Genomic DNA, 288,358 nt, shown 5'->3' with positions numbered 1-288,358 from the left:
ATTACAGTCCTCCTTGCTGACTGCACGTGTGAAGAACTCAAAAGGATGAAGCATGCGTGTCAGGCTTTTAACTATGTCCCATTGCGCCGCACCCATCCTCAGGTCCTCCTTCTGAGCTCTACCCTGTGTTAAGAAATAGTGATCGAGTACCGTATACTGCTCATACAGACGCTCAAGCATGTAGAAGGTTGAGTTTCAACGTGTTGCCACCTCCTGGATGAGTGCTTTCACTGGCATTCGACGTTCATATAGCAGGCTCCTCAGATGCTTCCGGGCCTTAAAAGAATGTCTGAAATGGTTGCACATTTTTTGGCAGGTGTCCACTACCCTGTACGCTGCACTGTCTTTATCACTCAAGAATTGTTTGACAACCAGGTTTATACAGTGCGCCAAACACGGCACTCTGAAATATTCACCCAGCTCCATGGCCTTAACTACATTGGCGCCATTATCCGTGGAAACATAACCAATCTGGCGTTTTTTTGGGGACAGCCAGTCAAGGACCTTTGTGTTAAACACATCCAAAATGTTTTCTGCTCAGTGACGTTTCTCCAAACCAAACATGACTAGTGTTGCATGTTTCCGAGCAGCTTTAAAAACTTGGTCCGGGTCAACACCTGCGTTTAGCTTTGCTTTAACCCCTGAAAAAGAGACCCAGGGTGCAGTGATGCACATGTAATCAGCGCCTGCGCCACTGGTCCACATGTCTGTTGTCAGATGTATAGTGTGAACAGCACTCTTCTGCAAAGCTGCCCCAATCACCTCCAGAACATCTTCATGTAGTGCTGGAACCACAACTCGGGCAAAAGAGAACCGGCTAGGAACCTTCCATTTAGGGCAGAGCGCTGCCACTAATTCTAGAAAACCAACCCCTTCTACAAAAGAAAAAGGGAGAAGGTCCAGAGCTAGCATTTTAGCCAGCTTAGTGTTATAAAGACGCGTCAGTGAGTGGTTGCGTTCATATTGCGCTTCTGTAAACAACATCTTTTTAATGTTGCCCTGGACCAAGGATTTACGGGATGATGATATCTTCGACCGAGTTACGCTCGCTGACTTTTTCGCATTGGTGTATCACTCTCTCCCACACTCTTAGTGTGGCTCATATGGGGTGTGCTGCTGACGGGGGTACTGGGTGTAAGTGAAGTGTTTGGCACGTCTTCTTCCTCCTCGTCATCATCAGATGAAACATTGTAGTGTAGTTCCTAGTTTCCCACTAGGCCCTGCGCATTGGAATAACATAAACAGTAGTATCGACGTGGAACTGCGGATATTCCAGGCCTCCACTGACTATGCTAAACTTAATTGGGTTGTGTTACCAACTAGCTCAGAGGTCACTGGAAACTTTCTTCTCTGCATAGGAAGTGATCAGCTTCCTTGGCACAGACAAGAAGGGATTCAGCTTTCCAACAACCGTGCAACATGACAACTTTGCTCCTCAGATCAAGAGTCAATCTCTAGGGTCGTGTGAAACAATAGACATGTATTTCACTCAGTCAGTCTAGTGCAGTTTACTTTCACGAGATGTAGAGAATAGAGAGACGGGCGTGTATCAATAAAGGTTAACATTTATTGAACAGTCTTTCTTCTCGTACAAGAGAAATGTATTGCCACAATTGCAATAATTGTTATTATAAAAAGTACGTACAGTAAGATAAGTATTGCGAAATAGAACTGTAAAAGCATTGATATGGTTTCTTAGCCATACAATGGTTTAAAAGTAATAAAACATATATACAGTCATATATACATTAGGCTAACATACTCAACTGGTGCTTCTAACTAAACCTACCCCAGTGTGCCTGACCTAAGCCTAACACGTGAAAGGGGAGTAAGTAAGTAGCTTTAAGTTAAGTTGGTTTTGCCAAGGTTTGTTTCAAGAATTCTCGTCTAAGGGTTTAGTCAACACCATACCTCTGAATAGAATGATGGAGGATTGGTATCTCCTTCAGGGGTCTCTCTCGATATCCCAGTCACCCGCGAGGGTAAACCGGAAGCACCGGGACTGGATTTCTCTGCACGAGAAAGGCAGCGGCTGCTCTTCAGCGCGTCGACGAAGGAGGGGGGACAGCGTCCGCGGGCAGCTGGAATCTGCTGGATGTCTTCGCAGAGGACGGCTGTTCAGCTCCTTAAGCGTACTGCACCATAGTTCGCGCTGTAGCGGCGATAATGGTAATCAGCTGCTTCACCACCACAGGATAGCAGGCTGCAGCGACAGAGTGCTAGATTTACCAACACAGGGTCATGCAGGCAGCTGGCATCAGCAACAGGCAACGAACATTGCTTAAGGCAACGTTGGTAATATTTATACCTGACAGGTGCCGGGTTTGACGCAAGTTTGCTGGACATAAGACGTCAATTAAAGATGTCACTAGGAAGTGATAGTTATCAGTTGCTCATTAGAGTTTCATTACTAATCAAAACATAGCAAGCGGGGATTTCCAGGTTTGCTAAGTTTTTATCTTGTTGAAGAACTCGGAGTGTTATCTAGGAATATCAGATAGGGACTGCTGCACTGTCATTGCACTAATTGGTCGCAAAGGAAGTAGCAGAGAGTCATGCTTGAATGTGGCTCTGTTCGTGTGAGGCCAGAGATGACTTTTCAAAAAATCGCACTTGAACGGTTATGCCAATATAGGGAATAAATGGATTTATAGCCGAATAGGGGCATAAGGTCACAGTATCGATCAGGAACCTAGATAAACACGCAACACCCTCTCCACGGGTTAATGTCCATCAAAATTACTAAAACTAAAGCAATTAGATGCATGTGTAACATTGCCCACCCCAAAATACATAAATGCATTCGAAATAGGCGTACTTGTAATACATGAATTTAGGTACTGTACGTTTTTTTAAAGCATAGAATCATTCAAAAAATTATTGCATATGAAATCAACGAACGATTATGCAAAAGGAATTACACATGAAGTATCTCTGACAGAAGAAAGGCGAGATAAATCATCACATAAAAATGCATTGTAATAACATGTGTGCTAGAGGCTGGTGTTATGTTGTTCTGTCTCTAGATGTGTTTAGAAATAGAAGTGTGAAGCTTCTGTTCTCTAAGAATAGTTTTTACGTTAAGCAAAGAATTTGTTCGTGCCAAAAAGGGGTCAATATTAAAAAAATTGTCCAATTCAAAGAAAATAGATTTCCAAAGCTCTTGGCAGTTTTTGTTGATCAAAACTGAAGGCCGAATTCAGAGTTCATGGGAACGCTGTGTGTCGGAAAGCTTCTCAAAAGTTATTGTTTCTCTGTGGGTGAGAACATCGTATCAGACAGGCTCTCAAAGAATTGGTCTACAAAATCAGGTGATAGTTCAACCAAATTAGATAGCGCTGTAACTTGGCAGGTGTGAGAATGATTGCTGTCATCGAAGGCAGGACCAGCAATGCTCACAGAACGTTGTACCTGGATGATGTTGCTTTTGTCACTCGCTCCACTGTTACCACTTGGCTGTAGTACAGGAGTCTCCACGAATGCCGTCATCAGGATTGGTAGCCGCTGGGGACAACACAATGCGTGAGCCGTTATTGGACTGAGCAAAGTATCGACGTCCATTGGTACTGCTGATGGAAGTGAAAGACAAATGTCCAACACGCATTCATCGCCGCAAAGCATACACCGTAGCACAGGTAAAATGCAATTTTGCCATATCGGTCTGAATGAAAGGAACCAGGTCATGTTTAGATCTCTCAGCCTGGCCAATCCGAGAACGTTAGTTATCCTGTCCCTGTAGCGCATTGCTAGGATTGTCTCTTCCATTCCCATGGGAGCTATGTCTGAGCCGAGGCTTGCCATAACGAAGCAGGAGGGTCAAAAATAGAATCCCTGCGACGAGTCCCAAAAATAATGGTATGCCGCCAAAAATGGAGTGCACAAAATTAGGAAAGATTCCCAAAATTGCCTGGAAGGGTGTTAGTAGTCCCGTAAAGACTGTCTTAAATATGCCTGGGATGCTTGTTGCACTAGACATGTTAAGGAGTTGGCTGAACATTTCTACGAAATGCACGGGGCAATTTGTTGATAAAAGGTCATGAACTTCAGTAGCCGTCCTTGCGACTAGAAGATCATACGTCTCTTTAGATGACGTTATAGGCACGGTTGTCTGTAAAAGTACAGATTTCATTTTGCTTAATGTATCAATTCGTATAGAATAGAGATTCAGACGAGGCCAGATGGGAGTCACTATGTCTGGAGGCCCGCTCGGAAACAATGCTTGCATACAACATTTGACCATGGACGTTACTTGTATTAGATAACTTTTCCCTGGCGTCAGGCCACAACATCTGTGATCCGTTCTAAGAATGTAACTCCCGTTTGCGAGTTGCATAAAGAAGGGCTCTATCTGAGTTGCAGGTGTGACTAGCTGGTGGCATGAAAGGTTGTTTGAATTTCCATCACATGCTCCGTGTAAATTAATACCCTGACACAAAAGTATACCGCTTAGTGAATGTTTGCAATTTTCACCACTAAGAAATACATTTTTGTCACTGTCACTATAGCAAGAATGAGTGTATGGTAATTTCCATTCGGATTTTACATATCCCTTACCCAATTGTTCATATTGGCCAGCAGGTATGTACTCAAGGCACTTTTTAAATCGTAAAGTTGTTATCGGAATTGTGATAATTCCGTGTATTATCCATTCAATGACAGGACTCTCTGACATTGTCAATGGTAATCTCTCGAGTTTTTCGATGCTCAGGATTGTATAGTCTGCTCCTTTCTGTGCCAAACTGATCTGTTTATCAGTAAGGTTAAAACTGGAAAATAATGACGTCGTGTTGATTAAACGCCAAGGCACATAGCCTGAACGAAGATTTTGCAGCGTCCAGCCTAATTCTATAATAGAGCGTAATTGAGACTGGCCATGTTGTAACATTAGCAAATCTCTGTCTATCACATCAAAGGCAGAGGATACAATATTGTCCAACGAATATATTCTGGAAGACAGAGTCGTTAACCCATTGTCTACCACAGAAAGTGATTTCTCCAAATTAATACGATCAATTTCTCGTATTTTCTCAGCAGTTTCAATTTGCTTTACTTTCCAAGCCTCGTTGTAAGCAGCATAGATACTGGTCGCTATGAAACGCTTTTGACGCTGTTTGCGTGGTCCAAGAATGAAATCGCGCAAATCAGCACCATCTTTTAGTAAAGACAAGTGTTGCTTAATTTCAGCCAGTGTGGACGAGGTTAGCCATTCAAGGCAGAGTTTCCCTACACTGTATGTTGTTATAATCCCTGGATGTTGTCTCTGGGAGTATCTTGAGTCTAATCTGGTCATTTTTAAACCCTGTGTTTTATTCAGGAATCTATGTTGACAGCTATTTGTGTCTGTAGGCCAGATTAACCACCTTTTCCAATCAGGATGTGTTCTGTTGAAATGTAAAATTTGTGACACGTCTAACTCAATATCTGCGGTTGCATTTTCAGGTATTGGTTTTGGTATAGACGGTGTTTTAAGGTCTTTGTTCTTAGCTAGGCCAAGACAAGATGTTTGGTGTATTGTGTCATTTAAAAATAACATTTGTTCAGGTATCATGCAGGTTCTAAATAGTGCTTCAACGCCTTGCACCTGCCAATCTTTTGTACCCCAAATTGTTTTCGTTTCAATATTTTTTTTCCAATAATCAAAACCAAATGTCATCATTTTGTCATAAAATGCTTCTGAATATATCAATTTAGAATTTGTCAGCATTGTTTTCATTCCTGTTTTATCTAACAGTTTGTAATAAAACGTTTCTGCATCACTGGTGTTAAACCCTGAGAAGTATTTGAATTTCTCAAAAAATGCTTTAGAACTGCTTTTAGGTGGTGTAGAACAATGTTCCCATTGATTATACATAAAAACATTTCTAGGCTGTGCAGATTTATGCAAGTAATGATCCCCATAGTGGGTGTAACAGAATAGCTGCTCATAACTAGATGAACCTTGTAAATAATCATGATCTGTGAATCTAGCTGACATTACTAAATCAGACATCATGTCATTAATACTGTTAAAGTCCAAATCATCAGAGAATGTACTAGGTGTCACAAAGTCACTTAAGGAAACCTTTAGTTGATGAGGATACTTCAGGATTTCGACCGGACCATAGATCTCATAGTCTGTTTTCTCCCATACTACCCCACCAGGTATTGGAATTGCTGTGACATTTACTGTTGACAGTTCTCTTTTCTTCACGTGGGATGATCTGTGTGGTTTCAGGACTAGGTTGATGTTCTGACTTGCTGTGTCCATTGTAATATATTTTCCTTCAATGAATTTTCCCAAACATAGTACCATGATGAGCCAAAGCAGGAGGAAAAATACACCTAGACCGAGCCAGAACTCTAGCCAAGGGGAAATTAGGTAGATTTCCTTCAGTTGATGAAAGAGTTCCGTTGCTTTTTCTTTAAAAGTCTTTTTTGTTTCTGGCATCACTTCGGGGTCGTTTAAATCTTCAGAGAAGTTGTCGAAGTTGATGAAATAACCAGAGGCAGTTCTGTCAATTGATGGGATTTATTTATTTATTTATTTAATTGCTTGTATCGCGCAGGAATCGACCAGAAGGTATCTCCGCGCTTTGCTCGCAAAAGTTCTGAAGTATGTTGTTTCTGTGGAAGCCATATGAAGAATTATGCCATCTGAAACAGGAGAGTTTTTAGGGTCTTCCTAAAACACAGGTGGTTGTCATTGTGTCTTAGGTCAGAAGGAAGTTTATTCCACATGGTAGGGCCAATAAATGATAGGGCACGTCCACCTTGTCTGACTTTTTTTACATTGGGGGTTTCCAGTAGGCATTGATTGCTCGAACGTAATAAACGTTCAGGTTTATATATCTGAAATTTTTGTGCCAGATATTTGGGGCCTTGCCCATAGAGACATTTGTGCACTAAGCAACAGATTTTAAATGTGACACGTTGTCGTATGGGCAACCAATGAAGATGACTTAACAGAGGTTTGGACGGGGTCCTTGCGGGAGCATTCAGAATTAATCTGGCTGCCGTATTTTGGACCACCTGCAAACGATTTAACGCCTCCTCGTTTGCTGATATGAGGAGGCCGTTGCAGTAGTCTAGGCGACTTATCACCAGTGCCTGTACAAGGGTCTTCTTGTGATTGTCAGGCAGCATGGGGAAGATTCGCCTTAACTGGCCAATTGTTCTAAAACAAGCTCCTGTAACAAAGTTAGCATGTTCCTTTAAACTCAAAGTCTGATCTAGTTTTACCCCCAAGTTCTTAACAATTGGCTTTGGGCATGGGACGGGGCCAAGATCTAAAGGCCACCAGTCGGGAGACCAGAGCATGCTAGCTTTCCCAAATAGCATTACCTCCGTCTTCCCGACATTACACTGGAGGCAGTTGGTAGCCATCCAGTGGGACACCGCTCTCATGCCCTCGGCAAATTTGTTCTTCACATTGTTCTTTCAATCTGTCTCTCGGTAGCACTTTCTGATGCCACATCATTGTAGACGGGTGTTGTTTCTTGACAAACTGTTTCAATCTGTGTTTCAAGAGGCACGAGTTCCATGGCATTATTGCATAGTCCTTCATTGTGCACTGCAGGCTGATCGAATGTGATTAGTCTTTCAGTTTGAACCTCTTGGATTGTTGCAAGTTTGGGTATTCTGTTGTTTCTTGGGAGTCCACTGGGCCTACTGTTGATTATAGGCCACATGCTTGTGGTTTTATCAGATCGATGGACACGACTCTGTTCTCCTTTTTACCAGCATGGGCCGGTAGCACAACTGATCTTGTTCCGGTGACTGCTAAGACAGGTACTGCTTTTCTGTAAGAAGGCCCAAATTCCTTCTTAACCGCGATCTTTTCTCTGACTAGATCCCCAATCTTTGGAATCCAGACAGGCCTTGCTGGGGCTGTTGCGGGTGGTGCCTCGTCAGTGGTACTTGGCTGTTGCTTTAACTTTATGTTGCTTAATGATTTTCTTGTTTCATTCAGTTCCTGTAAAACAGCCAAACGATCTTTTACATCAAAGTGCGTTGTTTCTTTTTGTACCACTGACATCTGACTATCGAGGTCCTGAACTCGCATTCTAATTCCGAACAATAGTTCGTATGGGCTGAAACCTTTTAGAGAATTTCTTGGCATGTTGTTAAGACTAGTCTGGACACTTATTAAATGTTTGACCCACCCAGCGCCTGAACCTAATTCCTTCGCTGTTATAGATTGCTTTATGTCACGGTTTTTTCTTTCTACCACACCGTTCCCTTCGGGGTGCGACGGACAAGAATACCGCAACCCAATTCCCATGCTAGCCATGGCCTCCTTATAAGCTCGAGAGCTGAAAGCAGGACCCTGGTCAGAATGGAACGTGGTAATTGCGTATGTGCCGATATTGACTCGCAAATCTTTTATAACCGTTCTAGCGTCAGCCGAGCGCTGGAGGCCTCATTTTTTTAAGTGCTTTTCATCTTAACTGTTAATAGGACGCAGGATGGGGTGTAGGCAGCGTTACGCTCTTTCTGACTGGTAGCCGGTAGCAAGGTTCCTTACTGCGATCCCTATTACAGTTTTCACAGTTGTTTGCATATATTTGGTGTTCTACACTCATTCCCGGCCACCAGAATACTGATTGTAATTCAGTCAGTGATTCCTTGATCTCTCTGTGCCTAAGACCCAAACCCATGTGTGCGTCTGCTATTAAAAATATTCTCCTGTTCATGTTTGGAATTACTCTGTCCCCCACTCCAGGGATTCGAGCAAAAGGAACGGAGTTTGCATCGATTATGTATGCATAATTGAGTGGATAGTTTACGGGTAATGCTGCACAGTCGCCTTTTACGGTTGTTTTTACTGCCAGCATGGTTTCCCCGTCTATGTACTTATCTGTACGCTTTTTTGTGGCTACGGAAGCCGGTTCAGTTGCTTCCGCTTTGGCTGTATTAGCCAATGAATTCCCTGCAACGTGAACGCCATCACGCTGAAGACTCTGTGCGTGAATCACGTGAGTCTTTTGTAGTTCTTTACTTAAAAGAGCTACCTCGTTCCAGAGCAATTTATGCTTTATTGTGGCACCTGTGTCATCTTTGTAGTCATTTTCGATCCAACTCTGCAGTTTATTGTTGTAAGAGTTGACGCAAAAATGAGAATCGCACACTATAAGTGTCGGGAATTCACGTTCTGCATTTTCGAGCGCCATCTTTAAAGATCTGATTTCAGTTCTCTGAACCGAACAGTTTCTTACAGATTCAGTTTTTGTTACTTTCGGTCTGAATTTACCGCACAGCCAACGACCTTTAATGATCGCACATGCTGCATTGTAGGATTTGCTCTCTACGTTGAAATGCTGTACCAAGCTATCAGTATAGATTATACAGGCGTATTGTGGGAGAGGCAGAATTTCGATTGGCAGAGGATATTCTTCTTCATATTCTAAATCATTCAGTTCTTCAAATTGTGGGGCGAAATAGTATTTCACGTCTTCCGCTCCTAGAGAATCTATGCACTGTATCCATTTCGGATCCAGTGACACTGTAGGCAGGTTTACTGGGCTGAATAGCGCCTCGAAGGCGGATTCCGCTGTAAGGATATTAATCCGTTTGCCGTGTGCTAGTTCTCTTTCATTTGCTAATGCGATTTGCACTGCGTTCACAGTTCTTTCTGTGGGACTGAATGTTTTTTCTGCTTGTGTGTACGAGTGAGATTTAATTGAAATTGGTACCTTTTCTCCCTCATTAGAGGTTAGGTATGTGAATCCGCATCTTCCTGGGATGACTCGGATTACAAGATCACGTGTGTTGTCACGTGTATCTAATTTTGTTTTTGCTAACATGTCTGTTTGCAGTGATCTCAAAATTTCTGTGTGTTTTTGAGTCCAATTGATTTGTTTTAAATCAGGTTTTATTAGTTCGTTGAGAGGTTTAACCCTCTCTGCGTAATTTAGAATGTAAGTTCTTCCGAAATTCAGAAAACCTAGTATTGATTGTAAATTCTTCAGCGTTTTTGGAGCTTGGAGTACAGCGCACTTCTCTAAGAAGTTGTCCGCTAGGCTTTTCCCTTCACTTGATAATTCGTACCCTAAAAACAGTACTGTCAGATGGGCAATTCGGGACTTTTTAAAGTTGAATTTGTAACCCTCTGCTGGGAACCCAAGTATAATGGTGTTCACTCTTTTCAAGTGAGTATCCAAGTCGTCGTCTGTGAGATAAATATCATCTACGTAAGATAATGCTTCATCATCATAGATTTGTAGTAACTCTGTTACCCTTGCTGAGAATAGTCCTGGGCTGTTCTTGAACCTCTGTGGGAGTCGACAGAATTTTTTCTGTGACCCAAATGCAGAGAAAGCGGTCAAATATCTGCTTTCTGGTGCAATGTTTTGACAAAAGAAACCATTAGAAATGTCTAATGTCGTTTTATATTTTTTCCTAACTATGTTATTCATTAGGGCTGCACTATGCGAGTTTTGTACTGCAAAAGTTTTGCAACATGTATTAAGGTGTCTGTAGTCCAAAACTAGACGATATGAATTGTCTGGCTTGGAGACAGGAAACAAAGGATTGTTCATTTGAGAGGTGCATGTTTCAATCACCCCCTGGTACTCAAGTTGATCTAAAATCTCCCTGACTTGTTTTTTAGCTTCTTGCTTTATGGGATACTGCCGTTGGGCAGTTGGTTCACTTTTTAGTTGGATTTTGTGAGGCGGTGAATCCTCATCCCATCCTACATGATTTTTATATAATGCAGGTGCCTGGGCCACTGCCCATTTCCTTGCATATGTATATTTTTTGTGAATCGGAATGTGATTCGAGAAGGCAGGCATAATCACTTCTTCGCCACGAGGGCACTCCCTGACAAACTCTGGGGGCCAATCTTTTTCAGCTAACAGAATATCATAGCCTTTTGAGAGCTTATCCCAAAATAGACCCTTAATTTTCCTAGTCTTATCACCCTCTATACGCAATGTTATTTCGTATATTTTATGGGGCTCGCTAAGTCTGGCGTCGGCAGTTTCAACTTGAATGTATTCATTCGTGTCCACTGTCTCCAGATGACTCATCAAGATCTTGCGCGCTATACTGATCTCTGCTGCACTGTCCAACATTGTCAATGCCCACTCCCCGTTTTTCAACTGTGTCCTCAGTATTCTCGGCATGGTTGATTACTCTAATACTGGCTACCTTCTTTTTCTGAAATTGAGATTTCTTATTTTGAGCAGGTTCCTTGTCTTTGGACTTGGTGTGCTCTCCTGGGTCTGACCGTCCTCTTCTTTCCGAATTCTGTGGAAAAGATCGAGAGGGACGTGTATCAATACTTTGATATCTATCAGATTTTTTCAGATTATCCCTATTTCTAAGGTTATATCTTTTCTCAGAGGGCTCCCTCTGGGGAGACTGGCGTTCTCGAGTCGGAGTTCTTTCCCTCCGTCGAGGAGACCTTCCTCTGGACTGGACTTGTTTATTTCCATCCCAGCTCTTTTTAGGAGTATTTGAATTATTTTTAATAAATAATTTTTCAGGATTTTCGAGCAGTTGGGGCTTAACTGGTTTTCCACCCAAGCTGTCTCTACCTAATTCTTCATAGCATTTTTCTATGATTTTTGCAAGCTCAACAGGATCTTTTATATCTGTTTCCTTCAACTTCTGGCGAATCGCCACAGATGCTGCTTCTCCTTTTATGTTGGCTAATAATATAGCCGTGACCTGCTTGAAGTCTTTCAGTAATTTCATACCTAGATTTAAAGCGGGCTCTGGACCGAATTCATTTTGAATCTGTTTTAGCACTTCTGGTATTACCGCCATAGACGGAACACCGTGTGTTTTTGTGTAAATGGAAGCAAAGACTGTACCCCAAGTGTCACAGTCCTCCACGTGTGGTGCGATTCCCATAGGAAGGCAGATGGTCAAGATTCTGTGTTTCTCTATAGGGGTAGTATCAGGAAATACTGCCTCTATTTGAGTGATTTTCTGGGCTAACCAGAAAGGAATTTGTTCCCGTTTTAGGGGTGTTTTACCAAGACATGACTGTATGTTCTGTGGTGTAATTTTATTTGTGTTCCCCTGGTGAGGGGTCAGCTGGTGTGAATTAACAGCTGGCTGGACTGTTGCAGTCCGCATTACATATTGGACTAATTGCCTATGTATTTTTATTAATGTGTTTAGCTGTGCTAACAGCTCTTCCTTAGACATTTTTGCAATGTCAGGATGTGGTGTGTAGCTGGCTAGAACCGGCCACGTGGCTCCTGGTCTACCTAGTGGACCGAGCCTAGTTATTTGATCAGTGTGTTTTAGGGCGCCATTAAACCAGAGCAGGTGCTCTTGAAATTTAAGTGGAATTTCAATCTCCTCGAAAGGAGCGTACTCTTCCGGAGGTTTCTCTATTTCGTAATAGTGAAACTCTTTTGTTCTAGCGTTTACCGCTGGAAAGTTTATCCATGAATAGAATACCTCTGTCTGCCGATATTCGTGAGCCTCTATCACGAAAATTACTGTACCACCTTGAGGTGTCAGTCCGTTTTCTATAAGTTTTAACATTATAGATTTTCTTAACTGTGCCGGGATGATTATTGCATCCGGGTCTGTGTATTCGGGACCCTGCTGAGTCGCATCTGCTGCGGCCCCATTGGTTCCGTTATTTTCTGGCATTGTAAAAATGCAAGGTTTGCAGAGTAGGTCTCCAAGGAGACAAAGATTAGGTGCACAATATTTTGGAACACTGTATCCTTCAACGTTGAATAAACCAGAGCTTTACATAGGAATCTTTTCCTACTAAGGTCGGGCGGATTTTAACCTTTCACCCACTCCAGACGTCTATTGGAGTATTTACGGGAGAAAAGGGTGTGAAATATGCACGACTGAGTTACTCTACAAGTCTTGCGTTAGTTTATCGCCTTACCAAACGTTTGGGCGCCATGTAGTGTAGTTCCTAGTTTCCCACTAGGCCCTGCGCATTGGAATAACATAAACAGTAGTATCGACGTGGAACTGCGGATATTCCAGGCCTCCACTGACTATGCTAAACTTAATTGGGTTGTGTTACCAACTAGCTCAGAGGTCACTGGAAACTTTCTTCTCTGCATAGGAAGTGATCAGCTTCCTTGGCACAGACAAGAAGGGATTCAGCTTTCCAACAACCGTGCAACATGACAACTTTGCTCCTCAGATCAAGAGTCAATCTCTAGGGTCGTGTGAAACAATAGACATGTATTTCACTCAGTCAGTCTAGTGCAGTTTACTTTCACGAGATGTAGAGAATAGAGAGACGGGCGTGTATCAATAAAGGTTAACATTTATTGAACAGTCTTTCTTCTCGTACAAGAGAAATGTATTGCCACAATTGCAATAATTGTTATTATAAAAAGTACGTACAGTAAGATAAGTATTGCGAAATAGAACTGTAAAAGCATTGATATGGTTTCTTAGCCATACAATGGTTTAAAAGTAATAAAACATATATACAGTCATATATACATTAGGCTAACATACTCAACTGGTGCTTCTAACTAAACCTACCCCAGTGTGCCTGACCTAAGCCTAACACGTGAAAGGGGAGTAAGTAAGTAGCTTTAAGTTAAGTTGGTTTTGCCAAGGTTTGTTTCAAGAATTCTCGTCTAAGGGTTTAGTCAACACCATACCTCTGAATAGAATGATGGAGGATTGGTATCTCCTTCAGGGGTCTCTCTCGATATCCCAGTCACCCGCGAGGGTAAACCGGAAGCGCCGGGACTGGATTTCTCTGCACGAGAAAGGCAGCGGCTGCTCTTCAGCGCGTCGAGGAAGGAGGGGGGACAGCGTCCGCGGGCAGCTGGAATCTGCTGGATGTCTTCGCAGAGGACGGCTGTTCAGCTCCTTAAGCGTACTGCACCATAGTTCACGCTGTAGCGGCGATAATGGTAATCAGCAGCTTCACCACCACAGGATAGCAGGCTGCAGCGACAGAGTGCTAGATTTACCAACACAGGGTCATGCAGGCAGCTGGCATCAGCAACAGGCAACGAACATTGCTTAAGGCAACGTTGGTAATATTTATACCTGACAGGTGCCGGGTTTGACGCAAGTTTGCTGGACATAAGACGTCAATTAAAGATGTCACTAGGAAGTGATAGTTATCAGTTGCTCATTAGAGTTCCATTACTAATCAAAACATAGCAAGCGGGGATTTCCAGGTTTGCTAAGTTTTTATCTTGTTGAAGAACTCGGAGTGTTATCTAGGAATATCAGATAGGGACTGCTGCACTGTCATTGCACTAATTGGTCGCAAAGGAAGTAGCAGAGAGTCATGCTGGAATGTGGCTCTGTTCGTGTGAGGCCAGAGATGACTTTTCAGAAAATCGCATTTGAACGGTTATGCCAATATAGGGAATAAATGGATTTATAGCCGAATAGGGGCATAAGGTCACAGTATCGATCAGGAACCTAGATAAACACGCAACAACATCAACGTTTTCATTACGTGCAATTCGGGCTTCCTTGATCGCCTGTAGGTGCGCAAACCATTGGACAGCGTGCTGTCTCTTAAGATGACCTCTCTGGCCTCTGGTACCATAGTTAGTACCAAACTTACCACGACTAACTCGAAGCTTACAAATGCTACAAATGGCTACGTTTTCCTTTTTGGGCAAACACTAAAGAAGTCCCAAACTGCAGACTTGAAATGTCTTTGGGGGCCGGAGGAGGCGGCGATACTGGTGGTGGTGGTCCTGCTGCTAATGCCAGATGAAGTGGAGGATGTGGATTGCCGAACTTCAGTACGTTTTGCACTTTCACCACCACTAATTGAGGTCGAGGTGGATGGAGGTCCCTTCTTGCGAGGAAGAAATATGGAAGCGGTAGGTGTTGGTGTACTAGTTAACTCCAATGATTGTTGTGTTTCCATTGCCTCCTCGTCGACATCATCATCACGCTCAGCAGCTTCTCTGGCTAGGGTCAAAATGTCTCTTGGCTGCATGCCCGCTGGGGCTGCAGTGACCTTTATGATGACTGGCTCGTCGTCGTGAGAGGCTTCATCAGCAGCAGTATCCGTCACTTCTTGTTGAGCCTCATCACACTCCATAGCTATGAGTTTTTCGACGACCTTCCTTTTACGCTTAGGTACCTTTGTCAGATCATGGTGTGCCTCACTCTCAGACTGCCGTGATGGTTCCCAATCTTCATCCAGATCATCAGAAGGAGGTGGGCTTGAAGAAGATGTAGACACCCCCCTTGATATTTTCCTTGCTAGGGATGTGGAAGACAATGAATGATCATCAGGAGGAGTGGCTTCCTCAAATGATACCTCGGTTTGATTGTCGATTTCCTGATGTGCCCCTACTTCGGGAGGAACAACTATTGTGGGCACTTGTGACCCTCCATGCACCTCTGCTTGCGCATCTCCTTGCGCTGCCTCTCCTTCCACATATACTTGGGCTTGTACTTGCACATGTGGTTGTTGTTGCAGCTGTGGTTGTTCAAAACTTGTCAGATGAGTTACAACAACCTGTGTAGATTCAGGGACATTGCTGCTACTTTCTTGCGATGAGCCAACATCACTGGTCGATGGTGATTGAAGAAGTACACTGACTGCCTCTGCAGCACTCAAGGGCTTTGACTTAAGTTGGCGTGGTGGTGGTGGTGGAGGCACTGAGCCCAATGGAGCGGGGGTGCTGCTCCCAGCTTGGTCCCCAGCAGATCCCGCTGCTGCTGCAGGCGTACTTATTTTTTTACTCCCAAAAAACGCGGCGGCCGGCACACCAGCCTCCTTGGTAACTTGCTTCTTCTGCTCCTTACTGGCAACTTTCTTGCTAGAGGAGCTACGGAGAATTTTTTTTGGGGCCATCTTCTTCAGAGCAGGTCAGAACAGCAGGCCGCAGTTGCACGAGTTGCATAGTTGTCTGTGGCCAGACGTGACGTCGCGTGACGTTATGCTGCACACACACACACCGCTGCAGGACTTCTTCCTGGCACTGGTGGTTCTCTTGAGTCTTGTGCACCTAAAAGCAATGGAAGACAGAGGAACATCAGTTCAGTTATACACCCCAAAAAAATCGAAAAAAACCAGAAAAATCAGCACAATCCCATGCCCTCCATGATGTTTAAATTCAAGACACCCCACAGAAAGACTAGGCCCATGCAACACTAACTAGTCACTACCCCTCGTGAAAAGGTCACAACAACAGGCCAAAAAACGAAAATCACAGAAAAATCAGCACAATCCCAAGCCATCCAGCCCCTCCATGATGTTTAAATTCAAGACAACCCACAGAAAGACTAGGCCCATGCACCACTCATTACCCCTGGGCATAATGGATGAAAGCTAGGCAAAATGGGTGCAGGCCTGAGAACACTGCCTGCATTCAAAATGGCCCCCTCCCTCACAGCACATGGCCAGGGCCTGTAGCAGCACTCAAAATGGCCCCCAACCACATGGCCTGCCCACAACAGGCCAAAAAAATGAAAATCACAGAAAAATCAGCACAATTCCAAGCCATCCAGCCCCTCCATGATGTTTAAATTCAAGACAACCCACAGAAAGACTAGGCCCATGCACCACTCACTACCCCTGGTGAAAAGGCCACAACAGGCCAAAAAAACGAAAATCACAGAAAAATCAGCACAATCCCAAGCCATCCAGCCCCTCCGTGATGTTTAAATTCAAGACAACCCACAGAAAGACTAGGCCCATGCACCACTCACTACTCCTGGTGAAAAGGCCACAACAGGCCAAAAAAACGAAAATCACAGAAAAATCAGCACAATCCCAAACCATCCAGCCCCTCCATGATGTTTAAATTCAAGACAACCCACAGAAAGACTAGGCCCATGCACCACTCACTACCCCTGGGCATAATGGATGAAAGCTAGGCAAAATGGGTGCAGGCCTGAGAACACTGCCTGCATTCAAAATCGCCCCCTCCCTCCCAGCACGTGGCCAGGGGCTGTAGCAGCACTCAAAATGGCCCCCAACCACATGGCCTGTCCACAACAGGCCAAAAAAACGAAAATCACAGAAAAATCAGCACAATCCCAAGCCATCCAGCCCCTCCATGATGTTTAAATTCAAAACACCCCACAGAAAGACTCAGTGCACCCACCACTGAGTACCCCTGGGCAAAAGGCCCCAAAACAGCCCAAAAATCGAAAATTCCAAAATTGTAGTTGCAGCAACTGTAATGCCCCAAACAAACTTACTTGTGAAATTTCTAACCCAAAAGTGATCCAAAGAAAGTCAAAAAGGCCTCAAATCCAAATATCCAGCAGCATCCACAAAAAGTAATCCTTCCAGCTCCAGATCCAAAAGAGAAGTGACCAGGTAATGGACAAAGCACTGGGAGGAGGCTGCTGGACAGGAACAGGCAGTTGAAGACTGTGGGGCACTTCCTTCCTCCCCCCCTCCCCTAAATGGACTCCTCGCAAAAAAAGTGCAGGCAAATGTCAACCTGAGGAGTTAATCAGATAAAAATCATCATTTCCAGAAGGTTTATGCTGCTTGCTGGTGGATTTCTTGTGAGGAACTGCAAATTTTGTATTTTCGCGAGTGCGAGATTGTTGCTGCTCGCCGCATCTCCAAGCTCGCAATTGCGAAGTACCGCGATACGTGATCACGGCGTACTCGCGTTGACAAACTCTCGCTGTGCAAGTTGGCAAGCCGCGATTACGTGATCGCGCTCGCCAAATTCCCGCGGGATCCCGCAGCAAGATCCAAAATGGCGCAGCACTTGCAAAATATCAAGAAAAATAACTCGGCAAACGCTGAATGACGGTAAGTAAACGCCGCGTGCCGCAAAATTGTATCACCAAGAAAAAAAAAATCCGCTGCGTGCGAATTTGCGGATTTTCGGTAAATTCGCGAGCGTTCGCGGATTGCGAATTTACCAAAAATCCGCTAAATCCGCGAGCGTAACGGATTTTCCGCCCATGCCGAAATACAGCTGCTTGCCAGTCCCTAAACCTTCCCTTAACTTCATATTAGTCACCCCTATGGTAGGGCCAAGGGCTAAGACGGAAGTAAGCAGAGCGGCCAGCGCTTTTCTAAACACTGTGAATCTTTTAATGTAAAATCGTGAATGCTACGTTTTACTTTGTTCTAATTTTAACTCGCACATGCTGGCACTATTATAGGAACTGTTATATCACTTAGACGGCTGTAACCCGAACGCATCTCGCGCACAATTGATTTAAGGATTGTACGTTTTCTTACCTGACACCCAAATCCCTGTTCCGCCGCGGGAAGTCCCGTTTGAAGCGGAGGGATAATAGGGTTGCTCAATACTCTATCTGGTAACATAGCCGCCATCTTAGGTGTGGCGTGATTGGTGGGACGCGCTCTAGCTGTAGCAACATCCGCCATACGAGCCCTACAAGCCTATTTAGCCCTATGCTCTTCCGGACACGCAGCGGACGAGCGCAGCGGGCGCGCCGGCAGCGCGCCGAAGGCGCACCTAAGGCAAGCCCGTCCGCGCCGGACCAGCGCCCAGGGCCCTAACCCCTGCCCAAATCGCAATAGCTCACATGAAATATGTCTACTCTAGAGAAACACGTATTAATCTAAGACGCAATGATTGTCAACACTTGACACAACTCTCCGATAGAGGTAAGCCGTACACTCGTAAATGTGGACCCTGCGGCTACACGATATCACATCTCGCACCTAGCGAGCTCAATTGAAGACCCTTGGAAACTTCTCCCTACCCCCCCCTGTTCAGCCCTCGCACTGCCGCTCTAAACCAAACATCAAATCCTTAAAAAACATACTTCTAAATGTCAGGTCAATGCCATAGCACAATCACGAAATCGAATCCCTCATTGCTGACAACGAGGTCGACCTGGCCTTCTTGACTGAAACGTGGGAAACTAATTCATCTGGGCCAGACTGGAACATCGCAGTACCCACAGACTACTCCTTAGCACCTGTGGATAGACAGGGAACCACTGGCGGGGGGGGGGTAGCCATCATTCACCGGTAAATTTTTAAAATACACATTCTCCATCAGCCAGGACTAGAAGCAGAGGCCATATCCTTTTCGGTCAAATATAACAACCAACTAATATTCACTGGCCTCATGCTATACCGACCCCCAGGACCCAGAGGTCCATTCACTAACGCCCTTCTAACCTTCCTGGAGTTCACCTCAGACCAACCCACCTTCACTGTACTGGGAGATTTTAATTTTCACCTCGAAGATAATAATTCTACTGAAACCACTACCCTTATAGATAACTTCCGTAGCTACGGATTAACCCAACTAAGGGCTGTACCCACCCATACAGCTGGCCATACACTAGACGCTATTTTTACCAATAATCACCACATCAAGGTCACTTCCACTACGCCTCTCCCCTGGTCCGATCACGCTGCCATTAACTTCACCCTTGCAATTACTTTGACATATGCAAGGAGAAAGGACCTTGTACTCCCGGACCAAATCCCGTCCATGGAAAAAACTAGAAGCCACCTCCCTAGTAAACACACTCAGCAGGGACTTACCTACCTTCGCTAGTACGGACAGCAATGATGGCGCCCGTAAATTTCACACCTGGCTCACACAGGCAATAGACAAGCTAGCCCTGGAAGAATCCAAAAAACCCAAGACTCGTTCAGCAACCTCACAATGGTACACCCCTGAGGTTAAATAGATAAAACTGAAATGCAGGAGGGTCGAGAGGCTTTGGCGAAATGACTACAGCCCCCAGTCTAGAAAGGAGTATACTGCTGCCCTACACGAATACAAGCTAACCATAGAGAAAGCTAAGGCTGTCTTCTATACAAGGAAGATTCAAGAGTCCTCAAACTCCTCAAAGGAACTGTTCGAAACCATCACACATCTAGCCAAAAGCCCCAGAGAAACCATTTTCAAGCCTCACTAAGAATTTGTGGAAAACATAGCACAATTCTTTCAGCAGAAAGTTCAGACAGTCTATGATGACCTTCCCCTGCTACCCACTTGTGAAGAGGTCCCCCACGAAACAAATCAACAGGTGTCAGTTCCAGAACTCCCCAAATTCTCCCAGCTTAGCAAGGATCAGGTTGCCACCCTGCTCCTACAGACTAAATCTTGCTCGCCGCTAAACCCATGCCCCCCTCACGTTCTACATCTGGTCCCTGAAACTATCAGCCAAGCTCTTACCCCCCTCCTTAACACTGCAATTAACTCCGGGCAATTTCCCAGCAGAGGGAGGAAGGCGTGTATCAGGCCCATCCTTAAAAAGGAGACACTAGACCCTAAGGAAGTTAAACATTACAGCCCTATATTGTGTTTGCCCCTCCCTGCTAAAATCCTGGAAAGTGCAATTAATCAGGAGCTAACCAAATGCCTTGAGGACAACCACCTATTAGACCCCACACAACATGGCTTCAGGGCCTGTCACTGAACGGAAACTGCTCTGATCATAGCATCTATTGACATTCGTCAAACCATGGACAAAGGAGGCAGAGCCGCTCTGATCCTATTGGATCTGACAGCAGCGTTTGACACCGTTAATCATGATGTCCTCATGAACAGACTAAGAACGCTGGGCATCACACACACCGCCCTAAAATTGCTGCAGTCCTTTCTAGAGGCACGCATTCATTAAATTCACTGGGATGGTCTCCTCTCAAAGGAGTTGCTTCTACAATGTGGAGTGCCTCAAGGCTCGGCTCTGTCACCAACCCTTTCTAATCTTTATGTCACTCCCCTAGCTGCACTGATAAAAACCCATGGCCTGCATTTAGTCTCTTACGCCGACGACACCCAACTGGTGGTCCCACTGGCGCAGACAGTAGAAGCCACCGCCACCAGTTTCAGGAACTGTATATCAGATGTTATGACATGGATGAACGCTCACTTCCTCAAACTAAACACTGAAAAAACGGAGGTGATCGAGTTTGGCCAAAAACCCTCCATCTGGAACGATCTTTGGTGGCCCCCAGAAGCGGGCATTTGCCCGACTCCGGCCAACAAGGTCAGAAACCTTGGTTTCATAATGGACAAGGACCTTTCTTGTACAGCCCAAATAAACCAGGTCACTTCGGCCTGCTTCTTTACACCTTCGAAAAATCCTGCCCTACATCCCTTTCTCCTTGAGGAAAACAGTAGTGGGAGCACTGATTATGTCCTGGGTAGATTACTGTAATGCCCTGTACATAGGTGCCGGCGAAAAACAACTTAACCGACTCCAGTCAATCCAAAATGCAGCGGCCAGAGTACTGCTTAACCTCCCCAAACGACATCCTACTTCTAAAGCAAACCATTGGCTTCCGGTCAGGAGAATAATTCAATTTAAGGTCATGTGCCTGGCCCACAAATCCCTCTATGGGCAGACCTCTAAACAGCTTGCCAATTTTCTTTCCCCGTACGTACCTGAGCGTTCACTCAGATCCAGTTCCCAAAATCTACTGTACATCCCTAGGACTAAGAGAGTCCGATGGGGCGGCAGATCCTTCTCCCATCAAGTTCCAATGCTCTGGAACAGTTTACCATCCTCGCTTCGTTCCGAAAAAAGCATAGCTAAGTTCAGAAAGGCACTGAAGACCTGGCTTTTTGTGCTGCCCTAATCCAACTCCTCTCTCTCCGTCCTACAGCGCCAAGACGCCTCGGCATAAGAACGCTCTAAAAATAATTCAGTCAGTCAGTCAGTCAGGGTTCATTGTAGCATAAGGTAGGACATACCCTGATGTGTGTGGCATGTCCTAATAGTGAATTACAGCCATTTTCGTTTTTCATTATTGTAAGGCTACCTACTCTCCATAGGCCAGAATGAGCTGCTGGAATTATTACACTCTATAATCCCAACAGGCTCAGAGAGCATGGTAGAAAGTCAAGTTTAGTATGCCTGAACTCAGAATAATAAAATACTTCTTTTAGTAAAGTTTATTTTAATATCCTGTGTTTGCAAATACTACTTTTAGAAAGTTAGTATTTGCTTGCCTAACCATTTCAGCCCGCCTCTGCTCTGATGTGTATCTGTTGTCTGGTTTCTGTGTGTGACAGGGCTGGGGAATTCCAGGGGACAGGCTGGGGTTGACAGGTGGTGAATAGAGAGATTACACCAGGATGGGTGGGGGGGTGCCCCTTGACTCTGAATAGGGCTGTGCTCTGCCGCCACAATGCTGGCTCCGCCCCCTGGGGAGCGACTGATGACTCTGCCCTGCACCTGGTTCAGGAAGAGGGAAGACTGTCAAAAGAGTGCTCCTGACTGTACTTGTCTTCACAATGCTGGCTCCACCTCCTGCGGAGCGTCTGATGTCCCTGCCCTGCACACTGAAAGGAGAAACAAGAGACTGAAAACCAAAGTGCTCAGAGACTGACTGGATTAGGCAAAGGCCCCACTGGCCTGCGAGAACAAAAGAAATGGTGTAAAAAAGTAGGAGCCCTGCTCCTAAGAAATTAGACGCTGTTTGCGCTAAGAAAAAACTCTGCCTGAAGAGAAGACCTGGGAAAACTGCATGGAGGAGTACTGTCTCCAGCCTGAGAGACTGGCCTGTGGTGGGTGCCTTTCTGCAAGAAGGAGAGGAGACAAAGACTGAGAAAACTTTATTTTATTCAACTGGTGCATTCTTCTACAAAGATCTCCAAGGGCTTGCTTGTGAACTTGCCCCCTGAACTGCGCCCCAGGAACATTGGGTACTACCCCCCTGAAGAGGGAACTGCTGTGTGTGCTGCTTGACCTTGCAGCGCTGATCAAGGAGACTGAGAGCGCTGTGCACCATCACAGCACTCTCCGTGATTCAATGTACCCGTGTCCCCAGAGCACCATGACTTTGGCCTGAGCGTGTTGCAAAAACAAAGTAAAGACCAGCCCTCCGCTGGCCCGAGCACCGTGACTGCACTCGCACCGAGCCCTAGCTTGCAAGGTGAAGGAGGACCCGTTCGGTTTAAGCATCGAGATCCACTGAGCCCCGCGCCGTAGATCACAAAGCAAAGATGTCGTACCGCCCTGCATCATCTACCGCTGATCAACATCCTGCCTGAAGCGTCCGCCGCTGTGAAGTGCACAGCTGCGACCCGCACTGCGGCTGGGTACGTCCCGCACTTGGGGACCGTACTGCCACTTGCCCCGCTCTCAGCCGCTCCCCCTCCAGGGTCGAAGCGTGCGCTGTACATGGAGATTGCCCCCACAACTCACCGCCAACCCGAGTGTCCTGTGAACTGTTCAAGCCTCAAACGCAGCTCGCATCACCAAAGGGGAAGCATCGCGACGTGGTACAACTATCCTCTACAACGCCCGCCTCGAAAAGCTACGAGACACCAAAGTAAAAGGTATTGTGCACTTCGCTTCATAGAGAGACTGGGCATGGCATACGTTATTGCCAAAAGAACTGTAGGCTGCTGGGTACGCCTCGCACGGGGAGATCCAACCTGTGCGCCTCGCATTTATCGTCTTAGGTAAAGAGCCTCGTGCGCTTCGCAGTACGGACTGTGCGCGGCATACGGCTGCCTTTTGTGAGCACTGGGCGCTTTGGGTATGCTGGGGTGTGTACACGTCGTACACTCTGCATCGAGCCCATCTCTGTACGCCACGTACGCCAGCCGCTGAACGAGCCGTACCCTGGAACTAGTACGCCCCGCACCGCGAGATGTGTGAGCCGCGGTAGGTCCTTACTCCTCCCACAGAACGAAGCGCACCGGAGCGCTAAGAAGCACCGTACCTTCAAAGAACTTTGCAAATAAGAACTGTGGCATTTTTAAAAACATTAATGGAACCTATCCTGAAGCCTATTGACTGTATTTTGAAGCCTGCTTGAAAGTTTATACAAAACTACAGTCTTGTGTCCCTGTGTGGTGTGTTAGGGATCATTGTGGGGGATGCTTCAAATGCTTAACAGTATGCGCTCCAGAGATTAGCCTTGACTGCTTGCGCCACACTACTGTGGTAAATTTAAATTACCTATACTTCATTTATGCGGTAAAGTTCAATAAGAATAACTCAGTCAAAAATAAGAGGCAGAGTCCGTGGCATCTGAGTTTATGAAGGTTTTATTCCTTAAAAAGGAATTGGTTCGAACCAGGAATCATGTTCCATCACCACAAGGGTTCAGGAAGGGAATGGACATGGACATGTACAATGCTTTATTAACAGGATATCATATGTATAGTCAATACACATAATAGTGATGAATGCAGAAGGCGTAACAGCTGAGAGAAACGAGATAAGAACACATGTACGTAACAGAAGGCGTGCATGAGGGCGTACACGGAGGGGTGTGCTAGACAACGTCACTTGAAACGTATCACAGGTAGGTGGATCCATAGAAGAATCCTGCAGAATCAGCAGAAATACATGGCAGAGATGCGCGCGCAGCAGCATGATGTGTGATTGACGTGGAACTGGAGGGTGAAGGGGACTTGACATTTAGCCCTACATGAGGAGACAGAAGTCTGGGATGTCAGAACAACCTAATCCCACATCATATCTAATATCTTGTGTTTGAGGAACTGTATTACCTAGAAGGAAAGGTCTCTCGGGCAGAGGCTATTCTATACTGACTGCTAGTGCGTGCATATGTGACTTTGTGTCTACGTGTAAAGCAAGGGGGCCATGGGCCTACTATGGTAACAGGAGCTATGAATTACTAGCACGGAGACAGGAAGGCCGGGCCCTTTGCTCTGCAGCTGGGGAGATGTTTTCCTAAACTACTAGACAGGAATGTATTTTCGAGGAGCGGAGCAGATAACTTGAAGGCTGAATACAGTCTTGGCAGGCAAGCAGGCCGAGCCAGGCACCGCTCGCTGCACAGGGAGTAAGGCAAGGGAAAGGAAGCAGCAGACTGCAGCTTTTAGAAACAGAAGGCAGAAAGGGCTCGATGGCAGGAATCAGGGCCTAACTCACCAGAGCGAGTAAAACATGAAAGTGCACCATGTAAAGACGTTGGCAAGGCACACTTAGGAACTGAATATCCGACCCATTCATGGTGGATCTGAAAGAGGACATGTTAACGTTGGACGCAAATGTATTTGCGTCTTCATAGCTGGAAGTGGAGGGAACATATATGTACTTGAAGCACGTACATGGAGCCGTTGGGGTCTACGTTAGGGGACACAATTGACCATAAAATTCATATTACCTCATTCCCTCCTTGTCCCCTACGGACCCTTCATGAGATATCAATCCTCATTAATCTATCAATCTGTTCATGTAACATCATTTGCTCTTCTTTCTTCTTACGGTGTTTTGAACGTGGACTTGAATGAGGAATACATGATGTGGCGCACAAGCCGCAAATCGCTGGCCCACATTGCAGACATAGGCAGCAACTGAATACTATGAGAAGGGCTATTCCAAGGAAGGATAGGACTTTCCATCCCCAGGCTGATAACACGCTCCAGAACCAACCGGACCAAGTCCAGGTGCCTGGATTCTGGTGTATCTGACTTGCAATCTTGTGAAGACGAGTTATGGCTCTATATACTGATGGCACGTTTTCTGGAATGAAAACACAGCAGCTCGATCCGATGACTCTACAAGCTCCGCCCCTATCGGCCAGGATGACGTCAAGGACAAGACGATTTTGAAGAACAACAATCCGCATAGCAGACTGCTCCTCCGTTAAGTTACCTAGGGCGGAAGTAGTTTCATTCACTACTGCTTCGAGGGTTCTGGTTAATTTTCGTATCAATTTACTATTAAAGACAGCACCTAAGTAGGGAAAGAAACCTTTATTGAAGTCTGTGTATTGTTCCCATGCCGTTTCAGTGTAGTCGACAATCGGGAGATCTCTCTGTGGTCTATTGTGTACTAGATGGGTGTCCCTATGGTAATCAGGAGGGGCTAGGAAAACAGGTGGCAGAAGGAATGCAATGTAACAGGTGCCATCCCAATCTAGAGGTAAACGTATATATGCGGTATGACCACAAATGAAGTAGGAATGACGGGAGGCTTTAAACGTAGACTTGCCCTTATCACTGAATTCGATCACAGTAGTACATTTACTATGACCCAGGTGTACTGAACCATTCTTTCTGACACATAATTCACCTTTGACTGGTAGTACGGACATAGCGGGCAAGACTGGTTCGGTTTCGGATTCAACATTCAGAATCATGAGGTTAAGTGTAAAGTTACCTAATCCATATACTTCATTTTCTAGATCAGTCCCTGTCCTCTTTGGAAGACCCTCCTTGTCAGGGAAACATACTTTATGCAGAACTGTGTTGAGATTTCCCCATACCCAATTGCCCTGGTAAACTATGGAATCAGAATCTAAGGAATTAATTAAACTAAACCATGCACCACAGGAACCATTGTGTGTGAACGGGTACGGGAACAGGGGCAGAACTCCCTTGTATTTCTGATAGGGAGGGAGTCGGCCACATATCCAACAATTGGTAGCATTGCTGGTCTGATGGGAATGATGTAACATGCTAATGAATGTGTTGTTGCGCAGCGCAAGTCGGTAAGATAACTCATGCGGGGGCAGTTCACTGAAAGAGTGCTCGGCAGTGACATTTAAGGAAGAATGTGCCCGCTTGAAAATAGGATAGTATATATGTAACAGTATACTTGCAGCAATAATCAAAAGACTTAGAAAAAACATAATCAATAGTGTCACGATACAGTGACTACGAAGAGATTTACAATATTCACGTTTCTTGAGCTGTTTCTGTCTATCTCTCTCTCTGTTGGGGTCTAGGGGATACATGTCAGAAACTCGTCTAACCGATTCACCTAGGGGAGGACTTAAACAATTAAACTGTCTGACTTGCTAGACCTCAATTTTAATTTATATTCTTGAGAAGAAGTTTTCTTGACCAGGGGGAGTTTTGAGTCAGTCTGTGGAGGAGGGCAGGGCTGGGAGTCTAGATCTGGCGGCAGTCCATGGTATTTCTTAATATGACTCGAGTGAAGCCAGCCCTTGCGGCCCTCGACTTTAATCCCGGTCCTTGTGGTCAAAAGTACTAGCTTCGGCGCTTGCCAACGGGGCTCCAGCGGACTTCTCCTGTCAAAGTTCCTTACGAAGACGAGATCCCCCGGAACAACCTCATGTGGCTTCACCTCGGTGTTGTCGGGAAAGGCTGCAGCAACCTGTGAACGACATGATTGTAGTGCAGACATCAAGGAAGCAAGGTAATCTGTCAGCATGTTACAGTCAACATCAGTGATTTTGCGAGGCAGAGGCGTCCCCCACATATTTGGTGGCCTACCAAAGACCACCTCGTACGGGGATAGCCCTGTTCTTGAGTGTGCGACCATTCTCATGTAAAAGAGTGCAACTGGTAAAGCTACTATCCAGTCGACACCTTTCTCTCTACAGATCTTGGCAAGACGAATTTTCAGAGTCTGATTATGACGTTCCACGAGACCTGCTGCCTCGGGATGTCGGACACAGTGGAATTTCCATTGATAGCCGAGCAGCAGAGATACCTGCTTCATAAGCTCGGACGAGAATGGCTGACCGTTATCGGAGTATACGATGCAGGGCAAACCATATCTGGGGAAGAATTCACGAACCAGCTGTTTGGCAGTGGTCGGAGCAGTGTAATCTGGGACTGGATATGCTTCTGTCCAACGGGAGAGTGCACATACAACTACGAGGACATACTTGAATCCTTGACAACGTTCCATCTGGATATAATCCATCTGGAGGACTTCAAAAGGGTGATCGGGAGGATGAAAACCACCTTGCTCTACGGGAATGCTTTTACCTGGGTTGAACTGACAACAGATCATGCAAGTACGCACTTTCTGTTTGGCTGCTGCTCGTAAATGTTTATTGAACCAGAGGTTTTGAATACTGTCTAACATGGCTTTTTCTCCCAAATGTGCAGGACTGTGTACTGTGTTAATGATTACTTGGACCATAGAGTCAGGGAGAAACCATGTAGATTTTCCCTTCGTCATCCATCCCTGTTCTGTCTGGATCCCTCCTAGTTCAATCCATTTCTTGATTTCGTCTGGTGTAGCATGTGTCTGTATATCAACTACATCTGGGGCGGGATCCTTAACTGTCATACAATGTGTTGGTGTCTGGACTATTGTCTTTGTCAGATCAGTTGCGTGAGTCTGAGTCTGAGCTGTATGCTTTGCTGTTCGGTCTGCCAGGTCGTTACCCTGGGAAATTGTATCTGTGACTTTCGTATGTGCCTTGCACTTCATGATGGATATCGCTGTAGGCAGATGTATTGCATCTAACAGAGCTTGAATGAGGGGACTGTGCTGAATTTTGGCTCCGTGAGAGGTCAAAAAACCTCTCTCTCGCCAGAGGACACCGAAGTCGTGTACGACTCCGAATGCATAACGTGAATCTGTGTATATGTTAACTCTCTTGTTCTTTGCTTGAATACAGGCTTGAGTCAGAGCGATGAGCTCTGCTGCTTGAGCTGACAGGGTGTCTATACAATTTGTTTCTATGACTTCAGTTTCTGTCGTGACTGCGTAGGCGGCCACTAATTCTCCTGTACTTGTTCTCATGCATGAACCATCCACATAAAGTGTCAGGTCCGGATCTGGTAATGCGGTGTCTGTCAAGTCTTGTCTGGGTTTCGTCGTGATGGTAATGACTTCAATACAGTCATGTGCCAATGGGTCTGTCTGACTTAATGGCAGAAGTGTAGCAGGGTTCAATGTGTTGCAACGTCTGATTTCTATGTGTGGCTGAAACAATGTCAATTCATAACCTGTCAGTCTTGCTATAGTCAAGTGCTGAGTCTGTGTTCGGTTTAAAAGAACTTCCACAGAGTGTGGTACTTGTACTGTCAATTGGTGTCCTAACACTATGGAATCACTTTGTCTGATTGCTAGAGCTGTTGCTGCTACTGATTTCAAGCACGCAGGCAGCGCCTGGGCTACTGGGTCCAATGTACTAGAAAAATAAGTACACGGTTTGTATGAACCTGCTTGATCCTGAGTGAGTACTGACAATGCGGTACCTTCACGTTCTGTGACAAAAAGTGTAAAAGGCTTGCTGTAACATGGTGTCGCTAAAACTGGTGCTTGACATAAGGCTTTCTTTAAGTCGTCAAAAGCTTGTGTGTGTTCCTGAGTCCAAGGGAGGGCAGTCGATGTCGCTGCCTCCTGGGTTGTCAACTGTATGAGTGGTTTCGCTAGAAATGCATACTGAGGGATCCATTGTCTACAGTAAGAAGTGAGGCCTATAAAGGCTCGTACCTCCTTTTGTGTCTTGGGCTGTGACATGTTTACAATTAACTGAATGCGGTCAGGCATTAGCTGTCTCCCCCCTTTGGACAGCAAGTACCCAAGGTAAACCACTTGCTGAACACAGAATTGCAGCTTCGAAGGGGACACCTTGTGTCCCTTGTCAGCCAGGAAATGCAAAAACGTCAGTGACGCTTGCTCACATTCAGGTTCGCTGCGGGCGGTGATCAGTAGATCATCGACATACTGTAACAGGGCAGTGTTGTCAGGCATGTGTATACTGTCTAGTTGTCTTTTCAGTGCTTGGCTATAGATGCTGGGACTTTCTGTGAATCCTTGAGGTGCGCGTGCAAATTTGAAGCTTCGACCATTTAAACAGAATCCGAAAAGATATTGGCTTTCTGGATCAATTGGGACACTAAAGAAGGCGTTCTTCAGATCAATTACAGTAAAGAACGTTGCTTCGGAATCAATGGGAGTCAATAAAGACGAGATGTCTGGGACCACGGGGTACTGTGGTACGATGCATTTATTCAATTCGCGCAAATCGATAACTAATCGATAAACTGGGGGTGCATTTGGATCAGTACGTTTAAGAATTGGAATGATGGGGGAGTTACATAGATCCGAGTCGGTTTCTACAACCACTCCTTGTGCAATGAGCTCGTCAATGATTTTCAGTAAAGCCGCTACAGCATCTGGAGGTAACTTGTATTGTCGGATTCGTGGTAAGACTACTCCTGGCCTGAGTGTGACTCGATATGGTGTAATGTGCATACAACCTACATCAGTGGGGCCTTGTGCCCATAAATGTGCAGGAACATTCTGTAATCTGGGATCAATATCTCTCAACACATAGTGACCCTTAAAGTCACGTAAGAACAATCTTACTCCTTCCGGAGAACAGAAAATCACAGCTCCTAGAGCTTTCAGTGTCTTGATACCTAACAAGTTTTCTGGACATGATTTCGTTAATAACAAATCTGTAGTGCGAGACAATGGACCAACTAAAAGAGGTACTGGTTTTGATACTTCATTTATAATAGGTTTGCCTGAAAATCCAAGGGAAACATTCTGGGAGCCTGAGAGGGGTGCCCCTGGGGCCTCGTCATGACTTATCGTTGTTCTGCTTGCCCCTGTATCAATCAAAAACTTTCTATCTTTTCCTAACACTTGGCTATGTACATAAGGACCCTCTTGATCTACAGGAACCTCAATAAGAGGCAAGCCAACTTCCCTCTCTAGGCTGTTTCATGTGTATCGCTGATAATCGGGGTAATCTGTTTGTGCATACTGGTACATCTGTTGCGTTGCATGTTGTGTTGCGGCAATGGGCTGTGGCTGTGGTACTGCTACGGTCTGTACTGTCTGTTGTGAAGCTTGCATAGGCTGGATATTCTGTGATACTTGTTGTTGGGCCTGGTCCTGTCTAGGAGGACGCGGTCTTTCTTTAGTTTTACCTGTAGCTATATTGTGTTTCAAAACTGCACAATCGTTTATATAGTGACCTGGCTGTTTACAATAGTTGCATGTCCCTTAAACAGGGGCTGCTGAATTGTTGGACTGTGTCATGCCCTTTTTCTGACCGTCAGCTGGAACTGACTGAGCAACTAACATTTTCATTTTCGTGTCTTTCATACGTCTTTGTTCGTGTTCTTCTCTAATTCTGTTCTGGTGGTACTGTAACATTTGTAACATTTGGGAAGGTGTGTTTGCTTGCCAGGTGCTCTCGACTTTCAGTACACGATTCTTGACTTGGGGCAGAGAATTCTCGACTAACTTGGATACAAAAAGGTGTGGATACGACTCGCTACTTGCTTTCAGGCCACTATTAATAACAAAACATTTCTCAAATCGGGAATAAAAATCACTAGTGTCTTCATCGGGTTTCTGTTTACAGGCTGAGATTGCATCCCAGTCTTCCTTTTTCGTTGCTAATAAACGTGGCAATACTTGTACTAACAATCCTGGTAATGCTTTAGTTTTGTCCCCAAGCCCTAGGCCTGGGGTTCTAGTATTCTCTTCGTTCTCTAATGCAGCCCAATCAATCTTTTGCTCTCCCACCTCCCATTGTTTTTCTTTGAGTTTCTCGTAAATACCGGCAGGCAATAATACTTTCAATATTTTCATGATGTCGGGATAGGTATAATCACCCATGAGTAACATGTTTTTTATTTCACGGTGGAAACCTGCAGGGTCTTTATCGGGACTGGGCACTAATTTCTTCATTTCCAATAATTCCATTTTAGTTATGGGCGTGTACACAAACACACGTCTAAAGGTATTATCATCATTCCTGACTGGATGTACTTCTCGTAAGGGATTCTGTCTGTCTATGTAATACATTTTTCTTTCTACTGGTGGAGCTGGAACAAACTGTGGATTCAGGAAAGTACTATATCTGTGCCGATGCTCTAGAATTACCTTAATTAAGTCTGTACCTAGGCCTCTCCATTTATTCATGAGTATCTCTATTAGTATATCCGGTAGGGGCCCCGGGTCAGAATGTTGGCTTTTATACAATATAAGGAGGTGCTGTATCATATACATACCAGCTAGTCGCTGTTCGTCGGGGGAAAGATTTAAAAAAGTCTGCGCTAATGCGTCATCACTATATTTATCGGAATTGTCAGCCCATTGTACTGCTGATCTGGCTAATTCTTGCTCATCCATGGAATTGAGTACATGGTACCCCATTCGTTCTTGAAGTACTTTATCGGTAGCCTGAAACAAATGTTCAGGAGTCTTCGGATTTGACATAGCAGTGTGAAAAAGTCTCTTACTTTCTGGACGTATCGGTTTATTAAAGGGTCTACCCCTCCCTACATAGGCTATTGTTCCTCTATCTTCTGTCTCTTCCTCTGGTTCCTCCTCTGAGGATTTATTCGCATCAGATTCTGCTTCCCTTTCAGCTTTCGCTTTTGCATGGAATACTACTATTTCTTCACGAATCTTTCTGTACATGGCCTCTCTACAACTTTGTTTATCGTGTTTTCCGTCTGAAATATTCTGACTCCATGCAGTTAGTACCTTCATCTCTTCTTGATTTACACCAGGCCTGTCTCGTTCTCTTATGAAACAGTTTATGAGGAATCTTAGTATTAGGCTCTGAATGTCGACTTTCTGATGCGCCATGGCCTCGTGAACACATTCCGGACCCTCCCCTGTCTGAACGAACTGATATATCCTGTCTAGATTAGCTTTTATTCCTGGAAACAGAACTAAAAAATCTGCAGCACGTCTTATACGTATTGAGGCTAATAACATGTAACCATCTTTGCCTGGTATGGGGTCATATCTACAATATGTGATAAGTTCTTTCGCTTTTTCACTGGTAATCGGTTTCGGAGTACGTTGCATTGCTAGTTCTCTAACATCTAATCGATGTACTGGTGGCGGGGTCTGGAAACCTCCTGATGCACCTCCTGAAGCGGAGGCTTGAGCATGATCTGTCGGTAGGGCCGTGTCAGGCCCGAAAGGATTTTGCGGATTAATAGGGTTAATGGGGTTTGCAGGAAGTGGTGGAGGAGTGTCCTGTCGTTGGGGATGGCGGTCAGGGGGTGGTATGCGTGCAGGCGGAACATTGATATATTCGGGAGCTACATCGTCTAAATAGGAAGAAAGGAAAATATCCTTTGTGGTCTTGTGACGTAATTTAGTCGGAACCAATGGAGGGGGCAGATCTTTCGGTACTTCCGGGGTCGCCTTGGGCAGGCCCTCGGCCAGGAATGGATACAATCCTGTCATAATAGCATTACTACGTCTATCGTGTTGTTCTATTCTAACTCGTTCTCCTTCTTCTAGTAGTTCCTTTTCTTTGGCTTTTTCGGAATCCTCTTTACTTCTCTCTGCTTTTCTGAGTGCTTTCTCTGTCCGTCTGTGCGATTCTTTACGCCATAATTCAATGGCAGCTTTTTGTGACTGTCTGGCTTTCTTTTTCCATAACGCTTCTTCTACTCTCATGATGCACTCGGCATCCCATGTCCCTGCAGCGGGCCATCTCTGATTCTCCGCTAAATCTTTGGTGTAATCCACCCACAAATCGAGAAATAATACAGCATCTAGGCCGTGTTTGTGGTACATAAAATACCCTGGAGTGTCCCTGGGTGGGATGGGAACAGCTTCCTCGAGTATCCCTTTTCTAGTTGCTATCTGTTTCAGTTTGGAAAACAGCGGCATGTTTCAGCCGTGCTACTTGGTACTTGATACTTACTCGGACTTGGACCCAACTAATACAGTAAACACGATAATGTAGATCGAACAATCACTCATACCACGACATTAAAACACATTAAACATTTTGAAAACGAACAACAATAACTAGAATAAAACTAGCTACCTGCATACTCGATATACTGCTAAACAGTACAGATACACCGCTAAACAGTGCAGACCGGGTCTGTGTACCCAAACCCGTCTTGACCGGGCACAAACTAATGCACCCGTCTAGATGCGTCCCCAGCAACGGTACTCACCGGGAAGCACGGAACGGAAGGCCTCGGAAACTCGACACTGGACTGGACCGGACTGGACTCGACTCGACTTGTGACGTAGGTACTTCGGAACTTCGGAACTGGTGGGCCTCTGAATACCTCGGACCTTGCTCTCTCAGCTAGGCTCTGGTCGGGGTCCTCCGCACTCCTCACCGCCTCGTCTGGGTGTCGATCGCAGCCTCAGTCACCTCCGTTGGCCTGAGGGAGATACAGGAAATCCTGCGGGTACGCGTAGCTGTCCGTCCGGCTGTGGCAGGGGGCTAGGCCTGCAACGCACCGCCGGCGCGTAAGGTGGGGGAGGGGTACCTGTTCGGGCGCCAATTATGTGGTAAATTTAAATTACCTATACTTAATTTATGCGGTAAAGTTCAATAAGAATAACTCAGTCAAAAATAAGAGGCAGAGTCCGTGGCATCTGAGTTTATGAAGGTTTTATTCCTTAAAAAGGAATTGGTTCGAACCAGGTATCATGTTCCATCACCACAAGGGTTCAGGAAGGGAATGGACATGGACATGTACAAGGCTTTATTAACAGGATATCATATATATAGTCAATACACATAATAGTGATGAATGCAGAAGGCGTAACAGCTGAGAGAAACGAGATAAGAACACATGTACGTAACAGAAGGCGTGCATGAGGGCGTACACGGAGGGGTGTGCTAGACAACGTCACTTGAAACGTATCACAGGTAGGTGGATCCATAGAAGAATCCTGCAGAATCAGCAGAAATACATGGCAGAGATGCGCGCGCAGCAGCATGACGTGTGATTGACGTGGAACTGGAGGGTGAAGGGGACTTGACATTTAGCCCTACATGAGGAGACAGAAGTCTGGGATGTCAGAACAACCTAATCCCACATCATATCTAATATCTTGTGTTTGAGGAACTGTATTACCTAGAAGGAAAGGTCTCTCAGGCAGAGGCTATTCTATACTGACTGCTAGTGTGTGCATATGTGACTTCGTGTCTACGTGTAAAGCAAGGGGGCCATGGGCCTACCATGGTAACAGGAGCTATGAATTACTAGCACGGAGACAGGAAGGCCGGGCCCTTTGCTCTGCAGCTGGGGAGATGTTTTCCTAAACTACTAGACAGGAATGTATTTTCGAGGAGCGGAGCAGATAACTTGAAGGCTGAATACAGTCTTGGCAGGCAAGCAGGCCGAGCCAGGCACCGCTCGCCGCACAGGGAGTAAGGCAAGGGAAAGGAAGCAGCAGACTGCAGCTTTTAGAAACAGAAGGCAGAAAGGGCTCGATGGCAGGAATCAGGGCCTAACTCACCAGAGCGAGTAAAACATGAAAGTGCACCATGTAAAGACGTTGGCAAGGCACACTTAGGAACTGAATATCCGACCCATTCATGGTGGATCTGAAAGAGGACATGTTAACGTTGGACGCAAATGTATTTGCGTCTTCATAGCTGGAAGTGGAGGGAACATATATGTACTTGAAGCACGTACATGGAGCCGTTGGGGTCTACGTTAGGGGACACAATTGACCATAAAATTCATATTACCTCACTACCTAGAGGGTGAGCAGGGGTTATTTCCTGAGAGTAATCCTTTGCCCTGACTTAGAGGAGAGGGTCCCTGCTTGTTGCAAGTACATACCTGCCCCAACCGGAGACCCCCAATTCTAACATTGGTATCAGCGGTGAGGATCACAAATTTGCATTCGTAGTGTCTGCACAAGTGATTGTTGACCATTGCACAGTGATTACAGTCCAGTAACTTAGCCACAGACATTTTTTTAAGTTTTGCTTTGTTGGAAGAGATCCATGTTTTGTGAAAAGTCATGCCTGGTTCAGTGAGAATGGAAAAAGCAGCACCCACTTCCTCTATTGACTGTGATTGGGAGAAACTAGAAGACTACAACAAGAAACAGCTCAGGAGCTTCTGCTAAAATTTTAAAATTTCCATGACCGGAGTCTCCAGAAGGGAGCAATTTCAAAAGTAGCTGAGGGCCTGGGTCAAGGCAAGGAATATAAGCATGGGCGGAAAATCCGTTCCGCTCGCCGATTTCGCGGATTTTCGGTAAATTCGCAATCCGCGAGATTTGCAAATTTCCCGCAAAATCCGCGAACGAAAATCCGCGAACGGACGGATTGGGTCAAAAGTTCAAGCTGACTTTTGTAACTCTTTTAGAATGGCGCCAGCAAGCTGCCAGAGCCATTCTAAAATAGTTACAAAAGTCAGCTTCAACAGGAAGCTCTAATAGATAAAGTAAAGCAGGTGCTGCTCAAATTCAGTTACACAATCATTAATCACCCCAAACTTGGGGTGATTAATGATTGTGTAACTTAATTTGACCTTCAACTGGAGCACCTGCTTTACTTTATCTATTAGTGCTTCCTGTTGAAGCTATTTCTAGCTATTTTAGAATGGCGCTGGCAGCTTGCCGGCGCCATTCTAAGTGGGGCTGAGAGCAGAAGGGCACAAAAGTGGGACAGAGGGCAGAAGGGGACAAAAAATGAGTGGGGCAGAGGGCAGAATGGCACAGAAACAAGTGGTACAGAGGGCAGATGGGCATAAAAACAAGAGGGTGGCAGTGATTAAGCAGGCAAAAAAAAACTCTGCAAAATTGCAAAGCGCCTCGCGAACACCCGCGAACACGCAAAGCGCCTCGCGAACACCCGCGGACACGCAAAAATAAAAAAATTTGGGCGAATTCGCAAATTTTGCGGATTGCCAATTAGCAAATCCACAAATTCGCGAATTGCCAATTCGCCCATGCTTAAAGGAATGCCCCTGGAGAGGATATTGAATTTGAGGATGCTGAACAGCAGCTGGAGGGATCCCTGACTCCAGAGTGGAGGGGTGCAACCTCCCCGTTGGGTAGCACTCTTTCTGCCCGATGTCTGTCGCCAGAGGAGCTGGCTGACAGACAGGCAACCCGAGATCATGAAATGAAGTTGGCAGAGCTGGAAATAAATGGGCAACTGGAGCTAGAAACTAGAAAATTAGCCCTTGAAGAAATGAAAATGCAGCTGGCACATGACTTAAGAATGAGGAAACTTGACTTGGAGCTCGAGGGGCTTGAGGCCGGGAGGGCTTCAGCCCAACAACCAGAAATGTGTGTAGCTCAGAGATTGAGCTTTGCTGAGTTGGAGGTGGAGTCCAGCTCAGATGGTGGCAGCAACATTCCATTATCTAGTGCTGGAAGAGTAGTACACACACCCAGAGATGTGGCACCTGACTTGGAGGGGGTTAACATACACCAGGAGGTTCAAGGACATGAGGTAGCTCCAGTAGTGCGCAGCGTCCCTGAAGGGAATAGGGCAGCTGACGTAGGGGTTCATGGTCCTAGTAGTGGGAGGGACACTCTACTGACTCTAGATGAGATGTACAGGGAGAGGGGATTCCCCAAAATTAAAGTCCTGGAATGTGAGTATGGAGACCGCCCAGAAGAGTGTGGGTTGTGGGACAGAGACAGTCAGATACTGTCTTGCCAATCTCAGGAGAGTGGTGTGGGGTACGTGTGTGAGGCACTGGATGGTGAGGTGAAGGATAGTTTGATTGACCCTTGTAGGGGGCTGTGTGATCCAATTCTGGGAGAGCATATTTTAAGTCCCTGTTTTCCAGAGCTATGCAACAACTGTTTGAGAGTGAGTTCTCTGACCCCAGAGTGCTCACATTGGAGGCTGACCCTTTGGTGGATTCCAGAGGGTCTGAAGCAGCCTTGGGGAGTGATTCCAACAAAAGTGGCTCAGGTAACTTCCAGTCCTGTGTGATGGAAGAGGTTCAGTGTAGCCCAGCTAGGTCTCAGCGTAGTGGGAGGGGTGTAGGGGCTCGCGTCCTGTCTCAGAGGAGGAGGAGTGAGTATGGGTTCTGTCCCAAGGTACCCGAAACCCAGTCTCAGGGCCTGGATGATTTCTTAAGGGAACATCAGGTCGAGGGCCTAGGCTGTACTTGTAGGCCATTTGAGGAGGATCTACCAGTCGCTAGAGAATGTGGAGACTGTGTAAGCAGAGGTCGAGTAGTTCTGGTATCTGGCAGTACCGCTCCAGTTGGGAGGGTGCAGAGGTCCAGATGGAGGGGTGAGAGGGGGAAAGAGTCCCCAGTGGAAGAACCGGTGGGTCAGAGGTCAGCCAGCAGGACTGCGTCCCAAGGGAATGACCATGGTGACACCACTTTTATCCTGGGGGATCTTCGCGCACTGTCAGATGGACAGGGGACGGGTGATCTGCGCCAGGCAGACTGTCACAGAACATAGGAGTTATGTGTTACCCTCGGGGGGGGTGCATGCATGCTCCCAAGGAAGTCCTGGTGCTCCAGGCAAGTGTTCAACTACAGGGTTGGGTCCCTGAGTTGGGAGGCCAGGTTCAGAGGCTGTCTGACCTGGAGGCTGGGACCACTGTAATCAGTGTCCTAACCCCTGTCACTTCCAGGGGTACCACTCAAGTTGGGAGTGGGCAGTATTCTGGAAAGGGGTGCAGAGGGAGGGAGTACTCACCTCTGACCCATGTGCAGCTTGAGGGTTTGGAGCCTAGGTTAGAGGGCCAGGTGCAGGGTGTCCCCCCTGACCTGGCACCCCAGTTGCAGGATAGCACCCCTGAACTGGTGGGCGAATTGTGTAGGTCACCTGACACAGGTGCCCTGACAATTCTGGAAGGGGGTACCACTCCAGGTGGGAGGGTACAGAGTCCCAAGGAGGAGGACCGGGTGTGGAAGAGCCCACCCCAGTCTTTGGTCCAGCCGCCGGGTACAGGCCTTGGGCTGGTGGGTCAGTGCCAGGATGTCATACCTGACCTGACAGGAGGGAGAGTGGACAAGGGGTGCCAAGCACCTGGGGCTCCTGTCCCCCACTCCTTGAGGCCACAGAGGTTTGAGAGCCCTGAGAGGTATGAGGCCTGGGTCTCATCCATGACTACTGTCAGTGGCCACTGTGACTTGCAGTCTGTCTGTTGGGACACACCTGTGAGCAGGTTAAGGTTAGATGCTGCACAGGTGGTGCCCACAGAGGAAGGGAAGGGTGCCCCAGGGATTGGCTGGTGGACCTTGAGAGTATGGACAGAGGATTTGAAATGGGTTCAGATTGGCGTAGAACTGGAATATGCCCGTGCTGTTGCGGGCCAGGTCCATGTTCTATCGCAGGGAAGCCCATCACGGTAGTTATTGGTCTACCCTGCGTTTTGGCTGGAAGAGGGTTGTGTTGGACTTGACCCTCTTGGCAGGGTCATCCCTGAACTTTTTGCCTTCTTCCAATATTCTCTATGACCTGTTTTTGTTGGTTTAGTGACTCCGGGCACTTTCCCACTGCTGACCAGTGCTAAAATGCACATGCTCTCCCTACTGAAAAGTGTATATGTGATTGGATTCCATGATTGACTTATTTTGTTTACTATCAGTCCCCAGTAAAGTGCACCAGGAGTGCCAGGGCTTGTAAATACCAATGCTGCTGGTGGGCTCGCAGCACTGGTCGTGCCACCCACAGAAGCGGCCTAGTAAAATGTGCCTAAGGTCTGCCATTGCAAGACCTGCGTGCAGTCTGGTACTGTCATGCTAACTGCGCAAGTACACCTGCTTGCCAGTCCCTAAACCTTCCCTTAACTTCTTATTAGTCACCCCTATGGTAGGCTCAAGGGCAGGGTGCATTGTAGCATAAGGTAGGACATGCCCTGATGTGTGTGGCATGTCCTTATAGTGAATTACAGCCATTTTCGTTTTCACTATTGTAAGGCTACCTACTCTCCATAGGCCAGAATGGGCTGCTGGAATTATTACACTCTATAATCCCAGCAGGCTCAGATAGCATGGTAGAAAGTCAAGATTAGTATGCCTGAACTCAGAATAATAAAATACTTCTTTTAGTAAAGTTTATTTTAATATCCTGTGTTTGCAAATACTACTTTTAGAAAGTTAGTATTTGCTTGCCCAACCATTTCAGCCCGCCTCTGCTCTGATGTGTATCTGCTGTCTGGTTTCTGTGTGTGACAGGGCTGGGGAATTCCAGGGGACAGGCTGTGGTTGACAGGTGGTGAATAGAGAGATTACACCAGGATGGGTGGGGGGAGTGCCCTTTGACTCTGAATAGGGCTGTGCTCTGCAACCACAATGCTGGCTCCGCCCCCTGGGGAGCGACTGATGACTCTGCCCTGTACCTGGTCCAGGAAGAGGGAAGACTGTCAACAGAGTGCTCCTGACTGTACTTGTCATCACAATGCTGGCTCTATCTCCTGTGGACCGTCTTATGTCCCTGCCCTGCACACTGAAAGGAGAAACCAAAGACTGAAAAACAAAGTGCTCAGAGACTGACTGGATTACACAAAGGCCCCCCTAGCCTGCAAGAACAAAAGAAATAGTGTATAAAAGTAGGAACCCTGCTCCTAAGAAAGTAGATCCTGTTTGCGCTAAGAAAAAACTCTGCCTGAAGAGAAGGACCTGGCAAAACTGCATGGAGGAGTACTGTCTCTAGGCTCAGAGACTGGCCTGTGGTGGGTGCCTTGCTGCAAGAAGGAGAGGAGACAAAGACTGAGAAAACTTTATTTTATTCAACTGGTGCATTCTTCTACAAAGATCTCCAAGGGCTTGCTTGTGAACTCGCCCCCTGAACTGCGCCCCAGGAACATTGGGCGCTACCCCCCTGAAGAAGGAACTACTGTGTGTGCTGCTTGTCCTGGCAGCGCTGACCGTGGAGACGGGCGGCTTGGGTGGGGCGGCCAACCGCAGGGAGGTCCCCCCTGGGCGTTTTGGGAGGGCTGCGTGGGGGGTAGGGGTTGAAGCCCAGAACATTCTAGATTGTTTTGGGCTATTTTTGGTAGCCTTTGGTAGCCTGGCTATTTAGGTCCCTGACTCCGCCTCCCAGCCACCATTTTAGGTTTGGTGACCTGGTGGCTGGGAGGTTAGATAGTTAAAAGTTTTTTCCATTGCTTAAAGTATTTTTTCGTAGTTCATATTTGTCTGCGGTGTTAGCGTTTTCTTATTGCTGCTGTTATGGAAGATTTTCGAGTGCTGGAAGCGATGCGGCTGCTCTCTGAGGCTGGAAGAATGGATCTATTGGTCGGCGGGGGGGGCGGCGCGTCCACAGAACCAGGCTTCTGCCAGAGTCGCCGAAGAAACGCCGGGCGGGTCAGGTGAGTGAAAGGGGCCGGTCTCGTACGAGAGAGCCGGCCCCTTCTGACACAGCACGTGTTACTGCAGGGAGTGGCGAGGTTTTTGTGGTGCCCGGTGCTCCTCCGTGTGTTTCTGTGGAGGCGGGGGGGGCCGTCTACTGTGCCGGTATTGGAGCGGCCGGAGTTCGCACCTCGCTCGGAGGTGTTGATTTCAAAGTCTGGCTCTAAGCGGGGGTGGCGGGGAGGAAGCAAGAAGCGCTCCGCCTCCGACCCTATTACCGAGTGTATTTCTGGGCCGGTTTTGGTTGGTGCGCAGCGTGGCACACGCAGAGGCTCGTTGCAGCTAGGTGATGGGCAGAATTTATGGCAGGATACTTTGCAGCCATTAGAAACGTTGTCAAATACCATGGGGCAAATTGTAGCTGATACTCAAGTTTGTGGGGGCGAGTGGCATGGTCAATCAGGGGCCAGGTGGGATGTGAGGGGGTTGGGGAGCCTGTTTTTCGTGGTGGTTATGCTCTTTCTGTTCCTGAGGCAATGATTGCTCATTATGATGAGGAGGGGAATTTTGGTAGCCCTTTGTTGTTTTCGACTGCTTCTCAAGGGGTTCCCTTTTCTGTGGAGGGCAGCTCTAGAGGTGAAGGGGAGTGGGCCCAAATGAGGAAAGGGGGTTCCGTTTCTGGAGAGGTTTTTGAACCTGTTTGTGTGACATCTGGGGCTGTGGGGCCATTCATGAATATGCAGGCTGATTTTCATAATAGGGCGCATCAAGTAGTACCTGGTGTTTTATCTTTTCATGGCAGTGGCTTGGGACAGATTAGTAGTTCTTGGGCCCAGGGGTTGCGCACTTCCAGTGGAGAAGGGGATTTTGTACCGGGGACATTTTCAGAGTATGGTGTGGGATTGGGTCAGGTAGGTGGTTTTGCATATCAAGGGCCTGCTAGACATTTTCCTCATTGGTCGGAGGGGGCGGGAGGCCCCCATTTTGAGGCACGCCCCTCTGGTGTGGAGTGTGTTGGACAAGTACGTGAAGATCAGGGTGGGGTTCAAAGAGAGGATGAGGAGCAGGGGGTGTTGGGGGGTTTTGAGGGTAGGTTCTTCTTTGGCGGTCTCCGATATTAGATTGGACTCGTGTGAAGATGAGGATGTGGTACGTGATTCCCAAGTAAGTGAGGTGCCTTTGAGGAGTATTGGTAGGGGTTTGTCTCTCGATAATTTGCAGAGGAGATCAGTTGGTACTACTGTTTGGCAGCGGCCTGGCTCTGGAGCAGGTGTGTTAATTAGGGACCCCAGCACACCAGTCCAAACTTTTTCTTTTCAGGAGGTCGTGGTCAGCACACGAAGGTCTGGCGCGATCTCGCTGGCCCCGCCGAATAGCAGGTCTAGGTGGTCCACCTTACCGTCGGCTATGGAGCTACAGAGTCAACCCACGGGGAGGTACAGGCGGGTACAGTCTGCTCCCCCGCCAGGAGGCCTTTTTTTTAACCAGTTTAAAATTAATATTGCTGTTCACGGATTGGGTAAGACCCGAAGTGTTACTTTCCCTCCTGAGATGGAGGCAGTGGTGTTGGATTATGACGAAGATACTCCGGAAGAAGGAGAATTGCGTTAGGTGGGTGGGGGGAGTCCTCTAATGTGTCTTGTAGTATTTTTGAGCATCCGAAAGTAACAAGGCCGGTTATGGAGAGGCGAGAGCGCGGCCCGTCAGTCAGGGCTCCTTGTGGACGGCCTTCATTTGATGTTTCAGCACCACAGGCGGAATCTGTGAGAGCTGTATCTCTGTTGCCAGGTGAGAACCCAGTCACACAGGCTAAACCTACAATGGTGTCTGTGGGGACGGCGGTGGTGGGGGCTCCTGGGGTTGGTGAAGGGAGGTTGTTTAAAGGGAGGTATGTCAAGGACACTGCTGTGGGCACGGATGAAGGTCTTGGGTCTGCAGGGCGAAAGGTAGAAAGTAGTACAAATACTGAGGCTGCTGGAGGAGTTAAGGAGCCCCTTGACAGTAAAGAGTTGAAGATTAAAAAATTGCCCTACATGGGTGTTACCAAACCTTTGGGCGCTCATTTAATGTTGTCCACAAAGGAGCGCATTTGGAAGGGTGAGTATGTGGAAATACTGAAACTCCTTCATCGTGAGGTACGATCTAAAGAGGGTTCTAAGGAGGAAGAGTATGAGCTTGCAAAGCGTCCAAGAGTTCCTTTGACTATTGAAAACTGGACGGCAGCATTTCTTATATATGCAAGTGTTTACTGTGAAAAGTTTCCAGAGCGCAGCGTATCTATCTTTAAATACATGGATGTTATTTGGAAGGCACAAATAACTGGAGGGGGATATGCTTGGGCCCAGTATGATGAGGAGTTTAGGGCTAGGATGGCATGGGATTCGGAGGCAAAATGGGGGAGCTTGATACAGATTCGTGGCAGCATACGATGGGGGCTGCCTCAGGGGTTAAGACAATTTTTACAGCCAGCGGTCTACCCTTGATTTATCGGCCCTTTCAAGGCAAGCCCACCCGTGGTGGGGTGGGGAGCACGTCCAATGCACAGTCTGGTACTGGCACCTGCTGGGAATTTAATAAGGGGACGTGTAGTAGGGAATATTGCAGATATAGGCATGAATGTTCCGGCTGTGGTAAGCGACACCCCTTGGTTAAATGTTGGGATAACAAGCCAGCGGTGGCCAGCAAGAGCAGCAGTCAGGTGCGGGAGGTTCTGGGACGTTCTGACAGTTTCAAGGGGGTCAGGGTGGTAGAGGTGCACAGGGTACTGTGCCCAAGGGCTCATACGCCAGTTAAGCTGGCGCAGTTACAGCTTGCCCTTCAGGAGTTTGAGGATGTAGGTGTCAACCAGACATTTCTGGAGGGTTTTCAATTTGGTTTTCATTAAGGCTATTCGGGACCAAGGTAGAAACGTTGGGCTGACAATTTGAAGTCAGCGTCTGAACATAGTGCAGTGGTGCAAGAAAAATTTAATGAGGTACATGAATGAAGGATGGCAGGCCCTTTTCATGACTGGCCGATCCGTGACTTGATTATTTCACCTATTGGAGTGGTCCCCAAGAAAGAGCTGGGGCAATTCAGACTTATTCAAAATTTGTCATGGCCGGAGGGGTCATCTGTAAATGATTTTATTGATACGGATGCTGCTCGGTTTCATATTCCTCAGTTGACGTGGCCATGTCACTTGTTGTGACTGCGGGCAAGCTACTGAGATGGCTAAGTGTGACATTAAGTCTGCTTTCCGGCTGCTTCCAGTCCATCCAGATGATTGGAGTCTTCTGGCTATCCATTTTGATGGGAAATGGTACGTGGACAAAGCATTGCCGATGGGTTGCTCTATATCCTGTGCCCTTTTTGAATGTTTCAGCACCTTTTTACAGTGGCATTTTACAAACCAGTCTGGTCATTCACTGGTAACGCACTATTTAGATGATTTCTTTTTTGTTGGATCTCCGGACTCCGCGGAGTGCCAGACAGCTCTGGACACTTTCCAAAGGCTCATGGATGATTTGGGGGTTCCCTTGGCTCCTGATAAAACAATGGGCCCTGCCACTACCTTGTAATTTCTGGGGATTGAAATCGATTCAGTGGCAATGGAAGCTCGCTTACCAGATGACAAAAAAAGTGAAGATGTTGGAGTTGTTGGGTGTTATGTTGACAAAACGGAAGCTGTTTGTGAAAGAAATTCAAGTGCTACTGGGTCACCTCAATTTTGCGTGCAGAGTGGTAAGAGCAGGAAGGACTTTTTGTCGCAGTCTAGGCAGGGCTTTGCCAGGTCAGCGTTTGCCTCACCATCGTGTACGTTTGTCAGCGGGTGTCAAAGAAGATTTGCGTTTTTCTCCCTTCCTTTAATGGTGTGCCTTTGGTGAGAGAGGTTGATTTCCAATAGGATGTGCAAATGTTTTCTGATGCTGCAGGCAGTGAGGGTTTTGGACTGTACTGGAATGGTAAATGGTGTGCGGAACACTGGCCTGAGGATTGGTTGAATGGTGGTCAGAGCATAACTTTTTTGGAGCTTTTTCCTTTGCTAGTTGCCTTGTCTCTTTGGGGAGAGGATTTGGCACACAAAAAAGTTATTTTCCGCGTTGACAATATGGCTGTGGTGGAGATTGTGAATCTGCAATCTGCCAGAGATGAACAGGTTTTGAAAGTCATGAGAGTCTTTGTGCTGGGGTGCTTGAAACATGACATTAACTTTCGCGCTTTGCACATCCCTGGTGTGGACAATGACATAGCGGATGCTTTGTCTCGTTCACAGTGGGAGAGATTCCGTGGACTGTCCTGGGAGGCGGACCCATCACCGACACTGATGCCTGATACATCTGTGGCACGTAGGCAACGTGGGGTCTTACAACTGGTGGTAGGTTCCTTATCTGTGTCTACGCGTTCTGCATATTCCTTGGCTTGGAGGGAGTTTTTGGAATCTGGAGCTTCCAGGCGTGAAGAGGTTTGGCGTCGTTCAGAGGATGTAGTTAAGTTCATTTTGGACCTCATGGACAAGGGTCTGTCTAGAGTGACCATTTCTGGGAAGTTGGCGGGCATTTCCTTTATGGGAAAATTGTTTTGGGGTTACTCCCCCTCTGCTGGTGAGAATGGCAGGAGAATGCTTGAGGGTTGGGCCAGGGAACAGGGGAGTAATAGGAAGCTGAGGGCCCCACTATCTTGGCAGACTCTGGCGCGTTTATTAGCAATTTTGCCTTCTGTTTGTATAGATGATTTCGAGGCTTGCTTGTTTGCCATGTTAATGGCCTTTATGTTCTTTGGTGCTTTTCGGGTATCCGAGTTGTTGGGTTCTAAATCCAGGGGAGAGATTTGTTGGCAAGATGTTTTTTTCTCAGAAGAAGGTGTTCATGTGTGGCCGTCTGGCTCTAAAACTGATCAGAAGAACTTGGGTAAAGGAGTGTGGTTGGAGGCGAGTTCCCCTAGAGTTACATGTCCATTGCTGTTGGCTCGCCGTTGGCGTTCTTTATCAGAGGGTGTTGATGATGACCTTGTGTTTCAGCATATTGATAAATCTCCTGTTACAGCCTATCAATTTCGCATGGTTTTGCGTAAGGCTTTGCAGCGCATTGGTCTGGATGGGGAGCATTATGGCACGCATTCTTTTAGGATTGGCGCTGCGACTGAAGCTTTTAATAGGGGTTGGTCACATGGGGACATCATGAGGTTGGGGCGATGGTCATCAAAATGCTTTCAGCGAAACGTGAGAGGTGACACAGAGGAGGCGCTTGCGTCATCTTCCTTTGCATGAGTATTTACTGTTTTTTCTTTTTCAGGTTCAGTTGCTGGGCCCCGTTCTCCAGCGGTGACTGTTTGGATTGTGGGGCACTCGTTCGTGAAATGGGCCCGGGTTCAAACGGCCCAAAGTTATTTCGGAGAAAAATTAGGTTTTAATATCAGAATGTTTAATATTGTTTGGAAGGGTAAAGGTGGGATACTTTGGAGGGAACTGATTTCATGCCTTAATAACGGTTTGGTGGGAGGTTGCTGCCCGGACATTCTAGTGATACATTTGGGTGAAAACGATCTTTGCGCAACTAAGGGAGCGGTGCTTTTGCGGGCCATCAAGAAGGATTTGGCTCTTATTAAGGAGCATTGGGCTGATTGCCATGTTTTTTGGACGGAATTGATTCCACGTAGGATTTGGAGAGGAGCAATGAATCCTAGAGCGGTTGATCGAACCAGGAAGAAGGTGAATGCGGAGGTCTCTAGATTTTGCCGTCAGCTTGGTTTTGGGAAAATTTCTCATAGGGAGATTCGTTTTGAGTCAATGGAGTTCTTCAGGGATGATGGGGTCCACCTTTCTAGAGTCGGTATGGATTTGTACTTGTTGGAGTTACGAGAAGTTTTAGCAAGGTCATTGACGATGCAGCGGTAATTTTTCCAAGTTTTCTCTTTTTCTTTTCCTACTGGGGGGGCAGGAAGGAGAAGTGGGGTAGTCCCCCCCCCCACCCTCCTGGGTGGTGGGGTCTAGTTGTTTCAGAGCTGTTTGTGTGAGTTTTTTGTGATTAATGGTCAGGTTTGTTTATCGTCAGGGAACAATGAGTTGGTCATTGGATTGACCGTTTAGACGTTTTGTGGGGGTTTGACAGGGGTGAAGGGTCAGGCAGGTGATTGGTTTATGGAGGGCCTGGTATTCATAATGTTATTGGGTTTGTTGATGACGTAAGTTTTAGAATGAGGACGTATGTTTTATAATGATGACATGTTTTATAATGATGACGTTATGTTTATATGATGATGTAATGTTTTATAATGTTGTTGTAATGTTTGAATTGATGTATTGTATGGGTGGGGCCAAAAATTTTAGGGTAGGGGGTGGGGGGCGGGGTTTAGGTTTATTTATTTATTTAGTGAGGATTAGTTTTGGAAGGCTTTGCCAAGGTTTATTATTTGTGATGTGCACCTGTTCCTAATAAAGCGCCCTTTTCCACACTCAAGCTTTTTGGTCTGCTTTAACCCCCCACACCTCGCCCTCCCTCCCAAGTGTGGTTTGGGGGGGCGGCCGACCGAAGGGAGGTCCCCCCCTGGGCGTTTTGGGAGGGCTGCGTGGGGGGTAGGGGTTGAAGCCCAGAACATTCTAGATTATTTTGGGCTATTTTTGGTAGCCTTTGGTAGCCTGGCTATTTAGGTCCCTGACTCCGCCTCCCAGCCACCATTTTAGGTTTGGTGACCTGGTGGCTGGGAGGTTAGATAGTTAAAAGTTTTTTCCCTCCCTCCCTCCCAATTAATTTTTCTTTAGTGCAGATTTTTTCTTTTTACCGTCTCTTTATATCTTTGTTCCCCCCCTTCTTTTTTTTACATTTTCCTCTTTCTTTTTTCTCTTTATCTGGTTGGCCTTTTTCTTTGGAGCAGGTGTGCAGGGGATTTAATGTTTTGTAATTGTCGCTTGGAACAGGTGCGGTGCGGGGTGTAGTTGTTTCAGGGCTGTTTGTGTCAGTGTTTGGTGATTAATGGTCAGGTTTGTTTATCGTCAGGGAACAATGAGTTGGTCATCGGATTGACCGTTTAGACGTTTTGTGGGGGTTTGACAGGGGCGAAGGGTCAGGCAGGTGATTGGTTTATGGAGGGCCTGGTATTCATAATGTTATTGGGATTGTTGATGACGTAAGTTTTATAATGATGACGTATGTTTTATAATGATGACGTTATGTTTATATGATGATGTAATGTTTTATAATGTTGTTGTAATGTTTGAATTGATGTATTGTATGGGTGGGGGAGGGGTCAAATATTTTAGGGGAGGGGGTGGGGGGCGGGGTTTAGGTTTATTTATTTATTATTATTATTATTATTATGCTGTTTTATAACGCGCTCCATTACTGCCGGAGTATCCTGGCGCGAAGAAGAAAAAACAGAATAAACAGCCTACCCTACACAGAACAAAAAACTAAAAGGCTTGTCGAAACAGATGGGGTTCAAACCCTTTTTTAAAAGAAATAAAATTCACAGTAGCTCGCAAGGATAGAGGGAGCTCATTCCAAGCCCTTATTTATTTATTTAGTCAGGATTAGTTTTGGAAGGCTTTGCCAAGGTTTATTATTTGTGATGTGCACCTGTTCCTAATAAAGCGGCCTTTTCCACACTCCAGCTTTTTGGTCTGCTTTAACCCCCCCCACCTTGCCCTCCCTCCCAATGAGAGCGTTGTGCACCCTCGCTGCGCTCTCCGTGATTCAGTGTACCCGTGTCCCCCGAGCACCGTGACTTTGGCCTGAGCGTGCTGCAAAAACAAAGTAAAGACCAGCCCTCCGCTGGCCCGAGCACCGTGACTGCACCCGCACCGAGCCCTAGCTCGCAAAGTGAAGGAGGACTCGTCCAGTCCAAGCATCGAGATCTATTGAGCCCCGCGCCGTACATCACAAAGCAAAGACGGACTACTGCCCTGCATCACCTCCCGCTGATCAACGTCCTGCCTGAAGCGTCGGCCGCTGTGAAGAGCACAGCCGCGACCCGCACTGCGGCTGGGTACGTCCTGCACTCGGGGACCGTACTGCCACTTGCCCCGCACTCATTCGCTTCCGCTCCAGGGTCGAAGCGTGCGCTGTACAAGGAGATTGCCCCCACAACTCACCGCCAACCCGAGTGTCCTGTGAACTGTTCAAGCCTCGAGCCGCAGCTCGCATCACCAAAGGGGAAGCATCGCGACGTGAGACAACTATCCTCTACAACGCCCACCTCGAAAAGCCACGAGAAACCAAAGTAAAAGGTATTGGGCGCTTCGCTTCATAGAGAGACTGGGCACGGCATACATTATTGCCAAAATAACTGTAGGCTGCTGGGTACGCCTCGCTCGGGGAGATCCAACCTGTGCGCCTCGCATTTACCGTCTAAAGTAAAGAGCCTTGTGCGCTTCGCTTTTAAGTACGGACTGTGCGCGGCGTACGGCTGCCTTTTGTGAGCACTGGGTGCTTTGGGTACGCTGTGCTGTGTACACGTCGTACACTCTGCATCGAGCCCGTCTCTGTACGCCACGTACACCGGCTTCTGAACGAGCCGTACCCTGGAACTAGTACGCCCCGCACTGCGAGATGCGTGCGCCGCGGTAGGGCCTTACTCTTCCCACAGAACGAAGAGCACCGGAGCGCTAGGAAGCCCTGTACCTTCAAAGAACTTTGCAAATAAGAACTGTGGCATTTTTAAAAACATTACTGGAACCTATCCAGAAGCCTGTTGACTGTATTTTGAAGCCTGCTTGAAAGTTTGTATAAAAGAGATATATTTTTACTACAGTCTTGTGTCCCTGTGTGGTGGGTTAGGGATCATTGTGGCGGATGCTTCAAATGCTTAACCGTATGCGCTCCAGAGATTAGCCTTGACTGCTTGCACCACACTACCTAGAGGGTGAGCAGGGGTTATTTCCTGAGAGTAGTCCTTTGCCCTGACTTAGAGGAGAGGGTCCCTGCTTGTTGCAAGTACATACCTGCGCCAACCGGAGACCCCCATTTCTAACACCAGCTTTCCAACCAACTACAAATATTGTGGTGAAAGCAACATCTTCAACGAAGTAACCTACTGCATGAACCTTGTTTGGAACAGCACCACCCAAAAAATCTATATAATCAACAAATGCAGTACCTATGCAAGAACTTACCTGGTGAGGGAATGAGGCCAATTATGGTCCGGTGAAATCAGAAGCTGCATGCCTTCTTTCTCTTCATGAAAAAGAATCATCTGGAATAAGCAGGCACTACAGAGAGATTTACTTTTTTTGTTGGGGCCTTGATGCGTAAATTTGTTCTCCATGGTTAGGCATCCTTTGGTTTTTGGACCAATTTCATCACCTCATTTGTGGCTGACAATTCTGATTGTATAGATGATAGTGCATGGGCACTATTGAAGGTCTTACACTATCTCCTATTATACAGGGACTGCAACCACATTTCCTCACATAGTCAAACAAAACTCATGCAGACAACATCCCTAAATATCCTTTTGTCTGATGGTGTTCTCTGAGACACCGTACCATATCAAATTTTGTGTCCTATAGAAATAAAGCAGCTTTGCTGTTTTCGGGTGCATATCCTTTGATGATATGAGCACTCTACCAACAACCAATATATCGCAAAGCAGCAGATGTGGAGTTAGAAGTAGTAAATCCACACTTGCCTATGGATGCCTCCCTCGACTATATGTGGGTTATTGCGAAGTCCACATATGCGCATGCTGACATTCGTGACCTTGATACTTTACAAACAACACTAAATAATGGTATGCTGGCTGTAAAGAAATGTGGGTGCTTTACAAGAGTCAATGCTAGTAAAACTAGGTAGGAGGTGAGAGATAGTAGAGGGGGAAGTGGTGAGAGAATACCCAATGCAAGAAGTGATTCCCTTGACCCCAACTTCGGTTCTAACACAATAGTCAAAGAAACATGTAAAATATCACACTTGTATTTAATAAATGATCATTACACCTAAATAAAAAAAAATCCATAGCATTTTCATTTCATTATAAAAATCAAATTAAGCAAGTTAAAATACAATTAAACACTTGTAACGCTTGTTTAAAAACAAATGTGTTAACACAGTACAATATCTCCTAAAAGATATATCCCCTGTTATAACAGACAAACTTTAAAATAAACAGAAAGGTTCCAATTTATGACCAGCATAAAGAGAGAGACAACACAAATGTTTAGACGTAACCCCTTGTCTAATATCCATACATACCCCAAGGAATACAAGGGCCACACTATTGATGTTCTATCCAATCGACATTCAACTAGTTTATGTCCTTCTGTAAATTATGTTTTAGCAATGTCGACGCATTTCGATGGTTTTTGGATTATATTCCCATCTTTATCAAGACATCAATTTTATTGTGTCTTATTCCTCGAGAGTCAATCAAGTCACGAAGAAATGTAAACAAGGATAGTTTCCATTCATGGATTATATTCCCATCTTTATCAAGACATCAATTTTATTGTCTCTTAATCCTCGAGAGTCAATCAAGTCGCGAAGAAATGTAAAAGAGGATAGTTTCCATTCATGTGCGCATACTAAATTTCTTTCCTTGGCTCATATCTTAAAAATGATGTTTGTGTCTTATATCAGGAATGTTCCCAGTAGTGTGGTTTTCTATCCTTTTACAGCCTAAATTGTATGCATCTTTATCGTCTTTACACTCAAATATAAAATCCCCTACACTATGATTGGCGTTCGGTTCTCGATGTCCTTATCTTGTTAGTGAACTGCGCGGGCTTGATACTTTGCACCGTCTGCAGGTGGACAAGCTTCAAATTTGTCTTCTTCCGAGTGTCTGTGACGCTATTTGCAGCATATCAGACACCCGGAAGAAGCCAAATACAGCCGCATTTGAAGCTCATCCACCTGCAGACGGAGCAAAGTATCAAGCCCGCGCAATTCACTAACAAGATAAGGACAACGAGAACCGAACACCAATCATAGCGTACGGGATTTGATATTTGAGTGTAAAAACGATAAAGATACGTACAATTTAAGCGGTGAAAGGACAGAAAACCACACTACTCGGAACATTCCTGATATAAGACACGAACATAATTTTTAAGAAATGAGCCAAGGAAAGAAATTTAGTATGCGCACATGAATGGAAACTATCCTCGTTTACATTTCTTCGCGACTTGATTGACTCTCGAGGATTAAGAGACAATAAAATGGATGTCTTGATAAAGATGGGAATATAATCCAAAAACCATCGAAATGTGTCGACGCTGCTAAAACATAATTCAAAGATGGACATAAACTAGTTGAATGTCAATTGGATCAGAACATCAATAGTGTGGTCCTTGTATTCCTTTGGATATGTATGGATATTGGGCAAGGGGTTACGTCTAAACATTTGTGTTGTCTCTCTCTTTATGCTGGTCATAAATTGGAATATATCTGTTTATTTTAAAGTTTGTCTGTTATAACAGGGGATATATCTTTTAGGAGATATTGTACTGTGTTAACAATTTTTTTTAATAAGTGTTACAAGTGTTTATGTGTATTTTAACTTGCTTAATCTGCTTTGTATAATGAAATGAAAATGCTATAGAATTTTTTTTTAAGGTGTAATGATCATTTATTAAATACACGTGTGATATTTTACATGTTCGTTTGACTATTGCGTTAGAACCGAAGTTGGGGTCAAGGGAATCACTTCTTGCTTTGGTAGTAGTACCCTATTTCCCTTGAGTACATTAAGGGGTCCCTCTCTTTTCTTTTTTTACGAGAGAATACCCTGTGCCAGGAGTGGTGGGGGGGAAGCGGTGAGGTAGAAAGGGGAAGAAAAAAAACACACTGTATAAGAAAGTAAAGGGATCTTAATGATGGCAAGATGTACAGGAAGGGAGACCGAGGCAGTGAGAGTCAAAATTAAATCATCTTATGTCATTTCTAGGGAGGCCATGCTCCAGCCCCCCAAAAATATACTCCTGGCTACAAGCCTGATTTGACCGGATATATGATGTTACAACGCGGACTGTTACAACGCATACCGTTACAACGCGGATTTTACAACGCGGATACTGTAACAACGCATGTATTTACAACGCATTTTTTTACAACGCAGGTACCTTTACAACGCAGACCATTACAACGTAAGTATTGGTAAGTATATATTAATATTAATATTATAATAGTAACTTAATTTTTAAAAATATAATTTAATGTAATTTTAATTAATTTAATTTCCGTTAATTAATTTAAATTTAAATTAATATTACTTTATTTTTACCCTGTACCCCTGTACCCCAGAAACTCAAAACTGACCCTCAACCCCAAAAATAAATTAAAGTAATTTTATTAAATTTAATTTAAATTAATTATTGTAAATTAAAAAAAAATAACTTTATTTTTACCCTGTACCCCTGTACCCCAAAAACTCAAAACTGACCCTCAACCCCAAAAATAATGTAATGTAATTTAATTTAATTTATTTTCTATTAAATAATTTAATGTAAAATTAATTTTAATTTATTTTTACCCTGTACCCCAAAAACTGAAAACTGACCCTGAACCCTAAAAATACCCCTTTACCCAAAAACTGAAAACTGACCCTGAACCCTAACAATACCCCTATACCCAAAAACTGAAAACTGACCCTGAACCCTAAAAATACCCCTTTACCCAAAAACTGAAAACTGACCCTGAACCCTAAAAATACCCCTTTACCCAAAAACTGAAAACTGACCCTGAACCCTAAAAATACCCCTTTACCCAAAAACTGAAAACTGACCCTGAACCCTAAAAATACCCCTTCACCCAAAAACTGAAAACTGACCCTAAACCCTAAAAATACCCCTTTACCCAAAAACTGAAAACTGACCCTGAACCCTAAAAATACCCCTTTACCCAAAACCTGAAAACTGACCCTACACCCTAAAAATACCCCTTTACCCAAAAACTGAAAACTGACCCTGAACCCTAAAAATACCCCTTTACCCAAAAACTGAAAACTGACCCTGAACCCTAAAAATACCCCTTTACCCAAAAACTGAAAACTGACCCTAAACCCTAAAAATACCCCTTTACCCAAAAACTGAAAACTGACCCTGAACCCTAAAAATACCCCTTTACCCAAAAACTGAAAACTGACCCTAAACCCTAAAAATACCCCTTTACCCAAAAACTGAAAACTGACCCTGAACCCTAAAAATACCCCTTTACCCAAAAACTGAAAACTGACCCTAAACCCTAAAAATACCCCTTTTCCCAAAAACTAAAAACTGACCCTGAACACTAAAAATACCCCTTTACCCTAAAACCCAAAACTGACCCTAAACCCTAAAAATACCCCTTTACCCCAAACATATAACATTTAAAACATAACTATATACTTACCAATACTTACGTTGTAATGGTATGCGTTGTAAAGGTACCTGCGTTGTAAAAAAATGCGTTGTAAAAACATGAGTTGTAACAGTATCTGCGTTGTAATAGATGCGTTGTAACAGTAGTGCGTTGTAAAAAATGCGTTGTAACAGGTGCATACCGATTTGACCACAAGGTGGTAAAGTGACGTTTGAACAGATGAAACAATATTAATATTTTCCATGTGGAATCACTAAATGAAGGATGTCAAATGTTTATCAGCTGAAAATTACTGTTTTTGATTGCCTTTGTCTTTAATAAAACAAATAAGGTAAACCGACTCATAACGGCATCCATTCTTTTGAAATGTTGTCGTCATCATCTAGATAATTTCCTAATAAAGAACACACTCACAATAGGGGTACAAAATATATTTTTTGCACTCCCCCATATTGGATAGGAACATGGAGGTATTTGTGTGGGCTGCATCCTCACAGCAGCGTACCTGACTGGGGTGAGAGCTGTATCCAGGGGGTACCAGAAGGGGTTGGGTAAGAGGAAGCCATATTCTGCACTGGCAGGCCTGTGCTCAGTAACGCTCAAGTACAAAGGGAAACATGGGTCCTGCACAGTATGGCTTCTTATGCAAAATCTGTGCTGGGTTCCAGTTTAGTGGAGGGACTGGAGTGCAGAGGTGAAGATAGGAACTACAGGGCTGTTCTAATGTGACTTACTGCTAGCTTAAACAATGCATAGAAAATATATGTGATGGGGAACTGGCTATAGGTGTGCTGACTGCAGGCTGTGAGTTGCACTAAGCGTCACTATACTTTTTTTTTTACCAAACTGTGCTCTCACTCTTGGGTCACCGGCCGGATCCGCAGCTCTCCCGCATTCCTCCTTCCATCATTGTCCCCGGGATAGAAGTAGGGCCGCAGGGTGGAGGGGAAGGAAACCCCGGAGAATGTGAAGAGCAGAGACCGGTCATTCACATTGTAGAACGAGAGCCTGCCCACCTCATAGTCCAGGAAGAAGTCCACAGCACTGAGGGGTGCACGGGGGGTCAGGAGGGTGGAGGGGTCAGTGAGAGCTTTATATTCACCATCGCTGAGACACACTCTCCAGAATCCATGCTCAGGTGATAGTGTGATCTCCCCCTTCCTGTTCACAGCCTCGTCACACACCCCCATGGTCCAGCGGGTCTTGTCCCCCACCTCCACCTCCCAGTAATGTCTCCCAGAGCTCAGTCTCTCTCTCCCCAGGGCAAGGGGGTATATGATGAACCTCTGGGGTGTGTCGGGCAGATCCTGTGCTTTGTCTCCCAGCCTCACGCTTCTTCCATCCTTGGACAGGATAAGCCATGGATGAGCAGTGTCCGGATCCAGGGTCACCGCAGCTGTAAAGCAGAGAGAAGCAGAGATTACAGATCAGAAATCAGCTTTCCACAATAAACACCTCACTCTTATTCAGATGGTCGCTGCAGCAAGATAGCTTCACTCAGTCCTGATGCACCACCCCTGGGTCGCGTTATCCCCATGTCAGCAGCACCCCCTTAAATTGTAGTAACTAATAGTGTATTATCATCGTCACAGCTTCTTTTCAAACTGCACTCTCTGGTGCAGTATTGGTACTCTAGTCTATAAGTGCTGCAACATGTTATTATAGCTCACAGGTTGTAATAGACAAGTCGTAGGAATCTGTTACTTCCCAGCCACTTGGCACTCGTGTCGATCTATTTTTATTACACTGCATGCCTTGACAAAGTCTATGAGTAGAGGAAACATGTGTTGGCAGTTTTGTCTAAATTGGCAGTTTTGTCTGGATTGAATATCACAAGAGAAAAGAAAAAGAACAATAAAAGATAAACGCCATTTGAAGATACTTATTGATGTGGACTCTGCTTTTTGGTTTGAACTTACTTGGTCATCAGAAAGACAATTTGTGTGAAATGAGAGGAGTACATGAAACATTGATTTCAGGGTTCTAAGGCCCCCACATTGGCCATTTTTGTAAACATAAGGGTGTGTTGCAAATGTCTTTCTAATTGTTATGTCTTTAAACCAGTGAGAGTACTCAAGCACTGAGGTCTGCAGCCAGCCCATAGATGGATGTGTTTTAGCATAATTTGCAGCGCATCATTAAAATCATCTACTGAAGGAAGGCTGCAAATCAAACCCACATGGTTAAATGCTCATTTACTTTCTCAGATAGGCCTCAATGGATACTGCACCAGTATTCAGTGATTACAGGAAACAACTGGGATAAATACAAAAACCTGCCCCATTCGCTCTGCGTCTAGGATATGCAACAGATAGAAGTGGGACCTAGCTGGTGCAAACTGAACCGAGTCACACAGGCCTGATGTTGTTATGTTATGTTATTCACTCTTGTATAGCGCTTGAATCACCCTGGGGCATCTCGGTGCTGCATAGAGTGGCACATCGCGGACACGTCAGCTGAGCTGGGTTGCAATTTAATACAAAAAGGCTTTTAGGTGTTTCCTAAATGAAGTATACAATGGGATTTCCCTAAGGTATTTGGGGAGACTGTTCCAATACTTAGGGGCAAGGTAGGAGAAAGTCATACCGCCTTCCTGATGGAGAAATGTAACATGCAGTAACCTACGCTTATAAATTAAAGACCCATTTTTGATTCTATAAGCACTCCTTAGCCCACAGCTGGTCAGTCAAGGCATGGCCAAAAACTACCCCTCAAAACTTCTTGAGATACCCAAATGTCATGAAGTCTACACCTCATCAAAACAGCATATACACAAGGAACCCGGGCCCAGATTTACAAAACTGTCACACAATGCAGCACAGCACCCAATGCCGTTGACTGTAGACATATACCATCTCCTATCCTACTATATTAAAGTAACTAAAGCAGTCAAACGTCTTTTTGTTTTTATATGATGCACTTTTCTCTATCACTGTAGGTCTCTTCACCCTATTGTGAGCAATGGATCTTTACTATATAACCAAAAAAAGCTTGAAATTCCTTAATGATTTCCAATTAATACATTAATTGCAATATAGCATTGTTAATCTGCCTGTTTTCTGTTTGTCCTGGTAGATTAATAATTGTCTTCTCTAGTAAAACGTCAAGACAACGCTTTCTCTCGTAAATGTGACTGATTCCCTAAGTGAACCACTGTTTTATGGAAAATACATTATTACCCCAGGTTCTTTGAAAATTGTGGGGTCACCCTTGTTTAAATACACATGATTTCAGTATGAGCATTTACACTGCTATAGGGCCACTGGCAACAGAAGGCGGACTGAAAGTCGGTGTAGGATATAGTATGTTTGCCATGAGCGGTAACAGAGCTCAGACTCACCTATTACCGACGGCATCCACCCCACCTTTCTCAGTGCTCGCCATATGCTTGTTTTCTGTTGTTCTGAAAAGACCATGGACTGGTACTTTAAAAGGAGTTCATATGAAATCACCTTTTTTCTTTTTAAACACAGCAATTCTACCTCTATTTGCTCTAGAAGTAGGAAATGGACATTTCTCTTTGTATTTGCATTTTAAGTGTTTCTCCAAAGGGAGATAAATGCCAGAATTCTAAAATATTTCCAGTGTTTCCACTGGCATTGACAAAAAATGACAACCCTTATGATCAATTTGATTCCCCGATTACAAGCCCTCCATGTACATTTCCCATCTGCTTTCAGATAAAAGAAGACCAAGTTCAATGGTATACAGAGGTATCCTTCAAGCATTAGTGCCCCCTATGCAAAAAGCATAGGGGGCTTTTCAGGAAACATTTGTCCTGATGATGGTCTTATTGAAGCCTAAAAGCAAGACCGAAACTTCGACCTAATCACCATCTCCACAGCATTAATGCTTGAAGGATACCTCTGTATACCAGTGAACCTGGTCTTCTTCTTTTATCTAAGGAGTTGTTGATATGTTATGAATCGATTTGTTGATTTGTATGTACATCCATTCATAACTGCCAATATTGGATTTGTTTCTTTTTATCCCCATGATTTGTACTCTTTGATCAATTCAATACTAACATTTTTCAGATATAATGAACTTGCTGTGTGCTTACTTCATTTTTTTCTTTTCTCCAGTTTATTTTCATTGAATGTTTAGGAATAACACAATAATGATTTAGTTATCCTGTGGATATGATAGGGTTAATTTATGTAATCAACCCCTGAATGATGTGCTTTAAACCATATGTACTAAGTTTATGAACAAAATCCCTTGTAGCCATTCCTCACCCTGAATTATCCATTGCCCAAGCCTACAAGGGTTTATTGGGTCACCCAAAATCTCCTTACACACATTAGTTAGGTCACCTCTCTGTGATAGTGTGGCTTCAAATGAGACTTAACACTTCCTTGCAACCTTCTTTGAGCCCAGATGATTTATATACTCTCCTATGGCAGCGTGTGCCTTGTCTGCATTGTCATTGCCCCTCCTATTGAGTCTCAGCTTCTGGAAGCCTCCATCCAGGGTTAAGAGTTTGTGACTGTCAATATGAAAGATTTTTACTCACTTGCCCAGGTTTTAATGTATGTCCACTCTGAAAGTAAGAAGAAGAAAATGGAGAAAGTGTCAAATCAAATCTAGAACTAGACGCTAGAAGTAGGTTACACAAAACCATTTATTAATATTTATTCAACTTACCCCGTTCTGTAGGAAAAGTGGCTGTATTAAAAAAAGAAGAATTGATACATCAGGTCCCAAATCATATCAGTTCATTCTTACTTGTCTTCCTTTTAATTGAACAATCTTCTACCCCACATAAACCCACCCTTCCCTCCACTTGTTACCCCTCATCCTGTCATTCTATATACCCCTCATTCCTCCCTCCTTTCCAACCTATCGCCCCTGTAGCTAACCAGTGGTCATCCAGGGATAATGTACCAGATGATTTCCAAGGGACGTTATTGCACCTCCAAACCTCACAGTACAGGGTGAGGAGCAGGTACCATAGAGATACTATATTCTTGAACAGAATACTATATTTGGGGGGCAGGCGTGTCAATCTTCACTAATGCTATTAATTTGTAAATGATGTGATTTCCATATTTTCTCTTGGTGGTGACTAATCCCACTGCCTCTTGTTTCAAGATTATATTCAACGCTAGGCTATCAGTTTCTCACCCCTTCCTAATGATCGGATTACTTGATAGACATTTGTCTCATACTAAGAGGTCAGATTCATTGCTGCACTTTAAGAAGATAAAATATCTCAAATGGAGGCCTTTGTTTCTGGCCTGCTTCATTGCCTGATTTCCAGGTAGAGTGTCTACTCTCCTATTGCTCTATAATTCAAGCTACTCTTTGCTCTCTTCTCCGACATTGATTCCTCCACATATTTTCTAATGAACCTCACACCATTGTTCCATATCACCTCCTTGGGCTGTGAACTAAACAAAAAACAGTACATGTTCAGCTAAGCAGATGCATCTATTTATCTGACAATAGTTATCTATATGGTGGGAGTTTTGAAACTTTCAATTTGAGTTGGTTAGTATTGCCACATTTCCTTTTTTTTCTTTAAAAATGTATTATTGTCATCATATACTTTTGATAAATAAACTTATTTAGTGAATAAACCTCCCAGTTTCAAGATACTTATGCTTTTGTTCAGTATTTATCCATATTTTCTTCAAATTGGATGACCTCACATTTATGTATTTATCCTGTGAAAAAGGATGTGTCAACCATAATTTTTCCACACTTGTATAAAAAAAGGAACATTCATGTTTGATAAAGATAGGAATTAGTGCTTTAAAAAATGGCCAAACACAACACATCATTTTATTAAAGTTTTACTAAAAATAAATTGTGAGGTTTACTAAATTTCTATTACTCAACAGAACCTACCCTTTAAGGTATCCAAACACTGCACATACATTAAAAGGTAGTGGAAACAAAAGTCAAGGACTGGGAGTAATATCTTTAAAAGTCTTAGTAACCAATGTACATGTTCCATCTTTTTTTATAATTATAAATAAACGCAGACAAGGCAACAGATTCATTGTTCTTCTACATGTGCATAAAAGGAAAACAGAGTTTCCAGGGGATGGAGGTGGGGGTCATTTAGCATACAGCACACCGCCAACTGTGCACTTGAGTTGGTGGCAGCACAGTTTCCACTGGATAACTCTCCTACGTTTTTCCACACCAGGGAAGCATGGAAGTGATTGCAGGTCAGGCATGCAGCCTTGGCAAGTGGGCACTCTTCCCCACCTCCAAACAAATCCCGAACAGGGGTCTTTTTTCAGAAACAAAACTTAATGTCCTTGATGAACAGGGAGGTATTAATCTTGCTCGGGACTATCGTGGTTCACATGGAGGAACCAGAGAGCGGATAAGGCTTTGAAGGCCTGCCTTAAATCTGGTAATTTTGGGAAGCCATCTCCATCAGCGTGTGCTCTTGAGGAAGGCTTTCCTAACTGCACAGTGATTGGCACTCATGACTCCCACCTCTAAATGCGGTAGAATTCGATAGCTTTTAGATATTTTTCCTGTTTTTTTGCTGTTCAATAAAACATTGGAAACTTTACCTATACCTTCTCTCAGATGTGGCTTGGACCCATCACTGCCACATCATCAGTCTTTGTCATGCACTCATATGGCCTCTGCAGACACAACTGCCTGTGTGAAGGCTATATGAGCTTGTTGAAGCCATGAAGTGTGAAGAACATGGTGTGCTTTTACCAAACGGAGAGGATTATCCTCACTAGAGACGCAGCGTTTTCTCATAAGGTTGGCTGTGGCCATTTTTAAAATAATATTCATTAATTAGATGAATTTTCATTACACTATTTTCTGAGCTTCAGAATAAACATTAACCCAGGGCTGGACACTGCTGACTGATCTGTCAATATTAAAATCACAAACCATATTTGTTTAATTAAGTAATCCACATGACAGATCTGTCTGACTATATGAGATCATATAACCAATCTCTTCTCTTTTTTGCTTTTCTTAAACCAATCTGCAATTATCTTAATCTAACATCTGATTTAGCCCAGATTTAATGACAAAGCTATTAATCTACCATACCGGGTTTCAAATATTTTCCATCATTATAATTTTGTGAATTCCCTGAGAGGTAACATTAAAGTTAGATTTAAAAACAAATACGGCAGCATCACGTTTGGTAGCTCATCCAATCTTAGACCAGATAAATAAACAATTCTGCCAGCAAGCAGATCACTTTATTAACAAGGTCATAAGTGCTCAATAAGTTTAGGTAATAACAGCACATAACGCCTTTGAACCCCCACGTTGAACCTCTACAGCCCTGTAACCTGTGGCTTCACAAGTGCTACAGCATCTCCAAATACATGGACATTACTCACATGCACCAGGTGTTATGTAGCTGCTCTCTAAAAGTAAGAAGAAAATAGTGGGTATATGCAATTACCATAAAGAGGAAACAGTACATTAAAACATTTCATAACCTCTATCAAACTTACCCAGTTCTGCAGGAAATGTTTCTGTATAAATAAGACACAAGATGCTGGATTAGATCCCAAATTATGTAATGTAGCATTTTAAATATATCATACCTTTGCAGGTAAAGTTACTTATAATTGATATGTTTTTTTTAAAAAAAACTCTTTATTTGCGACTGCATAGTATGTCATACATCTTATCATTTTCATTTTCTGTGAAATACAGTCTTTTGAACTTACCCGCCCGAACATACCCCAACAGGGTTAAGTAATAGCGGCTTGACAATTACAGTATTTTAAGAATAGCAGGAAAGCAGAATTGTATAGTCTTTGTATAAAAATGTGCGAGAAAGCATCAATTATGTTATCATCATTATGCAACCCATCATGTTATACACAAGCCGAATATTACTGACCATTGATTTAGACAGCGCCTTTGATCCGTCCCGCCCCCCTTCCACCCTCCCTGTCCTGTACGTCTCCTGATACACCAAATCCAAGGGGTAACACTCCGTAACATAGATATCGAGCTACCTTGGTATAGTGTGCAGTGTCACTTTGGGTAAAACCTGCGCATTTATGGGATCCTGTGCTCTCATACTTCTCACGCTGACACCCACTTATGGGTCTTCCGTTTACAAAACATCTACTTGCAAAGGCACCAATTCCATTCCTTTCAGTTCCAACAACATAATTTCCCACTCTTGTGCAATTGGATACTTCCGCTGTCCTCTCTCCTCCTCCCGGCGCAAGGCCGCACCTTCCGCCCTACCCCATCTCAACAGGTCAGATTGCCACACTGATAGTCCAGGAGGTCTGGGGGACTTCCATCTCATTGTTAAAGCTCTAAATGCTAGTAAAAGAGCCAGGTTTAAGAATTTCAACTGAGCCTTATGGTGTTTAGGACGTTTACGATGCCCCACCAAGCAATACATCGCATCCTCTTGGACCGGTAGGGCAGTGACTGTGCATAATATATGGCAAATTTCCCCCCAATAACTGCGTAATCGCGGGCATGGCCAGAGCATGTGAAGAAAGCCAGCCTCATCTGCCTTACAACAAGGGCAATGGTTGGAAGAATCCGGGAACATTCTATGCAGCATTTGGGGGGTAAGATACGCCCTATGCATAACCTGAATATATTTAAATTTAAAATTCCTGGACACCTTCCTGGGGTGCTCATGGACAACCTTCCAGGCCTTATCTGATAAAACCTCCCCTGTGTCCTGTGTCCCTGAGTGAGGTGAGTGATGTGGCTGCATGCTCTCTGATTCCAATGTAAAGTCACCGTACTAAATGGCCACCTGCTCCCATATAGTAGAGTAAGTGAACCAGTTCGTGTTGTGCAGGTTTAATCCGCTGTGGAGCCCATGTACGTCTTATGTAGTATGACACAGTAGCATGTAGAAGGTATAACCTTTGGGGAGCCCCTGTGATCCAATGAAGTGTCACCCCCAAAAAAGGCCCCCACATCCTCCACCCCATCTTCCGTCCAAGGCTGTAGCCTACGTTGATTAAGTTGTCCCTGACGTGTTGGGATGCCTAACAAAGGAACGTTCTCTGCGAAGGGCATGGTCGTAGATGTATATGCTAGTGCCTTCCTCCAGCACGTCAGAGCGGTGCGCAGGAGAGGATGGCAGTCCGGAGGAATCCTGGTCCTAGGCAATAACAGGGAGTGTAACTCGGGGTTAATGGCTAAGCCGGACACGTTCTCAAAGCAATTAAAAATGTCGGCCATAGCAGAGTGATCATCTTCCAAATCACGGAAGCATAATAAGATATCGTCTGTGTATATTGATGTCAGGTTGTGCGTTCCTCCAATTGAAATACCCATCCTTTCTTCATGGCCAGAGGCTCCAGGGTTAGGACATATAAGATATGCAACAGGGGGCAGCCCTGCCGGGTACCTCTGTATACTGGGTCGCTGTCTGAAATGTACCGACCAGTACGTGCTCGGGCCGAGGGATCTGTGCATAATAGCCGCACCCATTTTAATGGAGAATCTGGGAAACCGAAGCACCGTAATACCTCGAACATAAACGTCCATGACAGAGAGTCGAACGCCTGCCTGAGGTCCAGCGCAATACAGCCCGCCTGGGGGAGTTCTTGCGGTGTGGCAGTCATAAGGGCGTGGGAGTCCCTCCTCATACGACGTCTTATATATCTTTTCAAGGATGGGCACCAGGGTATATCTGGTAAAACTCTACTGGAAGCCCGTCCATGCCCGGCGTCTTACTACGATTAAGGGACCGGAATGCCGCTCGGATTTCCTGTTGCGTAATGCCGCCTGACCTGTCACGAATCTGCGTAATCAGGGGGGTCAGGACTATCTCGTACCAGGCGGGCCAACAAGGCGCCGGACCTGTCTGCTTCGGCTTGTTGACGGCGTAAATATTCTTTATGGTCAATGGTCCTCAGTGTTTCCAACAGTTCAGCATGATCTATATTTCCTGCTTGTAGTTCCCCCTTCTTTCCTGGGTCTACACTCGCCTCCCTCTCCAATATTTTCAAGTGGCTCTCAACTTCGCAGAGTCTCTTATGAATCTCCTGTTGTTCCCCCACCAGCTGGCCAATAGAGGCACCCCGTATTACTACTTTCATGGCATCCCACACCACCAAATAGGATGTTGCGGAGTCCCAATTCTCTCTAAAATAATTATTTAAAGTACCAGATAGGGATGTGCGAAAGGTGGCACCCTCCAAAAGCATTGGATTAAGTCTCCAGGTGGGCACCGGAGACAGCACCCTACCCCAGAGAAGGCCAAGTGTCAAAGGTCTGTGATCGGAGAAAGTTTTAGCTAAGTATTCCGATGTGCTAATCTTGGACATTAGGGAACAGGAGCACAAAAACCTATCAATTCGCGTGTGTAAGTTGTGTACTGGAGAATAATAAGAGTACTCTTGGTGGGTCGGATTTAATGCACGCCAGGTATCCACTAGCCCCCATCCTGCAACCCAGGTCTGAAACGTCTCAGCCAATTTAGTTACCCTAGTCATCTGGAGAGGGGGGGTGTGACCTATCCAGGCCTACATCTAACACCATGTTCCAATCACCACCCAGAATCCAGGGGATATCCACCCAGTCCGACAAAGCCCATCTCACCTTACAAAGAAATGTGTCTTGATCAAAATTCGGGCGTAAATACTGCCAAGAACCAATAGCGTGCCATCCAGTGTACCTTTCACCAAGATGTATCTCCCCTGGTCATCCACCTTCCTCTTTATTTCTACAAAGGGTGTCCCATGACGTACCCAAATGGTCGCTCCCCTGGAAAAGGCAGAGTAGGAAGTGGAGTAAATAGTACCCCTCCACCTCTTCCTCAGCGTTTGACTTTCAGATACTGTCAGGTGAGATTGTAATCTGTGTATAGTGCCGTAGTAAGAACGCATGGATCCTGTGTCTCTTTTGTATTGCACAAAGCCCACGCACGTTCCAGGTAGCCAGTCTATAAGTCCCTATTGTGTCAGCCATAACCACTTTCGGAGTGAACTCGGAGTGTTACCATACCCTTCCTAATGCATAATGCTAGAAACAGACAGGAAACGTAACCTTTTCCACCCAAAAACAAAACTGACCTGGCGCAGCCTAAGAACATTGCTGAGCCGAACAAGAAAATCCTAAACAGAACGATCCAAGCACAGGTGCACGCGCCATTGGGGGGTGGCCAAGAACTGTTTTAGTCATCTTAACTATCCACTAGGGTGCAGCTGGCTCAACGGTGTGCCAACCCAGGGGTACCATTATCAGGAGATTATTCGCAGGTGTCTTCTGGAGGACCTTAACAGGGGGACTTCAAAATCCATCAGAACCCAACATCCAAGGTGGCCCCACCCTCTGGACTCACTCAGCGTTGCATCAAAGTAACTCTGGGACCCATCTCACAGGATCTAAACTAGAAATAGTTCCCCAGTCCCCCCAGTACCTCCCCACACGCTAGAGCCACAAGCATCAACCAGGTGTCACAAAAAGGATATCAAAGGTCTGCAAGTGAGCAATCTGCTCCCAGCCGGGACTCATATCCTCTCAATTGTCCAGCATGTCATCTGCCGCTGTGATCTGAGTCTGAATGAATTGTGCTGTCGTCTGTGTCCGTGCTAATCTTCTCCTGATCTTCCTGAAAGTTGCCCACCAGTGCAACGGCTCCTAGCTGGTCTTCCTTCTGCTGCCCCCGCGTCGGTCCATGTCTTCCGGATCTCCTCCCTAAGACAGGAGAATCTCCATCATTGCGTTCCGAGCCGTTCCGTGATCCGCCAGAGGGTGTGTCCTGAGTTGCCTCTTGGCTATCCTCGATGCCCATCACTTCGAACCACTCCTCCACATCTGTGTTTTTTTTGAAGAAGTGCGTTTTTTTGTCATGCACGATCTTTAGTCGGGCTGTGAATAGTAACGCATACTTCAGCTTGGCTTTTTGGAGTTTCTTCTTCACCTCCAAATATGAAGATCGTTGTTTTTGCACCACATTAGTATAGCCCGGGTACAAAGATATGCGGCGGTTCTCATATTGTATAAGGGATTTCTCCCTCGCCTTTTGCAGAAGGACATCCCTGTCCCGATAGTTAAGTATCCGCACGATCAGAGGGCGGGGTGGGCGATCTGGTCTAGGCCTTCCAGTGGGGATGCGGTGTGCTCTTTCCACACAAAAATGTGGCGACAGGCCATCCGCAGTGATGTGGTCCCGGAACCATTGTTCCATGAAGTCCGCTGCGTGGGTCCCCTCACAGGGCTACGGAAGGCCAATGACACGGATGTTATTGCGTCAATTACGGCCTTCCGCATCCTCCACGCAGTCCATCAAAGAGGCAACCTGCTGCTGCAACTGCTGGATAGAGTTAGTATGGTCCACCACTGTCGGGGTGAGATCCGCCACCACAACGCCCTGATCCTTAACCTTATCGGCCAATTTAGCATGGTCCGCTTTGAGCAAGGAGAGATTGGTGGTAAGGGCCCCCAGCTGCGACTCTATTACTGACCTGGAATCCCTAATCTCCTTCAGGATCAAGTCCAGTTTGTCCGTTTGTTGTACCCCAGCGGGGTTCAACTCAGCTGCCCCTGAAAGAGCTCCTCCTTCCTCAGTGTCCTGAGTCTGCTGCACAGTGGTCGGGCCATCCCGGCCCTCCAGCACCTTCGCCCCTTTCCAGACCATGGCCAGATCGATCAGAAAGAACCAACTCACTGCGTGTGTATACTGCCCAGCACAGGCACTATAGTCTAAGGTAGTCCGTGTGCTCACACCACTCTGCGGATTCCGTTGCACCCCAACGTAGGGCACAGCGCAAGGGCTCTCCTCCTCACTCCATTGTCAATTCCACGCGTTCAAGGACCCACAGCTGCTCTCCATCATCCTCGGACCGCCAGCTTGCTGTCCAGATAATGTCAGACTATGCATCAGGCCTTCGAACCTGCAGGGCGCATTTTCCTGGGACGCGGGGGGAATCAATACTCTCTGCGCCGTGGCTGTAGCCACCGCCCTGCGCAGGGTCTACAATCGCCGGCGCACCAGCAGGAGGGGAGTAGGAGGGGGGGAAGGAAGGAAGAGATCCCCCCCCCATAGTGTCAGCAGCCTCGCCCTCCTACCTCTTGGACCAGGTCCTTGGGCCGCCACTCAGGCAATGATGGCCTCGAGCCTCCGCCACCCCAGCAAGGCCGGCCGTCCGTGTCCACCTCGGTCCTCCAAGGCAGCCGCCTAGTAGCGTCCTCCTTTCACCGGGCGGCTGGTCGACAGGGGCACGACTACAGTCACTACCGCTCTTAGACAGTGCTCCGATGGACTGGGCACTGTCGCGGAATCTCGAGGCCCGAGACCCGGCACATCCGGCCCCACCCACCCGGAGCGGTCCGGGCCCAGCCAACACTCCAGTCCGGTGGAAGGCCGCAGTAGGCCCGAGCTCCCTGCCAGTGCTCTCCAGTTTTTCCCGTTTCCTGTCAGCACCCGGAGGCTCCGGGGGAACAGCGCCGCTGAGTCCTCGCCGCAGGTATAGCCAGGGGCCCTCAATAAGCACTCTACAGGGCAATAACCCCGAGGCGGCACCGGAGCTATAGCTGCCCCCGACCGCCATCATGGCTGGCTATGTTTAGATGCTAATTCTTTTAATTTCCCCAAAATGGAGATGCAACAGAACAAGTTCACACCTAAGGGAATGCTCTTTCTGGCGGATACTCTAACTGCAGATGCTTCACCTTTAAAATATTGCCCAGGCCACAGACTGGATTAAGAAGCATATTTCATAGCAAAACTCTAAAGGTGCTCTAAAATACTCTAAATTGCTCTTCGGATAGATACTTCTAACCAAAGATTACTCACCTTTAGAACAGATACCAAAGCAGCATCTTCCGAAGGCAGAGAGTCTGTGGAGTGGACTCAAATAAAAAAGTCATGCATGACCGGACAGGCAAAATTGCCATTCCTGACAGTCCTGGTTGTCAAGGCAGTATTGCTTTGTGAACGTGTGCACTGATGCCCACGCACAGCCCGGCAGATGTCAAGTATGCAGGCAATGAGCCCAGAGTGCTGGGTTCTGAGACCTAGCTTGTGACATGGCTCCTGGAAAATTTGGTCCGACAGAGCCTTTAAGAAAGAAAAAAAAATTCTTTCTAGAGTCCCCTCACTCACCGGGGTTGCCCTACGGTGACATGCTTCATCATTGGGGCCATCCCAGTTCTCTATGAAAAGGGGCGTGCTACGACTTGCGAATTACGTAGGAGCACTATTTTTGTGAAGGACTATGTGTAGTGCAAAGTGTAGTGGAGTGGGTGTAAGTGATTTAAAAATACCGTGCTAGTGGGCCTCAACAAATTTATTACTGCTCCTGGGTTGGTATGGTTTAAAATGGGGTAGGACACTGTGTTCCGACCTGTAATGAAGGTGGGATCAGTGTGCGGTCGACATGTTTCAAGCTTCCCCTAGCTTTTTATCAGGACCACACAGGGACCAGCCCTGTGTATGCCACTCCTGTTATTGCCTAAATAGGAACATAAAATATGATACAAAAAACATATGACGCTGTTACTAATAAAAGCATGCGTGATAATACATACAATCTGATTCTACGCAGTATATCTGTAAAACAATAAGGGAAAATTAGTGGTACACAACCCCTTTCTCGATAGAGTCAGGGTACATAACTTCCTTCATACTGCAGGCAGAATATGGTGGTTTGTTTGCTCCATATTGGTGCGTGCAAACTCTCAGGTCCGGTGAAGTGCTATGAAAAAATATACATAGTGATTTGTGGTGTGAATTCACACATTAAAACAACACAGGACTTCTTGTGACAGTAGAGACAGACACACGTTTAGACACCCATAACATAGAATGAAAGCAAAGTGCGGTTTCGTTACTTTGCTAAAGCCCGATATTATTGTTTAGTAATAACAATAATATCGGGCTTTAGCAATGTAACAAAACCGCACTTTGCTTTCATTTTTTCCGCACTACCAGGATTACTTGGAAGGGTGACACCGCCCCCCAGAGACCATGGAGTGCTAGTAGGCACTGTATAAAGTAATCATTGAGAAAACCATTCTATGTTATGTGTGTCTAAACGTGTGTCTGTCTCTACTGTCACATGAAGTCCTCTGTTGTTTTAATGTGTGAATTCACGCCACAAATCACTATGTATATTTTTTCATAGCACTTCACCGGACTAGGATTGGTTGTTAGCCAATGGACGGTCTTTTTTAATGCTTGGTTTATCATCTTAATCTCTTCTAGGGAAGTGATCTTAATATGTAGCTGAGTGTTGTCCACATACATGTGGAAGGAGATGTTAGCCTGACGTAGTATTTTGGTTAAGGGTTTGATATAAAGATTAAATAGTGATGGGGATAGTGTTGAGCCTTGTGGAGCTCCTAATTGGTTTGGGGATGGTGTGGATAGATTTAGATTCACCAGGAATCTTTGTGTTCTGTTATCTAAGAAGGATGTAAACCATTTTAGGACGGTTCCCAATATACACATCCTATTCTCAAGTCTCTAGAGTATTTTGCTGTGGTTAACAGTGTCGAACACAGACGAGAGGTCAAGCAGCACAAGCAGATATGTTTCATTACTGTCTAATGCTAGTAGGGCGACATCTACTATATGTAGAATAGCTGTTTCTGTGTTGTGCCCGGGTCTGAAACCTGATTGACAGATGTCAAACAGTTTTAAGTTCATTATGTGTTGGTTAAGCTGTTGTTGAACACATTTTTCTATTACTTTCGCTAGCATGGGCATGTTAGTTATTGGTCGGAAATTGATTGGGTCCGAAGGGTTCTCTGTAGGTTTTTTTAGGATGGGGATGACTTGGCCAGTTTTTAGGCAATCCGGGATGGATCCTTGCAAAAACGATGCATTGATTACCTTGGTCCTGATAGGGATGAAGGTATGGTAGATAGATGACAAGCAATTTGACAGAAGGGGGTTGTTGTAGAAGTTGTTTGGTTTTATAGTCAATATGATTTTGGTGATGTCTCTGTGGCTGTAAAGTTTGAAGGAGGACCACTGGGCTTTATTTTTGGCTCCTGATATAGTAGGTTGGGTTGGAGGATTGGTTGGAGAATTTTTAGAGGTAGTGCTGTTGTCAGCGGCAGTCTTGAGTTCCTTCCCTAGGGAAGCGGCTTTCCCAGTAAAGAAGGAGGAGAATTCTTTGCTGCTTAGATGTGATTTTGATGTCAAGAGTGTGAATTTGGCTATTTTGTGTGACTGCAGTTTTAATATTTCAAATAGTTTCCTCGGTCTGTTTTTGGCTTTGTCAAGTTCCGATCTAAAAAGATCTTTTTTAGATTTTAGGATACTTTTGTTGTAGGAGTTGACGTCCTCCATATTATGAGGAGGAAGAAGATCTTTCTTGTATGGAGTTGCTAGTATTTCCAACTTTAGGTTTTTATGTCACAACCCCATTGTCTGGTTTGATTGATTGTGAGGTTGATTTCTTTCCTGTTGGAGGTATTCTGGATGGTGATAATATGATGGTCTGACCAATCGCAGGGGTCGATTTGGATTGATTTAATAATTTTTTCTTTGGAAATGATCCAGTCTAGTGTTGCACCTATAGTCATGAGGTGGTTTAAGACCAGGGAACTGGCTTTTCTCTCCGGCCAACTCTAGAGGTGCAGGACCTCTTGGCGTTGGACCCAGGGCCCCACTCTGCCCATCTTTTTGCAGTACTACACATTTGATAGAATACAGGTAGGATTTCAACACTGGTTGAATGGCCCACAACTGAAAATGATTGATTAAGATCTGGGTTACTAACAGAGACCAGGGTCCTCTGAGCTCTACCTCCCAAAGCTGACCTCCCCAACCCAAGTACAAAATTTGTATAGCGCACTACTCACCCAGAGGGTCTCAAGGCGCTTGAGGGAGGGAGGTGATTTACTTATCGAATATCCAGGTTTTTAGTTGCTTTCTGAAAGAGAGGTGGTTCTGAGTGAGGCGGAGGTGGGTGGGGAGAGAATTCCAGGTTTTAGCCGCTAAGTAGGAGAAGGATCTTCCCCCCCATGGTGGATCTGTGGATGCGCGGAATTGCGGCGAGGGCTTGATTGGACGATCGTAGTTGGCAAGAGGGGGTGTAGAAGGATAGACGCGTGTTGAGGCATTCGGGTCCTAGGTCGTAGAGGGCTTTGTGTGCGTGGGTGAGGAGACGGAACGTTATTCTCTTGTTGACAGGGAGCCAATGGAGGTCTTATAGGTGGTCGGAAATGTGAGCTTGCCGAGGGATGTCTAAAATGAGTTTGGCCGAGGCGTTTTGGATGCGTTAGAGTTTTTTCTGTAGTTTTGCTGTGGTTCCGGCGTAAAGGGTGTTGCCATAATCCAATCGGCTTGTGACCAGTGCGTGGGTGACTGTCTTTCTTGTTTCGGTGGGGATCCAACTGAAGATTTTTTTGAGCATTCGTAGGATGTTGAAGCAAATGATGAGACGGCGTTGACTTGTCTGGTCATCGAGAGGGAGGAGTCCAGGATGAAGCCCAAGTTACGTGCGTGGTCCGTAGGTGTGGGTGCGGTTCCGAGGGCCGGTGACCACTATGAGTCGTCCCAGGCAGAGGGGGATGATCCTAAAATGAGGACTTCTGTTTTGTCCGAGTTTAGTTTTAACAGGCTGTTCTTCATCCACTCGGCTACTTCTTTCATTCCTTCGTGTAAGTTGGTTTTGGCGGTGTTTGGGTCTTTGGTGAGGGAGAGGATCAGCTGGGTGTCGTCAGCATAGGAGATGATGTTGAGGTTGTGTTGGCGCGCAATGGATGCGAGGGGACTCATGTATACGTTGAAGAGGGTGGGGCTGAGTGATGATCCTTGTGGTACGCCGCAGATGACTTTGGTGGCCTCTGATTTGAAAGGGGGGAGGCAGACTCTCTGGGTTCTTCCGGTGAGGAATGATATGATCCAGTCCAATGCCTTTCCTTGTACTCCAATGTTGCAGAGGCGTTGTATGAGGGTGCTATGACAGACTGTGTTGAAGGCTGCGGAGAGGTCAAGTAAGATGAGAGCAACTGTTTCTCCGTTGTCCAGTAGTGTTCGGATGCCATTTGTTGCTGCGATGAGGGCAGTTTCGGTGCTGTGTTTAGCTCGGAAGCCTGATTGAGAGGAGTCAAGGGATTTGTTGGATTCGAGGAAGGCGGCGAGCTGACTGTTGACGGCTTTCTCAATGACTTTGGCGGGGAATGGGAGGAGGGAGATGGGGCGGTAGTTCTTAAGTTCGGTTGGGTCAGCCGTGGGTTTCTTCAAAAGGGCGCTGAGTTCGGCATGTTTCCAGTTTTCCGGGAAGGTGGCGGAGTTGAGGGAGCAGTTGATGACGCCTCGGAGATGGGGTGCGATGATGGAGTCTGCTTTGTTGAAGATGTGGTGGGGACAAGGGTCGGTTGGCGATCCTGAGTGGATGGAATTCATCAGGCGGATGGTGTCTTCAGTGGTGATTGGGTTCCAGGCGCAAAGGTTGTTGGAGGGGGGTTTTGGTTCGAGGTGGGTGGAGTGGGCTGGTCTTCGGGCTGGTTTTGAAAGCTGTTATGTATTTCGGCGATTTTGTTGTGGAAGAATGATGATAGAGAGTCGTAGAGGTCTTGGGAGGGGGTGATGTCATTAGTGCCTGCGGAGGGGTTAGTGAATTCTTTGACGATGTTGAATAGTTTCTTGCTGTTTTGGGCATTGTTGTCAAGTCGATCCTTAAATGCTGATTTCTCGGTGGATCGGATGAGTTGGTGGTGTTTGCGGGTGGCGTTCTTGAAGGAGGCCAGGTTGTCAGTGGTTGGGTTTCTTCTCCAGGTTTTCTCGAGAGTCCGACAGAACTTCTTGGATTTCTTAAGGTCATCGTTGAACCAGGGGGCTTTTTTGTTACCTTGCTTGATTAGATGGTTCTTCAAGGGTGCTAGTTCGTCTGCGCTGTTTGTGATCCATTGTGTGAGGTTGGTGGCTGCTTGGTTAGGGTCCGATGAATTGGCAGGGGGGTTTTGTTGAAGCGACGAGTAGAGCTGGTCGGTGGTGATTTTGTTCCAGTTTCTTCGGGGAATTGGTTGTGGGGGGTTATGGGTCGTGGATTTTTTGTAGTGGAAGTGAACGCAGCTGTGGTACGTCCAACGGAGAGCTGTGGTGTGATCGAAGGAGATGTGCTTGCTGGAGGTTAAGATAGGGTCAAGCGTGTGTCCGGCAGAGTGGGTGGGGGTGTCAACGAGTTGTTTGAGTCCGAGATTGGCCAGGTTGTCCAGAAGGGTGGTGGTGTTGTTGTCGTTTTTCTTGTCCAGGTGGAAGTTGAGGTCTCCCAGTAGAATGTAGTTCTCGGATGGGAGGGCATGTGGGCTGATGAAGTCAGCGATATCTTCACTGAATTGTGAGCGGGGTCCTGGGGGTCTGTAGATAAGGGTGTCTCTGAGTGTGGTTTTGAAGTCGGTGTGAATCTGGAAGTGAAGGTGTTCGGCGGTAGCGAGGTTATCATCGCAGCTGGTCGTGATGCGGATGGTGTTCTTATGGAGGATGGCGATGCCTCCTCCTGTTTGGTTGATGCGGTCCTTTCGGATGATCTTGTAGGTGTCCGGGATGGCTATGGCGATGTCGGGGGCTGATGAGGCGTTCATCCATGTTTCTGTAAGGAAGGCTACGTCCGGCGATGTAGTGTCGAGTAGGTTCCAGAGTTCGATGAAGTGTCTGTGGACTGAGCGGGTGTTGAGCAGTAAGCACTTTAGGTGGTTAGTGTCGGAGCTCTGTTTGGAGTTTGTGGATTTGGTGTGGCTCCTGATGCAGTCGAACTTGCAGGAGTGACAGGTGAAGGGTCCATGGGTGTGTCCTGGAACGGCTTGGTAGCAGTTTGGGAGTGGGCCGGGGTTGAGAGCTGAGAGTGTTGCGGCGTCGTATATTATGCGGGGGAATGGGATTAGCGTGGACCAGGGGGTCTGGCGCTGGGCGCGGTCCAGGCAAGGACGGGCGTAGACGGGCTTACCTTTGGCGCACCTTCGGCGCGCATAGGGCGCGTCCGCTGCGCGTGAACGCTGCGCGCAAAAGCATCTGTCCTATGTAGATAGTGGAGGGGGCGGGGGCGAGGGAGGATCAGCTGGGAGGTGGGAGCGGGATGGAGATCAGGGCAGGGAGGCACAACAATAACAACAAAATGGTAGCAAGCCAATATCGAAACAGGATTGGGGCACAATCGTAAATAGCGCGATGCAAACGGCAGTGGCGCCGGCACAATCAGGCACAAATGAGTCTGCAGGCTGCACAGCACAAGTTCAAATTATCGTAAAAGCGCACCTTGGCAATCAAGCGCTACGATCTAATTTACATCAGCAATTAATTAATAATAAACAGGCGGGGCAATCTAGCGCTACAAACTCAAATAAATAATGAATCAGGCTAAAGTGAGCAAGGCGAGATAAGCACTCAGTAGTCTGGCGAATACCATGCGAAGCAGGGAGCAGCGTGTGGAGTGACCGCTTCTGATGGGAGCAGGATGGTCACAGCGCTACCATGGCAGAGCGGGGTAAACAGTATCAGTGGGAGGGAGGATCAGCTGGGAGGCGGGAGCGGGTGGAGATCAGGGCAGGGAGGCACAACAACAACAACAAAATGGCAGCAAGCCAATATCGAAACAGGATTGGGGCACAATCGTAAATAGCGCGATGCAAACGGCAGAGGCGCCGGCACAATCAGGCACAAATGAGTCTGCAGGCAGCACAGCACAAGTTCAAATTATCGTAAAAGCGCACCTTGGCAATCAAGCGCTACGATCTAATTTACATCAGCAATTAATTAATAATAAACAGACGGGGCAATCTAGCGCTACGAACCCAGCAGTAATGCATCCATCACCACAATTAGCTGTCGGTGGAGAAGGAAAAGGAGTCTGCCACTGATCCAACTGGGCTCGACCAGTCACCACTGCAGATATTGACTCTAAGCAATTTCACTTTCCAGAGACGGAAAGCCGGGAAAGTTAGGCGAAATACCTTATCCTGTTTTTATTAGCGTTTTAAAATTGTTGCACTTTGTTTGCCGCTTAGATGCTCATCTTTGCACATAACCAATCTGGTGCACTGTCAAATCGGACCGCACAGCCGATTTAACGCTGTCGCGGGTTGAGGCGGGGGGTGAGCCGCCATTTTAGGGAGGTGCAGGGATCGCGGTCTAGTTCTTTCGACCCTCCCGCCCTCTCTGGTATTTAAATCGCGCTGGCCATGACGCGCATCGATTGACTCTAAGCAATTTCACTTTCCTGAGGCGGAAAGCCGGGAAAGTTAGGCAAAATACCTTATCCTGTTTTTATTACCGTTTTTAAATTGTTGCATTTTGTTTGTCGCTTACCTGCTCATCTTTGCACATAACCAATCTGGTGACTGACATCGGACCGCACAGCCGATTGAACGCTGTCGCGGGTTGAGCCGGGGGTGAGCCGCCATTTTAGGGAGGTGCAGGGATCGCGGTCTAGTTCTTTCGACCCTCCCGCCCTCTCTGGTATTTAAATCGCGCTGGCCATGACGCGCATCGATTGACTCTATGTAATTTCACTTTCCTGAGGCGAAAAGCCGGGAAAGTTAGGCGAAATACCTTATCCTGTTTTTATTAGCGTTTTTAAATTGTTGCACTTTGTTTGCAGCTTACCTGCTCATCTTTGCACATAACCAATCTGGTGCACTGACATCGGACCGTACAGCCGATTGAACACTGTCGCGGGGGTGAGCCGCCATTTTAGGGAGGTGCAGGGATCGCGGTCTAGTTCTTTCGACCCTCCCACCCTCTTCCTGTATAAATGTGCATCATTTCCCGTCCGCGCAGCGGGCGTGATGATGGCGAGCCAAAGGCGGGCCCATCTGCGCCCGTCCGCGTCCACACGGGCCCCAGGGCCATACCCCCTGGCCAACTTACAGGGACTTTCATCTCTTATGATGCTAAACAACTACTGGATTTGAGACCTCCGAGTACTCATACTGTAGTCTCTTTTGACATGCTTGACCCGTTCCCTCAACACTGCCCTCATTGCTCTTTTCACCTAGACGCCCCGCATTTATGCAACAGCCTAGAATCACGGGGGATCACTCCCTCTTTCCCGTTACATGTTCTTGAGTCATAATTGCCGTTCACTGCCCAAGCATATACGTGAAATTTTCGACTTGTTAACTGATGAAGCTCCTGACGCTCTTTTCATCACTGAAACATGGCTTTACGACAGTTCTGGCCCGGATATTGCCGAAGCTTTGCCGGTCGAGTATGCCATTGTCAGGAGTGACCGCCTTAAAAAAGTAGGGGGTGGCGTGGCAATTATATTTAAGAAAAAGTACCAATGCCAGTCTGATCCTGTCATTATAGGCAGCTGCGAAGCATTGCACTTTAAGATTGCTCTTAACCCTAAAAACACCCTCACGGGACTGCTAGTGTATCGCCCTCCGGGCACTATGAATTCCTGGCAGTCACAACTTCTAGAATATATAGCATCCGTTCTTACATCGTCCAGTAATTTTTTAATTGTCGGCGATTTGAATTTGCATCTCAAAGACCCTACGGACAGTGTGGCTGGTACTTTTACTGCGGATCTAGCTTCTATGAATCTAACTTTACATAATAAGGGCCCCACTCATAAAGGTGGGCATCTCTTAGATCCTATCCTTTCAAATATCTTTCAACTAGTCTGTTTTCCGGCGCTGCTAGTTTCTTGGTTTGACCATTACCTCATTAAGTTCATCATGACGAGTAACGAAGCACAGTATAATCACAATCCTTTTGAGAATATCAGGAAGAGAGACTGGAAGAATCTCGATATTGTTGCTTTTAACAAAGCCTTGCTCGATCTTGTGCCTAACAATCTACCAGGCTTGGGTGATATGGAAGCTGCGGCAAGTTCTGTGAACTCCTGGCTTTTTAAAGCTATTAACATCTGTCTCCCCCTTGCTCAAAAGAAAAGAATTACTCATAAATCACCTGCTCTTTGGTACAACGAGGCACTTCGTCTTCATAAATCCCGATGCAAAAAATTGGAACGTGTCAGGAGAAGGGATTATTCCATCTCAGCCGGTCTGACTTATAAAACGGAACTAAAGCAATATCACAAAGCTTGTGCCCACACTAGAGCCACTTATGCAAACAAAATAATCACCGAAGCAATAAACAAATCTAAAGTATTGTTTAATGTGGTCAGAGATCTTGCTGGCTCACAGACTACTGCTACACCCCCCCTCTATCTAGCAGTAAATGCGATGAACTCGCCCAGTATTTTATCTCTAAAATCGAGAATATTTACCAGGATATTGCAGCCCGAGATGACAGCAATGCCTTGACGAATTCATCCTCTATTACGGGGAATGGCGCAGACCCCTCGTCGCTACCCCCAGCTTTGTGTCCACCTACTGCCTCACTTTTGACCTGGCCTGATCTCTGCCCTTCTACCTTACTGGAGATCTTGAGCAACATTAAGTCAGGCTCTCCAGTTGATCCTTTACCCATTTCGATTTTACGTATGCTGGAGCTCCCTCAACTTACCACGATTTGCACTTTACTTAATTTTTCACTTAGCTCAGCCACTGTCCCTATTTGTTGGAAGCACGCAATGGTCCCCCCGCTATTAAAAAAACTGACCGCGGATCCAAATGCTGCTTCCAACTTTCGCCCTATTTTATTATTGCCTGCATTCTCTAAAATCCTTGAGAGACACGTTCATTTGCATTTGTCACAATTTGTGGCAACTGGCAACTAACAATCTTCTTCATCCCTCCCAGTCTGGTTTTCGTCCGGGTTTCTCTACAGAAACCACTCTTCTAGGAGTGACTGAGAATCTTCGCTTGCTATTGGATCGAGGTGAAACGGCTGCACTGATATTACTTGATCTCAGTGCAGCCTTCGACACTGTATCGCACAGCATCCTTCTCAATAACCTTGCTTCCTTTGGCATAGGCCAAAAAGCCCTGAACTGGCTTACGTCTTTTCTCACGGACCGTACTTTCCAAATCTTCTCTTGCACGTCCACTTCCAATACTTATGTATACCCACATGGTGTGCCCCAGGGTTCAATCCTTAGCCCCCTTCTTTTCAATCTTTACGTTATTCCTCTGGCCCATATTGCACATTGATCTGGTTTAAATTTATTCACTTACGCTGATGATTCTCAAATTGTTTTTTTCCTTATCCCACGCTGATGCCACTTCTTCCTCTTCCCTGCAAACGGGTCTCAGCGAAATATCCTGTTGGATGAATCGCAACTTTCTTAAATTAAACAGCGGAAAGACTGAGGTATTAGTCTTCGGAAATAAACCCGGTCTTTGGAGCCCGAGGCACTGGCCATCGGCCATGGGTTCCTTGCCCATTCCATCAGAACGAGTACGTAACCTCGGGGTCATTATAGACAAGGGTCTATCTATGAAAGATCAGGCCAACAAAGTTGCACCCACCTGTTTCACCATCTTACAGTGGCTGAGAAAAATCTTCTGGATATTACCTCCTAACACCCAGAGATCGGTGATGACGGCCTTGGTGACCTCCAGATTGGACTACGGCAACGTGCTCTATCTGGGGTCTACCAAGGCGGTCAATCGCCGTCTCAAAGTGGTTCAAAATGCTGCTGCACGGCTTCTCTGCGGTTGCCGTAAACGGGATCACATTACTGAGGGAGCTTCACTGGCTCAGTCTGGACAACCGGGTAAAATTCAAGGCACTATGCTTTATGCACAAGATCAAGATTGGAGTTGCCCCCTCTTGTCTTCAGTCCCTCGTTACACCTTATATTCCTGACCGTTCACTTCGCTCTACTTCCCAACACTTATTCTGTATCCCTAAGTTCAGACTCTCGAGAATGAGCGGCAGCTCATTCGCAACCTTGGGACCCAAACTTTGGAATTCACTTCCCTTGGTTCTGCGGATGGAGAAGTGCCACATTTGTTTCCGTAGAGCTGTGAAGACCTGGCTTCTTTCAGCGCCGGGAAACCCTTACGGTTAGCTGTCGCGCTATATAAACTTCATAAATAAATAAATAATGTGCTGTCTCCTCCAGAATTTGGATGGCATCCTACACATTTCATTGGCGCTGGGCCCATTGGAACATAAGATTCCGTAGCAGAACCTGCATTTGCCATCTGGTGTAGTGGACAATATGACTCAGATATGCTCACACTGAAATAAAGGATGGATGCTGAAACATTGGGGTCATAGACGGAATGTACTGGTCTCGTTGCAACAGAGGATAATAACTGTACTGTATAAGAGGCAGCCACTATGTAAGGAAGCCTCTGAGAAGAAGTCAGATGCAACTTGGGATCATTGACAGAGAACCCCAACAATGTCACAAGGTTCACTGTTACGTGGATGTGTTCTACAACGGTCACTGAGGTAGGGACAAACTGGCATTTCCAACCTCCAAAGATGGGTAGCATCCACCTCCGTCACTTTCATGAACACCTGATGAACTAATGCGGCCATGAGAAGCACTGCATATTGAAAAATGCTATTGGCTGCTCTGCAACAGCAAGTAATGTCTATGGGTCGGCAGGATGAGTATGTGATAATCCACATTCTGCAGGTCAAATGATACCATCCAATCGCTCATTTCAAGGCAGAGAGAATCATCCTCATTTCTCCTTAATCATTCCAAGCTAAAATCCTAGAAAAACACATTATGAGATGAGTATCTGGAATTTCACAATCTCCTGCACTTGTCTCAATTGGATTTCCTCCATGGAAAACCTGAAAGAGACATCATACGGGGATGGGACTACAGCACTCATCCTTTTGGATCAGAGTGCTGCTTCTTACATGGTATCGCATACTGCTTTTCTCAGGAGACTCTAGAACTGTGGGATTACTGGTAAGGACCATCACTGGCTCACATCCTTTTTGGAGCATCGATCTTTTCAGGTCATTTCAAACCTTATGCATCCACAACACACTCGATAATTTGTGGAGAGCCAAAGGCTCTTTTCTGATGCTTTTTAATGTCTATGTCCACGATTAAGTGGGAATAGTAGAATCTTTGAGCTTTCCCATTATCTCTAATGCGGACAATTCTCAGGTAGTGTTTTTCTTTACTCTGGACTCAGATAAGAGCCTCACTCACAGCTCAAACTCTGGAAGCCGTTGTCCATTGTAAGGGGCTGAATTGCCTTAAACTCAATAGCAGCAAAAAGTCCGATTTTGACAGTTGGGAACCAACCAAGACTGTGGGTTTCACCTTGGTGACTGGAGGTATTACGTCCTTGCTGGAGGTCAAAAGGGTGGTGAAGAATTTGAGAATATGGCTAGATAAGGAACTGAGATTTGTCACTGTAAGAGGCTGTTGCTCTGGGATGTTGAGGTGCTCCAGGAAGATTCTCTGGCACCTGCCTGCATCTACCCAAAGGACCATTGTGCAGGCACTGATCATATCACACATAGATTATGCCAATATTTTGTATCTGGGAGCTTCGTAGGTCTCAACAAAAGACTCCAAAGAACCCAGAATGCAGCAGTACAACTCTTTGGCCACATTTCAAGTACGGAACGGGCTCGACTTAGCTGAGAGACCTCTACTGGCGGCCTCTGGCAAAGCACATCAAATTCAATGCACTTTGATTTGTCTATAGAGCGCTTTCACAATCGGGACCTCATTATCTGAGGCCCTTTGTGACTCGTTACTGTCTTTCTAGATCCTTACATTCTGTTAATCTTAGCCTGGCTCAGGTACCATGGATTTACAGCACCAGACCGGGAGGACGCACTTTTAGGTATTTGGCCCCAAAACTAGAGAACGCTCTACCCCTCTACCTCCACTTTAATCCGACAGAGACATTATTCTGCAAGCATCTGAAGACTTGGCTGTTTTAAAGGGCGACGTTTGCTTCTGATGGTTGAAATTCTATTTGGATATACATGCATTTTATAAATATTTACAATAGTAAAATAAATCTGGGCGTGCGTAAGCATTTTGAATCTGTCCTTCTGCAAGAAGGCAGTCAGCGGGTAGAGATCTTTGATAGATCAAAGTTTTCCATTCCTCTTCGGCACAAGAATATTACAAGAGTAACAACTCTTCCATATTTCAGAGTCGGGAACACTCTTGATGACTCCTTGCATGAGAATGGGTAGATGCATCTCCGAGGGATGATTCAATGTGGGAGGACGGTGTGGGGGCTGAGGGGAGGAGGGGGAAATAAGGGCAAAGCTGCTGAACCATTTGGAGGACTCATTTGTCAAGCGTGATGGCTCACCATTCTGGGAGAAAGTGGTGGATGCTGCCTACAAGGGTGGTTGTGAGCTACTAATGGTAAGCTAAAGCGGCTTGGTGGCTGTTGCAACAGGGAAAGTGTACTGAGAGGACTGATGACTTTGGTGATCTGCCCGCTGTCTGCGAAATCCACGATCAGACCTTTAAAGAACTTGAGTGACTGCCACAGAGCTGGGGAGACTAGCGGTGCCTATACGCCAGTGCCCCTAAGTAGTCTTGGAATTTCCAAAATTCTTGCAGGAAACAGTTTGGTAGGGGCCAAAACTCACAGTGTGTATGCTGTGGCCTTACCTTCCTTGAAATGCTCCGTGGCAGAAATGGCTTTTTCTCTTCACAGGCATGACGCATCGAAAGGCATATACATGAGAGAGGAATGTACTTCTCAAATTAACTTTGAGGAGTGCATCCACGCATGGCAGCAAGCAGTCCTTAATTTGTAAAAAAAAAAAAAAGTCCCAGGGCCTTCGTCAGTAGGGCACCACAGCTTCCACTACCCACTGCCAGCGCTGTCAATGGCATTTCCTACACAACTACTAACCATTGCACTGCCTGCTAAAGGGATACAATCCAGATTGTTCAAGGCTCCCAAAGATATAAGAATGGCTTTGACAGCAGATATTAGCTACTTTTAAGGTATATTGCATTTATAAACAACTGTTGTTCTGCTCATCTCTAAATTACTCAAACAGTGCGACAATGGCTCCCGGGGGGACTTGGCACGAGCCGGTGTCCCCCCGGGGTATTTCGCGCAATGCGTCCTCACACGGGAGGCGATTGGTTGTTCTGGGAGTGGGAGGGGCTTAGCGGTGCTCGGGGTGGGAGCGGGAGGGATTACATCGCTCGCAGTGAGTGAGGAGGCGGCGGTGGCGAGTTTCTAGACAAGAGAAGCGCGCCAGCTGGGTTTTCCTGTCAGAATTTTGACAGAAAACAGCTGCAGCGCTGGGAAAGTGTAACGGAGGCTAGAAGTCATCTGAAAGTCGACCTCTGTCAGCGTTTTGTGTTTTTTTAACGCTGTTTTGATATTTGAAGCTGCTGGCGACTCCTGGAAGGATGTCGGCGGATGACATTGCCAGGGAGGCAATTAGAGCTTTGGTGGCAGTTGGGCGCACTGATTTATTACGCCCAGGAGCTGTCATTGAGGGCGGCGTGGAGGTGAAGCGACCACGGCGCTTAGCGGCTGAAGGGATGAGTCGCGCGGTGACAGCATGCATGGCAGGGGTTAGTCGCTCCTCAGAGACTGCGTTTGAGCCTTCTGCGTCAGCTTTTAGACCGAGTCGAGCGCGCTCTTCAGGCTGGAGCTCTAGAGGAAAGAAGGTACCACTGCGCTCTGCTTCATCCCCAAGCGTTTTGAAGGAAGCTCAAGCTGCTTTTGACCCACAGGCCAGGAAGAGAGCAGGGAAGCGAGGTGGTAGGGCCAGCTTTGCCTTGGTGAATAGGCAGCAGAAAGTGGAGCTGTTTGAAGAGCAGGAGGGTGGCGAATTTTTCTCGGACGACAGTGTTCCTACACAGGCGTCAGGGGTTTCCTTTTTACATGACGCTGCTTTTACGGGAAGAAGGCCCCCTGTGGCATATGCTGTGGGCGCTACTGGCAGAAGTGTGGATATTGCGCCTGAGGTTTGGGTGGGGGAGTCCTCCAATGCGCTGGTGGACAACTCCAGCGACAGCGATGAAGAACTTTGTCAGGAGGACATTTTGGGGGCTGTAGGTGCTGGGAGGGGAGAGCCAGCATCGTCTACACACAGCCTTCAGACTCAGGAGATTACAGTTTTGCAAGGGGTGTTGCTGCCTCAAGCTAGAGGGCCTCCGAAGGGGCATGGGGCATGGATCTTGGGCATGGGGAAGACAATTTTGACTTGCAGCCATGTGACTTTCAGCAGGATGATGGGGGTCTATTGGGTAGTAGTGCCGGGGTGAGTTCACGTGGGTTGGGGGTCAGGATGATGGTGTTATTTTTCACAGGGACAACGATGCGGTGGTGGTGTATCCAGAGTCCAGGCCACCCCCGTGTCGTCCTCAGGTGCAGTTTGACTCTGACAGGGGGCCACGGCAGGGGCAGTGGGTATGGGTCAAACACACCGATTTACCCAAGAAGTGTCCATCTGGAGTTACGAGTTCTCAGGTAAAGGGTAAGTTGTGAGCGGTTCCTCGCTGGAGCGGCGGGAACTTATCAGCGGACTCTGGTCATAGGTCTGTTGGTCAGAGTTCTGTTAATTTTGTGGGGAAGCATGGTCCGGCTTTGGGTACTGCACAGCAGACCCGTAGCGATTCTGGTGCGGAGTTTGAGTCATCGGCCGGTAGCTCACAACAGAGGCCTGTGTCCACTTGGGTAAATTACGATGGCGGCTTTGGCGATGGTGCTATGCCGGGCACAAGTAGTGATGATACCATATTTCATGATGATTACATTGGTGCTAATGATGACACTAATAAGGAAAATGTGGATAATCACAGGGATTGGGGGTCGAGGGAGGTGGCTCCTGGCTGGGGTGGTCAAGATTTTGGGATTAGAGGGGGGGGGTCGCCTTACATCTTCTAGTGTGTTTCAGAGAACTGGAGCGGTTTTCTCTGCTGATCGGGGAAGGCATGGCGGTCATCATCAGCGTGATGGACTGAAGGATTTTCAACAAAGGGCTACACAGCTGCCGTCAGGTAAGGAAGACTGGTGGGCTGCGTGGACGGGGCCTTTGGTGGGCGACTCAGGTGTGGAGCCAATGGAGAGTGTGCCTGAAGGGAGGGCAAAGGTTCAGGGCGATTTGGGTAATGTGGTTCAGGAAACACCACAGTCCACTAGTAGGTCTGGGGGTCAGTTGGATCGGGTTGGGTGTGCAATTCCTGCTTCGTCCATAGAAAGCTCTGTGCTGGGTGAGGGTCAGGGGTGTGGTCGCACCAAGTTACCTTATATGGGTGTGGCTATGCCTTTGGGCATGCACTTGTCGCAAAGGACGAGACAGAGAATTTGAAGTCATGACTATGTCGACGTTTTCCGTCTCTTACATAGAGATTTTCAGGCTAGAGAAGGGTCAAAGGAGGAGGAGCTAGAGTTGTCCGGCCGCCCCAAGGTATCATCGAAAATTGGACGGCCGCCTTTATAAAGTGTATATTGTGAGCGGTACCCAGAGCGGGCGGTGGCCTTATTTAAGTACATTGACATCATCAGGAGGGCACACTTACAGGCAGGAGGCTATGCCTGGTTGAACTACGACGAAGAGTTTAGGGCCAGAGTGAGCTTGTTTAATGATAAACCATGGGGAGAGGTGGACCAGGAGCTGTGGCTCCAATGGATGTCGGGGCATCAGGTATCAGCTACCATACATACAGCTAGCGGTCTTCCAAAACAGTATCGGCCCTTTCTCCAGCGTCCCGCTCCATTGGGGGTGGGATGGGACGGGGACAGTTGCCTACCACGGGAGCGTGTTGGGGATTTAATAGGGGTACCTGTATCCGCCAATATTGCAAGTTCAAGCATGAGTGTGCACAGTGTGGGGGTCAGTATGCCATATTCCAGTGTTTCCCCAGTCACCACCAAGGGGACCAAGGGAGAGGGCAGAGGGGCAGGGGGACCCTTCCACCTCTTATACCAAAAGGCGCCTACCCCAGTTAAGCTTCAGGTCATGCTGGACGGGTTGGAGGATTACCCGGATAGGCCAGCACCGGTCAAATTGCTCTGGGGTTTTCGGGTAGGTTTTCGAATAGGTTACCAAGGTCCGCGGGTGCAGAGTTGGGCCGATAATATTACGTCTGCAAAGGAATTCCCCCATGTGTTTAGGGCTAAGCTGGTGAAGGAATTAGAGCTGGGTAGAATAGCGGATCCCTTCGATAGCTGTCCACTGCCCAATCTGATGGTCTCGCCTTTGGGAGTTGTTCCAAAGAAAGCCCAGGGTGAGTTTCGTCTCATTCACCATCTGTCCTGGCCGGAGGGCCATTCAGTAAATGATTTCATCTCTGCAGAAGACACGGCGGTGTCATATGCTTCTGTAGACGACGCTTTGCGTCTGGTTTGTTTGGCTGGAATGGGGGCGCAACTTGCCAAGTATGACATTCAGGTGGCTTTTAGGTTGTTGCCCATCCATCCTTTGGATTTTGAACTACTCGGAATGTATTTTGAAGAGAAGTTTTATTTTGATTGTGTATTGCCCATGGGCTGTTCCATCTCTTGTTCCCTGTTTGAGACGTTTAGCACATTTCTGGAATGGTGTGTGAAACGCAAATCCGGACATGAAGCTGTTTGCCATTACCTTGATGACTTTTTGTTTATAGGTCAGGCGGGGAGTGAGCAATGCACCAAAGTGTTAACATGTTTTCAGGAGATGGCAGGCGATTTGTGAGTCCCTTTGGCCCCAGACGAAACGGAAGGTCCAACGTCACAGTTAGTCTTTTTAGGCATTGAGATCGATACTGAGGAGATGATGGCTCGTCTGCCCTTTGCTAAGGTGCAGGAGATCAGGATGTTTTTGGAAGAAGTTTTGGGTGCAAAGAAGTTGCAATTAAGCGGCTTTTGGTCTACCTCAATTTTGCTGTAGAGTGGTAAGAGCGGGAAGAACCTTTTGCAGACGTCTTGGCTTTGCCTTGTCAGGAGCCTCCTTGCCGCACCACCACATTAGATTGTCCAACAAGGTGAAGGAAGACTTGGCCATTTGGCTGAGGTTCCTGGAAGACTTTAATGGTGTGTCAATTAACTTTGTGGAGGATGACACTGTGTGGCAGGTCCAGATTTTCTCGGACGCTGCGGGGGCTCAAGGCTTTGGTTTATTTTGGGAAGGGCGTTGGTGCGCGGAGAGTTGGCCGAAGCATTGGGTGGAGCAAGGCCGCAGTATTGCCTTTTTGGAATTCTTTCCGCTACTAGTGGCTTTGCAGGTGTGGGGAGAGGAGTTCAGGGACCGTTGCGTGTTATTTCACATCGACAACATGGCTGTGGCAAGCTTGGTTAATGGACAAAAGGCAAAAGATGTCAGAGTACTACAATTATTGCGTGTTTTCATGTTGCAAATCCTCAAGTTGAACATTGTGTTTAGAGCCAGGTGTATTCCTGGGGTGAACAACTCAATCGCCGATGCTCTGTCTCGTTGCAATTGGCAGAAGTTCCGGTTGTTGGCGCCCGATCTCTGTGATCGGGGCACGGGCCTGGAACGCTCTCCCTCTCCATCTGCGCTCTATGCCTTCAGTGGCTGAATTCAAAAAACACCTGAAAACACATTTGTTCAAGAGTGTAAGCTAAGAGGCCTTCTTTTTGTTCTGCTGTCTGCCTCTCCTGTACCCGCGCCAGGATACTCTCAAGTAACGGAGCGCGCTATAAAATGGTTTATACATACATACATACATACAAAAGCAGACCGATGCAAGACGGCGCTTCCTTCGACCATCTGGGACCTGGGGGAGTGAGGATTGTGGCATTGGTGGAGCAGTCCATTGCTAAGTCCACGCGCAGGAGTTACCAGCAAGCGTGGTCTGAATTTTTATCTTATACTTTGGCACACGATCAGGATGGCGCTGCAGTGGAGAATGAACAGTTTATGTTAATCTTTGTATTACAATTGTTAGACAAGTGTTTGTCACACACAAAGATTTCCGGCAAGCTTGCGGGTATTTCCTTTTATAGTCAGTTATTGTTGGGTAAGGTAGCTCAGGTGGGGTTTTTGTTGAGGAAGATGCTGAAGGGGTTTGGGCTTAGCAAAGTTGCTTTTAAATCTTTGAGGGAACCTATTACTTTTGAGTTGTTGCGAAGGATTTTACATGTTTTGCCTAGCTGCTGTTACAGCAAATGGGAATTAGTAAGGTTCAAGTTGTGCATGGCATGGTTGTTCTTCGGGGCTTTTCGGATTTCAGAACTATTGGGGTTAAGAAATCAGTCTGGGATTCAGACATCGGACATACGGATTGTGAATGGGGATGATTTACGGATCAGGTTGAGACAGTCCAAGACAGACCAAAGAGGGTTTGGGACGTGGGTTCAGTTGAGAGCGAGTGGGGTGGTGGGTTGTTGTCCGTGGGGGAGTGGGATTCCTTTTTAAAGTCAGATGTTTTCCGTTCTGGGGTAATTTTTTGCCGTGAGCAGGGGGGACGGTTGTCCGGTTTTCAGTTTTTATCAGTACTGAGAAAAGGCGCTTTCATTGGTGGGGAAAATCCTAAATGCTTTGGAACACATTCCTTTAGAAAAGGAGCTGCAACGGAGGCTGCCAGATTGGGTTGGGGGAGGAAGGAGATTCAGCACATTGGGAGGTGGAAGTCCAACTGCTGTTACAGATATGTTTGGTTATGAAATGCGTCCCTCTTACATATATTAGTTAATTGTAGGTTTTTTTATCATTAGGTCGAGTCTTGGATTTCCCCCGGAAAAAACGAACATGGATTGTGGGCCATTCCTTGGTTAAATGGTCATCGGTTTTTGCAGAGCAGCAAATCTGTGGAAGGGGTTTGGGTTTGTATGGGAAAGATCACGAAGTCTTGTGGAAAGGTGTGGGTGGTATGAGATGGAAGGACCTTTTCCCTTTGCTGTCAAAACTGTATGCTGAATGGGGAATCCCTGATCTGCTAGTTCTACACTTGGGAGAGAACGACTTAGTGGAATTATCAGGACTCACCTTGATTAAACAAATGAAGTTGGATCTAGCAGTTATAAAAAATAATTGGGTTGGAACAATGGTCGTGTGGACTGAATTTGTATACAGACACCAATGGAGAGGGGCTAGAATACACTCAGCGGTGGAAAAAGCCCGTAGAAAATTGAACAGAGCAATGTCAGTTTTCTGTAAGTCAATGGGTTTCACAGTATTGGTGCATGAACATTTTTCAAGTGAGATGCTTCATCTGTTCAGGTACGATGGGGTGCACCTGTCGCAGATGGGCCAATCTTATTATTTAATGGAACTGCGTGATGTGCTGGCAAAGTTGCGGGGGGTGATTTGTGGTGTTCTAATACACAAGTTTAAATGTTGTCCTTTTATTGCAGAGGTTGGGTGGGGCAGGAAAACTCTTGGGGTTTTCCTGGGTGGCGTGTTTTGGGGTTTAGGATTGTCTCGAGCGGATATATCCTTTCTCTCTGGGGGGTGGGGGGAGGGTTAGGTGAATAAGGGAAAGAAAAGTTGGAAGGAAAACTTTGGTTGGTATTAAAACGGTTTTGGGGTTTTGGCAAAATAATGGAAATCATTGGGGAATGGAAAAACAGCTGGGGGAAAGATTTTGGAAAATGTACAAGTTTTGTGTTTTCAATAAAACGTTAAGTGCGGAGTCTGTCTTTGGCTGTCCTAATAATAAAAGTGACCTTTTATGCTATGAGCAGAATTGTGTGGAGTGTCTTTGTTGCGCGATGTGACAGCTGTCATAAGTGCTGGTGTTGACAATCAATAGTATTAAGGCCAGCAAGAATCATGTATTCGGCCGCATCTTGCCCATTCTGAATTGACTGAGCTAATGTCTTCAGGTCTTCAACGGCCGTTGGCAATATCTTGCTGGCCATGCCGCAGACGGCAGGAGTATATTGGCCTGCAGTAGCTTTAGGAAGGGGTAACAGCTCTGTTGACACTGGATTTAGTTTTAGGAGTGGTCAAGAAGTAGAGCTCCGAATCTGAATTGAAAGGCGAGGAAATAAGGGAACTGACGTCAGTGCAAACTGGTGGCGTTTATATGCACATCTGCTGTCACTTCCAGGGTGGTACAGTGCCAGCATGGAGCCATGTGATGAAATGTAGCAGTGCACAGCTTTTCTACAGAGCAGCACAGCAGAAGTATGCATCTCGATTTTACCTGCTTTCAAAATACTACGTGGCCACCTCAAGCATGTTATTTCAGTAAACACACTACATTATTTCACGAAAAGTAGCTGTGTAAAAATGATCTGCCATATACTATTAATAGTTCTACTGGAGTAAATAAAAAAAGTAATAAAAATTGACTAGGAATAGAAAGAAGATCCCATTCAGATCTCATTATGTGGGAAATCATTGTGGTCAAAGACCCGCTAAAACAGTACAGATGGAAAACAGGAGACTTTATTGTACCCCACCTGAATGACTCTGGAAAAACAACAAAAATACAGCTAAAGGACCACGAGTGAGTGGTTTCTTCAACAAGTTTAAAAAGGTTGCATAAATGCTACAAAATGCCATATGGAATCTCAACAACTCGAAGACCAGAGCCAATCTTCACTCGTCCTGTTTCCCAAGTCCTGATATCTTCTTAGAGGAATCGAAAATATGCAATGAAACAGTATGGCACATTGAAACTATATTGTTCACTCACAGCAATTCCTTCACAAAAACATACACTAATAATTTGTGACATTGCCCTACTTGTACTGGACTTAACGTAAGACCTCTCTCCATTGTATCTGCTCGATTATTATTACGTGCCATTTATTTGACTTTCTCTTCCATTTTAGCAGAGCTCTATATTTTCTCTTATATTGTGAGATCAAGCTAATAAATTTCCACCTCTATGTACAGATTTAGTGTAGTCTCTTTTCCCTTCTTGAATTTACGATGCTATGTCAGGGCCGGAGGCTTAGTTTATGCTGATCTTTCCCATGCATTTCCGCTCAGCAGCCTTAAACCACATATTTTTATTGAAAAGACGTCATACCCCATGAGCCAGTCCCATATAAGCAACATAAAGGAACAGCACTTCCTCTTTCTTCGCAGCTCAGCAGCCATATACATGCTTTTCTTTAATGTTGCCTATATGGGTCTTTGTGGCAGTCATAGTGGTAGTGCTGTATTTTGCAGTTATGTGGTGCTTAGACTATATATAATAGATGTGCTGTTGCTTGCATTTTAGGGGAAGGCACTGTGGTGGCCTAACACCACGGTGAGGGTTAATACCTTCGTTCATTACGCACACCAGCCCTCGCGCGGTGGCAGGGAAGTCGGATTTCTGCAAAGAGCGGGCTTCACACCTGATACTCCCAGCGAGAGCGACACAGGGCAGGGCTCTTCTGCTAGGCTCTCCATCCTCACATACACACACGTGGCAGCGCGTCTCACAGAAGATGCACGGTCAAGTCAAGTCAAGTCAGAGAATTTATATAGCGCGCTACATACCCATAGGGTCTCAAGGCGCTTGAAGAGGGGTGGGGAATTACTGGTCAAATATCCATGTTTTAAGTTGCTTTCTGAATGCTAGGTGGTTCTGAGTAAGGCGTAGGTGAGTGGGAAGTGAGTTCCAGGTTTTAGCTGCTAGGTAGGAAAAGGATCTACCTCCCATGGTGGTTTTGTTGATGCGAGGTACAGTGGCCAGGGCTTGGTTGGATGATCGTAGCTGGCGTGAGGGGGTGTAGAAGGACAGTCGTGTGTTGAGGCATTCTGGTCCGATTTCGTAGAGTGCTTTGTGTGCGTGGGTTAGGAGCCGGAAAGTGATCCTCTTATTGACGGGGAGCCAGTGGAGGTTTTTCAGGTGACCAGAGATGTGTTCTTTGCGCGGGATGTCTAATATGAGCCTGGCTGAAGCGTTCTGGATTCGTTGGAGTTTTTTCTGGAGTTTAGCGGTAGTACCGGCGTAGAGGGTGTTTCCGTAGTCCAGTCGGCTCGTGACCAGCGCGTGGGTGACCGTTTTCCTAGTTTCGGTGGGGATCCAACAAAATGTTTTTTTGAGCATGCGAAGAATGTTGAAGCAGGATGAAGAGACGGCGTTGACTTGTCTATTCATTGAAAGTGAGGAATCCAGGATGACGCCCAAGTTACGTGCGTGGTCCGTCGGGATGGGTGCTTTTCCAAGGGCTTCTGGCCACCAAGAGTCGTCCCAGGCAGAGGGGGAGGTGCCTAAGATAAGGACTTCCGTTTTATCTGAGTTCAGCTTCAGACGACTGTGTTTCATCCATTCGGCCACTTCTCTCATTCCTTTGTGTAGGTTAGTCTTGGCGGTGCTAGGGTCGTTGGTGAGTGAAAGGATCAGTTGAGTGTCATCCGCGTAGGAGATGATGTTGAGGTTGTGTTGGTGTGCGATGGCCGCGAGGGGGCTCATGTATACGTTGAAGAGGGTGGGACTGAGTGAGGATCCTTGGGGTACGCCGCAGATGACTTCAGTGGCCTCTGAGATGAATGGTGGGAGGCGGACTCTCTGGGTTCTTCCGGTGAGGAACGAGGTGATCCATTCCAGTGCTTTTCCTTGTATTCCGATGTTTTTGAGGCGCTGTAGAAGGGTGCTATGGCAGACTGTGTCGAAGGCTGCGGAGAGGTCAAGGAGGATGAGGGCGACTGTGTCTCCATTATCCAGGAGAGTTCGAATGTCGTCTGTTGCTGCGATGAGGGCGGTTTCAGTGCTGTGTTTGGCTCGGAAGCCGGATTGTGAGGAGTCGAGGGATTTGTTTGTTTCAAGGAAGGCGGCTAGCTGGTTGTTGACCGCTTTCTCAATGACTTTGGCTGGGAATGGAAGGAGCGAGATAGGGCGGTAGTTTTTGAGTTCGGTGGGGTCAGCTGTGGGTTTGTTCAGGAGGGCGCTGAGTTCGCATGTTTCCAGCTTTCCGGGAAGGTGGCGGAGTTGAAGGAGCAGTTGATGACATCTCGGAGGTGTGGTGCTATGATGGAGTCTGCTTTGTTGAAGATGTGGTGAGGGCAAGGGTCAGTTGGGGATCCTGAGTGGATGGAGTTCATCAGGCGGATGGTGTCCTCAGTGGAGATTGGGTTCCAGTCGTTGAGGGTGTTCAAGGGAGGTGGGGGGCCTGCTAGGGGTTGGGTGGGATGGTCTACGGGTTGGTTGTCGAAGCTGTTGTGGATGTCTGCGATTTTGTTGTGGAAGAATGAGGCTAGGGAGACGCAGAGGGCTTGGGAGGGGGTGATGTCGTTGGAGTTGGCCGTGGGATTGGTGAATTCCTTGACGATATTGAATAGTTCTTTGCTGTTGTGGGCGTTGTTATCTAGTCGTTCCTTGAAAGCGGCTTTCTTGGCTTTTCGGATCAGTTGGTGGTGTAGGCGGGTGGCGTTTTTAAAGGCTTCCTTGGTGCTGGTGGTTGGATCTTTTTTCCAGGCCTTCTCAAGGGAGCGGCAGAGTTTCTTGGATTTCTTAAGATCATCGTTGAACCAGGAGGCCTTCTTGCTGCCGAGTTTGTTTTGTCGTTTTTTCAGTGGTGCTAGGACGTTGGCGCTGTTGGATAACCATATGGTGAGGTTGGTGGCGGCTTGGTCGGGGTTTGAGGAGTGGGCTGGGGGGTTTAGAAGAAGCGATGAGGAGATCTGGTCGATGGTGATTTTGTTCCAGTTTCTTTGCAGAGTTGGTTGGGGGTGGTTGTTGGGTTTGGGCTTGTTGTAGGTAAAGTGAACGCAGCTGTGGTCAGTCCAAAGGAGATTCGTGGTGTGACTGAAGGAGACATGATTACTGGAGGTGAAGATAAGGTCGAGAGTATGACCTGCGATGTGGGTGGGGGAAGTGACAAGTTGTTTAAGTCCGAGGTTGGCGAGGTTGTCCAAAAGGGTGGTGGAGTTGCGGTCGTTGTGCTTTTCAAGGTGAAAGTTGAGGTCTCCCAGAAGGATGTAATCTTTGGAGGGGAGCGCGTGTGGAGTGATGAAGTCCGTGCTGTCCTCACTAAATTGAGCGCGGGGTCCTGGGGGTCTGTAAAGGAGGGTGCCTCTGAGTGTGGTCTTGGGGTCGATGTGGATCTGGAAGTGGAGGTGTTCGGAGTTGGCGAGATTGATGTCTGAGCTGGTTGAGATGCGGATTGATTTCTTATGGACGATAGCGATTCCTCCTCCTGTGTGGCCAGTACGGTCCTTGCGTATGATCTTATAATCTTCAGGGATGGCAATGGTGATGTCTGGGGCGGAAGAGGCGTTCATCCATGTTTCTGTTAGGAAGGCGACGTCCGGAGAGATGGTGTCTAGTAGATTCCATAGGTCAATGGCGTGCCTGTGGACCGAACGGGTGTTGAGCAAGATGCATTGTAGGTTGTTGGGGTCGGATATCTGTGGTGTGATCGTAGCGGAGTTGTGGACGGTGCCGTTGAATTTGCAGGAGTTGCATGAGAAAGGTCCGTGGGTTTGTCCAGGAGCAGCTTGGATGCAGTTGGGGGAGCGGCCGGGGTTAAGGGCTAGGAGGGTGGTGGCATCGTAAGTGATTCGGGAGGGGTGGGGGGTGCAAGGGCCAGGGGGTCTGGCACTGGGCTCGGTCCAGGCGCGGTCGGGCGTAGACGGGCTTACCTTTGGCGCACCTTCGGCGCGGGTTGGGCGTGGTCGCTGCGCGTGGACGCTGCGCGCATGGGCTACTGTCATATATGGATGGAGAGGGGGGGGAGGGGCGAGGGCGGCTCAGCTGGGAGGCGGGGCGGGCTCACGAGGACGCTGACCCTACACAAACAACAACATCCAAAATGGCAGCGGAGGGGAGGGCAGAGAACAGCGCCGGGGGTGATCGCGCTAAGTGTGGAAGGTTCTGCGCAGGTAGAGCGGAGCAGCGAGCAGGGGATAACAGTTTAAACTGATACTGGCCAATTTTTAATTAAAGAACAAGCGGAGCAGCGAGCAAGGCAGCACAATGTTAATCAGCTGAAGACAATTGGTGATAGCGGAGCAGCGGGGCTAATGAGCTAATGAAACAAATGCTGAAAGCGGAGCAGCGAGTAAGGCAGCACAGTGCAAATAAGCTGAATACAGAAAATAATGATAGCGGAGCAGCGAGGCTAATGAGCTAATGAAACAAATGCTGAAAGCGGAGCAGCGAGTAAGGCAGCACAGTGCAAATAAGCTGAATACAGAAAATAATGATAGCGGAGCAGCGAGGCTAATGAGCTAATGGAGTAAATGCTGAAAGCGGAGCAGCGAGCAAGGCAGCACAGGGCTAGTAAGCTGTGGTAGGCAGTACAACGATACCAGGTCTCGCCAGGGAGACTGGGGAGCGACCACTCAGCACGGCGGTGGAGAGGAGATCACAGCGCTTTCAGGTATGGAAGCGCTGTATATCGTCAGTGGGAGGGCGGCTCAGCTGGGAGGCGGGGCGGGCTCACGAGGACGCTGACCCTACACAAACAACAACATCCAAAATGGCAGCGGAGGGGAGGGCAGAGAACAGCGCCGGGGGTGATCGCGCTAAGTGTGAAAGGTTCTGCGCAGGTAGAGCGGAGCAGCGAGCAGGGGATAACAGTTTAAACTGATACTGGCCAATTTTAAATTAAAGAACAAGCGGAGCAGCGAGCAAGGCAGCACAATGTTAATCAGCTGAAGACAATTGGTGATAGCGGAGCAGCGAGGCTAATGAGCTAATGAAACAAATGCTGAAAGCGGAGCAGCGAGTAAGGCAGCACAGTGCAAATAAGCTGAATACAGAAAATAATGATAGCGGAGCAGCGAGGCTAATGAGCTAATGAAACAAATGCTGAAAGCGGAGCAGCGAGTAAGGCAGCACAGTGCAAATAAGCTGAATACAGAAAATAATGATAGCGGAGCAGCGAGGCTAATGAGCTAATGGAGTAAATGCTGAAAGCGGAGCAGCGAGCAAGGCAGCACAGGGCTAGTAAGCTGTGGTAGGCAGTACAACGATACCAGGTCTCGCCAGGGAGACTGGTGTGGCACATGGGCATCTTTGCAGAGGAGTTGGAGCCCCTCCCTTGCATTCCCGACATTCCTCAGGGTGCATCAGGCACGTCTGACTTTTTAGGTCTCGCGTAACCGCGGTCTCGCCGAGACCTATTGTCAGCGTGTCTTTTTTCCAGGAGAGGGGACAGGAGCAGGCGTGCTCGGAATTGAACGGGCCGCGCGCACGTGAACGCGCTCGCTGTGGCCAGCTCCTGTCTCCTCTCCTGGAAAGCTGCCACACAGCCACACCTCCCCCTGCACGCATGCGCACAAACAGAGACACACACGAGCGCACCTGCACACGCGCACGCATACACACATACAGAGACCCCCGCCCACCCCCGCTGCACACACACACACACGAGCGCACCTACACACACGCACACACACATATATACAGAGCCCCCCCGCCGCACACATGAGCGCGTACACACACACACACATACACAAGCGCACCCCACCCCCCCACAAGTATGGCCCACTTACCGCCACTCCAGACTTCAGCCGCCACCGCGGGGCTCTCCTTCGGGCATGGGAGCCCCACGTCACCAGCACTGCTTCTCTCCGTGGGCGCGTGCGCGGGCTTCTGAAGACGGAAGTCCCGCCCCACGGAAGGTTTTGGTTTCGCTCACGGCTTGGTTTTTCTATGGGCATGTGTAAATGAGAGTTCATCAACTTTCTGATGTAGGCTGACTGTTATGATAAGGTACACGCTAACTTGCTACTTATGTCACAACATTTTTGAATTTAGCATTTTTTTTCGTTCAGCTTACATATCAGTAAACATTAACCACTAATAGGCTCAAGACAGCATACGGGCACATTGACGATATTCAAGCAGTTTATTATAGAGGGGATCGGCAAGAGGTCATGCGCCTATACCACCAGCCTTATGGTGGGAGTTCATTATCAGGCTAAGTTTCTGCCAGTGACTTTCCTTTGCATTACGCGGGTCTCAGCAATTTTCCTACCGCATAAGCCACGTCCTGTCTATATGTCCTCCACTATTGGGCCGGTTTTGTCTTCTTTCGATGCAGGAAGGTTGCCTCAGGTGCTCCGCGTCGCACGCACTCCAAGGTTGCAGGGAGCACAAAACAGTGCAGGGTCTTTAGGGTGTAACATGCCCTGCTGAGGCATTTAAAGTGTATGATACCTGCTTCAGATGCCAGGTTTGTTTAAGTGCAGCAGAATTTCTATGTTCTCTGAGTGATTTCCATACCGATGTCTGTTTCCCACTCAGTCCTCGCTGTCTGTGCAGTGTCCGGCAGTGCCTCTAGCGCCTCCCGTGGGAGCCTTGAGACTAGATGTCTGGTAGAGAAGTTATTGAGTAATGCATTTTGTGGCAGTAATGATAGTTGCTCAGATGGGAATCCCGGGTCCATCGATCAACGGGTCCCTTGCAGGCTGTTCCAGCAATATGCCCAGGGTTTGCGGCAAGGGCACTCCACTGAAATGCTACTATAGATCACCCCATCCCACAATACCAAATTTGTCCATCTGTGAGCAGGCCTTAGATTCTTGTGTTGCTGGCATTAGCAGGCAGTGTGGTAGGGGCATCCCTGGTGCATAAATAGTGCCACACCCTCTTCTCTTACGTAGGCCTTCCCATGTTTACTCGTGTCACAACTTACCCAAATCTTTGAGGGCTCCCATGGCTCCTTCCACCCTATGTTGTCTATGGCTGGTTCCTGAGACTCCTTGTCTCATACTTCTGGGTTTATGTAGGGCTAATAAACTTCAGCTATCCTCTTGAGACTTTTAGTTTGGAGTTTCACTTGCTGTTTTTCTCATTCGAGATCTGGTCCATGTGAAGGCCCCATTCTCCCAGTCACTTTAAAGTTTTATCAAGAGAATAACCGTGGCTGAAACACGCAAGATTATTTCTCTCCAAACACAAGGCAAGGGACCCATGATGTTCTCACCAAACCACCGACCCACGGTAAGACCAGCCATTGACATTCACAAGAGGTAAAGGCACATGGCTAAGCCATATACCATTATTGATAAAGAACCATCAGTACCTCCTGAAAGGTCCAGTGGCTGTATAATATTGGATCTTATACTTTTGAACATGACATGTGTTATATCACACGTTATGTTTTTTCCATGGCACTTCTCTATGCCACGGTTAATGTAAATCTACCGACTAAAGCATGGATTTGTTGTTGCACAAACAATTCAAGGCACTTCAGGGGATCTGGCAATATATGATGTGATAGACATGGAGATGCATTTAAGCAGGGTCACACACCTTGTAGTTCACACTCGTATCTGCAGCATTATGTTTGTTGAACGCCTCCACCTTTCAGGCAGCCCTCAAAGCGGTCGCCGGCTGGATGGCGAACAATCGCCTACAACTTAATGCCACCAAGACGGAGGTTATTCTCTTCGGCAGAGACTGTGAGCTCTGGGGAGACCAATGGTGGCCTTCTGAATTGGGTCCTGTTCCTACTCCTGTAACCGAAGTCAGAAATTTGGGCGTCTGGCTCGACAATCAATTGTCTTTTATCCCCCACACTAAACGTGTTGCAGGAACCTGCTTCGGCGCTCTACAAAGCCTACGGCCTATTTTTAAATTTTTTGACGCGGACACCAGGCAGATCATAGTCCAAGCTCTGGTGTTGACCAGATTGGACTATGCCAGTTCTCTGTTTCTGGGTGTTAACCAAGCTGAGCTTGCCCGTCTTCAGCGGGTACAAAATTCGGCGGCTAGGATGCTGGTCGGCCTCCCCAAATTTGTTTCAGCTCGTAGTACTATCCGTGACCTTCACTGGCTCCCAGTTGGCCAAAGAATTAAGTTCAAGGCTTTGTGCCTCACTTTTAAAATTCTTAACTTGGCCTCCCCCCCCATTCTCTCCCAGACCATCCTCCACTATGTCCCCGCAAGAACTCTTCGGTCAGCAGGGTCTAATTTGGCCATTGTTCCTCGTTTTAAAAAGTCCAGAATGGGTGGACGCTCTTTTTCGGTGATGGCGGCTACTCTATGGAACTCTTTGCCTGCTTCACTTCGTTCCATCCACGACTTGTCTCAGTTCAGGAAACAATTAAAAACCCATTTATTCTCTGCTGTATAGCACTGTGCTTGGTCATCAATGTTGTGTTATGTCTTCTATCTCCAAAAGCGCCGGGACGCCTCTTGGCTGCGGCATCTGCGCGCTATACAAAAAGTTAATAACATAACATAACATAACAAGTAGAAGAAAGTGAGTATCTAACCAAGTAAGGGTTTGATTGACTACCTGCATGTGTTGTGGGCAATTCATTGAAAGAGGGGATCTAACGCTAGTGGAATCCAGTGCCATGTTTAAGTTAGAGGTTGCAAAAAGAACAATTGATAGACAGAATGTTGAACAATGTCAAACATACACCTCAGTACAGAGATCTGGGCCTAAATCAATTTTGTTTTGCTCCCCATGCCATTCTAGTTTAAGCCCAGCCATATGCAAATCAGTCTTGACCCTGCTCCCCATGGACCAGTCCAACCCGAACTGCCTGGCCAGGTCCTCCGTGGACCAGAAACGAGCATCCCGGTACTGGTTTCACCCTCATCAGCAAGGTTAGCTTGACTCTAGTGGGATGGCGAGCATGGCTGGGCATTACCGTTCCCACCCGGGGTGACAAATGCAAAAAGAACAAGTGATGGACAGAATTTTGAACAATGTCAAAAATTCACCCAGGTACAGAGATCTGGGCCTAAATCCATCGTTTGTTTTGCTCCCCATGCCATTCCAGTTTAAACCCAGCCATATGCAAATGAGTCTTGACCCTGCTCCCCATGAGAACATTCCAGCCAGAACTGCCATCCCAGTTCTTCCATGGACCGGAAACAAATCCGGATTATATTTCAAGGGTTTTCCCTGGAAAGTTTGAGATCGTGAAACCAAGTTTGATTTCTCAAACTGACTTTGTTAAAGGTAAGTGTACCAGTGTCATGCCAGACTCAAAGATAACTACCCGACCACTGCCAAAAGAAGAAAAAGCATTTACAATGCAATAGGTCTCACATTTACACAATTTTAAGCTATTAGCATTGTAAATGACAATGCCTTTGGTTTATGTTTTAAAAACCAAATCCTAAAAAAAAGACATTGTCATTTACAATGCCAATAGCTCAAACATGCGTAAATGCGAGACCTATTGCATTGAAAATGCTTGTTCTCTTTCTGCTGTGAAACAGTCATTTCTGATCTCGCCGGAGGCAGCGAGTGATCGCCCGGTCATTTCACTTGTTTTTTTACCTGTTCCAGAATAGCGGTTCATCTACGGAGCATTCTGTCATTACCAGGGCAGTGTAACTGAAGGCCGTTTTGGCCTCAATAGATAACATTCTCTATATGGTACTGAGCTGGTCTTACTTTCCTCACAATACCTTGACCTCTACTTTCAACTAAGCATTATGGCAGGTGAGTTTGATGCACATTGGGAGTCCGAGGAGGAGGAACATTCTTTACTCCCCATCCACAAAGTATTGGTTGTTGCCATTGATGCATCTCTGGAAAGGGTGGTCTCTTCGGCTCTAGAACCCCTAATTCAGCGCATAACTGAGTTCACTGTGAGGCACAGAGTTGTACCATCATCTAGGGAAGGTTGGAGGGAACCCCCCTACTGGCGCATTGGGGCCCTGTAATGGTAAGGCTCGGCCAAATACCACAGCCCGCACAACCACTACCTCATCCAATGTCTTCGAGAGGTTGTGCCAGGCCTTTCTCAAAAGATGCCTAGACAGACAAGTGCCACAGGAAGATTCTCAGCCTGGTAAGACAATACTGGGGATGATACTGATAACCCAGATGGGGACTCGGTGATGAACCAGGCCCTGGTGACTGGATGGTGACGCCAAAAAACCCTGGCTGGAAGTTCCTCAAGATCAGGACTCCACAGATAAACCAGGCATGCTCAATCCAGAGTATATTTGTCATCTCCCCTCAGCGGACTGGATCTCTGTGCCAATTGTGGCACGTTGTGTGGCCAGCCATATCAGAAAACCCTTGGACCAGGAGGTCTGAGGTTGCCTGAAAGCAGATTGCCCACAGCCCTTCCTGGCAAATAAAGAAGCAAGCACCCCAGAAATTGATGCACGAATGGCGACATTCATAACCAGGAATGGTCCTGCTAAGATAAAGTCTTGGATGATCTGGGTCTGCAGACTAAAATCTTAGACATGGGGGAAGATGCCAGGGAGTCAGGCTGTATGATTGATCCCACAATCCTATCAGGGTGGGCTCAGAGGGCCTATATTTCCCAGGGAATGCAAACTATGCATTGTCAATGGAGCATAGACGTTCCTTGTTGATTAAAATAGAACCCAGACTAGGTGAACTAGCCACCACCAAAGCTTGTCCTGTGGCAAACGGGGGCCTCTTTGGTGAGCCGTTCATAAAGGAGTTGCCATGTTTCGATAACAGGTTCTGAACACTGGACAAGGCCCAACAATCCACCAAGATGGTCTTTAGCCAGCAGATTTTTGGGAGGCCAGAAGAGTTAGAGGTTGCTCCCACAGCCCAGCAAGATCATAAAAAATTTGCAGGTTTCTACCCCTAGAGAGGTTGTGGCAGAGGACGTGGCAGAAAAGGAAACTTCAGAGGAGCCAGCAATGTGCCAGGTGGAACCACAAGGTAAGAAACACCCCTTTGTTCCCACCAGTGGGGGCGATGGGGGAGACTGCAATGGTTCAGCTATAAGTGGGAGTCCATTACAGGGGAAGCATTAGTGATCCAAACAGTGAAAGGGTTTCATATAGAATTCCACACCAATTTTCCAGACCCCGTCATTTAGTCTTCTAATGAGAAGGGGTACAGGTGGTACACAGGGAAGTGCAAGACCTACTACACAAGGGCCATGGTTCAATCTGTTCTCCACCCTGGCGCATTTCTGAGCAATATCTTTCTGGTTGAGAAAAAGGATAAAATGTTTAGACCAGTAATACATCTGTGGTATTTCAATCAATGAATGGTATACTGCCATCTCAAAATGGAAGGAATTCACCTCCCAAGAGACGTCTTGTTGCCCAACTACTGGTTGGTATGGCTTAACCTACTTTACCATCCCAATATACCCTCCCCGCCTCCCCACAGGAGGTTTCTGCAGTTCCAGTGGGACGATCAGGTCTACAAATTCCCTTGCCTATCGTTCGGGTTGTCCTCGGCACCTCAGTGCTTCACCAAAGTCTTGCGGCCAGTCGTGGAGTGGCTGCGAGCATGGGGTGTGCTACGTATAGTGTAGCTGGACAACATCCTTTTGATGCACCATAAGAAATCGATCTTACTCTCTCAACTCAAGATGATTCAATACCTGCTACAAGACCTTGGTTTTTTTTTTGATCAATCTGAAGTTAGACTTTGTACAGGCACAACAAATGACTGTACTAGGGTTCAAGTTCGACACGGTATGCAAATGCCTCAAGTTACCCAAAAGCAGATACTTTTGATTAGCAGAGAGTTGCGCCGAACTTTGGTGAGGGAGAAAGTTTCTCTACAGCACTTGGCTCAGGTTGTGGGTCTCCTATCATCTTCAATCCAAGTGATCTTTCCAGGTCCATTACACTACCAGGCCCTGTCGTACAACCAGGATATTTCTCCTTCTCCAGAAGCGTGCACTGAGCGTTACTGGTGGCTCGAGCATATGCAGGACTGAAATGAGAGGGCCATCTTCAGATCGACCCGGACCTGGTGATCAAATCAGACGGCAGTCGGCGGGGTTGGGGCACCCGTTGTGAGGATACTACCACAGGAGGTCGTTGGTCAGAGCAAGAGGTGTCTTTACACATCAATTGACAAGAGCGACTGTCCGGATCCTTCGTGGTTCGGAGCCTGCCCGCCAACAACATCTATGCTGTGAGCTATATAAAATGGTTACGGGGAAGGAAGACTAGGGTTCTGGCAGACTTGGCCAGGGACTTCTGGAACGAATGCCTGGTTCACAAATTGTCAATCACGGCGGAATTTCTGCCGTGGAAATTTTATCGAACTGCGGATTGGCAATCCAGGCACCTACCAGACTACAGTGCCTGAATGTGAGACCCCTCTCTACTTCAGAGCCTGAAGGTTCAGTGGGGTACGTGTCAAGTACATCTTTTTGAATCTTGGCTCAGTTACCAGCTTTCTAATTTTTTTCAGCTGGATCCCCTTGCAGAAGTGGCAGATGCCTTCCTACAGGATTGGAGTCAATTGAAGGGGTATGCGCTTCCCTCAAACTCACGGCATTGATCTGGTGTGGGCGACGCCGCTTTGGAAGTCATACGTTTGGGATCCAGTTCTTCTGGAATTTTCTATGGATTTTCCAATCCAACTTCCCCGACTCCTCGGCTTCTGACAGACTCGCATGGCAACTTGCAACAACTTGTTCAGGAAGGGACTCATGAGTTTGAGGATTACATGGAAGTTGGGAAATCACTTACCTTTCTGCAAGAGTTTCCTCCCTTATCAGAAGAGCCTGGGCAGACTCTACATTCAAGAGGTACAAGTCCTTATGGAGGAGGTGGTCACGCTGGTTTTACGGCGGGGTTTGGATCCTGTGTGCAGCTATAGATTATGTGGTCCACTTCTTGTTCGAATTGGTAGACAGAGGTCTGGCTTACCGAACGATTAATACATACAGATCAGGGATCTCAATGGGTCATCTTCCCATCCATCAGTTTCCGGGTGGGGAACATCCCTTATTCTGTAGACTCTTAACCAAAGACTCTTAATTCAAAGTATGGACTTGAATGTGGTTCTACAACTACTACAAGTATGGCAGGAAAATACATATCTTTCCTATAAGCAGGTAACGGACATTACCATTTCCACTATGCCTAATATCGTGCAAACTGTTTTCGGATGTCGGGCCCTGGGGGTCACAGCACGTATGTTCACTTCAGAGTAAGTGTCTTTCGCGATTGCACAGTGCACCAAATCAAACACCAGGGTGATTCACCAACTGGCTTTTCTGTGTCATCCAAAGCTGTGTGTGGTGCACGACCTCAGGGCGTACGAATCCATGACTGAGGAATATAGACCACTGGTGCATCCCAAACTTTTCTCGCTATTAAGAAGCCTTTCAAGCCAGTATTGGCAACATCTATTGCCCTTTGGGTGAGATGGGTACTGCATGAAGTAGGCATCTATACTTCTGATTTTGCAGCATACTCCACTAGGGGAGCCATGGCCTTGAAAGCCTTTTCCCTGGGGAGCCGACTCGAAGACAATCTCAAAGAAGCAGACTGGTCTTCAGACTACACATTTAAGGCATTTTACTTCAAACCAATAATGGGCATGGCTTCTCTGTTTGTCAACCAGCTTTTAACTAGCATTATCTGAGTCTCCGGCCCTGGCATAGAGATAAAATCTCCTAGCTTTCATGAGGAATGTTTCAATTCTTCTAAAGACATAGGGCCTCATTTATGAAAAGTGACGCATCGCTGCCTGAAAACAGCGATGCGTCACTTTTCACTGCGCACTCCTTGCGACACCAATAATGCGTCATATTTAATGTATGACGCATCATGTCGCAAGGACTTACAGATACGTCAGTATTTCTGACGCATCTGTAAGCGCAAAAGTGACGCATTGCTGGAGTGTGTCACAAAAGTGACGCAACTCCAGCAAAGCGTCCTTTCACATGGGGAAAGCCCCATGTGAAAGGGCTTGCGTCAGTCTTACGCCTGCTGTGAGGCAGGCGCAAGATTTTGACGCAACACCGTCCTAATAGTGACGCAGTGAAATCTCATAAATTTCACTGCGTCACTATTACGAGGCTTTTTGCGGGGGAACGCCCCCTCTGCATACATTATACCTGACGCAGGTATAATGTGGCGCAGGGGTTTAAAAAGTGGCGCATCTACCTAGATGTGCCACTTTTTAAATATGGCGCAACAAGGCGCATTTTGTACGCCGCTGGTGCGTCACAAAAAGTGACGCACCGGCGTCGCAAAACTGACGCAAGGCCTCATAAATAAGGGCCCTAGAGGCGAGGATTATCCCTCCAGATTGTGATTCTCATTTATTACCCTCCGATTACTTGATGAAGTCTTTGAAGTTGGATAAGTATGATGGGTTCAGAGGCATCTTGAAGTTGTTTGTAACCTGGTTCAATAATGTCATTTTAACATGGTTCAATAATGTCAATTCTAACCGTTCACATGGTAAATTCATCAGTGAGATTATTGATTGTTTCCAGTATTAACGACTTGTATGCCGTAGGTAATATCATCTGGTTCTTCTACAGGATCTGATCAGAAGCAAGATTAATGATAGAAAAGCGGGATGATGCATGTTTCACTCGAAGAAAGGGGAATTGCTGTTCTTTGATGTTGTTTATATGGGACTGACTGTATGGTTATTTGGTATTGTTTTAAAGACTAATGGGATAAGTAGTCTTTTCAATAAAATATGTTGTTTAAGGCTGTTTGGCAGAAATAAATGGAAGAGATAAGCATAATCCTTGCATCCGAGTCTTAAACAGAATTGAAACTTTCCTTCAACAAAAGCTAGGAATTTTTATAATCGGATACATTTTTAACAATAACAGCAAATTTCTAGCAACTTTAGAATGTTACCTATTCCTTGTCTGAAGCTCCATGGGGCAAATTTACATTAGCCTGACAGCATCCAGTCAGTCAGTCAGTGCTTGATATAATGAGGTGTGAAAACTGCCCTCAGAGCTAAAACAATAGCTGGATGTAGGGGGCTGTCTATCTTCTTCTTGCAGGAAGACCAGCTCAGGTAGATCCAGGAACTTCATTAACTTGTAAAGGGCCTGTTTGCATGAGGCTCTGTGGATGGGTAGTTTGCCCCTCCACCCTGTCCCCCTCGCACCTACTCTCCCCTTGGATAAGCTGGTAGTCACACACACACACTTGGTTGCATAGTTTAAACAGTAAAATGTTATAACATATTGTTTTTTACCACGTAAGATTGTGAAAGCAAACACAATAGTTTAAATGCAGAAAAAATTATAGATTTGACAAAGATGGAAATGTTTAACACTTACACTGATGCACCATTGGAGTATTGACCAATAACACAATTACAATATTTGTTACCGAACCTGCTGTTGCTCATTATACTAATAAAAATATGTTACGCACACAAAAAACTTGTAAAGGGCCTGTCATAAGTAAATGTAAGGTAATACCTGGGGAAGGCAAACTTTGTTCACCCACCCAGGTTGGCTATAAACTTAGTGGGAAGAAGGCTACCTCCAATCCCAGTTTTGAGTGACCACAAAAAAGGGGAAGGTAATCATTTCCCTGGGCACATCTCTGTGCTGGGACACAGCTCTGCACAAGGGAGAACGTTTTTTCCTATTTTGGATTTTAGGACTAAGGTGCATTTGTGGCATTGTTAGTAGCAGGGCAAATAGGAACTATTCAATAAGTGGACTAGCAACTTTTACCCCACTAACTACTGCAAATAATAAAATGCAGTATCCAGAGGAACCCTCTGAAGAACACTGGACCTGTGACAAAACAACTGTTGTTTAAGACATGTGAGGAGACCTAAAAGGTTAAATTTACTACCACTTGGAAAAATAGCCTTTACAACGAGGTTTTTACCACATACACATCTGCACACACACCCAAAAACAATGCTTTGTAAAGGCATGCCTTGTAAAAGCATATGCGTTGTAAAACAAATGCGGGGTAAAAATTGTGCGGTTGAGGCATGCAATGTACTTCGTTGCATTGTTTCCGTCATACAACCTTACCGCTTGTACCCAGGACGAAGAAGTGGACGCTAAGGTCAGCCTCTTGTGTGGCTACAGGGCACACCAAGCTGGAAGTGGCCTTTTTCCTGAAAGGACCAGTTGTAACTGGAAGAGGACTGGACCCTGTTAATCAGCTCTGCTGGAGTAAGTTCAGCACCTAAGTCCTGTTCGTGAGGTCCTTGCACCTTTGTCTGTAACTAACCAGCCCTTCAGAGGACCACGAAAAGCAGATCTTTGTGGCAAGCACATTCAACTTCAATGTGAACTTCATCAGCCTACAGCCTTTCCCGGTGTAAGATTCTGAGTTCTAAAAGACCAAGTACAAACTTGGTGCTTAGTTTGAACTTTCTTGTATACAGTCTGCTACCTTACGCAACTAATCTTTACAATCTCATATCTGTGGTTCCCCTGTTTTGCTTTTTGTAATTTCAATGTGATTTTGTTGTGTTTTTGACTTTCTAACTGTTTTGGTACTCCTAAATGCTTTACACATTTCTGCTAAGCCTGACTGCTGTGTGTCATAGTAATCACAGCTTAAGCTCAGGATTAAATTCCGGACACCTTTGTCTGGACCGCACGTTAATGACTTTATTTCTTGTGGCTAACTACCATCCACTCCAATAAACAATTCACTCAGTTACAATATTCAGGTATTTATAACTACTGTTTCCTTCCTGGGTCACACGCCTCAATTAATTTGGAAATACAGTAAATGTTCTCAAGTCTTGATGCCGCATCCAGCAGACCACATTCTATTTGTAAGAAAGAAAGATACGAAGCGATCTCTCAAAGAAGTCTACGCTACAGTCATACATACTACAGAACACTTTCATAGACATTCATGCAGTGGCACATTGATGCAGCACATAACAAAATCTTCAGTTCAAATACAGTGAACTGTCACAGGCATCCTTTGGATTACGTGCATTACAGTCTCACTGTGGCTTCCTGTTCAGTCGTCCTTTCATTATCACCAAAGACCAGCACCATTTACACCACCTCCCTTCTTGCTATATTCAGAATTTACTCTTCTCTCACTCTTTATTCTTCTGCAAACAATCACTGATTAGCTTACATGACCCTCCAACATAACCATCACAGAACAAGGCCTCCATTTGCTGTAACATTTGCCTGTATATAAAGTCTTTTTTGTATCATGCTTTCAACATGAATAATTCTTATATACTTGGGCTTTCCCTTTCAATCAGATGTCTGTTTACCTTTTAATTCCAAGAGTTTATCTTGCAAGGAGGAATGTTCTCCAATGCTCTTCAGAGTCCGCTCCACGACCACATCTTCTGGAGGTTTTTGGGCCTTCACGTTATTACACCTGTGGATTACAGAGGGATGCAAGAAAATGATCCTCAGCAGCATGCTCGGCTTACTCTCATTGAACTCTGTCATCTACACTAAGGTGTAGCACACTCTGCAGACACTCACTGCTACATCCTACGTGGCATTCTAGTATGGATCTCACTGCACTCTCAACAGACTTTTCTCTGAGTCCTGGATCAGTCAGTGGTTACAGAAAATGTGTGGTTCCAAGATCTTTAGCTCTGACTTTGTTTAGTCACCAGTCAAACAAAAAGTGGCGAAGAAGAAGTTATGGCTAAGATACATCAGCCTTTGTTCCGGGTTCTCACCATTTGCAATGAAACACAATTCAGTAGGTTTGAGGGCGAATCACTGACAGTCTACAAAAGCCCAAATGTTTTATGGTATACAACATATGGCCATAAAAGCCATGACCAAACACATTCCTTTTGCATGGAGATTCACAAAAAGAGGAACCAAAGTAAAATCATATGTTTTAAGTGTCATCATTAAACACACTAAGAGAGCTTCATGTCACTAGCCTTAAAATACCACGGTAGGGGAGGGTAAAGGGTGTGGAGTGGTGTGGCTCACTGGTTAGAGGCGGCAGACCCGGGAGCAGAAGTCGGCCGGGACCAGGGTTCAATTCCCGACGCCAGGGTTCAATTCCCGACGCGGCAGGGTCGTGGACCTTGGTCAGCAGACTCGACAATTCTCGCTTCGGTGCCTACTCTAATCAGGGGTCCCACTCGGCAACTCTGGGCATTAGCTTGCCTAATCTCCACAACGGCCCCATCACCGCTGGGGATGCCTGGCTCCACCCTGGGGACTCCCAGCAGGGACTATCCCACAAGGAAAGCCAGAACGGGTTCCCCAGCGTTATACAGTGCCAGGAAACCTACGGGTAGCAGTGCGCTTTACAAGCTCAAACATTAATTAATTAATGGGTGCAATGGTTAACGTTGTACTCAACCAAAGGACACATGAGTCATGTAACCGGGCACAAATAAAGATTCAGAAAGACCCCCACACCATGCTGTATGAGAGCTGAGCATCACACAGTATGCACCATGAGGACTGCCATTAGGTGCACCATTAGGAGCATCGCCAAAACGCATTCAAGCAGTAGTATCCAAGCTTCCATTACAGAATACCAACAACAAAACATATAGGGTTTGGGCATGTGTTGAAAACCTCATTGCAATGTGATTTTTCATGCAAATTGCTGAACCGGTTTACATTTTGGGATTTCAGTATAAGGTTTACGGATCTATGGAAATCCAGGTTCTCAAGATAATGTTATAAGGCTATTTGCTGAAAACGCATGTGGCATTAGGTCAGGTTATAGGTTAAAGCACTACAAAACCCTCAATAGTCTAGTTGTGTGTTAACTCATCTGGGTGGTGTTACTTATTCTTTTGTGGACAAGGATACACGCGTAGACTCTAAAGTTAGGTTACTGCTCATCAAGAACCTATATTGGTGTGGTTGAAAGAACTTAAGGCAAGTTTTCCCTTTCTGTAGTGAGTTTGCTTTTTCAGTTATGAGTCCCGGTAGCAGACAAATTTGACTTGTTTTCCACATTGCATTTCTGCATATGGTTTGGACAAGGAGTGATCATTACACATTTACAAAGAATTTCCCAAAGCTCAGAGTGGAGCCCAAGAAGGAGTTTACAGAGATGGAAAGGAATGTGACAGTTTCAAAAGTGCTTTGAACATATTTAGAACCTTTATTTTCAATTGAGGTGCCTCAAGAAATGAGGACTGACTGTAAGAGACCATAGTACAGAGGCTAGAAGAAAATCCACACAGAGAAGCCCCTCAAAATTAGCCTTCTCCAATTATTATGGAGAACTATAATCAGGTAATCAGGAATTCAAAAACAAATGTTCTACAGGAATAAGTAAATTATGTAAAGATCATGAGAGCAACACAAGATCCAGGTGCATTTTTATATGAGTCATCAGTGATGTCATCAGTGATGTCACTGACCATGTCATGAATGATGTAATATGTGACATCATCAGCAGTGGATTGGGGGCGCGTGAGTTCTAGTTAGTACAACTGACTATAACAGAGGAATTTCAATGGTTTTGTACGAGTGAAATGTCCAGCTAACTAGAACACCCCTAAAACCTATGGTTTTTTCAGTGAATGTCTAAGGATTTTTAAATGCTAATTCCTAACTATAACATGTTTGAAACCTATGGTTTTTTATGTGAATTTCAAAGGTTTTTTAAATGCTAATTCCTAACTATAACATGTCTGAAACCTATGTTTTTTTCAGTGAATTTCAAAGGTTTTTTAAATTATATTTTTTAAATATATTTCTTGTTCTATTTTTTTTTCACAACTGCTTTTATTGAAAGTTTAGGCAGAGCATAGGTACAGTTCTCCACAATCAGGAGGATACTGTCTACAGTAAACATATAGCAGGATGAATCGAAGGCCTAAACTTGAAATCACCCCCCTCTCCGTCCCATGTCCCACCGACCCCCAAGAAACACACCCCAACTCCCTCTCCCGGCTACCCACCCCTTATCCCACCCTAACCCAGTGCACGTGTTCACATTCCACCAAATATACAGGTAAGGCAAAGTAGGTATCAGATATCGACCTAGGTCCCAAGGTCCCCATCCGGAGGCGGCACATCATCTATATCAACTGGGGGTTCCAAAGTCAGTCCCCTGTAGTCCGCCCACCGCTTCCAGATCTTATAATGTTTCCGGGGGCACCCCCTGGCCTCAAACACAGGTAATTCTAGCCCCATAAGAAAGTCTAAGCCCGCCTTCCAGGCGGTAAGTGGGGGGGCACGGTCGCTCTTCCAGGCTCTCGCCAGATCTCGCTTAGCTACAACCAAACCCAGTAACAGGAGGTGGCGTTTGTAGATGTTGCCTCCTACATTCTCCAGGACATGGAGGAGGCCCAGTCTGGGTGTACAAGGGAGGTCCCACCCCAGCACCTCTGACAAACAATTCCACACCCCATTCCAAAATCGGGTCAGACCCACACAAGACCACACCGTATGCAGCAGCGTTCCTCTTTCAGTTCCACAACGCAAGCATTCCGGAGCGGCAATGAGGCCCACTCTCCACAGTCTCTCCCTAGTGTAGTATGCTCTATGTAGGTATTTAAACTGTATAAACCTGAGTCGCACAGCAATGACAGCCCCGCGGGGGGACTCAAGGGCCTCCCTCCAGTCATCCTCATCCAACGGGCCAACATCTGTCTCCCAGGAGGCCTTCAGTGACAGGAGAGAAGAAGAGCAGTGAGTAACCAGCGTTTGGTATATTTTGGAAACTTTCTTATCTCCCAGGTCTCCCATGAAGAGCTTGGACTCCACTGGGCTGAATTCGGGAAGCTGGACCAGCCCCACCAGACTCGGCGCGAGTGCATGGCGGAATTGTAGATATTTGAAAAATTGGGTCTTGGGCATATTGAATTCGGAGCTGAGATCCTGAAACGATTTGAGGGTAGTCCCCGTGAGGACATGGCCGAGTGAGGAAATCCCGATGGCGTCCCAGCCTCCAAACCCCGATAGGGAGGCCAGTGCAGGAAGCTGTCCGTTACCCCACAGCGGAGTTTCGGCTGTCAGCCTGCCCCACCAACCCATACGGCGCAGCGCCTGTCTCCAGATCACAAAGACCACCTGGGTGACCCGCGGCAGCATCCTCCGCCGCCTGGCCGAGTACAACAGCATATGTAGCGTGGCATCGCCCATCAAGAAGTGTTCCAGCGCATATGCCGGGTCGCTGTGGTCACCATACCACCACTCATTTAGAACCAGTAGATGAGAGGCCTGGTAGTAGGACAGGAGGTCAGAGGTAGCCAGACCTCCACAGTACGTGGATAGAAAGCAAGTCCGCAGTGCCACTCTAGAGGCACCCCCGGCCCACAGAAATGGGCCAAGTACTGAGTTCACGCGACGGAACCACTGCGGGTCAATCCTGTACGGGTGGTTCTGTAGTTGGTAGAGGAGCCGTGGCAGGGCGACCATCTTGAAGATGGCAGATCTGCCATTGATATTAAGGGGCATGCGAGACCAGGTCTTGATGTCCGATTGGACTTTATCCCACACCGGCAGCACGTTGCGCTCCCATGCGACCGCGGCAGACTCCGACAGGAAGACACCCAGGTATTTTAGACACCGACCGCCACCTGTAAAGCCGAAGCCCAGGGGTATGTCTCCAGCTCGTCACCCAGCACCCACAGGGTCGATTTGCGCGGATTGAGGAAGAGTCCTGAAACCTCGCCAAACACTTGCATCATATCCAGTATGCGAGGGCCAGAGCGGTGAAGGTCAGTCATAAAGAAAAGGACATCATCTGCATCCAATGCGATTCTGTCTGAGAGTTCCGCCCCCCACACAAAGCCACGATACTGTGCATCGAGACGTACCCGTGTGGCCAATGGTTCCATGGCCAGTGCGAAGAGATAGGGGGATAGGGGGCATCCCTGTCGGGTTCCCCTGGCAATTGGGAACTTCTCCGAGACCGCTCCAGAAATACGCACCGAGGCGGTGATGTCCGTGTACAGCAGCTTCACGTAGGAGATGAGCACCGGTCCCAAGTTGAGGAGCGGCAGGAGGGCAAAGAGGTAGGTCCAGCTGACCGAGTCAAATGCCCTGTCGATGTCTGCTAGCAACAACGCTGCCCGATCCCCGGTCGCCCCCACAGCATCTACCGCTGCCTGTGCACGCCTAATGTTGTGTCGCGTCGCCCGGTGCGGCATAAAGCCTGCCTGATCCGGGTGGACCAGATCTGCAATATGTGGGAGCAGACGGTTCGCCAGTGCTTTGGGTAGTAATTTGGCCTCGAAGTTGATCAGGGATATGGGACGATAGGACTCGTGTCGATCGGGGGGGCCTACCTGGTTTCTGGAATACCACAATTTCCGCCTGACGCCAGTCCGACGGCAGGCTACCATGCTCCCGCGCCAATTCCAATGCCCGCCTATAATGTGGCCCAAGCTGCAAGTGGAATTTCCTATAAAGTTCACTGGGGAATCCACTCGGTCCCGGTGCTTTGCCCACATTGAGCTGGCCTAGTGCATCACCCAGTTCCTCCGCCGTCAAGGGGAGGTTCAGGGCCTCCCTCACCTCGTCCGAGACTGCACAAGGGGGAACATCCGCGAGGAACCTATCAATTGCTTCCGGTGGGAGGCATTCCCGAGGAGCATACTGCTCTGCATAGTAGTGTGCAAAGCTCGCAGCAAGAGTCGCAGGGTCTGTTATCGCGGTCCCCTCCCCGTCAGTGAGGCCTGGTAAGGTGATTGGTTGTAGCGTTTGTTGACAGAGCCTATGAAGCATGGTGCAGGACTTATCCACCCATTGGTAGACCCTGCTCCGCGTGGCCAGCCACGCTTGACGAGCCTCGTCTATTAACACTGAGGCGTAGGAGTGCTGCGCCTGTAGGAGTAGTCGTAGCGCCATTTCATCCCCCTCCCTGCCGAGTACAACGGGCAGCAGCGCACCATGCAATGTCAATGCTTCTCATAGTGGGTTTCATGGCTTCCCACACAGTCACAGCGTCAATCCCTTCCGCCAGATTCTCCTGCCAATAGTGGGCGATCGCACTGCGCATATGCTGTGTGTAGTCTGCTCGCTGCAGATGCCATGAGGACATCCGCCACGGAAATGGTCGGCGTGTCTTGCGCAAGTCGATCTGTACCGCAACAGGGGAGTGATCAGACAGCCCCAAGGCCGAATTGCAGCCCATTTTACCCTGTCAAGGAAGGCCCCTGGCACAAACACACAATCCAGTCGTGAGAAGGAGCCGTGCACAGCTGATACATACGTGTACTCACGCGCCCTGGCATGCAAGTGTCTCCAGGCATCTGCCCATCCCAGCCCATCAATCATTGCCTTCAGCCGCATAGGGGAGGCCGCCGCCGCGACCCCCTGCGACCTCTGCCTGTCCAGGCTCACATCAACCACATCGTTCCAGTCACCACCGATCACAGCCAAGGAGTCTGGGATCTCGGCCCATAGGTTAAACAGTTTCTCAGCCAAGGACCACTGCAGGGGGGGGGGGGCATACACACTACCAAATACCACTGGTTCCGCACCAATCGTCCCCTTCACAAACACATACCGACCCTAAGGATCAAGCCAGTGACGCTCGTGGGTATAGGACAGCCGTCTGTGGATAAGAATAGCCACCCCCCTCAAGCCCCTGGAAAACCCGGCATGAAATACCTGGTGGAAACCAAATCGCTGCAACCTCAGTGCCTTTGTGCCTAACATGTGCGTTTCTTGGAGGAGCATCACATCAGCCGAGTTCCTTTTACCCCAGCGCAATACTGCCCCGCGTTTGATTTTGTCCAACAACCCCCGGACATTCCAGCTCAATAATCGCATAGAGTCACTAGCAAGTTCCTGCCCTGAGGTGTCAACCATGGTCCCGATGAACAAGTCTCTGAGACCTCCAGGGCCCGACCCAGGCCTCAAACACCATACAAGCCAAAACAGCAGAAGTCATGTGCACCCCCTTCAGAACACCCACAACCCCCCCTGTCCCCCTCCACCAGCCCCGTCCCCCGCCCCGTCCCCCCAACAACCCAACTCCAAGTCCCCACCCCCCACCCCTATACCTCATGAAACATTGAAGTACCTGTCGCGGCATGGGGAGCTTCAGGCCCAAAACAGAGCGCCTAAATCCCACCATACCAATGGATCCCAACTACTCCCCCCAACTAACAGGGCTTTTCCCTCAGGGCCACCCCCCAGCCATGGGAGGATCAGGCGGCCCGTCAAGTAGTACCCCGAACCCCATTGTACCAAGTATCCAGTTCACAAGAAGAGCGTAGCAGTCAAGTGCCACCCAGCTGAAGGCCCCCAAGCCCCACCATGGCCCAGGTCATACTGCACCAGTCGTCGTCTGCTCCGCCACCAGAGCCTCCGAACCAGGCCCTCCGTGGAGTCCACCAATGGACCCGGGTTAAGCGATTAAGGTTGGATTCACACAATGCTCAGTTTTCTTTTCCTGATTGATCAGTGTCAGGTTGCGTCCCACTTAGTAGGCCCTCTCGGGACAGGGAACGCCGTCGTGAGTGGGATTTCCGATGCCGTTTACCCATGCCGGCAGAGTCGCTCCTCTCCTGTGATGATCCACGCGATGGTCCAGAGCCCAGTCCCGGCTGGGCGTTCGGTCGGATCCTGACTGTCTCATCCGTCCACTTGAATACATCTTCCGGGGAGTCGAAGAAGTGAGTTTTGGAGTTGAAGACAACCCGAAGACGGGCCGGATACAGCAGTGAGTATTGGATCTTTAGGCCGCGCAGTTTGGCCTTTGCAGCCAGGAAGGAATGTCGCTGCTGCTGCACCTGCCTGGTGTAGTCCGGGAACAGCAAAGTCTCTTTGGCCCTCGCTTCCCGGAGTATGGTGTCCCTGTCGTGGAAGTTTAGGATTTTTGCTATGACTGGCCGAGGCCATTTCCCCCACCGGCGGTTTCTGCGTTAAGGCTCTATGTGCGCGCTCCACTACGAAGCAGCGTGACAAAGCGTCCGGGGGAAGCCAGCTTTCCAGCCAACTCGTCAGGAAGGTATCCATGGGCCCCTTCTCGCAATCTTCCGGAAAGCCTACGAAGCGCAGGTTATTTCTTCGCGCTCGCCCCTCTGCGTCTTCCACACGAAGAGCCAGTCCCTTCTGGATCCTCTCCATCTCCACCACTTTCTGTTTCAGAGCGCCGACGTTCCCTTCCACTCCCGTGATCCTGGTCTCGGTCTCCGCGATGCGGGTGACAGCGTTGCGGAGGTCTTGGCGCAATAGCATGACATCGGCACCCACCGCGCCAATTTTGGCATCCAACATGTCTCTTGACTGCGTGATGGACGCCATCAGAGCCGCGTTGTCCGGCCCGGTGTTCTGGCCACCCCTGGCAGTCCCGGATCCCACACTGGGACCGGTGAATTTATCAATTGGCCCCTGCTTGGCGGAGGTCGTGCCGCCCCCGCCTCTGGTCATAGTTCGGATAATTGTAGTGGGCCGCCCTGTGTCTTTGGCAGTCCCTCCTCTCACCGTCACCCAAGGTTAGCCGCCACCCGGGGTGAGGCCCGGGACCCGGAATCCTGCAGGGCATTCTGCCACACCCGCTCACCACCACAGCGCACGGTCACTGTGCCTGTCTCCAACAATCGATGGCCCGAGCAGCACCCAGGGCCCCAACAGCAAATGAAGCGGTAATCCCGGCTCCTCACCTTCGCGGGGCTCCGCGGGTCCTCCCCGACCACCACCGGTCCCCCCTGTCCAACGAACACCCCACCGCCGTGGGTGTGGCGGGCACAACCAAGCGCCAGGACCGGGGCGGCCAGGCGATGCTGTCCCTCCGGGCCACACTAGCCACCCAATCTGGGCCCAGCGCCGGGGGGGGCGAGAAAGGCGCCGATGCACCACGGTCCGTTCCGCCGGCAAGGCGGGAAGATGAGGCGCCTCCAACAATGGCGCAGGCCAAAACACCGGACCGGCCACTCCCGTGGGCCACAACACAGGGCCCACAGCTGCTTGCAAACGGGCAGGACGCGCCCCCTCCTTGCCGGTATGCTGGCACCAGCCCCACCGCTGCTCTGTCCTCGGCAGCCCAGGGGGACCCGACCGGTCCTGGGGTCCGCGGAGCCCTCCTTCAGCGCCTCCTCCGCACGGCCCCCAGCAACGTCCACAAACCTGCCAGCGGCAGGAGACTCCGCCGCCTCTTCTCCGGCAGCCAGACACCCGCCTTCCTGAGACCCACGGGGCCCGCCAGCGATCAAGCCGCCCAAGGTCCAGCGCCGGCAGCCAGGTATCGTCAGAAATCGAGGCCCCGGCGCTCCACGGATATTACCCCCAGCCAGTAACCGGGAGTCTCGGATGTAGCACCGGAGGGTGTCTCCTGTCTCCAGCAGCCGCCGCTGTCGTTGTAGAGGTGGTTGTGGGTTCGGGGTAAGGATAAATCGGCAGGATAAGTTACGGGCCGGCGGGAGCTCTAAGGAGCCACGTCCGCCATCGTTGCCCTCAAAGCCACGCCCCCTTACTCTATTTTTTCTCAAAATTGTTTTACTACATTTTTTTTAACATTTTTTTAAGATATCTTATTTTTCAAGGTACATTTGACATTTTTAATAAAAATGTATTTAAAAAAGATATCTATTTTTTATTTTTTATGTTCTTTTAAATATATTTATATTATTTTCTTATTAATTTTTTTCAATTTTTTTTGGAGTCACGCACCCAAAGCGCACCCTTCTCGTTCACTGCGCAGACCATGTTCGCCATTTTAGACTCTTGTGTAGGATCTGTGTACGGTGTGCGACGGGTACGACTTTTCCAATGCGTATGCTATGCGATTGGTACGCGACTCTTAGCGCATACGCGACATGTACAGATTACATGACGTGACGGTCGCGTGGTTGCATGTGATGATATACGATCATCAGACGCGGTGAGTGCACGACACCCGCAAAAAATGTTTAATGTTAAAAAACATATATAAATATATATATATATATATATATTTAATATAAATATTAACACAAGACATTATCTGAACTAATCATAAAAATAATATTCTTTAACTTTCAATAAAGTTATATTGCTTATAAATACAATTTCGCGAAGTTGCGCTGGGTGCGATTGGAGTGCCCGCTGCGTATGCGCACCCTACGCGTACCCCATGTGACCAGAAAAATAGAGATTTGATTGGTTCATTACACTTCCTATTGTAAGTATTGAAGGACACCACCCATTTCAATCACTCTTGTTAGAACTTCCTGAGGAGAAGACATCTTCTGGCAAGATCTGCTCTTTTTCAATTTTGCACACCTGTTTCTCAGCAAAGTTGGAGAAATGGCAACTAACCCACCATCTTCTGATTCAGAACACTCTGGAAATGAAGAATTTGTGGCTGAAACCTCCCCTCCAGAGAGGTATTATTCAATTGTGTCGAAGTTTTTCACTTTTCCTCCAGGGCAGAAAAAAGTTAATGCCACGAAAGTAACTTGCAAAATCTGCAAGGCGGCCCTGTCTAGGGGAAGTGGTGGTCTCCAGGGCCCTGGAGGGCTCCAGGAGGGGGGCCACACAGCCCCCCTCTCACAATACAGAAAGCCCCGGGATGGTGATCCCGGGGCTTGGGGGGGCTCTATGGCCCCCCCACAAATTATACTAGGAGGGGCTTTTCAGCCCCTCCCAACAATTTATTTTGTAGCCCCTGGGGTGGCGCTCCCCGGGGTGCCACTCTGGGCCCCCTTTAAATTAATTAATTTTGGCCCGCCAGGGGCTAATTATAAAAGAAGCTCCGTTCTATTTATTTTGTATTTATTTTTTTACGTCAGGATCCGCACACCCTGCGCGCACTTTGCGTTTTAAAAAAATAATATTTTTGGGGGGCCTGGGAGTCCTTCTGGGACCCCCTAAACAGGTCAAGAGGGTCAGTGTATTTCTATCCTTCCCCCTTTATACGTTTTGCACACAATTTCCACAGACTTCTTCAGCCTCGCTTCTACCGAGGCACAAAATGGCTACCAACAGTTCCTGGTTTCGAATGTTGACAACCACTTGACAGCCAATTAGCATTCAGCGTGTGATCGAGAGGGTGCACTCAGGGTGCGCAGATCCACCGCGGCTATAGATTTATATGCACTTTTAACTGTCATTTTCTCAGTAACTACTGAACAGATTGACACCATTTAAGCAAAAGGCACAAGTCTGAACTGAGGACTACCTCTTTGCCAAATTTGGAGTAATTCCTTTCAGCAGTTCGGGCTGTAGCTGCGGCTAAAGGTCCTATGGGAAATTGCATGGGGAAAACACGTTTTGGGACCCCCCTTTTTCTCCACCCCCCCTACACGAATCTTCCAGAGACTTTCAGGATAGGAGAGGACCGGAGCGGACTGTAAGTTTTGAAAATTTCGCAAAGATTTGTCAATCGGCGCCAAAGTTATTGGGAATAGAATGTTGCAGATTTTCTATGAAAAATAGGTCCTAACTATAACTACCTACTGACGACCGCCAGTAGGTAATATACAAACACACACGCTCATTTATATATGCATATATATATATATATATACACACACACACACACACACACACACACACACACACACATATGTATATATTTTCCGATCCCCAATTCTTCAAAAGTCAAAGAATACTCTAGGATACCCAAGGCTGCTTCAATAAATTTAATTGCAAAAAACATGGGAAAGACATGGCTTGGTAGTTCGGACTGGACTGTTCCCATGAGGCACAGGGTCAGAGCTGATTTGCATATAGCCAGTGTCTAACCCATGGTGGTGTGGAGTGCAAATAAACAATGGATTTAGGCCCAGATCCTTGTACTGGGGTGAATGTATGAAATTGTTCTACATTCTGTCCATCAACGGTGTTTTTTCCAATTTTCACCCGAGTGTGCTGGGGATACTCAGACGTGAGTCCCAGGCTCTCCACACCACTGGAGTCAAGCTATCCAGGCTGATGAAGGCTGATAGCCAGAAACCGGTCCTTGGATGCTTGATTCCGGTCTGGGAAAGACATGGCTTGGTAGTTCGGACTGGACTGTTCCCATGAGGCACAGGGTCCGAGCTGATTTGCATATAGCCAGTGTCTAACCCAGGGTGGTGTGGAGTGCAAATAAACGATGGATTTAGGCCCAGATCCTTGTACTGGGGTGAATGTATGACATTGTTCTACATTCTGTCCATCAACTGTGTTTTTTGCAATTTTCACCCCGAGTGTGCTGGGGATACTCAGACGTGAGTCCCAGGCTCTCCACACCACTGGAGTCAAGCTATCCAGGCTGATGAAGGCTGATAGCCAGAAACCGGTCCTTGGATGCTTGATTCCGGTCTGGGAAAGACATGGCTTGGTAGTTCGGACTGGACTGTTCCCATGAGGCACAGGGTCAGAGCTGATTTGCATATAGCCAGTGTCTAACCCAGGGTGGTGTGGAGTGCAAATAAACGATGGATTTAGGCCCAGATCCTTGTACTGGGGTGAATGTATGACATTGTTCTACATTCTGTCCATCAACTGTTTTTTTCAATAAATTTAATGGCATGATTTGCTCGAACACCGCGCGTTTCGCCTTTCAGCTTTTTTACGGTATGGTGGTTGCTGCCATCTACATGTAGATTTGAAAACGTGTCCTTCCTTAATGTTGAGTACTCTGTGTATGTAAATCGGCATGATGGCAGCAACCACCATACCATGAAAAAGCTGAAAGGCGAAACGCGTCGGTGTGTGCATATCCACAGCTATCAAAAGCAGTAATCCATTGCCTTGGAGAAACTCAGAAAATAAAAGACAAAGCAACAAATTAGAAAGCTGCAACGTACCTGGCTCAAAACAAACCCCAAACCAGTCAGCTATCAAAAAAGCTAGGAAAAGGTACTATTCAGACAGAATTCAAAATGCTAAATTTGCAAATAAAGAATTCTATAAAATACTCAATGAATTCCGCAAACCAAATTGCCTAGAAGGAACTCATCCTGACACATTGGACTCACACTTAAAACAGAAACAAGGCACAAGCCCTAATCCCTGTACAAAACAACAATCCAAGAATACTCTAAACCAGCCTCTACGTCCCTTCAAACACATCTCACACGATGAATTGATGGACCTGGTCAAAGCCCTTTTGACCCCTGTGCACCACAAACTTTCAAGACAATTCTTTTAACATCCTTTGCTGCCACTCCAGTAAGAAGAATCATCAACGATTCCTTAACTACCAGAATATTTCCAGAATAACTCAAAAAATCACAAATTCGCCCTATACTGAAGAAAACAAAGTTGGACCTGCTGAACCCTGACAACTATAGACCCATTACAAATGGACCTTTCCTGGGCAAACTGATAGAAAGCACAACGTTCGCCCAGATGTCACAGTTCATAGAAGAGAATGACATGCTCTCAGACTTCCAAACAGCATTCCATCCGGGAAGAGGCACTGAATCTGCCCTCCTTGCCATCTGGGATGACCTGAAGAATACAGTTGACTGCAGCGGGGTTGCTGCGCTACTCCTCTTGGACCTTTCGGCTGCCTTTGACACGGTTGAACATGACACTCTGAAACAAAGACTCTATGAAGCCGGCATAGAGGGAACCACTCTACACTGGATCACATACTACCTTGGAAACAGAACTAATGTCATCCATACCCCACCTTTCTCGTCCAAACCATACTCCACAAAAGCAGGGGTCTCTCAAGGATCTATCATCTCGCCCACGCTTTTCAACATCTACATGAAGTCATTACCGGTACTGATCAATCAATTTCACCTCATGTGCTATAACTATGCAGAGTACACGCAAATACTCCTTTAACTGGAATGCCCCAAAGACATTGAAAAATGCCCAATTTTCAGTTGTCTCAGGGCCGTGGATCAGTGGATGACTTGTGGCCAACTCAAATCGAATGCTTCAAAAACGGAAATACTCATGTGTGGTGATTGGAAACATTACGACCTGCTTTCCGCCTGGCCTGATGTACTGGGATCAGTACCTAAATTATCGAAGGAAGTAAGAAACCTCAGAATAATCATGGACTCCAAGTTGTCGATGAATGCCCAAGTGGACAAACTAGCATGATCAAGCTTTGTCATTATAAAAACGCTGCAACGAATTTCCCCTCAATTGGGATTGTCACACAATGTCCAAGCTACCATATCCCTTGTTCTGTCCAAACTCGATTACGCCAATAGCCTCTACCACGGATCACCTTTAACAACCATGAAAAGACTACAACGGATTCAGAACTCGGCTGCCAGACTACTCTTGCATATCAAACCACGAGACCACATCTCACCTGCCTTGAAAGCCCTGCATTGGTTACCGGTAGCCAGAAGATCCACGTTCAAGCTACTTTGTCACCCACAAAGCAATACATGGGATGGGACCGCTCTTCATCAGGAATAAAATCACCAAACACATTCAACAAAGGAACCTACGCTCTAAAGGGGCATCTCGCCTCAAAATCCCAAGATACAAGAAAAAAAACATGGGTAGCACATCCTTCTCTGTTCAAGCAGCCAAACTATGGAACTCTTTACCCCCCCAAACATAAGATCCACCGACAACCACCTTATCTTCAGAAAACTACTCAAGAATTGGCTCTTCCCCACATAAGCACCATACGCAAACAGATGTTTACAGCATATTCCTCTGTATATACGCGTTTATTTTCACCATAGATATATACCCATCTTTGTGTATTACTTTGTATAAACATGTAGAATAATTATGTTTTTTTTTAAACCATCTTTGGTCTACATGTATTTACTTCCATTGTGCATCTATGTAAAATGTAAATGTAAATGTACGTGTATTTATATAGCGCAAATCGCCCACATCGCAGGCATCTATGCGCTTGCCTAGGGAACCCGTCCTGGTATTCCCCTGTGAGATACCCCGGCAGGGTATCCACAAGGTGAAAGCCAGGCATCCCGCCGCGACGGGCCGTTGTGGAGATTAAGCAAGCTATTGCCCAGAGTCGCAGAGTGTGAACCCGTGAGTCGAGTAGGCACCGGAGCGAGAATTATCGAGTCCGTGGAATTATTGAGCCCAACCCCCGTTGGGGCGGGGAATTGAACCCTGGTCCGGGGCCGATCTCAGCTTCCGGGTCTGCAGCCTCTAACCCCGGAGCCACACTTCTCCACATATGTACCATCCATGTACTTGGATCTGTGTGTCTGTTACCTTTCTCCTGAAAAAGCATATCCAATGCAGTATCCTATTTCTCATCCTGCACCTCTATCAATATCTTTAATCTACATATACTTACCTCCTTTATGCATCTATATACTTTCAATGTACTTATGGATCTATATATTTATCACTTTCTTCTAATTTAGCATTTCAAATGCACTACCCTACTTCTAAGCCTATGATTCTCTCAATATATCCTCTGGCCCAACCTTCTGACTCATCTCAAACTTCTTTCTACTACTCTTTCCAATGCACTACCCTATCTCTCACCCTATACATCTATCAATATATCTTCTACATCCACTCTTATTTATCCCAAACCCCATACCACTACTATGATCCCGAAATAACGCTTTCTAGACTCTCTCCTACTCTACCCCTCCTTGCATCATCGGACACCTATTTTACTATACCTATCCCCAAAACACACCTTTATAAAATCTCCCTTCTGACTCTTTCCCTCAAAACCCCCTTTTTTACTCATCCAAAAGCCTCCTCCTACTGCAATGACCTAAAAAAAAAGAAAATCCCACTCCTCTGTCCCTCCACCATCCTTTTCAATTAAAATAACAGACGAATGGGGCGTGGCTTAGCGGGCGATCATGGCGGACGTGGCTGCCTAAGAGCTCCCGCCGGCCCGCCGATTATCCTAGAATTATCCTGGCCCTGAACCCCGAAAAGTGCACCGCATCCAAGGTGGTGTTGGCGGAGGACACCGGGAATCGTCCGGTGCTGGAGACAACGCGCCGAGACCGTCGGCGGCTGTGGGGCGAGTGAGTGCAGCGAGCGGCCTGGTGCCCGCCGGACGAGCCGGGGCCTCAATTTTGGCATCCCCGACGGGGGGACCTGACCCGGAGCCGGCGCTGCCGCTCCCTGACCGCGTTCCGGGGCTGCCTGCTGTCGGCGGCTCGCAGCGGAGTGCCCTGCCTATCCTCACATTGCCGGCGGTGGGGGCCTGGGCCGGAGGGGGGCCTCGGAGGGGCTGCGGCCTACCTGGCCTTGCCGGAGCCGGGGCCTCGAGTTTGGCGACCCCCGCCCGAGGACATTCACGCTGGTATTCGGACACTCTGCTACTGCTGTCTGCGGCACCCTCCGCCTTCCGGGGGCGCGGCGCCCCCCACCGCTGGCAGACGCGTTACCCCCCACTGGGACTGGCGGCGGCTCCGATGCCGGTGAGAGCTGCATCCTCCATTCTTGTTGACCAGTGCTGTGGGGGCTGTTGCGAGGAGTTGTGCCAGAGGGGGTCGCTGCAGACATTGGACCTTTGACCAGTGATTATCCTCCCAGGGCTTGGCTGGACCTGCAGGTGGTGTGGACGCGGCGAAGGGACCGGAGCGGCAGGGGCGGCCTGGTGGTCTGGGCGCAGCCGGGACCTTGATCTTCGCAGCCTGGGCTGGCCACGATCCGGGGCTGCCTGCTCCTGACGACCTACAGTGGGATCCCCTGCCTTTCCTCACCATGTTTGCGGTGGGGCCTGCGACTGGAAGGGGTATCGGAAGATCTGCGGCCTGCCTGGCCTTGGTGCAGCCGGGACCTCTAGTTTGGTGGTCCCCGCCCGGAGTCACCAGCCCGGATCCATTGCCCTGGTGAGTGGACACGGCGGGGCCCCCCGGGAACTGAGGGGTCAAACAGGCGCCTGGCCCGGATAATTGCCCTATCCTGCTCCAGTGGTACCTGGGGCGGCGGTTGGAGAACTTGTGGTTTGCACTAGAGTGGCCCATATCTGTGCCGTGCCAGGAGTGCCGGTGGGCGCGAAGACGATTTCATACACCTTGGCGGGGCGGCATTGCCTGGGGTGTACCCGATCTGTGGGCCGCTGGCGAGGGACTCTCGAGCGGCCTGGTGTGTTTGGGACGCCCCGGCCGGGGCCTAGCTGGTGGACTATTGCGAGAAGCGGCCCTGATACAGGTGCGTGTCACTGCTCTACCGTCTGAGCGGCCGCCATGACGAGGGGCTCGGCCGCCACTAAGACAGGACCCATTGACAAGTTCACTGGCCATGGTGGAGGAGCCGGGGCGGCTGGTGGGGGTCATCCTGCTGGACCAGACAACGCGGCGTTGATGGCGGCCATTACACAGTCCCGCGACATGCTGGATGCGAAAATTGGCGCGGTGGGGGCCGATGTGATGCTGCTGCGTCAAGATCTTCGCAATGCAGTCGCCCGCATTATTGAAACTGAGACCAGGGTCACGGCAGTGGAGGGAGATGTTGGTACCCTTAAGAAGAAGATTGCCGACATGGAACAGATCCAACGGGGCCTGGCGCTTCGTGTGGAGGATGCCGAGGGGCGGGCGAGGCAGAACAACCTGCGCTTCGTTGGCTTTCCGGAGGACTGCGAGAATGGGCCTATGGACGCTTTTCTGTCCCAGTGGCTGGAGAGCTGGCTACCACCGGACTCCCTGTCGCGATGCTTCATAGTGGAGCGTGCCCACCGCGCCCTGACACAGAAGCCGCCAGCCGGGGAGCGGCCTCGCCCGATCATCGCCAGGCTCCTCAACTTCCACGACAGGGACGTCATTCTCCGGGAAGCGCGGATGAAGGACACCCTGCTGTATGACAATCATAAAATAATGATCTTCCCGGACTATACCAAACTGGTCCACCAACAGAGGCACTCCTTCCTGGCTGCCAAGGCCAAGCTGCGTGGCCTGAAAATTCAATACTCGCTGATCTACCCGGCCCGCCTCCGGGTGATCTTCAACTCCAAGACCCTCTTCTTTGATACACCGGAGGCCGTCTTCAACTGGACCGATGAAACAGTCAGAATCCGACCTCACGTCCAACCGGGGCTGCACTCTGGATCGTCGCGTGGTTCGTCTCAGGACAGGAGCAACCCGTCTGGCAAAGAGAAACGTCATCGCAAGTCCCGCTCCCGGCGGAGGTCCCTGTCCCGGGACCCCCTCTTGGGGGACACACAGCCTGATGCGGATCAATCTGATAGAGGCTCCTGATCGCCCTTCATGGGGACTGTCTGCTGGTTGCCTTCTATATGTGACTATATCTGGCAGAGGCTGAGCTGTGGTCGGTGGGACATACATTGGCTGGTGCAGTATTGACTTCTTCTTGGCGAATGCCGGGGCCTTCATGGGCTGTAACTTTCTTGTGGTGCTTTGCTTATGACTCTACTGTGTGTTTGTTGGGGTTCAGGGCACGTACTTTGGGCTGCCTCCTCCTGTTGGGACTGGGGGGTGGTTCTGGGAGTGTGTCTGATTAGTTCGGGGGGGGACTAGTTGGGATCCATTGGTATGGCTGGCTTTGGGCGCTGTGTTTTGGGCCTGAAGTACCGTATACCGCGACAGATACTTCATTGTTCCTTGAGGTATGGGGGTGGGGGTGGGGGGAACCGGGGTGTTTGGTTGCTTGTGGGTTGGGTCGGGGTCGGAGGGGTAGTAGGGTTTGGGGCTTCGGGATTTGTGGGGTCTGGGGTTCTGGTTCTGGGGGTGCACGTGGTCTCTGTGTATTTTGCAACTGTGGGGTCTGGGGCATGGGCCGGGGGTCGGGGAGTGTGGGGCTGGGAGCATTGTGATCATGGTTGATGTTCCTCACTTAGCGCCCAATGGCGCTTCCATGCGTGTTCTTAGCTGGAATGTACGAGGACTATTGGACAAGTTTAAACGGGGAGCGGTGCTTCGCTGGGCTAAGAGGGACTTGGCAGATGTGCTCCTTCTTCAAGAGACGCACATGCTAGGTACGAAAGCCCTGAGTTTGCAGCGCTTTGGCTTCCATCAAGTGTTCCACGCCGGATTTACCAGGGGCTCCAGGGGTGTGGCCATTCTTATTCATAGACGGCTGGCATATGTACATGAGCGTCAGTGGCTTGACCCCCAGGGACGTTTTGTTTTTGTACAGGGGAAGGTCGGGGTGGAGCCGGTTGTGTTTGGCTGTGTGTATGCCCCCCCCCCCTTGCAATGGGCCTTAGCTGAACGTTTGTTTGCCTTATGGGCTGAGTTACCCCGCTCCATGGCTGTGATTGGCGGAGAATGGAATGATGTGATGGATGTGGCTTTGGACCGGCAGAGGAGGCCAGGAGTGGCACTTGTATCCTCCCCTACACGGTTGGGGGCTAGGGTTGATGGTCTGGGCTGGGTGGATGTGTGGAGACATCTGCATGCGGAACGGCGAGAGTACACCTTTGTCTCGGCTGTCCATGGCTCCCTTTCGCGTTTGGACTGTGTGTTTGTCCCGAGGGCTTTCCTTGACAGGGTGAAGGGGGCAACGATTCGGCCTCGCGGGCTCTCTGATCATTCCCCGGTGGCGGTACAAATTGACTTGTGCAAAGCACGCTCCCCCTTCCGATGGCGAATGTCCGCGTGGCATCTGCAGCGCCCTGATTATTCCCAGCATCTGCGTAGCGCGATCGCCCATTATTGGCAGGACAACCTTACCGGAGGGATGGATGCGGTGACAGTCTGGGAGGCTATGAAACCCACCCTGCGGGGCATAGATATTGCTTGGTGTGCGTCTGCTCGCCGGACTCGGCTGGGAGGCATTGCTGCGGCCGCAGAGCGGGTGGAGGAGCTCGAGGCTCGGCACAGCGAGGCACCCGATGATATGGCACTGCGGCTACTCCTGCAGGCGCAACAGTCTTATTCCTCGGTCCTGTTGGATGAGGCTCGTCAGGCGTGGTTGGCCACCCGTAGTCGGGTCTACCAGTGGGGCGACAAGTCTTGCACCATGCTCCATAGGCTGTGCCAACAGAACCTACAGCCTCTTACACTGCCGGGCCTTGTTGATGGTGCAGGAGTGGCGATCACAGATCCGGCAACTCTTGCAACGAGTTTTGCGCGCTATTATGGGCACCAGTATGCCTCTCGGGAGACTCTCTCCCCTGCCATTATCGCAGATTATATTGCATCGGTTCCCCCATCTGCTGTATCTGATGAGGTGCGCGAGGCCCTGGACCTTCCCCTGTCGGCTGAGGAGCTGGGTGATGCACTGGGTCAGTTAAATGTAGGCAAGGCGCCGGGGCCGAGCGGTTTCCCCAGCGAATTTTATAAGAAGTTCCATCTGCAGCTCGGGCCGCACTACTTGCGGGCCCTGGAACAGGCACGGGAGCTTGGCCGCCTCCCACCGGACTGGCGTCATGCCGAAATAGTGGTGTTTTTGAAGCCAGGTAGGCCCCCTGATCGCCATGACTCTTATCGCCCCATATCCCTCATCAACTTCGAGGCCAAGCTCCTGGCAAAGGCGCTGGCGAACCGCTTACTTCCACACATTTCGGCCCTTGTCCACCCAGATCAGGCGGGTTTTATGCCGCGCAGGGCAACGAGACACAGTATACGACGGGCGCAGGCCGCGATACAAGCGATTGAGTCTTCGGAGGACCCGGCGGCGCTCCTGCTGGCTGATATTGATAGTGCCTTCGATTCGGTCAGCTGGACCTTTCTTTTTGCTCTGTTGCCGCTGCTGAACCTCGGCCCGATATTCCTCTCCTATATCAGGCTGCTCTACACTGAGATCACGGCCTCGGTGCGTATCTCGGGAACGGCGTCGGCTCATTTTCCGGTGTCCAGGGGCACGCGTCAGGGGTGTCCGCTCTCCCCTTACCTTTTCGCGCTGGCCATGGAGCCGCTGGCCGCCAGGGTGCGCCGCGATGAGCTCTACCGTGGCTTCGTCTGGGGTGCGGATCATTCAGACCGCATAGCTTTATATGCGGATGATGTGCTATTTTTCATGACTGACCTGCAGCGTACGGGTCCTCGTGTCCTGGAGTTGATGCAGGAGTTTGGTCGGGCATCAGGGCTCTTCCTTAACCCGCGCAAATCGACCATGTGGGTGCTGGGGGGTGCCGCAGTGGACTGCCCTTGGGCTGCATCCCTTCAGATGGCTGTGGAAGGTGTGAAGTACCTGGGTGTCTTCCTCTCTGCCTCGCCTGCAGTGGCATGGGACCGGAACATCCTGCCGGTATGGGATCGGGTCCAACTGGACGTCAAGACATGGACGCGCATGCCACTTAATATCTACGGCCGGTCGGCCATCTTCAAGATGGTGGCTTTGCCCCGTCTGCTATATCAACTGCAGAATCATCCCTTCCAGGTTGACCCGCAGTGGTTCCGTACTGTTGATTCTGTGCTGGGCCGGTTTCTGTGGGCTGGCGGTGCCGCCAGGGTGGCGCTGCACACATGCTTCCTCTCTACCTACTGCGGCGGCTTGGCGGCCGCGGATATTTTATCTTACTATCAGTCCTCCCATCTCCTTGTGCTTAACGAGTGGTGGTATGGAGACCGTAGTGATCCGGCTTATGCCCTTGAGCATTCACTGATGGGTGGCGCCTCCCTTCACACCCTGCTGTACTCGGCTAGGCGGAGGCGACTGCTTCCGCAAGTCACCCAAGTGGTCTTCGCTGTCTGGCGGCGGGCCCTGCACCGGGTGGGCTGGTGGGGTCGGCTTACAGCTGAAACCCCGTTGTGGCGCAATGGCCTGTTACCGGCGCTGGCGTCTCTGTCCGGATTTGACGGCTGGGATGCGATTGGGATCTCGTCCCTAGGTCATGTCCTCTCTGGTACTACCCTAAAGTCCTTTCGGGAACTTAGCTCCGAATTTAGCATGCCCAAGACCCAGTTTTTCCGCTACCTTCAATTTCGCCACTCACTTACTCCTAGTCTGGTGGGCCTGGAACAGCTCCCTGATTTTAGTCCTATCGAGGCTAAACTGTTTATGGGAGACCTAGGTGACAAGAAGGTCTCGCAGATATATCGCTCTCTGGTCACTCACTGTTCCCCTTCACTCGCGGCGCTGAGGGCCTCTTGGGAGGGTGATGTTGGTCCATTGGATGATGACGACTGGCGTGAGGCCTTGGAATCTCCCCGTGGTGCTGCTATAGCCATCCGCCTTCGCTTCATCCAGTTCAAATACCTCCACCGGGCGTATTATACTAGACACCGCCTATGGCGGGCAGGCCTTATCGCGTCTCCGGAATGCCTGAGGTGTGGTTCTGAAGAGGGCACCCTGTTTCATACAGTATGGTCCTGTGAGAGACTGACTCGATTCTGGGCTGGGGTTTGGGACTGCCTGTCAGAGGTGTTGGGTTGGGACCTGCCCCGTACCCCCAGGCTGGGCCTTCTTCATGTTCTGGAGAACGTTGGGGGCAATATTTACAAACGCCATTTGCTGTTGCTGGGGCTGGTGGTGGCGAAGAGGGACCTGGCGCAGGCCTGGAAGAGCGAGCGCGCCCCCCCACTCGGGGCTTGGAGGGCGGGCCTGGATTTCCTCATGGGTCTAGAGCAGCCTGTTTTTGAAGCCCGGGGATGTCCCCGCAAACATTACAAAATCTGGAAACGGTGGGCGGATTACCGGGGCCTGCTCCTTGACCCCCCCGTGGACATTGATGATGCATTACAGCTGGATGTGGATCCCGCACTCTAGGCCGCTGGCCGGCTCCACCTTTGTAGGTTATCTCATGTTGCTGGACTGTGATCACGTGCACTGGGTTAGGGTGGGTTAGGGTGGTATAAGGGGTGGGTAGCTGCGGGCGGGGCTGGTTGGTGTTTTTGGGGTTGGGTGGGTGGGGTAGTTCGATGTCATTCACTATATAACGCTGGGTTCGATGCTGTACTAATGATGTGTCTCTTACTATCTGTCGTTGACAGTCTCCTCCTGACTGTGGAGGGCTGTGTTGAGCTTTGCTTGAACTCGTAATAAAATTGGTTATGAAAAAAAAAATAACAGACGAATATGTTAATTTCTCAATTTCCATATTCCACTATACTAATTAACAACTAATCCTTTATGAGTTCCAGAGTAGCCCGCTACTCGCCAATGGAGCTTTTCAACACCCCATCAGGTTTACCAGCGCTATATAAACGCAAACCTTTTTCCCTTTTCTACCCCTCTCCAACTCTTCTCAATCGAAATAACTGACTAAAATATCCACCACTCAAATTACTTTCATGTTTCACCATACTAATTCAACAGTAATCCTTATGGGTTCTAGAGTAGTGTGCTATTCGCCAATAAAGCGCTTCAAAACCCCATTAAGGGATAGCAAGCGCTATATAAATACAAGCCTCTTTCCCTTTTCTATCCCGCAACCTACCATTCTCTATCCAAATAACTGAATACTATATCCACCACTCAAATTACTTCATACTTCAATATACTAATTTTTAACACTAATCCTTTATGGGTTCTGGAGTAGCGTCCTACTCACGAGAAAAGCGTTTTAACACCCATCAGGGGTAACAGGTGACACATGAATGCAAACCTTTCTTCCCTTTTATCACTCCGCTACCCTTCTCACTCCAAATAACTGACTAATATCCACCCCTCAAATTAGTTTAATATTTCACCATACTTATTCAGCACTAATCCTTTAAGGGTTTCCGGAGTAGCGTGCTTCAACATCCCATCAGGGGTAACAAGCGCTATATACATACAAACCTTTTTTCCCCCTCTTCTATCCTTCTGTTACCCTTTCCGAATCCAAATAACTGACTAACCTATCCACCACTTAAAATTTACTTGCATGTTTCACTATACTAATTCAACACTAATCCTTTATGGGTCCCGGAGTAGCGTGCTACTCGCCGAAAAGCGCTTTGACGCCTTGTTAGGGGTAGTAAGCGCTATATTAATGCAATTACAATACAATATAATACAACTGCTACCAAGATGTACTTGTAAGTCCCATCTGATGACAAGGGGCCGCAATGGTCCAAACAATCACAAGCCAGAAGCTTGTTTGAAATCAGTAGAGGTGTCTGGGGTGGATGCGCCACGGAAGAACTCTTCTTCTGCTGGCAGATGACACATTTAAGGACAAAGTCCTTGGTCTGTTTGTAAAGACCGGGTCACCAGTAGTGTTGCTGCAGTAATGAAGCTATGTTAGCCACCTCTGCATGTGCAAATGCCAGACCCTAATATGCAGCTAGTATTAAACACATCCTGCGATCAGTGTCTGGTATTACTCTATCCTTCACTCCAGGAATGTGGAATAGTTAGTGCATCTAACTTGTAGGAGTATTTGAGTGGAAAGCCTTTCGGAAGAGTGTCATTGCGAACAGCGTTGACAGCCACCATGATGTCTCTGTCAATCCTCGAACTTCAAAGAGTAATTGAAAAAACTACAGCAGTGTGAACTGTTGCTTTTTGCAGCTTCATCAGCCATGGAATTCCCTGCAACGTGTACGCCAGCACATTAATTACTGAATGAGTATTACATGAGTCGGGGTCAGGCAGTCTTTCAATTTTTCTACCTGTTTCCAAAGCATCTTGTGCTTTCCTGTACAACCCTTTGAATCCATTCTGGCTTCAATAGTGTAGGTATTCATTATAAGACTGGACACAGTGCTACCAATCACACACAATAAGTGTGTGTCGAATCCAGGATCCGTATTGTCCAGTGCCAGAACTCGAGCCTTTAGCTCAGCTAAATGAGCTGTGCAGTCACCAAGCGACTGCATGTAGCTTTACTCGGGATAGAACTCCCCATCATGCATGCACCCTTTCACAATTGCGTACACTGCTGAGTATTGGTGCTTAGTACCTATGGCAGGCTGGGCAAAACCATCAGTATATATGATGTAATCATACCGTTCTACAGACATTATTTCAGTAGGCCTAGGACATTATTGTCAGTACTGCAGCAAAGACTGTACCCCAAGTCATGCAGTCCTTCACAGGGGAAGCCATCCATGTAGGCAAGCAAATTGTTAATATTCTGTGTTTTTCCTGCGGTCCTGTATGGGGAAACACTGCCTTAAGCGGACTAATTTTTGGTGCAATCCAGAATGAAATTTGCTCCTGTCTGATGGGAACCTTACCCATGACTGCAATCAGTGTTTGTGGGCTGATGTCCGAGGTAGCCATTTGTGGTTGTGCAGCTTGAGTAGTCAACGCAGGGTTAAGTGTTAGTGTCTGCATAACAAACTGTGTCAAACATCTGTATATTGTTACTAAGTCTTTATATCGTTTTTGTGCTGTTAATATATTATTAAAATTAGGATGCAGTGTGTATCTGGCTAAGACTGGCCATGTGGCTCCCTCATTGCTAAGGGACCGAATCTATCATTTTCTGTTGTGTGTGGGAGGGTGTCATTAAACCAACTTGTGCGTTCTTGGTATGTTAGAGGTATCTCCATTTCTTCGTATGGTGAATAATTTTCTGGTACTACATCCTTTTTACAAGTGTGAAATAACCATGTTGTATGGTTTGTAGCTGGGAAAGTAACCCAAGAATTGAACACCTCTGTTCTATATGCTTTGTGAGCCTCATCCACAAATATAAAATCTCCACCTGCAAGTGAGAGACCATGTTGTAATAGTTTGAGTAACCGCATGTCTGCAGTTTTCAGCAATGTTAAGTGCTGTATCTTCAGACATTATTCTAAATAAATTACAGAGAGGGTACCATGATGGGAATAGATCATTTAAAGACTTCAAGCTTAAACAACCTACAGCTAATACATAGGATTTACCTGCTCAGCTGAGGAGGATAGTCCCTACCACCACAGACGTCTCCAGATAGGAGGGGAGTAGGGTTCTCTGAGAATGCACAAGAGAACTACTCTGGGGACCCTTTCTATAAGAACCCAATCTACCAACATTGGCAGCGTCATGTCGTGTAGTTTCCACTTTCCACTAGGAACTGCACATTTGTTTGGCAACATAAACGTTGGGATGGTGCCAGACTGATTCCAGGCACCCACTCAGGATATGTTGGCCTAGAGACCAGCTAGCTCACAGTGCCACCTTAAGTATCCCTAACTTAGACAGGTAGCAAATGGCTTTGGCAACCACAGAACATAACAACCCTGACTCCTCCAAGAAATCGTAGTAACAGATCTAGAACCCTTTCGCTCAGTCACTCGTGCTATCTCTAGGAGAAATATAAAAAGAATATACAGAGGGATATTTTCAATATTTATTGAAACATCCTGATTCTTATATAGAATATGTGCTACATTGATCAATAGACAGAAGCAGATAAAAGTGATTAGAAGTATAAGGATAGTGAACAAAATGAATAGTTTACCTGAAGGAAAAGTGTGTAGGTCCCCAACTTGGTCATAGCTTGGACATCCCTGCTAGCAGAGGAATCAGCAAACAGCTGGGCTGGGCTGAGGTTTCACCGTGTATTGACCTCGTAATGACAGCAAGTGCTCCACTGCCCCATCTTGGAAATGCATGTTTATTTATAACAAAAAGAATCATTGCTCCTGAGACAAGACCTTAGTCGGGCCACCACTGGTTTATGTTTTATTGATAGCCGCATGGACGAACAACAATCATATTTGCACAATGTAATTCAGATTCAGTAATTGTAAATTTGCAAGTAATTCAGAATGCGGCGGCCAGGGTTTTGTTGCAAATCCCTGGGCGCGTAAGCATGAAGTAGCATTTACGCGACTTGCACTGGCTGCCTGTTGTCCACCGTATCCAGTTCAAGTCCCTTACGCTGGCTCACAGAGCCCTGCATGGTCATGGCCCGGTTTACCTCCAGAGGCGCTTTTCCTTCTACACGCCTCATAGAAACCTCAGCTCTACCACTCTGCGCCTGACCACCGTTCCCCGTTTTCGCAGGGTCAGGCTAGGGGGTAGTTCCCTCTCTGTTAAGGCTGCGGTGGCCTGGAATTCCCTTCCTCTGGAGCCTTTCAACATCCAAGACACCATGTTATTTAAGAAACAGCTGAAGACCTTCCTTTTTAACCAACCCATCTAAAATATGCTGCCCATTGTTATGGTTCACCTCCGCGCCGAGACACTCTTGAGTATCCGTGCGCATTATAAATGTTTAATAACATAACATAACGTAACAATGTATGTTCATACCTTGTTTAAAATGTTCAAGGTGTCATGATAGTGTTCTTAAGAAGTGGGATTTGTACAGAATGTAGTTTCATGGAAACGAATCCTGCACTGTCACGCACGCAAATGTGTGTCAAAAGTCATTGTGTGAGGGAGAAGGCAATTTAGGAAAACACGTGCATGTAAAATATCAGTGTTTCTCCACAGGCGTAACTGAGCCACATGACAATACAGATGAAAAATGCTCCTTGCCACATCTGTGGGGGAAAATGGGCACTAAAACGCGCAGTTTAATCAAAATACATTCACAAGTGAATGTATATGTTTGGATGGATGGACTAAGGAAAAATATACAGTGATGGAGAGGAGGCTGCTCTCATGATGTGCCATTTGTACAACCATGAAAAGCCAGGAGAAAAGCTGTAATAGGCCGGCTACAGTCTTCTTATTCCTAAACAAAGTATCAAATTCCCAGCAATAGTCTTAAATGGCCAGTCACAGCCTTAATTTGCTAAATATAACTATTAGTTGCCTCAGCACAACCACCACTGAATCACAACTGGAGGCCAGAGATGCCCAAACCATTTTTAGAATTTGAACTTCATAAAACAAACAGGTACACAGCTAACAAATACACACATTGGTAATATATCACGAATTTACAACCAAGAAAATATACAACAAAAGTATTGGAAGCTTAGTTTTTTAATATTTAGTCTTTGCTCTGAAAGTTGAGTTCTGAGGTTATTTTTACCTTTTCTTAAATGGTTTCTAGGCGTTCTATGTTTTTATTTTTAGGTACAGAACAGCATAGAAATATTTTTCGCATAAATAGGTGGTGTAGAATGGACGAAAGACTTTTGGTTCTTTGCAAAATATTATGGGATAATCATTCATGCATGCAGCCAAACTGCATGCATGAATGATTATCCCAAATTCCCTTAAGTAAGGTGCACATTTTTGACACCCACCTTAGCACACTGATAATCAGGTTGTCTGCTTGCTCAACTTTTTAGGTTTCGCCTGGCCGAAGGCTGCGCATTGCGCAGCTTTTCGGCGCAGGTGAAATCTAATGTTTACTATATGGGCTATAGGATTGTCCCCCGGCTCCCATTGGCTAGCTCCATAAATGGAGGCTAGCCATTGGAAGCCGGATCTGTCCGTCAAGGCCGGACCAGATTCGGGGGCGTTCCTGCAATTTTTTCGCTCTCCGCCTCTGCGATGTCGTCATCGCGGTGGTGGGCGGAGTTTCGTGTTTTTTTTTAGGTGTTTGTTTTCGTCATTCCATGCAGACTACGGCTGCCGGAAGAAGTCCAGGTGAGTGCCCGTTCCCGCCCCCGCTCCCACTGACCGTGTGCTGTTCCCTCCCCCCCCTGTCCGTGTCCGCCCCCCCTCCTGCTGTCCGCCCCCCCTCCCGCTGTCCGTGTGCCCGTAGGTGCTTGTTTTTATTTCATTTCGCCACCGCCAATGCTTGTTTCCAGAGCTGCCCACGCTGAAGCCCGGCCCTGCCCTTCCCACACGTTTCCCTTTAAGTACTCGCTGTTCCCGCCCCCCCTGTCTGCCCCCCCTCCCGCTGTCCGTGTCCGCCCCCCCACCCGCTGTCCATCCCCCCTCCCGCTGTCCGTAGGTGCTTGTTTTTATTTCATTTCACCACCGCCAATGCTTGTTTCCAAAGCTGCCCACGCTGAAGCCCGGCCCTGCCCTTCCCACACGTTTCCCTTTAAGTACTCGCTGTTCCCGCCCCCCGCTGTCCGTGTCCGCCCCCCCTCCCGCTGTCCGTGTCTGCCCCCCCTCCCGCTGTCCGTGTCCGCCCCCCCTCCCGCTGTCCGTCCCCCCTCCCGCTGTCCGTGTGCCCGTAGGTGCTTGCTTTTATTTCATTTCGCCACCGCCAATGCTCGTTTCCAGAGCTGCCCACGCTGAAGCCCGGCCCTGCCCTTCCCACACGTTTCCCTTTAAGTACTCGCTGTTCCCGCCCCCCCCTGTCCGTGTCCGCCCCCCCACCCGCTGTCCGTGTCCGCCCCCCTCCCGCTGTCCGTCCCCCCTTCCGCTGTCCGTGTGCACGTAGGTGCTTGTTTTTATTTCATTTCGCCACCGCCAATGCTTGTTTCCAGAGCTGCCCACGCTGAAGCCCGGCCCTGCCCTTCCCACACGTTTCCCTTTAAGTACTCGTTTTGTTTTTCGTTTTAGCTGAACTGACGACTGGCGCTTACCACAATCTGATTACAGGGCCTGGCATCGGGGTCTGGCAGAGAGGACGGCTGCGGGGCTCTGCTACTGTTCCCGTGCTCCCCTGCTGCCCGCTACCTGGTGCAGTACAGAAGGCCACCTTATTTTCTGAAGTGCAGTCACAACACACACGGATTGCAGTCTCTGCTTCGGGTAGCCTGCAGGGGAGACAGCACCTCGCAGCACAGGTACTGAAGTATTCGGATAACACACTAACACTCCGATGAGCTCCGTATATTGGGAGAGATATTTGAAGTTACCACGCGAACAACTGCAATGCTTTGTGAAGTTAGCAGATTAACATCGACATTACTGGCCTGGCAAACGTGTAATTCAGTTCATTCGAGTGCAGCCTGAAGCACAAAGGTCTGGAGTATGAGGACAGTTAAATCCAGACCACCACCCCATGACCATCGCATACAGGAGAGTCACTCGAGTGTTATTCAGTCCTTGCCGGTGCCAAATATTTTATGAAAAGGTGAATTGCTCACTTACTGTTTTTACCCATACTAAAAGTCGGGGGTCCTCGTCGTTAGATTCCTCTCTGTGCGCACCCTGAGAGATCCCTGTGAGTCTCTGCTGTAGTGGTCTCCATACTGGGGGTCGTGGCCACTCTGGCGGTCTCAGTCCATGACAAGAACACGTGCCGTCTGCTGATGAACCAAACCCCTGCTGCGCTTTACACTGCAAGTGATATAGTTGAACCCTACTTTTAGACAAATGGAGGCCCCACGTCCCAAATACATGCATTTTACATTTGTTTAGTTAATACCTTATGCTGGTGCAGCTCTCCATGTAGAATATTTAAGATAGTCACAATACAATGACTTTACCCCAAGCAATAGTGGACAACAAAGAAATTAACAGGTATTTAAAAACGGATATCAATTTCATCAAACGGGAAGCTGCCAACAAATTCCAGCATGGCTTCACTTGTTGGGTAGAAAGTCTCTTCCCTTAAAACAACTAGTAGAAGCAGTTGTTCCTTCTTTACGAAAGTACAAAAATAATCACTTCAGCAGTCTCTGTATAGAAATAAAATTTACGAATCTCAGGGACAGCCTATGTCTATGTTTGTTTATTTACGTTCTTTTTTCGGAATCTGTGTTTCCGAGGTGATTAGCCTTTCCTGTACTCTTCCCCCGCCCTTGTGCTCCGCCCGGCGGCCGGGTTTTGCTCCGCCGTCCGGCCGGGCACAGCCAGCCACTCTTCCCCGCCCTTGTGCTCCGCCCGGCGGCCGGGCTTTGCTCCGTCATCCGGCTGGACACAGCCTGGTGTTTTTACCTCCTTGATTCACGGACCGGAGCTGTCTCCCGTTTGGTGAATCCTTTCCCATTGGCAGTGGTACAGATCCAGAGGTGATCTTGCGTGGACCAGAGGTGGTGTGTTTTCAGGACGCTACTACATAGAATCACGGTAACAGCGTATTACGCTGCCTTAACTTACCTTATGTTGGGGAGATTATTGGGACGTATGACTAATATTACCAATTATATGTAGATGACCAGAGCAGACAGCAAGACTCGCACTTCTCTGCCCTCTGTCTCTACAATCGCAATCTGCCCGCTTTTCCTCTCTCACCCTCTTTGGTTATTTTACTTCGTCCTTGCCTTCTCTTTATTGCCTCCTTCTTTTCCCTCTTTGTTTGCCTGCAGTCATTCTGTTCTCTTCTCTCTCCTGCCTCCCCTCTCGTGCTTTTCTTTGCCTCCTACTTTATTCCTCTCTTTCTCCCTCTCTCACTGCCACGCGGGCCTGTGCCTCCTTGAAGGGCCCTACTTGACACACGGCTCTGACGGTTGCAACACACAAAACCTCCCCCTTTCAGTGGAAAAGACTAAGGTTTTGTTCCTGAAGCAGAAGGGGGGTCTCAAATCTATGATTTCGCTTTTATTTTGTGCAAGCTTAAGATAGCCAGCGCGGTGGGGTGACGCCGGCCTCCTAAGAACGGGCCCTGAAATGATAGCTCTGTTCTGTGGTCGAGGCCTCCTGATTTGCATGAAACGCCTTGTGGGTTTTAATGAGTGTCTGGGCTCGCGGGCCTCAGCCCTGGAAACCCCACAGTGCACATACATCTTGTAAGGAGAGATTAAGCTAATGGCAATATAAATGACAATGCCATTTATTTATCTGTTTTTAAAACCAACACATAAATACAAATTTTGCCATTTACAATGCCAATAGCTCAAACTTTTCCAAAGGCGAAACCATTGCATTGTAAATGCTTGTTGTAAGATGAATTGAGAACCCTGTCAGGGCTCTGTGGTCTTGAATAGTACACCCTATGCATCTCTCTTTTGTTGGCAATTTCTACTGTCAGTTTACTGCACTGTAGAGTACTGAGAGTGATGACAGCAATATCATTTTAAGTGGCAAAGAATACCTTTTTACCTATTCCTGCCAGGGAGTGGGGTTTGCTCACAATTCCAATTTTTTAAATAGGGCCCGTGAGTCCACTGGAACAGGGCCCTCTGGCCATTCATGTGAGACAGGGATGTTGCATGTATGTACTCATAAGTATCTATGGTGGGAATGAGTAGTGCGTGTGTTGTACATGTGGCCATGGCCTCGATGGGTTCGATTTTTGTATCTGCACTATAACCATATGGTATTTATAATTGAGGATTGTTTGGAGAGAACCCAGACAGCTAACGTGAATAGAATTTGTTTTCCAGGGTATTCGAAGTGGGTCAAATTATGGAATGTTCAGTAAAAGAGACAGAAAACTAATTTGAACTTAAGAGTTTCTCCTTGCCCTCTTGTTCTCTGAAAGGACTGCTCTCACAGGCAGCTGAGCGGTGAAGCCTAGAGGAGGCTCCTAGCTTTCCCACTGCTCTCCTGCTTACCCTTTCGACAAAGACTTTGGCTGGACTAGTAAGTTTCCTCTTCAGCGCAAACCTGCTATCCACTGTGCTTTTTTTTGGATACGCAAAAGTGAAAAATGTATTTATTAGCAATGTTCTGTTACATAATTAGTTTCATGCAAAGCGCACCTTTTGTAACACTTTTAGACTTGCACTACTTTAGATCTTTGCAGACTACATCTGTTATTGAAAGATGGATGAAGATGCGTCGGCAAGAATAATGTAATACTGTGTCAACAATGGGGCTCATTACGATGACGGTCGGAAAGCCTGCGACTGAAACAGTCTCCAACTCAGGAACGACCGACTTGCGGTCGGCGGTTCTGACCGCCAGATTACGATGCAACCAAACAATGTTCGGTCAGATTCCCATTGTTTCCTATGGGAGCTCGTGCGACACCCGAGAACCGGCCGTAACACAGGCTCCTATGGGGACATGGGGCGTGTTTGTAAAACCTTGCACCCTGCTGCACAGTGCAGGGATTTACAGGGGGGTTCCACAGGTACGCTCTTGGCCACCAACCTTAGGCCGTGGGGACTAGGGGGCCCTGCCAGGGGCCCCCAAAGTAATTTTCCAACAGCCTTTCTGTGTCGGAAAGGTCGGCATGGAAACCGACATCGTAATCCCGACAGAGGAAATGCTGGCCATAGGGGGTTACGGTGCGCTTCCGACCGACAGGAATACTCTGCGAGTCAGTCGGAATTGAGTCGGAATGACCGGCCGGTTTATGTTCTGACCACAAACTTCAAAATCTGGCAGGCGGACTGTAAACCGACCGAGCTGGTCGGAAGGGCTCCTACGCAGTCAGTAGGCTTCCGACGGTCGGGTGGGGTCTTTAAGTCTGACATCGTATTAAGCCCCTAAATTTCTTGAACACAGGCCCCTAGCAATTCATATGCACAGATAGGACCATTTTATACATTACACCTGAGCACACCCAATCATTATGTCTATTCTCCAATCTCTGTATATAGCACTCAAAAAGTCAAAACAAGTCCCTTCACAATGTGGTCCAATTTCCCAAAATTCCAGTCAGAGGAAGTAGTCCAGTCACACTCTTCAATCCGATCTGTGTGCTTTATTTTCAAATCAATGTTAGTTGACACAGCAGCAGTCGACGCGCGTTTCGCCCGCAGGGCTTTTTCAAGGCTTAAAGTTATGAGCTGAATCAAACAGTTGATGTTTCATTAGATAATTTTCTTTGGTAATCACTGCGCGGATACAAATGCAGATATTCTTTGAGGAATTTAGGTTTATTTAACCGCTTTCATTCCCAAATCAATGCACAAGTCCCGTTTGTATTTCGATTTAAAAATTACGTTTTCCACTCCAGACAAAGTTAAAATCCCAGCAGTTTTGAGATTGGCTCTATATATCTCCTTTATTCTATCCAACCACTCGGATCCTGATAAATCCGAAAGCCTTTGATCGGCATCTCAGACCTGATAGGCGTTCTCCTTGGTGTGTTCCCTTCTATCGCGTTCTCATGGTTTACCAAAGGCTCTCGGATTTATCAGGATCCGAGTGGTTGGATAGAATAAAGAACAGGGAGTTCTGTCTCGCTGGAGTTGCTGCTGCAAGGTGCTACAGCCAACATCAGGTGAGAGCGCAAGAGAGGTACGGAGGAGGAACCTCCAACAGTGAGATCAAGCTACCATTTTCCCCAGCCTTGATACCTATAGTTCTGGTGCTCCGAGACAAGCTGCCTTGAAAGGAATCTGACCACTTTTGGCCATATTGATAAAATATTAGGCCTTATTGCAGTTTGAAACGGAATGCGCAGTATCTGACAGTCATAGCTATTTTGCCATTGTTTGAACTGTTCTAAAGTAGGAGCATTGCAAGTCATTGGTCTGAACACCAGATACGTTTCTGCTGAAACTAACTAACAGCTGCCACATGATCCTACTACAATGACATGTATTAGGAGAACATATATATATACTGGAGTGGATTTTTCATGTTCAGCACACTGTTCCAACTTACAATTTGGCTGCAATTTCAATTGCCTATCTGGTTCTGGGTCATATAGAACTTAAGATTGGACTGTAAATATTAAAAGGATGGTTTCCTTTATCAGATCATTAGAATAATTTGTATTACACTGAAAAACATCGTCTTTATTTATTACTTTTGCAGTAGCATTTTTGACACTGGAACCTATATGTGTGTGAGTGTTGATAATGGTGGTGTATGAATGTTTGGCCAAGAATGAGTGAAATGTATAGCGTGTTGTAAATATTTTTCCTTGTATAATCACAATTTCCTTCTTTGATGTATGTATATATATGTATATAGTCTGTAATGTCGCATTGAGACTTCCACGCACAAAAAATATTGCGTAAATATTCTGTGATGTGTAAAAAAGAGTAATAAAATTGTTTGTTTTGCAAAGTCAAAAGCAGGTTATTATGTCTTGTTCATAACAACCACTCTTCTTTCCCTAAAAATAGTAGGTTAAGCTGCTTACATTAGGAGCACTCTGCCAGCAATTACTCGTTTGCACAGACAATTTTTCATTCTGTGAACCCCTTAAAGATCTGGCAATCTAATGTAGAATGCAAACTTCAGGCACAACTTCATACCGTGCACCAAAAGTGACAAGAAACCACACGTTGATGAACAGTGTTCCCTATAAAAACTTATACCATAATAAGGAGGAGGAATTTAAAAATCAAGCACAGGACAAAGGTAAGTTTCAAATGTACATATGTAAGAGGAAGAGAATGTACCTGTTCAAGATGATCCGCACATCCTAGGGAGGAAAACAGAAAAAGAAGATAAATATTCACCCCCCACAAGTCTGAGCACTGATTTCCTTACCAAAGGGACACTGGGTCGCAATTGGAGAACAAGGTTTTTTTCTGACTAATGGAAAAACACTAACTCTTATCAAGCCACCTGCCAAGGACGTGGATTGTAACTGAATGAACAATTTCAATATATAACATATATTGAACTGTTATGATTTATTATTAATCACTTACAAAGGATCATTTTGGCACAACATTTACAAAAGAGAATTTACAAAGGTGCAAAGAGGAAGGTCATAATCTGCTTCCTGGAGCCTAAATGAAGACAGATGCTTTTATGTTCAAATAAGTTATTTGATTTGGAGAAAAGGAAATACAATCAAGATAAACAGTGATATATAAATACCCAAAATTGATGCATACAAGTGAAAAGTTAAAAAGGTAAAAAGTGCAAATGCTACTTACCAGTATGCATCTGTTCTTGGCATGTAGGGCTGCTGACATTCATATCTGTGCATAGATCGCCACCTAGTGTTGGGTCCGGATGATTGCACATTGTTGTCCTGGAAGAGTCTTCGAAGTATCACGAGATAGGTGGCTCCTCCCCTGGACTACAGTGCGCATGGGCATCGCCTCCATCCCCAGATTGTTTTTAGCCATTGGCAGAGATGGAGTGAAGAATGTGAGTGATGACCATGCTATGAGCATATGTATGTAAATGAATGAATTCTGCAGCTGCTACAGGCGCCGGGGAGGAGGGTGGGCGATATGAATGTCAGCAGCCCTACATGCCAAGAACAGATGCATACTGGTAAGTAGCATTTGCAGTTCGAGGCATGTGGGCTGCTGAATTCATATCTGTGCATAGAATACATAGCAGTCCCTCCATTAACGGCGGCCGCCCATGCCAGCTGCAGCAGTCTGAAAAAGCGTTTTTAGAACAGCCTGACCAACAGCTGCCTGTTGTTTGGAATGTACGTCTACACAGTAGTGTTTAGTGAAAGTATGTGTGGTAGACCATGTGACTGCTCTACAGATATCCTCTAAGGGAATGTTACCTAGGAAAGCCATAGAGGCCCCCAACTTCCTGGTGGAGTGGGCCCTTGGTGGGATAGTGAGAGTGCGCTTAGCTTTAGCGTAACAGATCTGAATGCACTTCACTATCCACCTAGCAATCCCTGCTTTAGAGATAGCGTTTCCCTTGTGGTGAGTGGCAAAAGCAACAAAAAGCTGTTTGGTTTTGCGAAAATCTTTTGTCCTGTCTACATAATACATCAAGGCCCTTTTGACATCAAGGGTGTGGAGCATGCGCTCCGCCAGCGTTTCTGGGTTTTGGAAAAACACCGGCAATTCAATTGTCTGGTTTAAGTGGAATTGGGACACCACTTTGGGTAAGAATTTAGGGTTAGTGCGGAGCACCACCCTGTTAGCATGCACCTGGAAAAAAGGTTCTTGTATGGTGAGCGCCTGCAGCTCGCTAACCCTCCGTAGCGAAGTAATCGCTACTAAGAACGCAACCTTCCAAGTCAGAAACTGAAGCTCACAAGAGTGCAGTGGCTCAAAGGGAGGACCCATCAGCCTCGTAAGAACCACATTGAGGTTCCATTCCGGAGCTGGTGGGGTCCTTGGTGGAATGACCCTTTTGAGTCCTTCCAGAAAGGCCTTGATAGCAGGGACCCTGAAGAGTGACAGGTGTTGTCTATTCTGGAGGTAGGTTGCCATAGCAGACAGGTGAATGCGGATGGAAGAGTATGCCAGATTGCATTGATACAGGTGAAAAAGATAACAAATGATGTTCTGAATGGAAACATCTAGCGGGTCAATATTGTGGTTAGCACAGTAGATGACAAACCTCTTCCATTTAGCCGCATAACAAGCTCTGGTAGTGGGCTTCATTGCCTCCCGAATGATGTTCATGCAATCGGGAGGAAGATTGAGGTAGCCAAACTCTAGGACTTCAGGAGCCAGATCGCCAGGTTGAGCTGTTGCGGATCTGAGTGCTGAATGTCGCCATGGCTCTGCGTCAGAAGGCTGGGAGTGAGATGAAGCCTTTGATGCGGTACCACGGACAGTTCGAGAAACGTGGTGTACCATGGTTGGCGAGCCCACGTTGGAGCAACCAGGATGAGAGTCATTGAGTGCTGCCTGAGCTTGCGTGCCACCAGCGGTATCAGAGGTGCTGGGGGAAAAGCGTACGCAAATCTGCCTGACCAGTTCATCCACATCGCATTGCCCTGTGATTGGGGGTGTGGGAATCTGGCGGCGAAGCTTTGGCATTTTGCGTTCTCCTTTGTGGCGAACAGGTCTATCTCTGGATGACCCCACCTTTGGAAGTACGGGTGGAGTACTGATGGATGTATCTCCCACTCGTGCATCTGATGGCTGTGCCTGCTGAGCAGATCCGCCATTTGATTGTCTTTGCCCGGGAGATGCTCTGCCATGAGGAAGATGTTCCTCTGAATGGCCCACTTCCACATGCTCTGAGCCAGATGAGACAGCTGTGGAGAGTGCGTGCCTCCCTGCTTCTGGATGTAGTACATGGCCGTCATGTTGTCCGTCCGGATCAACACGACTTTGTTGCACAGATGTACTTTGAACGCCTTCAAGGCCATGAAGATTGCCATCAGTTCCAACACATTGATGTGCATCTTCCTTTGCTGTAGTGTCCATAGTCCCTGCACAGTGTAATGGAGTACATGCGCTCCCCATCCCTGGAGAGAGGCGTCCGTCGTCAGGACAATCTGTGGGACAGGCTCCTGGAATGGTCGGCCCTTGCAAAGGTTGTGTGGATTCCACCAATGCAGAGAGTTGTATGCCCGACCGCTCACCAACACTAGGTCTGTCAGTTGCCCATGAGCCTGAGTCCACTGACGTGCAAGGCACTCCTGAAGCGGACGCATATGTAGTCTCGCGTGCGGGACAATGGAGATGCAGGAGGCCATCATGCCTATCAACTGCATGAACACCCTCGCTGGAAGCGAGTGCTGGGGTCTGAATCGTTGGATCAGCGCCTGGATACTGGCGATTCTCACTGAATTCGGCTGCGCGGTGGCTGCCAGAGTGTCGATTGTCGCACCCAGGTACTGTCGCACGTGGGCGGGCTGGAGATGGGACTTTGGGTAGTTCAGAGAGAATCCCAGATCGTGCAGGAGATGAATGGTGCGTGACACGTGGTCGACGCACTGCTGTTCTGTCTTTGCCTGAATGAGCCAGTCGTCCAGGTAGGGAAAGACGTGTACGTGCTGGCGACGGAGATGGGCCGCCACAGTCGCTAGGCACTTGGTAAACACTCTTGGTGCCGTGGTGACTCCGAACGGCAGAACCTTGAACTGGTAATGTTGATCTAAGATCGTGAATCTGAGGTACTTCCTGTGGGAAGGATGCAGGGGAATATGAAAATAGGCATCTTTGAGGTCCAGCGTAGCCAGGAAGTCCCCCTGTTGAAGCAGGGGAAGCACCTGTTGCAACGTGAGCATATGGAAATGCTCCGAGAGGATGTACCAGTTCAAGGGCCTGAGGTCCAGGATCGGCCTGAGGGATCCGTCCTTCTTGGGAATCAAAAAATACAGGGAGTAAACCCCTGTTCCCCGCTCTTGCAGTGGAACGAGCTCTATCGCCCCTTTTTGCAGCATGACTAGAACTTCTTGCTGCAACAAGGTCAAGTGCTCGCCTGACATAGGACGGCTCCTTGGGGGAATGTCCGGTGGAATGGACGTAAGCTCTAGACAGTACCCGTACTGGATAATAGACCTCACCCACCTGTCCGTGGTGATGGACTTCCACGCCGGCAGGAACTGCTGGAGTCTCCCCCCGACCGGTGTTGCGTGGCCGGGGGGCAGTGACAAGACGTCACTGTTTGTTGTTGGCGGTGGACCTGGAGCTATTGTTTCCACGTCCCCTGCCCTTGACATTATTGCCTCTGTAACCACCTCTATTTTTGTTGTTATACGAGGCTTGGGTGTTCGTCTTGAAATATTGCGTGGACTGGGCTGCCTGTCCCCTTGAGGTGCCTCTGGAGTTTGAGCGGCGAAAGGAACCACCCCGAAACTGCTGACTTTGTAAAGCCCCCATGGACTTGGCAGTTTCCGTATCTTTTTTCATTTTTTCCAGTGTGGCATCCACCTCTGGGCCAAACAGATGGTCAGGATTCACTGTCTGATTCAGTATAGTGGTTTGGATGTCGGGTTTGAACCCCGAAATTCTAAGCCAGGCATGGCGTCTAAGCAGCACACTAGTATTGATAGCCCTGGAGACTGTGTCTGCCACATCCAACGCACATTTAATGGATGCATTTGTAATGAGTTTGCCCTCCTGAATCAGCATCTCCCCCGCCTCTTTGTATTGGTCAGGCAAGTGTTGCAGTATGGCCTCTAATGTGTCATAATGGGCCCTATCATAACGTGCAAGCAAAGCTTGTGTGTTAGATATTCTCCAAATATTAGCTGCCTGTGCAGCAATCCGTTTGCCTGAGGCCTCGAAGATCTTGGACTCTTTGTCTGGGGGAGGAGCGTCACCAGTAGTTTGAGAGTTTGCCCTTTTCCGAGCATTGGAAACGACCAGGGAGTCCAATGGCAAGTGTCCCTTGATATATGTGGGATCCGTGGGCGCTGCTTTATATTTCCTGTCGATGCGAGGGTTGACCACACGGGCTCGGGTGGGCTCCTTGAAAACCTCCGTTGCATGCTTAAGCACCCCCTTCAGCATCGGTAGCGTTTTGACTGACTTTTCGGCTACCGAGAAGGTGTCGAACAAGAAGTCCACATCCACGGGGTCCGAGTGCAGCTCGACGTCGTGGTTAGCAGCAGCTCTTTCTATGAGGGCATTGAAGGCTGCCGAATCCTCGGTCGGGGACGTCTTGGCCGCGAAAAGTTGCGCGTCCGGACCCCCCTGCGGGTCCTCCGGGTCGCCTCCGGCAGACCACGGAACATGCTCCTCCTCCGGATCCGAGTACGCCGGATAGTCATATTCGGCATCCTCCTCGTCCGCCTCGGCCGCGACGGAATGCGCCGGCGAGTACCCCAGTGTCTGTGGGGACACAGGTTCCACCAAAGCCGAAGAGCCCTCGGAGTCCCGCTTGTTCTTGAGAGGGATCTTAAAATGTTCCAACGCCGGCTCCGTCGTGATCTTCCTTTTGAGGAGCGACAGTTTTCCGGTGTTGGCGTCGATGAGTACCTCACGACGTTCCTCTTCAGCAAGGGGTTGGAGTCGAAGCTTCGACACCACCAAGGCCGCTTTCGGTGCCAATACCTCCTTCGAGGGTCCACTCTGTTTCGGCGCGAAGGCCTTCGGCGCCGACTTGGGAGGAAAGGTGAAACAGATAGGCGTTTGCTCCTTCGCAGGCTTAGGCGTGAGCTTCGGCGCCACAGTGTCCTTTCGAATCCGCTGCAAGGATTCCTCCACCTTCTTTGTCAAGGCCGGGGAGGGCTTGACCGGCTCGACATGCGCCTTCTTCGGGGCCGAGGCCCCCTGGCCACGGTCGTCGTCGCCCAGGCGCTTCTTCGGAGCCGACTTCGGGTCCACGACCCCTTTCGGAGCCGACTTCGGGTCCACGACCCCTTTCGGAGCCGACTTCGGGTTCACGACCCCTTTCGGAGCCGACGCAGCCGCGTCGGACGATTTCGCCTTCGGTACCGATCCCGAGGACTTCGGGTCGGCCATCTTGGCGTGGCTCTGTGAGTCGGCCATTTTGGATTCTTTGGAAGTTGACGCCTCCAGAACCTTCCTCACCAGCGCCACTTTCACTTTCGGTTTCGCATCCGAGGGTGCGTGACCACTTGGCTTCACTTTCGTTTTCTTCGACGTAAGTGATGGTTCATAAGTGTCCGTGACCGGGCCCGGAGGCGGGGACGTAGGACTCATAGTTAGATCTTGGGTAAGGCCCGAAGGCGATCCCTCGACCTGGGCCGTAGGAGGGGTAATAACCCCAGAGTCTCGTTGGGGAAGCTCCTCCTCTGAGCTATCACCCATAGTGGCAAAAGCCTGTTCGTCGTCCCCTACCTCGTCGGTGACTTCGTCAAAGTTCTCCGCACCTTCGTCATAGGTTTCACCTTCGGATGCGGGATTAGAGTCCGAACCTTGCACGTCGTCTTCTCCCTCGACAGATTCCTGGAAAATGTCGTCTGGTGGGGGCGCCGTAGCCGATAACTGAGCCTGGAGCCGATTAGCCCGGCGAATCTTTAAAGTCTTCTTGCTTCTGAACTTCGAACACGCCATGCAGGTGTCTTCGCGGTGATCCGGCGACAAGCAGGTATTGCACACGGGGTGCACGTCGAGGTGTGAATATTTAGAGTTACACACCGGACACTTCTTAAACGGAGTTCGCTCCATAGCAAGAGTAGGAGTGTAGGCCCGTCCGCGCCGAAGGCACGTGGAAGGGCAGCGAGAGATCGGAGCTGAGAGTCAGAAAGAAACCCGCACGCAACTATACCGATGCCCAGCCTAAAGACCTTTTGGTCTCGAGTAGAAGTAGAACAACTATCGGTTCCGACAGAGGGAACCGAAACACATCCGAACCCAATGGCGGAAAAAAACAATCTGGGGATGGAGGCGATGCCCATGCGCACTGTAGTCCAGGGGAGGAGCCACCTATCTCGTGATACTTCGAAGACTCTTCCAGGACAACAATGTGCAATCATCCGGACCCAACACTAGGTGGCGATCTATGCACAGATATGAATTCAGCAGCCCACATGCCTCGAACACTTACATGACAGAAAGTATTTAAACTAGGCTGATAATGGAAGAAAAACATTATATATAGATATATAGACATATAGTGACAAAGAGCAGGTGTTTCAAAGTCAATGAATAGAAAATATCATCCCAAGGAAGAGGGGTCAGAAGAAAGACCACTATGTAGCACAATAATGTAATGTAATGCGTGGTAAAATTTGTATCGCTTGGTAAGTATGGTGTATCACCAAGGGGGATGAAGCGAGAAGGGGGAAGGAAAGAGTAGGAGAAGCCAGATGCTTTGAATGGTATCAGCAACCCTTCAGAGGCAGACTCATATTCATAGGACCTTTTGTGAAAACTTCATTATAAACCTATGTCGAAGGGTAGAAAAGACAACCGGCTGTGGCATATTGGGGAACAAAAGCAGTACTCCTCTCCCCCGTCCACCTCCAGGCAATTCCCTCACCATAAGCTCTTAGTCCATCATCTCCTTGTGCTTGCTTTGTTTGCCCTAAGTTGGCAGGGTATGTCCAGACGTGGGTCCCTTGCTCACTTTCCCACTGGATTCAAGCTTGCCTGGCTGATGAGGGCTGTTAGCCCGAAACTGGATGTATGATGTTACAACGCGTACTTTTAGCACGCATACCATTACAACAAATTTTTTACAACGCAGGTCATTTTACAACGGATACCATTACAACGCAAAACACTACAACGCACATACTATTACAACCCATACCATTACAACGTAAGTATAGGTAAGTATATAATAATAATATATAATTTTAAAATATGTTGTAAATATTTATTAATGTATTATTTAATTTAATTGTTTGTTATATATTATTTTAGTAAAATTATTAATTAAATTAATTTTAATTTTTTAATTTGTAAAAATAGGTTAAAAATACCCCTCTACCCCAAAACCTAAACCCAGCCCTAAAACCTAGAAATACCCCTGTACCCCAAAACCCAAACCCAACCCTAAAACCTAAAAATACCCCTGTACCCCAAAACCCAAACCCAGCCCTAAAACCTAAAAATACCCCTGTATCCCAAAACCCAAACCCAACCCTAAAACCTAAAAATACCCCTGTACCCCAAAACCCAAACCCAGCCCTAAAACCTAAAAATACCCCTGTACCCCAAAACCCAAACCCAACCCTAAAACCTAAAAATACCCCTGTACCCCAAAATCCAAACCCAGCCCTAAAACCTAAAAATACCCCTGTACCCCAAAACCCAAACCCAGCCCTAAAACCTAAAAATACCCCTGTACCCCAAAACCCAAACCCAACCCTAAAACCTAAAAATACCCCTGTACTCCAAAACCCAAATCCAACCCTAAAACCTAAAAATACCCCTGTACCCCAAGACCCAACCCCAACCCTAAAACCTAAAAATACCCCTGTACCCCAAAACCTAAACCCAGCCCTAAAACCTAAAAATACCCCTGTACCCCAAAACCCAAACCCAGCCCTAAAACCTAAAAATACCCCTGTACCCCAAAACCCAAACCCAACCCTAAAACCTAAAAATACCCCTGTACCCCAAAACCCAAACCCAACCCTAAAACCTAAAAATACCCCTGTACCCGAAAACCCAAACCCAACCCTAAAACCTAAAAATACCCCTGTACCCCAAAACCCAATGTTTATAAAAAAAGATAAACTTACCTATAATTATACTTATGATGTAATGGTGTGCGTTGTAATAGTATGTGCGTTGTAGTGTAATGCGATGTAAAGGTATCCGTTGTAAAATGACCTGCGTTGTAATAGTATGCGTTGTAATGGTATGCGTTGTAAAAAATCCGTGGTACCAGTTACACACCCCCGAAACTGGTCCCAGGATGCTTGTTTCCGGTCCAGGAAAAACATGGCGTGGCAGTTCAGGCTGGACTGTTCCCAAGAGGCACAGGGTCAAGACTGATTTGCATATAGCTGTGTCTGAACTGTGGTGGCCAAGTGAGCTAAAGAACGATGATAGATTCAACCCAGATCTGTGACTGGGGGTGAGTGTCTGAAACAATTCAGCGCTCCGTCCATCATCTCCTTGCTTTGAACTATTTCATAAATGCATTGATAAGTTGATGTAAATAAGGAAAACGGAAACTGAGGCAGTAGGTTACGTTATTTAGTGCAATGCACAGCAGACAAACTCAAATGAGCTCCAGGTGACTTCTCACTTCTTCTCTATAGAACGCTCCTACCTCGTTGCCCAAAAGAGGATTTCAGGTATGGATTTTCATCCCTACGGTTGAATAACTTCACTTCACTCTACTCGTCCACAACTTCTAGAAACAGGCCCCAATGTAGTGAATGACAACCTCTCTACTTTGAATAACTCTTCCCCTCCCAATGCAATTTTATGTGAATCTCAAGCAATGCCGAGTGGTGCATGAAAAAGGAAAAGTGAAGTTTAAATAATATATTTCAGTAGTTCCCTCTAGTTCTATAGATAGTTAACTCTCACCTTCAGCAGCTTAGATCCTTCTGCTGACACTTCTCCCTCAACAGAATCCTACTATTCTAGTTCTATAGATGTTTAACTCTCACCTTCAGTAGCTCCACATCCTGCTGCTGACACTTTCCCTCGATCTCTGTGATCAGGTCCTGGTGGGTGGATTGCTGCTTCTCCAGTTCACTCAGTTTCTTTTGAATGTTCTTCATATTCTCGTTATGTTCCTTTTCCAGTTTGCTCAGAAGTTGTTGCTCTTCCTTGTCCAGAAACTTCTTCAGAAACGCAAATGTTGTACGGATCACCTCCACCTGGTTCTTGAAGTTTCCCTCCATTAAAAACAGCCAAACAAAGCACATTTTTGTATTTGTATGCTACACACAAACGTAATCACAGTTTCTGCAACTGACACAAACAGTTGGGGGGCTTCACAGACATGTATAATTGTATACATAACCATTTCTTTGCGATGCAGAACACAATCAAAGAAATATACAATAAACTTGAGCAACAACTAGGCAACAATTCAACTCTCTGTCTCTCATTATTTGACCCATCTCCCAGCACAAGGTTTAGAACAGATTTACTAGTAATATAGGCTGTAGGCCTTTATAATCCATCAGTCGTGGATTTACTTACAAAAAAACATTTGCAAAATAAAAAGGTAGAAAATGCAAACTAAAGTCTATACAATTACACACACGTACAGGAGGCTCTTAACTATTCAGTGACATGCTTTGCCAAGAGTGGAACCATCCATTAATCCTTAAATGCTGGATGTTGGCAAGAGCAGTGGACATGGGCCTAGTGTGGTAAGTTGTTGTTTAGATCCAGTGATCTCCCATCACAGAAGGTTAAAAAGATTAGCGTCCAATGTATGGACAAAATACCTCTGCAAAGATATACCGCAGATACATATTGATTGGTTCTATCGGCAAATGTCAGCAACATGTCTCGTAAAGTGGCTCGTAAAGAAAGATGACCAAGACAACAATATCCATGTTCGTCCTACACCAATGTGTTTCTAGCTGCTGCCTCAATTCATTTCCTTTTGTGGAGCAAGGACCAAATACACATCGATTTTCCTTAATTAGTGTCCGTCCGCTGCTCATTCTCCATTGAGGTACTATTTTATTCTTTTTTGCCATTTTTATATAGCCTGACCACAACCTGGCCTGAAGGTATTGGAGCTCCTTACAAGAGCACAGTTCACATTTGTTTTTGTTGTATGAGAGATTGAGTGATTTGCCCTGGATCACAGGATGCTGAGCAGAGACTCAAACCTGGTTCTTGCTTTTGTGATGGTCATTGCTGTTTTGTGGTAGAAAAAAATTATTTTCCGGATTTTGCACTCTTATAATTAATGCAGCACTTTTCACCTAATATAACAAAATGTTTCTGAAGGTCGTTGCCCACAGGTCAGATATGTGGTTTCTCTTCCTCCTCTCTCACATATAAACTGTAAACAATGCTCTATTTTTATGTATTGTCTGTATGTGAAATCTCTTGTATTAAAAAAAAAAATCTTAAAAGGGGCTCAGAATCCACCCAATATTTACCCGAACTTACAATTGGTTGATTCCAACTTCACTCTAATTTACATGCTTCTGAGTGTTCAGCACATCGACTTTGAACGTCTTGGTGTTCTGCCTGTCCACGCAGTGGCGCGGAGCTTGGACCAAGTACAACTTCAGGTCACTGGCTACTGGCCAGTGTCCTTCCACTCGCTGCTACTCTGAAGGCACTTTTTTTCCCATTTACTAGCAAGAACTCCTGCGAGTGCATCTGCATGCCGCCTTCTCTCCTCCCAGCTTGTTGCTGCTCCTTTTCCCACTCACTCTCCTCCCCCTGTTGCTGTTCCTCCCCCGCACACCTGTCTCCTATTTATTTACAAACTGCTTCTCAGAAAAACCTTGGAAAGCTCAGATTAAAAGTGCAGCCCACTTCAAAAGAGCCCTTCCTTCACTCTTATAAAAACCAAATTCTATGGCAGGACAGGAGGCTCCGATTATGCTAGCCTCATTTCTTTATTTAGAAATGCCCAGCAGCCATGTAAAAACTACATTACCCAGAAACACTTGGGTCAAAACCATAGAGTCTGTACTATAAATAGCCATGTAGACAATCCCACTTCCTCTTTCTTTGCTGCTCCGCAGCCAGTTAAGTACTATCAATTTATATTCCTTGCTTACTTATTGTGGTTGCATTGTTGTGGTTAGCGCTTTGCTCGCGCTGTCTGCCGCTTTGTTGTGCGCTTCTGTCGCGCTGTTTCCGCCTTCTCGTCGCGTCTCTGGTGCTCGGTGGGCGTTGCGGCGGGGAGCGTGTGTGTCACCTCCCGGGGTCTGGACACGTGCCGCCTGTAAGTCCCGTTTGCATGTGGAGTGGAGCTTTGGGGACGAGCAGCCTCGCGCGCGTCTGGCGCGATTTGCTTCAAAGTTGGTTGGCTTGCCGGTTCAACGCGCATGCGCGATTTGTATTCCTCACGCGTCTGGAATTCCTTTCCAGTGCGGCGCCGGCTTTGAAGGTTCGTCCACAAGACGTTCCCGCCCACGGTCTCCCAGCTGTTCCCTTGACACCGGAGCTTCAGAAAAGAGTCCCGGTTGGATAATTTTGCATAGGCTTTGCCGAGAGTGAGCATTTTTGTCGACAGCAAGCCCTCCCTCCACCCTCTAACAATTTTTAGTGCAGTTTCCTGCTTAGTCTTGCTTGCTGGGAGGTTTTTTCACTCCCTCAGACTCTGCCATTGGCATACCGTACTTTTTAGTCACCTTGTGGGCAACTGACTTTACACTACCTGTGTATCATGAGTGATAATTATTATTATGAGGATGATGGTGACTATGAGGAAGAGGGGACGAAGTTCCTTGAACAGGACCTAGATGAGGCCCTTGACAAAGGGGTTCAACAGTCTATGAATAAGGCTCTTGTATGTGCTATCACGCCCCTTAAACGCCATTTGACTAAATATGCGCAGCAACAAGGTTGGGTCCCTTCATCGAAAAAATCATCTACTTCTCCTGGTAATCCTCATTCTTCAAAATTTCGCAAGTTGGCGCATTCATTATCCTCTTCCAAGTCTAAGGCTTTTCCGGTTAAAGCAGACAGTGATGACCAGAACTCCTCGTCATCCTCAGAGGTTCTTCCTCCGCCTCCAAAAAAGAAAAAATGTAAAGAACATTTTGTGGATGCACCCAGTCATCCCCCAATTTTGACCTTTGAGCCTGCAGACATTGTGCATCCTCATTCCACTGTGTGGCTTCCTTCCCCGGCAGGGGCGGAGTATGTTCAGCAACATATCCGTCAACCATTTGATAAAGACGTATGTGCGCGTCTCTGCTCAGAATGTCCTCGGCCTGATTTGGCGGACAACCTTGCGGACACGCCTGAGGTCGATCCTTCCATGCTCACCTACTTGAGAAACTTTACCAAGGACCCAAAGAAAGGTTTAGATCGGTCCTGGCGGGCTTGTCAGGACAAGGTCTTGGATCTCCTGGGGCCTCTTACTAAGATTTTAGATTTAGGTTTCATGCCCAAGGAATCCTCATCCACAGTTGACCCTGATGAGTTGATCGAATGGGCGCAGCGGGCGATTTGTCAACTGGGGTAACGCCAACTGCGCCCTCTCTAGTGAGCGTTGGGGTCCATTCTCCTCAAGTTAGACTCAAAATTGGTTGAACTTTCGGCTTCCGAGCAGGGGCTGCGGCTCAAGGCCTCCTTTTACGGGCAACCCTTTCTGAAGGAGCTCACTTATTTTGTCAGTACTTTTAGCAGCATTGACAAAGCCCAGGCATCTTTGAAGCAGGCCATGCGTCCGGTTTTCAGCAGGGCCGGACGAAACAGGGGACGCTCGTCCGGCCGTGGTCAACAACAGCCCACGCAGCGTGGATATCAGTCCCATAGGGGAGGCCAACAAGATTCGGGCTAAACCCAACGTTCACATTTCTACCCTTCCAGAAAAGGACGTGGTCAATACAAGAAAGGACGTTCCGGTGGTGCTTCCGGCATTTATCAGGATTCCGCCACTTCAGGTGAGGCTTCTTCCTGCATGCAGTGTTGTTCTGGGGGGCAGGATTCGCCTTTTTCTACACATTTGGCGCACAATCTCCAGCGATGCTTGGGTGCTGGAGACAGTTCAGGGATACAAAATCGAATTCTATCATCCCTTGCGTCAGTCCCATCCTCCTTTTCCCCTTCATTTCTCAAAGCAACATCAAGAGTTCATCACAGAGGAACTCAAGTCTCTAGAGTTGAAAGGGGCAATTGTCCCGACCGTACGCCACCCTCAGGGGTTTGCCAGCTCGGTCTTCCTGGTGGAGAAGAAGGGAGGGGGATCGAGGTTAGTTCTCAATCTGAAGGAGTTCAATGCAGAAGTGGTTAACCGCCACTTCAAGATGGAGGGCATCCATCTGTTGAGGGATCTCCTGCAAGAACGGGATTGGATGGTGCATCTGGACCTCAAGGACGCTTACCTCTCTGTTCCAATCTTCAGTCCCCATCGCCGCTTTCAGCAGTTCCAGTGGCTGGGGACTTGGTATCAGTATCTGGTTCTACCCTTCGGCCTTTCGTCAGCACCTTGGTGCTTCACGAAACTGTTACGTCCGGTTGTGGAGTCTCTCCGCTCTCGCGGGGTTCGCTTGATAATCTATTTGGACGACATCCTCCTTCTGGAGGATTGTCCTGTCAAAATAATGTCCCATCTGGAGTGGACTATCGACCTTCTCCAGTCCCTCGGTTTTCTGGTGAATGTTCCCAAGTCTGTGCTACATCCTACTCAGGTGATAGATTTCTTGGGGTTCCAGGTCAACTCCCTGACTTGTCAGCTTCAGTTACCCCGTCAGAAGATTTGTTACATCCAACGGGAATTGACTTCCGTTATCTCGAACCAGACTGTGTCATTGAGATCATAAGCACGAGTTGTCGGTCTCTTAGCGTCTTCCCTGCAAGCGATCTTCCCGGCTCCGCTGCACTACCGTGCGTTGCAGCGTCTAAAGATTCAGCATCTTCAACGGGGCCTCAGTTATTCCGATCAGATTCCTCTTTCGGAGGAGGCGAAGTCGGAAATGCAATGGTGGCTGGATCACATGGAAGCCTGGAACGGTCGGGCTCTTTTCGGATCCTCTCCGGAAATTGTGATCGAGTCGGATGCCAGTCGTTGGGGCTGGGGGGCCCGCTGCGGCCCAATCTCGACGGGGGGACGATAGTCTCCCCAGGAAGTCTCACTTCACATAAACTGTTAAGAATTGCTGGCGGGGTCGTTCGCGATCAAGTGCCTGTCGCCTCTTCAGTCCCACTGCTGCATTCTTCTCCGGATGGACAATGTATCAGCAGTCCGTTACATCAACAAACTGGGGGGAACTTGGTCGAGATTGTTGGTGGAGATTGCCAAGGAGTTTTGGCATTATTGTCTTCAGCACAAGATCACAGTTATTGCGGAGTACCTTCCTGGTTGTCGCAATCTTGTGGCGGATTGGAACTCCAGATATTTGAAGGATTTCAGCGACTGGAGGCTCCATCCTCGTGTGTTCCGCCAGCTTCTTCGGGCTTGGGGTCCTTGTCTGCTCGATCTCTTTGCGTCCCGTCTCAACACCCAACTTCCCCAATTCTTCAGTTGGAGACCGGATCCGGAGGCTCTTGCCACGTATGCTTTCCTTCAACCGCGGCCGACGTCCCTTTGTTATGCGTTTCCCCCATTCATGATGATCCCCAGGGTTCTGGCTTATGCGACACGCTTTCGGGCGGAGTTGGTTCTGATCGCTCCTTTGTGGAGGGCTCAGCTGTGGTTCCCAGTTCTCCTGGAGATGGCATGTGCAATTCCATTCCTTCTTCCTCAGAAGTGGAATCTACTGTTAGATCTGCTTCAGAATCCGCATCCCCTGGTTCAGTCAGGCTCCCTCCTTCTCCTGGCGTGGCGGATTTCGGGGAACGTTGGGCAGTCTCAGGCCTTTCTGCGGACGCTACCAGATTTCTCAGCAACGCCTGGGCTCCAGGTACTCACAAACGTTACAGAGGGTCATGGAAACGTTGGAGTGATTGGTGTGCTCAACGGCAAGTTGATCCAACATCAGCTGATGTCTCTTTGATGGTCAATTTTTTGGCTTCTCTCTCTTCTTCTGGTTTGGCGTACCGCACGGTCAATGCTTTCTGTTCCGCTATTTCTGCGGGTCATCTTCCAGTGGATGGAAACCCTGTGGGAGAACATCCTCTTGTGGCTAAGGTTCTCAAAGGTATTCGTCTGGCTACTCCTCCACGTCCCAAATATGTTTCTTTGTGGGATGTCTCAGTTGTCTTACGCTTCTTGTAAGCCTGGCCGATCAATTCTTTGTTATCTCGGAAAAAACTTTCGGCCAAACTTACGATGTTGTTGTGTTTGCTTTCCTGCAAACGGGTGTCGGTTGTCCGTGCTTTGGATTTAGCTGGACGTAGCTTCACTCCTGAAGGTGTTACATTTCGCCTCTCCAGGCGCACCAAGACCAATACTGAGGTCATTTCTTACCCTTCTTTTCCTGCTCGTCCTAACCTTTGTGTGGTTCAATGCCTTAAAGATTATGAGGTGAGTACTTCTCTTCTTCGCTCTGATATGCAAGGCCAATTATTGATTGCATTGCAGAAGCCCTTTCGCCCCGTTACCCCGGCCACCTTGGCTCGTTGGGTACGGTGGCTTATGGGGGAAGCTGGCATTGATGTCTCTGTGTTTGGTGCTCATTCTGCCCGTGGGGCTATGACATCTAAGGCCTTCTCTTTGGGGGTCACCTTGTTGGACATTATGAAGGCTGCTGACTGGTCAACAGATTCTGTTTTCAAGACTTTCTATTTTAAAAATAATAATAATAATAAAACCACTTTTAAAGCGCATGATTACACTAGAACAGTGTGTCCCCGCGCTGAGAGATGCTACTGCTCCCCAAAGGACATTGTCCAGGAATCACCTGGAACCCCGTGTACAGGAACTATTAATTACATGGGAAGAGATGAGTTTTCAGTTTTAATCTTAATCTTGTTTCGGAGGGTTCCATACATAAATCCAGAGGAAGCTTATTCCAGTATTTACTAGCAAGAAACCTAAAGGAGCCACCTCCCATCCTGGTCTTGCGAACGCGGGGAAGTTGGAACAGCATCGCTCCGGCAGATCATAGGTTACGGGTAGGACGATGAATAGTGAGAAGGTTTCGCAAATAACCAGGGCCTTTTCCCTGGGCAATGCGATGGGCGAAGCAGAGAGCCTTAAACTTAATGCACTCCTCAATAGGGAGCCAGTGAAGTTCAAGAAGTGCCCTTTTGCCTGATGCTCTGCGTGGAAGGTTGAGCACCAGACGTGCAGCAGCATTTTGGACGCATTGCAACTGGTAAATGCCTTTTTTGCTAAGGCCTAGGAGAAGAGCATTGCCATAGTCTAAATGAGGCGTTACCAGGGCATGAATAAGTGTTTTCCTGGCACTAATGGGGAGTAAGTCAAGAACCTTTCGGAGAGTTTTAGGTATTCCAAAGCATTTTCCCGTGATTTTATTGATCTGATGCTTAAAGGAAAGCTCCGCGTCCACCATAATTCCTAAATTTCTTACAGACTCCATCGGGCAGGGGGTTGCCCCTAGTTCTGTTGGCCACCAGGCCTGCGACCAGGCAGAGGGGGATTTACCAACTACAAGCAGTTCTGTTTTGTCGCCATTAAGGCGTAGGCAGTTGTTGTTCATCCACCCTGCCACAGAAAGCATGCAGTTGGAAAAGTTAGTAGCATCCGCTGCCTGGTTGTGAGTGAGTTTGATTATTAGTTGGGTATCGTCAGCGTATGTGACGATATCCACTCTAAAAGCTTCCACAATATGAGCTAAGGGCTCCATATATAGATTGAACAGCGTGGGGCTCAGACTGGAGCCCTGAGGAACCCCATGTCTGAGCTTTCGAAGGGAGGATTTATAAGGGGGGCAGTGCACCTATTTCAAATGTTGCTTCTGTTGTGGTGAATCAGCTTTGAACAAGCATAATCGGAGCCTCCTGTCCTGCCGTAGAATTAAAAATTTGCAAACATTCGTGACAAGAATTTTCAATTCTATTAAGGACTAGGAGGCGAGGATTATCCCACCCATTGTTTGTTCATGATACTTACTGATGAATGTACCAGAATTGCTCTGTGTTCAAATGTTACCATTGCCTTGTTTTCTCTACCCACCCTTCTTAACATGTTCCTTTATATTATGGACGTGTATTACGACTTTGTATCTCATTTCAGGATCTGATCCCAAATGATGTCCCTACGGTGCGACGTGGATGTTCCTGCCTTCTTCTTTGGAGATTGCTTTTCCTGTTTTTCCCTTCGGCAGTTGCTGTGCTGGACTTTCATTCGTTGCCCTGGACTGGGTTTGCTTTTTGCATTGACTTTCATGTACTGTTGTTCTGCTCTCCAGGAATTCCTTCTCACCAAAGAAAGAGGAAGTGGGATTGTCTCCTTGGATATTTATAGTACAGACTCTATGGTTTTGACCCAAGTGTTTCTGGGTAATGTAGTTTTTACATGGCTGCTGGGCATTTCTAAATAAAGAAATGAGACTAGCATAATCCTCCCCCAAAAGTCCTTAATAGAATTGAAAATTCTTGTCACGAATGTTTGCAATTTTTTTTATTGTGTCTGTGTTCGCTCGTGCTGTGCTCCTATTCAACACAGCCATCCAATTCCTGTGGAGTCAAAGTCTGTCTTCCATTTTTCAAGTGTGAAATAATCTTTGGAGCCTGTGATACTGGCTATATGGCCTTCATAGTGTCGGCCCACGTAGTAAGTGTTGTATCATATCAGCAGAGTGTGGATGTCTTTTTTGTAGGTTTATAGCACAAGCTCACCCTGATGGTATTGGAGCATTTAACATGGCCACAATATTTTTCGCACAGGTTACACACATTTTTTTTTTTTTTTGCCTCGAGGATTTTCAGTGATTTGGTCAGAATCACAGGGTGTTGTGCGGACGCTGAGACTCCAACCTAGCTCCCCAGTTCAGTGGTGGCAGTTCTGGTTACATTACACGCCATGCCTTCCCTCCTGCAATATGCTTTCCCTCACATTTGCCTGCCATTTCGCCTGTAAACCATTTGCCTGCCCACCTCAAAACGTGCTTTCTGGGCCATGCTCCCGTTTCTGCCATTCTCCTTGTTCTCTAATGCACTTAACACATCCGTTCTCTGCATCTCCGATTACTCTACATCCACTGGACATGTTTGCTTCTTGCTCACCCCCACCCCTCAAAATTGGGATTTGCTGTAACCCTTTTCCTCTGCAATACTGAACTGCAATCTGCCTCCTTCCTTCCCCAATCCCCACCCCTAAGTCTTCCCGACTTCTTTTATTTATATGCTCCATTGCAATCTTGCTTATGCTCATGCTTTCTGTTTATTATTCCACTGGTGTCCTCCATACAGCCATTCACCCATTTCTCTCCACCTCCTGCTTACCTTGTGTCTATTGTGTCGACTTTCATTCTGCATCCTGTTCTTTCCTTAACAGGAAAAAAAGCGCTATGATGCTTATTTTTTAAAAAAAACTTTAAGCCATGAAACAGGCAACAAGCATGTGCAATGCAAAAGGTCTCGCATTAGGAAAGTTTGAGCTACTGGTATTGTAAATGACAATTTTTTTATTTATGTGTTGGCTTTGAAAATAGCGAAATTAATAGCTTTGTCATTTACAATGCCAATAGTTTTAACTTTCGCAAATGTGACACCTATAGCATTTGTAATGCAATATGTGTTGTATTTACGTGACTTAGATGTATTGATATTACAAATAACAATGGCTTTTATTTATTTTAATAATTAATACTTAAATAAAAGTTATTGTAATTTATTATGGCAATAGCTTAAACTTGTGTAAATAACTTATGTAGATACTGTTCAGTGTATTTTATTGTGACGAAAATCCAAGAACAGAAGTGAAATATTAACATCTTTTGTGACATTTGTAATGAAGCTTGAAACATTGAGAGAACATATTTGAACCAGTTGTTGTTGAATGGTTGCACAGATTGATGCTGTGGTGGCGTTGAGTGATGTTGTGGTGGCGACGAGTGATGCTGTGGCGTTCAGTGATGCTGTGGTAGCGCATTGTGATGTTGTGGTGCCCCTGAGTGATGCTGTGGTGGTGCGGAGTGATGCTGTGGTGATGCGATAGATAGATAGAGTGTGATAGATAGATAGAGTGAGAGCGATAGATAGAGTGAGGGCGATAGATAGAGTGAGGGCGATAGATAGAGTGAGGGCGATAGATAGAGTGAGGGCGATAGATAGAGTGAGGGCGATAGATAGAGTGAGGGCGATAGATAGAGTGAGGGCGAGCGATAGAGTGAGGGCGAGCGATAGAGTGAGGGCGAGCGATAGAGTGAGGGCGAGCGATAGAGTGAGGGCGAGCGATAGAGTGAGGGCGAGCGATAGAGTGAGGGCGAGCGATAGAGTGAGGGCGAGCGATAGAGTGAGGGCGAGCGATAGAGTGAGGGCGAGCGATAGAGTGAGGGCGAGCGATAGAGTGAGGGTGATAGAGTGAGGGCGATAGAGTGAGGGCGATAGATAGAGGGAGGGCGATAGATAGAGGGAGGGCGATAGATAGAGGGAGGGCGATAGATAGAGGGAGGGCGATAGATAGAGGGAGGGCGATAGATAGAGGGAGGGCGATAGATAGAGGGAGGGCGATAGATAGAGTGAGGGCGAGCGATAGAGTGAGGGCGAGCGATAGAGTGAGGGCGATGGAGTGAGGGCGAGCGATGGAGTGAGGGCGATGAAGTGAGGGCGATGGAGTGGGGAGGGCGAGCGATAGAGTGAGGGCGATAGAGTGAGGGCGATAGAGTGAGGGCGATAGAGTGAGGGCGATAGAGTGAGGGCGATAGAGTGAGGGCGATAGAGTGAGGGCGATAGAGTGAGGGCGATAGAGTGAGGGCAATAGAGAGATAGAGTGAGGGCGATAGAGAGATAGAGTGAGAGAGATAGAGTGAGGGCAATAGAGTGAGGGTGATAGAGTGAGGGTGATAGAGTGTGGGCGATAGAGTGAGGGCGATAGAGTGAGGGCGATGGAGTGAGGGCGATAGAGAGATAGAGTGAGGGCGATAGAGAGATAGAGTGAGAGAGATAGAGTGAGAGAGATAGAGTGAGGGCGATGGAGTGAGGGCGATAGAGTGAGGGCGATAGAGTGAGGGCGATGGAGTGAAGGTGATGGAGTGAAGGTGATGGAGTGAGGGCGATGGAGTGAGGGCAATGGAGTGAGGGCAATGGAGTGAGGGCAATGGAGTGAGGGCAATGGAGTGAGGGCAATGGAGTGAGGGCAATGGAGTGAGGGCAATGGAGTGAGGGCAATAGAGTGAGGGCAATGGAGTGAGGGCGATAGAGAGATAGAGTGAGGGCGATATAGCGAGGGCGATAGAGCAAGGCCGATAGAGCGAGGGCGATAGAGCAAGGCCGATAGAGCGAGGGCGATAGAGCGAGGGCGATAGAGCGAGGGCGATAGAGAGATAGAGTGAGGGCGATGGAGAGATAGAGTGAGGGTGATAGAGAGATAGAGTGAGGGCGATAAAGAGATAGAGTGAGGGCGATAGAGAGGTAGAGTGAGGGCGATGGAGAGATAGAGTGAGGGCGATAGAGAGATAGAGTGAGGGCGATAGAGAGATAGAGTGAGGGCGATAGAGAGATAGAGTGAGGGCGATAGAGCGATAGAGTGAGGGCGATAGAGAGATAGAGTGAGGGCGATAGAGCGATAGAGTGAGGGCGATAGAGAGATAGAGTGAGGGCGATAGAGTGAGGGCGATAGAGTGAAGGCGATAGAGTGAAGGCGATAGAGTGAGGGTGATAGAGAGATAGAGTGAGGGCGATAGAGAGATAGAGTGAGGGCGATAGAGAGATAGAGTGAGGGCGATAGAGAGATAGAGTGAGAACGATAGAGAGACAGAGTGAGGGCGATAGAGTGAGGGCGATCGATAGGTAGAGAAAACGGTTGCCCATAAGATAATGTAATGTAATGTAATAAAAATAGGGAGAATTATTCTTACTTGTTTTGAGACAGTGCTTCATGCCGCACTTCGGCCCTTTTCAAGTGCTGTAAATATCCAGCGTTACAGTTACCCAATTCAATCATAAAATGCATATTTATTCTAAGTGCAAGTAAACAGTTCCACTTACTTTATTAGGAATGTTTAGGATTCACTGTGCTTCAGTGCAGCCCTATATACTTATAAGAACAGTCTGCGGATGTTTAGTGGTGGATCTTTGGCTGAATCGTTTATTTTGTTATGTACTTCCCGAATATTCCCTGCTTAGTGACAGGTCAAAAAGTGTACTAGCAATCTCTGTGTTTTTGTAAAGCGCTCGAATGCCGTTGGGTAACGTCCGCGCTATATAAAAACAAGCTCTCGGTATTGCGTGGCGGGGGGACAGATTCCTTTGAAATCTGATGGGGGGGGGCAGGGGAGCGGATTCCTTTGAAGTCTGACGCCGAGGCTCAGACAAATGGTTTGCGATGTGGCTGGCGGTGTAAGAGCGCGGGGTAGGCCGCTGCCCCCAAAACTCGTGCTGCCCAGGGCGGAAAGCCACCCACTCACCACCCCCTTGCTAAGCCACTGGAGACAAAAATACTCCTGTGGTTTAATTTAAGTTGTGATTGAATTAAGTGTTTGTATGACCAATAAATCAGCAGCAGACAGCAATTTTTTACCACAGGTCATTTTCCAGTGCACCACTGATTATCATGGCTGATCGTATATAAATGTTCCTGTTGCCTATTATCATCGGACACTGTCACAACTGGGTGCTCCATTTTAAGAAACTAGCTTAAAAAATGATCTTTCTGCTAGCTGAGGGAGAGCACTCAAATGGCAAACTGACAAATTGCTTAATTCCATAAAAGTTCTTGCACTGGAGCTTCCGCAAAGGATCATCTTTGAGTTAAGATTCCAAACAAGCAGGCTTGTGGTGATCTCAGAGCAAAGGGGTCAGACTGCTCAATGTCACCAGTTCCCACCCCAAAGGGCTGGAGGAAATCAGCAACGCGATCACCTGATGACCAGCGCGACTTGCGGATGTGCGCAAATTGCACCAAGATGAACTGAATAAGTGTGGCAGTGCATGCACCGCTTATGCAAAGATTCACAGACACAAAAAAGTGATTATTAAGGTTATCCAGTGTTCAGAATTTGCTGGGACAGTCTCGAGTTTTCACCACAACTTGCAGCTTATCACGGTTTACAGAGAGGGTCTAATGAACAGAGAGAAAGTGGGGTGTTCATGTGTTCCAGTGCAGCATTCCTGAGAAGCCTCCAGCCAAAGCATTTTACCTAACAGATTATACAGAATGTAAAAGTTGCATTTACTTCCCTCTATTGCCTCACTGTCCGTGTTTTCTTTACATATTAATGACTTTACTTAAGCCATTTTCTGCCCTCCGCTTCATGTTTCTATGCTACGGTTTTTGGATTTCAAAATCTGGTGACCCTTAAGATAGCGAGTTTCTATGTAGGGAGTCTGACAAGAGGTGAAGCAAAAGTATTTCCGAATTATGAAAGCACGATTGTTGAGGCAGAAATGTTCCCTGGGTGGTAATGAGGCACGTACCCCTTGTCCAGAGTGTCCGACTGCATGTGAAACTGGTATTCTGCTTTTTTGATTGGACTTGGCATCCAGCTGATCAGGAGTGCGCGCAGAGGCAGACTCCTGCTCTTGGCAACAGGAGGGCTAGATCCTGATCGGGGACCTGAAGGGGCACCTTGAGCGTTCCCTCCTAGTGAACTCCATGCATGAAGCTGTGGCGGAGCTTACTGTTAATCTTGAGAGTGTGAGAGACAGAGAAAGAGAGAGAGAGAGAGTGTGTGTGAGAGTATGTGTGTGAGAGAGAGAGAGAGTGAGAGAGATTGTGTGTGAGTGTGTGTGTGTGAGAGAGAGAGGGTGTGTGTGTGTGTGTGAGAGTGTGTGTGAGAGAGTGTGTGAGAGAGTGTGTGTGTGTGTGTGTGAGAGAGAGTGTGTATGAGTGTGTGAGAGAGTGTGTATGAGTGTGTGAGAGAGTGTGTATGAGTGTGTGAGAGAGTGTGTGTGAGAGAGAGTATGTGTGTGAGAGTGTGTGTGTGAAAGACAGAGAGAGAGAGTGTGTTCCTGTGTGTGTAATACGCTGGGTACTAGGGCTAGTGGAACCTATTCTGGGTGCCCCTGGTTTAGAATGGCACAAGTTGGAGACTGATTGCAGCTTTTGCAGGCAGTGCGAATACTTTCATTCCTGTGAATCGGGTAAATGAAATGAAAATAGAGAGCTTGGGTCCTAAAATGTACACGTTTCTCTCCTGGGCTCCTGCCTCAAGTGCCACCTGAACCTTGGAGTTAGCAGGTAGTAGCTGCAGAGCCCCGAGCTGCTGATTGGAATGTGTCCATCGCTCTGGGTACGGAAACCTTCTAATAGGGTCTGAAATAAAGTGCTTAAGTGTTCACTCTGTATGCACGGTTAAGAATAATACTAATGAAGTTGACAAGGTATGAGCACGTTCTGAGCTGCACAACTTAAAACAAGCGGTAACTATTACAAGCAGTCGTGTCTACACGGCGTAGAGCGAAAGGGCACAGAAAAGGAGGCAGGGAGGGCGTGATGAAGGGGGCGAGGATGGTAATGGGGAAGAAGGGCAGGGCCTAAAGAGTCAATAATGATGTGGGAGGAGAGAATGACGCTGTACATGCAACGCGGCTACAGAAGAGATGAATCGCAACAATAAAAATTTACTCCTTTGTAAACTCGAGCACGCCACCCCTGACGCAGGAGCCCGTCTGATACACAAACCCAAGGTAGACTCCAAAAATAACCAACCAGCAGCCAAGCATTGTGAAAGAGACCCGGAGCTGAGCGGGTGCCTGTGCCAATTGTTGCCTCACTCCAAGCACACGGGAAGGGAGGGGATGGGTAACGGAAACGCTGTGTTTGTTCTCGGAGGGTGGGAGGAGGGCTCCAAACGTGAAGTGGGGGGGAGACAACCTTAAATACCAGTGACGCGCATGAAATTAAGTGATCTAAAAGGGTTGTGAAAGTGCAATTCAAAACACGCAGTTTCACTGGAAGTTACGAGAACAGAGTTTTGTCAGCATCAAATGCAAACAAGAATAAATGGCATGAAGCGGGCGCCTCAAGAGGTTAGGAGATAGCGGACGCCATTTTGCAGGAACACCAGCTGCAATTAAACACAAGAGCTGGGGAGGGGGTGTCAGATGCGGGAGCCGACTCCTTTGAAGTCTGATGCCGAGGCTCACAGGCGTGCGATGTGCCCGCGCCTGGCTTGGCGGCAGAAATCAAAGGAAAGGCGAGCAAGCATATGGAGAGTGAGGGGGTGTGCAGCCTGGTGAGCTGAATGCGTGTGGTTGTATTCACATGCACTGTACCCGATCCACAGTTTGGGTAGACTTTTGAAAAGCCTTACTATAATCTCGTCCAGTATCCCTAACGGGATGGCTAAGGCGAGACCTAAAAAAAAAATTGACAAAACCAATACACTTTGCAAAACCAATGCTTGTAGTTTTGAGCCAGGGCCTTTGCGTGCATTGCAATTTTGAACACTACAGACCATTAAGATGGTAAGTGGATGACAAAAAGACGTCATGTTCCTATGAAATATCAGAGACTGGAGAAACTGCAGTCATATTAAATTGCCACTAGTGGCTCTTTGTTGTATATAAAAGCCTCATGTTCAGTTTTATTTGTAGGGATTTCCATTAATGGAAGGCCTCCCTGTTTCCCAGACCAGTGTTTCTGCTTTCCCAGTTATTGCCCCTTTGACAACAAAGAGACATCTTAGGACTGAATGGCCACCACAGCTGAGTACAACAGAAGTCTTTATATAACATGTAGCTGGTGAAAGAGGGATACATAAAAGACCAATAACACTTGTATATCGGGACGAGAAGGAAGTATTGCCAATAAGCACTGTGCTCTGGTGCCATTAAAATGTACTGTTGCAATTGATTTCAAAGAGTGCTACTCTACTCTACTCCCCTCTAATCTACACTACTCTGCTCTACATCACTCTACTGTACGCCAGTATTCTCCACCCAAACCAGTCCATACCACTATACTCTATGCCATTCTACTTTATGTCACTCCACACTATGCTACCACTTTATGCCACTCTACGGCTCCCAACTCCCTCTACTTTTCTCTACGCTACTCTACTCAACGTTACTCCACTCAACTCTACACCACTCCAGGCCACTACTCAACATTCTAATCCACTCTGTCCTCCTCTACTCCATCCTATACCACTCTGCTCCACTCAACATCACTCCATTCTACACAATTCCACTCTACACTACTCTCCTCTATGCCACTGTTCTCTATGTCACACCACTAACATTTGGCTATGCAGAACAGCAGTCACTCTGCTGTACAAAGTGGCTTAAACATTCCATCTGCAGTCTGTTGGCCCGCCTCCTGGACCAACTCAGGGGTTCTGGAGGCTGCCCTACGAGACTTCTTTTACTGCTAGCTCCTGCTACAGGGACTAGTTGAACTTCTGTTATCTATACCAGATTGGTAGAATTGTGGCACTGAACAGCAAAGTAATGGTCTTCTCCACATTGCAGAAAAGGTCATTTCCATGAGCCTTGGTTTACCCCGCTATATGAAAGGGCAGGTTTCCCTGTCCTTTCAGCATTTTCAGGTCTTTCTCTGTCCCTGGCTTCTCTCTCTTACCTCAAGGTCGGTCATGAATACCCACCATATCGCTTATCTCCAATTCAGACTCAGAGTACCCCCTTGCCTCTCGGCTTCTTTAAAGTCTGAGGCCCCCAATGTCTCGCATCTCTCTACAAATACAGCCAGGAAACCTCTCACCTCTACCTTCGACGCAGTCCTGCTTTCTTCCACTGCCCACGTTTCAAGGCTCTCCAGATCCTTTTTCAGTTGTTCCAGGTGGCCATGAAGTATTTTCTGAAGAACAGTCCAAGTGTTAATATTACCAACAGCTATTTTGCATATTATTAGTTAGTGAACATTTCAGCTGTGCACCTGCCCTTATGATGCTATAGACTGCATTTGTTGGCATAAACATTGTACACACAAGTCATTAGGTCTAGAGTCCGCTTAGCCATGCTCTCCACTAGGCTGTCACGAAGGAGAACATCACCCATTATAAGAATGTGATGTCACATAGACACTTCGCATTCTCCTACCCCACCATGAGTTCTTTTCATTTTGGCCTTTGTTGTAAATGTGTTACCTTTCTTCAGTGTTGATTATTCTAGAATGCTTGTACCTGTGTTCTCCAATAGAAATTCACTACTTACCCCAAAGAGCTTGGCATATTATCTTCAACAGCCTTCTTAGAAGTCTTCCTCAATACATCCAGAACTCTCATCTGCTGCAGACATGCAACACCTCAAACACTGCCTGCAGCTCATCCAGACCTGATGACCAGCACCTACCTGAAGCTCAACCCCACCAAGACAGAGATCCTGTTATAAGCCAAGGGCAGCAAGCAAGAACCAGTACAAACCAGGTACAATGACATGCACCTGCAAGGATTAGAACCCAAGCATTTCAACCAGTGGCAAGTCACTCAGATGCACATTTAACACTGATCGCATCCTCAAAGAAAACATCGCTGAGAAAAACAAGACTGTCCGATTCCAGCTCTCTACAGGGTAAAGTGAAATCATCTCTCCTAGACAGGGACTTCATAACTGCTTTACAAGTCCTCGTACTTGCTCATCTGGACAGTGGCAATGCTACCTAATACACGGCCTCCCAGATCCACACTATTCAGCCATTAGAGGCACATAACATACTGCAACACCCCTAATGAAGGCTATGAAAAAATAGAACCACATCACTGGGCTCCCATTGCCAGGCCGCACCACCTTAAAACGAGTGCATTTACAAAGTCATCATGACATGCAACTCCAGGACATCTGGTTGACAAGCTCAGCGTCTCCGGTCGTTCTTGGCACACCCCTGGTTACAACACTATCAGTCAGACAGGAAAGAAATGCAAAAATAAAAGGAAAAAATAAGCAATTGCCCTTCTTTATCTTTGAATGAATGAATGAAGTGTGATTTATACCTGCGCAACTTAGCCCAGTGGGCGTCAAGGCGCCTAACTCAATATCTAGCTGAATCTACCAGGTGACAGGAGCTTACTGGTAGGCCTTAATGAAACACCAGGTTTTGAGGGCTTTCCTAAAGAGATCCAATGAGGGCTGTAATTTGATCTCCAGGGGAAGTGTGTTCCATAATTGGGGTGCCAAGATGGAAAAAGCCCTACTCCCCCATCTAACCTTCCTAGAGCGAGGGACTACCAGTTGATTCAGCTCTAGAGAGCGTAGACATCTGCTCGGGACATACCGGGTGAGCAGAGATCCAAAAGCGTCGGCAGGGCCAGCCATGAGGGCACTATAAGTAAGGCAGAGGAGTTTAAAAGACACTCTGGAGGTAATAGGGAGCCAGTGGAGGCTCTTCCTTGCCATGGTAGCGGATGACAGCCATGGCAGGGCCAACACAAATCTCGCAGCGGCATTCTGCACAACCTGTAAACGCTGCAGAAGACCCTTGTTGGCCCCGGCATAAAGTGAGTTGCAATAATTGAGCCTTGAGCCAACAAGAGCAATCACAATCTGCTTGCGTGCCTGGGGGGAAAGGTAGTGAAGAATTCTTTTAAGGGTCCTGATGACACCCCAACAGGTGGCCATAGTCCTATTGACCTGAAGCTCCATAGAGAGCGAGGTGTCAAAGATGACGCCGAGATTCTTGGCAGATTGTGTGGGAGTGGGGCAGGTGCCTAAAGATGAGGGCCACCACTCACCCGACCACATGTCCTGGTCCTTGCCGAAGACCAGGACCTCTGTTTTGTCGCCGTTCAACTTTTGGGAGTTGAGAATCATCCACTCTGCAACGAGTTGCATGCAGGACCTAAAGTTGGACGCGGAAATACTCACAGAGTGGGTCAGGGACACCATAATCTGCGTGTCGTCGGCGTACAACACCACCTCCATCCCCTGAGATCTTACTAGTCTCGCAAGGGGGGCCACGTAGATATTGAACAGGGTCGGGCTCAATGCTGACCCCTGTGGCACCCCACATTGCAAAGACTTAGCAGGGGAGAGGAAATCTCCAAGCATCACACGCTGTTCTCTCTGCTGTAAAAAAGAGTTCAGGAGACTCAGGGCCGGCCCTGTTACCCCTGCCTCCCTTAACCGAGATGTTAAAGTAGAGGGAGACAGGGTGTCAAATGCCGCTGTGAGGTCCAACAGTACTAGCACGGTGGTTTGGCCCAGATCTACTTTTCGGCGAATGTTGTCTACAACCTTAGTCAGAGCAGACTCCGTGCTGTGGAGCTTCCTAAAACCATGTTGGGACCCGTCCAAGAACCCAGAAGAGTCCAGGAAGTTGGATAGGTGACAGTTCAAATGAGCTTCCAACATCTTAGCAGGGGCCGGCAGAAGAGATATTGGTCTGAAGTTCTTCAGGAGACCAGGATCCAGAGTGGGCTTTTTAAGAAGAGGTTTCACTATGGCCTTCTTCCATGCCGTAGGGAAGGTGCCCTGTTCCATAGCTCCATTCATTATTTCCAGCATAGGAGGAAGAATGATGTCCCTACATTCCTTTAGTACTTTCAAAGGAACAGGGTCCAGAGGAGAGGCTGATTTCGTTCTATCTAAAAGTCGATTAAGACCGTCCAAGGAAAGCGAAGGGAAGTGGGCAAGGATTTGGGTAGAATCACCAGTCCAAGATTCAAACTGCTTAATTCGAGAGGAATCATTGTCATTCAGGATATTCCTCTGGGATTGTAGAGCCAGATAGATATCATCTATTTTTTTTATAGAAGAAGTCCGAGATGTTATTACATAGCTCCTGTGAGCCTACCACAGGGTCAGGAGCCTGAAGAGAGCAGAGGGAGTCCACGATCTTAAAAAGCTCTTTGGATGAAGTAAGAGAACTGGTCAGGTTGGTGAAATATTCCTGTTTCTCCTTGATAACTCTGCTTTTATATTCTCGCAACAGGCGCCTGTATACCTCCCGTGCTGTCGGATCCCAGGGTTTGCGCCAGTCTCTCTCCTTCCTTCTACACTTTTGTCTGAGGAGCCTCAATGTTTCTGTAAACCAGGGGGCTGAGGGTTTCTGTCGTGCCACATATCTGAGTGAGGTAGGGGCTAACTCATCAGCTGCTTTAGTGATAGAGTCGGCAAGTTCCTGTGCCACCTCATCAACCGCCCTCTGAGATGTGATGCTGATGGTTTGAATAAAAGGGGCCAGAGCCTCGTTGGTGATATTTCTAAAGCTTCTTTTAAGACATTTATTGGTGGTAACCGAATTACCCTCAATACGGGGAGTGTTTAAGTCCAGAGGTACTGCTAGATGATCTGACCATACTATAGGCAAAGGCGCGCCGACTGTTAGTCTCAAATCACTGGAGAACACCCCGTCCAGGGTATGGCCAGCCCTGTGAGTCGGGCAATGTACCATTTGGACAAAGTCACAGGCTTCCAAAGCATTGACCAAAGTAGATGTGTCTTTAGCTTCCAGATCATCTAAATGAAAATTTAAGTCACCAAGAATGGTGAAGTGAGTTCTCCCAAAAATAGGGCTCCAAGATTCTAAAGAGGTCAAGGCAAAAGTTAGTTCTCGGTCCTGGAGGTCTATATACAAGAATTCCAGAGAAGGAGATCGAGGGGGAACACACAATACAGAAATATAAAGCCTCAAAGGGACCCGAAGGGACCGATAGAGACTTCACAGTACAGGAAAGTGTGGCCTTAACGAGGATTGCCAGTCCACCTCCTCTGCGTCGCACTCTATCCTGCCTATGAAGCGCATATCCTTCAGGTATAGCCAAGAGAAGATCATGACCAGAGGACTCAAAGGCCCATGTCTCGGTCACAAAGACCCAGTCTGGTTGCCTCATGCTTACAAAATCGTGAAAAGCTACATTATGTTTAATAAGCGATCGCGCACCAATGACCTGCAAAAACATCTCCATATCAAGAAAGTCTGTCCAAACCCTGCTCCAGTCTAGAGAAAAGATGAAGACACACCTCTTTAAACAAGCATTGACATAGCCAATAGGTCTCGTCTTTGGGACCTTTTAAGTGTTTAGCCATGCAACAGTTATTGTTGCACCAAGAATATTGTGCTGGATAACTAAATACTTAAAAGGTCCCAAAAGCGAGACCTATCGGCAATGCCAATGCTTGTCCTTCCTGAATTCATGCTTCTCCAGCCCCTCTACAACTTCAGCTTTATGCTGAGGGTGATTTAGAAGTCCCTTACCCCTACACTATTTTTGTAGATATGTCGCTTTTCAGCAATGCAGAGCAGCAATTGTACTTGCGGCCCTGCATTGCATGACCTTTTGATAAATATACCCCTTAATGTCTAAACTTAAGTTTAGTCTTTACCTATGCAGACTGTCTTGATGAAAAGGAGATTAATAAAAAAATGGAATCACAAAGTGATATAATGTGTAATATTTCTCACATTACCAAAGGGCAAACTATGCATTTTTCCCCATTTAAGGTGCATCTTGCATGTCTCACAACCAGCCGCGCCCTCCCCCCCCCTTCTCCCTGCTAATAGTACAGGCCACCACTGCTCACAACCTATGCCATTTTGGATGGTACACAAATTACAAATATTACAGATTAAAATGCCCAACGCTGCAGAGGCGAAGAATAACCCAATCCTCTATCCGAACCCCTATGCGGTGTACTGGTTGAAAGTACAGCACACCATTCACTGGGGTTCAGGGAGAAGGGTGGGAGAGAAATAGAAATAGGGAAGGACAACTGGATTTCTGGACTTCTGAAGCATAAAATGCTCCTGCTGCTTGTTGGTCTCTGATGTAGCGAAAAACCCACACCCAAAGGGATACCTGGATTCAAAGACAAGAGCATACGATATCAAGGGTTAATACGGGACACCACTATGGATCAGCTGTTTCTTTATTCCTGTACAACACAAATCCCCCCTCCGTCTTTAGAACCACCCTCTTACCGGCAAAGTCTCTGAGCGTCTTCTAATCTGACCGGCAAGGATTGCGAAGTAAAGGAGCAATAATGATCTGTAGACTCCAGAGGAAACGTAAGGTTCTCCGACCTCCGTATTTAACCAGGGGAAAAAGTCTAAATACAGAAAAAAAAACTTTTTTCTGACAGTTCCACAAAGTGTAGGGGGCTAAAACCTGAAGTAGCGCGATTCGATGGCCACCAACTGTATTCGCACTACAAAAACAAACAGAGTAACCTCCTCGACTGACACAGTCCGCAAAAACACCCGAAACCTCATACAACGAGGAAGAGAGGTTGCCAAAAACACTGGAAGCGTGTCTAGATCCTCTACGCAGCCGCGTATGAACCCTTCTGGTAACGAGGAAAAATGAAGACAGGCAGGATCGCTGAACCAATGCTCTCCAGAGCATCAGGGTATTTATAAAAGGGGTTACAAAATCAGGACCGACAGCCGCCGGTCTCGAGGAACCACCGGAAGAAACAAAGGAATCCAAAGAAGGGTCCAGGACGGCAGACAAAGTCACAGGTACGAATCTCCAGGCAAAGGCGACCGGGAACAAAACCAAGCAAGGAAATAAAGGTAGGTGCAATATTTATGCCCCACGCCCCACCTACTTCAGACCAGGTGACTGGCTGTACATGAACAAAGAAAGAGGAGGGGACCCAGGATGGAACCTAATCCCTAACCAGTACCCCCCTCCCCAAAGGCATCCCTACCAGACGAGGCTTGGATGGATGAGCCATGTGGTATTTACGCCCCAATCTAGGGGCATGCCCGCCACTAGCTAATTCCCATGACCTATCTACAGGAGCGTAGCCTTTCCAGTCAACTAGATAATACAACCTCCCTCTCCTACGCCTGGAATCAATAATGGCATGTACCTCGAACTCCTCCTGACTATCAACCATCAAGGGAGGGGGCAATTTCTGCATAGTTTCCACATAAGGTTTGATGAGTGAGGTGTGAAAAACAGGATGTACCCCATAATCATCAGGAAGTTCCAACTTCATTGCCACGGGGTTAATCACCCTACATACCGGGGCTGCAACTTTCTAGACCCGTTGATCCGTAAATTCTTGGTGGCCAAACGTACTCGATCACCCACTACATATAACGGAGCGGGCAACCTATGCTTATCAGCCTGTGCCTTCATTATCACCTTGAACTTCTGTAAATGTGACTGTGCCATCTCCCATATATGTGTCAAGGACTTACTCAAAACATCTATAGCAGGTACATGTCCAGACGGTTGTATGGGTATGGCTCTAGGATGGTAACCCATAGAACAGAAAAAAGGGTCAATCCTAAGGCAGAATGCTCGCTGTTATTATAGGCGAATTCTGCCAAAGGAAGAGCATCAACCCATGCACATGATAAAGAAGATAGAAGACAACAGAGATACTGCTCCACCGTTTGATTGGTGCGTTCTGTCTGGCCATCCGTCTGCGGATGGTACGCAGACGATAACCGTACCTCCATTCATAACACTGAACACAATTCCGTCCAAAAATGGGATATAAACTGCGCTCCCCTATCCGATATTATAGCAGAGGGTAAACCATGATATTTTATGACTGCGTTAATGAAAACTGCTGCCATTTCCCTGGCAGTGGGAATCTTTGGCAATGGGACAAAGTGAGCCATCTTAGTAAATAAATCCACCACCACCCTTATTACTGTATACCCTGCTACTGGAGGCAAGTCTGTTACAAAGTCCATACTAATGGTGTGCCAAGGGGCCGGAGGAACAGGCAACGGATGCAACATTCCAGAAGGGCTTAGGTGGGAAGGCTTACTAATGGCGCAAACAGGACAAGATGACACATAAACCTGAACATCCCGCGCCAATGTATCCCACCAAAACCACCTCAAACAGAGCTCCTTAGTCTTGTGAATACCCGGATGTGCAACCAAAGACGAGGAATGACACCATTGAAGAAAGAAATCTCTCAATTCGGGGGGTATAAACAAACGGTTCTCACGATATAACAACCCCTTTCTTTCCTCAAACAATGAGTGAGATAACCAGGGCACCAAATCAACATTCTGCATCTTTTCTTTTACTATGGCACAGAAGTCATCAGCAGACAGCACCCCTACTATCCTTTCACCCGCAATCACAGGTAGCATTTCCTTCTCTTGTTCAGTATCAGTCTGTTCTACATGGATGCGGGATAAAGCGTCTGATTTTACCTGTTGGGCTGCTGGTCGATACGTTATGACAAAGTCATATTCGTTAAAAAACAAAACCCAACGCATTTGTTTAAGTGTCAATGCTCTGGCAGAGCGAAAGAACACCAAGTTCTTATGATCTGTGTAAATAGTGATCACATGCCTGGCTCAACATAAGTGATGTCTCCATTCCTCGAATGATAGTTTAATTGCCAGCAATTCTCGTTCCGCAACAGTATAGTTGCGTTCAGCTGCCAAAGTTTTTGAGAAGTACGCAACAGGATGCATAAAACCTGTGTCCCGGTCCCTCTGTGAGAGCACTCCCCCCTACAGCACACAAAGAGCCATCAGTTTCCACGAAATAAGGCAAAGCAGGGTCTGGATGCACCAGAACAGGGGCAGAGGTAAAAAGATGTATTAACTGACAAAAGGAGGCCTGTGCCTCAGCTGTCCAAACAAACAGAACACCCTTTTTGAGCAAGGCCGTCATGGGAGCTACCACATCCGAGAAATGCGAGATGAAACGCCTGTAGAAATTGGCAAAACCTAATAGGACCTGCACATCCTTAACACACATAAGTTTTGGCCATGTTACAATAGACTATATTTCTAGGATCCATCTTAATACCGTCTGATGAGATGATGAACCCCAGAAATTCTACACTGGTGGCATGGAAACAACATTTCTCCAATTTCACAAATAACTTATGCTCCTTCAATTTCCGCAAGACTTGGAGGACATGTGACTTGTGCTCAACTGAAGACTGAGAAAAAAATAAAAATTTCATCGACATACTGCTTAAGATGTTTTTCCTCTGGCTCAGATAAGGCGTATATGCGGCTGCATCGCAAAATAGCTCCGAGTGCCAGATCGATTCGGCAATCAAAGGATCGATGAGGTGGAAGACTATCTGCTTGACCCTTATCAAAAACATCCCTGAAAGTGGAGTAGGGAGCTGGTAACAACGGGACCTCTCCACTCTCACTCCAGCACACGTCAAAGGAGGTATCCAGTCAGTAGCCACCTTGTAACAATTTTGTAAACAGTGAACAGAGTCTAATGTCACTGTTCGCCTCACCCAATCAATTCAAGGATTGTGCAGTTGCAGCCAGGGCACACCAAGGACCACACCAAACGAAGGGGCATCAATCAAATCGAAACTTATGTCCTCAGAATGACCATTATCAAACAACAAACATGACGATTCTGTCTGCTGTGTTATGGATCCAGATGACAGCTCAGTGCCATCAATAGCACGTACAGGTTCTGGCTGCTCTATATTCACACACAGAACCATCAATCTCTCAGTCAACTGAATATCCATAACGTTGCCTGTGGCCCCTGAGTCAATCAATACTGTAATCGTAACCCTCCTAGTACTTGAAATCACTAGACAGGCTGAGATGGTAAAGTGTTGCGGTACTCTCTGCACGGCCCCTATGACCTCATATGACGTATTGTAATCTTCCAATATGGTACCCATTCTCTGTTTCTCTATAAATGCCACTGTGTTTTTCGGTAGAGTTACATTAGAGGGTTTCAATGGACATTCACGGGCAAAATGACCTGTACCGCCACAATATAAACACATATTCAGGTCCCGCCTTCTCTTCTTCTCTTCAAAAGTTAACGGACCCCTGACTCCACCAATCTCCATTGGTTCAGGTCCTAGCTGCTTGGACTCAACAGTAGGTTTCCCTTCCTGTTTTACTCACGCAGTTCGTGAAGACTGAAACCTATTTCGCTCCCCACGCCTTTCCAACAGCCGATAATTGAGCTTTACCACCAAATCAATAAAAGCCACACAATCCGTGGGAGGATCCACGACCTGTGACACCACATCCTTTAAGTCTTTGCACAATCCCTGATAGAACAGAAAAGTCCTTTTCTCCATGGGCCATTGTGTTTCGGATACCAGACGATTGAATGTGGCTATATAAGTCAGTAGATCTTGCTTACCCTGCCTCAACTTAACCCCTTGCATGCTCATGACGAGCTCAGCATGTCATGAGCTACAGTGCTCCGGTGCTCCTGACGAGTCATGGCCTTTAGAACGCTCGCACGCTGGGCAAATTCCCCTGCTGTGCTGAGCGTTCTAAAGAAACGGGTGTGGCCGTGACGAGCTCAGCTCGTCATGAGCACAGGAGCACTGTAGCTCATGACGAGCTGAGCTCGTCATGAGCACCGGGGCGCTGCGCGTGCCCCCCCTCCCCCCAGCACAGCAGGGGAATGTGCCGAGCAGGGAAGGGGTTAAGTAACTCCGCATCACTAGCTTGCATAAAGGCGTGTTTTGCGAATAAACATCGCATCTGCTCTTTAAACGCCTGATAATTATACAGAACTCTATCGTCGTTGTCTACTAATGGGACTGCCCATAATGCCGCTGTACCTGCTAAATATGAAATGATAAAAGCCAGTTTGGCTGAATCGTCCGGAAAAGCATTAGGACGACACATGAAAAGCAGATGGCATTAGTTCATAAATGTACTATATTTGTTGCAGTCACCAGAAAAGCGTTTTGGCGCTGCCAAGGGTACAGGTACAGGAGTAGTTACAGTCACCGCTATGGGGGGCCCTCCACTGGCAGCCTGTCCTGCACCTCTCTCAAACTGGAAGGTGGCAGGGTGTAATACCGGTCCCTGTACTCCACCCCGATCCCTTGCTTTCACAACACTAAGCTCCTGTCTTAAGCCTACGTTTTCTTGCCTTAAGTCCTGCATCTGGGATTGTAGGGAGGCAATAGCACCCATAAGATCTTGCAAGGTAAGGCCCTCACCCTCACCCATTGCATGCCCATCCTAATTCATCTTCGCCCAGGCAGCGTTTGAATTCGTGGGCTTGGTTTTCTGTTACCTTTACTATCCAGCTGTGCCCAACGCTGCAGAGGCGAAGAATAACCCAATCCTCTATCCGAACCCCTATGCGGTGTACTGGTTGAAAGTACAGCACACCATTCACTGGGGTGCAGGGAGAGGATGGGAGAGAAACAGAAATAGGGAAGGACAACTGGATTTCTGGACTTCTGAAGGATAAAATGCTCCTGCTGCTTGTTGGTCTCTGATGTAGCGAAAAACCCACACCCAAAGGGATACCTGGATTCAATGACAAGAGCATACAATATCAAGGGTTAATACGAAACACCACTATGGATCAGCTGTTTCTTTATTCATGTACAACACAAATCCCCCCTCTGTCTTTAGAACCACCCTCTTACCGGCAAAGTATCTGGGCGTCTTCTAATCTGACCGGCAAGGATTGCGAAGTAGAGCAGCAATAATGGTCTGTAGACTCCAGAGGAAACGTAAGGTTCTCCCACCTCCGTATTGAACCAGGGGAAAAAGTCTAAAGACAGAATAAATACCTTTTTTCTGACAGTTCCACAAAGTGTAGGGGGCTAAAACCTGAAGTAGCGCGATTTGATGGCCACCGACTGTATTCGCACTACAAAAACAAACAGAGTAACCTCCTCGACTGACACACTCCGGAAAAACACCCGAAACCTCACACAACGAGGTAGAGAGGTTACCAAAAACACCGGAAGCGTGTCTAGATCCTCTACGCAGCCGCGTATGAACCCTTCTGGTAACGAGGAAAAATGAAGACAGGCAGGATCGCTGAACCAATGCTCTCCAGAGCATCAGCGTATTTATGAAAGGGGTTACAAAATCGGGACCGTCAGCCGCCGGTCTCGAGGAACCACCGGAAGAAACGAAGGAATCCAAAGAAGGGTCCAGGACGGCAGACAAAGTCACAGGTACTAATCTCCAGACAAAGGCGACCGGGAACAAAACCAAGCAAGGAAATAAAGGTAGGTGCAATATTTATGCCCCATGCCCCACCTACTTCAGACCAGGTGACCGGCTGTACGTGAACAAAGAAAGAGGAGGGAACCTAATCCCCAACACGCCCCCCCTTCTCCCTGCTAATAGTACAGGCCACCACCGCTCACAACCTATGCCATTTTGGATGGTACACAAATGACAAATATTAAAGACGAGTAGAAACCTAAAAATAAATATGAAAGGGGGAAATCAATTATCAAAAAAGAATCATGGAAGAAGTTTACGAAAATACAGGTGAAGAAGACCTAGCACGTAATAAGCAACGCTAGATGGCAAAACAACGTATGCTATGTGTGTGCATCGCAGCATGGCTCTGGTTCAGAAATGTAAGGTCTTACAAAGAATCCGATAGTGGTAATCTCATTTTAAACAAAAATCAATGCATCAAAACATTTGTAACTTACTGTTAAAAGTCAAAACACCGTTAAAAAATACATTCATTTAACATGCATGTAATTGAATGGCGATAAGACCGAGGTGCTTGTGTTAGGGAGAGCCCCGTGTGTGTGGTCATAGGCATGGTGGCTCCAGAGTTTGGGGTCCACCCCTATGCCCTGCACTCAGGCTAAGAACCTGGGGGTATGGCTGGACACAAAGCCCTCCTTTGAGTACCATACCAGGCCGGTGGCAAGCTCCTGTTTTGGAGTCCTGAGGGGCTTTTGTAAAACCGTGGATATGCTGCCTACTGCAGCCAGGAAGACCATGGTACATGCCTTGGAGACATCGCGCCTTGATTATGGCAATATTCTGTACCCGGGTGCACCAGCTAAATGTATGCAAAGACTCTAGGGTGTACAGAACGCAGAAGCTCGTCTGGTTCTTATGCGCCTGAGGAGGGCATCCTCGAAGGTGGCGCTGGCCTCCCTCCATTGGTTGCCGATAAGCGAGAGAGTCTTTTTCAAGGCACTGTGAGTATGCCACCGTATTGTGCAGGGGACGGGTCCATCCTATTTGTTTTATCTACTCACTCCTTATGACCCAACATGCCAACTTAGATCATGTGGGACGGGCTTGGTGTGCATTCCTGCTATTAAGAGAGCAAGGATGGGTGGGCGCTCTTTCCGCTTTTTGGCTGCTCAGCAATGGAACAAGATCCCCCTGAGCCTCCGGTTGGAGGCCTCGGAGGGCACCTTCAGGAAAAACTTGAAAACGTATCTCTTCCCCCCGGGATAGTCAGGACTGGCTAGGTTAGGGTAGAGCAATCCGGGCAGTTTGCACCGCAGCGCCGGGACACACTGGCAGAGTGTAACCACACGCTTTATAAATGTGCCTATTATTATGCATGACTAGTCGTAGCCCTGTATCTACAGCTACATGCCTATGGTAACATTAATGTAGGAGGAAGTGGCAAAAAGAACAGGGTGAAAAAACAACATCGGTATCACTGGCTGAATTAATGCGAAATGTGTAGTCCATGCGGAAAAATAACACTGACCAAGTGGTGCACATTATATGATCCGATAGAGCACATGAGACTAGCAAATAAGGCAGCAAAATAGTATACGATGCCTCATGTGAAATGGTCAACACGCCCTATGTTTCAGAAGGTGTCCTTGTGTTTTGAAATTTCAGTCGGAATGAAGCCAGTACGTATGAAATGAGAGTGATGCTCTTTGGAATAACTCACGAGGCTCAGTGTATTCCTTTGTGATGCAACAGCGGCGCTCTGTGGTGTCTGCGTGTGAAGACTGCTGGGGCGATCAATGCTCGGAATAACAAGTGCACGGCAGCAGGGGAGGGGACCTGCGCGATTCCCTTGCAAGAGTGTGCGACCATATAGTGCCGCACGCTCCCACAAGGAAATCGTCAGACGTGCACGCGTTGCCATTGCAAGCAATGCAACGCGTGCACGTTTTTGCCCCCAAAGCTGTACTGATGGCATTAGGTCTCTCTCCTATGCAGCGCATGCGCGCTGCGTAGGCGAGACCTAAAAACACTACATCACGATGCAGTAGCAAGACACCAGCTACTGCTCCAATCAAGTTGACAGCATTTAAGCTTTTCACACTGGTTGGTTTCTGCTGTACAACTACCACAAATAACAAAAATATTAATTACATTGAAGAGGATTTTATTTTAGAAAAAGCAAAAAATAGAGTGATAAAGGAGGCAACACAGTATACCTTTTCTTCCAAATGTTATTCTTCAGTATGCACTTTATCCACCAGGCTGCTCTCTAACTGCTCTCTCAATCTCTAAGACACATCTCCTCCTGCATCTCTGTCTCCACACCTTATAGAATGTTCAGCTCCATACATTCCAGTTTCAGGTATACCAAAGGCTTTGAGGATGTTATAGTTATGGGCAAGTCTAAACTTTACCAAGAAGCGAAACAGAAACCTATTATTTTCCAGAACTTATTCTAAAAGAACAACATTCTTATTTACAGATAAAAATTTACATTTTACTTCTGCATCTCCCATGTACATTTAATTCATCAAACAGTCAGCATGCTTCTTAGGTTTCTCTTTCTCTACTCTTCTACCGTTATTTTGTTATTCCTTAACCTATATCTTTGTATATAGTCTCTGATTTTGCATAACTTGGTCACTCGTTTTAACTACTCCACTCTAAATGTAGTTATAACAAAGGACTCATGTGTATAGATTAAGTGAACAACGTTATCCCTTTTAATGGGTTACAGAACTAAGACCTCTTCTGTTTTCCAACCAATGCTTTTCTTTATTACAGAATTACATCCCCTAATATTTTTTGTTATCCGTGCAGATTTCTTCAAGTCAAAATGCTCCTCGCATTATCAAATCTTCCTTTCTCTTTACCCACTTTTCCTCTTTGGTATAATTTATTAACATTCTTCACTCTGGACTCACAAATGTGTTTAGTTTCCTTCCTTTTAATAGCGCAGAAGGTACTCTTCCAAGGAGAGCATGCATGGAACTCTATTTGCATCCATTCTCTCCAGCAACTCTTCCCAATTCCTCCCACAGCTTTTTGCCAAATGCATTCCTCCTTTTACCACTTTGTTCAGTCTTTCAACCCTTGTATTTGCTTCAGGCCAGTTTAGTGCTATTTTCTTATGTATGCATGCAGGTATGCATGCAGGTATCCATATATCCATATAGGTATGTGTGTGCGTATCTGAAATATTAATATTGCAAACCTAGCAAAAAAGCGGAGAGGGCTTTACAGGGTCGCAGAGAAGAATTAAGTCAGTGCGTGATAGGAGAGGACACTGGGTTGTGGACGGTGAGTGCACTAGTGGTAGTGTCCTTTAAAGAAGTGTTTCTTCAAATGTTTCCTAAATTTGAGCAGAGTGGAAGCGGACATGATAGATAGGACGGTAGAGTTCCCAATACTGGGAGCATACATGGAAAAGACCTGCTGCCTTGTTTTCTTTCTTTTTTTACACTTCTTAGTCTGATGGTATCCTGGCTGCAGGAGTGCAGTTCACCACCTGAGATGGTGAGCTTGTCTGCAAGATAAGCAGGGAGGCTGGTCATGAAGGTTTTGTAACTGATGCAAATGGTTTGGAAGATAGTGTGGGTCGGTTAGAGGAGCCAATGGAGTTTCATCACGAGGGGGGTGATGTGATCATGTTACTTCAGGCCTGGGATGGACTTGCTACAACGAGTAGAATGCCCTAGATTGGTGCCAGAGAGGAGTCTGGATGGTCACGGAATAGGGTGTTACTACTGTCCAGATGCAGGAGTACGAAGGCTTGGAGAGCAGTTCTGAAAATGCTTTCTGGAAGAAATTGCTTCATTTATTTTAAGGGGGGAGCTGGTACCATATCTTCCTTTATTTTCAGGGGGGGGGGTTGCAAGTTTTCCTTGAATAGGAGGTTGGTGTTGAGAGTGAATCCAAGTGATTGTGCATTCAATGAAAGGTGGGCTTCAAAGGCAGTTCATGTCATTAAACCAGGTTTCTTATTTGTTGTTTTTGGAAAAAAAGGAATTCTGGCTTGACTGCAGTGAGCTTCAGGGAGGAGCTGGATATCTGGATCTGGATGAATGGCAGGGGGTGTTTGAGTTATTGGGTGTCTGAAGCAGAGCAGTCTCAACTACAGCTGTGTATCATCAGAATATTGGTAAATCTTGATGCTGTTATCTGTGAGTAAAGCACCAAGCAGCTCCATGTTGAGGTTGAAGATGACAGGGAACATCATCACAGCCAGACCGGAAACCAGCCCTGGCAATTCTCCTTGAACCACCAGCCGGAGGGGAGGAGGTGGGGTGGAGGGGGGAAGGGGGGGGGGGGGGGGAATGCGTGTGCTAGTGTCAAGCAATGCTGCCGCATTTTTTACAGGGGCAGATATTACAGCACTACTGACAATACAGGCCCCCTGTAACAAAAGCGCCCCCACGGGTCAAAAACCGGCCCCTACCCTTCTGGCCCACCGGGAAAATGTCTGATGTCTGCTACGGTCAGTCTGGCCCAGGACATTATGGAATCTCGGGGGGCTCAGCAAGTGAACTTTTGGGACCTGGAGGTGCCTATGTGAATAAACAAGTGTTAGTTGGAAAGGTGAGAGGAGAACTAGTGGAGGATACTGTCAGTAAATCCGATTCAGGACTCCAGGATGCATATGATGATGGGTTGGTCAACTGCGTCGAAGGCAACAGAGAGGTCTTGAGAGCTTCTGGGAAGATGTACTTAGTGAGGAAGGGTTTGACAATCGAGAGTAGGTGTGAAAAAGCGTCCCCAGAGAGAGCTTTGGTGAAGGGCCAGAGTAAGGCTCTTCTTCATGGGAACAGGATTAATGCAAGTTGAGTATGTTGGTAAGATTTGAAAGAGATGAGCTTCGAAGGATGGCCATTTTAGGATTGTAAAGAAAGGGGTGGGCACTAGAGCTGAAGCAAGCATGGTTTTGTTAATGTACGCTTGGCTCTTTTGTATTTTTCACTGAAGAAGCGGTTGCACTTTTACATGGAGTGAGGAACAGATTGATCCAGCAGGAGGTTTGTGCAGAGGTTCACGGTCTTGAAAAGTGTTGTGCTTCAGTTAGAGGCTTTATTCATCGTGTTGGTATTGTACTTTGATTGATGTGATGAGTTGTCTAAGTTTTTTGTAGAGGGACTTCAGTGTAATGAGGTCATCAGGAGTTCTGTTTTTCTTTCATTATCTTTCCAGTCTGCAGATGGGTCGTTTACTGTCAGCAAGGACTTTAGAGTACCAGAGAAGGGTACAGTGTCAGGTACAGTGTCAGACATGGAGTTGATTGGGTGAAAGATGGGTTCAATCATTAAGTTATCTATGGAGAAGTCTTTGACCTTGGTTTGTGGTAGGATGCTGGGCAAGGGGCTAGAGTTGGCTAAGTGATGGGACCAGTCCTGCGGTACGAGTGGTTTGTATTAGATAATTGGTGATGTTTTGGAGAGGAGTGACAATGTGACCTTTGGAGGATGTTCGCTGTGTGACCTGCTGTACCACGTTAAGTGTGATGAGGTTGAGGGCAGTGTGGTTCCCCAGTTCTGGAGTCAGAAGCCTTGGCCATTATGCCACCTAGGAACACAAATTGCCCACTTTCTGAATACAAACCCAGGGTGGCCACAGATGGTGTGGATGGTGCTGAAGGTGGCCCATGAATAGTGACAAATTATGAATAAATAATTTGCCAGGCACATTCCTCCTTTACCGGCCCCAGCATAAAGCTAATACTTACTTTCACTTACTTACAAACATCAGAATGTTATGCAACTGTCTTTCAGAGGTGGAGTTTGCATCAACAGAGGCACAGACTTAGATCTCAGTGCCATGGTGGGAGTCCAGATTTTACCTTTCCATTTTGGGACGTGTAATCCTGCTTTTACAATAGAAGGATAAAACTACAAGTCCCAGAATGCAAAGAAAAAATCTCGAATAATATCCCATTATTTCCAGTATCACCGGGATTGGTGCCGCTGACTGAACTATGACGATGCCCCCGGGCAGAAACCATTTATGTTTGTACTGACTGCTGAGCCCGAGCAACCATGGCCGATGCCCGGTCGAACTGTTTAGGCAGCTATAGAGGAGATTGGCTTCGGTTTCACCCTTTGGCCGTCACCTACCCAGCCGGACCTTGGGCAATGTTTTTCCTCGTCTCTCTGCTGTGTTTCCTTTCCCTCCCATGCCCCCTCCCTCCGTGATCCTTTGGGTGCCTCCCCCTTCCTGCCCTGCCTGACTATGTTTGTTTTCCTCCTACCCCCTTGTCTCAATCCCCCACCTACCCCATGCTCCAAGTGACTTATATCTGTTTTTTTAATGCTTTTGTAACTTATGTAACTTTTGTACAATTGTTCTCATGCAAAGCGCTGATAACCAATGGCGGTGCGTCCATTAGGGCGCTGGGGCGTTGCTTCACTACACACATCAAGTCGCATCGGGGCGCTGTCAGTGTCACTAAATTAACTTAAACAGTTTAAGTTAATTTAACTTAACTTACTCAAATAATTAATCCAGGCCGCCCAGCCACCGGGCCACGCCCAAGGCAGTCAGGCGTGGGATGGCTCTGAAGGGGGTGGGGCACGCACTGGCAGCAGGTTTGACTGACAACATGCAGCATGGGTCAGTGGTGGTAGGCTAGCTCAGCAGCAAGAGAGTGCGCATGTTTGGTTTTTGGGTGATCATTTTTCCCGAACAGCCCGAACATGCACACTAGGGCTACACATTAGGAGTCCGAGGGTTGTTTCATGCCGCAGCCCCCGCTCTCCTAATGAGCGGGGAGTATCCCTGCTCAAGCCAATCCTGGCACACAGTGTGTGACCCGTGAAGGTAAGTTTTTAGGTTTTGCCTAGCCAATGCGTACGAAGTACGCATGCGCTAGGAAAAACCTAATGAGTATAGTATAGGGGTTGGAATCCGCCCCCGTCTTCCATTGGCTAGCTCCATAAATGGAGGCTAGCCATTGGAAGACACGTTTGTCCGTCAATGCAGGACCAGATTCGGGGGCGTTCCCGAGAATTTTTGGCTTTTGGCGACGTCAGCCGAAAGCCTGTTGACGGCACCCAGAAGAAGTCCAGGTGAGTGCTTAGGAGTTACCGAGGCCGAGATCGTTCTCCTTAGCGCCCGCTTTTGTGGCCTAAAAACTCCTGGCTGTGAGAGCCCTTGCCGTGAGGTAACCCTGCTGTGTTCCACCGCCGTGGCCCGGGGCCTGAGACTGCCCTAGAAATCGCCGCCCGCATCTCCAGAGCCACGGAGACCAAACCGAAGGGGCAGCTAGCTGATTGGTGGCTGGCACGCAGGAGCCGTGCTCTGATAGGCTGCTGGCACGCGGGAGCCGCGCTCCGATTGGTCAAGGAGCTCTGACGTCATCGGGGGCTCGCCTCAGGGCCGCGCTGGGATTGGCCCATCACTCGCAAAGGCCATGTGAAGCCGTCCGTGATCCCTGAAGCACAGAGGGTTCGCCTGACCCCGAGCCGCTGCAAGGCGCCCGCCGCGGGGACTGCACCACCTTTACAGCCACACGCTCTCGCCCAGCCGACAAGCAGGGGGGCGGAGAGAAGGCTGACGCCACTTCCCTGCTTTTATAATCATTTTGTTTTTTCTCTGACACAATTGTCCCCTATTAAGATTCTTAAGTCTGAGAGGCACTCTGTTTTATGTAACAGTGCAAGAACTAAAAGTATGGAACATCTTATTAAAAGGGATGCCACGTTCAGCAGCTCCTGCACCAAGGGTGTCGCAGATTGTGAAAGCTAGACGCCTTATAAACCTTAATCTGGGAGTTATACTAGACTATTAGCCACGGCTTCTTATTTGAGAGAGAGGAGCATACAAGGCCCCCGCTCGAATCTTTGCTCTCGAAAGAACAAAAATAATACATTCATGGTTGACATTTCGTCAATGGAATCCGAAAAGCATAAATTACTATGGAAGATACGCTATATACTCCGAGACGCGCTTCTGCCTAGGTGAAGGACTCTACCATTCATTGACTAAGGTTGAGTAAACAGCGTAATGAAGGGAGCCGGAACAGGAAGCATCGCGTGTCACGAGCGGGCGACACGAGCATGTCACGAGCGGGAGACAGGGGACCACACTGGAACGGGCTACTGCTCTCCCCCAGGATTACCCAATGTGGGGGCAACTGGCTGACTCCCCCAGATGGACTAGACCATTAAGGTGAGAGCATGAGGGGGCTGTGGTGTGATAAACAGTCACTGCTGTCTAAGAGAAGGGGCAGGGGTGGGGCTGAGGCTGCATTTCGACCCGTGACCCAATGTGGGGGTAACTGGCTGGCATCTGTGACCGTAGTTTGTGTTTCCTCCCGACCCCTCCCGTTGTCCGTATTCCCTTTGTGCCTGACCCCCTCCTGCCGTAGCTTGTGTGTCCTTCTTCCCTCTCGTTTTTGTGTCCTTCTGCCCTCTGTCTGCCTCGTGTTTTCTGTCAATGGGCTGTACCCCCTCTCTGACTGCCAGGTTTATGAGGCCGCCTTCAAATCTCAAGGAAAACTGGGGGTTTGATCACTGTTCAGCGAGGTCCCAGCGCGACTCGTCTGTTCGGGCGCCTGCCCACCACTTTGTGGGCTAAAAGACCTTTCCCTGCTTTGGGCTGACCCCACAGGGTACACCTGGCCAGCATTTCATTTGATCCCAATGTGCCATGAAGCCTCGTCCCTTCTTCCACAGGAGCTAAGGTTCCCACCGCTCCTGCAGCTTCGTCGCGCCTGGACGCTGGCCCTTTATGTGGTGTGTGATTGTAGATGTATTCATATAGCTCTTAAGGGCCTTGACGAGGCACTGATGCGCTATTCATCGGCTTGAAGTCATTCAGACCTCCGAGTTCAACCTTTGGGGCTCTGGCAGGTGGGAGCCCTTTACACCCACACTTTAGGGACTGACTGCAGCAGTAGATTCAGTTTAAAACCCTTGTCTTTACTCATCGGTGACCTACAGAGAGGCCCCCCCGCGCCTTTTAGAAACGAATTCTACAGACCACTTTCGCGTGTTTGTGTCCTTGGCAGGAGCTGGTTTTAGTCTTTAGAAATTCCTTCCGACTGTTTCAGAAGCCGATGGAGTTAATTTACTTCTTTTCGGCGGCGGAACCAACCCTATAGATTCCCCTTTAATGGCTCAACTGGAATCCCCTTTAGTATCACAAATCTTTTAAAAAGTTATTTTTTTAACACAGTAAGTCAATGTCGAATTAAGGGGTTCAGACGCCAGGACTCGCTTGTGATTTGTAAATAGCGCTTATGTTTTTGCCGCCTTTTTTGACATTTAGGTCTGTTTGCTTTCAGTTCATTTGGATCTGTTGATCCATGTTCATCTGTGTGCACTGTGAAAAATGAACGACGCTCCCGTATTTGCCTGCTAAATGTGCACTCACTTGTGTCTACGAACGGTGCTGGTATTGTAAGCATCACAGCTAAAACAAGAAGGCACTCACTCCCCTGAAAACATTAGCATTGTAGTCAAACACATCCGTACTTCAGAAATAGGTATATCCGTTGTGACCCCTTCCCTTCCAAACCGCATAGCACCTGGCCGGTCTTAACATGTTGGTGTACCTGTGTTCCATTTCTTTTCTTATTCCCAGACAGGGAAAATCGAGGATTCTGTGTGTATTCGTGTGTATTCGTGTGCATACGTGATGTTCGTAAATGGGACCGTGCCAAGCCCTGCTGGCTGAGCTGTTGGTCCAGCTTGGGGCATCAACCCCTGCTGGCCTCTGCCAGTCCTTTTCTTTTTTCCTTGGTAGTTCTGGGCCTGTGCAGAATTTCCAAGGGCTCACCACTGCACTTAGATGGGCATTGAGCCAGATGTTGGTGGCCCGCACCCTCAGTTTGATCTTGGTGGAGCTATCTGAGGTCCACAGACTGCTTGTGCATCCGAAGATGAAGTTTACTGCACCATATAGCGCATAGAACTTGTTGTTAGGTTTTGCCTGGCGAAAGATGCGCATTTTCGCGCAGGCGAAAACCTAATGATTATAGTAGGGGAGACAGGAACGCCCCCCGTCTTCCATTGGCTAGCTCCATAAATGGAGGCTAGCCATTGGAAGACGAGCCTGTCCGTCAATGCCGGACCAGATTCGGGGGCGTTCCCGAGAATTTTTGGCTTTTGGCTACGTCACGCTTCGTCAGCCGAAAGCCAATTATCGGGAACGCCCCTGAATCTGGTCCGGCATTGCCGGCACCTGCCTTCCTGCTCGGGACACGCCGGGGAAACCAGAAAGCTGGGGAGGCGGGGCGACTGCCAGACGGTGACTGCTCCGATTGACCAAGACATTTTACTGGTACCTCCTCCTGACAGTTGTAACGAACAGCTAGGACCAATTGCAAGCATGGCCGGTCGAGTAGGGTTCCTGTCTGTTAGCGTTGATTGGTTGAGCTGCGTGGACGTCACTGCTGGTCGAGAGCCCCCGCCCATCTCCGCTCTGAGCGATCCGCGAGGGAGCCCACTCCTCGGGAAACTTCGCCGCCCGCCTGCCTGAGCTAGAGACGGGCCGCCGCGCTGCCTGCGGCGACCCAGAAGTGACTAACCGGCCGGCCAATTCTAGCGCGGCCGGCCGAAGTGCCCGCCCCCCCCGCAGCACGGGGGAAGAAGGAAGACGGCAGCCCAGGAGAAGAAGTATGGCGGCCCACGCGGGGCTCCCGTGGCCTGGAGGGAGCTCCGGGAGAAGCGGAGGACGTTGCCGGTCTCCCATGCTGAAGAGGGAGACCGGAGAAGTGCCCAAGAGATTGCCGCCGTCGCAAGGAGCCCCCGCCAGGACGGCGGCCCAGGAAAAGAAGTATGGCGGCCCACGCGGGGCTCCAGTGGCCTGGAGGGAGCCCCGGGAGAAGCGGAGGACGTTGCCGGTCTCCCATGCCGAAGAGGGAGACCAGAGAAGTGCCCAAGAGATTGCCGCCGTCGCAAGGAGCCCCCGCCAGAGTGCCCGGTAAGTTAAATGGGCTACAGAGCGCAGCAGCACCACCACCAGAGGCTTGGGGCTCGGAGCCGCACCATGGTGGACCTGGGCGGCTGCCCCAGGAGACACCTCTGCGAGCCCCTGCCGCCCCCCGCCCTGCTCTGCTGGGCCCTGCTGCTGCTCTGCGCCCCGGAGACTTGGCGCTGCTCGGCAGCGGGCAGCGCTGGCACCATGTGAGCTTGGGGCTCGGAGCCGCACCATGGTGGACCTGGGCGGCTGCCCCAGGAGACACCTCTGCGAGCCCCTGCCGCCCCCTGCCCTGCTCTGCTGGGCCCTGCTGCTGCTCTGCGCCCCGGAGAGCTCCGCGCTGGCAGACTTCTCAGGTAAGACCCTCTCTGCTTCCCAGCCTGTCCTCTCCCAGCCTGCCGTCACCCAGCCTGCCCTCTCCCAGCCTGCCCTCTCCCAGCCTGCCCTCTCCCAGCCTGTCCTCTCCCAGCCTGTCCTCTCCCAGCCTGTCCTCTCCCAGCCTGTCCTCTCCCAGCCTGTCCTCTCGCAGCCTGTCCTCTCGCAGCCTGCCCTCTCGCAGCCTGCCCTCTCGCAGCCTGCCCACTCACAGCCTGCCCACTCACAGCCTGCCCTCTCCCAGCCTGCCCTCTCCCAGCCTGCCCTCTCGCAGCCTGTCCTCTCGCAGCCTGCCCTCTCGCAGCCTGTCCTCTCGCAGCCTGTCCTCTCGCAGCCTGTCCTCTCGCAGCCTGTCCTCTCGCAGCCTGTCCTCTCACAGCCTGTCCTTTCGCAGCCTGCCCACTCCCAGCCTGCCCTCTCCCAGCCTGCCCTCCCGCAGCCTGTCCTCTCGCAGCCTGTCCTCTCGCAGCCTGTCTTCTTGCAGCCTGCCCTCTTGCAGCCTGTCCTCTTGCAGCCTGTCCTTTCCTAGCCTGCCCTCTCCCAGCCTGCCCTCTCCCAGCCTGCCCTCTCGTAGCCTGCCCTCTCCCAGCCTGCCCTTTCCCAGCCTGCCCTCTCCCAGCCTGTCCTCTCCTAGCCTGTCCTCTCCCAGCCTGTCCTCTCCCAGCCTGCCCTCTCGCAGCCTGTCCTCTCGCAGCCTGTCCTCTCCCAGCCCTTTCCCAGCCTGTCCTCTTCCAGCCTGTCCACTTCCAGCCTGCCCTCTCCCAGCCTGTCCCCTCCATGACCTTTACCAGCCTGTCCTCTCCCAGCTTGTCCACTTCCAGCCTGCCCTCTCCCAACCTGCCCTCTCCCAGCCTGTCCCCTCCCTGCCCTCTCCCAGCCTGTCCCCTCCCTGCCCTCTCCCAGCCTGTCCTCTCCCTGCCTGTTGTTGTGTCCTGGTGGCAGCAGGCAGCAGGCAAGAGCGTGCACTGCGTCCCCGAAGCAACAGCCCTAAAGCAAGCAAGAAGTACGCCCCCCTCCCACCAATCCCTATTAGGTAGTGGAAACTGTCCAAACTGGGGTGCAGACAGCCCCTCTCACCTTTCGGCCTGGTACCACTGCACCAGCCGCACTACTTCCCTACTGACCGTTCTCCACTTCAGCCCCGTCTAAATTACAATTCCTGCTTGTGACCCTTTTGCCTGCTTGTGCTTGTTTTCGTGACCCTGTTGCCTGCTTGTGCCTCTGTGTGCCCCTGTTGCCTGCTTGTGCCTCTGTGTGCCCCTGTTGCCTGCTTGTGCCTCCGTGTGCCCCTGTTGCCTGCTTGTGCCTCCGTTTTTCGTGCCCCTGTCGCCTGCTTGTGCCTCCGTTTTCGTGCCCCTGTCGCCTGCTTGTGCCTCCGTGTGCCCCTGTTGCCTGCTTGTGCCTCCGTGTGCCCCTGTTGCCTGCTTGTGCCTCCGTGTGCCCCTGTTGCCTGCTTGTGCCTCCGTGTGCCCCTGTTGCCTGCTTGTGCTTCCGTGTGCCCCTGTTGCCTGCTTGTGCCTCCGTGTGCCCGTGTTGCCTGCTTGTGCCTCCGTGTGCCCCTGTTGCCTGCTTGTGCTGTGTGGGTGTCTGTGGAAGGCTCTGTGTGGGTGTGTGGAGGGCTCTGTGTGGCTGTGTGTGTGGGGGGCTTTGTGTGGCTGTGTGTGTGGGGGGCTCTGTGTGGCTGTGTGTGTGGGGGGCTCTGTGTGGGTGTGTGTGTGGGGGGGCTCTGTGTGGGTGTGTGTGTGGGGGGGCTCTGTGTGTGTTTGTGTGTGTTATTAGTGAGAGATAAAGCTAGTGGCATTGTAAATGACAATGCCATTTATTTATGTTAAAAAAAACAAATAAATATAATGTCAAGAGCAATGCCAATAGCTCTAAATTTAACAAAGGCAAAACCATTGCATTGTAAATGCTTGTTTTAAATTGTGATTACCTCCCCCCTCGCCAACCCGTCATGCAGTCCGCAACTGGTGAGCACAGATTGCAAAAAGCATTGCGAGGCCATATTTTGTGTAGCAATCACTTGCACCTCCTCTTACGCAAACCTTGTTGTTGGGGATGTTAGTTTGTGGGGGGCTGAAGCAGGAACCTGAGAAAATGAACAGAAGTCTTCACATCCTGTTTGTCTTATTGACAAACCATGCCTGCTTCTGGTTATACATAATAGCGGAGGACCGTAGCTTTAACTTGTTTTCTGTGTGTGTAAATTTGACTAGTGAGTTATTCCTCGTGCCACTGCTGCCCCCCAACTTGTTCCATTGGTTCTCCTGTAAGCTATATATTACATTCTTTCTGCACAGGAAGGCAGTGGAAAGGGCAGCAACCGTCACTTTTCATGATTTTTGTTGATTTAGTTAATAATTTTGTGTTATGTACACTGTTGGGAGTTTTATATAGCACTGCGTGTCGCCAAATGGATACTTAAGGGGCTTGTACTATTGGCGCTAGTCTACGTCACACTCCTTGAGCCAGTCTTGAGGGCACTGGAACTAGGCATGCGACCGTTGTTGCAGCATCCCCAGACCGAAAATTGAAGACACGCCTAATTCTGGTATGAATTATGGAACACCAGGGGCCTTATTTATGAAGGCCTTGCGCCACCGGTGCGTGTCTTTTTCCCATTTTAAAAGTCACGTAAAAGTGGCGCAAGTCCTTCATAAATAAGGCCCCAGGTGTCTTATATGCACGGCACGCGCAGAAATCGGTTTACAACATTGCACGTGGGCTAGTGCAGGAGTCAAGCTCTGGAATTACATCTGTGAGGGCCAGGGGTGAAACAGCTAGTTGTCTTCTGTGGCAAGGGAGAAAGAGTGACAAAGTTGAGCATCTGGGGCCAACTGCTGAATCGGCATTTACTGGGGCTAATGGAAACAACCCTATTCTGAGCCATAGCTCTAAATACAAAATGACGCTGTCACTCAGTCATCTAGATAAAGTATCAGACAAGCATTTGAGATGCAATAGGTTTCACATTTATGCGAGTTTGAGCTATTCACATTGTAAATAACAATGCCTTTTATATTTGTTTTTGTTTTAAAAACATAAATAAAAGGCAGTCATTTGCAATGCCAATAGCTTTAACTCGTGTAACTGCGAGATCTATTGCATTGCAAATTCTTGTTTGTGTGACTTAGTAGTCATTTGAAATTCATGATTAGCAACCAAAGCTTCCATATTCTGTTCTGCTGCCTGAATGAGTATTTATAGGGAGATCTCGATCTTGCTCAAGAAACTCCACCAGGACAATAAATATTGTTTTATAGTATACAGTGAATTGCTATCCGGGCATCGTATGCATTTATTGTAAACGTTTCTGTAGCATGTGACCGGTCGAACGCGTGCTGTATGAATGTTTGGTGAACGACTATCTTTAATGCGACTGTTGGGGAAACAGTCACTTATTTGGGAATGGCTGTTCTAGCCTCATGTTGGCGATTAGAGAATTCTTTTGCCTTCATGTGAATATCTGAATGAGTGTTTTAACCATACGTGAATGCATAGTTAAGAAGCTCACATCTGCAAACGAGGGAAGTATTGCACGATAATGACAAGCTGTCTAAGGGTTTTACAAGGTACAGTAGACTGCATACATGTGTCCTTGCCTCAGGCAATGTTTGTGGTAGTATCAGAGACGTCAATAGCAAACACCAGCCCAGTAGCCCAGAAATTAGGCCACAGCGGCCAAAAGAAAGCCCACACCGATCCGTCAGATCACTGCCAGCCCAGAATGCCATGCTGGCCAGTCCCACGCTGCCCCTTACAAGTGAGTTGCTCATCATACAAAAGGAACCAACCCCTCTTCAGACCCACACTTTAAATACCCCTGCAATGAGGACAGTTTGAGAAGTTTAAAAGCCACTGGAGTAGAAAGGCAGAGTCGGTTGTAGTCTGTTTTTAGCGCGCCAATAGTACGCCATGCCAGTAACTAGTAGCTAACACGGGGGGGACAGTCAGAATTGTCTGCATCAAGATTTTCACATCAAGCGAGCAGGTGTAACAGACAATACATAAGGTTTGCATGACACAACCACATGGAAAAAGCAGGACACAGCCTGCAGCTGATGGATTTATGGAGCAGAAGGGGTCTGCAAGTGACTGTGCCCCTGGAGCATCCCCCAGGACCCAGATACACATGGCAGGTCTGCCCCTGTCACCCCAGAAGGCGGCCAGCGGGCACTTACTCTCGTGGGAAGCAGCGGCCTCTCCAAAGAGCGTCTATCCGGCTGGAGCACCAACTTCTTACCGCAACGGTCCGCGTGCATCAACAGAGCTCACTATTTAACGCCTGTAGATGAGCAGCATTCTGTGAGCCAGGGAAGCCAGGGGGCGGAGGCTTCTCAGCAAGGTAAGTGAGCAGGACACTGACTGGAGTTACCCCCCTCCTGCATGAGCACCTAGTACACAGTTCTTAAGGTGGCAGCCATTGCTGGTAATATCCGACGCATGCTGTGACTTATAGTAGAACGTTTCCAAATTCAAACTACATGTACCAGAATGCAACGCGCATAGCATTTCACTGGCAGAACTCCGTCTGGCGTGCATCAGCGTGAGATCTAAAAGGTGCAAACATTGTTCCAATAAAGAGCAGGGCCGCCGGTGGGACATCGAATGCAAACTGTTGCAGGACACGTCTGTGTGTGCGTTAAATGTGCGCTCTGTGCTGGGACATAGGAGCCATACGAATATTATCCTCACTGTCCATAGGCCTATTTTGCAATTGCGTTTTTTACACTACCGCTCCTAGGCCAGTACTTGAAAGAGAAAAGAGGCTGCCCCTAAATGTCAGGTATAGTTAATTAACAAGTAATAGGATATAACGATTGGCAAACTGAAGAACATCACTCTCATTGTTAAACGAGTTGCAAGTTCCCCCCAATAAAGGTTCTCATGGAAGGATTGTTACTGCGCCGGTCACAAGGGTTCCACTTTCGTTTTTTCATTCAGATCTTTTTGTGCTGCATTGTGTTAAGATTAGTGTTATCGGAGCGGCCATTTAGAGAATGATATAACACTAATCTTAACACAATGCAGGACAAAAAGTTCTGAATGAAAAATGAAAGTGGAACCCTTTTAAAAAAATGCTCGCCATGACGTATCCTTTTCTCTTTGTGTGCCGTCCCACTTGGACGGCCTCGCCTGCTTTCTTTCTTAAGTAAAATGTTTATTATCTTTATGGGGCCATGTGTTTGGCCCCATAAAGATAAGAAACCTTTTACGGCAGAAGAAAAGCAGGCCAGGCCTTGGACGGCAGAAAAAGAGAAAAGTCTACATCAGCAAAAGCTCTTTCCCAATAGCTGGCCACAATGTAGCATAAACAGTGACGCCGGCCAATGGGAAAGAGGGGCGGGGCCTAAAGCCAGTTATTGAAAGGTACTAAAAAACATAAAATCTCACCAGTGAGACTTTGCATGCGCAGCTTACGCAGGCGAGACCTAAAACACACTTTTGATCATGCTCAATTTCATATGGGTGCAGTATGAATACCAGCACCCATGGTCAGGCATTTAGCATTTGTTAATACCCAGGGAGGTCCAAAGGCCACCAAGGCATTAAGGAGAAGGAAATGCCCTTGTCTTCAGTCAGCATTGCTGAATAACAAAACCAATGCATGTGACTTTCAGTTTGTTCTGTGAGACACAGTATTAAAGTGGTTATGTGAAACTGGACTAGCTATATGTTTCATGAAGAGCACCTTGTTTGAAACATGACTTGTTTTCTTAGCACTGTGCCAATGGCGGCTATTTCTCTTTATATGTTTTACTACAATAGATAGGTCCTTCAGGTGTATAAAATATCGGATGAGTGGTGACTCAGGAGTAGTGAAAATGGTCTGAAAGAGCAGTACATTAACAATACAATTTCAATTTATAAGCTTTATTCGACATTTTGTCATAAAAGCATTCACCTAACCCTATACAATAAATACTACTTATAAAAATACTTCTAAAAATACACATTAAACATTTGATGTCGAATAAACGTAATAAAAGATCATAAAATTACAACACATTATTACAGTTTAAGAAACACATTTCATAGGTTTAAAACACATTTCATAGGTTTAACATTCATTAACAATACAAAATGGGAGTGAAAGAACTCAGTCTTCACTTCAATGTTTGCCCAGAATGCATAGACAATTATACTGGCAGGAAGGATGCACAGTACAACTTTGCTTTCTAAAATTTGCATGAAAATGCACCATTTGCCCACTGTTTTTTCAAACATTTCTCGGGGGGGGGGGGGATAACAACCCCAACACGCCTTAGGTTGTTAGGGCTCACTCGCTACGTCGCAGTGCACTCCAACTAAAATTTTACGCCCCAAATACTTTCAAAGTTCACCAGCCGCCACTGCTGAAACCTCCAGGTCTAGGCAGCGCTATATAAAACTCTTCAAAAAAATAAATAGGAATATATGACTATACACGACGTGCAAAATTAAACATTTCTGAATCAGAACCTATGCAAAGATAAATCTGTGGCATACACACCCTGTAATCCTGGGCAACATTTGAAATTAGATGAGTTTGGTGAGGGCACCCATATCACACATCTGGATTTTACTCGCCTTGTACTCCTGGACAGCCTCTTGCACAGGAAGCACGGAGTGAGCCTTGTGGTCTTTGGACTCTCGACAGATCAAACAGATGGGCTCCTGGTCATCCTCACAGAACAGTTTCAACTTCTCTTCATGTTCTCTGCACAGGTTCTCCCCCTGGACGTTCGCACTCGGGGTGTGCAGATGTTTCAACAGCTCCACTATGTTTCCCAGCTGTCTGACGGGCCGTAATATTTTGTTCTTATTGGTTTGTCTGCACTCAGGGCAGGGGAAGTCTGTCCCCAACCCTTCCCAGTACCGAGTGATACAGGACAGACAGAAGGCATGCCCACAGTCCGCAGCCACGGGGTCTGTGAAATATTCCAGGCATATGGAGCAGGAGACTTCCTCTTTCAGCTGTTTGTTTGCCGCCATGTTCCTATATAAAAGTTTCGTTTCTTGCAGTCTGTAAAGAGGGCGTGTCTTTGCCTGTTCTTCGGGCGTCCCGGGGCTGGATCCAACAGAGGTGGGAGTGTCTACAGATGAGAAGGGCGTGGTCTCTCTGGAGGGGCGTGTCTCCATCTGTAATTGGGAGTGCCTGCAGCAAGACGGCGTGTGAACATCTGTAAATGGGAGCGATACAGCTGCAGAAGCGTGTCTCCAGATGTCAGTGGGCGTGGCTACGAGTGTGACTGGGCGTGACTCAGTTGATCTGGGCCGCTCGTTAATTAGTGTCTAGTCTATCTGATTTGGCTGAAACATGCCCCACGGTTGGTTTAGTCTCCTGTGCTTTGCTCTGGACCCGTTGACTAAGGGCGGAGTTTCTATTTCCTCGCAATGAAAACAGGAAGAGGAATCAATCATTTCGAGTCCTGATCAGAAGTCCTCAGTTCTTTGTATCCGTATTCTAGCGCGCACCATGCAGCAATTATAATTGAAATAAACGTGACCTACAGGTTCCAGCCCAGAAGGCACAGGATGAGGTTCCTCTTTATGTTTGATTGTTATGCAGCGCGATCTACCCTATAGGGCATTGGAGCGCTTTACGCGAGTCGCCTGTTACATTACAGAAAGGCGTTTTCATATATGTTTTTAGGCACAGGGAAGTGAAGTGATTGCCCAGAAACACAGGATGTTGAGCGCTAGGACTAAAGCCTGCTTCCCGAATTTCTTGAACTGCAGCCTGATTCCACTACTCGAGGTCTTTGCAGAATGGATTAATGGATTTGAAGAGGCGAACAATGATGAAATATTACTGTATAATGTCCTAGTGTCCAGCTTGCAAATATTGTGTATGAATGCCGTTTTTCAATATTTGATTAGACAGTACTTTTGGGTCAGTGACAATTAGGACACAAGTTCTAAAAACAAAAGTGGGGGGACTAAGCAACACAGGCATTATGCATATGACATCATGGCGCATAGCATCACACGTGGCATCACAGGAAGTGGCATCACAACCCAGGACCTCACAGGAAGGAACATCACAAGAAGTAAAATCAGATCTTAATACCTCAGACTTATGTTTAGCCGGTATATCTTGAGTACATTTGAACACATTATCAGATTTAACAAATGCGATTTTGCGTCAGGGTGCTGTCAAAAAAGTGACGCAACTCGACACAAAATCTGGGCTTTAACATACCCATCTATTTTTTTTAAAGTGCCACAAAGAATTGGCAACAAGGAGAATTGTGACAGTAAATCTGTTATGGTTAATTGGCTGCAAAGTCTGCATTTTAAATTATCTTAGAAGGTAAAGGCACCTGCTGCCGAGATCTTTGTGTGCACAGTAGCCCACAGGGAATAAGGATAATGGTAAAATAACTCTGGAGGTTAACCCATTTATGGGAAAGATTTGTTTTTTGTCTCGTCCCAGTTTTGAATCAAAGTAACATAGGGAGTTAATGTGTCTCCTGCAAAGCACATCATACAACATTACAGATGAGGGATTTTTATTTTATGTAGCTAGGTAAGTGGGTTACTACTTTTAACACAGGTACCCTTTTGTTACTTGCAGTTCATAAATTGTATTCCTTCTAACACAGCTCAGTGACCTATGAAGGGCATATTACTACAACACTTTGTATCCCTGACTGTATTATGTAACACATCTTTTACATTGATTTACGCACTTATATGATTTATTGTCAATGTATAATGTGTACGTGTAATGTAAAGCGCTCTGACAACCTGCATTGAGATGAGCAGCGCTATAAAATAGTGGTATTTAAATAGTTCTTTGCGTATCACTGGGCCAGACCAACCCATCTGACATTCTACTGTGCATGAATATCTCTTATATACAAGAACTGAACAAAGTCAAAACCATGCCTCTCATAAGTAGGTGTGAGATTACTGTTTCCCTCCATTGCGTCTGCAACTTGGTATGAGGCACCATATGGATCCCAGTCAGGATACTCAATCAATCAATCAATCAATCAATCAGGGAATTGTAAGAGTGCCACTCACCTGTGAGGGTCTCAAGCGCTGGGGGGTGGGTCTGCAGATCTGTTTAGCTAAAGAGCCAGGTCTTGAGGGTCTTCCTGAAGGTGTTCAGGGAGGGGGTGCGCCTGATGTTTCGGCCAGTGCGAGGTTGGAAGATCGGAGGTTTCTTTTGGGTACGTGGAAGTTGATTCTGTCGTTGAGGTATTTGGGTATGTTGTTGTGTAAGCATTTGTAGGCATGAGTGAGGATTTTGAAAATGACTCTTTTCCCCAAAGGGAGCCAGTGGGGACTTCGTAGGTGTTGGCTAATGTGTTCGTGTTGGGGGATGCCGAGGACGAGTCAGACGGCGGTGTTCTGTATTGTCTGGAGTTTGCGGAGCAGGGACTTGGTGATGCCAGCATAGAGTGCGTTTCCACAGTCCAGTCTGCTGGTGATGAGTGCGTGGGTGACTGTCTTCCTTGACTCAGGGGGGATCCACTTGAAGGTCTTGTGGAGGAAGCATAGGGTGTTTAAGCAGCTGGAGGTGACGATGTTGACCTGTCGATTCATGGTGAGTGATGAGTCGAGTTCGATGCCGAGGTTCTTGCCGTGGTCTGAGGGGGTAGGTGGGCTTCCGAGGGCAGTCGGCCACCAGGTGCTTTCCCATGCAGAAGGGGTGGTACAGAGGAGGATGACTTCTGTCTCCTCGGCGTTGAGCTTCAGGCAGCTGTTGGTCATCCAGACTGTGACGTCTTGCATTCCCTTCTGGAAGTTGTGTTTGGCAGTGGTGGGGTCTTTGGTGAGGGAGAGGATGAGCTGGGTGTCGTCGGCGTAGGATACGATGTTGAGGCCATGTTGTCGGACGATGGCTGCGAGGGGGCCCATGTAGATGTTGAAGAGGGTGGAGCTCAGGGATGAACCCTGTGAGACTCAGCAAGTTATTTTCGTGGGGTTGGAGAGGAAGGGTGGGAGTCTGATCCTTTGGCTTCTTCCGGTGAGGAATGATCGGATCCAGTCCAGGGCTGTTCCTTGTATGCCTGCGTCATGCAGTCTGCCGACTAGTGTGCAGTGGGAGACGAAGTCGGAGGCCGCTGATTGGTCGAGTAGGATGAGGGCTGTGGAGTGGCCTTGATCCAGGAGGGTGCGGATGTCATCTGGGGTGGCCAGTAAGGTGGTCTCTGTGCTGTGGTTGCTTCGGGATCCAGATTGAGACGGGTCGAGGATGGCGTTGTCTTCAATGAATCATGTCAGTTTCCTGTTAACTGTTTTCTCAGCAACTTTGGCTGGGAAGGGGTGGTGCAAGATGGGCCAATAGTTCTTAAGGTTGGTGGGGTCAGCTGTGAGCTTCTTGTGCAGGGGTCTGACTTCTGTGCGCTTCCAGTCATCTGGGATGGTGCCTGTTTTGAAGGTGGTGTTGATGGTGCATTGTAGTTCGGGTGCGATGGCGGCTGAGGCTCTGTGGTAGATGTGAGGGGGTCAGTGGGGGCCCCCGAGTGGAGCTTTTCATGGTCGAGGCGATGTCTTTGGCTGTGATCGGTGTCCCGTTGGAGATGGTGAGTTGGCTAGGGTTTCCGGGGGCAGTCTGTTGGATGATCGATTAACTTGTTGTAGAAGTTTTTTATTTTAAGGTGGAAATAGGTACCGAGCTTGTCGCAGAGGTCTTGGGATGGAGTGATGTCTGTGGCTTCGCTGCATGGGTTGGTGAATTCTTGAATGACACTGAAAAGTTCCTTGGAGTTGGCCAGGATTTTGTTGTGGATGAAGTTCCTCTTGGTGGCTCTGATCTGGTTGTGGTAGTCCGCCATGGCATCCTTGTAGGTGGTGTGGTTTTTGATTGTCTTGGTGTTTCTCCAGTTCTTCACCAGGCGTATGCAGGTGTGTCTGGCTTCTTGGAGAGTGGTAGTATACCAGGTGGATTTCTTGGGGCGTATTTTCTGTCGGGGTTAAGTAGTGGGGAGAGCTTGTCTATGCAGTTGGAGATCCAGTGGTGGAGTTCTCTGGCTGCGTTGTTTGCGTCGGGTGCCCATGTGTGGTTGTCTCGGGTGAGGGTGGATTTAAGTTGCTCATCAGTAACCTTGCTCTAGTTCCTTTGTGGTGGGCGTGGGACTGGTTTGGGTGCCTTGGGCTTGTTGATGGCGAAGTGTACGCTGTGGTGGTCGTTCCATTGCAGCTGCATTGTGTGGCTGAATTGGATGCTGTTTCCTGCCACAAAGATGGGGTTGAGGGTGTGTCCTGCTCTGTGGGTCGGTGTGTTGATGAGTTGTTTAAGTCCGATGCTGGCGAGGTTGGCATGAAGAATAGTGGAATTGGGGTAGCTGGGTTTGTCGAGGTGGAAGTTCTGGTCTCCAATGAGTATGTAGCTTGTTGAGGCGATGGCGTGGGGTGCGAAGAAGTCAGTGATGGTGGTGGCGAACGGTGTTCAGGGGCCAGGGGGTCTGTAAACGAGGGTTCATCGGAGTGTGGCTTTGGGGGTGGTCTGGATCTGGAAGTGCAGGTGTTCAGCGGAGGGGATGGTTTAGCTGGAGGTGGTGAGATAAAGGGTGCTCTTGTGGACTATGGTGAGGCCCCCTCCTGGGGGGTTGGGGTGGTCTTTCCTCTGGATCTTGTATCTGTCTGGGATGGCGGTGCTGATGTCGGGGTCAGTGGATGCATTGGTCCAGATACTCTAACAAAAGGAGGTCAGATGGCCCCTTACTTCAGCCTCTGTGTTGGGTCCAGCTGAAATTTAAGATAACAAAGCCTCCTCACCACTCATGTTGCTGCTGGGAAAGGACAAAATTGCAAAAAACACAGTTGATGGACAGAATGTAGAACAATGTCATACATTCACCCCAGTACAAGGATCTGGGCCTAAATCCATCGTTTTTTTGCACTCCACACCACCCTGGGTTAGACACTGGCAATATGCAAATCAGCTCTGACCCTGTGCCCCATGGGAACAGTCCAGTCCGAACTACCAAGCCATGTCTTTCCCAGACCGAATCAAGCATCCAAGGACCGGTTTCTGGCTATCAGCCTTCATTCAGCCTGGATAGCTTGACTCCAGTGGTGTGGAGAGCCTGGGACTCACGTCTGAGTATACCCAGCACACTCGGGGTGAAAATTGCAAAAGACACAGTTGATGGACAGAATGTAGAACTATGCCATACATTCACCCCAGTACAAGGATCTGGGCCTAAATCCATCCAGGGTCAGAGCTGATTTGCATATCGCCATTGTCTAACCCAGGGTGGTGTGGAGTGCAAAAAAACGATGGATTTGGGCCCAGATCCTTGGACTGGGGTGAATGTGTGACATTGATCCACATTCTGTCCATCACTTGTTTTGTTTGCAATTGCCGCCATAAGTGCGCTGGGGATGCTCAGACGTGGGTCCCAGGCACTCCACACCACTGGAGTCAAGCTAGCCGGGCTGATGAGAGGTGTTACCTCGAAACCGGTCCGGTCCTCGGATGCTTGATTCCGTTCTGGGAAGGACATGGCTTTTGTAGTTCGGACTGGACTGTTCCCATGGGGCACAGGGTCAGAGCTGATTTGCATATCGCCATTGTCTAACCCAGGGTGGTGTGGAGTGCAAAAAAACGATGGATTTGGGCCCAGATCCTTGGACTGGGGTGAATGTGTGACATTGATCCACATTCTGTCCATCACTTGTTTTGTTTGCAATTGCCGCCATAAGTGCGCTGGGGATGCTCAGACGTGGGTCCCAGGCACTCCACACCACTGGAGTCAAGCTAGCCGGGCTGATGAGAGGTGTTACTTCGAAACTGGTCCAGTCCGCGGATGCTTGATTCCGTTCTGGGAAGGACATGGCTTTTGTAGTTCGGACTGGACTGTTCCCATGGGGCACAGGGTCAGAGCTGATTTGCATATCGCCATTGTCTAACCCAGGGTGGTGTGGAGTGCAAAAAAACGATGGATTTGGGCCCAGATCCTTGGACTGGGGTGAATGTGTGACATTGATCCACATTCTGTCCATCACTTGTTTTGTTTGCAGCTGCTGGGAAAGGAAGCACACAATGTACAGGTGCTGCTGAATGTGTCTCGGTGTCTGAAAATTGCACCAGGAGTTCAGTATATTTTCAGTAGGGCCTAACTGATTAGCAGGGTGGTTGGCATCCACCCTGTGAAAATAGTGGGTACAAACCGTCTACCCCCGTGTCTCCTTGGTGACAATATACGGAAGATGTGCCATGATTTTAAATAAATCTATTAACAGTGGCTTGTAAAATAGTTGTATCCTTTCAGGAAGTCCATTGCCTGCCCACCCCCCCTCGCCGTCAGAGAGGCCTCAGCTATCTGCACTGTAGGTTCAAATGACCAAATAGGCACACAGATAGGATTCAGGGGCGTAACACGGGCCCCCGCATCCCCCGCGGTGCAGGGGCGGTCCGAGCTGCAGGGGGCCATTCTTTCAAGATGGACGGTAGTAACTAGTGCAGAAACACTAGATGCAATAAATGCAATGTGATGATGTGAGAGTGCACTTTTGCAGTGAGTGACTGGTCATGTAGGAAGTGTGAGAGTGCTGTCAGTGCAACATTCCATGTTTTAGATGGATGTGAAAGTACTACCTGTGGTATTTGACTGCTACTCCAAGGGGTGTGAGAGTGCTGAGATCTGTGAGATGTCTAGTCCATGAGGGACATATGAGTGCTTCAGATTCTGTGCAATTGCTAGTCTGGGAAGTGTTTGAGGGTGCTGTCAGTTATGCAAGCATACTACTCTGTGAGGAGGGGGAGAGGGCTTCCAATATAGTGTGACTGCTATTCTGAGGTGTGTGAGAATGTTGCTGGTAGTGTGAGACTGCTAATCTGTGAGGGTGTCAAGCCTTGGTCCAAATCATAGACCCGCAGAGAATCCCAGCTGTCCCAGAGTTACTCTGGGGTATCCATGAATGGTGTTAGGAATAAGGGCCCGCCACTGTTAATGAGAGTGCTACTGATGGTGTGTTACTGCTACTGTGCGAATAGTGTGAGAGTACTGTCGGTAGTGAAAGTGTTTAGTTGCTAGGGATGTGAAAGTACTTTGGTGGTGGAAGATAGCCACTCTGTGAGAAGTGTCAGAGTGGATTAGAACTCCCAAAAAATAAAGATTAACTGTGGACTGAGGATAAGAGGTAAGTGCACTACCCCCTTAATCCACTGACACAAATGAGGGACTAACCCTCTCGAACATCCAGCAACAGAAATATTTAAACGTAGCACTCAGTCAATTTAATATAGGAAAGGAGGGCGTAGCTGAGCTAAAGCCAGCGTGTCCTCTGTGCACTTTACTTCTTGGCTCAAGGCATTGGTTTACAGCGCATCCGATTTGTATTTTTTAATATAACACAGCAGCTAGGAGGACGCAGCTGAGCAGAGCAATCGCGTCCTCCATATTGTTTATCTAATGGAGGAAGCCATTGTGCGGAGCCAAAGTCCTCCATACATCTTTCAATTTCAGATCAGGACTGTGTTCAGCGCATCAAATCTGTATCTCATCAGCTTGGAGCTGGGCAGAGCCGGCGCATCCTTCAGATTCTCTTATGTTGTAACAGAGGTACGAGCAGCGCTTGCCCAGTGTGTCTGCTCATGTCTGATTATCAAAGACATGAGCAGTTAAATGTATGGTCGTAGACAGCGCATTTGCGTCACATACACAAAACTAAGGTCATTCAGCGCATCCTCTTAAGGGGCAGCACAAACAGTCAGGCTTTAGTTGTGTTTGATATAAAGCAGCTAATCTAGTATTATAAAGCTTGTACATTTGCTTACCTGCTCTTCTCTGTCTGCTCTTCTTCAGTGCACCTTCTTAAAAAAAGTTCCTAAAACCTCCCTTTATAGTTGACTGCAACCATGGAGGAGAATGGAGGAAAAAGTGTTTACTAAAAGAGGCGCATCCTGATGGTTGGATGGATTGTGGAGCAGGAAGAACCTGCAAGGCAACCTTATCCTTCCCCTCAGTATTTACAAGAAGGATATTGATACCCACGCTTCCCTCAATTTCTTTTCAAGAGACATCCTTTGGAAAATTTTCAGGTGGAATTTCCATCTTTAATAAAGGTTGATTCCCTCGGGGCAGTATTGTCATCTCATGTGACCATCATTTTGGAGGCCGCCTTGCCATCAAATGTAGTAGATAAAAAGATAGAAGCAGCAATAGAACCTATGTAACATCAAATTTTGCCTTCAGAGCTGCCTATGCATGTTACGCCGTACAGTCGCTGTTGAGGAATTTTCAAGCTTTGGCAGATGAAAAACAGGAAAATTCTGACCTCTGAGTGAAAGACTTTCTCCAATGTTAAATGCGTATCCACATGTATGCTTGTGTATTGGGGAGACAATATCAGTCTAGTGTTTAATACTTTGGCCTCTGTGGCACCTAGGATAGTTACAGAAGTATTGGATTCTCTTGTGGAAAGTTTGCAAAATAAGCATATTAATATTTTCCTTACCGTGATGATGATCTAATAATTTGTTCTTTTTTCCAAAGGCACAACAACACCAAAAGACTGTATACAGAGAACTCCAGGATCACGTCTTCCTCTTGAATTGCAAGAAATCGCTTCTGGTACCAACCCGGACACTCCAATATAAAGGAGCAATTGTCAGACAGTGGAGGCCAGAATGTTCCTTCGATCCTAGGAAAGTTGAAATTAACTCAAGGTGTGAGCAATCTCCTAAAGAAGAATTCTGCAGCAGCAAGTGAATGAATCGGAGTACAAGGGGAGGTGGCTTCTTGCTTATGAATCATTTCTTGGTCTCATTTCCACATGTATCCTCTAATCAGGGGCATAACACAGGCCCCCGCAGCCCTCGCGGTGCGGCGGGGCCCCTAGCTTCAAGGGGCCTCCTCAGCACTGCACTCTGGCCGGAGAGCTCCTGATTGAACCTGGAGGGGTCCCCCCTAAGTACTGTGTAGGGAGGCCCCCTCACTTTTCGTTACCCGAGTGCCTCTAATATAGCATCTATGAAGACACTGGAACCCTTGGTTACAGGTTATGACAGGTGCATTTCTCTGACCCAAACTATAAGTCATGCTTTGGATTGTTGGTTAATTCTGAGCTTTTGGACTTGGCCCTTTTTGCAGGCTCATCCCTAAACTTTTTGCCTTTCTCCTAGCCTTTTTTCTGACATGGTGTTGGTGGTTTTAGGACTATGGGCACTTTAGCACTGCTGTTCAGTGTAAAGTTTGTGTGCTCTCTGTGTTACTTATGGTAAGATTGGTCTAAACCTGTTTGGCCTACTTAATTTACCTGTCAGTCCCTTGTAAAGTGGTATCTCATATACACAGGGCTGGTAAATTAAATGCTACTGGTGGGCTTGCAGCGCTGATTACGCCACCCACCAAAGTAGCCTTTCAAATCTATCTCAGGCCACTGCCATTGCGGGGCCTGTGCGCGCAGTGTTACTGCCGCTGTGCCATGTCTGTGACCCCCCTTTTACTGTATGTCAGTCATCCCTATTGTAGGCTCTAGCTAGCCATATGGGCAGGGTGCATTGTAGGTAAAAGGTAGGACGTACCTTAAGTGTGTGAAATGTGCTGGTAGTGACAAATATTTACAACAAGGGGTGATGAGGGACAGAGTCTCTGAATTAAGCAGAAAGCTCTCACCCAGTCAAGAGATCAGGGCTAGATCCAACACCGTTTTTTAGCTCACTGCACCATCCCAGTTTCAGAACCTGGCTGTATGCAAATTAGTCTGTTCCTGTCCCAGTGCGTGATGGGAACAGGGCAAACCAAACTACAAAAGCCAATTCTTACACTGGGAAGGAAACAAGCTCCCGGGGACCGGTTTCTGGCATTACAGCCATCTTCGGCCCGGTTTGCTTGAATCCTGATGGTGCAATGAGCAAGGGTCTCACATCTGAGAATACCCTTCCACGCTTAGGGTGAACAAAAATATTTACAACAAGGGGTGGTGAGGGACAGAGTCTCTGAATTAAGCAGAAAGCTCTCACCCAGTCAAGAGATCAGGGCTAGATCCAACACCGTTTTTTAGCTCACTGCACCATCCCAGTTTCAGAACCTGGCTGTATGCAAATTAGTCTGTTCCTGTCCCAGTGCATGATGGGAACAGGGCAAACCAAACTACAAAAGCCAATTCTTACACTGGGAAGGAAACAAGCTCCCGGGGACCGGTTTCTGGCATTACAGCCGTCTTCGGCCCGGTTTGCTTGAATCCTGATGGTGCAATGAGCAAGGGTCTCACATCTGAGAATACCCTTCCACGCTTAGGGTGGACAAAAATATTTACAACAAGGGGTGGTGAGGGACAGAGTCTCTGAATTAAGCAGAAAGCTCTCACCCAGTCAAGAGATCAGGGCTAGATCCAACACCGTTTTTTAGCTCACTGCACCATCCCAGTTTCAGAACCTGGCTGTATGCAAATTAGTCTGTTCCTGTCCCAGTGCATGATGGGAACAGGGCAAACCAAACTACAAAAGCCAATTCTTACACTGGGAAGGAAACAAGCTCCCGGGGACCGGTTTTTGGCATTACAGCCGTCTTCGGCCCGGTTTGCTTGAATCCTGATGGTGCAATGAGCAAGGGTCTCACATCTGAGAATACCCTTCCACGCTTAGGGTGGACAAAAATATTTACAACAAGGGGTGGTGAGGGACAGAGTCTCTGAATTAAGCAGAAAGCTCTCACCCAGTCAAGAGATCAGGGCTAGATCCAACACCGTTTTTTAGCTCACTGCACCATCCCAGTTTCAGAACCTGGCTGTATGCAAATTAGTCTGTTCCTGTCCCAGTGCATGATGGGAACAGGGCAAACCAAACTACAAAAGCCAATTCTTACACTGGGAAGGAAACAAGCTCCCGGGGACCGGTTTCTGACATTACAGCCGTCTTCGGCCCGGTTTGCTTGAATCCTGATGGTGCAATGAGCAAGGGTCTCACATCTGAGAATACCCTTCCACGCTTAGGGTGGACAAAAATATTTACAACAAGGGGTGGTGAGGGACAGAGTCTCTGAATTAAGCAGAAAGCTCTCACCCAGTCAAGAGATCAGGGCTAGACCCAACACCGTTTTTTAGCTCACTGCACCATCCCAGTTTCAGAACCTGTTCATCACCACCCCCTTTTCTGAATCGTTTTTGGCCACTATAGGTGTGGCAGGGTATACTCAGACATGAGTCCCTTTCTCACTGCAGCATCAGGATTCAAGCAAGCCGGGCCTGTAGCTTGTCTCCTTTCTGGTGAAGAATTGGCTTGGTAGTTTAGTCTGCCCTGTTCCCATGATGCACTGGGCCAGGGACAGACTGATTTGCATATAGCCAGGTTCTGAGCTGGGATGGTGCAGTGAGATAAATAACGGTGATGGGTCAAGCCCTGATCTTTGGACTGGGTAAGAGTGGTCTGCTTAATTCAGACACTCTGTTCATCACCACCCCCTTTTCTGAATCGTTTTTGGCCACTATAGGTGTGGCAGGGTATACTCAGACATGAGTCCCTTTCTCACTGCAGCATCAGGATTCAAGCAAGCCGGGCCGAAGACAGCTGAAATGCCAGAAACCGGTCCCCGGTAGCTTGTCTCCTTTCTGGTGAAGAATTGGCTTGGTAGTTTAGTCTGCCCTGTTCCCATGATGCACTGGGCCAGGGACAGACTGATTTGCATATAGCCAGGTTCTGAGCTGGGATGGTGCAGTGAGATAAATAACGGTGATGGTTCAAGCCCTGATCTTTGGACTGGGTAAGAGTGGTCTGCTTAATTCTGACACTCTGTTCATCACCACCCCCTTTTCTGAATCGTTTTTGGCCACTATAGGTGTGGCAGGGTATACTCAGACATGAGTCCCTTTCTCACTGCAGCATCAGGATTCAAGCAAGCCGGGCCGAAACCGGCTGAAATGCCAGAAACCAGTCCCCGGTAGCTTGTCTCCTTTCTGGTGAAGAATTGGCTTGGTAGTTTAGTCTGCCCTGTTCCCTTGATGCACTGGGCCAGGGACAGACTGATTTGCATATAGCCAGGTTCTGAGCTGGGATGGTGCAGTGAGATAAATAACGGTGATGGGTCAAGCCCTGATCTTTGGACTGGGTAAGAGTGGTCTGCTTAATTCAGACACTCTGTTCATCACCACCCCCTTTTCTGAATCGTTTTTGGCCACTATAGGTGTGGCAGGGTATACTCAGACATGAGTCCCTTTCTCACTGCAGCATCAGGATTCAAGCAAGCCGGGCCGAAGACAGCTGAAATGCCAGAAACCGGTCCCCGGTAGCTTGTCTCCTTTCTGGTGAAGAATTGGCTTGGTAGTTTAGTCTGCCCTGTTCCCATGATGCACTGGGCCAGGGACAGACTGATTTGCATATAGCCAGGTTCTGAGCTGGGATGGTGCAGTGAGATAAATAACGGTGATGGGTCAAGCCCTGATCTTTGGACTGGGTAAGAGTGGTCTGCTTAATTCAGACACTCTGTTCATCACCACCCCCTTTTCTGAATCGTTTTTGGCCACTATAGGTGTGGCAGGGTATACTCAGACATGAGTCCCTTTCTCACTGCAGCATCAGGATTCAAGCAAGCCGGGCCGAAGACGGCTGAAATGCCAGAAACCGGTCCCCGGTAGCTTGTCTCCTTTCTGGTGAAGAATTGGCTTGGTAGTTTAGTCTGCCCTGTTCCCATGATGCACTGGGCCAGGGACAGACTGATTTGCATATAGCCAGGTTCTGAGCTGGGATGGTGCAGTGAGATAAATAACGGTGATGGGTCAAGCCCTGATCTTTGGACTGGGTAAGAGTGGTCTGCTTAATTCAGACACTCTGTTCATCACTGTGAGAAGTTGGCCCGATATGCAAGGTTCGCTATTCTAGCGACCGCTATGTATCGTTCCAACGACCCTTATGGTGTTTGGTTGTAAGTCAACCTATAGACCAGCTATCCTAGTAGCGTGGATACGAGCAGTCTAAGGCTAAAGACTCGAGAGGGCGCGTTAAGCCAGCTGTTTACCACACATGTACCCCTTGAACACCCAGTGAAAGGACACCACACAAGTGTTATGAAAATAAACAGTATATTTATTAAGAATCACAACAGCCCTGTACTCTTTATGAGGACAGGGTACTAAGCACAAACCAATCTCTTTAGCAAATACTTCAAGTGCACAATTAAGACAAGTGTCCGAGGACACGGAAAGTTTAAGGTCTCGGGCGGACCCGATAAGGCAAGTCGGAAGCGAGGGACTCGGGACCCTAGAGTAAAGAGGCTATGCAGGCACCGAAATGCCGAGTTACCTAGCCACGAGGGCTGCGGCTGCACAAGTCTTACAGGCGTCGGGGTCTTCGCTGACGAGCCAGGAGCCGGAAGAAAAGGAGTTGCTGGCCGGCGACCAGTGCTGAATAGTTCGTAGAGATCCAAGCCTGGATCAGAGAGTGTTGATACCTGAAAGCAGAGGGGACCAAGTTCGTACTACTAGCCAGTAGTCAGAGGGTACCAGGAGGGCACCGGTTGGCCGTCACCTCGACCAGGTGAGTGGGCGACGCTAGGCTCTGCAGTCTCACGGACCAGGAGGCGTTGTCGGCGACCACGGTGGAGGTGCGAGCTGTCCCACGAAGGATGATGCTGTCGGCGTCGCTGGGCCCAGGATGGGGCAACAAGCCTTGGCAAATCTCAGGGCCACGTGGTGGGCCTAAGATGGCGTCTTGAGTGGACCAGGAGGGTCCGGGGTGCTTCTCGAAAAGATGGAAGCAAGGGCCAGTCTGGAGCAACCAGACCAGCAGTGTTGATTTCCGGATGTCGTCACAGAAGGGCACAAGCCAGCGGCTAGTGACCAGACAACGTGCTGAGCAGCGAGCAGAAGGGCCCCACGCAGATCGTGGAGATGCTGGGAGACTGCACTTCGGTGCTGGAGCGGCTCAGGGTCGGGGCTTCTCGGACCCCAGAGCACTCACCAGAGAGTTACCTCGATGGTCGTGCTGGTTTAAGAGCGTGCAGGTTCTGATGATGGCCGGTCCCTCGAGGTCTCGTCGCACCCGCAGATCACAGCTGAGCTGATGACGTGGGTAGAGGTCAGAGGTGCCAGGGAAGCCGGTTCTCGTCGAGCTGGGCCGTCGGATTCCTTGAGGAAGGACTTACAGCAAACCGCAGAGTTCTTAGATGGTGCCTGCTGATGCAGGGTAACTACTCCTTAGTCACAAGGGAGAAATCTTGAGAAGAGTCTTGAATGTCCTTTCGTAGAAAGTAGTTCTTGAATCAAAGATGATCTGATTTGGAAGGGTCCCCGCTCCGGTCTTTATCCTAAAGAAAGGGGTGGGTACATGACTAGGTCCTGCCCTAAGGGTGGGACCAGGAAGGGGGGTAGTTACACCCCTCTCCCCCTGCCAGACTTTCCCCAGGCCAGGGCTGTCGCCCCTGGAACTGGTTCTAACCGGCAGATGCGTAGTGAGCACCGGGGTGCCACTCCGCAGTCACCTTCTCGCAAAAGCCCTACCTACCCAGAATACACAAACCCTGTCTGGGACGGTGCGAACACCGCCCTCGACAGGAAACCCTTTGTCCGAGCGCTCCTCGCTGGAAGGACTCCCAGCAGCAGGAGGTCAGACTCGTGTCTGTGGTGGCAGCATCCATTTTGTGGAGCTGAGGCTTTAGTTAACTTTAACCGGGGTTCACAGTTACGTACATGTCGTGTCCCTCTAGAAGGGTGGAATGCTAACCTCATCGCCAGAATTGGTGAGGGGGCAGCACCCCGATTCGTATGACACCTTACTCGACATGCCTTGATAACGCGACACCGGAGTTACCGATATGGTACGCGTTATCATGGAACAGCCATTGGGTCTTGATTCCGCAAGCTGCAACCGGGCTCGGCTCGGGCCTGAACCTAGCTCACACGAGCCCACGCACTCTGCCTTCAGGAGTGTTAAGGCCTGCCATAGGAGTGACTGATAGGAACTCGGGTGTCCATTGTATGGTTAGATATAGAGCTGCTATACCTAAAGCGAAGGGTGGTTACACGACTTCGCCCCAGCTGCCGTGCAGCCAGTTGTGTCAAATTTAGGAGGCCAGCCAGGGGTGGCATAATACATGCTGCAGCCCCTGGCGGCCCTGGGTACACCTATGCCCTGCGTTACGGGGTCTGATAAGGTGGCCCAGTACCAATTGGTAAATGCACCTAGGGTACATATCGTAATTTAGAAAGAGAACAGCCAGGCTGTGGGTCTGATTAGCAGGCCCACAGCCAGAGAAAGTCGTAAACCAGTGAACAAAAGCAAAAAATCTGGGTGATCATAGGATTGCAGACCCTACTCTCCTACATGACCCCCCCCCCCAAACGTCGGAACAATAAGCTAACCTTGACCAGGTGAGTCTTCTTGTTCTAGGTGGAAATATCTGGAGAGCCCATCGGCATTGCCATGATCAGTACCAGGTCTATGTTCCACTGTAAAGTCCATCCCCTGTAGGGAAATGGACCACCTAAGCAGTTTGGGGTTTTCACCCTTCATCTGATTTAGCCACAAGAGGGGCTTATGGTCGGTCTGAATCTTGAAGTGAGTGCCAAACAAGTATGGCCTCAGCTTCTTCAGGGCCCAAACCACAGCAAAGGCCTCCCTCTCAATAGCTGACCAATTCTTCTCTCTAGGGGTCAGCCTTCTGCTTATAAAAGCAATGGGCTGGTCTTGACCATCAAAATTCAGTTGAGAAAGAACAGCTCCCACACCCAACTCAGAAGCATCTGTTTGGACAATGAATGGTTTGGAGTAGTCCGGACTCTTGAGGATAGGCGCCGTGCACATGGCCTGCTTTAGGTCATCGAATGCTTTTTGACAGCTCGCTGTCCACTGAACCTTTTTTGGCATTTTCTTACTTGTCAGTTCGTTTAATGGTGTCACAATTGAACCATAGTTCCTGACAAACTTCCTATAGTAACCAGTCAGGCCCAAGAAAGCTCGAACCTGAGTCTGGGTGGTTGGAGGAGCCCAGTCCCTGATTGACTGTATCTTGCTCTCCAGTGGCTGAACCTGACCTCCACCTACAAGGTGGCCCAGGTATACAACCTGTGTCTGCCCTATCTGGCACTTGGTGGCCTTGATAGTGAGACCTGCTGCTTGCAGCGCCTCTAACGTCTTCCGCAGGTGGACCAGGTGATCCTCCCAGGTGGAGCTAAAGACAGCAATATCGTCAAGATACGCCGCACAGAAGTCATCCAGCCCAGTAAGGACTTGATTCACCAACCGTTGGAAGGTGGCAGGTGCATTTTTCAGACCAAAGGGCATTACCACGAACTGATAATGCCCACCAGGGGTTGAAAATGCGGTTTTAGGCTTGGCGTCCTCAGCTAACCTGATTTGCCAATACCCAGCTGTCAGGTCAAACGTACTTAAGTAGTTGGCCGAAGCCAATCTATCGATAAGTTCGTCTGCCCTTGGTATTGGGTGGGCGTCAGTCTTAGTGACTGCATTGAGACCCCTGTAGTCTACGCAGAACCTCATCTCTCTCTTACCACCCTGGGTGTGAGGTTTTGGCACTAGAACTACGGGACTAGCCCAAGGGCTATCCGAGGGTTCAATGACTCCCAGCTCCAACATTTTCTGCACTTCACTCTTGATGCAGTCTCTAACGTGATCAGGCTGCCTGTAGATTTTACTCTTGACGGGCAAGCTGTCACCAGTGTCAACCTCATGGGTGCACCAATCGGTCTGACTGGGTGTTAGAGAAAACATATGCCTGAACGACTGAAGAACCTGTTTACAGTCGCTCTGTTGATGTTCGGAGAGGCTGCCACAAAAGACAACACCATCTACCGATCCATCGTCAGGATTCTGAGTGAGCAGGTCGGGGAGAGGGTCACTCTCTTCTTCCTGTCCCTCATCTAGGGCCATGAGCAAACTCATGTCCTTCCTGTCGACATATGCTTTTAGCCTGTTGACATGAAGCACCCTGTGGGGGCTCCGGGGAGTTCCCAGGTCGACCAGGTAGGTGACCTCTCCCTTTTTCTCCAGGATGGTGTAGGGCCCGGACCATTTGTCCTTGAGTGCTGCTGGGGCCACTGGCTCCAACACCCACACCTTCTGTCCGGGCTGGTAAACAGTCAAGACAGCCTTTTGGTCATGCCAAGCTTTTTGGAGTTCTTGGCTGGCCTTAAGGTTTTCGGATGCCTTTTCCATGTATTCAGCCATCCGCAAGCGGAGGCCAAGCACATAGTCCACTATGTTGGTTGCAGGCTTTTTGAGAGGTCTCTCCCATCCTTCCTTCACCAAACACAGGGGTCCTCTTACAGGATGCCCGTACAGAAGTTCAAAAGGGCTGTAGCCAACCCCCTTCTGTGGGACTTCTCTGTAGGCGAACAAGAGGCAGGGGATCAGGACGTCCCATCTACGCCGAAGCTTTTCCGGTAGTCCATGAATCATCCCTTTTAGGGTCCTGTTGAATCTCTCAACAAGCCCATTGCATTGTGGGTGATAGGGTGTAGTGAACTTGTAGTTGACACCACATTCCTTCCACATAGCAGTTAAGTAGCTCGACATAAAGTTTGCACCTCTGTCGGAGACGACCTCCTTAGGGAAGCCCACTCTGGAGAATACTCCAACTAGGGCTCTTGCCACAACAGGTGCTGTAGTGGTCCTAAGGGGAATAGCTTCAGGATACCTGGTGGCATGATCCACTACCACCAGTATAAACTTGTGCCCTGATGCTGTAGGTGGTTCCATGGGACCGGCGATGTCGATCCCCACCCGTTCAAAGGGCACCCCCACCACAGGCATTGGTATAAGGGGGGCCTTTGTCGTGCCACCTGACTTACCACTGGCTTTGGCAAGTGACACAGGAGCGGCAAAACTCCTTGGTATCTTCGTTCATGTGAGGCCAGTGAAAGTGTGAGACAAGCCTGTCCCACGTTTTCGTCTGGCCTAAGTGACCTGCTAAGGGAATCTCGTGGGCCAAGGTAAGTAGGAAACCACGCTGAGACAAGGGTACAACCAGCCTCCTGGTCATGCCAGGCTTGGGGTCTCTTGACTCAGTGTACAGGAGTCCATCTTCCCAGTATACCTTGTGGGTACCTGTGGCGTTCCCAGCAGCCTCAGCAGCAGCCTGCTGTCTGAGGGGTTCAAGAGAAGGGCAGTCTAACTGGTCCTTCCCCAGGTCTTCCCTTGAGGGTCCCCCTGAACCCAAGAATTCAACTTGATCAAGTTCGAATTCCCTAGGCTCAGTTTCCCTCAATTCCTGTAGGTCAGCCTCCTCTGAGACTTGATCCTCGACCTGGGGCAAGGGGGAAGGCGCAGCCTTAACCCTACTGCTCTTTTTCTTGGGAGGTGTCTGGTCCGTTGTTCCAGGATCCAGCACCTGTTCAGTGGGGCATTTCCTGACCTGTGACCTAGTCACAGCGAACACATGTGCTGGCAAACCTAACATTTCCATGTGAGTCCGGTGCTCCACTTCTGACCATTGTGATGACTCCAAATCATTGCCCAACAAACAATCCACTGGGAGGTCTGGACTAACTACAACCTTCTTTTGGCCAGTTACCCCTCCCCAGGAGAAAGCTACAATTGCCATACTATGATTGGTAGTGACATTGCTTGCATTGGTCACCAGGAATTCTGTACCTGGCATGATCTGTCCAGGGTCCACAAAGTTAGGCGTCACCATGGTGACGCTGGCACAAGTGTCCCTATAGGCCTGAGCCATCTTTCCATTTATGAAAGGCGTCTGTCGGTATTTGTCCAAGGTATTGGGACTTATGTCAGGGGACACGTCCGCGTCCCCTGTACTGACAAGGACAGCCTGAGTGAGTGTGCCAACTAAGTTGTCACGCCCCTCAGAACCCAGGGTTAACCCTACTAAACCCTTGGGAGGCGCACTACCACTGCTGACTGTACTAGGGGGCACAGGTGCCTTAGGGGCTGCAGCGGCAGGAGTCTGCCCTCCTCCTTTCTTGGTGCACTCACTAAACCAGTGAGATTTACTTTTACAGTACTGGCACCATCTTTTGGATTGGCCTTCTTTCTTCTTTTGGGGAGCCTGACCCCCACCCTCTTTGGGTTGTTGGGGACTTCTGGTCATTTTGTTCCCCCTTAGAATCGTTACCCTTCTGGTCTGCTTTCTTCTGACCACCTTGATTCTGGCCCTGGTTCTGTTTAACTCTCGTACGAACCCATCTGTCTGCCTTCTTTCCCAATTCTTGGGGAGAGGTCAGATCCGAGTCGACAAGATGCTGATGCAACAACTGGTTCTGACAATTGTTTAAAATTTGTTCTCTCATCATCAAATTATACAATCCTTTGTAATCAGTAACCTTACTGCCCAGCAACCAGCCCTCAAAAGCCTTAGTGGCACAATCGACAGAATCAGACCAATCTTGAGACTGCGTTTTCTGGGTATCCCTGAACAGCACCCTGTACTGCTCAGTGGTTAGGCCGAACCCTTCAACGAGTGTATTCTTCAAGACTTGGTAATTGTTAGCATCCTCCACCCTTGTGGAGAGCCACAAGATAGCTGCCCACTGACTCTGGGGAACACCCTGCACAGTGCAGGCCCTCTCCAAAGCAGTTATCCATTTGTGGATGTCGTCCCCTTGCTTAAAGGGGGGCACTATCTTACCAAGGTGTTTCGTATCGAAACTCTTTTCCCTATTGCTAGGTACATTGCTGCCACCAGTGGGGACTACCCCACTTAACTGTTGCTCTCTCGCAAAGGCAAGCCTCTCTTTGGCCAGGGCAAGTTCTTCCCTTTCGATCCTCAGATTAGCTGCCCTTTCCTTAGCTTCGTACACTCTCCTCTGAGGGGACGTCATCCCTCTCTGAGAAGAGTTGTGAGAGCCATTGGTTCGAAGGGATCCGCCAGAGTCTCTCGACAGAGATCGGGCTCGTCCATTCCCAATGTTAAGCGGACCTGATAGTAGCGCCGGGGGTCCCCCAGTACCACTATCATGTTTGCTTAAGTTGGACCTGCTCAGTCTAACGACTTCTACCTGTCCCTTATCTGCCTCATCCCCAGAGGGATCCTCATCCTCATCATCCTCCACATCTTCGTTCTCAGTTGCGAAGTGGATGAGGTCAGGATCGTCTCTGGTTCCCTCGAGGGGAGGCATGTCTCCTTCTGGATTAGAAGAGCTAAGAAGTTTCTCGGCCCTTCTGGCATCATAAGTCTCCAAGAGACCAATCAGAAAGGACGTTGTGGGGTTAGACCCCTGCTTGATCTTCCTGGAGTGACACAGTTGTCTTAACTCCTTGAAGCTCAGCACAGTATATCCTGAAGGGATGACCTGTGGAGGGTCAACTGACACAAGGGGAGACCCAGAGTTTCCTCCTTTGTCCGACATACTGTTTCTAGTGTGGTGTAAGTGATGCACCTACCTACACTACGTGTTTACCTACTGTTCCCTTGCTAAGAGTTGTAGCCAAGGTGAGCTAAGCCTTGAGGAGCTACAACAGCTGGTTCAGTAGAACTCAGAGTATTCTAAGCTTTGGTTATATGTACTAACAGTGCTTATGTGATCTTTCAACAAGATATTCTTAGGATACGTGTGGTAAAACAACAGCAAGCTCAAATCCCAACCGCTGCCACCAATGTGGGAAGTTGGCCCGATATGCAACGTTCGCTATTCTAGCGACCGCTATGTATCGTTCCAACGACCCTTATGGTGTTTGGTTGTAAGTCAACCTATAGACCAGCTATCCTAGTAGCGTGGATACGAGCAGTCTAAGGCTAAAGACTCGAGAGGGCGCGTTAAGCCAGCTGTTTACCACACATGTACCCCTTGAACACCCAGTGAAAGGACACCACACAAGTGTTATGAAAATAAACAGTATATTTATTAAGAATCACAACAGCCCTGTACTCTTTATGAGGACAGGGTACTAAGCACAAACCAATCTCTTTAGCAAATACTTCAAGTGCACAATTAAGACAAGTGTCCGAGGACACGGAAAGTTTAAGGTCTCGGGCGGACCCGATAAGGCAAGTCGGAAGCGAGGGACTCGGGACCCTAGAGTAAAGAGGCTATGCAGGCACCGAAATGCCGAGTTACCTAGCCACGAGGGCTGCGGCTGCACAAGTCTTACAGGCGTCGGGGTCTTCGCTGACGAGCCAGGAGCCGGAAGAAAAGGAGTTGCTGGCCGGCGACCAGTGCTGAATAGTTCGTAGAGATCCAAGCCTGGATCAGAGAGTGTTGATACCTGAAAGCAGAGGGGACCAAGTTCGTACTACTAGCCAGTAGTCAGAGGGTACCAGGAGGGCACCGGTTGGCCGTCACCTCGACCAGGTGAGTGGGCGACGCTAGGCTCTGCAGTCTCACGGACCAGGAGGCGTTGTCGGCGACCACGGTGGAGGTGCGAGCTGTCCCACGAAGGATGATGCTGTCGGCGTCGCTGGGCCCAGGATGGGGCAACAAGCCTTGGCAAATCTCAGGGCCATGTGGTGGGCCTAAGATGGCGTCTTGAGTGGACCAGGAGGGTCCGGGGTGCTTCTCGAAAAGATGGAAGCAAGGGCCAGTCTGGAGCAACCAGACCAGCAGTGTTGATTTCCGGATGTCGTCACAGAAGGGCACAAGCCAGCGGCTAGTGACCAGACAACGTGCTGAGCAGCGAGCAGAAGGGCCCCACGCAGATCGTGGAGATGCTGGGAGACTGCACTTCGGTGCTGGAGCGGCTCAGGGTCGGGGCTTCTCGGACCCCAGAGCACTCACCAGAGAGTTACCTCGATGGTCGTGCTGGTTTAAGAGCGTGCAGGTTCTGATGATGGCCGGTCCCTCGAGGTCTCGTCGCACCCGCAGATCACAGCTGAGCTGATGACGTGGGTAGAGGTCAGAGGTGCCAGGGAAGCCGGTTCTCGTCGAGCTGGGCCGTCGGATTCCTTGAGGAAGGACTTACAGCAAACCGCAGAGTTCTTAGATGGTGCCTGCTGATGCAGGGTGACTACTCCTTAGTCACAAGGGAGAAATCTTGAGAAGAGTCTTGAATGTCCTTTCGTAGAAAGTAGTTCTTGAATCAAAGATGATCTGATTTGGAAGGGTCCCCGCTCCGGTCTTTATCCTAAAGAAAGGGGTGGGTACATGACTAGGTCCTGCCCTAAGGGTGGGACCAGGAAGGGGGGTAGTTACACCCCTCTCCCCCTGCCGGACTTTCCCCAGGCCAGGGCTGTCGCCCCTGGAACTGGTTCTAACTGGCAGATGCGTAGTGAGCACCGGGGTGCCACTCCGCAGTCACCTTCTCGCAAAAGCCCTACCTACCCAGAATACACAAACCCTGTCTGGGACGGTGCGAACACCGCCCTCGACAGGAAACCCTTTGTCCGAGCGCTCCTCGCTGGAAGGACTCCCAGCAGCAGGAGGTCAGACTCGTGTCTGTGGTGGCAGCATCCATTTTGTGGAGCTGAGGCTTTAGTTAACTTTAACCGGGGTTCACAGTTACGTACATGTCGTGTCCCTCTAGAAGGGTGGAATGCTAACCTCATCGCCAGAATTGGTGAGAGGGCAGCACCCCGATTCGTATGACACCTTACTCGACATGCCTTGATAACGCGACACCGGAGTTACCGATATGGTACGCGTTATCATGGAACAGCCATTGGGTCTTGATTCCGCAAGCTGCAACCGGGCTCGGCTCGGGCCTGAACCTAGCTCACACGAGCCCACGCACTCTGCCTTCAGGAGTGTTAAGGCCTGCCATAGGAGTGACTGATAGGAACTCGGGTGTCCATTGTATGGTTAGATATAGAGCTGCTATACCTAAAGCGAAGGGTGGTTACACGACTTCGCCCCAGCTGCCGTGCAGCCAGTTGTGTCAAATTTAGGAGGCCAGCCAGGGGTGGCATAATACATGCTGCAGCCCCTGGCGGCCCTGGGTACACCTATGCCCTGCGTTACGGGGTCTGATAAGGTGGCCCAGTACCAATTGGTAAATGCACCTAGGGTACATATCGTAATTTAGAAAGAGAACAGCCAGGCTGTGGGTCTGATTAGCAGGCCCACAGCCAGAGAAAGTCGTAAACCAGTGAACAAAAGCAAAAAATCTGGGTGATCATAGGATTGCAGACCCTACTCTCCTACAATCACCACCCCCTTTTCTGAATCGTTTTTGGCCACTATAGGTGTGGCAGGGTATACTCAGACATGAGTCCCTTTCTCACTGCAGCATCAGGATTCAAGCAAGCCGGGCCGAAGACGGCTGAAATGCCAGAAACCGGTCCCCGGTAGCTTGTCTCCTTTCTGGTGAAGAATTGGCTTGGTAGTTTAGTCTGCCCTGTTCCCATGATGCACTGGGCCAGGGACAGACTGATTTGCATATAGCCAGGTTCTGAGCTGGGATGGTGCAGTGAGATAAATAACGGTGATGGGTCAAGCCCTGATCTTTGGACTGGGTAAGAGTGGTCTGCTTAATTCAGACACTCTGTTCATCACCACCCCCTTTTCTGAATCGTTTTTGGCCACTATAGGTGTGGCAGGGTACACTCAGACATGAGTCCCTTTCTCACTGCAGCATCAGGATTCAAGCAAGCCGGGCCGAAGACGGCTGAAATGCCAGAAACCGGTCCCCGGTAGCTTGTCTCCTTTCTGGTGAAGAATTGGCTTGGTAGTTTACTCTGCCCTGTTCCCATGATGCACTGGGCCAGGGACAGACTGATTTGCATATAGCCAGGTTCTGAGCTGGGATGGTGCAGTGAGATAAATAACGGTGATGGGTCAAGCCCTGATCTTTGGACTGGGTAAGAGTGGTCTGCTTAATCCAGACACTCTGTTCATCACCACCCCCTTTTCTGAATCGTTTTTGGCCACTATAGGTGTGGCAGGGTATACTCAGACATGAGTCCCTTTCTCACTGCAGCATCAGGATTCAAGCAAGCCGGGCCGAAGACGGCTGAAATGCCAGAAACCGGTCCCCGGTAGCTTGTCTCCTTTCTGGTGAAGAATTGGCTTGGTAGTTTAGTCTGCCCTGTTCCCATGATGCACTGGGGCAGGGACAGACTGATTTGCATATAGCCAGGTTCTGAGCTGGGATGGTGCAGTGAGATAAATAACGGTGATGGGTCAAGCCCTGATCTTTGGACTGGGTAAGAGTGGTCTGCCTAATTCAGACACTCTGTTCATCACCACCCCCTTTTCTGAATCGTTTTTGGCCACTATAGGTGTGGCAGGGTGTAGCAATGTGGGGGGGCCCTTGGCCCAGGTCTGCGGAAAGGGACTCGTAACGTGTGACCCCCCCCTCTTTTCTCCCCAGGAAACGGACGCACCTACTTGGCACAGGGTGGAAGAGCCCTACAGCTGTGACGAGGAGGAATGGGAACAGGGTCCCTTTAACTGGCCAGGTATGCTAGATGAGAAGGAGGAGCCTATGGCGGACTTAAAAGACTCCCTGCCCCAGGACCAGGTGTGTCTATACACCGGAGGAGCGGTCAGAGTGGATTGGAGAGGTGGTGAGGCGTGGAGCAGTGGAGAAACGAGAAGCGGTAGAGCGGAGAAGGCGAGGGATCGAGAGGACGAAGGAGAGTGCGGAGAAGAGGAGCCGAGAACGAAGGCGTCGACAGTTCCAGGACGAGGTCAAGCTTCAGCCGAGGGTAGAGAAGAAGACTACTCGAGAGGATTGCACGAGAAGCAAGCCGCGTCCGGAACAGAGGACTCATCGGCGGGGATCGCCACAGAGAGAGAGCAGACGACGGACGGATCGAGACGCCGGTGGTTCCCAAGGCGACAAGCGGGATCATCGGAGCCAGGATGCCAACGACAACACGCTTCGCCCAGCCACTCCCCCGGAGGGGCGTGGCTCACAGAGGTGCGTAACAGAGTTGCGGGGTGGGTGTGGAGTAAACGCCGTGGGAGCCCCGGTACCCTTGATTAATTACCCTGTGCACTTCACTCACTGTCACATTTGGTAAAGGTGCACCGTGTGTTCCCTCACCCCCTTCCCTGATAACGATTACAGTACAGCCCTGTCCTGATACTTTCCTCTGTCTTTGCTTCTCTCCTTCGGTGGAGGCTGGGACAAGACGGAGACCGACAGAAGAGGACGAAGAGGGACCAACCTTAGGCGGGAAGAAGGAGTGATAGGAAAGAGCCGCAGAGAAAGAAGCCGACCTCCTCGTCGCCCTAACACCCGACCTACTTGTACGGACAGACTGTATCATTCAATAAAGCCCTGTTTGAAACCTACCCGGACTCGTCTCCTACCTATCCCCGTCCAGCCGATTACACAGGGTATACTCAGACATGAGTCCCTTTCTCACTGCAGCATCAGGATTCAAGCAAGCCGGGCCGAAGACGGCTGAAATGCCAGAAACCGGTCCCCGGTAGCTTGTCTCCTTTCTGGTGAAGAATTGGCTTGGTAGTTTAGTCTGCCCTGTTCCCATGATGCACTGGGGCAGGGACAGACTGATTTGCATATAGCCAGGTTCTGAGCTGGGATGGTGCAGTGAGATAAATAACGGTGATGGGTCAAGCCCTGATCTTTGGACTGGGTAAGAGTGGTCTGCTTAATTCAGACACTCTGTTCATCACCACCCCCTTTTCTGAATCGTTTTTGGCCACTATAGGTGTGGCAGGGTATACTCAGACATGAGTCCCTTTCCCACTGCAGCATCAGGATTCAAGCAAGCCGGACCGAAGACGGCTGAAATGCCAGAAACCGGTCCCCGGTAGCTTGTCTCCTTTTTGGTGAAGAATAGGCTTGGTAGTTTAGTCTGCCCTGTTCCCATGATGCACTGGGCCAGGGACAGACTGATTTGCATATAGCCAGGTTCTGAGCTGGGATGGTGCAGTGAGATAAATAACGGTGATGGGTCAAGCCCTGATCTTTGGACTGGGTTAGAGTGGTCTGCTTAATTCAGACACTCTGTTCATCACCACCCCCTTTTCTGAATCGTTTTTGGCCACTATAGGTGTGGCAGGGTATACTCAGACATGAGTCCCTTTCTCACTGCAGCATCAGGATTCAAGCAAGCCGGGCCGAAGACGGCTGAAATGCCAGAAACCGGTCCCCAGTAGCTTGTCTCCTTTCTGGTGAAGAATTGGCTTGGTAGTTTAGTCTGCCCTGTTCCCATGATGCACTGGGCCAGGGACAGACTGATTTGCATATAGCCAGGTTCTGAGCTGGGATGGTGCAGTGAGATAAATAACGGTGATGGGTCAAGCCCTGATCTTTGGACTGGGTAAGAGTGGTCTGCTTAATTCAGACACTCTGTTCATCACCACCCCCTTTTCTGAATCGGTAGTGACAAATAGCCATTTTGGGTTCTCACTACTGTGAGGCTGCCCTCCCATAGGAATGCATTGGGGATTCCCTGATAAGTGTTTCAGTGGTAATTCCTGACATGAGAGGAGCAGCGTGGTCAAGTTTAGTATATTTAGAAAGGTAATAATAAATGCTGCACAATGGTGTGCGCGGATTTATTATAACTATTTTAGAAATGCCACTTTTAGAAGTTGGCATTTCTGTGTTCTATGTGTCTGCCTGCCTGATGTGAATTGCATATCTGGCTTTTGAGTGACAGGGGCTGGTGAGGCGTGTGTGGTTCCAGGAGGGGCAGGGTGAGTCAGCACTAGGCTGAATGGGACATCTGCATTTTGAGTAGTGAGAGGAGAAGTCCCTGGTCCCGGAATAGGTCTGTGTACAATGCTGACTCTGCCCCCCTGTGGTGTGTCTGATGACGAACCCCCACCTGACAAAGGGGAAGAGGAGCCTTGTAAATAAAGTGCTCCAATTCCTCCCTGAACCAGTTTTGTCTGGTTCCCCCAAGCCTAGTGCTGCTTTGTAAAATTTTTGAAACACGTGGAGAAGAAAATGCCCCAATGTAGATATACTGATCTCTGGCTAGAACATCAATATAGTTAAAAAGCAAAGATCAATTAATTTGCACTGATTTCAACTGATTTTTATCAAACTGGTTTTATTACTTTAAAAATTGATGAAATGTAGTCAGATATTTTGTAGCAATAGTTTTAAGTAACTGTGCTAAATAAAATAAATACAAATACTGTGCCAGGGCAGACAAAGCAAAAATGGATTATAAATATAGAGGATGTGATGTGACCCCATGAAAGTTGTACTTTTTGGTGCTGTTCCTGTACTTGCTGAGGCTTGCTGCTGCTGGGGGCCCAGGAGGAACTGTCACGAGGGCTTGCCTCCCTGCTGGAGGGCCCTGTGGGCCGGCATCCTTGGGCCCAGCTGTGCCCCTAACCTTTCCAGGACTTTAGCGCCTCATGAGCACTTCATTTTCTCTCCCAGGCCTGGGAAAGTGCTGGGGGCCTTACAGCGCTGAGCTGCCACATCTGGAGAGGGAATCCCGATGTAGGGATTCCCCCGCATTGCTGTGGGAAGGAGCGGGTGCCCACCCCATATTTCGCAGTTTTTCACGGATGTCTTCCCCGCATTTATGCTTGTTTTAGAAGCGGGTGCCCACCACGCTCTGGTGCTTATTTGAGAGGCATGTGCCCACCCCGCGTTCCTGCAGATTTAGTGGGAGCCTACCCTGCTTTCTGCATATTTTTAATGTGGGTGCCCACCCGTATTTCGTGCTTACTTAGAAAAGCGGGTGCCCACCCTGCTTATGGTGTTGACTGGCAGGTGCCCACCCCACAATTGCCTGGATTTGAAGCAGGAGTCTACCCCGCCTTTCAACGCCGCGACCCGGGGAGAAGACAATGCGGCCGACCCGGATGTCAGGTCGGTTGCCGGTTGTGGGCGTTGTGGAAAACAGGAAGCGGGAAGTAACCTAGCTCAAGGGCTCGCATCAGCCGGTCAGAGGAGCAGGGAGAGGAGGTCCCGGTAGCGGAGGGCCTGTAGGGCATACTGCCGGTGCCTGTCACAGGTGAGGAGCAGGGAGAGGTGGGAGAAGAGCGGAGTTGTTCCCCCGCCATAGCTGCTGCCCCGGATGGTAGTGGACAGCTGCCTTGAAGTCTCTCCCCACACAGGAGCTCCTTTCAAGGCACATTGCCGGTGCCTGTTGTCCTGAGCTGACCCGCATGGGAACGGGCCGCTCCAATGTGCTGCACATTGTTTTCAGGGCCCCTAGTGGGGTTCCAGAGGGCACAGGAGTGCAGTGCCTCTTTTGTTTTTGACCACAGCTGTACCGCCGTAGTGGTAGCTGCAACGTTTGGCCACACTTGTTTGGCAGAGCCCCATTGGGGGTCTAGAGGGCACAACAGTGCCTCTTTTATTTTTCAGTTGCGCTGCTGTAGCGGGCAACTGCAACGTGGGGGCCATTTGTGAAGAGTCCCAGTGTGGGTCCAGGAGGCACAGTAGTGCCAGCATCACTATATCTTTGGGGGCATTTTTATTCATTTTGATGAGAAAGCAGTTAGGTACACTCCTGCCCTGCCCCAGCGCATTCTGCACTTTGATATTGCTGCATTGGCAGCCCAGCCCTGACATGTTGGACATAGGGAATTTGAGCCCCAGAGAGAAGGCCAGTTGGCCAGGGGGTCAGTGTTAGGTTAGTAGGGTGCCAGGCCGTAATGTGATTTATGGAGTGCCTATAACTAATGTGATTTTTTTTTTCACAACCAATTTTATTAAGCAAATGATCATCACAAATGTGGCATCTCCACACATCGAGAGCACCACAACAAAATCAGTTCAGCAATTACACAGGCAGCAAATAATAGAGCAGATTCAGAATAGGCTTAGTATAGAAATTCCCCAAAACCCTACCCTAACCCCCAACGCTGCCTCCCCCCCATTCTAAGAACCCCCCCCCCCTAATCCCCCCCACCACACGTGTACATATAGCAACAGGGAAGAGTCATATGTGGGTGTAATTCCACCAGGGCGTTACGGCTGCGGACCAAGATTGTCACTGCGATCAGATGTCCTCCTCCTGCTCCGCCGGGGGGTCCAAGGACAGACCACGGTAGTCGGCCCAACGTTTCCAAATTTTGTAGTGTTTGCGCGGACACCCCCTCGCCTCAAATATCGGTCCCTCCAGACCCATGAAATAATCCAGCCCAGCCTTCCACGCCGACAAGGGGGGAGCCCTCACCGACTTCCACGCTCAGGCCAGGTCCCGCTTAGCCACGACCAACCCCAATAGCAACAAGTGGCGCTTATAAACATTACCACCAATCCCTTCCATGATATGCAAGAGGCCCAGCCGGTGAGTACGGGGAAGATCCCAGCCCAGGACCTCAGCTAGACAACTCCACACGCCCCTCCAGAACCCAGTCAATCGGCCACACGACCACACCGTATGCACCAGAGAGGCAGGCACCACTCCACAGCGCAGACATTCCGAGGACACAATCAACCCAGCCTTCGACAACCGCTCACGGGTATAATAGGCACGATGCAGATATTTGAATTGGATCAGCCGGAGCCGGATCGCAATGGCGGTTCCACGTGGGGATTCCAGTGCCTCCCGCCAATCGTCGTCATCAAGGGGGCCCACATCCTCTTCCCACGCCTCCCGAAGGGAGTGTAGGGTGGAGGAGCAATGAATTACAAGTGTCTGGTAGATCCTAGAGACCTTCCTGTCCCCCAGGTCCCCCATAAATACCTTGGCCTCTACTGGACTAAATTCCGGCAGGGAGTCGAGACCGGCGATGCTCGGGGCGAGGGCATGCCGCAGCTGGAGGTAGCGGAAGAACTGGGACTGAGGCATTTGGAACTCTGCACGGAGCTCCTCGAAGGATTTGAGGGTGGTGCCCGACACAACCTGGCCCAGCTGAGTAATCCCAATGGTCTCCCAACCCTCAAACCCGGTTAGGGCCGCCAGCTCCGGGAGCAAACCATTGTGCCAAAGCGGCGTCTCAGCCGTCAACCTGCCCCACCATCCCATGCGGCGCAATGACTGTCGCCACACCGCAAAGACCACTCCGGTGACCGATGGCAATGCACGACGTAAGCGAGCGGAGTAAAGAATTGTATGGAGCGTGTGGTCGCCCATGAGCAACCGTTCCAGGGCATAAGCCGGGTCTCTTCTATCACCATACCACCAATCATTTAGGACCAGCAGGTGGGAAGCCTGGTAGTAAGAGAGGAGGTCCGAGGTGGCCAGGCCACCACTGTATGTGGACAGAAAGCACGTCTTCAACGCCACTCTGGCCGCACCACCACCCCACAGGAAGCGGCCCAGCACCGAGTTAACCTGACGGAACCACTCCAGGCCAATGGGGTATGGGAAGTTCTGGATTTGGTACAGGAGCCGCGGAAGCGTCACCATCTTGAAGATGGCCGATCTCCCAAAGATAGTAAGCGGCATTCTAGCCCAGGTCTTGACATCAGCCTGAACCCGCTCCCACACCGGCAAGACTCCACGCGCCCAGGCCACGGCCCGCGACTCCGATAGAAAAACTCCCAGATACTTTAGGCCATCCGAGGCCATTCGCAACTCAGCAGCCCAGGGGTCAGCAACCACACCACCGCCCAGCACCCACAGGGTCGATTTGTTCAGGTTAAGGTGAAGGCCCGAGACCCCGCCAAACTCCCGCATGATTTCCAGAACTCGGGGGCCCGATCGCCGTAGGTCCGTAAGGAAGAGGAGAACGTCATCCGCATACAGTGCAATCCTATCCACCAGATCCTCATTCCAAACGAAACCGCGCAACCGGTCATCCGCTCGTATCCGCGACGCCAGAGGTTCCATGGCAAGGGCAAACAGGTACGGGGACAGCGGGCAACCCTGCCGAGTACCACGACCCACATGGAAGCGCCCAGAGGTAGCACCGGCCACGCGGACCGAGGCCGTAACGTTGGTGTAAAGGAGACGAATGTACGACAGGAAGACCGGCCCCAGGTTGAGGCGGGCCAACAGTGTGAACAGATATGCCCAGCTCACCGAGTCAAAGGCTCGGTCCATGTCCGCTAGGAGGAGTGCCGCTTGCTCATCTCTAGCCCCCATAGCATCCACCGCCACCTGCGCCCGCCGAATATTATGTCGAGTGGCCCTGCGAGGCATGAAACCAGCCTGATCGGGGTGCACTAGGTCAGCCACGTGGGGCAGGAGGCGGTTTGCCAAGGCCTTAGCCAGAACCTTGGCCTCAATGTTGAGGAGGGAATGCCGGTCTGGTGCCCTGCCCGGCTTCAAAAATACCACGATTTCCGCATGTCGCCAATCAGGTGGCAGCTCTCCCCGAGCCCGCGCCTCCTCCAGAGCACAGCGATAGTGGGGCCCCAGCTGAACGTGAAACCTTTTGTAGAATTCACTTGGGTAGCCACTCGGGCCGGGCGCCTTACCCGTGTTCAGTTGACCAAGAGCCTCTCCGAGCTCCTCAGCCGTAAGCGGGGCGTCCAGTGCGGTTCTGGTCTCATCGGGGACGGCTTGCGGCAGTAGGTCATCAAGGTACGCGGAGATCTCGCTCGCCTCTAACTAATGTGATTTTTGCACCATGAATTATGTCTCTGATGTTTATGCTTATGAGGTTATTGGATACTGTGTTTATGTTGGTGATGCTTATTGCCTAATGTGGTTTATACTTATGAGGTTGGCGCATAATGAGTTTTACGCCTAAGGTGATGCTCAGTGCATAATGTGATTTATGTTTCAGGATATAATGCTGAGTACAGTATTTTGCCAGTAATTACTGGTTGTGTTCTACATTTACTATTTGTGCTTTGTGATGGTTCTGACAGTGGCCCAATTGGCCCTGTCATGTGTATATAATCCCCTGTAAATATTGCCTAGTGCCTAGTGCTAGTTGGCACAGTGTATATTGTGTGATTACTATTCTAAAGTGTTTTGGAAAATACAAAGGCTATTCTTATATATAACCTTATGTGGAGTTTCTTTTGTGGTGTGCCTAGTGTGTTGCTGCTGTGTGTGTGTTACACAAACGCTTTACACATTGCCTCTGGGATAAGCCTGACTGCTTGTTCCAAGCTACCCAGGGGGTGAGCAGGGTTATCTTCAGCGTGTAACTCCCTTGCCCTGACTGGAGTGTTGGTTTCTGCCTGGCTTAGGCGCAAGCCCTAGCCAACCAGAAATCCCATTTCTAACATGAGCAATCTGGATAGAGGAGTTTCTGTGCTCCAAAGCTTATCAAAACAGATGCCAGCCTCAAGGGCTGGGGTGGTGTAACGGACAGTAAATCAGTACATGGGCTCTGGTCTGGGGGAGATGCAAAAAAATTAAAATTGGAGGGAGCTGGCAGATACTTTCAATGCTTTCCAGGGTTTCCTACTGTTCATTCAGAAACAAGTTGTCAGGATAAAAACAGACAATCAGGTTGCAAAGACCTATATAAATTACCAAAGGGAAACAAGAGGCTAGGTCCTTGCAGCCCCAGCTCAGGAGAAGAGGATAAAGTTCAAACTCCTCCCTCTGGAAGCAATTCATCTTCCGGGGAAGATGGATGAGTTTGGAGACTGATTGAGCAGGATTTTCCCTTCATCAGCCTCAATGAGTATCACACCTGTAATTTTACAGCAGTTCATTCAGAGATTTGGTCTTTCCTGATTTGGCATGTTTGTGACAGAACACAATTCGTTGTTCCTCATATTCTGCTACCTGGGTCCCTCTCAGACAGAGTGGTCTGAGGAAGAACAGCTCATTTGCTATAGACACTGATTTATTATGGCTTTCCTAAAATTCCCTTGCTCAGGAAGGTGATTCAGGAAAGAGCTCAAATTCTGTTAATAGCACTATACTTTCCTCTGAGACCTTAGTTTCTGTTACTTCTCAGACTAGCAGTGGAGGATCCTTGGATTCTTCCAACCAATCTATTCCCTGTACATATTCTTATTCTTTCAGAAACTTCCCTGTTTATACTCAGACTAGCGGTCTGGAAGTTGAGGAGAGGAGGTTAACTAATTTAGGATGTCCTGAAGACATAGGCTGCACAGTTCAACTATCTAGAAGGCCTTTTACCCATACAAATTATTCTAGGACTTGGAAAAATTCTGTTCTGGTGCAAATGAGTTTATGGCTGTCTCCTGACCCCCTACAACAGGCTTCTCCAACAAGTAGCTCCTAAGCTACTAGAAGATATCCGGCTACCTGTAAGTAGCTCTCTAGTATATCTCTCAGCCTAATAAATTAGAAGCTTTTGCTTTGTTGAATTGAAAAGTGCTTATTTGAGATGAAAATGTGTGAATTTTAAGATCTCATTATTTCCAAAACACATTTAAAGCTGAAATGTAAGTGATAAATGATGCTACATTTGGGAGACTTTTTACTAATATTGTTACCTTGGTGCCAGGGGCATTGAAGCCAAGGCTGTTTTTATATTGGCCGTGCAGAGATGTTCCAAACGGTCAAAGCCTTTTTAGGTCTAGCCTCGGCAGCACTTTCACTGACTCTTTGAGACATGCTCTATTCAGGTGAGGACTTGAAGCTCCGCCCACTTTCCGCCCGTATTTTTATTTAGCTCTTGTCTCTGTCTTTCGTAAACTGTAACTTTTCATTGGTCAATAGGCTTAGTAGTCCCTCCTTAGTACCCCATTTTCTCATCTTGTAACCTCCAATGAGGACACCCCCTGTTACATGTGTTGTTACTTGGTAGACTTTAATGATAGCCTCCAAGCACTATTTTGTTAAATGGTTTTCTCCTGCCTGCTGTTGCCGGCAGGACAAGCTCTCTTGCAATGCTTTCTTTTTTCTCTTTCATAGCCCGGCACGCCTCAGCTGATATAATGGCGGGCGCACCTTTGGTTTCTTATTTGCGGCGCCAAATGTGGCTGCATGTTTTTTTTTCTATTTATTATAGATTTTTTCACAAGCGCCCTTTTCCGTGCTATCACTTTAATGGCACCTGTGACCCTTTCTTTAGACGCGGCTTATCTAAAGAAAGGTGCGCGGCCGATATTAAAGTGAAATCGCAGAATGGGTTGCTTTTACAAAACAAGCATTTGTTTGTCAACCTAACTCCTTCCATGCTCATGACGAGCTGAGCTCGTCATGAGCCACGGTGCTCCGGTGCTCACGACGAGCTCAGCTCGTCATAGCCCGTGGAACGCTCAGGTGCAGTGAGAATTCCCCCACTGTGCTGAACGTTCCACTGAGCCAATGCACCTGTGACGAGCTGAGCTCGTCATGAGCACAGGAGCACTGTAGCTCATGACGAGCTCAGCTCGTCATGAGCATGTGGGCACTGTGTGCGCCCCCCTGCCCTCCAGCACAGTGGGGGAATAACCCCCGAAGCAAAGGGGTTAAGAAACAAATGCTATTTTTCGTTGTAAAAGCACCCCTTGGCACACTTTCACTTTAATGGCAGCCGTTCCCCTTTCTTCAGACAAGCCGCGTCTAAAGAAAGGGGCACGGCCGTCATTAAAGTGAAAGCGTGGCATGGGGAGCTTTATAAAAAAAAAGACAAATGTATTTTTTTTGTAAAAGCGCCCCATGCACTGCTTTCACTTTAATGGCGGCGCTGCCGTTTTCATTAGACGTGGCTCTTCTAAAGAAATGGGCATGGCCGCCATTAAAAGTGAAAGCGTGGCAAGCATTTGCAATGCAATAGTTCTCAAATTTGTGGAGAATTTAAGTTATTGGCCTTGTAAATGACAATGCCTTTTATTTATCTAACCAACACATAAATAAAAGGCGTTGTCATTTACAATGCCAATAGCTCAAACTCTCACAAATGCGAGACCTATTGCATTGCAAATGCTTTTTTATATTATTGTTGGTAGCCCGGCACTGCGGTGATCACTAATGTATTCTTGTCTGATGTGGTCACTATTACAACACTAGTAATATTAGTTGCTCAGGATGATTTTAACTGAACATAAATACCTCTTGTTACTATAAGGTTGGAGACCCTTGCAGCATACTAATTTTTGTTTTTTTAAGGGATGGTTTTTATTGGGCTTGGCCGCTTCCACTTTATGCAGTTAATGGGTAGCTATTGCATCTTTTAAAGATAAAGATGTTGAGGAAATAGAAATTCTTGTTCAAATATTGCATATAATCAATAGAACACCTATAATTCATTCTCCCATACCCGGACAGGGTCGACCATTGTTTCTTAAGGTTTTAGAGGGTCCTACTTTTGAATCATTAGATTCAATTTCTTACAGTCTTTTTCCTAGTTGCCATTACATCTTAGCTGTGGTTAGGAGAGACTGAAGCCTTGTGGTAGTGTTATATTCCATATAGGTACCCTATATAGGCGCAGGTAACACTGCAATCTTTCACCTAGATCCTTCCCTACATTACATACATGACAGTTCATAGGAACTGACCTTTTACCTAGATACGACACTGCATTCAGAACGCGGGTTTTTCTCTAGTTCAAAACTCATACATTATGCATGAGCCTTCTTGGAAGCACAGCAGCGTGAACATCTCCTGTATAATATCTCTGTATACAGTTCAGGTCCGACGTCATCCTTCAGGCTGATATATACATCATGTCTTGTTTAGAGAGACGGAGGAGATCATGACTTCCCGGCAGACACACTGACCGGAGACGCTGAGGTTCCTGCATACAGACACTCCAGCTTGCAGTGGTCTAACGTCCCTCGCGGGGTATCCAACTCGAGACCATCTCCTTTCTCAGGTAATGGGGTTGACCATATCCTAGAGGGATTCTTGGCATAACACCAACACATCTGCTAGGTACATTTAGGTACATCTAGTTAGGGAGGCATTGAGGAGTACACATTTATTATCATGTATTTTATGTACTTGTATATATATATATATATATATATATATATATATATATATATATATATTCCTGATTACTGCAAGATGGTAGAACTATACCATCCCTTTACTTTCATAGTACTGCTAATCACATATCTCTTCTACTGTCTAATTATTGTTACAGCACATCTATTTTACACTAGACCAACAACTGTTCAATAAATTCTTATTGAAACACCCAGACTGTTTATTCTGTGTATCTCTGAGACAAACTAAGAGAGCACGAGTGACTGAGCGAAAGGTAGTATATTGTTTCCACGATCCTGAGGGATCAGGGTTGTCATGTTCTAAAGTTGCCAGAAACTATTCTCTCCCCGATAAGAGGAGATTCTAGTGGCACTGAGCTAGCTTATGCAAACAGACTAACATATCCGGTGGGGGGGGGGGGGGGCACGGGACCAGTCTGCCACCAATCTCACAGTTTATGTTATTCGAACGCGCAGATCCTGTCTTGGATATATAGGAACTAAACAACATGGTGCCGCCAACGTTGGTTGGGACTTATTTAACAGTAGAATCTGAGTAGTTCAGTTGTGCTACTCTCAGAGACCTCTACTCACAAAAACACTGGAGATGTCTGGAGTGGGTGGGCACAAACTACGCCTCAGCTGAGTAGGTGAAAAATCCTATTTATTAGCTGTTGGTTAATTAAGCTTGAGTGACACAGTGTTCCTAAATGCTGCATAAAAAACCTTATCTTAGTTCCATTGGACAAACTTATTATTTACAAAAATGACTGAGACAGGAGGTGACGTAAAAGTAGATCTACACCTCTCAGCCGGAGAAGATGCAGACCCAATTCCGATTGCAGGAAAATTATTCTGAAATACAGTCACCCTGAGACTGCTAGAGCATGGATTATCATCCAGGGATGGCATAGTAGGTTTTGTGATTGAGGCACATGAATCAAACAAAACAGAGGTATTTTATTTGTGGGTTACATCCCCAGCAGCAAATGCAAGAACAAAGACATTTCACTCTTACACAGAAGGAGAAGCACCAGAGGAACATTGTCCGTATGAGGACATTGAAGTTCTACTCACATACCAGGAATATTTATACTTGTTTAAAGGCGCCCTACTCCACATAAGAAGAAGAGTAAGACTGGGCCCACTCGGAGGAGAACGGGCAACATGGCTGATATTAGCAGCCTACACACCACTTCCTGACATTAATACAATGCCAGTAGTAAACTTACTCATACATCATAATGGTTTAATTAAAATCTATTGACACAATTCGTCATGAGGACATTTATAGTCCAACTAGCATTAGTTGCAACAAATGGAACTCAATCTTAGGGTACAGCAACTTAAATCACACTACAAACATTACATGCAGTGATGGGCAAGATGCCCACAAAACGTGAACAAATGCCATTCTGGGTAGCTCCGAAAATAACAGTTAGAGGCAGTATTCTTAAATACTACCCCATATGAAAAACATATAATGCTAACAATCTGCTTGCCCATGGAGATAACACCACAAGTAGAGGATTGTACCACTTGGGGCACAGTGTTTGCTGCCATTTATACCAGAATTCATGGTATTCCTTCATTAGCGGTGATACCCGATATATTAAGACTAATTTAAAACGAGTATGGAGCAGAACCTGCTCTGAACTTAGGGATGAAGTTACTAGGTAACTATGCCCAGGTGTGAGCCATAATATTAGCTAATATTAACGGGGAAGCAGTTTCAGTGGCAGTCCACCAACGCCTAAGGGAGTTCAGTCCAGGAACATGAACTACCAAAAATAATGGAAAGGGGCGACCACTCGGTCCCCCCGAACGTATGGTGGAGTACCCCGATCCCCCCGGGAGGCCATCTTGGGCGGTAGGCGAGTCTCGGCTGGTATGCCCGAAGTGGCGTAGCCGGGGCGCGCTTTTTCCTGCCCTGGAGTGGGTTGTCCTAGACACTGAAGCCGCCAGCCACGCCCCCGGAGGCGGGCGGAGGCGGGTTTACGCCCGCCCGAAGTCGGATAAAAGGAGCAACAAGCCAAGAAAGCATCCTCTTGTTCCTGTGCTCTGAAGCTGCACCTCCCCGCTGCACGTGAGCTCGAGACGGAACGAAGAGCCAATTTTGAGCGTTGTATTTTGTTCTTGTTCTTTCAGATATCTTCGTTGGAGAATGCCGGGCAAGAAGGTCAGAAAGCGGGTCGGTACCGATCAGATGCTCCGCATGCTCGTAAAGGACATAGCCGAGTTGAAAAAGCAGATGGCGGCAATGAACGGGGTGGGAGGCCCGAAGCGAATCATCGGACCAGCATTGCCGGGAGTAGTCCCCAGCGGGAGAGGCAAGAGGTCCAAGAGGGGGGCACCTGGGGGGGAGGCCCCGGTTCCCGATACACCGATAGAGGAGCCAATCCCGGTTCCGAAGGAGGGGCATCCGATCCCCGTTGTAGTCACCCCCGTGAACGGGGAGGATATGCCTCCCGAGTTGGCTGCACAACTGGCAGCGTGGTTGGGAAAAGATAGTGAGGGCACCACGGCGGATGACGCCAGGGCAGTAATAAGGCAATTGCGAGAATCTAGAGAGGCTGCGAAGGTACCATCTTCTGTTCCCCCACAGGTTCCGGTGGCCGAGACCGCAGCGGGCACGAGTTCGGCAGCGATTACAGCTCCTAGTTCAGGTAAGCGGCTACTGCCGATTGCGGGGGAGGGGTCTGTACCCTCACGAAGGGAGAAAGTGGCCCAGCATGTTCCGCTCGAAGTTAAGGAAAAGATTTGGGCTGATAAGTATGTGAACATGTTTTCTTTGCTTACCGACCATTACGAGATCGAACATGTGAAGGGCCAAAAAGAGCTTCTGCATCCGAGTGTTTGGCGCGCCAAAATGGCCGCCTTTAAGGTTGATGAGAACATAGGTACTTGGGGCAGAGCGTTTGGCATATTCACCTCAATTATGGGGGAGCGAAGGCCTGAGTTGTTGTCCGAGTTGCCCATATATCAGACACGTATCATGGAGTATTCCCAATCATACGAGGGCAATCAGTGGTTTTGTTATGACAATGTTTTTAGGAAGGCCAAAGAGCACGACCCAGCTCTGACCTGGGATTGTTATGACTCTATTTCTTGGCAAAAAATGGAGAATTCAGGCATGTTAAAGGTACCATTGTCGGGGGGTAACGGGGGTGAGTCTTCCCGCCAATCCTCTGGGACGCCCTTTCGGACGGGTGCAGGTAACGAGCATCACTCGAAGTCGAGTGGCAACACAGGTAAAAAGGGGATTTGTTGGAATTTTAACAGGGGAAAATGTACGAGGCCCCAGGGGTCATGCAAGTTTAGACACGACTGTGGGGGGTGTGGACAGTCCTCCCATCCCGAGACCATGTGCAGAGCCAAAACGGGTGATAACGGTGGTAGGGGAAGCGCCAAACAGGTCTGAAATAGTCCGAGGGGCGCCTTTACCTACCCCGGTTGCCAATGGGATGCTCCATATCTTGTGCTTATTTTGAAAAGTTCAGTTGTTTTCTGCAATGGGTATTCACGAGAAAGACGGGTTGTCAGCATGTTATGCATTATCTCGATGACTTTCTGTTCCTGGGGGCAGCCGGGGATACAGAATGTGGACAGGCTTTAAAAGAATTTTGTGGCTTAATGAATCATTTTGGTGTGCCATTGGCACCAGGTAAGACTGTGGGTCCCTCGACTTCACTCGAGTTTCTGGGGATAGAGCTCGATTCAGAGGAAGGTTGCTTTCGGTTACCCAAAGAAAAGGTGGTAAAATTCAGGGCCTCCCTTGAAACATGTATTCGAGAGACTAAGGTAAACTTGCATCAATTGCAGCAAACGGTGGGCCAGTTGAATTTTGCCCTTAGAGTAATGCCAATGGCCCGCCCCTTTTCCCGCTCGATTGCACAAGCCATGGTCGGTCTTAAGGAAGGACACCACCGCACGAGGCTCTCAGCAGAGATTCGCCAGGACATGCGCATTTGGTTGGCATTTCTGGCGGATTTCAATGGTCGAATTGTCTGGAACAAGCCGGCGTTGTCCTCCCAGGAGCTGGGGCTGTGGACAGATTCGGCGGGGAGTATGGGTTTTGGCGCCATATTCGGTACGCAATGGTCGGCTCAAAAATGGCCGTCATGGTGGCACGAGTGCGGGCTGACGAGTAACATTGCTTTTCTTGAACTCTTCCCTATTTTGGTGGCCCTGAAAACATGGCCTGAGGGGTTTCGGGATCACTCTGTGGTGTTCTGGTCTGATAACATGACCGTGGTTGAGTGTATCAATAGTCAGGCAGCACGTTGCAAATGGATTCTGAGACTGCTCAAAGAAATTGTGTTATTGTGTATGCAGTTGAATGTGCTCTTTAGGGCAAGACATGTCCCGGGGGTACTGAACCAAGCGGCTGATGCGCTTTCTCGTTTCCGTATGCAGGCCTTCTGGGGTTTTCTGCCCACAGCGGACCCGGTGGCGGCACCCTTTCCCGAAGCTCTCTGGTCTCTCGGTGCCCCGAACTACAAAACCTCGTGGGAGAGAGTTTAGCACCCAGGACAAGGAAGGCATATGAAGGGGCGTTCCGTTCCTATTGGTCCTTTTTGGGTTCTGCTAGGGGGGAGCTTTGGGGCCAGGAAGAGCTTGTCGTAAAATTTTTGCTGTCTTTACATCAGGCAGGCAAATCAGTAGCTACGGCTCAGAGGCATCGGGCCGCCATTTCCTTTATGGCAAGGGCTCATGGGATCCAGGACCCGACAGCGTCTTTCGTGGTGCAGAAAGCGCTACGTGGGTGGCAACGCCTTGAGGGTCGCAGAGTAGATGAGAGGCACCCGATAGGTCTGGATAGGTTGGCCCTGTTATTATCCGTACTCCCTGCAACATGTTCATCCCAGTATGAAACAGTGTTATTCCGGGCCGCCTTTGCGTTAGCATTCCATGGGGCAATGCGGGTAAGCGAACTGGTGGCGAAGAACAAGCGGGATACGGTGGGGGGACTGTGCCGAGAGCACATTCAGGTTAAGGGGGAGACGATGACTGTCTCGTTTGTCAGGTCCAAGGCCGATCAGGGTGCGATTGGGGATTGTGTAGTCATACATCGGATTCCCGGATCTCCCATGTGCCCTGTTGTTTGCGTAGAGGAATATTTAGCGCAGAGGGCGTCATCATGGGGGGGGACCTTGTTGAGGCACGCTGATGCCACCCCACTGACGAGGTTTCAGTTCCAGCGGGTGCTTACAATGGCAATTTCGGCCGCGGGCTTGAACCCCGGCGAGTTTGGGACCCATTCCTTTCGGATAGGGGCTGCTACTGAGGCTACAGCCAGGGGTCTGAGTGTGGAAAAAGTGAAACGTTTGGGGCGTTGGTCCTCGAATTGTTACAAAAGGTATGTGCGGTTGCACATGTTGTGAAGCTGCTATCATGTACTCACGCTTCTTGTTTTTGTTTGGTTTACAGTTTCGCAAGCTTACGAGGCGGGGCGGACTGTGCAGTCGACCCGACACCTGGGAACCAGCGGTCAAACATCACCGGCTGCGGAAAAAGTGGTGTGGGTCGTGGGCCACTCATACGTGAGGCGTGCCGCGGACGTATTCAAAGCAGGTGACATGATTCACATGGCTGGGGAATACGGGTACAGGGTGACCTTCTACGGAAGGGGCGGGCTCTGTATTGACCAGTTTCAATCCTTTTTCGAGGGCTTGTTAGGGCGGACAAGGTCACCGCCATCTATAATCATAGTCCATCTTGGGGGCAACGATTTGGTGACCACTGGTAGACGACTTCTTCTCGAGGCGATACTTTCCACAGTAAGTTGGTTGGCGAGAAGGGTTCCAGGGTGCACATTTGCATGGTCCCATATGATTCCACGTAAAGTGTGGCGGGGGGCGAATTCGGTTTCTGCTTTAAATCATTCTGTGAAGAAAGTAAATAACAAATTGGGTAGACTGTTTCGTTCAAGTGCACTACATTGTATTCCTCATGGTTGTATCAAGGGGGACAGTATGTATTTGGGTGATGGGGTCCATTTGTCCCGGGTGGGGAATGAGTTACTCATAGGAGACCTCATAGCTTGGCTAAAGAGTTTAAAAGCATGACCTTTAGGCAGGAGTTTTGTGGGGGGTCCGGATAGCCGTTCAACTATCCGGCCTGTGGCGGTAAGGTCATGATCGGTGAGCAGTAATTGGAAGATCCCTATGGGGGGGGCGTCACCCATTACGGATGGGAGCGCCCGGGGGAGGTGGCCATTGGCCCCTCAACGGGGAGGCGGTCCCTTCTAAGGATGGGCCGCCGAAAGGAAAGGGAAGGCGGTCAAGGCCCCTTCCTGGATAGGAGGGGCTACGGGCCCCTCCTGGGAATTTCCCGGGGCCAGGACACCTGCGACGGCAGATGTGGTAAGTTGTGTGGGGTGGGGAGGGGGGTTTACGCTACCTTCTAGACACCTCACACGAGTCCTCGGACGACCATTAAATGGCGTCGAGTTCATTGGGGCCCCCGTCAAGTCAAGGGAAATTGGTAGATGCACATGAGGTACAGCCTCTGTGCGGTCGCCCCTCGCAAGTGGGGAGGGGTAATTCTGGTTTAGGGATCTGACACCGGTTACGACCTTGCCGTTGGCCCTTAACGTTAGGATGTACAATTTCAAGTTAAAATGTTTTGTAGGATGTTAGTTCGACTAGGAGAACCTTTGTATTAGAAATATGTTAAGGTTAGCCAAACATCGTAATGTGGAAAGGAAATTGTACATAATATGAAACTGTTAATTTTAATGTTTTGATTTTTGTTTCATATTTTAATAAATACGGCCGGGAGGGTCACTCCCTCCCGCCTTCCAAAAGTTCAGTACGGTTTCTGGTTTCCCATCCTTGGGGATTGTGTCGAGAGGGGGTGGCGGGTATCTCAGCCATATGGAAAGGGGCGACCACTCGGTCCCCCCGAACGTATGGTGGAGTACCCCGATCCCCCCGGGAGGCCATCTTGGGCGGGAGGCGAGTCTCGGCTGGTATGCCCGAAGTGGCGTAGCCGGGGCGCGCTTTTTCCCGCCCTGGAGTGGGTTGTCCTAGACACTGAAGCCGCCAGCCACGCCCCCGGAGGCGGGCGGAGGCGGGTTTACGCCCGCCCGAAGTCGGATAAAAGGAGCAACAAGCCAAGAAAGCATCCTCTTGTTCCTGTGCTCTGAAGCTGCACCTCCCCGCTGCACGTGAGCTCGAGACGGAACGAAGAGCCAATTTTGACCCACCCACCAGCCCCTGAAGACAGCAAGTGGTTTTGAAATAAAGTTTTGATGTGGTAACTCTATTTCTTACAGGTTGTTACGATTGAAGTGTTATTTGAGTATGCAATAAAGTGAATGGTTCTTTTCAGTATGTTTTTCGAATAAAGTATTTTGCACTAGTGTTGATCAGTATTCATACGTGAAGCAGTTATGGTTGTTTTTATTTTTTATTTTTTAGTAATTCTAGTTAATTGTATTTATTTTGGTCGGGCGGTAAGGTCATGATCGGTGAGCAGTAATTGGAAGATCCCTATGGGGGGGGCGTCACCCATTACGGATGGGAGCGCCCGGGGGAGGTGGCCATTGGCCCCTCAACGGGGAGGCGGTCCCTTCTAAGGATGGGCCGCCGAAAGGAAAGGGAAGGCGGTCAAGGCCCCTTCCTGGATAGGAGGGGCTACGGGCCCCTCCTGGGAATTTCCCGGGGCCAGGACACCTGCGACGGCAGATGTGGTAAGTTGTGTGGGGTGGGGAGGGGGGTTTACGCTACCTTCTAGACACCTCACACGAGTCCTCGGACGACCATTAAATGGCATCGAGTTCATTGGGGCCCCCGTCAAGTCAAGGGAAATTGGTAGATGCACATGAGGTACAGCCTCTGTGCGGTCGCCCCTCGCAAGTGGGGGGGGTAATTCTGGTTTAGGGATCTGACACCGGTTACGACCTTGCCGTTGGCCCTTAACGTTAGGATGTACAATTTCAAGTTAAAATGTTTTGTAGGATGTTAGTTCGGCTAGGAGAACCTTTGTATTAGAAATATGTTAAGGTTAGCCAAACATCGTGATGTGGAAAGGAAATTGTACATAATATGAAACTGTTAATTTTAATGTTTTGATTTTTGTTTCATATTTTAATAAATACGGCCGGGAGGGTCACTCCCTCCCGCCTTCCAAAAGTTCAGTACGGTTTCCGGTTTCCCATCCTTGGGGATTGTGTCGAGAGGGGGTGGCGGGTATCTCAGCCATATTGAAACTGCGTACGCAGAATCAGGCAGAGACAGTTTGGGTGGGAAAGCATTAAAACCACAACTAATGGGCAGTTCTGAAAAAGACACTACCAAGCAGACACCTGCTTCTTCTAAAAAGAAGTGGGATAATAAAAAAACTAAAAACATTTAAAGGAAACAGATCTCAATCCCGAGCTAGATCTCCTTCACAGGAGCCCTCCGATTAGAGGTTTAACCTTAGGAATAGGGATAATATTAGGAAACCTGACAGGTATCAGGATACTGATACACATTCCTCTCTTTCCTTTCAGGGTTCATTGAATAACTCAGAGGGGGAAGGATGATCAGAGAAACAAGAAGAGCATACAAAGTCCAGAGACAAGCAGCATGCCCAAGATTACACTTCCAAAAAAGAAGAGAAGCCAAAGCAAATGCCACAGTTCAAAAAGAAGAATGTTGCAGGTTTAAAGATCAGATATGCCCAGAATTCTGAGAACTCTGCTACTGAACGGGGAATGGGCTCAGACGATGCTAGACAGTGCGGAAGAAGTAACAATAGCTTGTCAGAATCTGATGGAATTTCTGGTGAAAGCAGACTTGAATGATTACATCACGGTGGAAAGCCTGATACTAGAGTAGGTGTCCCACATAAAGTATATGAAATAGCACTCCAGATTGAGGGGGACAAGAGTAGAAAAGTGAGAGGTCTCTTTTGGGAGAACCTGACTTTTGGCTTTGACATTTTGTTAGCTGAACTAGAGGGGCCGCCAGCATTCGTCATGGATTGCCCTAAAGGAGAAACGGTAATTTTACTGGCATTCTCAGATCATTTGCAACACTCATATGCGCAGGAGTGGTCGGTAGTAGGGGTGGGCGGCCAGCTACGCTCCGTGCACGGAGTGTGCGTAGTGCCGCCTACTCCGCATTTTGCGGAGGGGGCGTAGCCAGGCGGCACTACGCACGCTCCGCAGACGGAGCGTAGCTGGCCGCCACCCGCCTCCCTCCCGCCCTCCCTAAATACTTTAAATTAAAGGAATTAAATAATTTAAAACGCACTTACCTTGCCCGCCGCTGCCCACCGCGTCCCCGGGGCTCGCTATCTTCCGTCTTCCGTCTTCTTTACTAATGCGCATGCGCGGGCGGCCGCGCATGCGCATTTTCTCGTAGAAATGCGCATGCGCGGCCGCCCGCGCATGCGCATTAGTAAAGATGTCGGAAGACGGAAGATAGCGAGCCCCGGGGACGCGGCGGGCAGCGGCGGGCAAGGTAAGTGCGTTTTAAATTATTTCATTCCTTTAATTTAAAGTATTTAGGGAGGGCGGGAGGGAGGCGGGTGGCGGGGCTGGCGGCCAGTGGTGTTTGCGGAGTGGGGCTACGCGGAGTGCGGAGGTGGGCGTAGTTTCTCGCCCACTTCGCGTAGCTCCGCGAAGCCCCACTCCGCCAACTCCGCCCAGGGTTAGTCGGTAGCCCAAGCTCCAGCATTATACAAAAAGTATGTTGGATAGGATGAGGACTCAACCCACCACATAATTCCTTTGAAAAAGATTCCAACTGCACAGGAGCAGTATCCAATAAAGCAAGAAGCTAAATAACAGGTATAGGAGATCTTAGATCAACTTGAATACCAAGGGGTGATTGAAAATTGCACCTCGTCAATGAACAATGCTTTGTTTCCAGTAATGAAACCCAACAATACATATTGTCTAGTTTTAGATTACAGACATTTAAACACTTGCACTACGACATTCGCAGTCCAAAATGCACACATTGCCAGATTCATAAATAACATTGTGCGGAAAAAATTTCTGCCAAAATAAAGCACCTGAAAGCAGGTATCTAACCGCATTCTCAGTACTAGGGTCCCAGCAGAAATTTTGTCGACTCCCCAGGGGTATAAGAACAGCCGGGGGTTGTTTTCGTCCAGAGTAACCCAGTTACTTCAAAAATTGGATGAAGAGGCATTATCCTATGTGGATGGTATTTATCTGACGGACAATGACCTAGAGCATGGGTACTCACAAACTTTCTCTCTGGGCCAAATTTACAGTGTGGTTTGTGGCTAAGGGCCGCAACGGTGGGGGGGCGCCAATGTGGGAGGGGGCGGAGGCGGGGCTATAGCAAAAAAGAAAACTGTGACCATGATGTCCACTGAGCCACCAGACCTGACATGCATGAGTGTGTGTGTGTGTGTGTGTGTGTGTGTGTATATATATATATATATATATTCACTGAAAGAACCATAGGTTTCAGCCACGTTATAGTTAGGAATTAGCATTTAAAAAACCCTAGAAATTCACTGAAAAAACCATAGGTTTCACACATGATATAGTTAGATGGACATTTCACTTGTACAAAACCATTGAAATTCCCCCATTATAGTTAATTCAGCTAACTATAACTCGCGCGCCCGCAATGCACTGCTGATGACGTCACATACTACATCACTCATGACATGGTCAGTGACATCACTCATGACATCACTGATGACATCTCAAATGACATTTTGTACAAGTGATATGTCCAGCTAACTATAACATGTGTATAACATTTTCAGTGAATTTCTAAGGTTTTTTAAATGCTAATTCCTAACTATAACGTGGCTGAAACCTGTTTTTTTCAGTGAATTTCAAAGGTTTTGTAAATGATAATTTTTAAATGTATAAATTATTATATTTCTTTCTTTTTACACTAATTTCTTACATTTTTATTATAAATATTTATATTTATTTTATTTTTTAAATAATATTTCATATTTTTAATGTAAAATATTAACAAAACTAAATCCCCAATTTTTTTTATTAATAATTTTTCCCCAATATATTACAATTAAATTCTGTATAATTCCTTTTTCATTTTTGGTAATCGTACCGTACGCGTACGGGGATCGGACCATACTTTGTACGGTAAATCGTCCTCTGCGCGTACCCGTGCACTCGTTACGGATACGCTTTGACCTTGCGCGTCGCACCAACGCTTCTGCGTGATGTCATGTATGGCGCAAAAGTTTTTAATTGTTCAAAAACATATATTTATGTATTTAATGTACATATTAATGGAAGACATTATCTGGGACAATCATGAAAATAGTTTTTTTTAACTTTTAATAAGCGATTATTACTTCTAAAAGCAATTACGCAAATCGGAAAAGTACGTCGTACATACTCGCATCTTAAGAGCACCGTAAGCGTACGCAAAGTCATGTGACCATAAAAGGAGAGTTTTGATTGGTTCATAATAATTCCTATTCCAACTGTTGAAAGACCCCTCTGATTTTGATCATCCTACTTGGACTTTCCCAGGAGAAACATCTATTCTGTGGAGCTGTAGTCTTTTAGAACCAAACTCTACAATGGCTGCTCTGTTTGAGACTTCATCAGTACATTCCTCTGAGGAAGATTTTGTTGCTGAGCCAACTCAGAAAAAGAGAAAAGAAGCTTTCATTTGGAAGTTTTTTTCATATCCGGAGGGACAGAAAAAGGTAAATGTGCCGAAAGTAACGTGCAAGATCTGTGAGGTTACTCTTTCCAGTGGTGATCCCACTAAAAAGTACTCTTTCGGGACAGCCTCAATGGTTCGCCATGTCAAAAATGTGCATCCAAATAATTATGCAAGGATGGCAACACAAAGGTTCCAGGAGAATCCTCAACCTGCAGTTCCTTCTACCTCAACTGCACCACCACCTTCCCCGAGCAGTCCACATTCTATTATTGTGCCACAGTTTGAGGATCTTACAATTCATTGTAAATTTTGCAGAGAACTCCTTTGTTACGGTGAGCAGTCTATTGACCTCATTGTAAAGAGGAAAGAAGAGCACCGTTGTCCAAAACAATAATATTTTTGTGTCTTTTTTGTTCCTGTTCCACAGTTTTTTTGTTTCCAGTTTAATTTTTTTGGTTTAAAAACAAAAAAACTAAAAACTTGTTGAAAAAATAGAAAACTAAAAAAAAAAAATAGTTCTTTTCAGAACTACCTCCACTGGCTTAAGAAATAACTATATTTCTATATTAGTGTGTAAAAGTTTGTCAAAATGAATGTGTAGTGCATAAATAAATGAATGAGTTAGTAGTGTATGGTGAATGTGAAAGTGCAAAACTATGAGGAAGTGCTACAGCATAAATCTATAAGGTGTTTACCTATAGTATACTGTAGTACCTCCGAAGCACTTCAATGTAACATATCCATATAAATATGTTACAAGTCTATGCTTCAATTTGCACTGCTGGTGAAACTGCCTGGGTGAATTTGTATGTGTTAGGAGCAGATTTACAACCCCCTTGTGCCTCTTTTGCACATCTTTTCCGTCACACAAATACATCACATATCTGTGCCGTTTTTGCCCTATAATACACCACATTGTAAATACGGTGTATCCATTGTGGTGATGTCACAGTGCACAATAACTGGCATATCTCTGGGGATGTAACACTTATTGTACATCTGCTGATTACTGTTTAAATGTAGTGAATGGATTACTACACACTGATCAATGAGTCACTACAAAAGTACACCAGGAAGTCAGAGTGCTTGGTGGAAGTGTAAAGATAAATACTGGGGAATTCAAAATATAAAAGGTAAATTTGCAGGTGCATAGAACAGTACATGCATAGTAAATAGGAGTTTGAAGCAGTCCATATACTAAGGCCTAATTTACTCCATGAATATTTGGGTACTGACTGGATTATAAGAGTTCTGCAAGCAGTGTCAAGCTGAATGTGTAACTGCTTCACTTTTAGGACAGTGTATAAATAAGCACATCATTGTCAGCGTGTTTGCTGTAAGTATAAGGATACAGACTGTGGAATTGAAGGTATAAAAGACAAGTGTGAAGGTGCATAAAAGACTGCATGCAAAGTCTATAGGAGTTTGAAGCAGTCTATGACCTAAACTCTATTTTAATGCATGAGTACTTAGATAGTGAGTGGATGATTACAGTTCTGCAAAGAAAGTGCCTGACTGAATTTATAACAGTTTCAGTTTTACCACAGTACATAGATAAGGAAATACAGCTGAATGGCTCACTACAATATTGAAACAGTAAAGTGAGAGTGATTGTGAAAGTCTAATGATACAGACTGGGGAATTGAATGTATAAAAAACAAATGTGCAGCTACATAGAAGAGTGCATGCATAGTCTATACAGGTTTAATGCAGTACATGGCCTAAGGCCTACTTTGCACCATGATTACTTGAGTACTGACTGGATAATTACAGTTCTGCAAGGAGAGTGTCTGTCTGAATTTAAAAGAGCTTCATTTTTAGCACAGTGCATACATAAGGGCATTCTGCTGAATAGCTCACTACAATACTGAATCAGCAATCACAAAGAGTTTGCTGGAAGTGTAGGAAAATAGACTGGGAAATAAAAGCTATAAAAGACAAGTTTGCCCGTGCATAGAAGAGTGCATGCATAGTGTATAGGAGTTTGAAGCAGTCCATGCCCTTAGGCCCACTTTGCACCATGACTACTTGGGTACTGGCTGAATTATTACAATTCTGCAAGGAGAGTGTCTAGCAGAATGTATAGCAGCTTCACTTTTATAACAGTAGATAGATAAACACATACTTCTGAAGGGCTCACTACAATACTAAAATAGCAGTACCAGAATGTTTGGAGGAAGTGTAAAGATACAGACTGGGCAATTGAAAGTTTAAAAGCCAAGTTTGCAGGTGCATCGAAAGGGGCTTTTATTATTTATTAATATTCCCAACGCCCCAAGCGCCAGCACACCTTTCCGAGGGTAGATTTTCGATTTACAAATGCTAGCATTTTTAAAATTTTGAAGCATAATAATAACAACTATTATTCCTTTTTTTTTCTTCTAATGATAACGATATTTGTATGTCTTCTATTTATATGTTTTTAATGATGAAAATGCAAAGAACACAATTTACCGGCTAACACTTTTTAAACTCTTCAACGTATGTAGATAATAATACCTTACACGTGTGGCGTCACTAGGGTTGGTGTCACCCGGTGCGGGTAACTCATGGTGTCACCCCCTGACCACTTACTGCATGGACCTCATGTGCCATCTGCGGGTTTGCCTTCCAGTCTGCACCCTTTCCACTGTTTACCTAGGGGTACCCTGCGCGACTTTCAGGACGCTCATCTGCGTGTCCAGCGTTGTCCCCTGTATTTTGCGAGCATTTGTGCCTGTATTTGCTCAATATAAACTCACTTGACTGCAGTTTGGTTCACTCTGCGTCTGGGCGTTATACTCAGTTCACTGGTTTCCACCGTATTGAATTATTCTCTGGTTCAGGCCTTTCCTGAAGCCACTTTTAATAACCACTAACTCTATGTGGATACAACCATTGCCAGGCAGTTTTCTGTGTCTCAACCCACTGCCCACTAAGCAAACTAAAATGATCTCCTTATTGTAAATGGTTCCTTTTACTCTGTAGCGCCAAGAGGCCTGCATAGTTAATGTGTGCCATCTGACATACATTGATAGTGAAATGAATGTCACAGCGCCCAAGTAAGGACCGGAATCATTCTTACAGGTTTGAAGTGGCCACGTGGCCATGTGTTTAGTTCTCCTTACAGTATCCGTTCTCTCTTTATTATACATATTCTTTGCTTTACTTTTTGCTCTCTCGCCTGCCCACCGACCTCTCAATTCTCACTGTAGCCTATCCTTCCATGTCCACTCCTTCCTTACACCCTCCTTTGCCATTATGTGTTCTCCTTTCCCTCCCTAATCCATATATACAGTCTGGAATGTTTCTGAGTTGCATGTATGAACTTTAGATGCCTTAGACGTAAAAAGGCAGCTACTCTGCTGCGCGCTGAGCCAGTGCACCTGATCTAGTATGGGCCCAGATGTCTACATAACATAAAAGCATAAGAACTACAGCCCCAGGCTGTCATGGTATTTCTTAAGAACAACACTAATGTGTAGAGTCCTGCTGAAAAAGGTTCGGCTTTCTCTGACAACACACCAAAAGCAACTGTATGTTAGTCAATCTGTGATGTTTTGACATCCCCACCTTCTAGTTTGCTGTACTGTCACTTTTGTAAAGTTTACTCATCTTTTTGTTAAAAATGATGAGAATTAAAGTAAATAAAGCACCATAACACGTGGAAAAAAAGACACGAATATCTGACACAAATAGGTCTCGCTTTTGGGACCTAATAAATGTTTAGCCATACAGCACATTATCCTGAGTGCAATGCCACCAGGGATTGGATAGCTATACAAATACTACATACTGGGTCTTACAGTCTTGTTCATTGTTTCACTACAGTAATAGTGCATAGATACATTCATTCAGAGCTTTAAGTGGGATGAAAAAACGGGGGGTCTCTCAAAGGGGCGTGGCCTATATAATTAAGGTTGTGACTTAACACCTACGCTAAAAACTTGTGCTTAGCATAGTGTGCCCCCTGACTGGTATTTTGCCTTTTCTATCAATGCATTCAGATATATAATATAGCAAGTAACATTATACCTACTAGCTACCAAAACGTCATCACACAGCACACAGAGGGCAGGCATGATTACACAGCTGAATGTCATTAAGCAGATGAGGAGTTAATGCAGAGCATTCAGGTCACTCACTGCCTGTCAGTTTCACAATGTACCCCGAAACCGACCAAATGTAGGAATAAGGCAAGTTCGCTTTTCTATAATATCGAAGGCTTCATTTTAGGTACGACACCAATTTTGAATGGCAGAAAATACCAGGTTTTGCTTCATCTCCCAGGAAATGTTTCTTCCGTGGCGCTACAGACTGTTTTTGTGGAGTAATACTGCACTAATGTGTGAGTTCAAGAAGCAAATATATTTTTTCCAATTATTTTGCTCGAATTATTGGATCATATTCCAAGTGCAAAACATTTTACGTTTGTTAGTTTAGTCAAAAAAAAATCGTGTAACGCCAATATTCAGGGGGAGTACTGCTACTGTAAATCATTAATACGGATTGGATTAGTTATGCAGGTAATCGATGTTGAAAGTTCTACTTCTCCCCCTCCCAGTCGAGCCTCTATGGCGCCCCTCCCCTAATGTCTTTACCTCCCTCTGTTGTCTCAGGTGTCGCCCCCTTCGCCCGTTCTGTCCCAGAGCTGGCACAAAATAGTGTGATAGAAGAGACATGAAAGGAGGTGACAGATACACCGCCCACTACTGCCTGATAACAAGCAGTCATGTCCGGCTGCCACGCAGCCTAAGGTTATGGCCCTTTCACTGCAATGACGCAGTTAAACGTATATCCAAACGAAAGGTAGCAATGCCTATGCCCTGAGCAGCAAAGCTTTGCGAAACTTGGCTGTCACAAGAAGTGAACAAGATGACATTATATACACATACCAGGGGCCTAGCTAGAGCTTGAAATGGAAATATAGAAGTGCAGGCACTCTGGAGCAGAGTACCTGCGTGATTCTGAGAAGTGCTGGTGCTCTCCAGGTAAAAGTATTGCATTTTTCTTGGGAAGTGCAGCAGGTACACTAAAGCATACCAAAAGTATCATGTGAATTTAGACCTCAGGTCCCTAATTTAGACTTGTGGAACACCAGACATTCGAATTTATGTTATGTGGAAACATTATGCTACGTTTTTGAAGTGGGTAATATTGATAATGACATAAACTTATCCCATTTCACTTAAATAGTCTACAATCATCAACATTACAGTTCAGCTTCAAATTCAATTAACCCCGCTATAAAATAGATTGACATCCTATGCCACAATGTGAGTTTAACAGGAAAAGCTGCACGTTTATTATGGAAACTCTATCTTAGCACAAATGGAACACTTTTAAACATATTGTTTCTCATTTTGGTAGGCCCGTCAGTTTTAGAATCATGACGCCAACTCTTAGGGTCTCATTATGATGCAAGCCAGACCAACTGTCCGATTTCCGTATTTGTGAGTCCTTTCCGTCCCTCTCAAAATAAAAAAGTGCCGGACAGTACTGGCTCTACTTACAAGAAATGCACAATCCTTACCTTAGTCTGCACACGAGGTCCCGCGGGCCCCGGCCGGTCTCGGAGGCCCCCGCCTGTGAGCCATGGTGTGGGGGCACAATGAGGAAAATATGCTGTAAAACCCCGAGCGGCGGGAGCTAAACCCTCCGGCAGGGCCAGGGTGGGGGGTCGGCCGCGCGGTACATCCGGGGTTCAGTGGATCATCACGCCAAAGCATTCCCGCCGCTGCTTGCGTGAGTGACGTATGGAAGCTGAACGTCATTGACGTCCGGACGCTGACGTCGGACTCGTACAGCAGCCTAATAATAATCTTGGGCTGCGGCCGGGTAATGGGTTGGGTGACACCGTGACCGTCACATGGGGTGACACCACCGTGAGCCTCTGCTCGCCTCCTGATATGTAGCAAAGCAATACGATTATTTAAAGCAGAGGCTCACGGTGTCACCCCATTGTGACGGTGTCACCCGGTGCGGTCCGCACCCCCCGCACCCCCCTAGTGACGCCACTGTTACTATCGAAATCGAAACCTTTACAGCTTCACAGTTTGTAACTTTTCTGAACACGTGCAGAAGAAAAACAGTTAAAACGTGACCACGCGTAAACTGCAAAACGTGCCATCTAAATAGGCGGAGCCACATCTTCCTTCCATAGACTACTAAACAACCAAAAAACATATAATCCACACCTATCCCTGCCCTGCGCGATCTTAAACTTTCCTGCAAAAAGTTGGAAAGGACATGGCGCCACGCATATTGCCCCACGGCCAAGGTGGCCTTTTGCGAAGCACAGAGGAAGTACTATTCTTGCATCAAAACAGCAAAATGTGAGTACTTTGCTGATAGGATCAATAAGGCCAACAATAACAGCCAGGAGATTTTTTCGATTGTTAACAGCTTTCTCTCCGCCTGTGCTGAGCAACTAACAGTGCCCCCTTCGGCTGCTTGGTGTGAGAACCTTTCCTCGTTTTTTGAGAAAAAAATAGCGGGGATTCAAGCTAGTCTTCGATCTATCAGTTCTAATGGTACAATTTCTGACTCCTCTCCAGTATTAGGGTCCGTCTCCCCTAGAGTCGAGGAGTTTGCTCCACCCTCGACAGAGGATACCTTAGCGGTGGTGAAATCCTTGAACTCAGGATCCCCGACGGACCCCTGCCCTGCACAGGTGCTTGCTGGAGTTGCTGAAGTGGTGTGCCTGGAGATCTCGCATATCGTCAGCCTCTCATTTAGGTCAGCCATGGTGCCGGTTGAGTGGAAGCAGGCTAAGCTCTTATCTCTGCTGAAAAAGGCCGGCTCTGATCCAGCACGGCCTGCTAACTATCTGCCGATTTCACTACTCCCTGCTATGGCTAAAAGTGGTGAAAAAATGGCTTTTCGGCAATTGAACACTTTTGTAGAATCATCTGGAGCTCTACACCCTGCCCAATCTGGTTTCCGTGCTGCGCATAGCATGGAATCCGCGTTGGTTGAAGTATCCGAAGTCATCAGGGACTGTTTGGACAACGGCGGCAGAGCGGCTCTAATTTTATTGGACCTCTCTGCCGCGTTCGATACAGTGCCCCATCAACGCCTTCTCTCCCGCCTTGCTGACATTGGTGTTACGGGCTTGGCCTTGGACTGGCTGGGTTCCTTTCTTTTGGCTAGGTCCCAGCAGGTCTGGCTTCCCCCATTTTCATGAACAGATAAACCACTCTTGAGCATTATGGCTGGGGGGAAACATAGGATTATTAACACGGAGAACGCCAATATACAAGCTACTGAATATACACGGCAGGCTCCTTTTGTTTTGCTAAATTTTTATAACAATAATTTTATTTCGATCCCAAACAGGAATTTTCTAGCGCTCACCAAATTTATTTCTAAATTAGAGGATAGCTGGGGCAAAAGTGAAGGAAATTATTTTAGGTGGTGATTTTAATGCCCAGCTCCCAAATAATAATTGGCAAGAAAAACAAAGGAAGGGGGATCTGGCAAATCAAAGGGGCCAAGAATTGAAATGTCTGTTAGATGAGCATAGTCTGACTAATATTATGGATTCTGGCCAGAAGATCTTGCTACAGCAAGTACCTACGCACAGAGGTCGAGCTAGTACCTCTATTATTGATTTTATTTTTGTCTCCCTTGGTATGGCAGACCGTATAATAGCAACGGATGTTGTAGCTTCAGACTTTGGGGATCATAATCCAGTAACAGTAATTATGAGGTTAGATCCCGACCTGTTTTCTGTGTGACACAAGGAGCAAGAGACATAAGTGTAACCACAGATAAACTAAGGTTGAAATGGAAAGGGATAGATAAAGCTGGAATTACAAAGTCGTTGTTAATGGAAGAACAGATATCAATAGACCATTGTTTAGATTCTACAACTGATGGTCAGGTTATTATTTCCTGTTTTAGCAGAATATGATCCACAGTTAGAACCTTGTTATCTGTACCAGCAGGTCTAGGCCCAAAAGAAGCTAGGTGGTTTGATAATAACTGCTCTGTGGCTAATAGGAATTTACGCAAGGCTCTTTCAGAGATTCCCAGAATTAGGGAGAATGTGAGTGCAGCGAGGAAAATATATAAACTAGCTGTAGAGAAACGGAGAGCTACACTTTTGGGCGAACGTTGGGAGTCCCTGTCTGAAACAGCAGAAGGGAAGCTAAGTAAATTATTCTGGCCCGCAGTTAAAGAACTTTGAAATATGGGTCAACAACTCACACCGATTAGCTGCACCATTGCCAGTGACACTTGGGAATGCCACTTCTCAAAAATGTATGCCTCTTTATTGAATAGCGAGGATATAAATAATTTTGAGGCTTCTAATAACTTAAATTTTAACTTGGGAGAAGTGGAAGTAGCAATTGCCCAGAGTCTCGGAAATAAAGCCCCTGGCCCTGGTGGGCTACCCATAGACCTTATGAAATGGCAACCGGGTTTATGGGCTCCAATACTGGTGAATGTTTTTCATAGTCTTCCTAAAGCCAAAATGCCAGAAACTTGGGGTACTAGTATAATAGTCCCCATTAGTGGAGTGGTGTGGCTCACTGGTTAGAGGCGGCAGTTAGAGGCGGCAGACCCGGAAGCAGAGGTCGGCCCGGGACCAGGGTTCGATTCCCAATGCGGCAGGGTCTTGGGCCATGGTCAGCGGACTCGATAATTCTCGCCTCGGTGCCTACTCCAACTATGGGTCCCACTCAGCAACTCTGGGCAATAGCCTGCTTAATCTCTACTAACGGCCCCATCAGCGCCGGGGATACTTGTCTTCACCTTGGAGGTGCCCAGGAGGGACCATCTCACAGGGAAAGCCAGGATGGGTTCCCCAGCGGTATACAGCGCCGGGACGCCCCTTTGCTGGGGCAGCTGTGCGCTTTACAAGTATACGACATTTAACATTTAACATTTAACATACATAAGAAAGGAGACCGGTCTGATCCCATGAATTACAGGCCCATCTCATTGTTAGATAACTCTCTAAAAAATTTAGGCCGTGTTATCTATAATAGGCTTACTACATGGATAGAAGACAGTGGGATCTAGTCTTCATACCAATTAGGATTTAGAAACAGGGTCGGTACAGGTGAACAATGCCTCAACTTGAAACTAATTATTGATAAATATAACATTGCACGGTCGGTTCCTATTTATTTAGCATTTATGGACCTGTCTTCAGCTTTTGATTTTGTTAACAGGTCCACACTTTGGTCCATTTTATTGGAGTATGGTCTGGATATTGCCCTGGTTCACTTTTTAGCTTTTTTACAAACAGATTCAAAATCCAGAGTGAGAATAGGTATGGGTGGAGAATTATCAGGAATAATTAAGATAGGTAGAGGAGTTAGGCAGGGGTGTGTTTTAGCACCCTTGCTCTTCATAATCTATATGAATGGCCTCAGTAAGCACCTTGAAAAATTCACCCCTGATGTCCAGTTAGTAAATGGCAAACCGGTACCTGCTCTTCTGTATGCAGACAATGCAGTACTACTGGGACGAACACCTAACTCATTCCATACTTTGGTCTTAAATTTTACAGATTTTATGGACAAATTAGATTTGAGGGTAAATTTAAAAAAATCTTTTATAATGTCTTGTGGGCCAGGCAAGCGACAGATGAACTCCATACAGGTTGGAGAAGGAAAACTTACTGCAACCCATAATTTCCCATATTTGGTAGTGACCTTTGCTGCGAATAGCTCGTGGACTGGGCATTTGGCCCAGGCCACTGGCAAATTCTCAAAGGCCACTAACTCAATTTTAAGTATTCCAAGACCAAAGAGATATGATGCCATTAAAGCGATTGTAAAAAATTTCAAATTACAGTGTGTCCCGGTAGCGACCTACGGGGCAGAAGTATGGGGCATTGGGAAAAGTACCACTATCCAGCAAATACAGAATAGGTTCTGCAGGAATTTGTTAAGTGTCCCAATTTATACATCTAATTTTATTACACATAGTGAACTAAATATACAATTTGTCTGAGATTTTGTTAATACTCGCCCAGCTTTATTTTGGCACTCGGTTTGGACGAACCAGTCAGCAAAACTTACACAAGAGATAATAACTGACTGTTTAAATTGCGAAAGAGGGAGAAAGATCAAGTGGCTTTCATATGTGCATACTAGCCTGCAGGAAGTAGGTATGGGAAATATTTTTTCTAACCCCAATGAGGCTAGTACTGTTAAGAAATCTGAGCTGAAAGAAGCACTAAAAGCACTTTATTTACTGAAAAGATCGACGATCGAATCAGGGAAAACCACAGTCGCTAGGTACCTGAATATTGAGGCACCTAGATGTTCTTTTGCATTGTATTTAACATTATCATTGACTAGTTGGGAAAGAAGTTTATTGTTCCGCTTAAGGGCTGGCACTGTGAGGTATTTGGTAAACTTCCCTTTGGGTTACCAGCAAAGAACAGCTAAAATCAGCTGCCCCTGTGATGGGCAAAGTACACAAAACGACCTGCACTTTCTTTTTTGCTGTAAATTTTATGAGAAATATACAAAATGGTTACTAATTCTGTTTTTTTTAAAACATAGACCTATTACTCTGGAACAATCCTATCAGGCACTGTTAAATCTAGATAAGGAAGAAGTAATTTGTTGTAGCGGTACCTTTTTAAAAATTGCTGTTGGTGCACGAAAAATGATGAAAAACGTTTAGATTGTAATCTAACCTGTTTTTACTGTATTTTAATGGATAATAGTATTTTATGGAATATGTACTATGATATGTACTTTTATGAATTGAAAAAATTCAAATAAAGATTCTTTGAATTGAATTGAATTGAAACCACTCTTGACGGGGGTCCCTCAAGGATCAACGCTGAGCCCGCTGCTATTCAATGTGTATTTGACGTCCCTGATAAAGATGGCAGAACAACTGGGGGCCAAAATTATAGCCTATGCCGATGACACGCAATTGCTGTTTACATGGCCCAGCGCTGACCTGGACACAGGCACGATTCGGTCCTGTCTATCCTCGGTCTTCAACTGGCTAGCTGCTGCCCAGCTGAAATGCAATGAGGATTAAACGGAAATCCTATTGTATGGTCAGTTTCCTCCTAGATTCAGAGAATCACTTTGGCCGGTTGGCTTCCCATTACCTTGCCCGGTTGATATCCCAGCTAAGAATTTGGGAGTCTGATTCGGCACCCTCAAAGCGATGCAGAAGTTTTTTCCATAACTTCCGTCTACAGCGAGAAAGACAGTTGCGAGAGCATTAATCCTTTCGCGTCTCGATTATGCAACGCTTTGTTGGGTGGTTCTCCGGCTTATCTGGTGGGGTGCCTCCAGATTATTCAAAATGCCACTGCCAGACTCTTAGGCAATATTTCCAGCCGCATGAGTGTCCGGACCTATTTGCAGAGCTTACACTGGCTGCCAGTGCCGCAAAGGATCCTTTTCAAAATACTCTCTCTGGCCCATAAGGCCATTAATGGCCATGGCCCTGCATACCTGATGAAACGGTTCTGTCGTTACTCTCAGAACAGGCCATTACGCTCTGCTACTCAAAATCTGCTGCAGGTCCCACGATTCCGGCGATCCCGGCTGGGTGGGCAGTCGATTGCGGTCAGACCAGCGTCTGCCTGGAATGACCTTCCTCTGGTTCTCTGGTCTAACCCGAACTTTGGCTCATTCAAAAAAGCTCTGAAAACTCACCTGTTTAAAATGACGTTTTAGGTTCCCCCCGCCGGCTCTATTTTCCTGTTTTCTTCTTCTTTTTTTTTTTCCTTTCTTTTTTTGGTCACTCCGCGCCAGGATACTCCGGTAGTAGTTGAGCGCGTTATAAAATAGCATATAACATATAAAATAGCATATAAATTAGTTTTGTTTTCGCAAGTTATTTCTGAATCGCCATTCTCTGTTGAAGGTTCCGTTTTCTAGCATCGGATTCTCTTTTTGCGTCAACAAACATATTCCAGAGTTGTAAGTTGTTTTAATATCGCATAGGCATAGTACTTAGTTATAATTTGTGGCTATTTGTGGCTATTTGTCAATATTGAAACATTTATATCTAGAAAAAAATGTTATTGCATGTTTTTCGCTTTTTCTCTGTAACGTCAGCACCTTCTTTTTAGAAACAGATATATTATAACAAATATTGCTCCTTTTCTGGCTCTTTTCACCTTGTATATAGTGACTTTTTATATTATAATATTGACACTGTACTTCGCTTGAGAGGTGTTGCTGACCCGTCGACGCAAACCCTAAACACTTACAATCAACGTCACAATGTTCCACTTGTTATTGTGTTTTCCCCTTGAGATCACATACTGTTAATATGTATATTATAACATAAACAGTCTTGGTGATCTTAGTGGAATTCACAATCCGTCGTCACAAACAGTAAAGATAAGTAAGAAACGTTACCGGCTTGCGGTTTTCAGTTTATTATCCCCTTGTGATCATGTGCTGTGAAAATATATACATATTATTATTCTCACCATCATGATCTCAGAGGAGTTTATGACCCATCGCCACGAAGATCAAACTTGTTCACCTCCCGGAGAAAAGAAGTTCAGTAAATAATTACCGCTTGACAGTATTTCAATATGGATGTTCTGTTGAATACATAACTTTATTTTCCTTTTCTTTTTACTATAACAATGGTATCAATCATGCACATTAATGGTGCGCATGCACACAATACGCCCCACCACGCCCTCCCTCAGTCCGTCTACCCCTAATGTTTTTCATTTCATTTGCGCATGCTCTATTCGAACATGACGATCACGAGGAGTTGTGGGGGCATTGTACGCTCCGTATGAAAAAAGAATTGCCCTTGGGATTTGGCCCCCCCGGAGGCTAATTAACAATAAAGCGGGCTTTACGTTTTTTGTCGTTAGCCATAGAGATATCAAGACTCAGCCCCATATATGAGACTTCTTTGTTGGAGATTGGGACTAGATCATGCAGAAGGTGTCTTATCCACGAAAAGGTGAGCAGTGACGCTTGAGTATGCATCGGAGGGAGTCAGGGTTGTAGCAGACTAGATAGAAATACACAACTTTGTATTTTAGACGAACGGACTCCTATATAGTGTATTAATTTACATGTATAATTTTTTTTCCCAATAGCTGGAACGTTTTTATAATCGCTGAAATGTCCGGAATATTACCAATACAAACAGTTCGTAGAAATGTGAGAAGGAACGTGTATGAAACCCCAATGTTACCTAACTCCAAATTAATATAGTAACAATTACCAATCATAACATCTTTCTTTTAATATCTTTTAGATGTAGAGTTTCAGGATGGATTATGTAACAAGGACGACGGCAATGGCACAAGGTGAGCAAAGAAGCTTGTTTCCGAAAGAACGACAAGTTATCTGTGAAAGGAGAGAATGTGTAGTATGCAGCAGGCGCACAAAACACACATTGGGCTAACGGGGCTTCAGCTAGGATAAGATAGCTTCCTGGGCCCAAACACAGTCGCACCTGAGTACTTCACAGGTCTTTTAAAGACATTTTGCTTGTTAATGAGGCTTTGATGTCCCCCCTGCCCCCGCTTACAGCCCCTGCAGCTCCACTCTTCTTTTTGCTTGAAGTTAAGCCCCCCCCCCGATTTTTTTTTCTAGCCCCGATACTTTTGACTGTGGTTGCGCCTCTAGCTTCAGACACCCCCCCTCCTGTTGTGTGTGTCTCTCCCACGTTTTAATGTCCTTTTTTCTCTCTTTCTCTTTCTTACTCTCTCACATCGTTTCTCTTTCTTTTTTAAAGTTTTGGACGCTCCTATCTCCAGTCTGCTGTATAAAACCTTATCTGAGTTGAAGTGGTGAACTCTCTTGATTATAGTGAAGGCTTCTTCGACACATAGAGCACCCTCTTTCAATCACGCCAATGGCACTAGGTGAGCAAAGAATTTTGTTTCCGAAAAAACAACAAATTATTTGTGAAAGGAGAGGGTGGGTAGTCTACAGCAGCTTGACTGTGTAGAAATGTATAATTACCTCCGAGCAGTGACAACAGATAGGTTACAACAGTCTGAGAAACAGATCTACAAGCTTATTGCGCCACTTTTGTGTCAATTTTAACATGAGAAAAGTGGCGCAAGAAGCTGGTAAATCTGCGTCTGACTTTTCAAGAAAAAATCTCAACTCCAGACTGCGAGACAGTTTTAATGTTGTTTTCTCTCTCTTTCTCTCTCTCGCTCTCTGTGACATCATTTCTCTTTCTCTTTTAAAGTTATAGACCCTGCTGTCTACTTTGACGTGTAGAAGCAGAGTTGAATTCAAGTTGTGAACTCCGGTAGCCGCAGTGTTAATACAAGGCAAGCACAGCGGCCTAGATATACGATGCCTCTATTGCAATGCATTAGAAATAAGTTGGCGTATTTACAATCCCGTTGTGCCACTTTTGTGTCAGTAACGCAGTAGGCACTTCCACATAGACACCACTTGAACGCGGGACTATAACAGAAGTGAAATGTACTAGGCACAGTGCACACGTAAAATCGTAGTGTTACCTTCACTTGTAATGCTTCACCTTATTAAGTCACATCTAAATAACTTTGAACTCTTTTTTCTTTTTTGTATTGCAGATTACCTACCCAACATCTTTTGGCGTCCACATCACAATTTGTTTATAATACTGTTTTATTAAAGTTATTTTTCTAGTTGTTTATTACATTATCTTTAAGTTACGTTTACATTTATTGTTGTTTTAATAAAAGTTAATAAAAGAAACTATATACTTGTTTTTTTTTTGGGGGGGGGGGGACGGTCCACAACAAAAATAATATTTATAATTTGAAGTACTATAGTAAGATGTTTGACCGTAGGGTTGAAAAGTACTGGCTGTACCTTAAGTTATATTTTCTCTAGATGCAGTACAACATAGAAAGGAAATCAAAGTAAAACAACAATGTGTACCACATTTACAAACCTCTTGCGACCTTTTTAGCATGCAAACCTACCCCGTACAAAATTAACTGTGTGGGCCTCAATGACACCCCTCAAACTACGAAAACGACCACCCCCCTGAGATTTCTATATTGTGGGAGGGAGGGTGCGTGGCCCACCGCTTGATGCCCTGGAGTCTGCCACACCCAGACCCGGTTCCTGCAGTGTCCTGGGGGAAAAAAGCCATTATAACGTGGTCATAACCACGCGTGACCGTCACCACGAATTCATTAGCACGCATATGGCTTTACCACGCATGCTTTTACAACTAGTAAACATTTACCACCCATGATAAAGGTATAAGCATGATAATGGCTTTCTGGTGACGGACACGCATTGTAATGGCTGTGGCTTACGTGATTCAAATTAGTTTTTAGGTATTCGTTTGACCAAGTCTGATAACATCGGAGGCCAAGGACGAATACCGTGGTGTCTGTGGCAGGAAATCTCATCGATCACAGAGAAGATAGGCGGAGGGTAAAATGAAAGTAACAGGTATAATAAAAATAACGGAGGAAAACTACTAAAATGGCATTGCATGGAGTATGTAATCAACGTTTGCCGCCTCGGCAATACGTTTCAAATAAATATAGATAGAAAATAATTATTAATATATTACAAAAGTATAGCAGCGGATGAGACACACAAGCCTATGCTCAGACGTGAGTCCCCTGCTCACTTTGCCACTGAATTCAAGAAAGCCTGGCTGAAGATGGCTGGAATGCCAGAAACCGGTCCTAGGAAGCTTGAATCTGGTCCAGGCAAAGCATGGCATGGCAGTTTGGCTGGACTGTTCCCATGATGCACAGGATCAGACTGATTTGTATAGGGCCATGTCTGAACTGGGGTGGCAGAGTGGGCTAAAGAACGGTGATGGATTAAACTCAGATCTGTTGACTGGGTGTGAGTGTTTGATTGGTTCAGATGCTCCATCCATCACCACCCCCTTTTGTACCACTTTGTTCACCATAAGTTGGCAGAGTATGCTCAGATGTGAGTCCCTTGCTCACTTTGCCACTGGATTCAAGCAAGCCTGGCTGAAGACGCCTGGAATGCCAGAAACCGGTCCTAGGAAGCTTGAATCCGGTCCAGGGAAGGTATGGCTTGGCAGTTCGGGCTGGACTGTTCCTATGAGGCATAGGGTCAGACTTATTTGCATAGGGCCATGTCTGAACTGGGGTGGCAGAGTGGGCTAAAGAACGATGATGGATTAAACCTAGATCTGTTGACTGGGTGTGAGTGTTTGATTGGTTCAGATGCTCCATCCATCACCACCCCCTTTTGTACCACTTTGTTCACCATAAGTTGGCAGAGTATGCTCAGATGTGAGTCCCTTGCTCACTTTGCCACTGGATTCAAGCAAGCCTGGCTGAAGACGCCTGGAATGCCAGAAACCGGTCCTAGGAAGCTTGAATCCGGTCCAGGGAAGGTATGGCTTGGCAGTTCGGGCTGGACTGTTCCTATGAGGCATAGGGTCAGACTTATTTGCATAGGGCCATGTCTGAACTGGGGTGGCAGAGTGGGCTAAAGAACGATGATGGATTAAACCTAGATCTGTTGACTGGGTGTGAGTGTTTGATTAGTTCAGATGCTCCGTCCATCACCACCCCCTTTTGTACCGCTTTGTTCGCCATAAGTTGGCAGGGTATGCTCAGACGTGAGTCCCTTGCTCACTTTGCCACTGGATTCAAGCAAGCCTGGCTGAAGACAGCTGGAATGCCAGAAACCAGTCCTAGGAAGCTTGAATCCAGTCCAGGGAAGGCATGGCATGGCAGTTCGGGCAGGACTGTTCCCATGAGGCACAGGGTCAGACTGATTTGCATAGGGCCATGGTTTGGATGCTCCGTCCATCATCACCACTTTTGTACCGCTCTGTTCGCCATAAGTTGGCAGGGTGTGCTCAGACGTGAGTCCCTTGCTCACTTTGCCACTGGATTCAAGCAATCCGGGCTGAAGACGGCTAGAATGCCAGAAACCGGTCCTCAGAAGCTTGTTTCCGGTCCAGGGAAGGCATGGCTTGGTAGTTGGGGCTGGACTGTTCCCATGAGGCACAGGGTCAGACGGATTTGCATATGGCCATGTCTGAACTGGGGTGGCAGAGTGGGCTAAAGAACGGTGATGGATTAAACCCAGATCTAATGACTGGGTGTGAGTGTTTGATTGGTTTGGATGCTCCGTCCATCACCATCCCCTTTTGTATCGCGGGATTTTAGCAAGGGCCTGTGTACCAGAGAATATTGTATTTCGGCATGAATGTTCACAGTGTGGTAGAAAGCATCCCTTGGTCAAGTGCTGGGGAGCAGGGAATCCAGGCAGTCAGCAGTGGCCGCGGCCAGTGGCCAGCGCTCCAGGCCCATCACCGCAGTCACAGGTTAACAGAGGGGGAAAAGGTCCACAGGGGTCTGGGCCCAAAGTCTCATACTCCGGTTAAGCTAGAGCAATTAGCGGAAGGGCTGCGGGGTTATGGGGATGTGAGAGTGAAAAAGTTGCTGTTGGAAGGATTTTGAGAAGGCTTTCGCCTTGGTTACAACGGGCCGTGGCTGCGGCGTTGGTCGAGAAATTTGAAATCAGCTGAGGAACACAAAGACATAGTGCAAGGAAAACTGGACAAGGAAGTGCGGGAGGGAAGAATGGCAGGACCATTTGATGATTGGCCCTTGGAGGATCTGATTGTGTCGCCGATTGGGGTAGTTCCCAAGAAGGAGGCAGGTCAGTACAGGTTAATTCAACACCTACCATGGCCAGAGGGGTCTTCAGTCAATGATTTTATTGATGAGGAGGCAGCCTCTGTGTCATATTCCTCATTTGACGTTGCAATGTCACTAGTGGTGACCGTGGGCGCAACTGCAGAAATGGCAAAATGCGATATTAAATCTGCATTTCAGCTGCTTCCAGTCCATCCAGATGATTGGAATCTTCTGGGGATCCATTTTGATGGAAAATGGTACGTTGACAAAGCATTGCCGATGGGATGTTCAATGTCCTGTTCCCTGTTTGAGTCTTTCAGTACCTTCTTGCAATGGTTTTTCACACAGCGCAGTGGCAATGAGTTAGTAACGCACTATTTGGACAACTTCTTTTTTGTGGGCTCCCGGGATCCACAAAGTGTCAGGCAGCTCTGGATACGTTTCAAGGGCTAATGGAAGAATTTGGGGTGCCATTGGCGCCAGAGAAGACAATGGGTCCTTGCGCGACCATGTCCTTTTTAGGAATTGAGATTGAATCAGTGGCAATGCAGGCCCGCTTGCCCATTGAAAAGAAGGTGAAAATGTTGGAGCTCTTGGAGGCCATGTTGCAGAAACAAAAAGTGACAGTGAGGGAGGTGCAAGTTCTGCTGGGCCATCTTAACTTTGTGTGCAGGGTGGTCAGGGCGGGGAGGACTTTCTGTAGACGACTGGGTCGGGCACTGTCCGGTCAGCACTTGCTCTATCATCATGTCCGGTTGTCAGCCAGGGTTAAGGAAAATCTTCGAATGTGGTCAGTCTTTTTGCACTTATTTATTGGAGTTCCTTTGGCCAGGGAAGAAGACTGGGATTGGGATGTCCAAGTTTTCTCAGATGCAGCGGGCAGTGAAGGTTTTGGCCTTTATTGGCAAGGCAAGTGGTGTGCGGAGAATTGGCCAGAACAGTGAAAGGCAGGTGGGAGGAGCATTGCCTTTTTGGAACTCTTTCCAGTATTGGTAGCTTTAACGTTGTGGGGACAAGATTTGGCCCATAAGAAGGTGCTTTTCCGAATTGATAACATGGCAGTGGTGGACATCATTAACAGACAGTCGCCCAGAGATGAACATATCTTGAAATTGCTACGAGTCTTTGTGTTGGGTTGCCTCAGACATCAGTTTTAGGGCTTTACACATCCCCGGAGTGAACAATGACATCGGGGATGCTTTGTCTCATTCACAGTGGGAGAGATTCCATGGGCTTGCCAGGGACGCGGACAGGACATAGACCCCCATGCCGGACCATTGTGGTATGTAGGCAACGTAGGGTCATACAACTGGTGGTAGGTTCTTTGTCAACATCCACTCAAGCTGCTTACACGCTGGCTTGGAAGGAATTTTTGGCGTCAGGTGCTTGCAAACGGGAACCTGGTTGGCGGCGGTCTGAGGATGTCATTCAATTCATTCTTGATTTAATGGACAAAAGCCTGTCTAGAGTTACGATTGCTGGGAAGCTAGCGGGCATTGCATTAATGGGGAAGCTCCAGGGGAGGTGGGGAAGAGAATGTTGGAAGGTTGGGCTAGGGAGCGGGGAGCAGAACGGCCAGTTCGGTCCCCTTTGTCTTGGCAGACTTTAGCCAGGGTGGTAGAGGCTTTGCCGTCAGTTTGCAGAGATAATTTTGAGGCATGCCTTTTTTCTACACTCATGGTATGGATGTTTTTTGTAGCGTTTCGGGTTTCTGAGTTGTTAGGTTCTAAGTTACTTCAGGGCATTAAATGGCAGGAAGTGCATTTGTCAGACAGAGGTGTTCATATTCGGCTGAACAGATCTACAATGGACCAGAGGAGTAAAGGTAAAGGGATTTGGTTAGTAGCGTCCTCCTCCCTTGGGACGTGTCTGTTACAATGGGCCCGGCGTTGATGGGTGTTATCTGGTCGGGGTGTTGAATCCAGTGTTTTTCAGCATGCTGATGGGTCCCGGGTTTCGGAATACCAGCTTTGCATGGTGCTTCGTAAAGCTTTGAGGAGTATTGGTCTGGATGGTTCACAATATGGTACTCACTCTTTCCGGATCGGGCGGCAACCGGGGCGCATAACCGGGGTTGGTCTAGACAGGATATTATGCGCTTAGAGAGTTGGCCTTCTAATTGCTTTCAGCGCTATGTGAGAAGTGATGGGGAGGGAGGCGCTTGCGTCATCTACTTTGTCATAAGTCTGATACTGCTTTTCTCATTTCAGGTTCTGTAGCTGGCCCTCGTGCGGCGGAAATGACCATCTGGATTGTTGGGCACTCTTTTGTAAAATGGGCTCATGTTCAAGCATGCAGTAGTTATTTTGGGTCTCTATTGGGTTTTAATGAACGTTTGTTCAAGGTTGTATGGAAGGGTAAAGGAGGGATGCTGTGGAGGGAGTTGATTCCTGCACTTAACTTGTGGATGGTTGGGGGCCAGTGCCCAGATGTGTTGTTAATCCATTTAGGAGAAAACGGTCTTTGTGGTGTTAAAGGTGTGGTCTTGTTGAGAGTAATGAGAAGGATCAGTGGTCAGGTTGCCACGTGTTGTGGACCGAACTGGTTCCACGTAGAATTTGGAGAGATGCTATAAAACCTAAGGCTATTGATAGGGCACGCAAAAAGATAAACTTGGAAGTTTCCAGATTTTGCGAAGGCCTGGGTTTTAGTAGAGTGATTCACATGGACATTCGTTTCGACGCTGTAGAGTTTTTTCGGCGTGATGGGGTACATCTATCCAGGCTGAGTATGGATTTATATCTCTTGGAGCTCAGAGAAGTTTGGTCTCGCTGTCTGAAAGTACGGGATTTTGCTAGTTAAGTCATTCGGCAGTGTTATTTCATTCCTTCTTTACTGTTTTCTGGGGGGGCAGAAAGGGGGGTTAGTATTTATCCCCTATTCCGCTTTCTGGTTGGCGGGGGTTAGTGGTGCTTTTGCCAGGATTGGCAGGATTGTGGTTGTTCATTTGCTTGGTTGTGGCATTGTCAGGGTGAGTTGGGCAGGCTAAGTTGTTGGGGGGGGTTCCAGGAGTTGGGGGAACAACATTGGTTGAGGGGCAAGCAGGGGATTTTGGATAATGGTTTGGGGAACTTGTTAAGTTTAAACGATTATGCAGGGATTCCATTGTTTGTATTTGGTAATGATGTAATGTATGGGTCGGGGCAGGGCCAATGACGTGTTAGGGGTGGCGGAGGGGATCTGGGGTTAAGGAAATATGTTATTTAGTGAGGTTTTGTTTTGTAAGGCATTTGCCGAGGTTTTATAATTTGTTAATGTGCATCTGTTTCAATAAAGTGGTCTTTTTGACACTCAAAAACTGGTTGTGGTCTGCTCCCCCCCACCCCGCTCTCCCAAAGGGGGCTTGGGGGGCCGCCGACCGCAGGGAGGTCCCCCCGGGCAGTTTGGGAGGGGTGGGGGGGTGGATATATGCAGGCTCATGGCGGGTTTTTTGTATTGGGCTCCTTTACGTAGTGCCAATTGGAGCCCAAGTTTAAGTTCCCCTGTCTCCTCCCCCGGCCACCATTTTAGAATTCGGTGACCTGGTGGCCGGGGTGTAGCTGGTGTTGTTTTTTCTCCCTCCCTCCCTCCCTTGTCTTTACTTAGTTCTTCTCTTTACAATTTTTTCCTATTTTATTTTGGTGGTTTTTGTTGGAACAGGTATGCATGGGGTTTTTGGTTGTCGTATTGTCGCTTGGACCAGGTGCAGGTGGGGGGGTTAGTGGTGTTTTTGCCAGGACTGGCAGGATTGTGGTTGTTCAATTGCTTGGTTGTGGCATTGTCAGGGTGAGTTGGGCAGGCTAAGTTGTTGGGGGGGTTCCAGGAGTTGGGGGAACAACATTGGTTGAGGGGCAAGCAGGGGATTTTGGATAATGGTTTGGGGGACTTGTTAAGTTTAAACGATTATGCAGGGATTTGCATTGTTTGTATTGGGTAATGATGTAATGTATGGGTGGGGGCGGGGCCAATGACGTGTTTGGGGTGGGGGCGGGGATCAGGGGTTAAGGAAATATGTTATTTAGTGCGGTTTAGTTTTGTAAGGCGCTTGCCGAGGTTTTATAATTTGTTAATGTGCACCTGTTTCAATAAAGTGGCCTTTTTCACACTCAAAAACTGGTTGTGGTCTGCTGCGCCCCCCCCCCCCCCCCCCACCCCCCCCACCCCTCCCAATTTGGTCCGGCATATAAACGGCAAACCTGATGCTACGTAAGTAGTCAGCGGAAAGTGTAAATGCAGAATCATTGCACTTAGATGCAGAATGTGTGGGACCCCTCCTTTTAAGACCAACACAAGCACACCTAAGAATGACAAAGCGCTCCACTCGCGAGCTTCCAAATAATTAATAATAACATGCTTTAGTAATGATTACACAGCTCTAAAATAATTAAATAGGGTTAAATTCGTGTTCAGAACCCCGAACTACAACTGCCTTGCAGCAGCACCTTTTAATCATATGGGGAGCAATCGCCTTCACAATGGATCACTATAGGCACGTTAGAGGAGAAACAGGAAGAGAAACGTTACTTCCAAGGACGAAGAGCTGCACAGTAAGGGTTGCCATTTTTGGACGATTGACCCTCTAGTGGTCAAACTCCTTTAGAGCGCGCTTTCAGGAAGTAATCATTACCAGTACAAGTTCCGAACGTTCCGGCCCGTTCCACGGAGCTACACCGAGGCACTGACCGTCAAGTGTGCAGCATTTAAGATGTGAGTAAGACCCAGGCGGGTCTTTAAAAACAGCCCCCCACGGCTAGTAGAACACTACCCTGTATGTAACTAATACCATTTACCGTTACTCTACGCCAGGGGTCCCCAAACCGGTCCTGGAGGGCCGGATCCATGCCAGATTTTTAAAATAACTACATGTATCTCAATGGGGATATCCAAAAAATCTGGCATGGATCCGGCCCTCCAGGACCGGTTTGGAGACCCCTGCTCTACGCAGTGTTAAACTACAGGTGCCCTCCCCTACCGTGAAAGCTCATGGAGTGCTAGAGCCTCCAAAAGAGTGTATGTATTATTCGAAATCGCATTGAGAATCACATAAAAATGAGGAGTAAAAGAAGCATGGAATGCCTTTATTAACATCAGGCATTTTTTGTTCATATATATGTGTGTGTGTTTTTAAGTGTTTTAAAGTGTTCTATACGCCTTCATGTGTGTTGTGAAAACAAAAAAGTAACAAAAAATACCGTTGGACAGCACAGCACCCACTTTAACACTATAAGTGTGGTGTGATGATCACACTGAAAAACATATCACAGTGGTATTTACTGCCAACTACCTTGTTCCCCATGATGGTGATATGTGTATAATAATGCATTATTATATAATTTTTCCATTTTTTACGCAGGTCAAATAAGATACCAACTAGGTATGTTTTTTGCATCCAAATTGAGCATGTTCTGATGGCAAAACCATATTAAGTACATGTTACATATAAATGATATGTGAGTGACATAGGGATCACGCACGGTCCTGAAGAGAAAGCCAAGGGAATTGGCTTTTGAAGCGTGCTGACCAAGTAGGAGGCTACGCATAACAGTAGACCACCTACGTTTCCCCAGTTTTTTAATGGTACCAGCGCAGGGGAGGTGATGCTTCGATTCCTTACTGGAGAGGAGGTGATGCGTTGGTTTCTTACTGCATTCTGGTTACGATGCGGCAAGATGGAGCCTCGATGCGATGAGACGATCCGGTGCGATGCAACAAAATGGCGTCTTTGATGCGATACAACAATTTGGATGAGATGCGTTGTAGCCACGACAGGCTCTGTGACATGCTTCTCCAGTGATGCAACGGTGAACAGCTGCGGCGGCAGCGGCATGCTTCATCGGCAATGCCACGGCCACTGTTGTGGGGGTGACACGCTTCTCCCCGTTGCGTCGCGCTTCTAGCACTCAGTGACACACAGTCTCTCAGAGGGCACAAACAACAGCAGGCACCTCAATGCAGGTAGAATTCCCAGCAAGGGAATTCCGGGGGAGCTGGTGGTAATGTATTTGTGGTCCTGAGACTAAAGAATAGGAGGCAAGCTCAACTTCAAGCCCTTGGAGATCTTCCTCAAGATAGTAAAAGTACACAAAATGTTCCTTTTCTCCTTTCCTTGGCAATAAGTAACCACTGCAGGCCAACACCAAACAGCAAACAGTACTGGGGCAGTCTCCTCCTTCAGCTTCCTTGGTTTTTCTCCTTGGCAAAGGGTTTATCTTGATTCCCAGAAGAGATCTAAAGTTCTGGGGTCTGGGCCCCGATATTTATACTGCAAAATCCTTTGTTATCTGAAGGCAGAGTGTCTGTGCCCAGCCAAAACCAATTGTGTCCTCCCTGGTGCAGTTTCCTGGCAGGAGGTGGAAACAGCATTGTTGAAAGCAGACCTGGCCCAGGTAGAGAAAAGGAAAACTCCTCCCCCTACTCTCTATTCTATGAAGGCTCAGGCAAGTGAAAGGAAATCTCCTCCCCCTACTCTCTAGTCAATGCAGGTCCAATTCAGCCCAGCCCTGACCCATCAGACTGTTGGAGTCAAGGCCATCTCCAGCCCCCTGTCACTCACAAACCAGACATGGAATACACAAACCTAGCAGAGGCATACTGGATGGTTAGGTAAGAAAATACCTACTTTCTAAAAGTGGTATTTTCAAACACAGAATGTAAAAATCACCCTCACTAAAAGATATTTTTCAACATTCTGAGTTCAGGCATACTAAACTTGAATTTCTACCTTGTTCCCTGGGTCAGTTAAGATTATAAGATGTTATAATCAAACTGCCCATTCTGGCCTATGGGAACAGGTAGCCTTGCAATAGTGAAAAACGAAATGACAATTCTCCAATTCTCATACAGAGAGAATCTTGATTTCATTAAAGACAACGGAGGCTGACATTATGCAATAATTTTTATTGCTGCCCAAGACATGCAGCCCTGTAAAGTGTAACAAGTACATCATAGATAAAACCTAAAACCTTCCAAATAACAATAACAAAAACGCCATGGCAACCAAGTATCTTTTTTTTGGAGCTGTGAAAGGATAGATAACTTCTTCCAAAGAAAAACATTGTTAAGACTTCTTTACAAAGATGTAGAGTCTGGAATAGAAAAGGGAATATTGGTAGAGACTATTTCCATAAATCTATATAAATAACATTTGATATAAACTAACATTGATAAAACATCCACCAGGGAGTGGTGGGAGGGATAATGTCAGCCTCTGTTGTCTTTAATGAAATCAAGATTCTCTCTGTATGATATTTGGAGAATTGTCATTTAATTAGAAGACCGGAGGCTACATTAAGCAAGTTTAAAGCTCTGCAATGCTACGTTGCTTACATGTTCTACAGGGTTAAGATAAAATCTAACAAAGTGGAAGCATTTGACCAACCCGCCACTTTGAGGATATCTGAAAGGGAAATCCACCCCAGAAAACCTTACTAGCCATAGCCCCTCGGGAAGAATGAGTGCCAAATTTGGATAAGTCAATACCTGCTGCCAACATAGGCATTCTAAACCATCTCGAGATAGTAGCAGAAGAGATTGCCTTGTAGGGTTTAACAAAAGACATCAGTAGTTGATTTTCATTCATAGGTCTAGAAACACTCATTTTCTCTTCATACAACTTACCCCACAAAGTTTGGAACAGTCAAAAAAGAATGGGTAGAAAATGTTTTCCGACATTGTTTTGTTTTTCAGGGTAGACTTGAAGCTCATTAGGGCATTCAGGCTGGCTAACTGCAAACAATTTATGTGTAGGGTGAATTATTCCTGGGACCATTTCCCCCCAGTTTCTATCTTTCCTAGTCTGGCACCCCAGCCTAGATTGCTCGCATCGGATTCCAGTGTGTGATTCAGAGTATTCCAGAATATTGCTTTCCCATTCTAACTGTCTAAGTTGTAGCGCCACCAAAGGAAATCCTCTTGAGCTTCCAGAGACAGGGGAACGATGTCCGAGTACCGAAGACCTTTCTTCAGTCCTGAAGAATTTAGTCTCTGTAAGGCCCGGTAGTGAAGGGGCCCTGGGGAAATTGCTTGAATGGATGAAGATAAGAGCCCTACTATCCGTGCTAGTTCCCTCAGGCTCACTGTGTCTTTGGACAAAACAAGGACATTTCTTTCTTTATTTTTGATTATTTCTTCAAAGGAAGTTGTAATTGAGTTAGAGATGTGTTCACCTGAAAAGCTAGAAACTCTAGGTTAAGTGAAGGGGTCATAATGGATTTCTCTACATTGATAATAAAACCTAGACTCTCTTGAAGATCTACAGTCCATTTCATGTGAGTTAGTAATTCTTCCTGATTTTGAGACATCAATAAGATGTTGTCTAGGTAGGTAATCAGATGTACTCCTCTTGTCCCTAACGAGGTGACCACTGGCCTCAGGACCTTGGTGAAGCACCAAGGAGCTGAGGATAGAAGGGGAGACAGCGAAACTGGTAGTTTGTATTCCTCCATACAAACCTTAGGTGTTTCTGAGAATCTGGATCCATAGGGATTGTAAAATAGGCCTCCTTGAGGTCCAGTTTTATGAGCCAATCTCCCTCTTGGAGAATATCGCTCAGAAAATGTATACCCTCCAATTTGAAGTGTCTGTATACAAGGAAGGAGTTTAATTCCTTTAGATTTATTACAGGGTGCTAGCCCTTTTCATTCTTTTTCACGAGAAAGATTGTGCTCACAAAGCCTGGACCAATGTTTGAAACAATAAGAATTGCACACTGGCTAACATTTGACTCACTTCGGCATCTACTAGCGGGGATTGTTCTTGGTCTAGGGAAAGTTCTCTGGGTTGATTGGTCTGATAAGGAGTAGTGATAAAATCTATTTTGAAACCTTTTACAGTCTCTAGGACCCAGGCATCGTTCGTTATGAACGACCAATTGTGGCTGAAAAGGGAGAGCCTTCCCCCTACCTTTGTGGGGAAGAACCAGGAGGAGAGCTCCTTACCTTGTTGTCCTTGACCTTGGAATCTTCCCCGATTGTTTCCACCTCGTGTTCGACGGTTGTGGCCCCTCTGGGGGAATAAGCTGTTATTCCCCTGATAGTATCTTGAATAACCGCGTTGGTTTTGTTGGTAAAAGGACCTGTTATATCCAGGGCTGGCAACCAGTCCTGCCCTGACAGACCGTCCAAAAACTCCTCCTCCGAACATGCGTCTCATGTTTGTTTGGGCTTTGTTAAAGGTGGAGAATGTGGATACGTACTTACCAAGTGCCTTAATGAAGGTCTCTTCAAAGAGTAGACCGTTCGGGTCTCCTTGAACATCCTTGTTTGCTAGATCTCCCAACTTGGGGTTCATGCGCGTTAATATTGCCCTTCGTCTTTCTGAGGTTAAATTAGCTTTAGCATTTCCGAGCAGGCAAATGGCACGTTGGCTCCAACCTCGTAGAAGTTCAGTGTCAACCGGGTTCCCCTTCATTGAGGACTCCTCAGCCAGGTCCAAGATCCTGGCAAGGGGACCAAATGTGTCTAATAGTATGTCCCGGCACTGCCTAAGGCAGCGTTCCAGGCCCTGGCAAGGATCTCTACCGGTCTTGAATAGGAAAGTCAAAAGTTCAGGATCAAAGTTGGGAGTCATGCCAGCCTTGTTATCCAAAAAGGGTCTTGGACACTCAGATTTCATGAGATTGGGAAAATCTCATGAACCCCCGCCACCCAGAAAGCGGTCTGGGCCCCAATATTTATACTGCAAAATCCTTTGTTCTCTGAAGGCAGAGTGTCTGTGCCCAGCCAAAACCAGTTGTGTCCTCCCTGGTGCAGCTTCCTGGCAGGAGGTGGAAACAGCATTGTTGAAAGCAGACCTGGCCCAGGTAGCTGAAAGGAAAACTCCTCCCCCTACTCTCTATTCTATGAAGGCTCAGGCAAGTGAAAGGAAATCTCCTCCCCCTACTTTCTAGTCAATGCAGGTCCAATTCAGGCCCAGCCCTGACCCATCAGACTGTTGGAGTCAAGGCCCTCTCCAGCCCCCTGCCACTCACAAACCAGACATGGAATACACAAACCTAGCAGAGGCATACTGGATGGTTAGGTAAGAAAATACCTACTTTCTAAAAGTGGTATTTTCAAACACAGAATGTAAAAATCACCCTCACTAAAAGATAGTTTTTAATATTCTGAGTTCAGGCATACTAAACTCGAATGTCTACCTTGTTTCCTTGGCCAGTTAAGATTATAAAATGTTATAATTAAACTGCCCATTCTGGCCTATGGGAACAGGTAGCCTTGCAATAGTGAAAAACGAAATGACAATTCTCCAACTATCATACAGAGAGAATCTTGATTTCATTAAAGACAACGGAGGCTGACATGCAATAACTTTTATTGCTGCCCAAGACATGCAGCCCTTTAAAGTACATCATAGATAAAACCTTCCAAATAACAATACCAAAACGCCATGGCAACCAAGTATCTTTTTTTTGGAGCTGTGAAAGGATAGATAACTTCTTCCAAGAAAAACATCATTATGACTTCTTTACAAAGATGTAGAGTCTGGAATAGAAAAAAGGAATATTGGTAGAGACTATTTCCATAAATCTATATAAATAACATTTGATATAAACTAACATTGATAAAACATCTACCAGGGAGTAGTGGGAGGGATAATGTCAGCCTCTGTTGTCTTTAATGAAATCAAGATTCTCTCTGTATGATAATTGGAGAATCGTAATTTCATTACAAGACCGGAGGCTACATTATGCAAGTTTAAAGCTCTGCAATGCTACGTTGCTTACATGTTCTACAGGTTTAAGATAAAATCTAACGAAGTGGAAGCATTTGACCAATCCGCCACTTTGAGGATATCTGAAAGGGAACTTCCACCCAAGAAAACCTTACTGGTCATAGCCCCTCGGGAAGAATGAGCGCCAAATTTGGATGAGTCAATACCTGCTGCCAACATAAGCGTTCTAAACCATCTAGAGATAGTAGCAGAAGAGATTACCTTGTAGGGTTTAACAAAAGAAATCAGTAGTTGATTTTCATTCATAGGTCTGAAAACACTCATTTTCTCTTCATACACTTTCATGCAACTTACCACACAAAGTTAGGAACAGTCAAAAAAGAATGGGTAGAAAATGTTTTCCGACATTGTTTTGTTTTTCAGGGTAGACTTGAAGCTCATTAGGGCATTCAGGCTGGCTAACTCCAAGCAATTTATGTGTAGGGTGAATTCTTCCTGGGACCATTTCCCCCCAGTTTCTATCTTTCCTAGTCTGGCACCCCAGCCTAGATTGCTCGCATCGGATTCCGGTGTGATTCAGAGTATTCCATAATATTGCTTTCCCATTCCAACTGTCTAAGTGGTTGCGCCACCATAAGAAATACTCTTGAGCTTCCAGAGACAGGGGAACGAAATCCGAGTACCGAAGACCTTTCTTCAGTCCTGAAGAATTTAGTCTCTGTAATGCCCTGTAGTGAAGGGGCCCTGGGGAAATTGCTTGAATGGATGAAGATAAGAGCCATACTATCCTTGCTAGTTCCCTCCGGCTCACTGTGTATTTGGACAAAACATAGGAAATGTCTTTCTTTATTTTTGATCATTTCTTCAAAGGAAGTTGTAATTGAGTTAGAGATGTGTTCACCTGAAAACCTAGAAACTCTAGGTTACGTGAAGGGGTCATAATGGATTTCACTACATTGATAATAAAACCTAGACTCTCTAGGAGATCTACAGTCCATTTCATGTGAGTGAGTAATTCTTCCTGATTTTGAGACATCAATAAGATGTTGTCTAGGTAGATAATCAGATGTACTCCTCTTGTCCCTAACAAGGTGACCACTGGCCTCAGGACCTTGGTGAAGTACCAAGGAGCTGAGGATAGAAGGGGAGACAGCGAAACTGGTAGGTTGTATTCCTCCATACAAACCTTAGGTATTTCTGAGAATCTGGATCCATAGGGATTGTAAAATAGGCCTCCTTGAGGTCTAGTTTTATGAGCCAATCTCCCTCTTGGAGAATATCGCTCAGAAAATGTATACCCTCCATTTTGAAGTGTCTGTATACAAGGAAGGAGTTTAATTCCTTTAGATTTACTACGGGGTGCTAGCCCTTTTCATTCTTTTTCACGAGAAATATTGTGCTCACAAAGCCTGGACCAATGTTTGACACAATAAGAATTGCACACTGACTAACATTTGACTCACTTCGGCATCTACTAGCGGGGATTGTTCTTGGTCTAGGGAAAGTTCTCTGGGTTGTTTGGTCTGATAAGGAGTAGTAATAAAATCTATTTTGAAACCTTTGACAGTCTCTAGGACCCAGGCATCGTTCGTTATGAATGACCAATTGTGGCTGAAAAGAGAGAGCCTTCCCCCTACCTTTGTGGGGGAAGAACCAGGAGGAGAGCTCCTTACCTTGTTCTCCTTGAACTTGGAATCTTCCCCGATTGTTTCCACCTCGTGTTCGACTGTTGTGGCCCCTCTGGGGGAAGAAGCTGTTATTCCCCTGATAGTATCTTGAATAACCGCGTTGGCTTTGTTGGTAAAAGGACCTGTTATATCCACGGCTGGCAACCAGTCCTGCCCTGACAGACCGTCCAAAAACTCCTCCTCCGAACATGCGTCTCATGTTTGTTTGGGCTTTGTTGAAGGTGGAGAATGTGGATACGTACTTACCAAGTGCCTTAATGAAGGTCTATTCAAAGAGTAGACCATTCGGGTCTCCTTGAACATCCTTGTTTGCTAAATCTCCCAACTTGGGGTTCATGTGCATTAATATTGCCCTTCGTCTTTCGGAGGTTAGATTAGCTTTAGCATTTCCAAGCAGGCAAATGACACGTTGGCTCCAACCTCGTAGAAGTTCAGTGTCAACCGGGATCCCATTCATTTAGGACTCCTCAGCTAGGTCCAAGATCCTGGCAAGGGGACCAAATGTGTCTAATAGTTTGTCCTGGCACTGCTTAAGGCAGCGTTCCAGGCCCTGGCAAGGATCTCTACCGGTTTGAATAAGAAAGTCAAAAGTTCAGGATCAAAGTCATGCCAGCCTTGTTATTCAAAAAGGGTCTTGGACACTCAGATTTCATGAGATTGGGAGAATCTCATTCAAGGGGTTTCCTTATCCAGGCCTTGATACATGTAGATACATGATCTAAAGGCCACCACTCTGAACCTCTAGGATGGGTGATCTTTGAGGGGTTAAACATCTCAGACCCTGATGGGTCTTTAATAGAGTCAGATTTGTTGCTAGATTGCCCCAGGTCCTCATCAAGGAGGTCATCATCAAATTTCTCCTGGAGATCAAATACATATTCGTCAGCCTCATCATCAATATCAGGTAAAAGACAGGTAATCATCGTCATCTTCGATGAGGTCTATTGTGCCGCGATGGATACCTGGTCTTTTGTGTGCCGCGAGGGACACCTGTGCTGTTTGCGCCATCAAGGTCGCTCATTCTTATTGTGCCGCTCGGGGCACCTAGGTCATTTGTAGCGCACAGGCTACCAATCAATAAAACCCTGTCATTAGTAGCACGAAGGTTACCATGAGGCTCAATGTTTTTAGATTTTTTTAAGGCCTTTTTTTAAGGCCTTTTTTGGGGAGAGCGTCTTGCTCCTTTTCAGAGGAGAGTGCTGGGCCTTCGCTAGGAACATCTCTTTTTCTTTTGGCAAGTGCTGCCTCCACAGCTTCCTTTAGGGAGGACTTTAATTGTCTCTCAAAGAGGTTAATCAGAGACGTCTCAGTGAGAGGAGACTCATTACTAGGTTGAGAATTGCCTTGAGACGTAATGCCTTTATAATCCCCCTTTTTTTTTTAAATAGAAGCCCCAGAGATGGTGCTTCAATAAGGTTTCCCTTTAAAAATAAAATGGATCTCTTTAAAAAACCTTATTGGGTAAGTGAGGAATTATTAAAATAACCAACAGTAAGGAAAGCGATCGTGCCGGCAGAAAGATCAGCTGTTTTGGATCTGTTAGCTCAGCGCTGTGTATCTCCACAGAGACACACAGCACGAGTCACAAGCGGGCTCAGAATCCCCTAATTTGTGCCTTGCGGGTCACAATTGAGGGAAAAGCTCAATTTGGGCAAAAGGGTCTCTTCCGGTGAAGCCAGAACAGCCCGGGAGGGTGCGTCACTATCGGGGGAGCCACACTCTTTTTTTTTTTTTAAATAAAGGGAAAGAAAGGAACCCAACCATAAATTGGAAGGGTGTCAATGAACAGAAAGTTAAACTTACCAGATAAGGATAATATTATCTAAAATGCAGCCTACGTCTATAGGCTTACTTACCAAACCAATGAATCTGTGAAAAAAATCGAATTTAGTCCTAAACAATTACATCAAAAGACATTAAGTATAGGAGATAGGAAGAAGTTGTACTTAATTGTCCTGCAGCAGCGAAAAAAAGAGGAAGCTACTTGGTTGCCATGGCGTTTTGTTATTGTTATTTTGAATGTTTTATCTATGATGTACTTGTTACACTTTAAAGGGCTGCATGTCTTGGGCAGCAATAAAAGTTATTCCATAATGTAGCCTCCGGTCTTGTAATGAAATTGGCTGTTGTTCACTATCAGGACATGCCACACACATCAGGGCATGTCCTACCTTTCACAGACAAAGCACCCTGCCCACAGGGGTACCTTGGGTCTACCTTAGGGGTGACTAACATGCACAAAAGGGAAGGTTTAGGGACTGGCAAGTGGATGCACTTGCCAAGTTGACATGGCAGTCGCAGACGGCACACAGGCTCTGCAATGGCAGGCCTGAGCCATATTTGACAAGCTGCTTTTGTGGGTGGCACAATCAGTGCTGCAAGCCCACCAGCAGCATTTGATTTACAGGCCTTGGGCACATATGGTGCACTGTACTTGGTTCTGACAAGTAAATAAAATAACCAATCATGGGGTCATTAAACCATTACAACAATTTACAATACAGAGCACTTGCACTTTGGCACTGAATAGCAGTGGCAAAGTGCCCAAAGCATCTAGACCAGCAAAAACATAGCAAAAACATAGGAGGCAACAGCATAAAATGGAAGGGAGACCCATGCCAATGGTGCCGGGTCTAACAGTTGCGTTTTGGGGTGTTTTGTGTCCCGTGCACTAGGCCGTGCCAAAAAAGTGAAGTACCGTTTTTTATCGGGAGACATGCGGAAACACAGAATCGTTGAACATTTGTTATTATTGTTTAGATTTCTCTGCATTTTTGTGGTTTCCAAATGTAAAGCAGTGTGAAAGAAAGAATGTATTTTAATATAATCTTCATTGAAATTTGTAATGGTTTACAACACATTTTAATAATGACTTCCATGACATATACTGTTTAGTTTGAGTCAAAAATCAGTTCCCAAACATCCCCCACCACTTAAATAATTGCATGCACTAGTCAAGCAGTGCCCCTTATTAACCTGTTTCATGCCAACGGCCGACGCGAGCACTACCTTCTGGGTGCTGCGCACAACCAACGGCCGACGCAGCTGTAACGACCGGATTCTCAGACCAAGCAGGCTACCAACCGTAGCTAACCCAGTCGTCACGTAACCACACTCTTCTCAGGCCACTATATATATATATACATCATATCTAGTATACTCACCTGAGAAGGTGAAAAAGAGCTATTTACAAGCCTATACAATCAAACGTACCACTAGCATCTAATGGATTCCATATCTTATCCTATAATTACCTCATCTTATATTCTTTAACGTCTCCCGACGATATCTTTAACGTCACCCGACGATCTCTTTAACGTCACCCTACGATCTCTTTAACGTCTCCCGACGATATCTTTAACGTCACCCGACGATATCTTTAACGTCACCTGACGATATCTTTAACGTCACCCGACGATCTCTTTAACATCACCCGACGATATCTTTAACGTCACCCGACGATATCTTTAACGTCACCCGACGATCTACACTAATGGGGATTCACCTTTAAAAGTTATTTCCCAAATGAAGTTCACACTCTCCCCCCATCATCAGTTACCTTCTCAGAAGGGCATATCCCATCCTTCTGTATGTCAGCACCTGGTTAAAAGGAAAGGTCAATCCCATTCATTAAAAAACAACATTCAAAGATACTTAACATTAAATCTTTATTCTACAATTAAGCATGACAGAATGAGCAAAAGAAACATGAGTTAAGTTAGTTGCTATCTGTAACCTAAAAAGGGGGAATAAGAATGAATGATTGGATATATTCTACACTAAGCTCAGAACGCCTCACCTGAGACTTGTGTCTTTCCATCTCAGCAGCGGAGCTGATCCCTCTCTTCTCTCTCGTGTCTTCAATATGCTCGGGACTCTGCTCTCCCTTTATGGCTCACAAATACACATCTGCACTGCTACGCCTCATCTACGCTGCCATGGTTCCGAAATACTCAAACCCTCTTCTGGACTCAGTCTCTGCCACTCCAGTATGATGTCACTAGAGGACCCTTAGTCACTTTCCTTCTTCATTTCAGGATTTCAATTAGCTGATGGTATCAATCTCTCTGCACCAGCCTTCGGACCAACTTCTTCTGTCTACTCCACACGTTACTTTTCTCTCTGTCTCTCTGCTCGCTCCTTGATAATATAGAGCTCTCTTTCTTTATGGAAAATTACGGTATTAGGCCGACTCCCACCAAATTCCTGTACCAGTCTCCGGCTCCCTTCGCCTTCCACAGTGGCCACCTGCGTATTGCTTCTAGAGCCGGGGAGACAAACACCTTCCTTCGATAAGGGCCAGTCTTGACCGGTTCCTCACTAGCGAATAACAGGCTAAATTCTAAACACTACCTTCACCCTGCAAGCGCCTCGGACAGTCGAGGCAGAATCACAAAATGGCTTCTCTCTAGCTTTCGGGCATGTAGGCCCAAGAAAACGGGAAAAGGCACTAAACCCTGTCAAAAGCGCATAGTTAAGCCCTACAAATGAACGCAACTACAACTAGGACTGAGATGGTAGTGGATTATAGTCACCACCAGTCTGAAAATAGACTAAAATTACCCTGTCGCTACATTCCACTCCTGACTAAATGTACTAACAATGAAAGTCAAAAATTAAGATAAAAAGGGAACTCAAACAGGACGTATATCAGTTGAAGAATAATAGGAAACAATACTAAAAGACCTAGCCATAACTTGTGGACGGAACATACGGAAAAAGGATGGTATACACTGAATACAACAACAAATAAGAATTAAGAAACTAACTGCTAAGAAAATTCCACCTAATACCTGGCCTAAGGAATGTAAATCTGGCAGCCAATTAAAAAGCCAATCAAACCACCCTACATCTAAATGTTCCCTCACTTGTGTCAGCTCATGTAATTTATTAAGATGGGACCTAATGGATTTGGAATGATCTGACAAGTTAAAACAACATAGGCCCTCAAAATCTGAACAACCATGGTCATGTTTTAGTAGTAAATAATCTATCGCAGCTCAATTCTGTAAAATAGCACGGCGCTCGCCTTGAGCATCTAATAGTAAATCAGTTAAAATAGCAGAAGTACTGTTTAGGGATTTAACCATCCAGCAAGCAAGTTTGCCTATAGTTTTGGCATTGTAAACAGATAGTGCAGGAACACCAATATTAGAACTAGCTAAACTAAGATATTCAGATTTGGAATATAAATGTAAGGAAGAATCACAGTCTCTTGAAAGTAGAGGTGCATCACACACTATTCGGGATGATGCAACCTCATCAGAGGAAAACAACAAAAGGCTTAATCGTGTTAAAGCACATGGACCTCCAGAGATATTTGCTGGAATATAGGACCAGGACACATTGCCACAGGAAAACAGCTATCCAGACGGTAATAACACATGATAGTAATGGCTAGCAGTCACTATAAAACATTTGCAACTCATATTATTTTGAACTGTAGTTCATGCGGCAGGAGTCCTGGTAACACATAAAAAATGTTCATGAATAGAAAATGAATTAGAATATTCTAATCGTAGTTGGGCACATTTGCCTATGTATCTACAATCGCAAGTCATATTGTAACAAATGTCACTTTCCGTGATATTGTATGTCGAAATGTGAAAAGTCAATGGGGGTTCTGGTTCATTTAGAACAGTACATGAAACACAATAATCATATGCCGAAAAATCCGAATGAATAAATGTAGGATAAACTTCAGATACATTGAAAAAATGTAGAAGGGAGGCTGTCAAGATTGGGACAGCCACAAGGCACGTTGTGAGAAGGTCATTAACAGATCTCATAGATGCTAAGCAAAAGTGAGTAGAGTTAACAATGGTCGGTGCCAGATGCGTCCAAAAGTTAGTAGTGACGTCCCAGGAAGCAATGGAACGACGTTCTCTGTCCACATGATTAATCCGGTCCTGAGCGCTCTCTTGACTCTCAGCGCAGTAGACCAAAGGGAGTCCAATGACGACACATCCGGCAGCAGAAATCCATACAATGATCTGCATTTCAAAAACTTTTATTTCTCCTTCGTAATCGCTATCAATCACCCCACCAAGCACCTGGATGCCTTTTAAAGCTAAACCAGATCTCGGGGCAATCAATCCAAAATGTTCTGCTGGTATTTGAACACCAATTCCTGTTTCAATTATAACAATACTGTTAATTTTTAGAACAATCGTTTTCAAAGAATGCAGGTCTAAGCCTGCGGACCCAGGGGTAGCTCTACGTGGAGCCAAAGCTCCGGGAGTGATTTCCCAATAGGAAACTGTACTTTTAATTGAATTAGGTTAAACATCAACAACAGGAGGAAACAAACGCATCAGAGGAGAATTTGCATACAAATAAGGTCGGTTATTTAAAATCAATAAACCATCTGATAAATGATCTCTCCAGTTCTTTAAGGTACCATCCGACAATTTGCACAATTGGTCTTTTAATAACCCATTCATCCGCTCAATCAAACCCTCAGCCTGTGGGTAATAAGGTATGTGAAACACCCAATCAATATTATTTTCTGCATAATAATTTTGCACCAATCTTCTTTTGAAATGTGATGCATTGTCAGACTGCACCTGAAGTGGAGTACCATAATATGATGTAATCAAATCTAGTGTCAGAGGTGTAAATAAGAAGGACCCCCTGTTTACGTAACAGAATATGTTTGACAGGGAAATTCAGACAATGCAAACAAGAAAACAGATGCAATAACAAAAGGGAGCAAACGATAAGTAACAAGCAGAACAGGTGGTTAAAAAATACAAAATTTTGTTTATTATTCAGTATATATACTCAGATTAAAAAACATAAAATTCCTGACATGTAAAATCTAGTGTCTTCATTGTATTAATTTGAGTAGCTCTTTTGCATGGAAAAGCGATTAAGAAACCGCTATAAGTGTCAACAACTGTACAGACATATTGGCAATTTTTACTCATAGGCTGAGACCGATATAGTCAATCTGCCAAATTTGTGCGGGGGATTTACCTCGATGTAACTGACCGTTTACTATTCGAGGCACCTCTCTTTGTCGCGAATGTTGACATACAGGGCAATGAAGTATTGCTGTTTTAATCAAATCAAGGGGAATATGAATGCCTCTTTCAGTAGCCCACCTGCTAGTAATTTTCTCTCCAAAATGTCCTGCTTTTTGGTGGGCCCATTTCGCTAATCCCGCCAAATCAGAATTTTGTCAGTCCACCACTGCCTCAGAAATTTTAGATTTCTCATCTGCAATGTCATTAAATAACTTATCAAGTGAGTCAATAGGCATATGAGCATCAACATGAAAAACTGTCACATTGCTTTGAGGAAGTAATTCATAAATTTCAAGCCATAATTCTTTACCCCAGATCGTCTTATTATGGACCGTCCAATTATGGGACTGCCATGTAGGTAACCAGACTACCAATCCATTCGCAGTCGACCATGAATCAGTAAAAATATGACATGTTCCTGGCAATTCTTGTTTTAAAACTTGATACACAGCATACAATTCCGCGAACTGACTACTTCGTCCTTCACCAGTAGTGCTCAATAATTTCTGAGTCGTGGGGTTATACGAGACTGCTTTCTAAGGGTGGGCGTAAAATCCGTTTCGCGGGCGAATTTGCGGATTTTCCACGATTTCGCGATCCGCGAATCTCGCGAAATCGCGGCAAAATCCGTGAATCAGCGGGGACGAATTTTCAGCCAAGCAAGGGTTACAGCAGCAGGTGCAAAAGTTGAACCTAATTTCTTTGTAACCTTTTACAAAAGGGTTACAAACAAATTAACTTCAACTTGGACACCTGCTGCTAATTGCTTCCTGGCGCCTCGTTGCCTACTTGCAACTATTCTCTGACCCTGCTCTGACCCTTGAAGCAGGGTCAGAGAATAGTTACAAGTAGGCAACGAGGCACCTGTCCAAGGAATTAAACCTCATCAGGAAGCACTTACAGATATAAAAAACAGGATGAAGGGAGAGGATGGCAAATACACCCATTTTGAGTTGTCAGGAGGGGTTAAACTAAAAGAGACCTTTACAGCACAATTTTCATATGCATTTTGCTAAAAATAAAAAGCTGTATGTTCTGTAGGGGCAACTCAGGAATCTGGCCCTTCAGAGATCCGGCCTCTCTTTCTTTCTCTCGTTCTCTCTCTCCCTCTCTCTTTCCCTCTCTTTCTCTCTCTTTCTATCTATCTATCTATCTATCTCTCTCTCCCTCTCCCATAAACGACTGCATGGGTAACTTCGCTATGCAAGCGGCTCGCGAAGACGCAAAAATCGCAGCGAACACGCAAAAAACCCCGCGAACACGCAAAGAAACAAAAATCCGCAAATTCGCACAAATTCGCGAATTTTGCGGATCGCGAATTCGAAAAAATCCGCAAATTCGCGGATCGCGAATTCGCAAAATTCGCCCATGCTTACTGCTTTCCAATGTCTCTTTTCTCCTATGTACCTGGCTGAACCATCCGTAAACCATACATGTTGTCTATCCTCCACGGACAGATCATCAAACGGCATACCCCACTTAACAGGAGATTCCTGTACTATAGGTACGGAGAACTCTTTCTCTCTCTCTTCCATCGGCGCCTGCGCCATTTTCTCATGCAACATTGCAACTCCTTTTGGGCCCACACAAGCCTGATCTTGTATATACCACTTCCATTTTATGATGCTCACTTCCTGAGCATGGCCAATCCTATGAGTTCTCGGTGAACTCAAAACCCACTGCATTATAGGAATTTCTGGTCTCAAAATCACATCATGTCCTAATGTTAACTGCTCAGTATCCACTAAAGCCCAATAGCATGCAAGCAACTGCTTCTCAAAAGGTGTATAACGCTCACCAGCCTCAGGTAACTTTTTAGTCCAAAAACCTAGGGGTACTCTAGTTTTACCCTGCTTTTGCCATAAACTCCAATTTGCATACATATCTTGTACAGATACATTCAGATCCACATCACATCACCAGCATTGGCCAGCACTGGCCACAGATCCAAAGCATGTTGAATCGCTTCTTTCGCCAAATCAAACGCATCTTGTTCCATTCAAACACATTCTTTTTACGTGTAACTTTGTACAAAGGGGCCAGAATCTGACTTAAATGTGGAATGTGTTGACGCCAAAAGCCAAATAAACCAATGAATCTTTGAGCTTCTTTTCTGTTTTTAGGAACTACAAATTCTGCAATTTTCTGTTTTACTTGTGGAATCACTTCTCGATTCCCTTCATACCAATGAATACCCAAGAACTTCACATGTTGCGCTGCATCCTGTAATTTATCAGGATTAATCTCACAGCCTTTGCTTTGTAAATGTGCAACAATTCGTTCTAGCTGTATTTGTCCCTGATCTTGTGTCTCACCTTGAATTAGTATATCATCTATATAATGACACACCTGAATATTTGGATCCACAGTCACCTCATCTAAATGCTCTGCCACTATCCGATGACAGATTGTCGGACTATGTACATAGCCCTGGGGAAGACTTCTAAATGTCATTTGACGGCCATTCCATGTAAAACTGAATTGTTCTTGACATTCGGGGGCAATTGGAATAGAAAATAAAGCATTAGCAATGTCAATGGGGGAGGAGCTACGCGGGCATCCAAGATGGTCGCGTGAGCAGAGAGCTCCAGAGACCCGCGCCGCCCTCATCAATCTATCCTTTCGATATCCTGATTATTTTGATGGGCTTTTGAAGGTCTACTCTTGCTGATACTGCTGCACCTTTCAGGGCTGGGATCGGACTTTGGGAACCATTTCTACGTCGTCCTACGTTTTCTGGCCTAGCCCCGGACGGGACCGGGGTCTCTGCTGCTCTGGCTGGCCGAGACGTAATTCAACAACAACGGTCGCCTGACATCTGCCCAACAGGTGCCGCTATCACGTTCACTTTCGGTTTTCCTTCTACCTCCGAGCTGACTGCCTGGGAAGCACTCCTCATTCCTGGCCACGGTAGCCTAGCCAGCTGTGCTCCCTGACCACAGCCCTGGTCTGGACGGCTGCGATTTTTGGTAGAAGTGCTGCTTTGGTGACCAGCGGATCGCTGCCATTTTCACCAGGTCCAGGAAGACCCTTCGGGGTGCTGATTTCAAGATGGCGACTAAACCCGAGACAGAGAAGCGCAGAACGAAAGTGCCTACTCGTGGGGGATCGGTCCAATCTAAAGTTATGGACCGCTACACACAACCGAAAGGCTCCCCCAGTGCTGCGGGCCGTAGTCTTGAGGACCCGAGGACGGACCTGGCGGCGACATCGGAGGTGTCCCTCCAAGATCTCATGGCCGCCATTGCTGGGATCAAGACGGACATGGGACAACAGTACGAGGCCATCGTATCGAAGATTGACACGGTGGCGGTTGATGTCACCCTCATTAGAGCTGACTTGGCTAAGACCAATGAGAGGGTCAAAGCCTTAGACCTTAAAGCCTCCAGTCTTGTTACCGACATGGCGGACGCACAATCGGAGATCGGCAATCTGCGGTCATCACATGATCTACTGGCCAGGCGTATGGAGGAGTATGATAATAGGGCCCGACGGAATAACATTCGCCTGGTTGGGGTACCAGAGGACAGTGGTGCTCCTTCTGTCGATTTATTGGTCGGGGACTTAATTGTGACTCATCTTGCTCCCGCAGGCCTCAGTAAGTTCTTTGCGGTCGAGCATGCGTACCGCTTCCCAGGTGGACAGACTAAGCCGGGGGCTCCCCCGAGGCCTATCATTGCTAGGCTGTTCCACTTTCGGGATAGGGACGCCATCCTTCAGGCCTCTCGCAGACATGGCCCGCTGAAATTTGAGAACAGCTCCATTTCTATCTACCCTGACTTCACTCCTCAAGTGCAGCGGCAACGAACGGGATTTCAATGAGTGAAACGTCGATTTCGGGACTTGGGACTTAAGTACGCGATGCTGTTCCCAGCTCGCCTTCGCATCGAGTATCGAGAACGTACTTTCTTTTTTGATCGACCGGACAGTGTTGGCGACTGGTTAGACTCATTGCCTAAGGAGGACGCCGGGAGTGGAGGCCCCGGAGGCGCGGACGGAGGTGCATCGGCACAGGAGTGACATTTTGGTTCCGGAGGTCCGGTTCTGGGTCGCATTTATCCACAGAGTATTGTTTATATGTTCTTATTGTTAGGCCCGGGGGTGGGGCGGGGTGGGATCGTCTTTCCCTTCCTCCTCAGGGGTTCTTTGTGTAGAGTTTGATGAAGGGGCGACAGGTACACAGCAGTTTGGGGTGGCTTCTTAGTCAGCAGGGGTGCAGGGTGGGGGGTGTTGAAACGGGTTCCTGGTTGGGGGTGGGGGGGGGGTTCTTTCTGTTTTTCGTTTTTGTGTATGTTTTCTCACATGGTACCTTTTCATTTGCTTGTGTCCTTTTGTTCTGGGGTCCCGGGAGAGGGTGGTTCGGGGGCTCTACTGGGATGGGGGGGGTGATATGAAAGTGCTGTCTTGGAACGTTAATGGTCTGGGTGACAGGATTAAGCGTGGTATTATGCTTCAATTTATTAGACGCCATTCCCCTGATGTTGTTCTGTTGCAGGAGACCCACTTGATAGGGAACGCTTGTAAGGCCCTAGATCGACAAGGCTACCGACTAGTGCCACATGCTGGCTTTACATCCGGCTCCCGGGGGGTTGGTATAATGGTCAAATCCTCCTTGCCCCTTGAGATAGACGAGGTTGCCCTTGACGATCGAGGCCGTTATGCTGCTGTTTCCGGGAGGTGGGAGGGGAAACTGATTATAATTGTCGCTGTTTATGTTCCTCCGGGACTCCAGGCTACTACTTATGCCGATCTTGGTAAGACTCTCCTAGGGCTCCTGGATGGTGTCCTTATAGTGGGTGGAGATTTAAATTCGGTGGTTTTGGGTGAGTGTGACCGATTACCCCCCAGGGTTTTGCCGTCGTCTCAGTTGTGGCTGACTGAGCTGCTTGAGACTTTTTGGTTAGTGGATGTCTGGCGGATGTTGCACCCTACGCAAACTCAGTATACTTTCCACTCTGGCGCACACGGCAGCCTTTCGAGGATTGATTACTTTCTGATGTTAACTGCTAATACCTCCTTGGTACGTGGGGTCCGACATCTTCCTAGGGGTATCTCAGACCACTCCCCCCTGTTGCTTGAGGTTTCGGTGGGAGGCTTTTCTGGGGGTAGGGTCCCCCCTCCTCATCCATGGAACTTTAGGAACCCTCAGCTTCGTTCAGACCTGGTCAAGGCTTTTGATTGTTATTTTGATGAGAACGAGGGATCCGTTTCTTCCCCTACTACCTTGTGGGAGGCCTTTAATACCGTCATACGGGGTTCTGCGCTCTCCTTTATTGCTGCTGACAAGAAGGCCAGGAGAGAAAATGTGTTAGCTCTTGAGGCCGAAATTACCTCGCTTGAAAGTGACCTGGGTGGTGACGATACCCCTGCTATTTTGCACTCATTAGCGCTGAAACAGGCAGACTATAGGGCCCTGGTGACTGACGCTGCTAAAGTAATGCGTACGAATCAGCTGGGCAGGCTTTATGATGTGGGCGATAAGGCTAGTAAGCTGTTGGCGTGGTTGGATAAATCTGAGCAACTGAATCGTGTGGTGCCCGTAATAACCTGTGAGACTGGGGTATGCGTGACTGATCCGGGGGAGATTGTCGAATGCTTTGTGGACCATTTCCAAACAGTATACCGGTCAGTGAGTGATCGAGATGAGGCCGACACCCGCTTGCTTTTGCGTGAAATCGCGCTGCCCTGCGTGTCGGAAGAGGATAGCTCTGCTCTAGACGCGCCTCTCACGGTGGATGAGGTTGCCATTGCCATACGGTCCTTGCGATCGGGTAAGGCTATGGGGCCTAATGGTCTACCTATCGAGCTATACAAACTCCGTCCGGACAAAATGGCGACCCATCTGCGCAATATGTTTGTCGATGCATTTGAGGCCGGCCTCCTTCCCCCCAACCAGCGTTTGGCCACTATAGTAGTCATTTACAAGGACGGCAAGCCTCGTGATCGGTGCACTTCTTATTGCCCTATCTCGTTGCTTAACGCCGAGCCTAAGATCCTGGCTAAAGTCCTTGCGAATCGCTTACTAACAGTTATTTGCGACTTGATCCATCCGGATCAGTCCGGTTTCATTCCTCATCGGAATACGGCGCTCAATCTCCGTAGACTCCACAGCGTTCTCGCGAGAGCTGGGACCCTTACTGAACCCGCTGTCTTGGCTTCCCTGGATGCCACGATGGCTTTTGACACCATTGAGTGGCCATATTTGTGGGCGGTCCTCTCGAAGTTTGGTTTTGGCCCTAACTTTATCGCGTGGGTGTGGCTCCTGTATGAACAACCGTTGGCCCAAGTCGTAGTTAACGGCAGAGTCTCTGGATCATTCACATTGGGGCGTGGCACCCGACAGGGATGCCCGCTCTCTCCTCTCCTCTTTGCTTTGGCAGTGGAACCACTGGCGGCGTGGCTTCGATGGGAGCCCTCGATTAAGGGGATCCGGTGGGCACCGGACCTTGAGGATCGTGTCTCTCTCTACGCGGACGATATCCTTCTCTATTTTACTTCGCCTCAGAAATCCCTCAACGTGCTCTTTGATGTCCTTACCTCCTTTGGGAAGAACTCGGGGCTCGTTATCAACTGGACCAAATCGTGTGTGTATGTTATAGCGGGGGAGCTGCCTCCGCTACCTCGTAGATTTCCGATCCTAGTGGCAGAGACTGGGTTCAAATATTTGGGAATTTTCATCTCCATGGATCCCTCTGTGCGATATGACCGCAATCTCTATGCTCCTCTCCGGCGCCTTAAACAAGATGTGCGGCGGTGGCGAGGCTTGCTTTTGTCCCCATTGGGACGCGCGGCCCTTTTCAAAATGATGTCCCTTCCTAGATTTCTGTATGCCTTGCAGAATTTCTTTGACCCTGTTCCTTCCTGTTACTTTCACGAGGTTGAAGGTCTTCAGAGACAGTTCATTTGGGACGGGCGGGCTCGCATCTCCTTATCTAAACTCACGCTCCCATGGTACGATGGTGGCATAGCCCTCCCGGACATCAGGCGTTACTATTGGGCCTCACAGTTAAGTGCGATTAATCACGTGACGTATTCCCCGGGCCCCGTTCCCACCTTCGCTATGGATAAATTACTGTTGCCGGGCGGTAACTAAAATAGGGCCTTGTGTTCGAAAGCGCCATTCCGACTTCTGACCGGACCCACAAAATGTGCTGTGCGTGCATGGAGGGATGCGACTGTGGCCACGGGTTGGAGTGATAGGTTGACGCGACTGACTCCGTTGTATGACTCAGAGCGGTTGGGTGGCCTGTGGCGTACGAAAGGGTTTGACAGATGGGAAATGATTGGCATTGGCAAGGTGGAGGATCTTTGGGCCAGAGGCACAATTAAGTCCTTCGAGGCCCTTAAGGTGGAATATCAACTGGATGACAGGGAGTATTTTTGTTATCTCGAGGTGCGCCATGCCCTGCTCTCCGTTTTTCCCCCTGGGACGGAGATCCCCCAATCATCCCCGCTTGAGGATCGGATTCTGGACGGCCATGTGCCGGATAGTACGATTTCCTTAATTTATAAAAAGCTTATTAACACCAGAGCTGATCTTCTGGTGTGACTTAGGACCTCTTGGACTGCAGATGGCCTCGAACTGGATGACGAGGACTGGCAGATAGCGATTTCCTCTCCCAAAGAAGTGGCTATTCCGGCTCGCCTTCGTTTTGTGCAATTGAAGATCCTCCACGGAGTCTACATGACTGGTACGCGTCTGGTTCGGATGGGGTTTTTGACCGATGGTTTGTGTAAGCGTGGCTGTGGTATGGATGGCACCTTTCTCCACATCATATGGGAATGTCCGGTGATCTCTGCTTTCTGGTCCAGAGTGCATGATGTAATGGGGCGAGTCACCGGGGTCTCTCTTCTCCCTGAGGCGCGGCGTTGCCTGCTTAATGTATGGGAGCCTACGGATTGTACGGCCGCTCAGACCTTTTGGGTCACTCTGGTCAACATGGTTGCCAAGAGGGACATAGCGCAACTCTGGGGCTCCCACAGACCACCTGGAATAATTGCTTGGAAAGAAAACATGGACTGGTGCATGTTTCGGGAGAAGACGGTATATGAGGCTCGGGCCGTCCCAGGAAGTGGGGTAGGATTTGGTCACAATGGAATACATACCGTGGAGACATCTGTACCCCCCCCCACCTGATTTCACTGCTGATATTCCCTCGTCCCCGTAATTGACGTTCCTATAGACTGGCCACCACGATTTCTTAATGATCCTCTTCACCGCCCTCCCGCCCCTAGATAGTTGCCTTTATTCTTGGGGATTGATTTCCCCCTCCTCCCCCTCTCATGCCCCAGAAACTGCTCCTACCATGTGAGTGTTTGTGTTGTTTGTTTCAAATTCATCAAAATTATAAAACAAAACCTACGTGATCCTCCCTATGATGCTTGATGCCAATGCACCGTAATGTTACGACTTAT

General features: G+C 47.5%; 1 protein-coding gene across 3 annotated transcripts; it reads right to left on the bottom strand.

Moving 5' to 3' along the window:
- Positions 1–54,113: 54,113 nt before the first annotated feature.
- Positions 54,114–196,009, bottom strand: LOC147717719 (E3 ubiquitin-protein ligase TRIM39-like). Of its 3 annotated transcripts, none has more exons than XM_086924499.1 (10): positions 195,549–196,009; positions 166,608–166,697; positions 149,884–150,114; positions 140,630–140,652; positions 106,292–106,401; positions 61,273–61,293; positions 61,156–61,182; positions 58,466–58,486; positions 58,335–58,361; positions 54,114–55,214 (listed from the first exon to the last, which is right to left on the bottom strand). In XM_086924499.1, exons 1-10 carry the CDS (start codon positions 195,951–195,953, stop codon positions 54,673–54,675), a joined length of 1,497 nt encoding a protein of 498 aa, XP_086780625.1. In that variant the 5' UTR covers positions 195,954–196,009; the 3' UTR covers positions 54,114–54,672. The 3 variants fall into 3 exon arrangements, with proteins under 3 accessions (XP_086780625.1, XP_086780624.1, XP_086780627.1); XM_086924498.1 differs by having other exon boundaries at positions 166,602–166,697; positions 195,549–196,008; XM_086924501.1 differs by lacking the exon at positions 149,884–150,114 and having other exon boundaries at positions 166,602–166,697.
- Positions 196,010–288,358: the final 92,349 nt, after the last annotated feature.

This window comes from Lissotriton vulgaris, chromosome 5 (genome assembly GCF_964263255.1).
Source record: "Lissotriton vulgaris chromosome 5, aLisVul1.2, whole genome shotgun sequence".
In the NCBI taxonomy this organism is placed as follows: Eukaryota; Metazoa; Chordata; class Amphibia; order Caudata; family Salamandridae; genus Lissotriton; species Lissotriton vulgaris.
Note: the sequence above shows the minus strand (reverse complement) of the source record. Positions and strands in the feature narration are given on the sequence as shown.

Bases quoted from the DNA above. Each gene is read 5' to 3' on its own strand.
- LOC147717719 (XM_086924498.1), bottom strand. From the start codon at position 195,953: ATGGCGGCAAACAAACAGCTGAAAGAGGAAGTCTCCTGCTCCATATGC. The intron at 61,294-106,291 runs GTAAACAGACAT...TTATTTATACAG, and splicing joins TAAACTCTTGGAATTAAAAG to AAACATTTCCTGCAGAACTG. The intron at 58,487-61,155 runs GTGAGTAATGTC...TTTTTAATACAG, and splicing joins CTACATAACACCTGGTGCAT to CCACTTTTCCTACAGAACGG.